The sequence below is a fragment of the Onychostruthus taczanowskii genome, unplaced genomic scaffold (genome assembly GCF_017590055.1).
Source record: "Onychostruthus taczanowskii isolate IOZ18803 unplaced genomic scaffold, ASM1759005v1 scaffold25, whole genome shotgun sequence".
Classification (NCBI taxonomy): Eukaryota; Metazoa; Chordata; class Aves; order Passeriformes; family Passeridae; genus Onychostruthus; species Onychostruthus taczanowskii.
The window spans coordinates 6,883,663-7,152,869 of record NW_024499796.1 but is presented as its reverse complement, the minus strand read 5'-3'; the positions used below and the strand labels follow the sequence as shown (position 1 = coordinate 7,152,869).

General features: G+C 47.2%; 8 protein-coding genes across 15 annotated transcripts in view; 4 read left to right on the top strand and 4 right to left on the bottom strand.

The window, feature by feature from the left end:
- The window catches only part of AK8 (adenylate kinase 8), a 73,726-nt gene extending 50,594 nt beyond the window's left edge, over window positions 1-23,132 (top strand). For both annotated transcript variants that reach the window (XM_041406393.1, XM_041406394.1), the window contains 2 exons: window positions 20,733-20,813; window positions 22,852-23,132. In XM_041406393.1, coding sequence (XP_041262327.1) covers window positions 20,733-20,813; window positions 22,852-23,089 — 319 coding nt within the window. In that variant the 3' untranslated portion in view covers window positions 23,090-23,132. The remainder of the gene's footprint in view (window positions 1-20,732; window positions 20,814-22,851) is intronic.
- Window positions 23,133-26,751: 3,619 nt separating this feature from the next.
- On the bottom strand, window positions 26,752-34,972 carry GTF3C4 (general transcription factor IIIC subunit 4). 2 transcript variants are annotated; one of them, XR_005952834.1, is made up of 6 exons: window positions 34,669-34,972; window positions 31,776-33,596; window positions 30,568-30,698; window positions 29,601-29,689; window positions 28,255-28,937; window positions 26,756-27,284 (listed from the first exon to the last, which is right to left on the bottom strand). XR_005952834.1 is itself a non-coding variant. In XM_041406552.1 (5 exons), exons 1-5 carry the CDS (start codon window positions 34,966-34,968, stop codon window positions 28,873-28,875), a joined length of 2,406 nt encoding a protein of 801 aa, XP_041262486.1. In that variant the 5' UTR covers window positions 34,969-34,972; the 3' UTR covers window positions 26,752-28,872. The 2 variants fall into 2 exon arrangements, 1 of the variants encoding a protein (XP_041262486.1); XM_041406552.1 differs by having other exon boundaries at window positions 26,752-28,937.
- DDX31 (DEAD-box helicase 31) lies at window positions 34,967-79,825 on the top strand. Its single transcript, XM_041406707.1, has 20 exons — window positions 34,967-35,074; window positions 35,739-35,992; window positions 36,182-36,257; window positions 36,615-36,658; window positions 37,000-37,070; window positions 37,355-37,419; window positions 38,186-38,230; window positions 39,472-39,513; window positions 40,279-40,343; window positions 41,132-41,251; window positions 41,518-41,624; window positions 42,345-42,580; window positions 42,910-43,086; window positions 45,488-45,547; window positions 51,435-51,485; window positions 53,439-53,578; window positions 58,933-59,014; window positions 65,182-65,293; window positions 70,416-70,596; window positions 77,740-79,825. Exons 1-20 carry the CDS (start codon window positions 34,967-34,969, stop codon window positions 77,888-77,890), a joined length of 2,187 nt encoding a protein of 728 aa, XP_041262641.1. The 3' UTR covers window positions 77,891-79,825.
- Window positions 79,826-84,106: 4,281 nt separating this feature from the next.
- BARHL1 (BarH like homeobox 1) lies at window positions 84,107-89,954 on the bottom strand. The gene is made up of 3 exons (XM_041406933.1): window positions 89,504-89,954; window positions 86,099-86,321; window positions 84,107-84,401 (listed from the first exon to the last, which is right to left on the bottom strand). Exons 1-3 carry the CDS (start codon window positions 89,952-89,954, stop codon window positions 84,107-84,109), a joined length of 969 nt encoding a protein of 322 aa, XP_041262867.1.
- Window positions 89,955-95,390: 5,436 nt separating this feature from the next.
- Window positions 95,391-153,562, bottom strand: CFAP77 (cilia and flagella associated protein 77). The gene is made up of 6 exons (XM_041406932.1): window positions 153,437-153,562; window positions 120,668-120,767; window positions 119,313-119,535; window positions 106,529-106,631; window positions 105,035-105,130; window positions 95,391-95,537 (listed from the first exon to the last, which is right to left on the bottom strand). Exons 1-6 carry the CDS (start codon window positions 153,560-153,562, stop codon window positions 95,469-95,471), a joined length of 717 nt encoding a protein of 238 aa, XP_041262866.1. The 3' UTR covers window positions 95,391-95,468.
- A 391-nt stretch (window positions 153,563-153,953) lies between these two features.
- Window positions 153,954-163,604, top strand: TTF1 (transcription termination factor 1). 2 transcript variants are annotated; one of them, XM_041406890.1, is made up of 12 exons: window positions 153,954-153,991; window positions 154,652-154,752; window positions 154,907-155,724; window positions 156,521-156,777; window positions 157,092-157,277; window positions 158,381-158,459; window positions 158,738-158,868; window positions 159,373-159,601; window positions 160,620-160,709; window positions 160,928-160,993; window positions 161,387-161,472; window positions 161,852-163,604. In XM_041406890.1, exons 3-12 carry the CDS (start codon window positions 154,916-154,918, stop codon window positions 162,043-162,045), a joined length of 2,127 nt encoding a protein of 708 aa, XP_041262824.1. In that variant the 5' UTR covers window positions 153,954-153,991; window positions 154,652-154,752; window positions 154,907-154,915; the 3' UTR covers window positions 162,046-163,604. The 2 variants fall into 2 exon arrangements, with proteins under 2 accessions (XP_041262824.1, XP_041262825.1); XM_041406891.1 differs by lacking the exon at window positions 153,954-153,991 and adding an exon at window positions 154,002-154,337.
- Window positions 163,605-165,774: 2,170 nt separating this feature from the next.
- Window positions 165,775-192,904, top strand: SETX (senataxin). 3 transcript variants are annotated; one of them, XM_041406592.1, is made up of 27 exons: window positions 165,775-165,856; window positions 167,344-167,530; window positions 169,030-169,210; window positions 170,441-170,648; window positions 170,824-170,933; window positions 171,360-171,579; window positions 171,720-171,839; window positions 172,846-173,017; window positions 173,597-173,687; window positions 174,127-178,335; window positions 179,156-179,255; window positions 179,659-179,835; window positions 180,449-180,678; window positions 181,173-181,340; window positions 181,454-181,610; window positions 182,422-182,523; window positions 182,953-183,065; window positions 183,717-183,788; window positions 184,056-184,205; window positions 184,663-184,770; window positions 185,520-185,707; window positions 186,345-186,437; window positions 187,034-187,198; window positions 187,641-187,778; window positions 190,140-190,227; window positions 190,708-191,233; window positions 191,426-192,904. In XM_041406592.1, the coding sequence occupies exons 3-27, from the start codon at window positions 169,031-169,033 to the stop codon at window positions 191,869-191,871; spliced, it is 8,331 nt and encodes a 2,776-aa protein (XP_041262526.1). In that variant the 5' UTR covers window positions 165,775-165,856; window positions 167,344-167,530; window position 169,030; the 3' UTR covers window positions 191,872-192,904. The 3 variants fall into 3 exon arrangements, with proteins under 3 accessions (XP_041262526.1, XP_041262523.1, XP_041262525.1); XM_041406589.1 differs by having other exon boundaries at window positions 190,708-192,904; XM_041406591.1 differs by lacking the exon at window positions 167,344-167,530 and having other exon boundaries at window positions 165,808-165,856; window positions 190,708-192,904.
- A 6,231-nt stretch (window positions 192,905-199,135) lies between these two features.
- NTNG2 (netrin G2) lies at window positions 199,136-247,372 on the bottom strand. Of its 3 annotated transcripts, none has more exons than XM_041406639.1 (8): window positions 247,146-247,372; window positions 243,532-244,627; window positions 225,243-225,886; window positions 214,241-214,413; window positions 212,592-212,618; window positions 202,642-202,809; window positions 200,981-201,115; window positions 199,136-200,227 (listed from the first exon to the last, which is right to left on the bottom strand). In XM_041406639.1, exons 2-8 carry the CDS (start codon window positions 243,742-243,744, stop codon window positions 200,004-200,006), a joined length of 1,584 nt encoding a protein of 527 aa, XP_041262573.1. In that variant the 5' UTR covers window positions 243,745-244,627; window positions 247,146-247,372; the 3' UTR covers window positions 199,136-200,003. The 3 variants fall into 3 exon arrangements, with proteins under 3 accessions (XP_041262573.1, XP_041262572.1, XP_041262574.1); XM_041406638.1 differs by lacking the exon at window positions 247,146-247,372 and adding an exon at window positions 245,350-245,447; XM_041406640.1 differs by lacking the exons at window positions 243,532-244,627; window positions 247,146-247,372 and adding an exon at window positions 241,870-241,917.
- Window positions 247,373-269,207: the final 21,835 nt, after the last annotated feature.

Here is a 269,207-nt window from a genome sequence, read left to right as displayed (position 1 = left end):
CCTTTTTCCCCCCCCTTTTGGGGGTTCCCCTTTTTTTTTTTTTTTTTTTTTTTTTTTTTTTTTTTTTTTTCTGAGGTGGAACACCCAGAACTGCATTTGAGGGCAGCTCTGTGTACTGGAGGTGGATATAATAAACATTTTTATTTTGATCTTAACTCCATCCCTCATAATTGCTGATATCCTATCAGATGTTACTGGGACAGATTTTGGGAAGAACATCTTCTGTGTGCAGACTGGGGTAACTAAACATTGTCTCTTTCACTGAAAATACACCAAAAATTTACAAAGTGTCAAAAATCTCAGTTGAGTGAGTTCAAACTCAGAGAGATCTAAAGAGAGCCTTTAACTCAAGATTTCTGTGTTAAAGTTGGAGGCAGGTTTGTGTTGGAGCTCTCCTCAAGCCCTCCCATCAAAGGCTCTGCTGCTGCCTCTCCTGGGATTGCCACTTCCCCTCTCCATTATTTCCTTGGTTTTGTCCTTCTGATCTGAACCCAGGGTCAGTTATTTTGCTTTTCAGTGTTGATTAATTACATTACAAATAATACAAGTGAACAGCCAAAGCTGGGCAGGGGAGGGCTGAGCCAAAGGATTGGCCTGGCAATACATCCATAATACATTTCTAATACCCATTTTTCCAAAATTAAAGTTGTTTCTTTCCCAGTAGAGAAAATAAACAGCAAGAGCTTCTCCAGTGCAAGCTTTCCAGCAGGGTTTTATTTGGTCTTCAAAATGATGTGGCTGTGTTCCCAATTATGTCATCTTTTTACATAATATACTTGAAGCTTCTTTTTCACCACGCTGCTGAGAACATGTACTCAAACAGTTTAGGATAATGAAGCCCCTAATTTCTAAGGAAGAATCTGTGAATATGTTGAAAAGGAAGAAATCAGGATGGGAGGGGAAAAAAGAGATTTTTTGAACTACTTGGTCTTTACATGGGGCTTTCGTATTTCTGCAGCTGATCCCAATGTGGATTAGGGATAATAAACAGCCTATTAATGGAGGCCTGAACTAGGAAATGGAGTTGGAATCAGCAGTAAAATTCAATGGCTGGCGAAGGTTAATAACTCCATTACTATCAGCTCTATTTTTGAGCCGTTTGAAGAGCTGGGTGTTAGCCTTATCTTACTCCTCATTAATTGAGCTAATAGAACCCCAGTGACCCCACCATGCTGCCATTATCTGAGAGTTTACCAGACATGGACTGGAATACTTATCACTGAATATGTATTCCTCAGATTCATTTCTATATCAGAAATATTTTTGTTAAAGATCTCCTGCCTTCAGGCTCCTTTTTGCCTTTTCATTTCTTTGCTGCCTTTTGCAACAGCTACTTATTTGGAAATTACATGTAAATGACTTAATTAAATCCCTATCAAGGAACAAGCTAAATCCCAAAATAGTTGCATCAAGGAAACATGATAGTGATTGAATTATTCTGACATGGAAAAATCTTACAGAGCATTTTAAAAACTTTGACCTAATTTAAATGATGGATATTGTATATTTATAATAGGTGTGGTTTCAGCTGATGGCATACAAAAATCTGATGAGTAGCAAAGAAGAAATGTTATATCTTATTTTCTCCTCATTTTAAGGCAAAAAAAAGAAAAAAAAAAAAAAAGCCCCAACAGAAAAATGATGAGCTAATCAAGGGACTAAATCAGCATAATAAAATTTCCCTGCACCAGAGACAGAGAAAGTGTAGGAAAAGTCCAAGTGAACTATGTAGGATTTGGATTAATTTGTAAAATAGTAAAAATAATAGGCAGCACAATTCTCTGTTTCAATCATTCTCATTTTTTTTTCTCAGCTCACTCTTCCAGCCATTCTGTGGCTGCTGCTTTAGTGACTCTTCACTATCACTAATTGGTTTGGGTTCATTTTCCCTTTGCTTCCATCTCAGCTGGGCTCTTCTCCTCCATCACCAAACCAAACAGGCTTTGGTAGAAGCCAGGGGCAGTGGGGGCTGAAGGAGCAGCTCCTGCAGAGTTCTGGGATGTGCTTTTGGAGCAGAAGCTCTCTGGGAAGTGTGGTTTAGGTGAGGAATCCTGATCTGTGCTCCCCACCCAGCAGAGACACTGCCCCTCTCACCCACAGCACCCTGGCCAAGGGGGGAAATCACACCAAAATCCCAGTGTTTGTAAATTTGCTCATTTGCTGGGCAAAATTAGCAAATCTTCCTCTCACCTGAGACTCTGCTTCACTCAGGTTGTGTGATCAGTTTAATCCAGTTTCTGCTGCTGTAGCCTTTTCCAAGCTACAGGACTAACTCAGGGATTGTCTTCTCCCTTGATGCAAGTGTTTGGACACTTATCCTGCTCATTAACAAGATTGTAATTAAGTAATTAAGTAATTTACCTTTGTTTCCTGATCTGCCTCCAGTAGAAGAGGCACCACTGGGCATGGAGTGATGGGCAAAATATTTTTGGGAATCTGCCATTCCCTCCCATGTCCCTGTGGCAGGAGGGCTCTGCTCAGCACTCCCAGGGGTTACACACAGTGCAAAAACCCACCCTCATTCTTTTGTGCACACAAACCCAATGGAAGCAGCTCCTTATTCACATTTGTGAGGTTTTGCCACTGGTGGGGAATCCTTACTCTCCATTCTCTTCCTCCTCAGGCTGTGCTCTCTCTTCCCTCCTAACACTACTCTGAATAGAAGCTCTTGCTCTTAGATAATCCAATAGATAGAAAATTGGATGATTACAATAAAAAAGATTATGTCACTTCTGCTGCACATTCTGCCTGACCTATATTGGTCCCATAAGAGCCTTTCTCTCCTGGGGAGAAGCATTAATATGCATCTTGAGCCAGCAATAACAAAACATCAAATGCAGTTCTAAAAATCCTTCTGTGGGCTTTCTGCATTTGCTGTCACAAGCTGATTTTGCTCCAACAAGAATAGGAGGTATATTTGGCTTCAGTTGTGGGAGGCAGGGATTATTTTTAGAAGTTACCTCATCTCATACAAGCTCCTTTTGATGGCTGGAGTTTGTGTGGTGAAATCCTGGATACAGCAATTAAGGAGTGCTCTGATCTCAGCAAGCTTCCAACATCTCCAGGAAGAGAAAGAAGAAAAGCTTCTACTTCTAAGCCAGTATTTTTATTTTTGCTGTTATTTTTAAGGGCCCAACACCACATGCACAACCCTTTCATTGCTTTTACTGCTGAAAGGAGGGAGATCTTCCTGCAGTAACTGTCTCTCACAAATGAGGAAACATTAGGAAACCTGAAGGTGGCAACTTCCAAGAGAAACAGGTCTAACTAAGGGGAACCTTTCTGTCCTGGTTGCCCTTAGTTGGAACTGTTTCTCTTGGAAGTTGCCATCAAGTCAAAGCTCAGCACCAAACTGGAGAGGGAAAATTCTGTAAAAACAGCAGAGTCTGGGCTAATTTTGATATTTTTGGCACTGGTAGCAAATTTTAGACAAAGCAAGCCAGTCATATCTCAGTCCAATGACAACTTTGTGATACCAATCTCTACAAACCAGTAAAAGGTTGTTCAGGGCATTCACATAAACACAACTTTGGTTTAAGGAATGAAGTGAAACAGCCAAGGAAATCTGAGTGTTGTCATTTAAATAGTACCCAAGTCTAAGCCTGTGCTTTCCCCATCCTGCACTCTCTGCTGCAGCTTTTATTCACACATTTTGGAGCCCCGAGAGTTCCCTGAGCTCTCCCCAGGTCTCTGCTTGCTCTCTGTTCATCTCACTCCCCTGGCTGACTCATTCCCCAGGGCTGGGGGTGCTGGGGGTGCCTGAGCTCCTCCTGCAGCTCCTCTCGAGCCTCTCTGGCCCAGAGTCCCTCTGAACCAACAGTTCTGCTGGGATGGGCACCTAGGAAAAGCCAGGCTGCACTCATGCACCATCAGTGCATTTCATGGTGCAGTGCTGGTGGGTCTCACAGCCAAGAAATAAAGTAAAATGTGATGTGCTTTGTCAATTCTGACTATTTCCTCATGGTCTAAAGCAGTCATTTTCAAAATCTCACCTTAATTAACTCAGGAGTTAACACACAAATGAAAACCATACACATGCAAGGCTGGTTTTGTAATGAAGATACTGGTTTTGAGATCTGCCTTGAACCAGAAAAATTTTTGCAAAATTAGTGAGGGAGGAAAACTTTAAATATAACAATATGGCAGCATTTTAATTTAATTAACCAGGGCATTTTCTTTGCATTGCTAAGAGGACATGTGTAGATAAAACTGAGGGGAGTTTTGCATGTGTGAGAACTGTAAATGAAAACATTTAGTGGCTGAGGAAGCACGAGGGGAAAGGAGGGCTGGCCAGTGCTGTCCAGCATCTCCCATCATGATTACTTCAGTAGTGTGCTGGCTGAATTTGGCTGAATATCCTTCTGAATAAATGCAGTAAGGCCACCCTTACATCTTGTACAGGTTAAAACTGAGTTTATGAACTCCACCATCACTGGATTCAGAATTTCTGAGGTAAGAACATGGACAGGATTGTGCCAGCTGTGCTCTGATTTAGTGATCTCGTTGGATGTGGGACTAATCCCAGAGTAAGGCTTTACTCAGAACTCATGTGGCAAAATTGGCCCATGCAGAAAACCCTCAGCAGAACAGGAATTGTGCTGATTTTGCTTGGATTGTCCAGGCTGAAGGTCTGGGAAGTGCATCAGTCTGTAGCAAATAGAATAGAGTTTTGGTGATTAAAACTGACAAGGAATATTGCATGTTGAATGGAGACTGGTTTGTCATTACCACGAGGATTAGAAAGTGTAATCTTCATTAAAACAGCAGTGGATTTACTGCTGTTTGCCTTGGAACAAGAGATTTGCTCAGAATTTTCTAGTGAGTAAATTTAGTAAGTGCAGGGCAATTTAAGAGAGGGGAACTGAATCCTGCCATAGCTTTTCCTACAGGAAAGATGTGGGAATGATCCCTGATGTCTGACAGATCCAATTCTCTGGGCTTGGATCACCTGAGTCACATAAATGTATTAATCACCATCACTCAAATTGGCCTCCTTTGGCTCAGGTGTAAGAGGTGACCCAGGGCTTTTATGCTTTGCAAGGATCATCTTTTCTGTCCCTAAACCCATTAGGTTTGCAAAATTCCATATTACAGAATGCTGTCCTTTGAAATACACTTTGTGAAAGATTTTTATCTATTCCACAGAGGCTTTTAAACATTACCCTTTCCTAACAGGTTCTGTACCTCTTAGCTCAGTAGGGCGCTGCCGTGCTTTGATAAAAATAATTCTTTAAAAATTGTGGTCTGTCATTCTTTTGACATGATGCTGATTAATATCCCACTGATATTCACTGAGTGAACAATCCTGTTCTGTTGAGAGACTGACCAAAGGTCAAGGTACAGAAGGTTAAAAGAGTAATGGTTTCATTTAACCTTCTAGTAAAAGCTGCTACTTCTGTGAACATAATTTAAGCTGATTTTCAGGACAAGTCTGTAGAAAAGGTTCCTCCTCACATACTTGCAATGAAATCAAAGGATTCATCTTGCCCATGAATGTGCCCCAAAGTCAAACAGATACAAAATAAAGAAATAATGTGTCTTCTCAACCCCTTGAGTCCTGTGCACTCTTTAGTTTTACCTTTTTTTTAACACTTTACAGCAAGACACTGAACTGTCAAAGCTAAGTGCTGGTGGGTGTGGAGAAACTGCCATATTTCTGTTTTCTTTCTCCTTTTGAAAGTCCAGGTTTCTCACAGAACTCAAGTCTCCACTTGTACATTTCTAACCTCCATGGATGCACAGGTTTAACTGGCACAGGAGCAAATCCTGAGATTTCATTCCACCAGCCAAAACAGAATTTAAATTTGGAAACTTGCTGCCTTTTTTTTTTTTTTTTGTTAGAAATATTACTGCCAGTCCATTACACTGAATCCAGATTTTTATTACCTTTCTGTGAATACATTGCTGACATGCATTTTGCTTTGTGATTATTAAATAATTGAGTGTACTCCAGTTTTGCAATTAGAATCACAGAATCCTGAAGGTTGGAAAAAATCTTTAAAATCATCAAGTCCAGCCTTCCACCCAGCACCACCATGGTGTTCACCAGTAAACCAGATCCTCAAGTGCCACATCCACACATTTTTGGGCACTTTGAGCACTTCCCTGGGCAGCCTGTTCCAATGCCTGACCACCTTTTCCATGAAGAATTTTTTTCCTACTATCTAAACTTCCTTTGGCTCAACTTGAGACCATTTCCTCTGGTTCTTACAGCAAGTAGGTGTTGCTCAGAAAAATCTTGTCATCCAACACAACCAAGCCAGTGGTGGCAGGAGAAATGGTTGGGCATAATGACATGGGAAATGGAGGAATAAATTCAGTTCTTAAGGTCTTCTCTCTGGCTGCACATTTGCATCTCAAACCTGGGAATTTTGATCAGCACAGCTTCCCAACTGCCCTGCCTGCAAAAGCTTGAGAGCATGACCTTGTTTCACTGCCCAGGGCAGGAGAGCTCCAGCATCAGGCTGGATATTTGGGTTTAGTTCTTGTCTTGTAGGATTTCTTTTCTCCTGTGGTTCCTAAGTTTCTCCTGGTGATGTCTTCCTTCACCCCATCCCTACCTGACCCTGCTCTGGATCTCAACTGTTGTTTTACCTTGTTGATGGTTTGTCTATATTTGCTTTAACCAGATGCCCCTCTTTGCATGCAGCACTGGGACTCATCCCCTCTCTCCTATCAACAATAATTAGCCTTGTAAGACTAATGGAAGAAATCGTGTCTAATTACCCTGTTGAAGGCCCAATTATGTTATTAACATTTGTGGGCTATAAGCTAATGATGAGGAGAGCCTCTCATTTGCATAGCATTAAGTTAATTGAGCTGGAAGCTATGGGGTGGGTAGCAGTGATGAGAGCAGGATTCTGTTACAGAATGGATAATGATGACCAGAGCAGGACGATTCACCTGACAGGTTTATTAATTAACAGCTATCTGATTACCTCAAAGAAATGGCAAGTGGCAGTGCTTCTGAAGGAAGCTGCAGTATTTTTTTTAATGAAAGGTGCTCTATCACTGTGGATGTTCTGGGGTGATTTATGGTAATGGCAGTGTAAGCTCTTTCCTGGAAGCCAACACAAAAACCTGTCCTGGTTTCCTCCCTGCCCTTAAAAAAACATTCAAAGGGCTGGTATTTGTGAATATTTGTGAATATTCTTCATTCTTACAAGGTGCACAGAGTCTGTGTGCTGCTGAGTTTGTGTGGTTGTCTGAACTGTGCATTTGGAAAATTCTTAATTGTTGGGCAGCCTGGAAGCTTTGCCCTCAGAAGAACCAGAGGATTTGATTTTGTAAAAGGTGGTTTTCATTATGGTGTTAGGCAGGATTCTGTGTTATATTAGTGGGGAAATAATATAAACATTCAGCTTTTCACATTTTCCTGTTATGTGCAAGCTGCAGGTGGAGGTGAGTGCCCTTTCCTTCAGCTGATTTCTGGGTACAAACAGTTATGCATAGTAGGTGGGCCTTTTAAGGAACAGAAGTCTTCATTTAAAACAGTTCTGAGAAGAAAAATCCATCTTCTGCTTTTTTGTTAAACGTTGAATTCTGTCTGATTAATTCCAAACACATTGTAATTCACAACAGGTCCAGGCAGAGCCTTGTTTGAACTAGAGTATCTTTGGGGGGAGAAATCACTCTGTTTAAAAGTTGCCTGTGCAATCAATCCAAGAGTGAATAACTTCCTATGCAGTTACTCATTGTTAGAATCCCACACCTCAGTCGTGAATGTATCTGAATGTCAAATATAGTTTCCAGTCAGCAGATCTTTTATATTTTCTTCATTTACTCTGAAGAGCCCATTATTAAATCCCATGAGCTCCAGACCTTACCTAGTGACTGAAATCCTCAGTTCATCCTCAAAATACCTTTGACCAGACACATCTCAGGAAAAAAAGAGAACATTACAGATAATGACTTTTGATCCATTTAATGGGCTGATGATTAGTGTATCAATAGTAATAGACTGTGCAGAGCAGAAACTCTACAGATAAATTGTATTCACTGTTATTTTCATAGAATCATAAAATATCCTGAGCTGGAAGGGACCCACAAGGATCAGAGAGCCCAACTCCTGACTCTGCACAGACACCCCAACAATCCCACCATGTCCCTGCTGTCCAAATCCTCTGGACCTCTGGGGCTGTGCCCGTTCCCTGGGGAGCCTGGTCAGTGCCCCACCACCCTCTGGGGGCAGAACCTTTTCCTAATCCCCCCCTAAACCTCCCCTGGCACAGCTCCAGCCATTCCCAAGAATTTATTTGCAAGAAGTTTCCCTGAATTCTGCATCTGGCATTTGTTGGGCACCAAGGAGCTGAGAACATTGATCTGATGCTGGTAGAGAGGCCAGAATTTCAGTTTAGTTGCTGCATCGAGACACTGACAAATCACCACAAGCACTGCTGGTCAGCAGGAGAAGAAAAATGAAAAATCAGATGTGAAGGAAGTAATCAGGGGGAACAGCTCCTGATCTGAGCTGTTCAGTGGTCCTGGCTCAGAGCTGCCAGGAGGAGCAGATTCCAGGGGACTGAGGGTTGATTATTCCATGTAGCTGAGCTGTCCTGGTCACCTGTGTGATGTGGAGCAAGTCAGAAGCATTTGTGTGGCATTTCCTCCATCTCCTTCCAGCCTGTGATGGTTCAGAGCCTGTGCCTGTGTGGAAATCACTGGGACAGGTTGTTCAGGACAACCAGCACAATGAATAAAAGCCTTTAATGGAATTTAAACCCTCCATCCTCCTCGTCCTCATTAGCTTCCTGTAATCACCAGCCCACACAGTCAGTGTGGATAGAAATATCTTTACCATATAAATTAGATTTTCTGCAAGGTGTTCTGTGGTTCACCACAGTGCCTGGCTGTGTGGAATAGACAAACACAGACCTGATAGAGCAGGAATTATGTATTTAATTCAGAGTTCTGTATAGAGTGCTCATAAAAGCTTGATCATGATAGAGGGGCCAATAAACATTTGGGAACATAAATATTTCTGTAGGAAATGGCTTTGTGAAGCATTTAGTTGTTGAGTAATAAGAACACAGAGAAAATCAGAGTAACAGAAGCCTCTAGGTACTGATCTGATGGGTTATATATGTTGCAATGATAATCATAGTGAGGGAGAATTTTTATGGGACGGGGAGCAACAAATACATCGAGTCCTGCCAATTTACTAATGAATTCATTTTTCTTGTGCTTGTCCCAGTTGCTATCCCTGCTGCTCAGAATTCAGCTTTAAACCTGGAAAGCAGTGGATGGTACCTCGGGATGCTGAGCTGCTCCTCTGAGTTTGTGTGAGCTGAGTGTTTGAGTCTTGGGCCATTTCTGGAACATCCATTACTTGTGTATTTAGGCAGCAGTCCAGCCAGACAACACAGGGACATATATTTTAGGAAAGCACACATCAAAAAGTGTTTTAAATGGCCAAATTGTAGGACAAAACATTCTGGCAACGCAGCTGGTGCTCTGTCAGTCTCTGGGCTAGAAAATAAGAAGAGAACCTGTAAGAAAAATAAAAGCAACCCCAGGAATAGCTAATCAGGTTAGAAAGGATGTTTTGGCTGCAAGGATTTTTAGGGCTGCAGAGAAAAATTGAGTAAGATTAAAAAGTGTTTGTCCATCCTGTCTGACAGATGTGGGAGAAGATGGAATAATTTGTTACTTCTCTGTTTTTACTCTGAAAACAGCAGCAGCAATGAGCTGGCAGGCACAGTGAAATGCAGTTAGCAAAAGTAATGGGAGTTGAAAGTTTGACCTTTTGTGATGGAAATTTGATATGAAAAAAGGGTCTTTTGATAATTTCTCTATCCAATCAGATATGGGAGATGTCTTGATCCTGTTTCCTTATTTGCATGCTGACTGATCTCATTTGAAAACCCAATCATTCAGAAATATTGGGACACCAACAGAAATGTTACAAACAAGAAGTTGTTTTATCTGAAAGGTCTGCAGGATGTCATCTCTTGTTTTTCACTCCAGTGGCCTGATCTCTTCTTCATGATTCCATGTTTTTATTGGCAGGATAAGTTGAACATATTGAAATGCAAATAGCCCTTTCCACATTGAACTGAAATATAGGAGTTTTCTTCTGTATGATTGATTGTATCCAGGGCACTTCAAAAGACACAAAGAAAATACTTTCTGCAGTGCCTCTGATTCCTTGATATTGCCAAGTTCTGACGTTTCCTGTTAGCAATCATTGGCTCAGAGTGATTCCAGAGCCTGCTCTCACCTCTGCTTTTCTCCCATGTAATGCCCACAGTGCTGCTCGCTGTTCCTGGGACAGACTCTGAGCTCAGTTTGCACAAACCCTTTTATTATCAACCAACACTCTTTGCTGCTGTCCCAGGTGCTGAATGTCAGAAACGTAATTGAATGGATTTTACCAAATTGCAGATGCATTTAATCCTGCAATGGGTACTTCAAAGCCCCCCAGGATCACATGGAGTGTGTAGAACTGTCCCCATGATTATCTGGAAAGTCAGATTTCACAGCCAAGGCCCTGCCCACTGAGGTGAGTTTAGGATCAACTTCATCTCCCAGACAATTTAACCTTTCTATTTTCTACAACAGGCAATCCAATTTCTATTTTATTCAGCCTCCCAGTGGGTTGATGACAAGTTTTCCTGCTGTGTGACTGGTGTCATTATCCCTTATTTTGGAGCCTACCTGTTAAACTAAGCCAAAATTTTGCATCACTTAACCCAGAAACTGGGCACACACTATCAGTATATGGTAGTCCTGAATAAAGGGAATTATTTAATTTTTTTTTTTTAATTTGCATGCTTTTTAACATCAGTGTCAAGCTATATGAGAAATCTTTTTTCTTTAGCACCCCAATTTTTTTCCCACCCAGACTGCCCCTAATCAGAGTGCTGCCCTGGGAAATGGGATGTGCAGCTCCTTCTTTCTGGGGCCACTTAGGTTTGCTCTGCTTTTTAGAAAAAAGTAACTATCCACTGAATGTAGGTCTCTTGCTGAACACCTGCACTGGCTTGCAAAGACATCCTGATTTCTGGTGGAGGGCTCTCCATAGGGATTGCTTTCCAAACCCAAATCCTGCAGGGAGCAGGTGCAGGGAAAGGATGAAGCAGATTATAAACTTTACATAATGACTTATCTTGGAAGTTGCTGAGCTGTTTGTACAACACTTTGGGATGGAAAGCTCCAAACTGGACAGGTCAGGATTTACCACAGAGTCCCTGGGGTGGGTGACAAAACACCTTGCCAGGGACACGTGGAGGTCTGCAGTCTTCATCACTGAATTAAAGAAATCCAGTATTCATCCAGCCTGTTGTTTACTCAATAGGGTCCAGGGTCTAACCACAAAATAGTGCCTGTGTGAGATGTTTATCTGATGGTACCTAATTTCTTCAGCAATACCTCTGAAGGTATTGGATATGGGCTGGGGATTTCACTGCTGGAAGAACGTGCCTGTTTTTACTGAGGAATAACTTGACTGATAGGCCCCTTCAAATCCAGAAAGTCTGTTTCATCAAACCCTGTGGCCTGTCAGCTGTGGGGGAGTGCTTTGTGAAACAGCAGGAAAGGCAAATTCCCCCATTCCTTGTGCAGCAAACTGGAGTTGTTGGGATGAGCAGCTCACACGACTCAGCAGCTCTCGGAATTAGACACTGAGTGTTCCTGGATGGGAAATCAGCCTCCTTCATCTCTCGTGTGTTTTAGAATATCAAACCAGCTAAGTTTAAACACGATGTGTTATTCTTGATAGCCACAGCAATCTAGTTCTTCCTTGCTGGAATTTTTTAATACACTTTCCTCTCCACCTTCCTCGCTCGCTCCTCAGTATTGGAAAAACAAAAAGCAGCTCAGCGCACCAATATTTTCTCCACGGTGAAGTCAGCATAGAATATTAGTGTCCAAAAAGTTGTAAAACAAAAGACTATCATATGTTGCACCTTTTAATCATGTAATTGCTGAGTGACATTTAACTCTGAGGCTTTAAGTTACTCCTTTTCAGCCAGCCTTCTCCTCGTGCCCCTCTCGTCCCTCCCTCCTCCCAGAGCAACCTGCTTTTGCAGAGTAGTGCTTTAACTACACTGAAGTTTGGCTGGGCTTCTACATATTACAGCAGCAACACGAAAGCAAACAATTGAAGTATTTGAGAACAATGAAATATGTATGGCTATCTGTGACAGCCCTATAAAGCAGAGCAATTAGCCGCGTAATCCGAGAAAGCCAAAGCGCCCGGCAGCCCACGGTTCCCTATTAGTTAAATGCTTTTTGTACGTCCTCATCCCATCAAATCAACTAACACTTCCTTTAATTGGTTCATGAATTATACAGCTCGGCTGCATTATAATTTAATCACCAGTAAACATTCCTGGGGCCTGCTGTAAAGTGTATAGCGCTCATTAATTCCTTAATTTCAGCAGATGGAAGGGGAGATCGGATGAACGGTGGCAGTACAGAGCGCCTTGGGCAATGCAAGAAGGAAAAAAAGGTGGGGGGCCGTTTAGATTTTTTAAGGGCTGTCAGAAACTCAATCTGTGAGCTGTCAGCAGCCTGGACCCGCTCCCCCCCTGCCTTCACCCCACCTACCGCTGCAAGTGACTGACGGATTCATATGGAGCCTTGTCAAGCCGTCTTTAAACATCAAGCCAGCGGGTAAACCAAGCCCAATGTAAATTAATTCTTGTCTTACGGGCCCCCCTTTCTCTGTCCCCATGAATATTTCATGGCGGGCAGCATAAATATTAATTCTAATAGCTCTGCACAGTGGTTATTATTTCTGTTTTATGACAAATATTCATAAAATATTCAGGACCCTTTTTTAGAACATTTACACACTTGATTGTGAAATTTTCCAGCTTCCTGGGGACACAGTAAACATATTGGGGTTCTCTTGATGGACTTTTTTCTCTCTTAATTAATACTACGCCACATTAATATTTAATCAGATTTAGTTTTCCTTTCCCCACAAGTGAACCCTATTACATTTGAGGATTTATTTGACAGTATTTAAACAGGGAATTTTTATTCCCTATTATGAAATTGGTTTCCTTTGACACATATATAAAATGACACATTATAATCCATTCTTTTATTCCCTCCCCTTGCCCCCAAATCATACACTTTTTCGGTGTCAGTTCTTTTATTTATTTTTACATACCAAATATCTTACTAACGACAAAAGTTAGTGTTTAAATGTTGGGGGTGGGGGTTAAACGTCATTTATTCTAAATTTGATTCCATTTATTTAAGAAGAGTATAGGTTTTACCCTTGTTAGGAGCAGGAGGTGCTGGTGCCAAGCAGCAGACAGGCATCAGTCCTGAGATGAGTTTGCTGGTGCTTAACCCTGGAGTTGTTGCTCTGCTCCAGATTTGCTTTGCAGAATCTAATTATTGCAGGGTTGCAGGGATCTGGGGAAACATGCCTGCTTTTGGGGGAGAGGGTTCAGGTTCCTGACCTCGGGCCTCTGGGGCTGCAGAGGCTGTGGATTATCTGAGGAGGGGTTTGATTAACCTTGTGCAGGGCAGAGATGGTGCCAGCCACACTCCTCTAAAGCACTGCTGGCTGCCATCTTATTCTGTGATTCATAAAGCACCGCTGGAATGAACTCCAGGGGGAATGCAAAGATGCTGGAATAACAGCTGAGAGTAAGGAGGAGGCAAAGAATAGAAATGAGGAGAGAAATGTAAAGCAGTTTTGAATGCAGGTATTAATGCATCCGAGCCACTGATTGCACACAGAAAGAGTTAATGTTGCCTCCTCCAAAGAAGCTTTAAAAATGCATTGAAGCCACTCCTACGAGCACATTTGCTCTCTCTGAGTGCCTCTCACTGTGCTCTGTGATGTTTGCACAGCCCCAAGTCCTGCAGACCATGGAAGGGCTCTGGCTGCCCAAAGGCCTGGGCTTCCTTGCTGCTGTGAATCCATGGAGCTGCTTTGCTTTATCCCAGCTCCAGACCCAGTCACTGCTGTGTCAGACAGGCAGCAGTGCCTGTTCCCTCTCTGTGAGCTGGTGTGGCACCTGCTGGGACCCAGCTGAGCCACCAGGCTGCTGGGGTGGGACACAGGAGGGACCCTGTCACCTCGGCTGCCTGGGCTGCTGGAGCCCAGCTCATCCAGCTGGGGGATGAAAACATCCACCAGAGTCATAACTCTGCACTGCTGGTGAGGGGAAGGAACATCTGCAGCCTCAAAGGGTGTTGTTCATCTCACTCCCCTGGCCAGCAGCCATGTCCTGGGAATAGTGCCCCACCGAGCTGCCTTTTGTAGTTATTCCACAGAAATGCATCCATTTGAAAAGATCCAGGGTCTGGAAATTGCTCGTCGTGCCATGAATCATGGTAAGAGCTCAATGAGCAAAACACTTGTGCTGATGAACCTGTGTTTTAGTGTTTATGCAGTGAGTTTTCCCTTATGGTTGAAACCTAGAGGGTGAAATTACTCCCCGAAATAGAATCAAGCATCTTTCATCAGAAGATATCCCAGAGTTTGAAAGAAACCAGTGAATAAAACCTCCCAACAGCTCCTTCCATAAATAAGAGATAAGGATCATTTTATCCATTGCAGAGACATGCAGGAGGAGTATTTAGGGTAGGGAATAAACTGTGATTCATGTGGAGTCAGGGGTGCAGCCTCAGCAGAGCCTTTGGAGTCTGGTTACCCGTGGGCAAAACACCTGGTGAGAGCTGCACTGAGCCCTGAGCAGGCCTTGGGAGAAGGTAGATGGGATCTGTGCAACCAGTTTTCATTTTTAACAGGGGGATTTGGGATGCAGAATGCAATTGTGGAAATATAACATGCTTGGCATCCTGTGTCTGAGCCATGGTGCCTGAGAAGAGGCTGAGCCAAAGTTTCATTCAGGTTCAAGGTGTCTTTTTTGCCATAGGGAAGGGGATGTTCTTTAGGGGAATTGGTTGATCCAAGTCAGGATCTCTGGAAAAACAACAAAGCTAAAATGGTCATGGTTTTATCTGGAATAACTTGGATTCAAATCTGAACCTCCTTGTACCTGTCAAGTGGGACCACTAACTTGATTTGTCATATTGTTGTGGTCATTCAGTGGTGCTACTCAAGGAAAAAACCTTTTTGCAATGCTGATAATTTTTGTACCCTGGCCAGAGCTGCCATCCAGCTCCTTTTTGCTTCTAAAATCCAGAAGTTTGTACAGTTCTGTGCACTTTTTGAAACTTTTAAAAGTTAATAATATGGTTAGCTTTAACAATGGGAGTCTTAGAGTTTACCCAAATTCAGGGCAGTTTTTAGTGGTGGTTTTGTCCCTCTGCCATCAGTCCATGATGCCCCCAAGGCTTTTCCATGCATTTGTGAGAACTCTGAGATTTCCTGCCCCACCTGCTTTGGCTGCTTTGTGAACCAAAGGGAGGAGCTTGAGTTTGTGCCAGGGATCACACGAGGATTGTACCTGTGGTGGCCTTTTAGGACCTTCTGCATCCTTACACTTCAACCTCAGCTCTTTCTCAGCTTGATATTTCAATTACAGCATTGTAGCCATTGCACTGCCAGAGCAGCATCCTCCAGGAGTTCTGTTTTCCATGGGGAATTGTGCCACAGCATCAGGAGCACTGTTGATATCTCCAGATGGAGTAAGATGTTCTGTGCCTCATGAAAGATACAATTATTTGTAGCCTTGAATTTGGCATTTTCTATTTGTCTGCCCGGAAAAGGAGATAACTTTTTCTTTCTTCCTCTCTCTTTCTTTCACTCTCTCCTTCCTGTTCCTTTTGCTCTGATTTAGCTGAGGGTCTGTCAAAGTTCTGCCAGCAAAGTTTGCTGTAACTTTGACATCACACAGGCATCTGATCTTCACTTTTTTTCTTTTTTTTTCTTTTTTTAAGCAGACTGATGTGGTACGTTGTAAACTGCCAGGAGCACTTGCTAATTTAGTACTTAATGACAGTCACAGAGAGTGTTTTTCTTGCCCCTGGAGAGGTTTTAGACACAGCTGGGGTAGATTTGCCACTATCAATTATGCACAATTTTAAACAAGAATTGGCCAGCAGGGGCCTCTTTTTTTTTGCAGAGTGCAGAGCATGAAGAATGGGAATATGGCAGCTGGTACCTGCCTGCGACAGAGAAGATATATAGGAGTCAGAAAATAAGGGAAAGATTAATAACTTACTATTTTTAAAGCTGCAGCTTCAACTCAAAAGTTTAAAAGCAGCATTAAAAGTGGCCCAGTGTTGGCTGGGGGTGTATTTTTGTTTTAGTTAAAGCATCCTAACTTTGTTGCAAAGCTTGGCCTGGCCCTGGTATAGCCACAAGCAAGTCAGTGTCTCTGTTTTTAAAAGCCAGGTGGGATCAGGATCCTGTCTCAGATATCCTGTTGTGCTGTCTTTACATCCTTAAATGAAAACAAGGCATGGAATTGATTTCATGGTATGATCTGATTTCACAGACAATAGTTCTATAAAAAGGGCTTGGCTTTGGGCTCCACTCCCCCAGTGTCACAGTGGGAAATGCCAAGGGTGAGAATCTGACCTGAGAGAATAGCTCAGGTCTAGAACAGCCAACATCTGGATCCATCTCAGTCAGCCTCGTGCAGCAGCTGTGCTTAAAGGACAGCCCTGCTCCCAGGCAGAGCTCCAGCTCTCTGGAGATGTGAAGGCAGCTGGCAGGGCAGTGGAGCCATCCTGCAAAGGGACTGTCCTTAGCTGGAGCATTCCTTATTCACAGGATCCCAGGGTTCAGGCACACCTGCTTCTCTTACAGCAACACTCAAAAATGTTTCCCTTCCAGGTGTTGGAAGCCAGTGTGGTTATCTCCAGAATACAGGAAAACCACCACCAAATAAATTCTTGTGAGGCCAGCACTGAGCACTGCCAGTTGTTAATAACTTGGATTAAATGGGTTGGTTGCCATCTGGAACAAATGCAGCTCAGGATTAGCTGAATGCTGCTGTGTAGGTCACAAATCCTTCACTTATGGTGTGGTTGGGACACATTTTTCCCAAAATCCTGTCTCAGAATCCGGGGTGAAATAACACCCCTGCCACCCCTGCTTTTCCCTCTCCTCCCCCATTTGCCTGGGGAAGCAGCAGGGTGCTCTGGTGACCTCCAGGCTCTGAGATGACACTGTCTGAATAGTCAGAAGTGGCTGGAATACTCTTCTGGAATGCCAGATGGCTGGTAGGAAAACAGAGTTACATTCCAGCTGCTAGGGCTGGAATACATTTCATCACCATCCAAAGGCAGCAAGTTCTCATTTGACTGGGTACACAGTGAAGGTGTCATCATCATTATTAATTTGTTGGAATTTAATCTCTCTAATGTATCTGGAAGCTGCACTAGATTAGATAAATGATGTCAAGTACAGTGAGGAAGAGGCAAGATTCTGACACATGGATTTTTTTTGTGCCTTTTAACATTTGTGTTCACAGTTTTATCATCTATAAAAGCTGACAGGACTGGACCTTTTCCCACATATCCCTCTCCTCGGAGGTGGAACAAAGGAGAGAGGACAGAGCTGTGCTTAGGAATCTCTGGTTTCCCTCAATGGGAGTCAGGGGGACATTTATCCTCAGAGGCTGCACCACGTTTCCCCCACAGTCTCCAACAGGATGCCAGCAATTTTTGGTTGCCCACAGGTGGATTCTGACCCTGTGGCACAGGAGTGAGGATTCCTGGTGCCCCTCTGGCCAGCCCTCCCTCCCCTTGGTGCTGAGTGACACCTCTCCCCTCCTGCAGCTGGGCTGGGAGCCGTGGCAGAGGAGCTGTGCTGGATGCTAATCCACAGGGTAATGTCGTGTCCTTTGATATGAGCCTGTGTTTCCTCTCCTCCCTGTCTACCAGTTCTGATGACATCTGTTTCATATTTCCCCTTGATAGGAGCTGTGACATTACAACATACAAAGCCTGGCTGATTCCTAAAGTGAGCTTTACAGGGGATGCATTTATGTGAGAAAACCACGCCTGCTGTGTGGAAGGGGCCAAGCTCTGCTTGGAGAGGAATCCAGTACTTGCAGGGAGTGGTTCCAGTTGCTGCTGGATCAAGGTCATGGGTGCAGCCCTCTGTGTTACAAGGATTTCCAAGAGAAATCCACCCAATGTGTTACCTGGGCAGTTGGAGGGTCAGCTTTGTTATGTGAGCAGAGTCACAGGAGCCTGAGCAAGGGACAGAGGCCAGATGTTGCTCACAAGAACCTTGAGGAGCTGCAGGAGATGTATCAGATAGCCAAGGCACTTCCCAGCCTGCATCCATGTAAACAGGCTTTACTCCTGTGAGTAAACCTCCTGGGGCTCCTAATAGACTGTGTGGGGTATGTGTCTCCTTCCAAATGGTAATAAAGCTTTCTAATTGGAAGTATTTTAAGTCTAGACTGTAGTTCTGTCAGTGCTTTTCCCCTTCATCTTTTTTTTCCCCCTGCTTCCGAACGACTGTAAACTGACAGCTCTGGGGAGTGTTGTTTTCTCTCATCTGTGGGAGATGTGTGGAGTGGCAGGGTAAGGCATCCCACCTTCCACTGGAAGGACCCTTGGGTTGGGAGTTTGTGCTGCTGTACAGTGAATTCTGTGTGTGCTGTTACACAGTGCACGTGGGGGAAAAATATCCACATTAGCAGGGATGTCTGCACCCTCCCACATCTCCCCTAACTCCTCTTTAATGGTGACACCAGACTGGATAATAAGCAGCATCTTGTTTGGAAAAGAAGGGAGTCTCAGACAAGGCTTTCAGAGTTCATTTTGTTGGCAGCTTTTTAAGTGGAGTTTTTTAGGCTCTTCTGTTGCAAATACCATAATACTTTTTGTGTTCCTAACTATGAATTACGACAAGCTTTCTTGATATGCCAGGTTATAATCCTTCAGTGGGTTTGTTTATCTCAGGATATAATAGGAAACCGTATCAATTATCATGACTGTATAAATGTTGTTCCTCTCTACTAGAATATTCATCTTGAGACATATCATCAGATGTTACCTGTTCTGACAATCACGTTTTTGTGCCATTGTTGGGCAACAGAAACAAAGAACAACAAAATGTTAAGAGTGTAAGGGATAAAAGAGTGTTGAAACTGTTGTTCTTTTCCTGTCTTTGGAATCTCCAAGATCTTGAATGTTTTATTCCTGGCTGTTATTTTGTTACCACAGTGTGAATAGAAGTCATTATCTGTAAACATTTGAAAAGAGAGATGATTTTCATAACTTTAAATCCTACAAAGGATTCTAGTAATCTGCTATGTGCATGCCAAGGTAAAGCTCAGCCTTTCATCTGGTCTGATCCCACCCAGTCAGTGTAAAATGTTCCTTTGGTGAATGTCTAAACCACGCAGTATCTCCTGTGAGAAGCAGACAAAAATGAAAACAGGAAGCCTGGCCTTGAAGGCAGCAGCAGGAGAAGGTGTGTTGTAAAGAAAGATGTATTTACAGCCTTCAGCTTGTGCTTCGCTGGGAAAAATTATATTCATAGGTTCAAAGGAGCCTTATTTTTTATTTTGTTCTGAGCTAATTGTTGAATGTGATCTTTGTGCAGATCTGCTCCAGTCTCCAATAGCTGGGGGACAGGGGATTCCTGTCTGCTCATGCTCAGCAGTTTGTCAAGAACCTTCTGCTGGGGAGCTTTTGAACACAAATATAAAATTAACAGGAGCACTGTAATGAACCAAAAAGACAAGGAATCAGTGTGAGATGGGCACAGCAGTTTATATGCAACAGTGGGGTGTGTCTGGGTGCATGTGGGGCTTGTTTTCTGGTTCTGCATCCTTCCTCCACGTAAGGGAGCTTGTGTCCTCTCTGTGCAATGGGTTGGCAAGTCCTGCTCCAGCCCGCCCTGAAAAGCTGTTCCTGGTGTGGGACCCACCCCAGTGACAGCGTGGGGCTGCCCCTCTGAGGGCTGAGCAGCTCTCCCTCGCTCAGGCTCAATGGGAATTGCAGGTTCTGATCTTCAAATGAAGCCTTCAGCATTAACATTTCCTTTTAGCAGTGTCACCAGCAAGGCCCAGCCCTGCTGAGCTGCTGGAGGGGACAAGGAATTGTCAGCAGCATCGTGGGGCTTGTGCTGTGTCCTACCTCTCATCCTGCTCTGAAGGATGCAGGGCAGCAGTGGGAGAGCAGAGGACTCACTCTGGGGGGGAGACAAGGGCAAAAGAGGTGGAAGTGGACTGAAAGTGTCACCAGCAAGGCCCAGCCCTGCTGAGCTGCTGGAGGGGACAAGGAATTGTCAGCAGCATCGTGGGGCTTGTGCTGTGTCCTACCTCTCATCCTGCTCTGAAGGATGCAGGGCAGCAGTGGGAGAGCAGAGGACTCACTCTGGGGGGAGACAAGGGCAGAAGGGGTGGAAGTGGACTGAAACAGCAAGAGGAAAATCCCTCTCATGGGCACTGGAGAAATGCATCATTCTGGCAGACAAGATCTTTCTCTGTCCTTGACAGGAACAGCAGAGGTTTTTATTTACCTTTGGGGTCATGTCATTGTGATTCTGTTTGCTGGGTGGGTTGGAAGTGGATCTGGAGAAGTTCAGAGGGAGGTGCTGGGGTGGTGAGCAGGCTGGGACAGGCTGAGAGAGGCTCCAGCTGCAATTCCTCAGCCTGAGCTGTCAGAGCACCCAGCACACACAGTCCTGTGCCAGAGAGCTCCTGCCTTGCTGAGCCTGCAGACCAAACCCATGAGGAGAGGCTGTGCAGAAATCACAGAAATTTGTGACTCTGCAGGTCTGGGGGGACTGTCACTGCTGCTCTTCCTTTGGTGAGGATTAACTCCCACTCTGAAGGTCACAAGTGCTGTTCTCAGGGTGTTAATTCATTTAATTGTGTTCTCCACAGGGTATTCTTCTTTAATCTCCCCTACGAGTCCATCATGGAGCGCCTGTCCCAGCGGAGGACGGATCCTGTCACTGGGGAGAGGTGAGCACTCCTGCCTCATGTCTAACGTTTTCCTGACTGCCAGGGAGATGAAAGCACCAAATCGGCTTCTTAGCAATTTAAGGAGCTCAGGAATGCTCTACTCCTGCTTAGGGATTCCTTAAAAGAAGAGTTAAAACTTTCATAGCTCCTGAAGCACCAGCCCCCCTTCCTGCTGCAGCAGCTCCTCAGAACAGGGGGGTTTCAATCCTGGTGACTGAAATCTACAGCAGCAAATAACTCAGGTCTAATATTTTAATGGTAACTCAATTGGTTGGGAAAATAATGCTGAGGGAAGATGTCTGAAACCTAGCCTAAATGCAGATGGTTTTCAGACATTCCCGTGGGAATTTTGAAGGCTTCCCAGCTGGGGAAAATGGAAAACTTGCTGCATTTTACTTCCCCAGGCTCCTGTGATGGTCCTGTCTGCTGGGAGGTATTGATGTGTTTCCTGCAAAGGAGTAAAGCAAACTCCTTTGAGTCACTGAGTCACTGGAAGGTTGGTTCCTCTCACTGGTGTCACATCCCCTTGTCTCACCAGTGACCTTCAGCTTTCCTCCCTTCTCCACCCTTGATTTCCAGGGAACAAGTCACAAATTAAATTATGATTCCCCACACATAAATTTTAAACCCTTATTTTGCTTTTCTAAAGGCTGAGTGCATCCTATTGCATCAAAGACAAATCCTGAACCCTCCAAGATTAAGGCCAGAAGGAGTGGATTTGTCCCAAAGTGATGGATGATTATTCAGACATCTCACTCGAGGTGCAGCATTAACTTGTGACAGCAGCAGTGATTTGCTGTAACTGCTCTCTTTGCTTTAGTAATGAGCAATGTGGTTGTTCAGCAGGAAGGAGCAGGCTGAAGCAAATCATTCCCACATCTTTGCATTTCTTATCATTAGGATTAGGCTGTTCAGTATCTGCTCCACTTCACACGCTTCCCTCTGCCACACTCTGGGGTTTATTCCTCACAAATTCTCCATGAATTGAATTCTTTTAGGTGCTGTGTCTAATCCTTGGCATGTGTAAAGCCTTGGCATGTGTAAAGCCTCTGGCTGCAGGGCAGGGGTGGCCTTCAGCTGTGCCCTAAATGATTCCCATGTGGAAGAACTCTGTGTCCACAGCATTGGGTGCAGCTCTGCAGAGACACAGACTCTGCTGTCTCCTTGGTTTTGCATTTTTCCAAAAATATCAGGAATATATCCCAAAGTATCCCAAATTTTGGGAAATTTGTCTGTACAGGAAGACAGAAAAGCTGGTTTTGTGTTAGGGCAGAGCAGATACTTACCCAGAGTTAGGATTACCAATTCTAACAGGGAATTTAAACACTTAATTGCAAAGGAACTTTCAGAGGTTGTTGGGAGCCTTTGGCAATGCAGGAATATCATCAGAATTCCTTTGGTGTCAGCTGAGCTGGGCTGTGGCACTGCTACAGGACTCTGAGGATGAAAATCCTCTTTTCTGCTGAAGTAACTGAGGCAAGCCACAGCTGTGAATTGAGGGAAGCCAAATTCTGGCATTTGGAAAATCAAAAATAACTAAAACCTATCTCAGATGAATTAACCTCTTTTTACCTTCTGCTACTACATAAAGATGTTAGCAATTAAGTGCCTGAGAGGCTTAAACACAACTCAAGTGACAGGTCCCAGCAATGCTGGGTACAGGGCTGTGTTTATGTTTAAGTTTAGGGTTTTTTAGATTTTTTTTAAAGACAGGAATCAAAGATTACAAGTAGAAGGTCTGGAAATGCTTCAGAACCCAGAACACTGAGTAATGTAATAGAAATTTCTCCTTGTGTAGAGCAGATGAACACAATCAATGTCACCATCAGAGAAACCCTTGGCCTTTGAGGATCCAGGATTCTTGAGGGCAGCAATGACAGATTACCTGCCCCGAAATTTCCAATCTTTGTTTTAAAACCCCAACCTGGAGCAGAAAGAGGCCAAGGGACTGTGACAGGTAAAAGCATGGAGTACCTGCAGAACTGGCTGCTGTGTCCTCAGGCTGAGCTGAAACTGTGGCATTTCTTCTCCTCTCCAGATACCACACCACATTCAGACCAGCTCCCACTCCAGAGATCCAGGCCAGGCTCAGGCAGAACCCCAAGGATGAGGAAGAAAATATTGAGAAGCGCCTGGACATCTATTACAGCAATGTCAAGGCCCTGGAGGATTTTTACCAAGATGCCTTTTATGTCAATGCTGACCAAGACCCTTATGTTATCTTTGAGTTCATAGAAAGCTGTATCATTAAGCCCCTTCCGTGTAAAAAACATTAGAAGTTTATCATTTAAAGGGATGATTTGTGGAAGAGTTGATTTTAAATTTTTCCCTGTAATATTGGCAGTCTGGTTGCTGGAGTGGCAGGTTATCACCAGGGAGGGGGAATTCAGCCAAGCTGTGATAAATCTGAAGCTCACCAAGGCTGAGTGAAGTACAGAGGGTAAGAAATTGGGCTTCAAGGGAAAGTTTTTTGACTTTTGTTTCATGATGCAAGATATAAAACACTGTGGCTGGGGAAGTCCTGTGTTTAATTTTTTTTTTTTTTCTGTTTCTGAATAGTAGTTTTGTCTTCACTATGTAAGACCCATGAAGTCAATTTGGAGTATTAAAGCTGTTAGATGTGTTTGTGTCTTCATTCTCCACAAAAACCACCCAGGCACTCCTTGCCTCCCTCTGTCCCTGCAAGCAAATCCTTGTAACTTCAGGTGGAAAGACCCCACTTGTCCAAATGGCAATGGGGATATTGTGTTATTTTGTGAGAATTTAAAGTCAGAATTTTTGATGCTTTTGGGAGGGAAGGGGTGTTGATGGATGGGAATTGGACTTTCTGGCCTTGAGGGCAGCTCTGAAAGTCTCAGAATAAATATCTTTGAAATCTAAGAAAGCCAAATCCAAGCAACCTGAGTCCCTGGTGCCTCCTGAGCTGAGAAATTCCAGCCTGTAGCACCAGGCTGAGGCAGAGGCTGCTCCCAGGCACAGGGGCCAGCCAAAACCCTTGTGTTCAGCTGGGCAGGGACATCTTTAACAGCCCTACCTGTTACAAATGTGCTGGTTGGTGACTGCTTGGGCAGCTGGGTTTTCTGCCATTGCTATGAAGATGTGCTGCAGCATTCATGCATAATTGGGAGCCCTTCTATTAATAATACATGGGAAGCTCATCTTGCTAATATCACCTTCATCTGAGCATTCCTACTAAATATTTTGATAGATGAAATGGATAGAGAGTGTATTTAAATACTGTTTGTACTGCAGCTAGGGTACAAAAGGGACAGTGCATCTTTAATTAGACAGGTACATCTGCTTAATTAATTTAGCTGTAAAGCCCTTTTTCCTCTTCATTCTTTCATCTATATGCGGATGCTATATTAGTTCCGCTCCGCTGGTTCCATAGAAACTGAGAAAAAGAGCTCAGTCTCATTGAGATGCACTTGGCATGTCTGGGTAGGAGTCTCAGGTCAGTGGTCAACCCCCAAGGGTTTGCAGCAGGCCTGAAGTGCAGAACGTCAGGGTTAGCAGAACATGCTAATACTCATGTAGAACTCTCCCTCAGAAACAACTAAAACAATTGACATTCATTTAATTACTGTAAACGAAACAGCCCCTGCATGACTTTGCATAGTAAAGCCTGTTAATACCAAAAAGGTTCAGTGGGTGGAAGCAGGAATTAGGCTTTTATAATTGGAATGCAACACTTGAAAACCAATTTGGTAACTAGGCGTGATTTTATTAGCATCTTATTCTGGCAAAACAAATGTTGAGCAATGAGACAAACAAGGTGAGGAGGAGGTGGTAGGAGCACAGCAGGGATCAGACGTTACTGATTGCACAGCTTTGCCCAGGTCTGCAATGGACATCTTCCATCACTCTGCTTCCCAGAGACACTTTGTGGAGAGGGCTGCCTGGAGCTTGTGCTGGAAGTTATAATAAGTCATGCTGTTAATTATGTAGTTTAGCAACAAGGTCGATTTGTCCAAATGTTCCACAAAGTTTTGTGTCCCCCAGCTCCAGACAGTGGTGAAAAGGCACTTGGACACCCCCAGGCAGGAGATCCCCTCCTCCAGCAGCACCTCTGCAGGGACTCCCTGTGGCTCTCCAAGGATTTCCCTGCTCTCACTTTTCCCTGTGGGGCTTGGATGCTGCTCAGGGCATGGAGTTGACCCCAACCTGCTCTGTGGTGAGGACTCTGAGGAGCAGCAGGGATGGCTCATCCTCCTCCTCCCTCCCAAGGAATATTTATTTCTTTATGTATGCACTGACAACCACAGTATTTCCTCTCTAGACATACACAATAGGATTAAGAGAGTGAGGAAACACCAAAGGAAAGGGTGACTGAATGATGAAGTCCCAGAGCCATAAGTGAACTGAGGTGAAAGGCAGCAATGAGATCCCTCACCACCAATCCCCGAGCAGGGGGTGTAATTTGGAGACACAGGACTGAGTCCTTGTGACCCCAAACTTCCTCCTTAGTTCCAAGAATAGCACCTAGTACCAAGACACTGTACAATGCAGAGCTGTTCCACTTATCCATCCAACTTGGATTAGCCAAGGGTATGATTTCTTCATCCCAGTGGAGGAGGGATTAACTCCCAGTGTGATACCAGCGTGAGCAGCAAATCTTAAATGCTGTCAGAAGCTCCTCTTCAAGGAAAATGACACCTTAGCTCTGGCCAAACAGGATGTCTGCCTGTTAATTCTCAGCTGCAAGTATCATAATCCATTAAAAAAATAAAAAAGAGCAGCAGGAGCCCTCAGTCTCTGCTGGAATGTTGCTCTCCCTCTGGGGATGAGGGTCTTTGAAGAGCCAGAGTGTTCACCACCAAATGGTGAGGCAGTTGACATCTTCCAACTATTCACTTGTTGAAGTATCCTGCAAAACTTGGGCAAAAACTTACGGAGATAAACTCCAGTTCTGTGGGATTTGTTCTCTGAACACTTCAGTTGGTGTCTCAAAACAGAGTGGGCCTTGATAGGAGATGTGTTGGTTTGAGGAGGCAGCTCTGATAATGGCAAAATAACACAAAGCTCTGGCAGCAGGTGCTCGTTCTTGCTCCCCTTCCCTGTGAGGTGACAGCAAGGTTGGATCAGGACAAGAGCAGGACCAACCCTTGCATGACCAGAACTGCCCCTCACAAATCTGAGGCACAAAAAGATTCCTGGAGCAGCCTCAGCGCTCGCTGGGCAGCCAAACCCACTCAGGTCAGCACCAGGGGTTAAATGTTACTGAGTGAGGCGGGCTCTGCAATTCTGGCTAAAAATGCACTTAGGGACAAGTGCTGGTTTACACAAAAATGAAATCCCAGTTCCTCTGTACCTGTTGTGAACAGGTCAGGGGGAAGAGTGGAAGCTTTTTGCTAAAGAATTTCCACTGGCAGACAAAGACAACATCATTGGCTTTAAAATTCCATTTTCCCAGAAGTCTGAAACCAGGTTAAATAAACTGGCAATGGCAGACTGAGCATCTAGTGCCTTGAAAGACAGGGAAAATAAACATTAATGCTGCAATGCTAATGTGAGGTGTGCTAGAGCTTCTCCATGGCAAACCATTAAAACTCAGTTCAGAGAAATTCAAGAGAACTGCCAGAAATGATCAGCAAGAACCAATCTAAACTGTTATCACGTGAACCTTTGGGTCAGCCAGACTTAAACATTTCAGTAGCTCAGGATATTTTTATGGTGCCTAAGCCATGGCCAAAGAAATGTTCTTTGACTTTTCTGAAAGCACTGGGACAGGGTTCTGCAGGGCTCCCTCCCCTTCTCCACAGGCAGAATTTCTAAACTGGAACATTTACTGATGAGCTGTCACAGCTGCCAGGGCAAGGACTTGCAGCTTCCATTTAAAAAGCCTTCTCCACCACCACCCCTACTCAGCTCACATGAAAAGGGATGTTCTGTTCCCCCAGGCCCCACCAGCACTGGAATTTTGTCCCAGGTACCAGAGCTGGCCCCAAACTCACACACGTTGGGTATCGAGGTTACTCCTTGTTTTACTGGATACCAACACGAGCTACATTTCCCTTCTCTGCAGACACACTGAAGTAATTTCAATTTTCAATGCACAGCAATAAAAAACTAAATGTTTCTTTAATACAATTATGGTATCACTTCCAAGGATATTTACAAACAAGGCTAATTATTTTACAGATGAATGTGCTTCTGCTGTTTCTAGGCTACTACAGTAATGTTCTTCTCAGTCAATGCAGGATCATGCTTAATGCATGAGACACTGAGCAGAAGGACAGCTGACTTCTTTAATGTTTGCTGAAAATAAATTTGCTCCTATTAAAGGTGAAGGAACATTAACAAAATATGCACAGTCATTGAATGGAGGAAACAAGCACCAATCACACATGCACTGGTGGGAGACTGATAATGTCAGCACAATTCCATGATCTCTCAACAGCTGTAGAGCACTTCCCACACAGTGGAAGTGTCAGGAATCACAGACAGGACGACACCTCTGAGATTGGTACTCTGCAGAATGGAAATACACAAACTCAGGATTATTTGACAGCATGGATTGAAGTTAACAAGACAAACTGTACCAAGTAACCACACACATTTGGAGGTATTATTCCTCTAACACTGCATAGGAGGTTGAAAAGGATTCTGCTCCCTGTAGGAACAGATGGCAAAAAAAAAAAGATGGTTTTTCTGATAGGACAATTAGAAGGCAAAATAAATTTCTGGACTCGGCCACTTGAAATGGAGAAATTCTACAAGAGCCTGGAGTGACAGGATAAGGGGGAATGGCTTCAAAAGGGTTAGATGGGATATTAGAAACAAATCCTTCCTTGTGAGTGTGGGCAGGCCCTGGCACAGAGTGCCCAGAGCAGCTGTGGCTGCCTCTGGATCCCTGGCAGTGCCCAAGGCCAGGCTGGACAGGACTGGGAGCAGCTTGGGACAGTGGGAGGTGTCCCTGCCCATGGCAGGAGTGGAATGAGATGAGCTTCATGATCCCATCCAACCCAAACCATCCTGGGATACACAAAGAGCTTCAGCAGCCTCCTTGGCCCTACCCAGAGCATGTCAGCCATGGTGGGGTTGGGTTTGGGGTCTTCTGTTTGTTTGGGGTTTTTTACTGAGCTCTTATGAAAAGAAAAACTGTCAGCTGGGAGTGATTATTTGTGTGTCAGATTTGTATAAAACTCAAGTGCTGCATGAGGGAGACTCTCAGTTTAATTGACAGTAGTAATTGGTAATGCTTTTGGTAACTGAGTTTCTCTGGAAAAGAGGTTCCTCTTGGTAGAGGGTTAAGTGAAACCAAAGACAAATACTTTGGCAAGAGCTGGGAAGGAGTTAGAACTTAGTTCAGAAAAAGAAAGTGGGGCAAGAGACTTAAGAGCATTGGAAATTTTATATATATGTATATATATTAGTGTTTAAGCTAATTGCTATTAGTTTAATAATAATTATTATTATTATATTTAAAAATTCTTCTTACTGATCCCAGGCAGCCAATATCACCCTTCTGACTGAAACACTGTTACAGTTCTGAGGCAGTTACTCTTCTAGACTTTCAGTGAAATTGATGTAATGGCCAAATTCTCTCATATGGCTGTAACTGGCATCTGCTTCTCTGGGCAAGACACTGGAACCATGGATTATTTGGAGTGTTCCATGTTCTACAGCAAGTGCCAGGGTGGTTAAAAAGCAAAGGAGAGCAGTGCAAGCTGGAGCCTTCTCTACCACCAAGAGCATTCAAGAGGCAGCTCTGCTGTTCCCATCCCAGCTTTTGGGAACTGACACTGGTGTCAGGCAGAAAGGACAATTCCCACTGTGCTCAACCCTCCAGTTCCTTGTCAGTGTCCAGCTGCTGAGGCTCCCTTGGGTGCATTTCCAAACAGCTTTAAACTGGCTCTTCCAGGTGCATTCCTGTTTCTGGAGCATGGAATGGGCTCTGGATTTCAGGAGTTTGTAGAACCTGTGATGTTCTATGTACAGGGCTGTGGACAAGGTGTTCTCCCTCCAGCAGAGTCTGTGTTCCTGTCTCTGAATCCTCCCAGGCTGAAGGGAGCTTATGCAGTAGAGAAAATACTTTTAGTCTTGACACAGCTTTTCTCTAGAACACAGGAGAATCGCAGAAGGTGCAAGGTCCCTGCAATAACCTCTTGATCCATTCAGGATCTGCAAATAAGAAAACAAGTTGTTTAAATCTGGAGGCAGAGATGAACAGAGGAATGACACCTGAGATGCACAAACTCAACAGGAATCCTGGACAGTTTGTATATATTCACAAGCAGGAGTGACTGAGAATTCAGTGAAATCCAACTCTGTTTCTGCCCTGAAATTTCAAGTACTGCCAGATTAAATTCCACCTCAGCAGGGGACACAATTAAGGTGAAAACTCCATGCTTTATCCTTACATGCTCATAGCTATATAGGAAAAAAAATGTAAAGGATCACCATGGCCCAACTGCAGTGTTCTCATTTTCTGAACTGACATTAGATCCCTCACATAACACAGTCCTTGGTTCCTGTTTCTTTATCCCTCTTGCAGAACTGGATGCTGATATATTCAACTTGAATATCAAACTAACTACTGGAGCATTCCAGCACAGATTATGTGTTTACCCAGATTTCATTAAAATGTGGGATTTATACCTCAATTCCTGCAGTTATTAATTTGCAATTAACATGTCACTAATGCCCAGACAACATCTGTGAAATGCAGAGCTTCACATGGGAATTGCCTAAAAGAGTAAAATCAGTGAAACTAACTCAAGCCATTTTGTAGGTAACAGTTAAAAAGCCCCAATCCTGCCCCTTTTGGCCCCAGGAACATTTTACCTTCTGGGGTTGGGTGCCGTGCAATGCTGTCGTGAAGCAAACACCTCCTGTACACCAAACTCTGGCAGGACTGGTAGGTGAGAAAGCACCTGTGAAAGGACAAGCAGTTTTATCAAGAGGTTTGGGGTTTATTGCTGCTCCTGTGCCCTGACTGGAGGCTGGGTTCTGTTCACAATTTGCTTTCTGAGAGTAAAGGCAGTAATGAACCATATTAAATATGAAAATTAATTTATTAATTCAGGTAAACTTCCCAAGTGTACCAAATTGCATATGTACACAAAAATGAAAGGTCAAAACTCAATATATCACTGACAAAAGAATTCTAGCACACACTAGATGAGCTGAAAAGCTTGAGGCCCTACTGCACAGGGAAGAACCAGGGTGTCCTTAAGGCCATGACTATTTACCCAAACTAGCACACAAAACCTGTTAGGCACAGCTTTTCTCTGTGACAAACTGGTGACTTGTCACAGCTCCAGGGACAATCTCCATGCACCTCCCACACTGGTACAGGAAGATTTCATTTTCTAAAATTTCAAATTCTAATTATGTAATTTTCTAAAATTTCATTTCATTTGCCTGGCTTTCAATGTGCCTGTTCTCAATCATTTCTTGTTAAACTGATTTTGTTTTCAAATGCTGAAGGAGCTTGAACAAACCTTCCCTCAAGTGATGTTCCAAAGGATGATTTGTCCTCAATTTTCCCTTGCCTGCTTTCTCCCTGACCCCATATTCCCCCAAAAAAAACATGCTCAAAAGCATTTTACTATAAAAACACTGTCCTGCTAAGAGAGAACCAAATCCAACCTCCAGTGCCCTGGCTCTTATGGAAGAGAACAGAAAAAACTGCAGCACGGCTAAGATGCTTCATGCCTTTTCACTCCAGTGCTAACAAGTGGCTCAGTGAGCTCCTGAAGAATGTGTGAACTGCCCAGAGGGGACAAGCTCCGGGTGCCTCAGCCATTACCTGAGCCAGATGTGGCCGTTGGAGCACACGGCCTGCTTGCGGTCGGTGAAGGGCAGGATCTCCTTGCACAAACTGCAGTGCTCGGGGAAGGTCTGCTTGTTCATCTTCTTCAGGATGTGCCCAATCAGCACCTGCAACACACAGGAGGCACTCAGCGACACAGCCCGGGGGGGGAACACCTCACTGTGGTTTCAGAGGGACACAGAATAAGTTGAATTCCAAAAAAATCAAAGTGTAAGAAATGCAACGTATCAGTAAGTATTCATTTATTTTCCTTTTGTTCTCTTAACGATTTCTGTCTCACACTAAAGGGATATAGACTTTAAAAATAGTAATTCCTTGCAAATTTTAAAAGTACTGAAAGAACTGATAGCACACCACTGACCACAACAGCAATGCTTTCCCTCATGCCTATCACAGTGGATGTGCTAAAAAAAAAATCCCTGTTCAGAAATTACCTGGATGTCTTCAGCACTCATCTGGGAGTACAATGTTTATAGCAGAGCATTTATGTGATCAAATTTGTCTGTGACATTTCAATAGATATAAACCACATCCCAGGGACCTTTAAAGTGTGACAGCAAACTGAATAGATAAAATACAATTTAGAAGATGCTTTTCATCACTATAAAAAAGAACCAAGATTCTTCTAAGATAAGAAAAGCAACCTCTCAAACTTTCAATTCATATTAATTGAATGCCAGAACAACCCAGCAGTTGCCAGAGCACTTTCCCAGTGAGTTACTGATGGCCACACTTGGCTGTGATGCCAGCAGGGAGAACACCACACTACACCAGCTCTTAACATCAGAACTGCAGTGTGAGTGACTAGAGGAAATACACCTGAAGTTGACTTGTGCAAAGAGGATGGATTAAATAAACTGAGTAATGAAAACAAACATCCCTCAATCAGTTCATGTTCTAAACCCACTGACAGAAGCACAGTAACCCCAGCCCTCTCCCCAGTTCTCCAAGAACTCAAGCATCTTTATTCTTTATTGTACCTGATCCAAATTTCAACATCTGTATTTACATCCCCTCCTATTCCACAACATCAAGGAAGGGCAATTTAAGCTGAATGTTCTACAGAATCTCACTGGCAAGGATGACATGACCACAGCTCTCGTTCCCAGCCCAGCTGTATTTTCAGGAGTGGGGAGAAGGAAGTGACAGTGACACAGAATCCCCGGAGCACAGGTGCCACTTACTCGTGCTGTTCTGTCATCGTAGCCATCATCAGACATCAGGAAGTCACAGACTCCTCTGGTGGGAATGCTGGTGTTCTCTGTAATCCACGTGTGCAGGTAAACTTCTCCCAACACCCGTTTCATGTGTTCTCGTGTCAAGTGCATTTCTACGGCCTCAATCTGTGCCTGTATTTCAAGAAGCTTTTCTACCATTGGCTCACGGCCTCCAGTGTCACTTGACTGATGGAGAGAATCCTCTGCAGTGTCATCAATGTCCACACCTTTGCCTGTGTCCCCCAGGCTCTGCTTGCTGGCTTGTTTTGAAGTTCCTTCCTCTTGATCATCTTCAGTGCTGCCCATCCCAGGCGAATCTGATATCAAGATTTTGGCATCCTCGTGCGAAGGTCTCCACGTGACCTCTGAGGGGGCTTTCTGCATCGACTGGTACAAAATCCTCAAGAGAAACAACTTAAACCTCCAGAAGTAAGTGGAACCACAGCTCTCTATCTTTTTATCCAGTGCTTCCTGTAAGAACTGAGGAATGTGCTTATCCTTCAAGATTTTCCAGCGCACAAGATCCGTCAAGTCCACTTGCCTGAAAAGGTTCTGAACAGAAGATTCCAAGAGCTGTGCAGCTGCCTCCTCAAAAGTCTTGAGGGTGACAAACTGAACTTGGTAGTTTTTGTTGACCGGGTGCAGCCCGTTGGCCATGCCCTCGGTGGTGACGACCGCCAGGTACGCCCCGCAGGGGCTGACGGCGATTCCGTGAGTCCTGACACAGCCAAACACCTCGGAGAGCTTTATCAGCTGGTGCTCAAACTTTAAAGCAACGTCTGTGAATATGGGGATGAGCTGCCTGACCTTGCCATCGCTGGAGCACGTGTACACCGTGCCGTTCTGCTTGTCCGCAGTCATGGAGACAATGGGCAGGGAGTGGAGCCCCGTCACGTGGGAATTGTGCACGTTCAGCCCCGCTTTGGATATCAGCAGGAGGCACCAGAACACGTAAGGGCCTCTCGCAGCCACCACCAGGCTGCAGCTGCATTTCTGGTAGGGGTGGTAGAGAGGGATGCATTTGATGCTGTGCACGGGCAGCTGGTCCATCTCCTGCCACAAGACCACGGGCTGTCTCAGCGTGAAGTAGCCTTTGACCGCCTTGAGGTTGACAGGGATGATCTTCACCGGGCCGTACGCGCTGCCCACGATCAGCCCGCTCATCTTCCGGTTGTTGTGCTCGTACTCCCACCAGGACAACACGCTGGGGGAGCTTATTCCCGACTCGATGGTACTGCAGGAAGTGATGGATTCCTCGCCCAGGAAGGGCAGCTGGAACTGCCACACGGCGACGTTGCCGTTCTCGAAGAGCACGGCCAGGAGCACGCTGCCCACGTCGCGGCACTCGTTGTTGTGCTTGACCTGCTGGGTGGTGCAGATGCCCGACCACTCCATGCGCACCGGGGCCTGCATGCTGTGCCGCCGCTGGAACTCGGGGAAATCTCCCAGCTCCCCGCGGGGAGCGTCAGCCTTGCACAGTCTGTAGCCGGCCTCCAAGAGGCGCTCGCCGTAGAGCTCGGTCAGGTCCACCAGCTGCACCCACTGCAGCCGGTTGAGGTTGGCGTGGATGGTCAGGCGGTTGTCCATGGTCAGGGCGGCCAGCAGGCACCTCCCGTTGGCGTCACAGCCCAGAGGGGACCAGCTGGAATATTTGAAACCCCGCATGGGGGTCAGGGACTTCCCCTCGGGGTTGAACACTCGGTCCAGCATGAAGGTCTGGCTGACGGTGGGATCCACTGAGCTGGCGAATTTCTCCTTGCACTCAGCCACCTCCTTCTTTGGGCCGACCTAAAAGAGAACAAAAAGAGCCTTTAAAACTATTGCACAGCTGGTTTTTTTTTAGGAAGACTTTCCTGGAATTAATTCTCTCTTCAAACACAGCATCCCCAATCACAACCAACACTACCCTGGTTAATTGGTGTCACTCCTAAAGACTTCAGCTTCATTAATGCCCTGAATTTGCATAGTTTTGACTCTCAGCTACTGAATTTTTGTCTGCTGAATCAAAGAGCCTGTTTTCATACTTTTGTTCTTTTAAAGATACCTGGCATAATATGTAAATACTCAGTATCTCAACTCCATTCCATATTCTCAGCATTGTTTTGGAAAATAAAATCAGATTCACAACAACAAAAGTATTAAATAATAAGATATCCACCCACATCTGCCATTTTCATGAGAAGTCAGATGTTCCCCTGAAGGCCAGAGAAATCCCTGCTGCAAAAATCCTTCAGCTTAGGTAGCAAAACAAAGGAAGATTCCTACTTAAAACTGTAATGAAATAACTGTACTGGAGCTCAAGTGATTCTCAGTAAAACAGCAGAACTTCAGAATCCCTAGACATGACTGGGATATGGTTTTTTCTCTCCTGTGCTTTTAAAATGAGAGCCTGCAGCAAGTTCTGGGCAGGGCAGGGGCAGCTCCCCAAGAGAAGGATCAGAATCCCAGGATGGGTCAGGCTGGAAGGGACCACAGTGGGAAAGACTCCAGACCCTCTCTGGATTCTGCACAGGAAAAAAGTTCTTCTCATGTTCAGGTGCAGCTCTGTGTCTTTCAGTTTATGCTCGTTTCTCTTGTCTTACTGCTTGGCACCGTGGTGAAAACCACAGAACCATTAAAGCTGGAAAAGCCTCTGGGACCACGGAGTGCAGCCTGTGCCCGATCCCCACCTTGTCACCCGAGCCCTGAGTGCGCCTCCAGTCGTTCCCTGAACACCTCCGAGGCCGGCGGCTCCCCCAGCTCCCCGGGCAGCCCGTTCCGAAGCCCGATCGCCCCTCCCGTGAGGAAACCCCTGATGTCCAACCCGCACCTCCCCCTTCAGACATTCACACACAGCGACGAGGCCGTGCCAGGCGCTCACCTTGAGCATGCAGGCGGCGGCGGGCGCGGGCACGGCGGTGCGGTGGATGACCATGTCCTGCCCGCCGCTGTGCACGTCGCTCAGCTGCTCCAGCACGGCGATGCTGCGGGCCGTGCTCACCGACACCCGGTGATCCTCGGACCATGCCAGCGGCTCCAGCCCGCTGGCGCCGTGCTGCAGCCGCACCGCCGGCTCTCGCCGCACCGCCGTGAGCCGGAACCCGGCGCTCGCTGCCGCCGCCGCCTCCTCCGCCACCGACTCGAGCCCCAGCGGCGGCTCCTCCCGCCCCGCCGCCGCCATGTTACCGCCGCCTCACGGGCCGCGCGCACGCGCTGCCGCCGAAGCCCCCGGCGGGCCCGGCCGGGGCTGCCCCATCGCCGCCTGCGCGCCCCGCGGGCCCCGGAGCGTGGGTTGTGGGGTTCGGAGAGCCCTCACGGAGCCCGGGAAGGGAAGGGAAGGGAAGGGGTGTGGGGTCTGCGGTCTGCGGGACACGGGACCCGGCGGGACAGGGGGCACAGGACGCGGCACACGGGACCCTGCGGGACCGTGACCGGGCGGCGAGGCAGCGTCCGGCAAAGTTGTTAAATGGAACTTTTGGCTTCTCCCCCGCCCGAGCCGGGGCCGGTCGGACACCGGGGCTCGCAGGTGGCTCCCCGATCCCCGGGGATCCGGCTCCTCCGAGCCCCGGAGCTGCGGGCAGACGGCGCTGCCCTGCCTCACCGCGTTCCCTCTGACGGGCTGTGCGCGATGCTCTCCCAGCCCTCTGCTTCGTCTGCAGAGGCTTTAAAATGCTTCTGAGAGAGATTTTTAAAGCGTGTTCTGCGCAGCCACTGGAGGAGTTGAATGGGATCCTTTAGGGCTGAGCACTAGATAGGGCTTCAGGTTGCTCATGGCATTTCAGCAGTGTCAGAGGTCTCGGGCGCGGTGGTGGATCTGTTGGGGTAGGAGTTGTGTAGCTGCAGAAACCAGCTTTGATTTCTTTAGTCATGGAGTGGGGGATTCCAAAAATAAGGCTCTGCTGTGGGCTGATGTTTGTGTGTCACTGCTGACTGGTTTGTTTCACTTTAAAGCAGTCTGGTGCTCTGAAAAGGAAGCTGCAGTCACCACGTGGGAACCCACCGGTGAAACGCAAACGTAAATTATCCATAAACACCTTCAGGAAAGGTGCCACGGAGGCTGACAGCAGGGAGGAGGGAAGCTCATCACAAAAAACTGTTCCTAAGAAGCAGCTGAATGAGAAACAGAATGAAAGCCAGAAGAACAAACCTTTCATCAAGACATCCAGCCTGTTTAAAAACAACCCAGACATTCCAGAAATTCACAGGTATTTTAGACAAATGGGAGAAAAAAAACCCCTTTGCAATGCCTTGAAATTCCTTGTCTTGAATTCTTGTCCTTGCTTGGCAGAGCAGTTTCTTGGTAATGAAATGAAGTTTCATTGCTGATTATGTAGAATGCTGTTGTATCATTTTTAACCCTCCTGTTTGTTTTGGTTTTGTTTCCCCTAACTCAGAAAAGAAGTGCAGCAGGTGCAGGAAAATGTTTTCACTACAGATTCCTTCAGCCAGCTGGACCTCCACCCACATCTGGTGAGTGGCAGGAGGGCTGCATGCCTCAGAAACTTGGGGATTTGGGGTGGGGGGAAGGTCAGAAAGACTTTATTCATGGTGACCTGGATACTTCACCTGATTTTGTCACTCAGGGTGGTGGTCCATGTCCTGACCTCTTCACTGCTTGCAGCTGTAATACCAAAAAAACACAGAAAACCAGCAGTGGTGTAATTCTGATTAAGTGAGAAGTATTTTGAGGAGATGGGAACTTTATGGACCAGTTATGCAGAGAATAAGTGCCAGTCTTCTGGGTTTTGTTCTGTCTCAGCAGTACAAGAAGTACCAAAAGAAACAGTTTGATAATAAAGCCTTTATTTCTCTTTACTATCTCTCTAGATCTCCACAATAAACACTGTCCTAAACATATGCAGCATGACCAGGTAAGCAAATTAATATCAAAACTGTGCAGTTTACCCCTAAAAGCCAATCACCTGTGATTATTTCATTATATTTAATGGGTTTGTGAAGGCCACAGTACCACTGTCCTGTTTGCTGTTGGGACTCCTGCCTTCTAGTTTGGCACTTGAATAATAAACCCATCTGGTCTGATCTGGTGCCTATCCAGTGGCTTTCCTTAGAAATCACCTCAGCTGATATAGCTGCACAGCAGAGATGAGGAATTTGGGGTAAAGAATTTTGAGACAGTCACTGTGTGTTAAAATCTTGGAATTCTATCCTGTGTTCTATCTGCAATTCCTGTCCTGCTTTGTTTGTCACCCAGTGTTCAGAAGCAAACCATTCCTGTGCTCCTGCAAGGCAGAGATGCCCTGGTGAGATCTCAGACTGGTTCAGGTCAGTGTTGAGCTGTCACTGTCCTTCATTAGGGTGTTAACTCCATTTATTTAAATAGATGTTAGTGGGATAGCACCACCCCTCTTTTCCAATTGACCTTTTATTGAATTGCCTGTTAATCTTCCATTCTGAAAACTTTCTGTGTAATAGAAACTTTTCCAGACTCTGATTGCAGTTTAAGAATGGTGGGACAAATGGGGCTTTGGTTTGCTGAAGTGCTGTAATTGCCACTTGTTTCTTTTTTTTTTAATGGAAAGTTTTCTTATTTTCTCCCTTCCAAAAAGGTAAAACTCTTGCCTATGGGATTCCACTTGTGCAGTCTTTGCAAGGAATGGAATCCAAAATACAGGTAGGTCCAACAGCACTAAATAAATTTGCTTTTGATACTAAGATGAATAAAAATAAAATCCAGCTCCTGTAGTCATTGCTGTCTCTTTTTCATACAAGCAATCCACGTTCTCCTTTATTTGTACATGTGAACAGATGGGATTTCCCAGTTCTGTTGAGGATGGTACAAGATCAGTGTTAGCCACTCCCCATTGCTCCAAGCTGCAGAATAAATTGGAAATGGGCTAAATTATCAGGTGTGGAGAAGGTAGAGAGCAGAAGAAATGGTCTGGAAGAACTGAAAGCAAAGGTTACTGCCATGTCTTTAGGTAATCTTTGGCGTGGAGTGGGATTGGGTAATGCTCCCAGTTTGGATCATACACCAGAAAATGCTGCTGCAGATCTTGTGCATTTTATGGAAAGAGATCATCCTGACTGAAGGGTTGAAGCATTTCCAGCCCATCCTGGATTGTCACTCCTACCTACAGATTGTTGCTGTGCATCAAGCAGGAGAGCATCCCTGCAGCTCTGGAGCACAGGAGTGAAACTGTGTGTGTGCAAGAAAATGTTGGCTTTGGCTGTGAGCAGCTTTCCCAGCAGGGACAAGAAGGCAGTGCAGGATTGATACATGAAAAACTTGATTTTATAAAAGCTGTGGGGCAGAAATACCCTAAAATGTCATGTAGAAAGTTGCTCTGAAGGCCTTCAGTGCTGGCTGAGAGCAGGGGGTGTGGAGGGCTCTGCTCAGTGCTGCCTTCTCTCAGAGCCCTGCTCTTGTGTGTTTGCAGCGCAGCGATGGCCCCTACGCGCTCGTGCTCGTCCCAACCAGGGAGGTAGGTGCCTCTTCCTTTCTCCATCTGTCTGAACACTCATCTTTGGGGGTGTAGATGTGGGTCCACCAGAGTTCCCCACATCAGAAAACGCTGTCAGTCCTTTTGCTGGGATCTTGCCCTCACAGAAAGTGTTGTCATTTTTGTTCAGTGCCAAGCAGAGTAAGAAAGGAGTTTCTCAGTTCTCCTCCTGCAGTTGGAAATCTTTGTGGAGGCTGGAGGAGCTCTCTGGCTCAGTGCAGACCTCCTGCAGGGGGAATGAGTAAAACCAATGAATTCAGCTTTGCATATGTGTAGCTTTATACAAGTATTTAATTTTCAAAGCTGTTTATTCAAATCCATAAGTGAATGCTGAAGCTGAGGCCTCCAAGAGTTGGTTTCTCCATTGAACTCTTCTATTTAATTTATATTACTTGCAACTGCAAAGGCAGTGTCAGAAGAGGTTATCAACCTTTTTTATTTTTGTTTGGTATGTCAAATGATAATAACTTCCATGTGGAGAATTGATTGCAGGTATCTCATTTGGGGTCCAATATTTTATGCAGCCTGCAGTGCAATATCTCTGCTCTGTTACCTGAAAGGAGAAGGCTCTGAAGCTATTTAAATTTTTACAGCAACAACTTACTGCCTCTTTAGGATGCCATGTGAATACTAAGCATGGAGGAAACTGTGTGTGAGCTCATTTAAAGGGCTGCCATTGAGAGTACTTGGGAAGATAATTTGTGATTACAATTGGTATTACTTTGGAATGGAAGCAATAACCTTCCTTGAGAAAAGAAATGCAGAAAATCCAGTTGCACAATCACTCTCTGGGTCAGGTGAGGAACAGTGAGGACTGCCAGAAGAGAATTGACTTGTTTTTCCTTTTCATGGTGTTTTTTTTTTCCCAGAATTTTTATAATTTTCTCTTTTATTCTTCCTCTGGAGCAAAATCATCTGTGCCTGTAGCTTGTTTTCTCCCCAGGGCATTCACAGAAGCCAGCAGAAGTCTCTCTTGTCCTGAGAGCTGGCTCATGGAGCTGAGCCAGTAGAGAGATTTTTGAGCAGGTCAAAATGCAATAAAAGAGAGATTATTCAAGAGAAAAAAATTAATAAGCAGAAAAGAAAAACTAAGGATGCATTTAGAATTCTGATAAACATAACTAGATTAATTTACAGATTTTTGTGCCGTAGGGATTTGTAATCCAGCTTTTCAGTCCAGAGAGACTTTGTCAGAGCTCATTTTCTTTTGTTGATTTCCATAGCTTGCACTTCAAAGTTTTGATACAATCCAGAAACTACTTAAGGTAAGAATTCAATGCTCTGTGTTCTCTGTGCTCCTGTAAGGAGCTAAACAACTTCAGTTCCTGTGAATTCAGCTGGAGGTTTAATGAAATCCAGCACCTGGAAAGATGTATGGTCCTTAAAGATAAATGTGTTTAAGTGTGTGATTTCCCTATGGCATGTTTTAAATTATTACATGAGCAATTAAGTGATTAATTATGGCACCCTAGTTGCACATGTGCTGATAAACAAGCACAGTTGATTTTCACAGCCATTTGTTTGTAGAAATACCTTTCATTGTCTCAGGCTGAGTTATGAATGGAAGCTCTCGTGGTGACAAGGACCGTTTTACTGAAACTAATACAGGACAGATGGGTTTCAGATGGGGAGCAGGACTTGGGGAACTGCTTTGCCAGCTGAATGACTGGAGAAATGAGAAGGCTTTTAAAATCATTAAATGATAGTGCTTTCCTTGTAATTGAGGCAGAGTATCTTACCATTGGGCTAGAAGGTGTTTAAATCATTTATCTGATCCATATTTCCACCCCCTCTTCATTTTTCTTTGGAATAATAGGGTACTTTCTCATTATTTATAAGTCTTATAAATTTATAAGTCTTAAAAAGAGACTTACAAGTCTTTTTTTTAGTGCTGGAGCTGTGATCACATCACATGCACACTGCTGTCAGCCCCATCCTCTCTCTTTTTTGCCAAGAAACATCATTTTTTTATTAGGCTTTGTCTTGTTATTACGAAGAATCATTGCTGGTCTTGGTTTTCTTTTCTGTAGCCATTTACCTGGATTGTGCCTGGAGTGCTAATGGGGGGAGAAAAGAGAAAATCAGAAAAAGCCAGGTAGGAAACCAACTTCTTAAATTGTATTTTGGGTCCTTCTGCTCTACAGACTCCTTATCTGCTACTCTTGTTTAGTTTTTCTTTCTGGGAGGGCGGATGGTGAGCCTGGATCAGGTTGTGATCCCCTGGATCTTACACAGGCACAGTGGCTGGGTCAGCAGGAAACATTCACTTCCCCCAGTTGAATCTCTTTCTAAAATGTTGATGAGCCTTCTGAGAAGATGAGCTCTTGTGTCAGTATTTCTTTTTCCCTCTTCTGACAAACACCTGTATTTGCTTACCACCAATTGTATTTGTTATGGGGGAAATTGCTTTCTGGAGAAGAGATTTCCTGGTGTTAAAAATTCCTTTCTTTCCCCTTTTCAAGAATTGAATTGTAAGCTGGTAATCCAAAATGGAATTTTCATTTCTCTCTATATAATCATACACAAAAAGAAGTTTACTCTTGACAGTAAAACAAGTACTCAATTAGAAAAGAAAACCTAGCTGGGGTGTGTTAGATTTTTTTTTTTAATATTATTATTTATTTCCAGCCTGTCCTTAGCACTGAGTGTGCCTCTGAGTATCAGAGTATCAGTGATGATCAAGGATGAATTTTAGCTGGGCAAAACAAATCAGTTTTTATCAGTGATAATGTGCTGTCCCTGATTTTACTGTGGCACTTTTTCCCTCTGTAGGTTCCAGTTCCTCACTCGGGGTCCTATTCCATGTTAACCTGCATGGAATTGTTTTTTCTTTCTTTTCTTTCCCTTACCTGGGTTTTATTTTTTGTTTTGAAATCTGCACAGGTTACGGAAAGGGATCAATATCCTCATCTCCACTCCTGGCCGCCTGGTTGATCACATCAGGTCCACGGAATGCATTCATTTCCGTCGCACTCAGTGGCTGATCATTGATGAAGCAGACAGGTAAACTTCCAAGAGTTCAGGTACAGAGAATTATTACAATACCCTCTGCATCATAATTCACTAAATATTTTTTTTTAAATGATGAGAGGGTGTGATTTTAATCCATTCATGCTCATTGGCCTCAGCCAAGCACCAGATGTCTGGGATTAGGACGAAATACCCACTTTGGACAGATTGTTGGGCAATTATTCATTGCAAATATGTCGTGCAGTATTAAGACTTTCTCCTTCCTACAGCACCTGTAACCATCTCTGGTGTCTCTGTAGGATCCTGGACCTGGGTTTTGAGAAGGATGTGGCTGTGATACTCAATGCTTTAAATGCTGAGAGAGAGACTCGTCAGAATGTGCTGCTCTCAGCCACCCTCACTGAAGGTGGGTTATGGACAGATGGGGGCTCTTGTAGCTGGATAATGCACAGGCAACTGCAGAATAGTTGATTGAGTCTGCCTCTATTACAGCTCAGTCTGAAGCCCTTTGCAGGAGTGGAATTAATTTCCTGTTAATTTCTGTTAATTTCTTTGGCTTATGGCACTTCCTTTATGACTGGAATTTCTGTCAGTGTATGTATTTCCATGGCCTCCACATATGTCTCTCAAATTCCTTAGCAAAGTTACCATGAACCTGAAAGTTCATTTGTTTGCTATACAAATGCAGGCATTTGAATTAAGGCAAAAAGCTAATTGCAAGAGAGCTGTTGTATGCTTTGTTCTGTACCACACAAGCTGCTGAGGCAGGAGCTGAACCAGGCCTTCTGACTCCTGCACTCTTGACAGAGTGAAGATCTGCTGGGATTTTCCCACCCACATTTAAAAGTAGGCCTGCCAAATGCTGTCTGTCCATAAAGACATTCATGTACTGTGAAATAGCACAGTCAGCTGGAGTAGTGTCTTGTCAAGGTTCTGGTGGAGTCCACAGCAGCTAAGCCTTAAAAAGGCTGAGGTTTGTGAGAGGGTGCTGTCCTTGTCTGAGGGTGGCTCACTGGGTTCTTGCCCTCCCCTCCTTTTCACTGGAATTGTGTTAGTTGGTTTTTTGTGTGAGTTCATCATCCCAGGCCAGACTGGGCCTCACGTGTCTCTCATTTCTGTGGTTTAGGAGTGACACGCCTGGCTGATATCAGCTTGAATGACCCTGTCAGCATCTCTGTAGCAGATGAAATCCAGAAGATGCCTGAGCCAGCATCACAAACAGACAGGGAAGCCAGCAGTTCATTGAACTGCATGGAGCAGGAAAACTTTGCTGTTCCAGAGACACTCCAGCAGTATGTCATGATGGTCCCCAGCAAACTGAGGCTTGTCACGTTAGCAGCTTTTATCCTGCAGAAATGCAAGGTGAGACTCTGTTTGCATTTATATTATTAAGTAGCCCTTTGCCCTTTCCAACTCCTTTATCTGTTCCTCTGTTGAGGATAGCATGGATTAGATCCAGGGCTTTGAAGTGCATCTTGAACCACAAGAGAGCTGAGGTGCTGTTGTGTCTTTCATGCTGTGCAGCATGTACTCATTCTTCTGTTGAGGGCTCTCTGTTTGGTGTCAGACTCTGTAATCCTTTCCCAGATAATTATATCTCCAGAAGTGTCAACCACCTGGATCTTTTCATGATCGGGGAATTGAGAGAGGCCTTTGGAAGTGGTCATGTGCAATTCTTCTTGTTCTTGCAGTTTGAAAAGCGCCACAAGATGATCATCTTTTTCTCCAGCTGTGAACAAGTGGAATTCTACCACGAGCTCCTTGTAAAGGTCCTTTCAGGAGGGCCAGAGTCAGAACAACCTGGACGTTCACCCCTCTCCTCTGTGAGCTTACGTTTTCTACGTCTGCACGGCAACATGGAACAGGAAGTAAGCACTCTCAAAACGTCAGGATCTGCAGTTTTATTCCTTTTTCCCTATGATTTATTATGTGGCTATTTTGGGGAGGAGGGCAGAAGAGAGGACAGAGAGTCATTTCACCTCTAGGGGCCTCAGTCTTCCATCTGCTAATGAGAATAAAGATATTGTCTCATTTCTGGAAAGTATCTTGGTAGCTGTATCTGAAAAACACACCTGAACAAGCCAATGTGTTATTTCAGCAGGCAGAGCAGCCATTCTCTATTCCCAGTGGGTGCACTAAACCATTTATGTCTCTGTGTTTCTCTCTCTTGCAGTCAAGACAGACTTTTAATGCCAAAGGAAAACCTTTTTCAAGCCCCAAAACATTATTACCTAATAAGTTGTCCCCATTAAATGAGGCTGGAGCAGTTTGGCTTTGGTTTTGAAGAGCAGTGTCTTGACAGAGTGCTGTTTTCCCTGGGATGGAATAATAGCATTGTAACAGTGATTACCCCAAAATAGTTTTGGACCTTTTGGAGAGGTTGGGCCTTGCTACAGAGGGCTGAGAGGCCAGGAAGAGAGTGTCAGATGAACTGTCACTGCAGAGTTTCTCACAATAGCTGAGACCTCCCTTGGAAGTTCAGGCCCAGATCCTGCCCTTGGTCTGTGATGGAGAGAGCTGCTGCTCTACTCTGAGCTGCACAGCAGAGATGGTAAATGAATAAAGCTCTTCTGATGAAGCAAGAGGTGAAGAGCCATTGTTTTTCTCGCTCATTCCCATCCTGTGGAGACCAGAAACATGTGCTTTGCTGTCCCTGCAGTCTGGCCTTTCCTCAACCTGCCTGCCTGAGCAAGTGAGCAGGCCTGGTCTGGCCCAACTCTACCCTGACCAGCTGTTAAGCCAACAGAACACCACTAAGTAGCTGGCACCAGGGGAAGGGTTTTGCCTTTTTAGTACCCAGTGTGTAATTAGTGCTTGATGTCTTCAAATTAAGAGCATTAATGGAGCTAAATTGTGGATCCCATATGGTACTGCTGAGCACGGCTGCTGTCATTGTCAACAAGATACAGCGTGCTCTCTTCTTTAATTTTTGTCAGCTGAGGGTTCAGTGTGTCAGCAAGGCCCAAGTTTCCCTTCTTTTCTGGAACAGCACCTCTAGCTGGGAGTCAAGTGTGTAAGGTTTCTCCTCTTTTATCATTAATGCACTTAGCTCCTAGCCAGAACTCCAGGGAAAGGCTTGAAACGTGGAAATAAGGATATTTTGGAAAGCAAGCAGGAAAGGGAGTGTAGGTGCAGAGATGGTATTGGCAAGTGAAGACCAAGTTCTGCTGAGAACTTTGATTATTGGTGCTCAGAGATAGCAAATATCATTGTGATGTAATGTGAGTTGTAGAGTCAGTTTTTGTGGTTTCCTCAAGGAAAAAAACACACCCCAAAGCTGTTAGTTAAAATAATTGGAATGTGCTTGGGAAGGTTTGGGGACTGACAAAGCAGAAGGCTTTTGAAGGGAGCTGAGGGGCTGTACTGGGTTCCTGCAGTTCCCTTTAATGGCTCAGAGACTGCTGGGGGTAATTTGGGATCTGGGTGCTGTGGATGGCACTGCCTGTGGGCCTGAACTCATGTAAGGAGTGGGGGCTGCAGGAGCTGTGATGGTGCAGGGCAGAGATGGGGACAAGGCTGCCTCTGACCCTGGTGGAAGGAGCAGCCTCCATCCCAGTGTCATCAGCCCCATTGGTGGCCTTTGCCAGTAGAAGGGAAAGCATGGGAAGGTGCCTCCTTTCCCCTTGGGCAGGGATTTCTGGCCATCTCTCCTGCCCTGTTACTTTGTCCCACAGCAGTTCACTGTGCAGCTGAGCATCCCTGCCACTCAGTAATTCCAGAGTCAGAGCAGTGGCTGTGTGCATGCCCCATTGGGCACATGATGAGGCTGATCTCTTGTGATGTGATTATATCACTGTGTCAACAAAATGGGCTTATCCTGCCCATCGTGTGACTGGACAGACAGCAGTGAACATGTCCAGCTTTGCTTGTTTCCACAAAAGCCTGTCTTGCCCATAAAGTGTGCCAGTGCTTCTGTTGGTGCTGCCTAATCCTTTGTGGATCCCCTCTCCATGTAAAACAGTTCCTGTTTGCTGGCACACACAGGCTCTGCTTCTGTGCAAACCGTGGAGGTGTTGGCTGCTCTGATTTGCCCAAATGCATCCAGGCTTCCCCAGACACTGCCTTCCTACCTGGGACCACACCTGTGTGCCACAGATTTTTCCATTTGCAGTAAGAGTCTGGCACTTGTGAGGCCAATTCCTTTGCTTTTGGATCTGTACATGATCTAGTGAACAAGACACAGTTAAATTGTTACCTTAGCTAATTTGCTTTGTGTTTGATTGTAATGTGCATAAGCAGTCTTTTAATTCTTCCTTTTCAATCTTCTAGGAAAGGACAGAGGTCTTCCAGGAGTTCCTAAAATCCAAGACTGGCATCTTGCTTTGCACTGTGAGTAACTTGGAGTCACTTAGGAGCTCCACACTAATGGTCTGTTCCCTAAGGGAAACCAGAGGAATTGGCACTGAGTTTTAATTCCAGCTCACTGTCTGACCTTGAGGAAAGACATCTCCTTTTTCTGCATCTCACATGTTCAGTAGGGACGGGGCCTTCTTGGAAAACTACTAACATGATCTTCTGCTGAGTTACCATATACAGGAAGAACTGTATGTCTTATATTAGAGACCACCAAGTATTTTGCTTGGTCTTCTGTCTGGAAAAATCTGTTCCTTTGAAGCTGGAGCCTTGCCTCCTACATGCAGCCAGTAGAATGCAATCCTGATTTGTAGTGTGCCCCAGAACTGCCAGGAAAACTGGATGGAATGTGGTATTTGCCATCTGAATAAATACCCCAAGGTTAAAAACAACCACCTGCAGAGGTGGAAAGGGGAGCCCAACCAGAGAAGGAAAAGCACATGCTCTGCTGCTCTCCTTGTGCCCTTCAAGCTCCTTCCAAGGGTGCTGAGGGTGAAATTCTTGTCCTCTTCTGAAGTTTGCTGGCACCCTTGGGTTGTGGTGGCACCTTTACCTCTCACTCCTGACCTGCCAGGGCCACAGGCTGCTGCAGTGGTGCAGAAGGCTGCACGATTTGCTCTCTAATAGTGGCAGCTGTTGATCTGAAAACGTGTGAATCTTGGCGATTTCTACCCACTGCAAACCTGTAAATTACAGCGATCGGGAGTAATTAGAGCTGAGAAACCCTCTCCAGCTCTGAAATGACTCCTGTTCTCTGCTCTCCTGCATGTTATTCTTAAAGGAAACCACTTGCAATTTTTTTCAGAGTGTGGGGAGCTGAATTTTTTCTTTTTTCTGCCCACAGTTCAAACTAGGAGTGCTGTGTATATAGGAGTGCTTGATTTAGCATTGCCAAATTATTTATTATGTCACCTGTAAAATTCTACCTGTTACCTTCTGGTCCTGCTTTGTGTGTACAACCTTTCAGTGATTTGATCAAGGTCAAAATGCATCTTTGCAGTGCATAAGTGGAACTGTAACTTGGTTCCCTTGTATACAGAGGTAATACTTGAGTGTCAGAACTAGGGAGGAGAATAGAGCTTAAATTATTCAGTAGTGTAGATTGTTTCGAAGATAAAAAGTGTTTGGTAAATTCTGAAAAATAAATAGCTAAACTTTGTTATCCTTGATGCACATAACTGAGAAATGTCAGATACGTATCTTGTTTTTGAAATTCCAATTTAATGGGTTTGGAAGGAAGGTAAATGCTCAATTTTGGACAAAGAAAAAGCAAAACCATTTTAATCACTAGGCTAGCAATTCCTGGGTGAGAAGGTTTGAAGGGCAAATGCAGCCTGTGACAGGAAAAAAAATCTGTCAGGAAATGTGCAACTGTTGACAAGGTAGGAAGAATTTGGATAAAGAAATCTTGGTGGATGGGATTCCCCCTCTTGAGACACTGTGGAGATGTGGTTTGATTTCATGCTGTGCCACAGACTCAGTGCAGGTGAACAATTGGTGGAATTGGGGTGACAAGGCAAGTAGCCACATTTCACTTGAGCAGCAGTGGTTGTGGGTTTGCTCCTGACCTGTCACAAATGGGAGGTAATGATCATAAACGGGAGATAACGTGGAGTAACCTGGATTGCCATGATGAGGGTGGTGTAAGGTAACACATTTATTGTAAGCCTCCTCCTCCTCTTCAGTCTAAGCTGCTTTGCATTTCCTGCAAGGCAGGGATGCAGCTCCTGCCGGTGCTGGTGACTCTGCCTCAGCTGGCACGTGGTCAGCACGTTAAGCACAGTGAGCTGCGTGTCTTGAGTCCAAAATCTCCCTGTGCTTCAACTCCCCATCTGTAAAATGGGGAAAGTAGCACAGTTCCATCTTACAGAGATGTTGGGAGGACAAATGCATTGAAAGCAGGAGGTGGCCTGTTACCACAGTAATGGGGACCATATGGACACCTTAATATAGAGATACACTTTGCACCAGTCCCACATTACAGGTGCCTCCCCAACGCAGATGTCCAAAGGGCAGCCAGGCTCTGTGACCACCTCCTGCCTCTAAGGGCATTGCTTTTTCTGACACTCTTCTCCATATCAGCAACAAAAAAAAAAAAAATTCTGCAGAAAGGTGGTTCTGTTCTTTTCACTGCAAAATCGTGGTTTGTGCCCACAAAATTTTGAAACCTGGCTCACAAAAGAGCAACACAAATAATGTTGCTGTCCTTCCCTTGTCCCTTATGCCATGTTCTCCACCCATCTTTCCGCTCTAGTAAGCAATGGGACCTGCTGTTCCTTTTATTAATTTGCTCTATGTCATATGTATATTAATATAGCCCACAAAATATTTTTGCCAGACAATATAAGCTGGCAGACAAGAAAATAAAGAAGGGCCATGTATCTCAGAGGGTCTCATCCAGATTTATTTCTCTCTCCTTCACTGAAAGTTCTTTGCGGCTTCCTTTGGGATGTGCCTTTTAAACAAGTTCATCTCTTCCAGGGAGGGAGAAAAGATCATTTGGAGATTGTTTGCTGTTTACTCAGTCACGCTAACTCATCTTGCCAGTTTTCTGGCGGCCCCAGCCAAGAGCTTTCGCCTCTGACAGCTTCTGTGCTCTCCCCTTCCTCCTCTGATTACGCAGCCCAATCTGTCACCCTGCCGACGGGGGTCTCTACCCTGCTGATGGCTTTCCACACTCGGCAGTAATGACTTTTGGCAGGCCGGGAAGGCGCGAGAGCTTCTTCCCCAGCTTGGAGAGCCGTTAGGCCCTCTCTGCCTGTTAGCTAAAGCACTTTGTGAGGTTCTTTGGTAAATAAATGAGTCATTTTAATCCAACTGACAGCCTGGCACCTGAGCAAGCTGCCTTCCATCTGTACTTCTAGGCCTCATGTAGGCAGCCAATTGTCAAGCTCAGGGCCTTCAAGACCTCACCATTGAGTGTCTTTCAAAAGCAACTTTAGCAATTTCCTTTGCCCTAATTAGATTGTGTGAGAGGGACTGAGCAAACCGAGGCCCTTGCAAAACTTTTGTGGCCCTGTTGGTTCTGATCTTCTGCAGTGACAGGACTCGCTTTCGGTGTGACCTTTTTGCCCTCCATTCCCTGGCACCCACCCCTGTGCCCCATTCTTGTACCCCCAAGCACAAGCACAGGCTGGTAACATGAATTGTTCAAAGCAGAAATTTCAGCCTTTCTAGCATCCCTTGGGTGGATTGTTCCTTGATTCTGTGCCCCTGTGTGCCTTGCAGTTGGGATCAGGGCAGGAACCTGGTTAAGGCTTCAGGTTATCTTTTAAAATGGCACTGGTGTAGGTTTAGTTTTGGTTTTTTGCTCCCATGAGCTGGGCACTGAAGATTTGGCCCTTCTGTTGCTCATGGAAAGGAGGCAGCAGCGACCTGCCAAGGTGTCACATCCTTGATTTCCCTGTAATTAAGGAATGGTGGTGTGAGGTCACACATGGAAGGGGCAGTGCCATCTGAGGCAGTGGAAAAGAGGGGACAGTGGTACATTGGAAATCTCTTGGGCTTCTTGAAAGAGTACTGGCAGCAGATTAGTGTGTCTGTGTGTGGAATAAATGTAAGACTGGATTGTTGTTGTTTGGGCTGTGTTCTCTCTCCTGGAAAGGTGACCCACAAATATTTTTCTAAAATTCTGAGAAGTTGAAAATCATGGGCTCAGCCAGCAGAGGAAAGCAAATCAACTCAAACTTTTTACCCTAGTCCTACCTTGCTGCTCTCTACCAGGGCCTTTGAGGAAAAGGAGCTTGAGGAGACACAGGTGGACTGATACTGAGGAATCTTTGAGAGTTTGCAAAACACTCCAATTACCAGTAAATCCCAAGAGACTTGTGAAAGAGAGCCAAGGGAAACCCCAGGAGAGTAGCTGCTGTTGTGTGTCAGTAATAACTGAGTGGAGTTGGTGGCACTGTGAAAGTGATCATGAATGCAAGGCTGGTGATGGGAGAAAGCCTTCTCCTAAAATGTTCTCCCTGGCTGTTTATGAGGCTTTTATTGAACCTTTTCAGCTTGGACAAATGCACGTGAAAATGCTGACTGTGGCAGTGATTTTCCAAGCTGAGTTGTTGAGAAAATTATCTTGGAAGAGTAGGGAAAGAATCTGGGTGGATGAGAGGGATGGCTCCTGCCAGTGCTGTCCACTCCTTCCCATGTTAGAGGTGCTCCAGACCACAGGGGTGTCTTGGTTGTTGGTTTATTTTGAGGAAACTGCCCTGTGCCAAGGTCAGAGCCCTCTCCTCAGCCAGCCTTTCCTCAGCTCCTGGGTGTGAGGAAGAGCACAGTAAGGGAAAAGACCAAAGCCTTGTCAGCGTGGAAGAACAGAGCCAGCCAGCTCGGAATCAGCCGTCAGCGCTCCTGTCTGATCGTGCTGCAGAGTTTATAGTCTTGTTATCCTGCTAACTGCTGTACATGCTTCCCGACTTCCCTTGATTTATTTTCTCCAACCTCCTTTAAATGGCTTTTTGTACATCTGTTCATTCTGACTCTGGGAACGAGTCACTCCTTAATGAGCGTGTTGGAGCGCGAGTGTGCATTATTTCGGAGTGGGCGCTGTGGAAAGTGTCTCCTCTTTTACTGCAGTTGGAGCCACAAAACAGCCTGGTTAGTGCTTATGGGAAGGCCTTTGCTGCCAAAACATCAGCTTCCCATTCTTTTAACGTGTGTGGGAGTTGCATGAAAACACTTCAGTGGGTGGCTGACACATTTTTAGTACATTAAGCTCCTGCTTACGTCCTTAATATATTCTATTTTGCAACTAGCTAAAAGATACATGTGTTGCAAAACATTTCCTAACAGAGTTAAATCTGCACACCTGCTCTGCTATTGCACCTGGTGAATGTAAAATCCAAGGAGTATGTGAGGACATTACTAATGAACAGAAAATCAAGAAGGGAGATTGAAATGTGTTTGCACTCTCTGTTTTGGATAGCATTTAAACTCTTTTCTCTCAGAAGGGGGTATGTTTTTGGAGATATCTGGCTGTGGATAACTAAAGGGTCTCATTCAAGTCCTTCTCCAAGTTGATGGGTTTTCTCACCAGCTGGCACATCAGATAACACTTTGACAGCAGCTTCAGACTCTTTTCTTCGTTGCTGCATTTTGTTTCTCCAAATCAAAGCCAGTCTGGTGCAAATCTAAGGCATAGCTGAAGTCCCCTTTCCTCAAGCTGTGCTCCAGCTTCCTGCAGATTCTGCTAAATTGTTTGTTTGGCTTTTATTTTAGGGCCAGATGACCTGCAAGTCATCTGCTCCTCAACTTCAGACCATCACCTAGGAAACAACTAATTATTTGTAGGTAGAGATCAGTGTATCTTTGGACATTCCACCCAAGGCCAGGGATTCTTGACCATTGGCCTTTATGTTTTTTTTCCCTTTTCATCATAAGCAGCATGATTTTAGTACTTAGATTTGCTGTGGATAAAGGTGTGCTGAGAACTAGTGCTGCCTTTCAGATATTTAATTCTACCTCTCTGTGTTTGGGTAGTAGGTGCTCATGAGCAGATCTCTTTTCATCAGTGAAACAAACTGAAGAACCAAAGGTATCACTGCCATTTATACAGTGGATTCTCTCAGGGGCTGTAGCAAAATGCAATGTAACTCAACATCACCATCCTGAAATAGGTGTTTGTGTCCTCCAGGCTTTGGGCCATAGTAGTGCATTTTTGATTGCATTGCATTTTTGATTGCCAACAATCCTTACATTTTAAACCCTCAGTGTTATTTCTGACCTTCAGTCCAAATTAGACACATAAAATTCCTACTTACATAGCCAGTTGCTTTCAGACATAGTTGCCATCCCAGAAGACTCCTCACTCTGCTGATACCTCCAAAGGATTTTTACTAAAGTGATTTCCTTATTAATTTTAAAGGATGTAGCAGCACGGGGGCTGGACCTGCCTCAAGTGACGTGGATCGTACAGGTGGGTTTGCTCTGTGTGTCTCTGTGTTAACTGCAGCCTTGCTCACATGAATTCCCTTCCCAGAACCTTCCTGCAGTTTGCTGGTCTTGCTGCTGATACCTGCAGGTGTGGGAGACCCACAAGTTCCTGACTGCAGGACTGGGACTCTGGGTTTTGCCAGGATAAAGCATTGCTAGGATAGCCTTGGTCTGTTTTTCTCTTTAATAACTCTGGTATTACCAGAGTTTCTCCTGGCTGGAGATGAAGCACCCTCCATTTCCCCTATCCAGGAAGCCACATTTTGTGAAATCCTGGCCATCTCTTGCAGTTCTGTTCCTGTTTTCCTGAGCTTGCTGGGGAGGCAGTTCCATGAGGAGTTTAAGTGCATTCCTGATGTTAAACACTGAGTAGCCCACTAGTGTCAGTGCAGTGACCTGAGTGTTTTGAGTAAGGCTTGGCTGGGCTGGGGCTGAGTAGCTGCAGGCATCCAGCTTCCAGAACTGCATGGTTCAGATTTTCCCTGAAGAAAACAAGCCCAACAAAACCCCACACTGCTGCATTGCTGTTGACAGAAATACAGTCCTAGGGAAAAAAAATAGAAACAAAGGAAGATGGATTGAACCTTAAAAATAGTAGCCTGTCGTTTCAAAGAGGAGGCTGAGAGCATGAGATAGGTTTCATTTCTATAAAAGATTTATAATTAAAAAAGGTTAGTTGAATAGAGGAAAAACTGATCCAGAGATTCACATGTATCAAGCGACACCTGGGTAAAAGGAACAGGGCACAGAGCCTCAACAAAGCTTTTTAATTTCTACCTCATCCCTTCAGGTAACAAATTTGATTTGATTTTTGTGTTTCTTAAAAAAAGAATGATATTGTAGCAGCCAGCTAGTCGATGAAGGCTGTGGAAGTGAAGTCTTTAATTCCCAGATCTGTATATTAATATAATTTAACCAAAGATATAGTTGCCAGTGTTAGAACGCAGTGCAAATTACCTAAAGCCCTGGGAGACTTCTGTGTGTCCAGAAGGCGAAATCTCAGCTGTCCTGAGAGCTGTGTCCAAGAGCAAGGACCTGCAGGGAGCAATTAGATTGCTCACAGCATCTTACTCACACCTCTAGCCAGTAGAAACTTTGCCAGAGGGCACAGGTATAAACACTAGAGTGGGCTTTGGTTGTTGGGTTTTTTCCAGTTAAACTGCTGAGGGCTCATTTCTGAGCAGTATCTCTGTGCTTGTTCATTTTTTTCCAGGAAAGAGAGGAAGGGGGGGAAAGAATAGGGGGAGGTTAAAAGGAGGGAAATGTGTCACCCTTTATCAGATCTTGCAAATAGCTGGGCAGTTTTGATTCCCAGTGAGGTAAATGAGAGGCAGTGCTAAATTTGGGGGGTCTTTAAGGAACATTTTCTTGGTGCCTGGTAGTTGGACAGGGGAAGACAGTTGCTACCTGTATCATAGACTGCTGAAAGCACTCCCTCCTCTCTCTTAGATTTATTCTACCCTGTAACCAGCTATGATTTGCTTTAATCCAAACAAAGCAATTTAGCCGAATTCCAAATTGGCATCAGCTGTTTTTTGTTTTGTGGTTTTTCTCCCAAATGCAGAGCAGGCAGCTCCCTGCTCCATGTGGGCAGTCCTGGGCGCTTTTTGCTGTGAGATTTTATCAGATTTGATTTTTTCTTTAGGGGAAGTGAACAGGTTTCTGTATAGAAATAAAATATAAAAGGCAGAGAGAGACACTGAGATGGGGAAAACTGTCCTATTATCTGAAAGTTGGCCAACATGTCACATCCACATGTCAAAAAACCGCCGCGGCTGAGGGGCTGAGTGATGGTTCCAAGGATGAGGCGTGTTCCAAACAGCCCAATTCCTCGGGAGGTGCAGCGTGTGGGGTGTGCCTTTTGTTCCAGGTGAGCGGGCTGGGTGTGTGGTTTCTAATTAACATCCTGTTAATTGCTCTTTTCCCCTTCCTGAAGTACAACGCTCCGGCTTCACCTGCGGAATACATCCACCGAATCGGGAGGACGGCGCGCATCGGCTGCCGCGGGAGCAGCCTGCTCGTGCTGGCGCCTTCGGAGGCAGAATATGTCAGCTTGCTGGCTTCTCACAAGATTAAGTGAGTCAGAAACGCCAACAAAAGTTTCAGCTCATCCTTGCTAATTAACCTTCCGTGGCACTTTCAGCGGGACTGTGCCTCGTGCAGGTTTTAATAAGAATTTATTAATTCTCGTGATCTAGGCCTGGCCCCAGACTAGCAAAAGGAGAAGAGGGAAGTGTGTGAAAATCATCAGCCTGACAGGTTGTGCATGAGTGAGTGTGTGTGGTGAGGGGCAGGGATAGTCAGAGATCCTTTGCACTCCATTGTTTTCTCTCTGGCCCTGTGTTCACATGGTGACTATGTGGACATCACAAGTCAAAGGAGCGTGTCAGATGGTCCCTGGCCCTCTGCCTGCATGGCACTATACTGTCAGAGACGGTGCTGGCCCTTTGGGAGAGATCTGGGGGAGAAATTGCTGGGGAGATGTGGGTCATATCTGCAGCTGACCAAGATGTGTTGTTGAAGTGGCTTGTAACAGGAACAGGAGAGGCTTTGGCAAGTGGTGAGAGCCCAGTGTGGTCCTGGAAGGCAAAAAGGGAGGATGGGCTCTGCAGACCCAAAGTGGGGTGTGCTTCCAAGCCTACCTGGCTCTGGCTTGGACTTGGGGGTAGCAGCAAGGAGAGCAAGCCAGGCTCAGTAAGAACCAGCCCAGTGTGCAGTTAGGTACCTGATGGCTGACACATGATGAGATTTCAGGCCAGCTCTGCTTGCACAATGGTCTTTTTGTAGAGAAAACCCAGAACTGGCTGCTCAGCATCGCCAGGCAGGATCTCCAGCCTCCTCAGCAGCCAGCTGGGTGTTTGTGCCTCCCCTTGCTCCCCGCTCTGCTGTCTCTCAGCGTTTGAGAACATCACCAGAGTCCCTTCAGTGTTGTAGCAGTGTTGATGGAGCCCTGTAAACTCATGCACAAATTAGTTCCCTTTTATTTCTTGTGTTTCTGTCGGGTGGAGCTGCTTGGAATCGAATTTGGTTTTGCATCCTTGAAACAAACAAATGTTGGCAGTAAATACAGGCTTATTCTAGGCTGTGAGCCATTTAGTGGTCTAACAAAGAGCCATCCATCATCCCAGGTAACTATCTATTAAGCAGACACCAGCAAGACATGGAAGGCTAAGCTGACAGGGTTTTTTTTCATGTAACAAACAGCACTGACATTTAAAGGTGAAATCCCACATAATTGTGAATTTTTAACTCCAAGTAGAAAGTTCTGTTTTTCTATTTTATAATATTTTGGTATTGTTAGAGGAAGGAGAGAGAAATTTCCTTCCTTTTTATTTTAAATGTTAATGCTTTTATCCAATGCTGTTGTTTTTTAACAAGTTTAGGGAAGTGTCACTCAGGCTGGTAATTACATCTGCTAAGGAGACCTGTTGTTGAGCTGGCCATGGTCTTCAGGAATCTTGAAGACTCCGAATGAGCAGGAGGAGATTTACGTGAATTTATTTTTCCTTCGCTTTTCAGAGCCAGACAACTCTGGGGATTGCCTTTTCTTGTTTTGCTTGTTTGTTTTATGTTCTGCAGATGAAGGACTTTCCAGAAAGGAGTATAATTTGCCTTCCTTGACCCCCATCCTCAGAGGGAAGGCAGCGAGTGCCTGACGGGCACGGGGCAATCCGGCCTCTCTGCTCTTCCCACACGGATGAGGAAAAGGGGCACTGGGATAGAGCAGGGAGCTGATGAATTACTGAGAAGATGCAGGAAGGCAGCTTGAAGCTCAAGGCAGCAAGTGCCATCAGCACAAATTGCCGTTACCCTTCATAAGCAGAGCATTATGGTGATAATCCTGACAATTTAATTCAGTGTGAGGGCGAAAGACAGCGTGTGTTGGACTGTCACCGAGCCTCTTAAGCACTGCTCATTTCTGTTCCTTTACCCTAAGTCTTTGTAGCTTTTGACTTGGTCTGCACAAGTTACTGGAGTTTGCTTTTTTTTTTCCCCATTCTTAGCTTAATTTTTAAATCTCTTGGGTTTTTGTCGAGGATGAGTGTGTGTTGTGAATCTTTTTTTTTTTTAATTTGTTGAGGGGTTTTTTTTATCTTTTTTTAAATGAAGTTCCCACTGGGTTTATTGAAATGTAAATACTTCATAAAATATGTATTTTGAAGAAGACAAAGCATGAGATGTGTCCCCGCAGCCTTCAGCTGGTGTAAACGAGCATTGCTCCGCTGATTTTCTGGAGATGAGGATCTGACCCAGAGTTTTTTCCTAAACCCCTCCACCCACCCCAGCATGCATGGGAGTAAGTCCAGGAATGTTGAGAGTCGGAAGTAATGAGAGCAGACGTGGCTTTGTTCCTGGATGAAAATCCACTTCGGAATTAGAGATGACTGCCTTTGAAATTGGAAATCGCTTGCAATTAATTTTCACCGGTACCTGAAGCCTCTCCTTGGCTTCCAGTGTGGAAAAGCAGCGTTAGCCTTTGCCAAAACGATCTCACTTTGGCTCTGCTGGGATCAGTAATTCCTGTTGGGGCTCAGCAAAGCTGCCTCCTCTCCCTGCAACTTTCAGTTTGGGCTTTGTGTGGCTGGAAGTTGTGGCTGCTCTGCCCAGCTGTAAATGTGGATGTGCAGGTACATGCACACTCATGTTTTCTCTCCATTCCCTCTTTAAAAAAAAAAAAAAAAAAAAAAAAAAGGATAGACTCCAAAATGTTCTGTCTCAGCTCCAAGCAAAACTAACAGATTTCCCTTCAAAGGGAGGAGGCAACAAGCAGAAGAAATGCAAGGTTTTGGTTTTTTTTTTCCTTTATGTCTCTTCTAGCCCCTTCAGCTGCAATCTCACAGCGCCTGCCTCGACAGCTATCAGATAATTTCTTTATCTGCTAACAGCAGCCTAACTAATTTATAAAGGAGGAGGCATCACCGTGAAGGCACGAGTCGTTTCCCTCCCTGCTCCAGTCGTTTCCCTCCCTGCTCAGGGCTGTGCTGTTCCCCCTCCCTGCTCCCTGCTGTGAACCCAGTTCAGGGATCTGTTGCTGGCGACATGCCAGGGGAGGGGAGGACCCGAGAGGGGGTGACAACTCCGACAAATCAATGTCAAAGGTTTGACATTTTCATTCATAGCCGTGTCAAAGCAACCTTTGCAGGGGGAAGGGGGAGGTCTGCTTTCCTCTTGCTTAAGTGGTTACCATTTATGTTTTAATTTGCTGTTATACTTTTCAAAACCAGACAGAGGAACCCTCGGTTGTCATTTTATGCTCCATTTCCCTTTCTCCCCCATCGATGCCCCGCCTGTCTCTGCATCCTCTGTGAAGGAATCTGTGCATGGGGTGGCCCAGCTGCACTTGGGGGGCTGCTCTGCCTTGTAGGGTGTCCTATGGCCATTCTGGCCCATCCCTTCCAGGCTGGATGGCTGTTCCTCTGCACCTTCTCCTTTCCTTATGCTGTGATGCTGACTTGGCTGAGGTTGAAAAGGCAGGTTGCAAAAGTAAAGGTTTTGTTGCTTTACCTGGGAAGGATGCGGAGCAGGTGAGGATCACAATATCCTGTCAACACTGTGGCAGAAATTTATCCATTCCTGCTAGCCAGGTGTTAGAGAGCTTGGAGTGAAAAGAAGAAGATACCTTTGTTGTTATAATTTCTTTCTGTACTTTACAAATTGAAGAATAGCAGCAATGCTTCCTTTCAGAAACCACAGGCAGCTTTCTGACCAGCTGAGATTCAGGTATCTGAGAATTGTTGGACCCCAAAGATTTCTGTCTTCTTTAGATGGATTTAATCCTAAATGAACTCCTTGGCTTCTTTCCTAGACGTGACCTTTGCCCATTGCTGAAAATTTGGGCCCACAGACATCAGCTTTTATGATCTGAGTAATTCCCTTGGAAAGGGGACCCAGTTTGGATGCAGCTGTAATATTAATGGCCTGAAGCTGCACAGCTGTTCCTGTGCTGTCACCTGGGGTGTGTGTGCCCCTTAAGACAGTGTTAAAGAGGACAAAGAATTTCTGGTGTCCTGTAAATGCACCTTTAAGCAGGGCTGCTCACTTGGAAATGAAGCAGTTTTCTAAGCATTTCCATATCTGAGCCATAGCAGGACCCAGCAGTGTCATGCAAGCAGGACTGGAGAATAAATCATCTGGTTGAGCCTACAGGAGGAATGTGAGTCGACAGAATGAAAATAAATGCCCAGTGTGAAGCCTGGCTAGGACAGCTGAATGAGTCTCCTGTATTTAAAAAAAAAAAACGTTGTGGAGTCCCTAATGGGCTGGGCTTTGGCTTTGCACTTCAGATGAGAGGGGAGGTGAGTTCTCAGAGAAGGAAAGGAAATCAAACTGTGTGTCTGATGTCAGAGGTGGCTTTTGAGGCTATAAATGAATTGGAGGGTGAGTTTGTCCATTGGGAAGTGCCTCTGAGCTTTCACCTGAGTGAGGTAGCAAGGAGCTGGAATCATGTAGGATCCTTTGGGAAAGAAAGAAATGTGACCAGAGGGAAGGAAGCTGCAGGGGAATTGGCTGATGGGAAAAGTTCCTCAGGGTTTTGTTGTTACTCTCTGAGCTTGAGTTACTGTGAGAGGAAGGAACTGTGTCTTTGCACACCTTTACTTTCAGCTCTTTGGTGTTGTGAGTGTGGTCAGTAACACAGGTGAAAACAAATGTGTGTAAACATGAAAGTACCATCCTTTGAGTGAGGTTTGAGCACTGTGTCTCATTCCAGAGACTCTGGGAGCTAAACTGGAGGAGGCAAGATGTGGCAGGAGTAGCAAGCAAAGTGGAGCCAGTGTTTCCAGCCTGTGGGTGCCTCAGTTTCTTACAGTTACACAACCAATCTTCTGCTCCTGAGTGAAAAAAGAAATGTTGGACAACCCCTGGGTTCAAGGTGGAGGCTGCAGATTTTATTCTTTACAGTTACAGAACAAATTTACAAGAAGTATTAATGTTATGAGCTGCTTCAGCTCTGTCTTGAGTTTCTTTTGGTGAAAAGAATAACCAGGTGGTTCCCAATTGTCCTGGTGCTTCTCAGTGCAAGGAAAGAAAAATTATGACAGTAATGGAAGTGTAATCCAGTTTATTTCTTTAATCAGTTCCTCTTGGTTGAGAGCCAAGGAGACTTCCAGTGAATGGAAGGTCCACCCTCAGTTATTTTGATGCTCTGCCAGAATTGGAGTGTGTGTGTTGTTTGTGACTTAAAACAGTGACAAAATTGTGGGTCAGTTGTGTCTCTGTGCCACTGAAAGCAGGGGTTTGGATTTTACAGTAGTTCCTCTTCCAGGGGTGATAAGGGAGTGTCTGCACCAAGACCTTGAGTATTTCAGGAATAAATTCTCAAGTTAAACTCTGAATCTCAATTGTTTTGCTCTCCATTACCAGTCTGTGGCTCATTCCACACTGTGTTCCACAGCAGGAGAAACAGTAATTTCTTGTCTTTGTTGCCTCAGTGTTTCAGAGCTGAAGATGGAGAAGGTGTTAGCCACCCTGATGAAAGATGATCGCTTCAAACTGCACAGACCAGGCAGCAAGGTGAGTTACTCTGCTGCTTTGGAGTTGCTCCAGTTTTCACTTGCCCGTCCAGCATCACAAGTGTTCCTGCCTCAGTGTCTTTTCTTTACATCCATGATGTCAGACAGTGTAAATAATTATAGAACTACCTTATATCACAATTTTTCAGTCTTTTGTTGTTCCCAGAAAGCAGTAGCTTGCTTTAGCAAAAATCTTCAGCAAATATCTTTGTAACAGGCAGGGAAGGTTTCTGGATGCAAAAGCTCTATGTTTCTTCCCTCACAATGTTCCTGTTTTTCTTGTGTTTCTGCACTAAAATACTGTTGCAGATGACAAATGGCTCTAAACTTCTCTGAAGAAATGAAGAAAATGCATTTGGTGATGTGCTACATCAGGGTTTTTGTTATCTGTATTTACTTGGAGCCTAAAACAAAGCTCCCTGGGTTGACAGGCACCTTTTTATTGACTTGGGCAAGCTTTGGGTCTGCCTTCAAGTTGCTAATTCACAGAATTCACTCATTTGCAATTGATGTCTCGGGCGTTGCTGCGCTCTGGCAAATTAAATCCTGCCAGAACCTGCATTTTGAATGCAAGTCAAGAATGTGTCAAGCATGATGCAGCACACACTCTTTTTTTTCTCTCTTGTTGCTGTTTTGCCTGCCCATGCTTTTGTTACCCTGTGTCTGAGGCGTTGGCTGCTGGGAGCCGGGGTGTTCCTGGTAAACACGGCCTGGGAAGGATGTTCAGTGTTCCTGCACCTCACACACAGCCAGGTCTGAGCTCAGCTGAGATGCAGCTCTATTTAGAGCTCTCTCCCACCACTGTTTTTGGCTGGAATCAGCCTGTAATGCCTGTGTTTTAAATGGCTGGATCGTGCATAGGATATTGCCTCGTAACAAAGTTCAGTTGTGCTTTCTTAGTGCAGAAATTATTTTAAATAGTTCCATGTATAAATACTTCCCTTTTGTCCCAAATGTGCTTACAGGGAGAGTGACTTCAGATTTCCTTTGAAGACTTTTTCAACAATTCCATTTATGCAGAAATTGTACTTTAAATTTGTTACTGACATGGGACAGAATATTCGCTGTTCGAGATGTGAGGATGAATGTTATTTCATGGGAAGTGGGCAAAAAAGAGAACATGTTTTGTTCCAGGAAATTTCAATTTTGTTTTGAAAAGCTGCAGGAGGAAAATCCCTTTTTAGCAACAAAAACCTAACCAAGCCTGTTTGGTATTTCTACCATGCTTCCAAGTCGTCAAATGCTCTACACATTTAAGCACAGAATTTTTTAAACACACATCTTTTGGCTTTTATCCTTTCCTTCCAAAAAGCTCTAAACCCAGCCCCTCTTTGAAAGGAGCAGTTGCTGGTGTGGGCAGGCCCTGCCATGCCAGGTGCTGCACACAGGAACTTGCACAGAAGGACTTGGTTCCTTTTGCTTTCAGAGGTGGGATTAAATTCCTCTTTTCCCTCTGACATCAAAGTGAGTGGGATTTTGCTGTTGACTTCACTGGAGCTGAGATCCATCCACTGTGGTTGTAGGATGGTTTTAATCTCTCTCAGGAACTTAGAAATACAGAATAACCAGTTTTTATGTGACTCAGTCTGAAAGAACTGGGATTTAAGAATAGAGTTTCTCTTCATGGGAAAAATTCTGTATCAGTTATTGGGGATGGAATTACAGCAGTTCTGTCAGTATGAAACAGACTCCTTCAGGAATGACTTGAAAAATATATTAATGCAATCAAGGACTTGTTGTGTTTGTTAGCTCCACGTTTATATTGCATGGAGGCTCTGAGTGCTCAGCTCAGAATCTGCAGGAGCATTTCCCAATTTTCAGGAGAGTTAATCTCTATTAAATTCCCTAAATTTGCACACGGACAGTACAACAAACTGGGAGTGCAGTGGGACAGGAGGGATTGAGGAGGTGTCAGGAGGAGCTGAACTGATCCTATTGGGACATTGCCTTTGGAGGGAGGTTCAGCTCTGCTCTCAGCTCTCCGTGCTCTGAGTCATGTATATATTATAGTCCTGCACACAGGAACCTCATTATGATGCTCTTCAGTTCTCATTGCCTCAACTCAAGTCCATTACAAGTACCACGTTGGAACATGTATTTTTTGGGCTTCTGTGTGCAGCCAGGGAGCAAGCTGAAGTGCCTGTAAAATGTATATTTTATATTTAGGTATATGAAATATATATGTGGCTATGTCTGGGCGTGTGAATGTTCACCTGCCTACAAAGAGAATAAATTTGATCTTTCAACTTTTATCGAGGGGGGCAAGGGGGACTTGGTGAGTTCTAGAGAAGGTGTGTGGAGGTTAGTAAAAAGTTGTTATTAAAACAAAATCCTTCATTTTGTTTTGAAGTATAGTGGAAGCAGGAGATGTTACAGCCTGGCTTTTTGGTGGGTTTCCCCATCCTTCTTTTTTTTTTCCTGTTTTAAGAATGAACTTCTCTACCTCGGTCTAGTCTTACTGTGTTTCAATTTTTTTTTTTTCCATTATCATGTTCTCTTAATGAAGTCAGAAGTTTTCAGTACTTATCCCAACCTCTCAAACCTAAAACCTGCCATCTTCATCACTGCCAGTTTCCTTCTTCTGATTGAAATCCATAAATCTTCTCCTGGTGGAGCTGGCATTTTTAGGAGTTACCTTGATGTCTCAAACTGGTTAAATAACATTGCATCCTGACTTTTTTCTCTTGCATTTCTTCTTTTAGCTGCTAAATATTGTTAATTTCCACACTCATTATGCCAGTGGTTTGGGATCTGCCAGAACAGGATTTTAAGGAATCACAAGGCAGAAAAAGTTCTCCTATCCCTCTGTTTCTCCATGATGGCAACAGTGCTGCTTATTTAACAGAGGGATGGGGATGCAGATCAAGCAAACCTCTGGGGTTGGCTTTTATCTTTGGGGTCTTGGAAAAATGTGTAAGGTCTCAAATTAATTGTCCTGCTCATCCAAACCAGGATTAAAGCTTGCCTGTGTGAGTAAAGAACATGGAATGGCTTCCATGCCCTTCCAGTAGCACTGATTTATTTGATCTGTCCAGACACTCAGTCATGGGCAGGTTTTATTTTCACAGTTTGCCTTTGAGTCAGTTTTAAATTTAGATTCTTTTTTTTTTTTATTATTGGGGGGGGGTTTTTTTGGTTTTTTTTTTTAGATGAACCTCCCTGGAAGACAGGAATCAAACACAGGTTTTTTTTCATGCCCATTAGGGTGCAATTTTAAAATGAGTTCTGTCTCAAGGGTCTGAAGGGGATAAAAGACAAAGTGGAGATGGGAGGAGGGGAGAAGCTGTTTTCTGAGGACATTATGTTTCCTGCCATTTGCTTTTTTTTTTTTTTATTTATATCTCTTGCACTGACCTCACACTTTGGAAATTATGCACCTAGCTTTTTATCCCTCATTTTTGTCTTACTTTTTTTTTTTTTATTTTCCCCCAGCACCAGGAAGAAGAGATGCCTCATTTTGAAACCTAAAGGGGGGAATAAGAAAAGTCCTTTGTAATATATTGCCATATTATCACTAAATCCCCTGACAGTTGTGACACAGAAGCAAGTCACCTGTCACTTAAGCTTGAGGTCTCTTTAATTTTCTCCTGGAATTCGCACCAGGCTGTCTTTAATTTGAGGCCTTTATTGGAATTCTGAAACCTTTCTGCCTCCCTGGTGCTCAGATCTATTCTGAGTGCTGTTACAGAATGTATACAATAACCAACACAGGGATTCAGAGGGGGCTGAAGCACTGTTTATTTAACACTCTGGAGGGATTTTCGTGCTTATTCGGTCCTGGCTACCCAGCTTTCAATATCGCTTTGACAACCGTTATGCCCTTCTCATTAATTTTAAACAGTTAAAACACAGGAAAAAGAGAAAAAGTTTTCATTATTAAAGTGCTTTACTTTTTAATAACAGAGGATTCTGTCCGCCAGGGGAAAGGGCAAACCTCACTAATTTCACATTCATATTAAAAAGCGCTGGGAAGGTGACACTTGGTGCTGCCAGCAGGCTTAACAAAAGGAAAGTGCTGGGGGCCGGGAGGAGCAGGCGGGGCCAGGAAGTTTTGTGTTTCACCTCGGTGGAAAGTTGGTGGTGACAACAAGGAGTGGCCACTTCGGGCAGGCAGCTGCACTCGGGGGTCACTGAACCTCTGCAGGGTCCTTGGCTGGGGAGGGTCTCAGCTTCAGGGCACACCTGAAGTCAAAGGAAGATCTGAAAGGAGTGTCCCGAGAAGTTGAGGAAGGTCCAGAGAGTGAATTGTGTGAGGAGCAGCTGAGGGAGCTGGCTGAGCCTGGAGAAAAAGAGGATCAGGGAAGAGAACTCACAGGTGGATGCAGCCAGATGGGGGTCAGGACCTGCTCCCAAGGAATAAGGGCTGGAGGAGAGGACACAGCCTCAAGCTGTGCCAGGAGAGGTTCAGGTGGAAAATCAGAAATAATTTCTTCACTGCAGGAGTGGTCAAGCACTGGAATGGGCTGCCCAGGAAGGTGGTGGAGTCCTCACCCCTGGAGGTGTTCAGGAAAAACTGGATGTGGCACTCAGTGCCATGGTTTGGTTCACAAAGTGATGATCAGTCAAAGTTTGGTCTCAGTTATCTTGGAGGTGTTTTCTGACTTAAGTGATGCTGTGATTCTGTGAGGTGGGCTGTGAGCCTTTCTTGAGGGGACTGGGAGACAGCAGAGATCAGAAATCTGGGAGAGTTAATGAGTTAAAACAGCCAGGCTGTCCTTGGAGGTGCAGGTGGACAGTCAGTCCAGGCAGTGGGTGAACAGGAGCTGCAGCCCAGGTGTGTTTGCTTTGCTGAGGAATTCCCTGGAATTCTGGAAGCTGTGGGATCCTGAATTTCAGAGAGGGCACAGTGCAGGGCATTTAAACTACATTTGAGGTCTGTCTCTGGGCGCATTTGCTGTTGGGTGCAGAGTGGCACATCTGGGACAGGAGAGCATTTTGTGTCAGGTGCTGGCAGCCCCCACGGTCCCTGGGGTTTGTTTGTGGTGTCAGGGGGATGTGGCTGCTCTGGCCTGGCAGCAGTGCAGAGGAAAGAGGGGTTTGCAGCATCAGCATGCAGCTCTGCCAGAGAGGAGCAGCAGGATTGCTGCCTTGGCACAGGGCTCCTCCAGAATCCCAGGAGCTGGGTGTTTGTATTCAGTCAGCCCTGCTGGGGTGAGGGGTCTGACCACTACCAAGTTGCTGCCTTGGATCTGGCACTCTCACACTTGGATGCTGGTTCCTGTCTTGAGTCACACTGGGGAGCTGTGCCCTTTTCTGGGAGAGGTGCACATCCACGGATGCTTGGCTGTGCACTTCGCTGTCAGCTTCCCATCAAAAATTTCTCTTGTTTTCTGGTCCACGTTTCCTTTCTCTGCCTGCATCCCTCAGAGAGGGGGAGAGCCTCTCTTCTCCTCCCAGTAACAGCTTGCTCCCAGGAATGTTTGTTTTCCATTTCCTGAACTGCATCCTGCAGCCTGATCCCAGGAAAGCTGGAACACGTGCAAAATTGCCCTTTTGGCCTAAGGAAGTTTATTCTGTCGTGCCTTTGGTGCAAGGGGCTTGTCCTGCTCTAGAGGAGCCAAGTGATGGCAGTTCCAGTCAAATATGATGTGTTGGCAGTCAGGAAACTTCATGTAGAAATCCGTGCTGGAATTCATGAGAAGTTCATTTGGTTGCCTTTGTTCACAGCTGCTGAATTTGGTCTCTTCTCTGGAGCTTGGGGGTGATTTTGGATCTCGTGGTCTCCTGCCCTGGGTGTTTTGGGGAAGTGCACAGGGGAGCTTGCAGCATCACTCTGAAACTGTTAGTTTAGGGTTTGGGGAGAGTTATTCCAAATAATTCCAATGGAAACTGGCAGTGGGATCTGACCTGTTGTACCTGGAAGCAAAAAAAGAAAAAAAAAAAAAGGGAAGGGAAAAGAAAAGTAAAGGAAAAAGATACGTGATAGATGTTAGAAAACACAAAATTAAAACTGATTTGTTCTCCCCACCACACAGCACTCACTGGCTGCTCTGACTTTAACATCTTTATCTGGATTTTTTTTTTCCTCTAGTAATATTGAGAGGATTACCTTTGTTGGCCCCTGGGTAGTTGCTGTGTGATTTTACTGTTATTAAATCTATTGTAAACTGCTTCATTATTCCTGACTCAAATTCTCTCTTTCCTCTAATCCTCCTGCCTCCCTGGTAGAAATCCTGTGGCAAGAACCCTCAGGAAGTCCGGGAGAGGGCCACGGTCCTGCAGACAAAATTTGAAAATCATGTCCACTCCAGCGAGGGGACTGTCCAGTGGGCAAAGAAAGGTCAGTGAGTTTCTTTCCACTTATCCCACAAGGGCTCAGAGGAGCTGCCAAGGTTTTCTTCTGGGGCACAGCATCAGGGAAAAGGCCTGGAAGAAACATTTTGGGGCCGTTGGGCTCTGCAGGGGGCTGAGGCAGGCCCAGAAGGCTTTGTGGTGATATTAAATGTTAATTTCTGGCGTTCCCATATTATGTGCAAATGAGATTTAGTCTTGGCTTTCAGTGGGATTCACATCCAAGGGCTTTGACCTAGTCACAGGAGCGAGTGGGTTGTGTGTGTTATGCTGGGAAGAGGATGGGTGACTTCCTCCACCACATCCTGCTGCAATTCCCATCAGATGCCTCCAGTTCACCCCAGGGGTGAATTTGAAGCCTGGAAGGCAACATGTAACCCTGACCAGGAAAGGATCTTGGATTGAAGCTGGTTGTGTGGGATGGGAGATAAAAGAGAGAGGGGCAACAACTCAAAAAAGCAGGAAGAATAAAAACTGGGATGGACTTGATGATTGTAGCTGTGTACAGGTCTGGGGTTTGATGTGCCATCCTTTCCAAGCAGTTGTCACTGAGCAGTGTAAGAGACTCTGCTCTTCTTCCTCTCAGTCTGGAAAATTGAGAGGAAGACAGATTTGGGAGAAAGATTAAAATCTTGCTGGGGATGTGGTAGGAAAAGAAACCCCAAATTGTCCCCTGAGAGGAGCCACAGAGGTGGTGCAGAGTAGGCTCTGTGGGAAGTGAGGTCCCAGAGCTCCTGGGCAATTACTGGAATTTGTCTATGAGTTACTGAGACAGGTCCACAAAATGCAAACCCTTTATGAAAGAGACTAAGCCATTCTTGTTTTGAGTCTCCTCTTCCCACATCTCCCTTCCTGATTGTTTTCTTTTTTACCTCATTGCTCTGAGTCAAGCCCTGCTCTCAAAGCTTGTGTAGAAGTTATTTCAGTTCTGCAGCATTTCCAGTTTTAGGGGGTTCTGGTGAGATTAATTTTAATGGTCTGCATCATTCCTGTTTGCCATTCTGGGTACCTGCTGTGTGCACCTGCATACAGGTGTGGGACAGGTGTGCCTCGTGTGCTCACCTTCTGAGAGCACCTTCCAAGGGGTCCAAAACCATATGGGGAAATTGCTCTTGGAGTTAATACAGTGTTTGGAGAAACTGGAGAAGGAGAGGCTGTTCTCAAGGTAAAAGTTCAGCATGAAAATTGTTTGGAATCTTGAGAAGTGATTGTTCAGGAGGTTGAAGGTGCTGGTTTTTTCTGAAAGTTGTACTCCCTTCTCAGGTGATGACACAGCAGAGCAATCAGAGTATCTCCTATGACTATCTGCTTACCCCAGTTATTCTGCATGCTTTTTTATTTATGTGTGGCTGTATTGAGGGGCAGAGGATTTGAAATTCTGCTGTTTCACTCTTTGCTCTCCCCCCCACCACTGCACATCCCTGGGCTGAAATCTCACCCCACCTCCAGCTGTTGCAGGGCTGATTTCAGTTCCTTGGTCTTTTCAAACACCTTCCTCCTGCAGTGGAAGTGCTGGGCTTGCTACACAAGCAGCTTGCACCCATTTTCAGGTGTGTGGTGTAGTTTTGTAGCTGCTCTTTTAAATCCACAATCTCCAAGCATGTGACTGACACGATAATAATCCTTCATTCTGCATGGATGAGCTTCTTGCTGCTCCCTTGGGATTTCTTGTACCCCATGCAAACTTCTAACCTGAAATGCCTGTGACAGGAATAACCAGAGAATAACTCTGGTCACACCTAAAAACCCTCTGTGGTTCCTCTCTACCCAGTGTCACTGTGCACACACCCACCCACCCACACACACACTTGTTGCTGACCTCAGCATTAATAACTTCTTTAACCACAGAAAAGAAGTACAGAAAATACATCAGGAAATGCTGAAATACTGTGCATCCCATTTATCTTGTAGAGGAGCACTCCACCTCTTTTTCCAACTCTGCTATCTACATATGCAAATTTTCCACTGCTGAGTGGCTTCCATAAGCCCCTCTTCCTCCCCTCTGAGCCAGGCATCATGAATAATTAACATGGCAGCTGGCTTTTGCTTTCATGGCAGACAATCAATTGGAAACTGTGCCAGAGATGCATTTGTTTCTCTCTCTTTTTCTGTTTTTCCCCATTTTCTGACCTAGTCGATGTTAATAAGCAGTGTTTGCACTGCAGCCTGCTTTCAAAAGGCGAGTGGCTCCCTGCCCACTCTCCCCTTCTGCCTCTGGGTCCCGTGGTTTTCACACTCAAATCAAATGGTTCAGGGAAGGTGCTGCCCTTCAAACTTGATTGACTGATCAGCAGTGAGCTGGCTGGGAGGAGGGGTCTGGCTGGGCCCTGCTACCTGAAGGATGAACCTTAGCAAGAGTGGAGCCCCTTTTGGGAAGTGGAGGATGCTCATCCCAAGGCTTTGCGTGGTGGTGGGTGCTTCATTTTGGAGCTGTGGAGCCAGAAGGAGCTCAGAAGACTGATGCTGAGTTACAGAGAGGGTAAGGAAGCAAACCCTGCTTTCCTCCTCCTCATCTCCCAGTTTTACAGCCAGCAGTTGAGCATTTTGCCTCCTCCTTTCTGTCCTCAGTGCCTGTGTGTGGAGAGGCACAGCAGAGTCACAGGAGCCCAGGGCTGTGGCACAATGCTCAAATCCATGGTGGTTTTGGTGCATCCTTCCCTCCTGCTCCCACCTGCCCTGGCAAAGTGCCTCCCAGTTTATCCAGCCCTGCTGAGGCCCTGCCCTGGGGCCAGTGCTGGGAGCTGGCTGCCAGCTGAGAGCCTGGTGAACAGGTTATGTCACCTGTCTCCCTTTCATATCCCATTACCCTCTCATCCCCTGGTTAGAATAACAACAAACCAGCCCATCTAACCCCCATCATACATAGAACACACTGGCTTTTTTCTTTTCTTACTTTGATTTTCCACACTTGCATTTCCTGGAGAAAAAATGGGGATGCAGGGGTGCAAAGGACCAGTCTAAATCCTCTGTCTTAGATGAGCACAAGTCCAAATCCCACTCCAAGCCAATACATGTTACCTTAGACTTGTGTTGGTGTGGTAAAAACTCTCAACAGCTCAGTCAGTTTGTTTTTGTGGCATCAAGATAAGGAACCCTGTACATGAATGATGGCCTGACCAGCACTGTTACCAGTCTTTGTGAGTTGTTTTCCTAAAGCTCTGTCTCTTTGATCACAAAATCATAAAAGAATTTCAACTTTAAAAAAAAAGAAAAATCCAATAAAGCGTTCAGTATCTGGCCACTCTAATTGCACATAAAAGCCAGAAAACATGGCTCTAGCAACACTGAGAGGTCTAAAGACCTGATAGTAAAGATTTTAAAAAGAATCTCATCCACAAAGGTCTTCATTTCAACCTCATGGGTGCTGTAATGAACATCTCAGCTCTGAGCTGCTTGGAGGTGAGCAGGTTCCTGGGCTGGCACTGACCTGCAGCTCCAGCCAGGCTCTCAGCTCGGCTCTGGGTTAGTGCCTTGCAGCTCTCCCTGCTTTTGTGTGCTCTGACTCACAGCTGGATCTGGCAGATGTCTGTCAGGACTTTGGGAAGAGGGGAGCCTTTGACACTTTTGATTCTCTAACTCTGATTTGGGGAGTTGGAACCAGCAGCTTTTCCTCTCTGCACGGCTGGGGGAGGTGAGCTCAGCCTTCATAATAACAGGATCTTTATATCAGCCATTTCAAATGCTGTGAGGCAGACAGCTGTATTAGCTCCAATGGGACTGAATTCAAAGCAGGAGCAAGTTCCTATTGTTCCCTTTGAAGAGTTACACCTTCTCATAGGTGAATTTGACCAGTAACTTTATGGGAAAAAAAAAGCAGCAGAACTGAGTTTTGAGAGCATTTGAGCTGGTTTATAAGCCCTCAGAAGGATGGCCTTCAGACAGGAGACTGAGACAGTATTTGGAATTTAGCATTCTCTTTTTTGGGAAAACACAGGTCTCTTGGTGCTCAGAAGCCTCTAAAAGAGCAGCATTGTGAAATTGGGAAGAAGGTGCAAAAAACTCAATCTTTTCTTCTCATCGATTGGGAAAAGGAGTTCGCTTTGCTCAGTAAACAGAGCTTTGATGGATTCCCTGGGTCCTTCCAGGAGCTGATCTGCTAAAATGACATTTTTATTACTGTTCATAAACTCCAATCTCCGGCTGCTGCCAAGAGATTAGACATAAGCTGTGGGCAAACTTGCTGGTCCGGTGGCTCAACAGGCAAGGGCAGGAGAGGTGAGAGTTTAGAGCTCGCTGCTGCCAGGAGTGAGAGGGAGAGGAAGATGCAGGAGGTGCTTTGGAGTGAGGGCTGGGGGGACACAGGAGGTTTAGCAAGCAGAGGAGCAGCAGGGGATTGAGGGGAGGCATTTTCTGAGCCGCAGTGTTTCCTTCCTGGAAGTCCCTCTATTCCCAGAGCAGGGGCCAGCCCGGGTGTAGTGAACGTTCTGGGGACGGGGAGGAGCAGAGGTAGTGCTCATATTAGTGGATGATTGTCTTTAGAGCAATGAGCCCTGAGGGAAGGGCATTACAGGAATATAAAGATGGGAAGGGAAATTTGCACACAGTTCTATTATTTTTCCCTTTTGAGAAGGTGAGCTCTGTTCTCAGTGTGCTGATGAGTCAGGAAATCCATCCGGCTCTCAGATATTTATAAGGGACTAGCTGGTAACTGGTGAAAAATGCATGGACTACTGGGACTCTAATATCAGAGGAGTCTTCCTGTGCCATCTCCATGCTTCTCTTTCTTCATCCCTGCATCTCTGTTCTCACTCTCCTCTTATCTGCTGCCACTCAGTGTCAATGACTCTGGAGAGAAGTGCCACAAACTCAGCTTTTGTGGCTAAAGGAGCAGCCTTGAAGGAGCCAAACCCAGTGCAACTCAGTGGAGTTTTGTTTCAGTTCCTAACACCTCCCCAGCACCTACCTTCCCCTTTTGGGATTGTACCAGTACTGTGCAACCTCACAGGTTTTTAACATGCCAGCCTTTTCTGCCAGCTGCTGACCAGAAGGTGTCCCAAAGGACCAGCCCCATGTCCTTTCAGCTGGAACAGCTGACTCTTTAAGTGTATATATATATATATATAAAAATGCAGCAGCAAACAGAAATCACTGGTGTTTTTCCTTCCCCTCAGCACTGCAGTCTTTCCTTTGTGCCTATACCACCTATCCCAAGGACCTCAAGCACATCTTCCACATCAAATCTCTCCACCTGGGTCACGTGGCCAAGAGCTTTGGGCTGAGAGATGCCCCCCAGAACCTGACTGCTCTTCCAACTGCAGGCTCAAAGAGGAAAGCCAAACCAAGACCAAAAAGGTAGGTCAGTCTGATGTTCCTGAGCTGTGCTGTGCTTTGCTCCTCAAGGTGGTTGGGCTTGCTCCAGGAATTGAGTGTAAAAAAAGCAGATCTGTTGGTAGGAATGATCCTTCTGCAAATCTGGAGGTGTGAGTAGCGCTGGCCAAAGCATTTCTGCAAAATCCTTGGGATCTCTCCTGAGAACAGTCTGCAGCAAGCCCAGAGTTGCAGCTCTGTCTCCTCTGCTCAGAACTGTTCTAGGTCCTGTTCTGTGTAAGGAGCTGGAGACTCCCTGGTGCTGCTGGAGGAGCCCTGAGCCCTCTCCTGTGCCTGCAGGGGAGCTGAAGGTGCTCAGTGCATCTGATCCTGCCTGCTCTGAGCTGGGTCCACAGGACAGATAATCCTCTCTTTTGGGGTCACAGTGCTGAGGACACGCTCTCTTCCCACTGCAATGGCAGGATCCAGTAAAACCATTGCAATAATTCAAAGGAGGAAAATCCTTTTTTTTAACAGCATCAATTGTGACTCTTTCCGTGTAATTGTTGCTACAAACCCTGTTAGCAAACCTTAGCCATGCAATTAAAGCACTAATCCACATAATTGTTCCAGGGCTGGGCACTTCTCTTGCACATGCACCTATCCTGTGAAAAGAAAAAAAAAAATGCAAGGGGAAGGGATTTGAAAATAAAAAGTTGGAGCCTGCATTGTCCTGCTTTCAGCAGCCACCAGGGACAGGCCACTGCTCTGCCTCCTGCTCCAGCTGACCCTCCTCAGCAGATGGGCAACAGGATGGGAATGCCCCTGTGAGCAGGGGATTTAAGGGAGCTTTATTTCGGGAAGAATAGCCTGATTAGCTGATAAAGAGCATGTAAGATGGTATGGGGTGGGCTTTGATGTCTTGCTAGCCCAGCAGGGTGTCAAGCTATGACTGACAGTAGCGTGTCACAGGATTACTTGGCCTGTAACAATGCCTCTCTCTGTTCCTGTGATGTTGCTACTCTGTTAGAGCTACTTTTTCCCTTGTTACAAACCTCTTTTAGATGGGGGTTCCTCCTCCCCGAGTCTTCATCCCATTATAGCACAGACAAGCTCAAGATACAGTAGGTATTTACACACAGGACGTGTGGGGTTGGGGGATGTGGAGGTGTTGGAACAAATGGTCTGAGAGTGATTTGGGAGCTCATTTGCACGTGGATCACAGAATTGCAGCTCAAGGGAAGTGGGCAGACTTTGCACAGCTCTGTCACAGCTCCAGCTCCAGATTTCAAATCCGGGAGCATCTGCAAAGTTAAGACCCTGCAAAAAAATAGCAAAAGTTGTGGTGTGCAACAATTGTTCCTGCCTGTGAAACTTGGCTTTAATCAGCTTTCGCTGTGTGTGCTTGAAAATAATAAATATATAAAGAGAGAGGGTATATTAGTATTTATAGGATAGTTTAGAGAAAGTGAATATTGATTCAAATTCAATCTGCACTTGCATAAATCCAAGATTATGCTATTAACTTAGAGAATTGCTCTTGATTTCACACTGACAAAGCAGAAAGCAAAACTTAGCCTGCCATTTAGAAAACAAATGGTTTCTAATTGTAAAATGCAAGGCTTGAAATTATAACAGCACAGTCACAGAGCAATCTTTTTAATTATATTTCTCACATGATGCTGTGAGTGTTGGTTGTCGTATTACACATTGTCTCCCAACATCTGATACTGGTTTTTAATCAGGCTGCTCACTAAAGCCTCATCTCTCAGCACCTGCCTAGAGAATAAAGGGGAAGCACTCCAGGTTGAAAGTGGGGTAAAGGCAATCATTAAATGTTTCCTTAGGAGGACAAAGAAAACTTTTCATTTCTTTTGAAGTCTCCTTTTGTGCTCGGCGCCTCCTTGGAGAGCCTGCTGGGGGAAGGTGAGACAGTGAGAGGGAGCAGCCAGGTGTGTGATGTTCCAGTGCTGAAATGTGGGAGCAGCCCTCTCCTCATTGCCCACGTCAACTTCCATGCATTTTTCAGAGGTCTTTGTGCAAACCAGCTGTCCCCTTAGCTGCAGTGCATCTCGCAAAACCCGATCTGAAGACGGAAAAATAATTGCTGGCGATGTTTTCAGAAAGTTGCAACGCTGTGTTGAGGTGAGAGATGAGCACACGAACCAGATACTGCATATTGAATTACAGCACATCAGCTTAGTCAGTGTCTGGGCTCATGCTTTGACTGCAGGCTGGAGCAAGGAAGCTGATCCCAGCTCCATTGAGGGATTAGCTGTCCTTGCTTCACCGTGGAGTCGCAGCACGCCGAGGAAGTGGCTGACAGGCCAGATAGACTTGTCTTTTAACTCCTTCAAAATGCAAATGCCAAAGACCCACTGCCATTCCACCGTGCATCCCTGTGCTGCTCAGGCATTCTGGATCAGCTGAGGGTCTGCTTTCCCTTTGAAATCAGGAAGGCCAGTAGTGTGTGTGCCCCCAAAGGCTTTCACTGCAGTGAGCAGTTGCGACTTGATTTGGCTTTTTGGTGAGTTCAAGCCATCACAAAGAAAGGTGACTTTTTAGTTCAGCTGATTCTGTGGAACTCCCTACTACAGGAATTTCTGATGCAAGAAATGCTCAGAAAGATTGAATTTACTTATGAGTATCAAGAATTTCTACAGCATATGCAAAAAGTGATATAAAAACAAAGGTGAAAACCCCCTGGTGCTTCAGAGTTTAAGCCCAACCCTCAAGTGAAATGGGATCAGGAAGAGGAGTTTGAGAGCTGTGCATCATTATCACAGTGCCATTGCTCTGATGTGGAGATGGGCATGGCCTGAAGGCTTTGGCTGCAGGATCTTTGTGTTAATTCATTCTTCAGCATGGTCAGATAGAATCAGACAGCTCCTGGGAAACACATCTTGTAGCCCTGTGTCCTTCACATGGCCAGGGCAGCAGTTTCCTTTGGGTGCAAACTCGTGGCCTTTTACCTTCTCTCCCCTCTCACATCCTTGGTTCCACTTTTGAACATCTTGGCATTGACAATTTTGAAAAAATACAGGGCTTGTGACTCAAGGCTGCAGCTGAGCCTCCCTGCACAGCAATTGTCTCATCATTAGAAGCACTTTGCTTGCCAGTTTTTATGTGCACATTTAGAGCTTTCCTGATATCACTTAATTAGTCAAAATGCAGCTTTGGAATTCTGCCCACTGGGAATTTCACTTTGGGCAGTCTGCTCTAGAAAGCCAAACTGGAGCTTAGGTGAGAGCATGGGCAAATGGAGCCAAAAATGAGAGTAAGAGACATGGCTGCTGTGAAAGGAAACATCACCATCACTCTTCATTAAGGCAGTTCAGGGACACAGGTGAGTCCTGGCTACCACATCATGATGTTATAAAAGAAATCCTAGTATGAAATTAAAGTTTTATAGTTGTAAAATCCATCTGATTGTTTCCTGCATACAGCAGTGCCCTTTATTACTGTCCTGTTCCACTGTGGCTGCAGCACAGAGCCTTTGCTCCATCTCTAATCAAGTTAACAGTGCTTGCCCACAGAGCTGGAAAACCTCTGTGCTGGGGGCTGTGCACCAAAAAATTATCATCTCTCTCTAATTGAAATATATTCTGTTCTCTAGGCTGGGAAAGGGCCTGACAGAAGCAAGAATCCTGGGAGGATCCCAGCCTCCCAGTGCTGCTTTTGGCCTTTTTCCATAGGGTGAAGACCAAGGGATGGCAGTGAAAGTGAGACTGGGGTTTCTGTGTGGCTGAAATGCATTTGACTTCAGTAGGGCAAGGTGGGCTTTGCTGTTCAGCACATCCCAGTGTGGAGACCACCCTGCCCTGAGCGTTCTGGAACAGGCTTGGTGCTCATTCTATCAATTTTCCTTGATCTTCTCAAGCATCTGCATCAGCTGGGAGCAGAGGACCTGGGCCATCTGTTGAGCTGTCGAGAGCAGGGAAGGATTGCTGATGGATTTCTTGCCCCCACTCTGCAAAAACAACAGCAGCAAAACCAACCCAAACAGGGTTGCATTGGCTGCAGATGGTTCATCCAATGCTATAAGTAGGAAAAGCAGGTGTTGCAGCAGCCTTGGCCCAGAGGTAACCCAGCTCTGCTGCTGGCACAGTGTCAAGGAGCTGTTGGAGATGCTGTCAGGCAGATTGATAGTGCAATCCACGTTGAAATGTTTTCTGATAAATGGAACTGCCTCCTCGGGTCTCCTCCAAAGACACACCGTGAGTTCTGGGACTGTGTGTCAGAACTTCATCCTCCTCCTTGCTCAGCTGGAGCAGTTTGGGAGCCTCTGGATGCTGCAGATGCTGGGAGCTGGGTAAAGGTCACTACACCTGTGCACTGCATTGCAGCAGCATCTCACACAGCAAGACAAAGGAGCAGGCAGTGGTGCCAGCCAGGTTCAGAGGCACCTCCAGGAACAAGTTCACTCACACTGAGGTGAAAGATGAGCAGAGGCATCTTCTGAGCCAGGAGATCAGTCCAAAGCATTCAGATTTCCTCAGAGGTGGAGGGTTGGGCAGCACCAGCATCCCTAAGATCCCTGTGGCTCCCCGGTGGGGAAGGGGAGCAGCAGGCTGGGAACAGCTCTGCAAGTGTAGAAGGGAACTGAAGCAGAGCAAAGAAGGATTTTACTCTTTCCTTTACTGGACACTTCTTCTTCCAGATGTTCCTCTCCTGCCTTTTCATCATTGAGTGATGTACTTAGTAAAATTCACAAGTTTCTCATGTTTAAACAGTGAATAAAATCATTCCAATTTTCTGGACGATAAGAGATTTTTTTTTTTTTGGTCTTTAAAACTTGGGCCTGGTCTTTTCCAGCCTTTCAGGAGATAACAAAGTCATCTGGGGACAGTTCCTCTTTTTCCTTATTGTCTCTCTGCTGAGGGTCTGGGTACCAGCTTAATTACAGATGTGCACAGGCAGCTCTAAACCTGAGTCTTTTATTCCTTCCTCTGTCTCAGTATACTGTGATACCTGGACATGAGATGCTCATCCTCCATGTGCTTTTCCAGTGATGGGAACATGGGTTCTGTCTGTGTTGCAAATGCATCTTTACATTTACAGCCTTTCTGTGAAGCTTTTAGCCGCAGTATCACCACACAGCTCCCTTAAATTAACATCCCAGCAGCCCTCAGCAGCAGGGAAAGCACAGGGAGGATGGACATGGAGGCCAAAGAGATAAAACACCTTGCCCAAGGATGCTCAGGGGGTGTGTTAAAGGGTCTTGCTCAGTTCTCCTGGGGTTTGTGTCATAACCTTGGTGAGGGAAGGTGCCCTGTGGTTATCTTGTGCTCTGGCAGAGCCCCAGAGACTGTCACCAGTTGGGCAGAGAGGGGAATTCTCAGCTTTACAGCAGCAATCAGGGCTCCTGACCTGCTGCAGTTTCCTGGTGTGCTGTCACTGCAGGCTGCTGCTGTTCCCTGTAGCTTTTCCATCTCATGGTTACACAGGGCCTTGACAGCTGCTTTTCTTCTGTCTGTGATGAGCACAGGTTCCACAGCACAACTCCATTGATTTTCGTGGCCCTGGGTTAGAGGGAGAGAGCTCCCTTTTCCCTGCATCCCTGCTTTTCTGTGTACAGCTGATCACCTCAGCAGGGAGTATTGATTTACTAATTGGGCAGCAATTTCACCTGATTGATAATAAAGTGTTGGACAACCTCCCTGCTGAGCTGCAGCTCAGCCCTGCAGCTACTGGTGGATTCCTTGTCCTTCTGCAGCAGAGTGCCCTGTTGTTAAGTAAACTGGTCTGTTGCTTGGAAACCCAGGAATTACTGTAGGAAATGCTTGGAGACAACAATCAAAGTGTCAAATAGGAACTTCACCCACTGCTGGAGGGGGCTGAGCAGAGGATACACCTGCACAGGCTGTGGGAAGGGGGCAAACAAACACCCCAGGCAGCCAGGAGTTCACTTCCCTTGTCCTCCCTGTGGGTTGGGCCTATTGAATGCCTTGATCCATTGCTCCAGCCAGAATTTCTTCCTTCTCTTCAGCACCCAGTTTGGGTTTGGACACCTGAGGGGACTTTGAGGCAGTGCTGGAAGGTGTCACCTTTAGGACTGAGTGTTTAGGGCTGAGTCCCTGTGCTGTCCCCAAAGCTCACTGGTGTGTGTGGAGCTGCTGTTCAGTTCAGTTCCCTCGTGTGCAGAGGGACAAACAGGTTTCTGTTCTGTTTTTCTGGACACAGCTGAGGTCTGTTACAGGTCCTTACTAGAACTTGCTCAGAGAGGTGCACCCTGGAGGTGTTCAAGGCCAGGCTGGAAGGGGCTCGGGTTGGACTGGTCTAGTGAAAGGAATGAGGTGATGTTTAGGGTCCCTTCCACCCAAACCAGTCTGTGACTCCATGGTGATGAGGAGGAGGGTGGGACATGCCAACACCAGTAGCTGTGGACACCCTGTTGTGCCCAGGACCGTGGGAATGAGCTAGGGAATGACTGGTCCTGCACCCAAGAAATTGTGTTTTAAATAACTGAGGGTGAGCTTTGCCCAAGGTTGTAGAGCAGGACAGTGGCAGAACCCATGGTGGGAAAATGCTGAGTGGGTTTTTATATTTATAGCTGGCAGTTTAGGGCTGCAGGGACATCCATGTTGGAGTTTGGTGGCCATGCAAAATGCAGCTACTCTTGCAAAAACCAGTCTCTGGAGAGGGAGGCTGTGAGGTGCATGTGATGGCTGCAGGACACTACAAGAAAAGAAAATTTGTTGGATCTGTTGGGTTTAGACTCATGATATTCTGATTTTCCCCTGGTTTATTTGGGAGGGAGTTGTGTTTTCAAGCTCTGGATTTAAGCTGTGTTTATAAAATGTTTCCATTGTTCAATGTCATTGGGCTGTTAGGATTATTATTATTATTATTATCATTATTATTATTAGTTCCAAACTGCTGTGTCACCTCACTCATCAGCCTTCAGGCACACAAGCTTTCCTCCTTCTCCCCACCACCCTGCAAGAGCATTTGTACAGAACAAAGGCTTGCTTTGAAAAACGCCGTGCTATTTTGCCACCTTTGTGGAAACCTGTCACAACAATACCTAATTTTGCACGAGGCAGAATTTCAAATCAAGCCTCAAGGAAAGGGAGCTGCTCCTTCTCTAATGTGCAACTGTCAGTGGCATTGCAGGAACCCACCCAGCAGGAGAAGGGGTTCTCAGTTCCTGAATTCCTGAATTCCTGTGCTCTTCCCCCTGCCCAGGTCTGAGCTGCTCAAGAAGACCCACAGCAAACGCCGCCTTGCTGAGCTCCTGTGCTCTGAATATTCCAGTGGGATGGACACTGCTGGAGCCAAGGTCAAGAAGAAGAAGAAAAAGCAGAGAAAAGCTGGCAACCAGCAGATTCCAACATAAGCCAGGCCCTTCCAGTCATTGGCTGTAAAAGCTGCTTGAGTGCCTCAGCTGGGGGTCAGGGTGACCTGCCAAATCAACTGAGGAGTGTTTCAATTTATCAGGCAAATGTGGGAGGGATCCTGGGGATCTTGGCCTCCTCCCCTTCATTCCATAGGTCCAAGTGGAATGGAGCCTAGGTGTGTCCTGCTGTACTGCTGCAATTGAATGTGGCCTCCTGAAGATGTTTTTTTAGCAACAGAAATAAAAAAAAAGGCTAAATATGATTTTCAGAGAATCGTGATGTGTGTGCAACATGAAAGTGAGACAAGTTTGGGCAGGCAGGAGGTGCTTTTGTGTTACAGGAACACTCCACAACCCAGGTGAACATGGCAGGGGAGGTGTCCCAGGAGCACCATGGAGAGGGGAATCTGCCCTGTGCCCTGTCACTGTACAGGGAGCACTTCTGCTCCTGTCTCAGGTAATGAAGCCACACTGCTGCCACCTCCTCTCATGTCCTCTGTGCGCTGGGCAAGGTCTGTCCCTGGTCACTGTTGGTCAGAATTGCCACCTGCAGGGATGCCAGTGGCAGGATTGTGGAGAGCTCTTCAGTGCAGTGACACACAGTCCCTTTGGAGCTCATGGGCACAGAACTCCCTGTCAGAGCTCCTAGGAACAAACATTGTCACTGTGGGAAGGAACCAGAGTGGAATCCAGCAGTCTCCAAACTTCTCCTTGCCTGCAGCGTGCTGTCATTCCTGATTATGTAACACAGAGGGAGTCTGAGATGGCTCACCTCTCTGAACATTAAAGCCTTTGCAGGTTCTTGCAAACCCTTGCCACTCATGACCCAGCCTTTTGGGGTTCTCTGCCTTGAGCTAATGGATTTCACTTCTTGCTTTTCCCATTTGCCATCCATCCTGTTCCCATCAGAGAACTGGGACACTGGGAAAAGGGATGCAGGGTGGCCCCCAGTGTGCTGAGACTGGCACTTGTTCACCACAGTGGGTGAAATGAAACCCAAATTTTCCCACTGTGAGTGGGAAGGTGCCCCCAAAGCCTGCAGGTCATTTCCCAGCTCCTGCAGGTGAGCCCCCCCTGTCCCTCTCCATGTCCCTCTGCTTCTTCCAGCCCCTCCTAGAGCACAAGCACCAAGCAGGGCACAGGTGAGAACAGCACAAACCCAGCCAAAACACAAATTTGTGCTCCTTGCTTCTGTCTTCCTTGAGGAAAGGGATGAGGAAGAGCAGCCCACCATGACCTGAGCCAGGCATGTTTAATGCAGGAACAGAAAGTGCTCAAATAGTGGCAATTTCAGATGTCAGAAGGAAGAAAAGTACTGAAAAAGGAGTGTAAACAGATGAAAATGATGCCTGGTAAATGCAGAATTGAGGGCACCTACTTTGGGCTGTAGTGAGTCATACAAAGGATTGTAGGAGAGCAGCAATCAGCCCCAAAGTATTTAATTTCTGGAGTGAAGGTAACTTTTGAAACCAGAATTTTTATTTCCTCCCAGGCAATTATCAAACACTTCAATTTCACTGCAATACTTTTTTCAACACTTATGAAAGATGATAGAAAGGCTCCAATATCAAATTAACCATGATTTTTCAAAGAGAATGAAGTTACAAACATTTACTGGATTAAAATAAAATAACAAAGCCCACCTGATTTTGTTATGAGAACTATTTGGAAGAGCAATCAGGTTTAAGGCAAATGTCAACTTAAACAGAAAAGAAACCCCTGAGGATGAAAATGACTCAGAATGATGCAGAGAGTGTAAGTTTGGGAATGATCTGGTGCATGAAGGGAAAGTACATGACCTTCTCCTGGCTGACTGTCACATAGGAATTAATAGGGACTATTGGCAAATTCACAATAGTAGGAAAAAAAGGCCAACAGCACATAGGTGAGAGACACCAGGAGATCTCATTGCTGCCTGTATTAACTGGGCATGAAACTGTACAAATGGTTATGATGAATAAAGTGATTTTTAAAAAATATTAAGAGTGCCTTTTTCTTTCAGCTTCACCATCTGTAGCAGATAGGGCTTGATTGCTTGAGTGATTAGGGAAAGAGAGAGGGGAGGAGATTGTTGAATAAGAGAGTGTTAAAAGAAGTACACATGCACCTGAAGTTAAATGCACATTGCACCTGAGTTTTCTCCTAATAAACTTGAAAGCTGATGAGAAAAAGGTGTTTGAGTTGTGGCTGGGTGGGCAGGAGTCAAATTGTGCCCTTATTTACACTTGGGCAGCTCCAGATTGGCTCTGAGCTGGCTTCACCCTTGTGCACCACTCAATTCAGTAAGAACCTGGTAGGTTTGGGGTTGATTTCACCCAAATCCCCCTTTCATTCAGGCAGGGCAGGGTGTGGTGTTTGGAGCTGTGAGCTGCTCTGGGGTTCCATCATTTCCACCAGCTGCAAATCACCACGTGCAGCAGGACCAGGCTGTTGTGTGTGCAGAGCTTCCCAAATCCTCTGAGCACCCAAATGCCAGAGGAGCAGCCGGTGGTGTCAGTGGATTCCCGTGGCATGGAGCAGGTGGATGTTGCCCTGAACTTCTCCTGAATTTGTCTCCTCTTGCCCTGAGGTACGTGGTGGTGCTGAAGGGGTCTTGGCTGGGTGGGAGCTGCCTGCACAGCTGGCAGGGGAGGGGAGCTGGGTTTGGCAGTGTTGGTGGAACTGCAGCTTTGGTTTTGGCTTTGGTCCCTTTGGCTTGTCTGGATTGTGGTGGAGGGCAAGGGCCTCACTGCCCTGCAGCCCAAAAGCCCCTGGGTTTGGTCTGGAAATAGTGGCACTGTGTAACTTTTCTACAAAGCTGCTTGTGAGTCAGACCAGGCTTAGCTGGGTTTGCCTTCCCTGCTCTCACACCCTGAGATTGCAGGAGATGCTCTTGTGTTTTCTCAGCTGTCTTCTGGCTCTGTGTCCTTTACCTGTGGAAGGAGCTCACATCCTCCTCTGCAGCTGGAGCACCTTGAGCTCACACTGCAAGGCTTTGGGTTAGGAAAAAGCGAGGAGGTCACCTTGGGGCAGGGGTCACAGTTAAACCCCAGGGGCTGGGTCAGACACAGGACCAGCCCTGGCTGCTGAGAACACCTGCTGAAAGCAGGGTAGGAAGCAGCAGAACCTCTCTGTGCACAACACCTTGTTTTCCCCATAAACCTGGGAGAGGGCAGGAAAAGCAGCAGTGCTCTGGGCTTTGCATTCTGACATGGTTTGGTTTGGTGCTCAGATGAAGCCATGGAGTATCTTGGCTAGAAGCAATTCTGCTGATTGCAATGGCTTTGTGTGTGCTGGCATGTCCAGCAGAGCAGCTCTTGCTGTGGCTGTGCTGAGGGTGCTGGTCCTGGTTAAAGCTGTGCCAGGACAGGAGGAAGGTGGCCCTTGAGCTGGGTAAATGCCTGGAAGGGACCTGAGAGCCAGGGCTGTGTTTGGCCCTGGCAAACCCACTGCACCCTCTGGATCCAGAGCCTGGAGCTGACAGAACCCAACCAGCAGCAGCAGCTTGTCTGTTGGGCTTTGTACCCTGGAGAAATCCCTGGAGCAGAACTGCTGCAACACCCAGAAGTTTCCCTGCTGGGACTGGTGCTTCTGTACTGTTCCATTTTTTTGCTTCATATAATTTCAACTCAGCACAGCCTGTCCTACTCCTGGGGCTTTGCCAGGGTTCTGCCCACCTGGCACCATCCTCTGGAAACATTTCCAGCCTGCTCAGGGGCTGCTGTAGGTGCAGGGCCAGTGCTGGTGGGTTCTGCTGAGGGACACCAGCTCCCATCTCAGTCCCTGCACACAGGCTGGAGGTGAGGTTGGTCCTCCAGCAGGGTTTGAGGCTGCTGAGATCCTCCCACACACAATGCTGTTCATGTGGCAAGTGTGCTGCTTCTGCTTAGAGCCTGTGGTGTCTTCCCTAAACTGTTTTATCTTGAAGCTTGACTCTGCTGTGAGATCTCCCTGGCAGCAGCAGCTCCAGCCCTCCTGTCCCCTCTGCTTTCTTTCCACCCACCACACCCATTCTCCTTCCCAGGGCAGAGGATTCCTCGGGACTCTGTCCTGCTCTCTCCTACCATGCTCCTAGCACAAACTGGACCCTGGCACCGTGTTATGGTGCTGGCTCCACTGGTACAGGGGAGTTTCCAGCTCCTTCCAGATGTGAAATGGCAAATTTAAATATTGCAATTACAAACGTGTAACGAAGCCTTGTACTTCATTAATGTAAGAGGAGGAATCTGCTACGGCTACAAGGACAATTAAATATTAGAGAATGTCTTTGATTCACATTCCTGCTGTGTAAATGGGAGGAAGGTTGCTGTATGCTCCTTGCCTTTGCGCTCACAAAATGAAAAGCACACCCACTGCAAGTTGTCCTTTGATAGATTTTTAATATGATTTTAAAGAGTTTTGTTTGGCCTCATTCTTATTCAATGAGATTAATTTAAAGCACTTATCCCCTGGGTTTAAGTCAATCCATGTAGGATTTGGGACGGGGGTTGTTGCCCGGGGAGGGGGTTGTTTGCAGGCCTCTCTGAAAGACTCCTTTCCCACTTCATTAACCCCGAGCCGGGAGCGACCCCCTCCCCTTCCTCCTCCTCCTCCTCCTCGCCCAGCCGAGGCGCGGGGATTTACCAAACTCCGCCATTCACATGCAAAGAGCCGGCCCATCCACAAAGGCCGGGGCTCTGGCCCCCAGGCGTGGCTGCGCATTTGGCCGAGCCGACAATCGCGGCGCTCGGGGTTCCGGGGCAAAGCTCCCGGCACGGAGCCGGCCCGGGGGCACCGCGCTGGGCCCCGGCCCGGGGAGCCGGGGAGGGGGATCTGGAGGGCCGGTGGGTGCCGGGGGGGGCTCCGCAGACAGCCGGGCCCGCCGGGGGGAGCGGCCGGGGCCGGGGGGAGCCGCAGCCCATCTGTCGGCTCCCCGAGCCGGGAGCCGCTGCCCGGCTGTCCCGGGCACCAGCTGCCGGGCCCGCTGGCCGCGGCCAGATGAGCGACACTTTTAAAGGGTGGAAACAATCCATTTTCCAAAGCGATCATTTAAAGCACTTTAGGCAATTATACACTTAAGATTAGCGTTATTAATTCACCGGAGTCGCGGCTATCACCGCGCCGGGCTGCCCCGGTTCCCCCCGCCGCTCCCGTGGCCGGTCCCGCATGCCGGCACTGGAACCGAGCCCCGGGGGGACACCGAGCCCCGGGGGGACACCGAGCCCGGCGAGCAGGGGGCTCCGTGCGATGGGAGGTGGGAAAACTCCTCTTTGCTTTTCCCTTTCCCTCGGCGGGGCCGTTCCGCCAGAGCAAACAAGCGGGAGGGGAAGAAGGGGCCGGCGGAGGCGAGACCCGTTTGTTTGTAAAGAAGTTTTATTTCCACATTTAAAAAAAAAGAGGGGGAACGGGAGCGGCCGCGGCGCCCCACAGTTTCATTGTCTCAGTTAGACATATGAGAAGAATGCTGTGACTTCCATGTTTTGTTGAGCTGTTAGTGACAGAATCCTATTTTTCAGCTGCAAGTGCTACCACAGTGCCCAGCGCGGTGACCACCGCCAGCGCCCCCAGCCCGGCCGGGCCGGCCCCGGGATACAGACTGACAAGAATCACTTACACAAATACGCCCTCAGGGTTCACAAATAAATAATTCATATACATTTTGCACCGTATTTACATTCCACCGTTTTTTTTTTTTCTTTTTTTCTTTTTTTAATTTTTTTTTTTTAAAGTTTAAATTTAAGTTACGGACGTCCCAAAGTCTCGCTGGGGCCACCGGCCCGGGCCACCCCGCGGTCCCTCCCGGCGGCGGGAGCGCTGCCCCAGGCTCGGGGAGCCGGAGAAAGCGGGGAGGGGTCTCCCCGGAGCCCCCCGTGGCAGGTGTGGCTCGGCTCCCCTGATTATTCCGGGGGAGGGGGCGGAGAGGCGAAGCCCCCCCGGAGCATCCGGCCCCATCCCGTGCCGAGGTGGGGCACACGCAGCGGCCCCGCTGCCCGTCGGGGGCACAAGGGGGTGAAGGTGGCGAGTGCCCCGCGGGGTGAGGGGCAGCTCTGCCCGCTCCGTCCTGCCAAGCCTGTCCTTTGATTCTTGCATTCTTTATATATTACTTTAAAAAAAGGAGGGGGTGGTTTCATTTATAATTTTATATATATATATATATATATATATTTGGGGATGAGCGGGAGTCTGTCTCTTGCTCGCGGCCCCAGAGGTGTGGGGTGGCCCCCTCCAGCCCCCCGGCCCGGCGGGGCTCACCGGGGCTCACCGGGGCTGCGCTGCCCGGGGCAGGACGCCGGGCAGCGGGGGCAGGGGCGGCGGGGGCTCGCTGCCGCCCTGCAGTCCGTGGATGAGGATGCGGGGCACCAAGGGTCTCTGTAGGGCGGGGGGCGGCGCGCTGGGTCCGCGGTACAGGTAGAGGGCGGCGCCGGGGTCCAGGTTGGAGACCAAACTCTGCGGGTAGAAGTAGGGCGAGGGGAACATCCTCTGCAGGGCTGAATAGTTGCCAGCCTCAGCCAGCAGCTCCAGGCCCACCGCCGTCTGCCTTTTCCACTTGGTCCTGGAGGGGCAAGTCGAGAGAAGGGGTCAAGGAGGGGAGGATGCTCCCAAAGCCGCTCCCGGGCTCTTTTTACCCTTTGCACACCCCCTTTCCCCGGGCTCTGCTCTCACTGAGCATCCCCGCTCCCACCGCTGGCTCCCAGGGCCGGCCTCTCCTGTGGGGCAGGGATGGGCCGGGATGTGGTGGGATTTAACGGGACGGGATGCAGACCCCGTTAATGTGGGCAGGGAGCTCATCTCCCTGGCGGTCCCGCCGCGGCATCCCGGTGTGAGCTCCCACGGAGCTTTCCCGGGAGCACCGGAGCCACAGCCCGGCTGGGACCCAATGGCGGGATGAGAATCCCGGCGATAAGAATCGCGACAGAAATTCAGTCCCTTCCTGGGGGTGTAAATCCCAGATTGTCACACGACCCGAGGGTGACACGGGGGATCCGTGAGGCGAGCGCGGATGCTGCGATCACCGCGGTGCTCCGGGACCCTCTCCCCGGGCCGGGGCTGCCGGTGCCGGGCCCGGCCGCTCGGGAGGCTGCGGGAGTCCCGCGGGGGGACAGGCGTGGGGCAGGGTCCCGGGGAATTCGTTTGCGGCATATATATATATATGTGTGTGTGTGTGTGTATATATATTTATATGTATATATCTATGTCTAAATACACATATATATAGATATAGATGTGTGTATGTAAGAGTATATTTTTATACGCGTATATATCGTGCGGCATATATATATACATATGTGTGTGTGTATATATATATATATATATTTATATTTATATATATATATGTATGTATATATCTGTGTCTAAATACACATAGATATAGATGTGTGTACGTAAGGGTATATTTTTATATGCGTATATATCGGTATAGGCATGTGTATATATATATAAATGTATTAAAAATATATATATCCATGTGTGTGTGCCGGATCTCGTGGAGGAGCCCGGCCCCAGGATCACGCTGCCGGCGGGCCGGGCTGGCTGGGGAAGGGCTGGGAGCTCAATTTCGGCTCTGGCGTGTCCTTGCAGGAGGGATTTGGGGAGAGGAGGGATGATCACAGCCTCCCCCGCCGCCCCTAAACTTCCCCAAAGCCCCAACGTGGGGAGATCTTTGCAGATGGAGAAGCGGGACTGGAAACCATGGGGAGGGAGGGTAAAACCCTGGAACGAGCGAGAGGACAGGGCGGGGGCTGCTCCTCGTTTGGTGGCGGCGGCGATGCTCGGGGCTGGCGCTGTCGGGACAAACCCACCGAAGCCACCGCGTCGCCAGCCCTTTCACAGATTTGTCGCTGAAGCGCTAAACCTATTTCCACCAGTAAATTATTCATCATAATAATAATTGTGTAATTACTGTAAAGGGTGTTAATTATTGATGCCCAAAGCAGTAATTGGTATCTATTATTAATGGGCCGATGTGTTATGCTGTTGTGTTTAGCTGGAAGCCCGCTCCTGCCTCTCCGGGGCTGGGGGCACGGATTGCCCCCTCCCGCCCTGCCTCGGCATCTCTTTTCTCCCCTTGGCTTTGGGGTAAAAAGTCCCGGGAGAGGCGGGGACGGGCCGGACATCGCTCCTGTCCCGGTACCGGAGGGACAGGGCGGTTGTGGGGTGCAAAAGCCCTGCCTGGTTTGGGGGTGCGCAGCCGGGGAGGGGAGCAGGGCGGGATCCCGGCGCTGTGGGCAGGAGGGAACGGTGCATTTTTACCTTCTGTTCTGGTACCACGTTTTCACCTGCGTGTCGGTGAGGTTGAGGGAGGCGGCCAGCTCCATCCTGTCCTGCACGCTCAGGTATTTTTGCCTCTCGAAGCTGCGCTCCAGCTGGGCCAGCTGATGGTCGGTGAAGGCGGTGCGGGCTTTGCGCGGCTTTTTCAGCCGCACCGGGGGACTGTCCCGGGAACTGGAGATCTCTCGGTCCCCTTCTTCTTTCACTGAGGAAAAGAGGCCAGGTCAGAGCAGGAAGGGAATTACCCTCAGCACAGGGGGTGACCCAGTGCAGGGCTCGGCTCCGAGCGGGGCTCACGGCACGTTTGCTCTGCACCCCCGTAAATTTTAACCCCGACTGCCAGGGGTAACTCAGGGGCTCCCCGAGCAGGGCCCGGCTTTTCCCCGTCCCGAGGGTCTGGGATCGGAGCAGGAACGCCGGACTGTGCCGGGAGAACCCCCGGACCGGCCCCGCCGCCCTCCTGCCCAGACCCCCCGATCCCCCTCATTTCTCTCGGGGCAGGACCTTCCTCTGGGCGTATTCCCCCAAACTCAAAATCTTTCTCGATGCTTGATTTTTTAAATTTTTTTTTCTTTTTCTTTTTTTTTTTTTTTTTCTATCTACCTTTCTCTCTCTCTTTTCTTTTTTTTTTTTTTTTTTTTTTTTTTTTTAACCCAAACAAACCAACCAAACCCGTAAATTGCGAGCCACATTTCACATTTTTTTTTGGAGGGGAATGTTGCCGTGCTGGTCCTGCCTCTCCCCTCCGCGGAGAAGCCTCCGTCCTTCCGGGGATGCTGCCGGGGCACGGAGCAAACCTCCCTTCTCCAGGACGTACAACGAAATACTGAGAAAAGGAGTTCACAAACCCCTGCCCGGGCTGTTATTTATCTTTAAAAAAGGCCGAACGAGAGGGGTTGGTGACGGTTCTCTAGCGCGGTCGGTACATACGCGCCGGCGGAGCGATGCGGGAATTTACGCCGCAAAATGTTGGAAGGTGATGGAAAAATTACGGAGCAGCAACAAAAATAAAAGGGGGAAAATAAATTCCTGCTTGTGCTCGCCTTCTCCACCCTCCTGGAGGAGATTATGGAGCAAATAGGTTCGATTTATACAAATCGGCGGCGTTCGTGTTTATGATTTTGGTTTTTTGCAGGGGTTTATGTTAAATTTGCTGGTGGCGGGGGTGAGCAGGGACAAGGCTGGAGCCGAACGCGAGCTGATTTCTCTCTGTAGGAAGACAATAATCCGGTTAATTGAGCCACCGGGGAGTGAAACCCTTCAACCAGAAATCCTGGCTCTGGCCGAGCGGGCAGAAGGAGCCGGGGATGATCCTCGGGCGGGGAGATCCGGCCCCGGTTCCCGGGGAAGCGGGCAGGGGCATCGGCCCCGCTCTCTCCCGGGAACGGCCCCAAAGTTTGTAGGACTTTTTCGCGAAGTAAAGCGGGTCTGGCCTCTCGCATCCCGAGCAGGAAAATCCCCCCCGGCCCCTGGGCTGATCCTCGGCTCCTAAAAAAGTTCCTGCTCGCCAAAGGGCCGCAGGAACGGCGGCGACGGCTTCCCTGCTCGGTCCGGACCTGCCCCTGGCTACCCCTAGCTTAAAAAAAATTAAATATATACATATAAAAATATGTATTTTAGGGTTTTCCGGCACTTTCGCAGCCGGGGGTTAGGCCGAGCTTCGCAGCCCCTTTGCGGAGTAAATCTGGGGCGTTTTGCCCCAGGAAAGGCTGTTTCCAAAGCGGCACAAAAAGGATCGCTCTGGGAGCGGGGATCTTCACTCCTCCATTGATGCTGGGGTTTCCCCTCATTTAAACTGTGGTTTCCTCCCCATTTAAACTGATTTTGTTTTTTGTTTGTTTTTTTTTTTTTTTCCTTTTTTCCTCCGCTTCGACAGTATTTTTCCCCTTTCATTTAAGCAGTGGATTTTTATTTTTTTTTTTTTTGCGCCCCATTTAAGCGGTGTTTCCCCAGCAATTTAAAGGATTTTTTCCCCCCATTTAAACGGCATTTGCAGCGTGGCCGTGGCTGGGACGGGAGAGGAGCCGAGGGGCTCCGGGAAACGACCCCCACCCAAAGCCGAACCCCCGGGCCGGGCTCGGCCGGCTCAGGGGCTGCAGAGAACCCGCTTTTCTTCTCTCCCCTCGCTTCTTTCGCGATTTGGGGCGGGGGGAGAAGAGCTGCAGGAATTCGGGCCGGGTGACAACAAACAGCCAAGGAGGGAATCGCGGCGCTGCCGGCCCCGCAGGGCGCTGGGGCCGATGCTTCCCCCCGGGGCACTCCCAGCCCCGGCCCCGAGCCCGGGCTCCATCCTTCGTTAGGAGTGGAAATCGCCCCGTGATGTCCAGAGCCTGAGTGGATCTCCCTCTGGATGTCCAGAGCCTGCCGCCGCCTTTGAGGCTTTAGTTGGGTGAATATTTTTTCCTCCATGAATCAGATTTCAGCCCAGCGGCTCCGGGCGAGCCCAGGGTGCATTTGTAGCCGGGACGGCGCTCAGCCTGTCCCCCTTTTTTCCTGCCAATCCCCCCAAATTCAGCGGCCCCTCAAGATGCCATCACCTCCTTGTTCTCCGCCCGGCTGGATGGATTCCCTCTCCTTTCCCTCGCAAACAGCCGGCGAACAGTTTTCCCGGAGAAAAGTTTCTGCAGAGGTGATGAGGGTGGGGTGGGAGAAGGCAGCCGGGATAAACTGCTCCGAGGGGCCAGGTCTGACCCCAAACCCCCCCGTGCTGTTCCTGTGCCTCTCCCTGCCCCGACTGCCGCAGGGGGAGGCCGGCAAGGGGCTGCGGGGGCCCGGGAGGCCGAAGCCCCCTGCCCGGGCTGAGCATCCCCCGCATCCTCCCCACGCCCCGCCGGCGCTGTGGATGCGGCCCGGGATTCCCTGTCTGCACTGCTCGGTTTTGAACGATTTCCAAAATAATAACCCAAATAACAACAATCGAATCAAACCCCGCCGACCGGCTTGCTCGTTTCTCACCGGAGCAGGGGAAATACCCGGCAATTACGTGATTATTTTATTACGGTTCTGTTTTGGTTTGTTTGTTTTGGTTTTTCTTTTTATTTTTTTCATTTTTTTTTTTTCCCCCGCAGGCAGAAATCCGTCTCCGCTGCTCCTTTCCCGGCGGTGGAAGGGCAGAGCCGGATCTTTGCGGCGGAAGGCGGCCCCGGAGCATCCCCCGGGCGCGTTCCATGAAGCGCCGATCGCCCCAACCCCTTCCACCGGGCCGAGCCCCACCGAGCCCCGAACCCCCAAGTTTCCCCAAGTTGGCGCGGACCCCTCTGTCATTCCGGGGGCCACCGATGCCGCGACCCGCCCTGAGCGGGGCAGGGAGATCCCAGAGCTCCGGGAGGCTCCCGGGCCGCCGCAGGCTGCGGGTCCGCACAGCCCAGCGGGCTGAGCCGCTCTTACCTTTGTACTCCGAGTCCGATGAGGAGCTGCTGGTGTTTTTTTCCATTTTCTCCCTAAAATCCTCGCCGGGCTTGGTGGGAATCCTGCCCGCCGGCTCCTGCCCGCCGTGAGGTCCATTGGTGCTGGAGTAAGGCGCGCAGGCTGCCAGGGGCTTGCAGTCGGCCAGGATGTCTCTGATGAGGAAGGAGGAGGTGACGGTCCGGGACTGCGAGGGAGCCGAGACCTGTCCCGGCTGGAGATGCGCATCCAGGCCCGGCCGCGGCGCCGCCGCCTCCAGGCACTCGCGGCCCGGGGAGCGGGGCGAGGGGCACCCGCTGCTGCCCTCGGAACGGGGGCTCAGCTCCAGCGGGGACCGCCCGTCCCCCACCAGCGGGTCCCCCTTGGGCACGGCCGGGCTGCCGGCTCGGTGGGAGAGGATGGAGTCGATCCCAAAGCCGGTGGAGCCCTCCATGGCCCCTGCGAGGTGCCGGCGCTCACACGGGCATTGGCGGGGAGGGCGCGGCGGAAGCGGGTTGATAATGATAATTAACAATAACAGGAGGTAAAAACAAAAAAAAACAAAACGAAAACAAAAAAAGGAAAAAAAATAAAAACGAGGTAAAAAGGAAAAAAAAAAAAAAAGGAGCAAAGTTCAGTCTGGGATCCGGGCAACAATTGCTGCAAGGCTCTCCGAGGCGCCGCGCGTTAGATCCAGGGCTGCTCCGTCTTCAGCATCGCGCCCAGCTGCACTCACAGACAGACAGGAGAGGGGGGGAGAGGGAGGCAGAGTCAAACTTTGGCCGCGAAGGGGGTGGGGTGAGGGGGGACGGACCCCAACCTCACCCGGGGTCCCGGCCACCCCACCCGTGCCCGGAGCGGCGGCGGCGCGGGGCTGGGGGGCAGCCCGGGGGCTCCCAGCCGGAGGTGGGGAGGCAGCGATCGATAGTGAAGGCTTCGCAGCGCCTTAACCACTTAATGATCCAGAAATCAATGGGGAAGGGCGAGGGGAGGGCGGAGGGGGTGGCCAGTCGCCGGGCCGCCGCGGCGCCCCCCTTCCCCGCCAGCACCTCGGACAGCTCCGGGGGGAAAACCGGAGTCACTCCGGAGCCCGCAGCACCTCGGACAGCGCCGGAGCCGCTCCGGTGCCTTCAGCACCTCGGACAGCGGCGGGAGAGCCGCGCCCTCCCCGGGGGGGAACGGGGGAAATGGGGAGAAAAAGCTGAACTTGGGCAGCTCCGGCTGGGGGACCCCCGCACCCCCCACCCACCCGTGTGAACGCGCCCATTGGCCGCCCGGCGTTTTGGGGGGTGTCACTCCCCAACAGGCGACACCTCGGGGCTTGATTAACGGGAATTAATTGTGGTCCGGATCCTCGCGCTTTCCGGGCGGTTTCCGCCCTCTTTTGCTGTCATTATCCCGCTGATGGGGCTCTTAATGGGATGATTAGCCGCGGAGGGAGGGGGGGGTGTGGGTTGGGTGGGTTATCGAGGGGTTGCTGCTTTCTGTGCGTTTCCCCCCGCAATTAGCTGATCTGCCGCTCCCTCCCGAGCAGGGAAAGTTTTGCTGGGCGTTAAAATTAAAAACAAAAAATTCAGGAAAAATAAAAAATAGAAAAAAAAAAAAAAAAAAAAGGGAACGAAAAAGCACCGAAACCTCCCAAACCCCACAGCACTGAGGCGGCTGCTCTGAGCCCGAGATGAGCCTCGGAGCTGCGAATTTCGTTGCATGCCCTGGAAATCGGTTGTGGCCGAGCAGAGAGGTCCACGGGGCCGCCGGGGCAGCCGCGACCCCCGCCCAGCGCTGCCGGAGCGGCGAGGAGCGGGCACCGCTCTGCCAGCGCCCAGCCGCGGTACCCGCTGGTAAAACTGGGCACGGACCGCGCTCTGAGCGGATTTTTTCTGCCGTCAATCGCATTTTAAATAAAACACCGATGGCCTCAGGCAGGGCTGCCCCGTCCTGCCCGGTTCTGCCGGGGACACCAACTTTCCTCCCTCCCGCCCCGTCGGGGGTTTGCTGTTGTTCTCCCAGGCTGGAGAGGCTCACGCAGGATTCCCACCTTCCTGGCGGTCAGACTGGTTGCTGTCTCCTCGAGGATTTATTTAGGGTTTTTTTCCCGTGGATAGAACCTTCGCCGCGGCGATAGGAAAATGTCCACAGCCGGGTGCGTGAAGCTGCGTCACTTTAAAGCGATGTCGCTGGTTATTTCTCAAATACTCGATTTCTTCTGTTTCCCACCTTCCCGGCCAGTCAGCTGCATCTTGTCCCTCTTCCAAAGCCGCCCTTGGCCGGCAGCTTGGAGGCGACCAAGGAGGGGAGAGCCCCCCTGGGGAAGCCCGGCTGCCAGCTGTCGGGCAGCGGCGCAGGCAGGGCCCCCAGCGCCTCCTGCCCTCGGCCCTGCAGCTCGGGGCCGGCTGCGATCGGGGCAGCGGAACAAAAGAACTTTAGAGGAGGACAAGCCCAGGAACAAAATCAGCATCACCAGCCCCGGTCCCAGCCTGTCCCCACCTCGTGCTGAGGGCTGCTCAGCCTCCCTGCCCCTGCTGAGGGGTTCCTGCTGCTGCTCTGCCCTGTCTCCCTCCCAGCACAGAGAGCCGGGATGTGGATGTGGATGGGGGCCAGGTCAGTGTCCCCCATCCACGGGGCTGGGCCAAGTGTCCCTTTGGACCGGGGCAGAGCAATGGGTGTGCAGGAAGTGGTGCTGGTGAGAAATGGTGCTGAGACCCCGATGGGGTTTGGCAGCTCCCGGCAGTGCTTGTGTTGGTTCTTGGGCTCTGGGAGCCTCCCTGTTCAACCAGGAGACCACATTTGGGTTGGAAATTTGCACTGGGATCAGGACCAGCGCTGAGGTTTTATTTGGGACCAGGAACGGGACTGGGAAAGGCAGCAGGGCTGGGAGTGGGATTAGGATCAGGATTTGGATCAGCCATGCAGGGACAGGTTTGGGCTGGTGAGGCTTGCTCTTGAAAAAAACACCCAGATGAGACCAACTTCCTGACGATGTGCAAGGTTTTGGGAGTATTTGATTGTGGGGTACAGCCCTTCTCCCAGAGCAGGTGCCATGCCCAGCCAAGGCCCTGGGGACACATATGTCACTCCTAGGCCACACTTGGGGCTCCCAGCAGCTACAGATGCACTGCTACTCATGTTCTAATGACACTAAAATTATTATTACTATTATTATTATTAATGCTATTGTTTTATTAAGTTGTTTCAGAGCTACACTCCCCAAGGCAGAAATGTGCCCCATTCTGCCCATGTCCTACATCACCAGACCCTGGACAGGTGGGGATCCAAGGATTTTTCTTTGGCTCCCAGCAGAAACAGGAAATCCTGTGCACAGATCACAGACCAGTGCACACTCCTTCCCTCTGTGTGCCTGCCCTTAAACCCCGATTTCCAGACTGTTCCTGCTCACAAACAATCAGCCAGGAGGAGACCCCTGATGCCAACTGCATTCACAGTCACCTCCTCACAAGCCTCAGTCACAATCCAGTGTGGATTTAGGATCGTGGCAGCTTTGGGAGCTGCTGTTCCCACCCTGCCGGGTGCTGGGCTCTCCTGGTTCCTGTCACCAGCGCAGGTTTGGCCCTGGGGCCAAGGGACAGGGCTGACCCCGGTGTTCCCGGGTGGCTGCGGAGCCCCTTCACAGCTGCGCCAGGGGCTGCTGAGCTCTGACGGTGACTGAGCAAGGGTTAATCCAGAAATATCTGCACAGCCCGCTGTCCTGGAAGGGTCTGGCTGAAGGAGGAACCCCTCCTGAAGGGCGGCTGGCTGCTCGGGAGGCCGAGCCCAGCGGGAACAGCGAGGGATGCTCGGGCTCCGCCGGGATGCTCCGGTAACCCAAACGCACCGGCAGGAGAGAGAGGGGGGCTCGGGGTGGGGGCAAGCGGCAGCAAGGGGGGCACAGCCAGCCGGGGAGGAGCCGGGGGTCTGCAGCGGCGGTGGAAGCCCGTTACCGGTGGGTGTCACTGCAGGACAAGGAGCGGGGGCGGCGCGGGGCCGGGACACGCGGGCTCACGGCTCGGACGGGCAGGGTCGGCCGGGGGGCGGTGGGTGCCAGGGCAGGCTCTGCCCATCCGAGCTGTGACACCAGGGACGTTTGGGGCACCACCTTGCCCAGCATTTCGTGGTCAGATCCGTCGGCTCTGAGCCGCACTCAGAGGTGTCTCCTGAACGCACTTTGTTTATTTGTCGGATGATTTTCGGGTTTCTGGTTTCTTTGCTGGTTTCCTGCTCCTGTCCCGAGCAGCAGCTCTGCAGGAGTTTGGTTCACACTGTTTCTGTGCCAGCCCTTCCCAGCCCGGCAGGACTCTCTGGAGGTGCTTCCTTCCCTGAGCACACCCCAGGGAGCTCGGTGGCTGCTGCAGGGGGACAGGGATGCTGTGGCTGGGCTGAGAGCTGGATGTGGCTCCCAGCAGGCAGAAGGACAAACCTCGTGCCTGGGTTTCTCACACTCTCATAAACAGTGTCATTTTTGGCAAGACAAGTCACTTAAGGCCCAGCTCCCTCCTTCCCTGAGGAGGTGGGGAAGGTCTCTGGTTATAATCCACCTCTGCCAGCTTGGCAAGCCCTGCTGTTATCCCCCTCACTATTTTGGATGGGTTTTATTTAGAAGCCTGTACCAAAAAGAGGCAACCACGTACCAGGGTTTTCTCAGTGTGGAGCAGGTGATTTTGTTCCTCCCTCAGCTCAGGTGTGGGCAGGGTGGAGTTTGTTACAGCTCCTTCCTTATAAAAGGGCAGGCTGAGGTACAAGTGGCCCTAAGGAGGGGTGTGGGAAATGCTGGAGCAGCTCCTGGGGAGCCTTCCTTGCCCTGAGGGGTAAAAAAAAATAAAGCTGCCTTTGCAATTTACTTTGCTGTTTCATCTTGAGCAATGCAGTGTAATGTTATAAAGAGCTCTTCTCATTGAGGTTTGGGGTTAAAGGTTTAGCTGGAAATCTGAGGGGCACTGAGCCCTGTGCTCAGTGTGGGCTTTGCATGTCCTTTGGCTGCTGGTGGCTGGGCTAATCCCAGTGCCAAGGTGTGGGGGGCAAAATCATGCTGGCACATCCACCTGAGCTCAGGATGCAGTTGGGGCTGCCCAGCACAGCAGATGCCACCTCCCAGAGCTCTGGGGTGAACACACCTGAGCTTTCCAAGTACCAATGGGAGAGAGAATATGAAAATTGGGAGATAATTTGGCTTAAAAAGCTGGTAACTCTGAGCTGTAATGGTAGATGTGAGAAGCAGACTGTGTAAGAGATATCAATTATTCCTTTAGTAATAGTGGAGATCCACAGTTTAAATAATGGCACTTTTAACAAAGTGTTACTTGAAGTGAAATGCTCTGTTGGGGGTAGATGGGTTCCAAATGCGTTGGTTCCTGACTGAGCCTGTGGGTTGAGTTGGTGTTGGTAGAGTTTGAGTTTGTTCAGTGAGTGCTTGGCCAGGCTCAGCCCTCAGGGACTGCAGGCACCAGGAGGGTGAGTGTGGAGCTGGCTGGAGCCACCTCAGAGCAGAGGCAGTGCCTGTGGTGAGGCCCAGTTTGGCAGAGCACTCAAAGCAGGTGTTTGAATTCCTTCACACAGGCAATGGCTTTGCTGAATCAGGCACTGATGGGAAGCTTTTCTGGCAAAGAAATGAGGCCTGATGAGATATTATAGATTTGATATCAGCTAGGATGTGGCTGTATCCAATCTATTTGTCCAGAACCAGCAGGGAAGGAGCCTGTCCTGCCTTTCTGTGGGGCTGTGCTGGTGTGAGCACTGCCCTGCTCCTGAATGTCATCAGGATTGTGCTGTGCACCTGACACAAAGAAATGAACAGGCTGAGACAGAATTGTTCCTCTTATATTTATGATTTATTTGGCTATATCTGCATTAGCATAACTCTGTAAAACCTGAGAGAAAGTCTATTGCATGTGGAATCCCAGGGTCCAAGGGCTGTGCCCAGCACCATCCTTGCTGTGGGGGCCCTCTGGGGAAGGGGACAGCTCACAGGCACTCCTCAGTGGGAGGCACTGAGAGCCTTTTGACGGGATTCAGGGTCTGGAAAAGTCCTGAGACGAGGCTCAGCCTATGAGGAAAGGAGCAGAGAGAGGATTGGTTACAGCCAGGGGCCAGCCACAGAAAATAGGTTGAAGCACAGACAGGGAGGAGACTGCAGATTGCACAAGGGCTTTTGCCTGACTGGGAGATGTGTCTCCAGCTGAAGTTAAACACTTAACCTGCTTAAAATGAGGAGTAGCTTTCTGATTGACTTCAGGAGATTCTTATCCTGCTCTAGCATCAAGACCCTGTAGTTTTATTATGGTGTGTTTGTTGTCTGACATTTTCAAAGGCTGCATTGCCCTAAGGTGGGCCCTGAAGTAAATATGAGTTGTTTTCTACAACACTGGGCTTGGGTGCTTCACTGAGGGGCCAGGATGGGCTCAGAGCTCCCAGAGAAGTCCCTGGTGAGGTCAGGGTGAAAAAAATGCCCATGACAATAAACAAAAGGGAAGTAATCTGGGGGTAGAGAGGTGCCAGGGCCCTTTGGGGTGAGCAGTGGGGCTCACACACAGCTGTGTGCAGCAAACCTGCATGGCAGATGCAGTGACTGGGACTGGGGTGTTTTCCATGGGGGGCCCCCAGCACAATTCCCTGTGCCATACATCTGCCTGTGTGCCTGTGCTGAGCTGCCTCCCACTTCCCCCATCCACCCTGCTCAGGCTGGCTGGATGTCAGGTTTTGCATATGTAAAAATACAGAGCAGTCTTTGCCCTGAAAAGCTTGCTAGTGATCTCATTAATCAAGACAAACAAAGCGTATTTAGCTATTCCCCCTCTCTGGAGGAAGGCGTTCAGGTACTTAAATATGCATTTGAGTGCCTAACTTCAGACAGCTGTTTCTGGATGTTTTTGCTTTCTCACAAATAGCAGCAGTGACATAACCCCTCCTGGGGAGGGAGAGGTGGGGAAGGCAGAAGCAGGGGCTGCTGCAGGAGGTGGGTAACCCCTGAGAGCTGGCAGGGACAATCCCTGCTTGTTCCAACTCCAACCTGCCATTAAAGATGCAGCAGTTTTTCCTTTGCAGCTGGGATTTTTAGAAAAAAATCCAGTGCTTGCAGGTAGGGACAGCTGAGCTGCTTCTCTTGAATGTTCCTCTGCCTTCCTGTCATGCTCCCTCATCCACCAGTGCTGGGAACTGGGCACAGGGACATTTCTGCCTGGGATGGGGGTGATGCCACAGGAGAGGAAGCAGCAGTTTATTCACTCCAATCTCGGTACAAAGCTCCTGGGTGAGAAATGTCCCACTGAGCCACAACTGGCAGTAATTAAAGTGAGCAGAGCCTTGAGGAAGTTGTGAGGGATGCCAGCTCCTGCCCTCAGCATGAGTGAGTGGGGAGCACCAGGTGTAGGACAGGGGCAAGTGCTGTTGTAAAAAATGAGAAACCCTCCCAGTCATTAGAGTCCAGATAAGGGTGTCCTTGGGTCAAAGGTCTTTTTATGACAGAGACTGGTGTTGAGCAGTCAACGCCAGTGATGAATCCTCATCTCTGATTCTTCTAATTCATATTTTAAATGATGAACCCAAAGGTACCTCCTCTAGAGACAGCTGATGATCTTTGCCATTACTCTGCTGCAGTTATGGGTTGTTAATGCCAGGGTTTTGTTTGGAGCACTGGCTGCAGCAGGACAGGAATATGGCTTGTAGGAAAAAGCTGAAAGGTTTTTCTTGCAGGATGATGGAGCTGCCATGGGCTCCAGCTGCTCCTGAGGAGCAATGTTTGCTGCTGTTCATTTCATTTATTATTGACAAATGAAAACCTGCAGGACCCTTGCAGCTGGGACGTTGTAATGTCGGTGTTTGCTTCACAGAATTAGAGGGGCAAGAAAAATAATGACCACTCCTAAAACTTTAATATATATTTGGAGGGTATTATCTTTAGAGTTTCATAGTTATAATGATGTGTTAAATTGGAGGGCACATTAAGGCAGGTGTGTTAATTGAGGGCTGATAAATTGCAGGTGAGATGCAGGGAGGTCAGAGCTCCCCTGATGGCAGCAAACCCCAGAGACTGAGCAGGGTTTTGTGGCTGCTGGGCCACCGTGGGTGCAAAATAAGCTCAGCTTAAGGGGGGAGTTTTAGTTACTAGAGCTGTGTTTAATGCTTTCTAGTGACTTGAGAAAGAACCCATGGAGAAGCCTGAAGGAAGTAATGAACAGCACCGGGCTCTCCCCCTGGCCTGGAAGGATCCATGGAGACCTGGCTGTCCCTGCTCCTCTCCCAGCACCTGCCTGGCTCTGCCCAGCTGCTCCAGGCAGCTCCCCAGCCTTGCACCATTTTTCACTTTAACAACAAAGCTGCACCGGGACTCAGCCTGCTTCCTCCATCATCCATTTGATCGAATCCTTTTAGCGAGTGACAAAACACTTTCCTGTGCTCACTTTACAGGAAACCAATCTCTATTATTTTCTTTCTTTCTTTTTTTTTCCTTTCCCAAACCCTCCTTCATTTACAGGAGTCTAACAAATCCCGGGGCTTATTTTTTTTTTTCTTCCAAAACAACACAAAACAGTGGATTTTTTTCAGGAAAGGGAGGGAGGAGGGAGTAAAACAAACAATACAGAGAGGGGTAGGGTACGCTCAGCGTGCCGAGCATCCCTGTACAGACAAAATAAAAAATAAAATAAAAAAACCCACCCCGCGCGCGCGCACGCATCGAGATGCAAATGATTTTTCCGCCAAGCCACCGCTTGTAAAGCTTGACAGAAAATAATGAGAAACACTAAATCTTTTATAAGGTCAACACTCAAGCAGCTGTCAAACAAGAAAAGAATTTAGCGAAAGATCCGCAAAAACTTCCATCGCCTCATTAAATCCAACAGGGCCGGGGCCCGGCGTGGTGAGGAGGCACCGGGGCGCCTCCGTTTTGTGTCAGTAATTTGCGGCGGAGGAAGAGCCAAGACCAAACAGCCAACGCCGAAGGGGCCTTGGGGAGGCTGGGGAATCGTTAGTGCGCCAGCAGCGGCCTCGGTTCCTAATTGGAAGCATTGGGCATTATCAACGGAGGATTTGCCTCGGCTCCCTGACAGCTCTCTAGGCCTGGAATGATAGCCCACTTGTCAGTGTAAAAGACCATTAAAAACAAACCATTTTGATTTAATTGGAGGCGGTGTGCTGGGGGCCCAGGTGAGGCGCTTCATCAGCCGATGTTGGCTGCTGATGCCTTTTTCCCCCTGTATTGATGGCTTTTTTCTTTTTCTCCCCTCCCTTTCAAAAACTGTCTAGGAAAGAGAAAGAGGTGCTGAAAGATCCTTCACAGCCGCATCGAGAGCGGCTTTCAATAGGGTTGTCAACAAATGCCATGACAAGTTAGAGAGAGGCAGGTACTTTTAAAACAGACGTTATTCTGTCCAAGATGAGCTGTGCTCAGAGGTGAGTGTTGGATTATTAGGGTTACAAATAATGTGGCTTTTCCTGCCAGGAGCGTGCTTAACTGGCTTAACGAATGGGGTTGATTTTTCTCTCCCCACCTTTCTAAGAACAGAGGGAAATGCAGGATGAGGGAGCCTGGGCTAAATGATCTTTATTTGCTTCAAGCCCAGGAAGGTTTCAAACAGTGCTTGGAGATTTTGGGCTGCTGTATTTAATGTCCTATAGAGATTTGTGGGTATTTTTCTTCCTGAAAATAATAGCCACAGATATTTGCTGGGGTTTACTGGTCATTTGGTCTGGACAACAGCATGAGGAAAGAAGAATTAACGCACTGGAGCTGTAACCTGGAGTGTGCCCCCCACCTCCCTGGCAGATGTTTCAGGGGCAGACCAGAGCTGGCAGCTTTCACACTGACCTCGTGTGCTTGACATCTGAATCCTGACCCTTTTCATGCCAGGCAAGAGTTTTACTTAAAGTTATCTTGATAAATAGCATCTCTGCAGAAATCAGAACGGGGCCATGAATGAAACCCCAACCCATTTAAAACACATTTCCATGGAGTTGTGCACTGGCAGCAATGGCAGGTGCTCACCCATAACCCAACACAGCGTGTGTGGTTTCACCCTGCCACAAGCTGTGAGCACCCAAAATCTCTTCCTTCGTGGGTGAGAATCTCCAGAAGAGCAATGGGAATTGGCTGCCAACTCTTCCTTGTGCTGCCTCTGGCTGCTGGGGCGTGGTTGTAGTTGGGGCCTGCCCTGGAGATGATCGAGGCTGTACAGCTGCACAGGAGGCTGTTGTTTTCCTGTGTCAATCAGATGTCCAGAACAATGGAAATGGCACAGGAGTGATGGTCACTCTGAGGGAAGTGCTGAGCATGGCAGGTAATGGTTTTAACGAAGAGTGCATCAATTGAGATAAGATGTAAGTTTTTTACAACAAGGGTGTTGAAATACTTGGACATGTTGTCCAGAGAGGTGGTGGATGCTCCATACCTGGAAACAGTCAAGGTCAGGTTGGATGGGGCTCTGAGAAACACAATCTGGTTGAGGATGACCCTGCTCACTGCAGGGGAACTGGACTAGATGGCCCTTAAATATTCCTTCCAAGCCAAAATATACTGCGACAGAGGGCAGCATTGGATGGGATGAGAGGTTGAGTGTCCAGGGCACAAGGGATAGTGGGAAAACCTGGCTCATGAAAATGTTTTGCTGTGATTTGAGCAATTGTATTGCTGGAATCTTTGACTGTGGAGGCAAAAATCAAGAAAACCTCCAGAATCTGCAGGTAAATGCAGTGATGGTGACAGGGCCCAGAGCCTGCAGTTAGCATGGAGTGGCTGTGGGCCCAGAGGAGATGTGCAGGGATCATGCCCAGGGCAGCTGAGTCTGTGCTGCCTGTTTGGAGCCCCGCAGGGTGTTGTGGTCTCTGTTTCCATTGGGCCATTGAACAACCATCAGCTGACACTGATTTTAATTCTTTTTGGTCAGCCAAAGTCCCAGCTGAGGGGAGGATTGATCTGGTAGTGTGGTGACAGGAAGCTCTTGAACTCATTGCTTTATTATTTAAGCACTCTTTAGGCCCCAGGAGATGAGTTTTATAGCACTCCAAGTCCCAGAAGTTTTTCTGCCCTCAAACCTAGGAGGACCAATGCTGCACCTGAACAGCCAGCCCTGTGTGCTGTGCATACCAAGCCCAGGTTATTTAAGCAGAATCTGTGGCTTTTCTGACAAGACAACAGCTGCAAGATTACATGAGCTGTGCTTGTCAGTTCAGCTCCATAGACAAAAATAGAGGTAAGGCATTAAAAAAAAATGCAGAACATTTTTGTGTGTACGTGTTAAACCTCAGCTGTTAATTCTGACGAAGGATCAGGCTGTGAGCAGATATCGGATCCCTGGTGAGAATCAAATTCCGGAGCCCAGAATTTTTGCTGCAAAGTTTATACAGTGGGGATTCCTCTAATTACTTTCAGTGGAAATTTACCTGACAGAGCTTTCCCAGGTAATGCAAGGCGTACGCAGGAGAGCCGCTCAGCCGTTGACAGAGCCTTTGATTTTGTGCCAGGTTGCAAATTAAGTCTTTTGCCAAGGTACCCGAACACTTGCTCGTCAATTGCTTATCGCTTATTCATATCGCGCATCCGCGCCGCGCGTTTCATCTGCTCAGGGAGGCAGCGCACGGTGACAAAAGTCTTGTCCAAAGTTGCTGCATTTCCTTTCCTTCCCCTTGCTTGGTCAAGTAAACAAGCCACCTGAGTGTGTCTGTGAGCTGGGATTCTCTAATGAGCAAAGGAAGAACCCTGGTGTGTGTCAGTGACAGGAGGTGCGCGGAGCTGTTTTGACACATTGGTGAATTCTGTCCTGTGTTGCTGCTTTGTTGCTGCCTGAATCCTTCTTGACTTGATAGAGCCCTGGAAATATATTGGGGGTGGCCAACATTGACTTACTGGTTTGGATAGTGACTATCAAACGTTCAGATGGAGGTGGCTGGAGCCTCACCCTGGCCTGGCACAGGTGGACATGCTACATTTGGGCAGCAATGTCCTTTCCAGAGTTTGGCTGACACAATTCTGCCTGAGACAGCAGGTGAAGAGTGACACAGGGACAGGACAAATGTGAGGGACAGGAGGCCGAGAGAACTGGGATTATTCAGTCTGGAACAGAGAAGGCTTTGGGGTGACCTGAAGGGAACTTACAGGAAAGATGGGGCAAGACTATTGAAAAGAACCTGGAGTGACAGGACAAGGAAGAATGGGTTCAAATTGAAAGAGAGTAGGTTTAGATTAGATACTAGAATTTTTTTTTCCCTGTGAGGGTAGTGAGGCATTGAAACAGGTTGCCCAGAGAAGCTGTGGCTGCCTCATCCCTGGAAGTGTTGCAGGCTGGGCTGGATGGAGCTCTGAGCAACCTGGTCGAGTGGAAGATGTCCCTGCTCATGGCAGGGGGGTTGGAACAAGATGATTTTCAAGGTGCGTTTCCAACCCAAACCATTCTATGACTTATGTCCATGCTGGGTGCCTGGGAGTACAGTCCCCCAGGAATGTGGTCCCACATCTACAAATAAATTAAATTTTGGGGCACAGTCCCAGCCAAGCTGGCAAAACTTGAGCCCTGAAATTGTGTCACGGCAGAGGCTGTTTGCTTTGGGAGTGGCTGAGGAAGAGGAGGGCAGTAGAAGCATCTTGCTGAGGTGAGTAAGGAGTTAACATCTGCTTGGTTTAGTTAGAAAAATAAATAAAAAGCCACTTGGATGCAGCAACTTTCCCTAATGAACTGCCCATCAGGACAGGACTGGCTCCCTGTGACCTGCTTGCCTGGGTGAGCTGGGGGGCCCAGGAGACCTCGGACCAGGTCAGTCCTGCAGAGAGACAGCAGGAGCACCTGGTGTGGGAGAGCCTGCAAATCACCCAGTTAGCTTAACAGTGTGGGCCATTATTCTAAAGCAGTGGGGCTGAAACCTAAATCCAAATGAAAATATAGTCAATTTGTCCATACTTTACTGACTGAATGACTATGTAATGTCATGCGGCTCTAGCAAGGCAGGGAGCAAGCAGATGCAATTAGTGGGGAGGGAAAAGCTCCTTTGTTTTCTTCTCTTCCAATTCTTGGGCAAGATTTCATGGTGCCAGGGACTGAATGGAAAGCCCAGTTTAAGAGCCAGCAGAGATATCCATGCCCAGTTTCTGCAGCTCTCTGTAAGGGGTCACGGTGGGAATAAAATAAATCGTTCTTGATGATTTTTATGGGCCTAAAGAACAAAATCTCACCTTCCTGCTGCCCCTGTTTTGGATTGTAACTATTTCAGCATGTGGGTGTTGCCCCCCTCAGACCCAGAGCAGGCCAGACTGAAAGGTGTTATTATGAGGTGACTGAGTGACCAGAAGGATGGGTGGCTTGAGAATATCACACTCCTGCACCTCACACCTGCCTTGGAGCACATGGAAATAAAGTTTAAAGTGAGGCTGTGGCCAGGCAATGGAGTCTCTGAATATTCTTGCCCAGGGTCTGGAGTATTTCCCAAGTCATGAGCATCTTTTGTACTGGTCAGCGCAGGACAAAGCCACCAAAGAAATATGAAGAGGGAGTGTGCTAACAAGCTTTCTGCGAGGTGATACTTTTGTGGTTGCTTTTCACATTCTTCTTGCACAGTAGGACGAAGTTTTTACATGGATTAGAAGCAGTGTTTTGGCCATTTGTCACCTCAGTAAAGGAGGGACTGACATTGACTCCTGGAGTCCCTAGGTTAGGTCAGTCTGGTGTTCAAAACCATTCCATCATCTCTGCAGAGCCCTCCTTTAGAGGAGTAGTGAAAGAACAGTTTGGAGACCACCAAATATCTTTGGGAATCCTTAACTTCCTCCAGGTTGTTACTGCTTTTAATTGGGTAAACATTTATGGATGTTCAAGAGGAGTTATTTTTCCATGGAGGAAACCACGCACTGAAGGTCAAGTGAGTAACAAACCCCTTGATCCAAGTTCTAATGTGGGCTGTGCCTGTTAAATCTGCAAGTGGGGAAAGACAAACCTTCCAGGGTAACGCAATGAGAAAGGAGGAGTGTGGAAGATCTGCAGAGGCTGTGCAAAGTGAGCTGTCCCTCCTCCCTGGATGCCACTTCTGGGAAGGAAGAGAAAGGGAGAAGAAGAAAAAGGAGAAAGAGAAGAAGGAAAGATTTGAAGGTTTGAGAGCTGCAGCTGGGGCAGGAACCCAACCACAGCCATGGACGAAACAAAAGGGAAAGCACGAAGCAAAACCCAGGCTGAAAAATGAGCAGTGATGGAAAGGTCTGGGGTGAGAGGAGCTCTAAAGAGGAGGCTTGCCCCAGGATCTCGTGTGACTCTCACAATCTGTTTAACAGCGATCGGTCATGTTCTCGCGCTGCCGTGCAGCTCCGAGCTGACAGGCAGTGGGGATAAATGATTACTGACATATGCTAATCGGGCACTCTTAGACAGGACAGGAGAGGAATACATCAAGGTGGTGCAAAGCACATTTCTTGGGCAAAACTCTCCAACTTGTACAAGTAAATTACCTTCAGGAAACCACAGGGCTTCTTTGCTGTTTAAACTGTGGTTAGAAATCAACAGCGTGGCAAAAAAAAAATAACCCCACCAGGAGAAGGTCCAGGACAGAGAGCTGAGAGCTTTTTGCAGTGGTATCTATCAATGCCAAATATGGTTTTGGCCCCTGCAAAAAAAATTCCCTGCAGGGTTTCAGTGCTTTCACTTTCTGGTGTCTCCTTTCCATTCCACTGGTCCAGCTCTTTCCCCTCTCCTAAAATCCCCCCTAGTTCTTCATGGGAAGTTTCCATATAATTTACACAACAAACAAAGCTAATGGAATTCTAACAAGGACCCAGAGCACAGCAGGTAGCACAGATGATTTCAGGGAGATGTTTAGATCCCATCACTAGAACAAGAAATCTTCACCTTTACTCTTATTTGGATCAATTAAAGGAAGTGTCAAGGACATCTCTAACCTGGCCAGACCCTTTGCTTTGTCTCAGGGTGAATACTGTCAATCAGGTAGTTTAGAGAGGTACCAAGAGTGCAAGCTTTCTGGAAAATATCTCTAACCTGGCCAGACCCTTTGCTTTGTCTCAGGGTGAATATTGTCAATCAGGTAGTTTAGAGAGTGCAAGCTTTCTGGAAAACTCTAATCCTGGGGTGGAAAAGCTTCTTGAAACATCTGGTGTGGAGTGAATTAGTTATGGGGAGAGCTGCTGAAATGGCAGGGTCCCTGAATGCAGGTGTGACTGTCCTGCTTGTGTAGGGCACTTGTAGAGCAAAGGCCACCCCTGTACTCACAGTGAGAAATAAAAAGATGTTTCTCATATCAGGAAGCTTGTGACAGAAAAATTGTGACATTAAAAAATGTTATTGTCTGGACAACTGCTGCCTCTCTTCCAGGACTTATGGCTGGCAAAAAACATCCCACCCTGATGCTCAAAAGGGGCTGATGGTTGAACATATCTGGGACCATTTTAAGATCTGGGCCATGGGGAGCTCTGAGTTAAGAACCTCATTCCTTGTGTGCTAAGGATGTTATTGGGACACATGAGCAAGGTTGGAGAGTGTCCCTCATTTCAATTAGGTGCTTGTAGAGGCCCAGAAAGTTGTCTTTGGTCAGGGGATGGGTTGTGGGGGCCTGTACCTTCTCGTAGCGCCGGGGGTGCCAGAAGGACTCCTCCTTCACCGGCAGCGGGTGCGTGCGCAGGAACGTGGTGCGGTTCTCGCGCACCTCGCCGATCTGCAAGCAAAGAGAAACACCAGGGCTCAGACTGCTGCACTTCTCTTGTCTGCAGCCAAAAGTGAACAAGAGTGGGCTCAAACTGCTGCACGTCTCTTGTAGCAACCAAAGGTGAACACAAGTGAGCTCAAACTGCTGCACTTCTCTTGTGGTGACCAAGGAGAAACACCCATAGCTCAAACTGCTTCATTTCTCTTGTCTGCAGCCAAAGGGAAACACCCGTGGCTCAGACTGCTGCACTTCTCTTTTCTTCAGCCAAAGAGAAGCACCCATGGCTCAGACTGCTGCACTTGTCTTTTCTGCAGCCAAAGAGAAACACCAGTGGCTCAAGCTGCTGCACAGCCATGCACATCAGCTCTGTGTCAAACAGTGCAGTGACACTGGGATGGACGAGGCCAGAAGTTGCTTTGGGGTGATGATCACAATTCCATGATCTGGGGAGTTTTCCATGTCCATGCAGCCAATGCTCATAGTTAAAACAATGAGCAGCTGTCAGCTCTCAGTTTATAGAGCATCCCAGGGAGGTGAGTGCTGCCCACTGGAAGTCCTGTACCCTGAGCTACAGCAATGGCTCATCCCTAACTGGGAAAGTCACTTCCAGCACCCTCACCATGGTGGGGTTTCCTGGCTCTCCTGATTAATTGCAGGTCACAGTGCTCAATAATCCCAGCACAAGCCAGTGCAGGCACCTGGATACCCTTAGTATCTGTCTGCTCTGTGGTCTAGGATACAGGTTTGTGTTGCTTAACTCAGTAATTGGTGGCTGCAGGCTTTGGGAGCTTGATGGAGGCAACTTAGTGATTAAAAACATTAGTCATTAATAGATAAAGTAGGGATGCACTTTCCAACGTCCCCGGCTGGTGTATTCATAAAATAGCTGCTAATTAAGGACATTGTATTCCTGCACTTCAACTATAAAGCACAGTTTGTGATGGCAGTAAGCCCATTGAAATTGGTCATTACCATATTAGCCCGACTCTTCTTTGAGCCATTAACTAATAAAACAGTCATTGGCTGCTTTTAAATGATATTACAATTGCTGGTTTGTTTAACAGCACAGCCTTACACTCCAACAGCTGCTGTGGGTGCTGCATCAACCTCACCCTGCCAGGCTCAGGGCTGGGGCTGTCCTTTCAGCATTTGCTGCTTGTTCCTTTCTTGTGGCCACTGTCACAAGTCACCTGAGCAGAGCTGATGTCCAAAGGACAGCCTGGCAGGGGGATGCTCATCTTTGTTAGGCTTCATCAGCCCTTTAGTAGTCAGGGGGGTGTTTTCCCAGCTGAGAGCCCTTCCCAGGGCTGGGAGCAGCCCATTTGTCCCTTGTGGGGTAGGACAGTGAGGGGTTGTGCCCAGTGGTGCTGTGCACATAAGAGGAGAGCGTTGCTGGACTCTTCCCACCTTTTTCTTCACCATGTGCTGGACTCTAGTCCGGGCTCTCTGCTCCTCCATCCACAGGTCCTTGTATCTGTGTTGCATGATGTCAAACATGGGAGTGGGAGGCCTGGAAAACATTGAAAAGACACCAATTTAATCTCTGTCTCCTTGTGCTGGCTCACATCTCTGCTCCTGGAAAGTGACGGGTGAGATCATGAATGAAGCCTCGCACTGGGAAAGGATTTCTCCTCCTCAGGAAACCTCAAACCCACAATGATTTGCAGTGAACACACCACAGCCTGCACACACCTGTGGTAACTGTGCCAGGGCATTCCCCAGGACTGGAACCATTGCACAACCTTTTACAGGGCAGGTTTCAGCAGCTCTGTCTGAGCCCTGGAAGGACCACAGGGCACCACAGGCTGCAGCTCAACTTTGGGCCCTGCTAGAGCTTCAGGAGAGCATTTTCAGGAGAGCAGCTCTGGCTGGATTCCCTCCAGAGGAAGAACCCCTGGGTGCCAAGTGTGTTTTGCTAAAATAGCACTGCTTTTGCCATTGAAATCTCTCTGGTGATGCACCAAAGGCTGCAAATGTGCAATGATGGATGGGGTGGAGGAGTAAGTGCTGTCCTAAGCAGTCTGAGTAGAGCTAAAAATGGACCTAATGCAGATGGGCAGGTGTCTGCAGCAGAAAGGGGAGCTGAAATGCTGAGCCCTGGTCTGGTGCCTCAGCTGCCCAGAGCAGGTGTGTTGGCACCTTGGAAGAGGATTTCAGGGAGCAAGGAGGAGACAGCAGAGGGGAGGAGCTGCACATGACCCAGGTTCTAGAAAAAGTCTAAAAAGGCAGTTGCTTGTTGGCCAGTGCCCCATTTAGCTGCTCTGAGCTGGCATTAACCTGACCAGCTCATGGCAAAGCTGCAGCCTGAAACTGTTGAGCCTTGCTCCTTGCAAGTGAGGATAGTTCATCAGCCACCATGGCAGGCAGACCTGGCAGTGGCAGGGACAGCAAATCAGTAATTCCCATGGTCCTGCTGCTATTCCTTTCCCCCAGAAGCAAACACTTGAAAGCGATGAAGGACCTCAAGCTCAAGTTTTATTGGTCCTTGTCCTTGCACACCTTGCTGAGGAGGGACTTTTCCCATCTTGGCAGCAGCTGATGACTGTGGAGCTCTCACCTCTAGCTCTGCTTCCCCCTGTAGCCTGCAGAGCCCTCAGCTGCAGCTCCCACAGCAGAGCCAGGGCTTTCCCTGCCTATCCAGACCAGCTGCAGGACACTGGGGACTTGGGGTAGCTGCTGGGCTGCTGCTGGGCCACCAACTCCACCTGTTTCTGCAAAGAGCCCACATGCCACAGAGTGAGCTGGTGCTTCGTGGCTTCGGGCAGGAGTGGGTCCAGAACTGACAGCTGCCAGCTTTTAGCAGCCTGGAGAATCCTTGATGATCACGGAGGGCGGCAGCAGCCTGTATGCAAATAGTAACTCTTCTGTTTCTTGTTCCTTCACCCCCGTGGTGACTTTTATTACTTAATTATTGCACACCACATGCTTCAAAACAGCCTAATCTATGGTTGTGTTTTCTAATGATACTGGATGTGCAATCCAGCAATATCCATCCCAAGGGGACATTCATATCAGAGGAGACATCCTTCTGCAGGCCTCCTGTTTCATAGATCACATGCTGCAGGGCTTTTCAGGCCTTTGCTTGCAAATCAGCTCTGCTGCTCCAGATCGTTATCTAGAGACACCCAGTGCCAAAGGCAACGCTGACATTTACCCTTTGTCCCCTCTTCTTTCCCCTCCTTCCCTTCCAGTTTGGCATTTCACGCTGATCACAGCTGGGCAAAATATTTAAAAGGTTAAAAGGTGTGGCAAAGTGGTAAAGTGTGTTATTATCTGTTTGAGTCTCCAGTTTTGTAGTGTGGTGTAAATGTTGGTATTCCTGACACCAGCTCACATGGTGAGCATTGCCTGTTTGCTGCTGTCCCTTTGCTCTCCAAGGCAGGAGCTTTCCCGTGTGCAGGAATAGCAGGGAGGGATGCAGGAAAGCACTAAGCCTTTGTGTGCAGTCTTTGATTATTGATTTTTGGGGGTTTTTTTGAAGTTGAATGTATTTTCCCATCTCTATGGAGGTGACTTTTACCATCTCCAGTGGACCAGGCAGCTGGTGACTGATAGTCCACAGCTGGCTTGTAAGTAAATGCTTGAAAGGACACATTTGGGTTGATGCTCTTCAGAGATCCTTCCCTGCCGTGTGATTAATCACATTTAAGTCCTGATCCAGCAAAGTATAGAATCATGCCTGGAACGATGCACGCATGAACTGCCTCTCTCAAATCGGTGGGAATGACTCGTCTGCTCCAGGCAAGCCCTGGTGGGCTCTGAGGCTTCCTCTGGCTTTTCCTCCTTTGAGAGAAACTCTGAGAGAGCGGGGGAGAGCAGGGGACATCAGGGAACACCTCTTTAAGGTGACTGCAGAGATCTCAGAGGTGGCTTTTCCTTTGTAGGTCAAAGCCTGATCTCAGCAGAGGGATGGGGAATTTGGCCCCGGTCTCGGTGCTGCTTGGCAGTGTGACAGCCCTGACTTGCAGCTGGCCTTTGGGAAAATGTCCTTTTGCCTTGGTGTTACTTAAGGACAGGGATCAATGGCTGCTGTGTTCCCTTTCCTTTTGTCACCCTGCCCAGATGTTGCTCCTGAACAGGGAGGATTTTGCCGTTGCTGTCTGCGGGTGCTGCAGGGAGAGCAGGGGAAGCATCCTCTGGAAATGCTTATTGCACATTAAAACCCATCTCAGTCACAGTAACTCAGATCTCCTTGTTTTGGCACAAGCACCCTGCCACAGAAAGGAAAGGCAAAGAAGTTCTGATAGGATGTAACAAATTATTTATAATTGTAGGGGGAAAAAATACTCATCTGCTTCCTTTTATAGTCAAATAGTTGGAACCACTTCTAATGCTGACATTTCCTAAATATTTTAAAATTTATCTGTGCACATTTTCAAAACTATTATCCCTGAAACAGTTCCTGTCTCTTTAATAGAATCTCTATAATTTACTTTCAAGAGTCAGGGTACAGACCTATTTTCAACTGAAATGACAAGCACCTGCTAACTTGGTTATACAATGTGGAATTCTAGTCTGCCAGACATCCCCTGGAAAAGAAGCTGCAGCCTCCTAATAGGCTATTTTACTGTGAAAACAGTGTTAAAAAGTATAATAAAGTATTAACAATATTAAAATAAAACAGTGTAGGCCTTAAATGAGCTACAAACTAGTTAAATCTATTCCATTCAATATGAGCCTTCAGTGCTTTGCAGCTGATACCTCAGAGCTGGGATTTATCTAAAATGAAGGCACCAGGGACATGCAAGAGAAATGGTAATTATAATTTGCAAACATTAGGCTGACACTTTTTTGTGTATGTGTGTATAAATCCTGACAGCTGTGATTTGTGCCCATGCCAAATAGTGGTCCAGTATGCACAGAAAGGCTCACTTTGTGGCAGGCTGTCCTCAGAGCAGCAGCTCATTAAAACTTTGGAGAAGGAGAAGTTGCCGAAAACAGGAAGGCATCAGAACCATCTGAGAGATTTTTGGTACACGCTTGTTGAAAGGCGTTTGAGAAGAGAGCCTTGGGTCTGACAAACTGGAATTTTAGTACGCCTCCCCGTTCACAGTGGGGCAAAATAATTGGTCATCAGTGACTACTAATTTGGTTTAGTAGCCAGAGGCATTTTTTTTCTTCCCAGAAAATCAATGACAGTGCCGAGGTCTGTTCAACGTGATTCAGCTCAAGACGAGTCCTCATTTAGCTCTTGATGCTTCTTCCACTGGAGACAGCTATTTTGTTAAAATAAAATTAAAATCTATCTATAATACTGAGCTCAGGGAGACGCGCCCGTCAATGCCATGCTGCTCTTGAGGTTTCAAGGTTGTCAGTCTCCCCTCAAACTTATTTTCAAAGGTTTATATATCAGCTGCAGAAAAAAGTGCTTGGCTAAAGTGGATGCAAAGGACTTTGCTCAGGAAGGGGGTTTACACCAGCTTGAAAGGTGCAATCAATTTGATTGCTAAGTTCTGTGGCAAAAGGGTAAAAACTTGACTTGTGAGTGCTTTTTTTTTTTCCTGTATAATTCAAAAGCACGTAAATATTTCAGTGCAGAGCTCGGCCCGTGGGGTTTGTGTGTGGCTCTGCAGCCAGGGCAGGGCTTTTCCTGCTGCTGGAGCAGGGAGCAGAGGATGGGTGCAGGCAGTGGCTCCTGGGGCTCTGCCCAGAGCACTGCTCCAACCCCAGTGGCAGCTTCCAGGCAGCAGATCTGGCCCTGCACAGCTGCTCATGCAACAGATCCATCACAGGATGGAATTTATCCATGCCTGTGACATTAAAATTGTGTTGCTGTACCACTGCCTATGCTGAGACTTTAACCCTTCATTGAAAGGTTAATGAGGTTACAGGGGGATTTAGTTCTTGTTGCTGTCCTTCCACCTAAATGTGCTTTTGCTGCACAGTCAGGACCTGTCTTTGGGGCCTTCAGTCCCCAAACAGCTACAGGGGCACCACTTTTATACTCTTTACTTGTGTCTTCTTGTTGGGAAGGATTTGTCCAGTGACAGAAGTGTTCATATAGAATCTCCCAGCAGAACCAGTTCCCACCAGCTCAGGTTGGTTTCTTACAGAACCATTAGGGTTGGAAAAGACCTTCAAGGTCGAGTCCAACCTGTTTCTTACTGGGGAACACTTTGGTCTCCAGCACCTCTGGACTGTGAGGCTCCTTGGGGCAGCTACCACCAGAATTAACTTCAACAAACAAAGCTCAGGCTGGGCTCTGTGATTCTGTTTGGGGCTGTGGGGTACCCCCAATGCAGGCAGCACTGAGGTATTAGTGCTCAGGTCCCTCTGCCCTAAAAGGGGGCTGAGAGCAGAGGAAAATTCAGGTTATGGCTCCCTTGTAGTGCTGCATTGCCTCCTGCCCCCCTGGTTACTGATGGGCTGCAGGTAGCAATCTATCTCCCATTAATTTGTCTCTGTGTAGCCCAGCAGGAAGCTGGGGTATGATTACAGCTCTGGCTCCTGTGTGAGAGCCGGCACGGCCCCGGCATCCCCCTGCAAACTGCGGGCTCTGCCTCGCCTTAATTGTTCCCCTTTGGCCCCTGGACCTGTCTCTTCTAACAAGGGCTGCGAGGAGGGCCGAGGTAATTGAAGCACTTAACCACAGTCCCCAGCACTGCCTCCTGCAGCTAATTAGGAAAGAGGGCCGCTGGGCTCTTCATTATTTCTTTTAATTGTTTGTGGGTTTTGCATAACAGTGAATGGCAGAAGAGGGATGTGCAGTTAGTGGTGAATCCTTGACTTTGAAATTTGTATAAAAGGTCACTTACAATTTGTTAAGGCTTTCATAAGGGTGAATTCAATTAGCAGCTCCAAGTCCCTGCACGCACGTGTGTGGGTGTGTTTGTGAGGAGAGGGAGACATGGCAAAATGAACTGGTGTGAGTCCAAAGGCTCCTCGTTTTCCTAAACAGCTTGTGGAATATACAGTAGTTATAGCCCCCTTACAGCTTTATGCTTCTCTAAATAGGTCCTGGCAATAAACCCATGGAGAGGCCCAAAAGATCATTTTTAAATGATCTCCACTTGTCCTTGCTTTCCATTAACTATTGAAGAAAACAACAAGAGAAAAATTGGTAGAAAACTCTCAGGGACCAATTTTTTTTGCAGTCTTTGGGCTCGCAAAACTCTCAGTTACAATAGTGGGTCTTCCACTCATGTGGCAACTGCAGGATCTGAGCCTCCAAAGCACTGATTACTCTGAATTTCTGAAGCTTCTTTACAGTCCTTGTAATTTGGGTGAGGAAATAACAATATAAATTATTTCACTGCGGGCAGCCAATGAGGCAGTGGCTTCTTCCAAGTGTCAGAGGATCTGTTATTTTGCTCAGAGGGCTCATATGTATAGAACAGTAAAAAGAATAAAATCCATTGTAAACATGCACTTTAAAAGATTTATCAGATGCTCATAGCTGTACTTAGGAGTACACATGGTTACAAGAGCACCAATTTGCTTTACTGTTCCCTACCAGGCCCAGTGAGATGTTTGCTTGCACTGGTCCTAAAAGCACATATGGAAACCTGTGTCTTGCAGTGCAGATACCAAGCCAGATCTTACCCATTAAATAACTGGCTTGACAAGCTGGAATTTGTGTGCTAGCATTGATTTTAGGGCTGGAGATGCCCTTTGGCTGACTTAATTGAAGATTATTTAGGTTTGTCTTCAACACATTTGTCTACTGTTATCTGCTGTTGTCCTCTGAGAAACTCAGGTGGGATGTGATTGTGGGACAGAGCTGTTCTGCCTGTAGGTCCAGATCTATGGCTGAGAGTGAACAGTGCTCAGTCTGCAGCCATCAACAAATGCAAAACATCCCAACAAGAGAAAAACCAAGGAAAAACTGCTCCAATGCTGAGCAAAAGAAATCAAAGCACGAGGTCTTCCCCTTGACCTCCATCCCATGCTTGAATCTCTCTGGCTGGGTGGGAACATGACTTTGTTTGAAAGGAAAAGATGTTGATGAGGGCTGAAAAGCTTTGTTTTCACAGAAAGGATTCTGTGATTATTCCCCCCTGACCCAGGTTTTCATTGAACAGGCTGAAAAAGCAAAAGTTGGCAAAGAAAAAAGTCCACTTGTGGCCAGAAGTAGCTCTAGATGGTGAAACTTTGGAAGAAATTCTTCAGCTGGCTGTAATCAATGGAGATAAACCCACAGACAACAGTCAGTCTGTGTGAGTGTAAATTACTTTCCTATTCAGTGCAAACCAATTGGTAATAAGGGATCCTAATCTGTCCTTCAGATCTTTTTTTTCCCATCTCTATGGCTGATGTGCAGGACCTGAACCTTATGTCAAACCACGACTTGGCTGTTTATTTTCTCTTAAACCATTAGCCTGAAGCAGTCAGAAACTTTTACAGCAAGCAAATGACCACTCTGAAGGGGAATCAGTATCTTCATAGTGCACTCAGGGATTTTTGGAGGGTGTAACAGGCCCTTCTGCCCCAGCAGATGCTGCAGGCACCGCAACAGTGCTCAGTCTGCAGCCATCAACAAATGCAAAACATCCCAACAAGAGAAAAACCAAGGAAAAACTGCTCCAATGCTGAGCAAAAGAAATCAAAGCACGAGGTCTTCCCCTTGACCTCCATCCCATGCTTGAATCTCTCTGGCTGGGTGGGAACATGACTTTGTTTGAAAGGAAAAGATGTTGATGAGGGCTGAAAAGCTTTGTTTTCACAGAAAGGATTCTGTGATTATTCCCCCCTGACCCAGGTTTTCATTGAACAGGCTGAAAAAGCAAAAGTTGGCAAAGAAAAAAGTCCACTTGTGGCCAGAAGTAGCTCTAGATGGTGAAACTTTGGAAGAAATTCTTCAGCTGGCTGTAATCAATGGAGATAAACCCACAGACAACAGTCAGTCTGTGTGAGTGTAAATTACTTTCCTATTCAGTGCAAACCAATTGGTAATAAGGGATCCTAATCTGTCCTTCAGATCTTTTTTTTCCCATCTCTATGGCTGATGTGCAGGACCTGAACCTTATGTCAAACCACGACTTGGCTGTTTATTTTCTCTTAAACCATCAGCCTGAAGCAGTCAGAAACTTTTACAGCAAGCAAATGACCACTCTGAAGGGGAATCAGTATCTTCATAGTGCACTCAGGGATTTTTGGAGGGTGTAACAGGCCCTTCTGCCCCAGCAGATGCTGCAGGCACTGCCTGCACCGTGGATGGGGCTGGGAGCTCTGCGACCACACACCCAGCCTGGAATGTTTCCAGGAGAAGAAAACTACTCTTGAAATAGAAATTCTTGTCTTAGCAGTGTGAGAATGATGGCAGAGGCACCAAGTGCCTTTCACTGTGGAATTGGATGGGATGTGTAATTATCTGAGCTGGTGGGAGTCCTGTGTTTTTTAACTTGCTTGCGTTTCTCTGTCGCCATGAGCCTGACAGTGATTCCACTCACTGTGTTATATTTTTACAATCTGTTTTGTCAGTCCTCAGGTTGGTTTTTTTCTTTTTTTTCTGTAAAACTTTTCTTGCCCTAATCTTTAGGATTTTGGTGGCTTTACATTCTCTTTGGCTTCCAGTGATCACGGGTCAGATGCACACTTGCTGTAATACTCAATTTTATTGCCTGTCCAGCTTTTCCTGGTGGGTTCTTTCCAGTAATACATTATTTCCTTGACATCTTTGCAGCTGGTCTACATCTAGATAGCAAGCTGAAATGTTCTTTAAGTATCTCAAAAATAAATCTACACCTCAGCACCTCTTGAGCAGCTTTCTAAACTTTGTTCTGGCTGTGTGCAAGCAGCACAGACACTTTGGGTGGAAAGGCCACTTGCTAAGCAGAGAATGAGCATAGAAATCTCCCTTCTCAGGGAAGGTGAAAGGTTGGGATGGTTGCAAATGATACCAATTAAAGAGGAGGTACTGGGTAACTGATGCCCTTGGCCAAGTGTAACAATTTGAAGAAGAGAGATTGCAGTGACCAAATGCTTTGGAGAGGTGAGTTTGCTGCAGGGACACGATGAAAACAGCTGCCAAAGGATTAAGGAACAGTTTTAGAGAATGGGAGGTGGAATGGAGGCAGGAGATGAAGACAGAAGGAAAATGGGCTGTAAAATTCAGAAAAGGGACAGTTGAAGCGAAGGCAGACAGTGGGGGGGGCCCGGCAGGAGCCCTGGGGATGACAGAGTGCCAGGGAAATCCTGCCAGCACACCCAAGGTCAGCCCAACCTCCAGGCCAACTGCCAAGTGCATGGCAGCCCGTGGGAGGCAGGGTTATGGCCATGCAGGGTTTGGAGCAGGTACAGGTGCAGGATGGCAGAGGATGGCACGTCTGTGCACTCCTCGTGCCCAGGAACAGGTTCTGGGGCGTAGCAGCCAGGTTTAGGACGCTCACCAAGAGGTGACTGGAAGCTTTTCTCTCCTGGCAGGGCTGGGCAGTGTGTCCATGCTGAGGGTGCACTCTGCCCTGCTCACTCCTGGGGACAGAACTGGTGCTGGAGTGTTCTGCCTTCAAACTCCTTGTGTGACCTTGCACATATCAATAGCATCTAAAATCCAGCTGTAGACAGCATCCACATCTTTGCGTTTACTTCTCACTCCAAAAATGATCCTTTAATGTTGCCTGATTTCAGTGCACAGTGAAGCTCAGCCAGAAAAGGTGGCCAGGAGGATAAATGTAGGTCTGGACATCTATTTAGGTTTCCAAATGCACCTTGAATAGCAGGCTGGAGTGACACCAGTGAAGATCCTAGATCTTCAGAGACCCTCTTGCCTTTGGGTTTCCAGTATCATCAAACCCCAGCCCACTCAGTACCCTGCAGCCTTCTCCTTGTAAAACAAGGCCATTATTGCAGAGTATGGGGCTGGACACACCTGTGGGGTTATTTTGAATGAAAAGACCTGGGAGGACAGCAACCCTCAGCAGCTCTGTAATGTGTTGTGCACAGAGCACGTGGATGGGGTTTATCTCCTGGAGGAGACTGTCAAAAATGGGAATTTTCCTTGGAAGATGAGCCTGTGGAGCTGTGTGTGGTGGGGAGGAGGGCTGGGAGAGGTGAAGCTGAGCCTGTGTGCTGTGTGAGCCCAGCCCTGCACTCAGTGTTCCTCTCCTGCAAAGTGTGGTTGCACAAGGCAGCTCCTGGAGAGCTCAGAAGCTGGAGCATGAACTGGGGGAGCCTGGCTGGAGGTTGCCCCACGGGGGAGGCTGGGAGCCCACCCCATCCTCGTTACTGCTGACCTTGGCACGAGCACTGCCTGCTGATGGATCGGCTCTGGAGCTGGACAAGCCCCTGGGGAACCACTGCATTATCTGTTATGTTCCATCAGTGCCTCCCCTGACCCCTCCCAGCTCCAAATGCCACAGGCATCAGGGAAGGAATAAATCTCTGTCTGCTACTGAGAGAGAGAAGGGAGCGAGAACAGGAAAAAGGAGAGATGAAAAATGTCCTTTTTATGACTCTCACAACAAAGCTGGCCACGTGATTCGTAGCAAACATTACTCTGGGAAAAGGGAGGGAGAGAATGGGGGGGGAATCAGCAAAAAGCAATGCTGCTTCTCTCCCCTGGAAGGTGCCCAGGGGGAATATAGAGGGGTATGGGTGACCTTTGAAGGTAAATATCCCAGGAAAAGAAAGGAAAGAGGCGTCAAAGCTTCAGAGAGCTTGCCGCAGTGTCTGAGGCTGCCTGGTGGAATGCTGCACACACCGTGAGCAGAAAGCAGAGGCACAAGTGATCTGAGTTAGAGCAGCAGCAGGGCCAGGCAGTGATTAACAAGGCACTAATAGCAACCACAGCTTTGGTTCTTGTTTCTGTTTGGGATGATCCAGGAGAGCTCCAACCTGTGAGCCTAGGGAGAGCTCCTGACCCTGGTGCCTCCAGGAGACAGAAGCCTTTAGCAGCACAGCCCAGGGCCTGAGGAGGGACTGGAGATGAGTTGCCAGGGCTCAAGAAGCCTCTTGCCCATTACCCACCGACCCCAGCCACGTTCCTGTGACAGTTATTTGGATTATTTGAGTTATTTGGTTTACCAGGGAAGCAGCCCAGCCCTGAGGTTGTGGGCTGGCACCAGCTGCAATTCCCACTGTGCAGAGAGCTGCAGACTGGGCAGGGTGTGCACTGGGATTCTGGGCTGTCCCAGAGCACCACATCATCAGGCAGGGTGTCTCAGCTGCTTCCAGTGCCATGGGAAAGCACCTTTGCTCTCTGGCCTGCTCAGCCACCGTGAGGAGTGCTGTCAGTGCTGGGGGATGACAGGCAGGTGCTGTTCTTGCTGAAAAATTCACTGTACCCAAAATGTTGATCAGATCTGTTATTTCTTAAAGACATTAAGTGCTTGGAGCTGTGAAAAATTACCTTTTGCCACTCTTTTTTTCTGCCCCCAGACAAGCATGTGCCTCACTTGGGAGCACCTTCCCAGGAAGCAGCACTGAGATCAGTCAAACAGGGCTTGGAGTCCAAACCCAACTGAAATCCATTGACAACCAGGTCATTTTTAGGAAGATGGGTCTTGCTATAACCAGAGATCAGCTTGTCCTGGGAATGCTCACCAAAGTTGGTCTCTCTAACTTGCCAGTCATGGAAAAGTGTGTTAAACTCCCACTTTTACCAAAATGGCTGTAACAACTCCTTGATAATCCCAGTAATTTGGTTTTATCTATAACGTGCTTTTAAAGTAAAGGGATAAATACAATCAGTCTGCATAAAAGGTAGCTATTAAGAAGAAGGCAAGTTGTACAATAATAACTTTCAATTAAAAGCCCTTTCTCACTACTTCTGCCGTTGTGGGGTCTGCAGATTTTCCTTAAAACTTTTGAAGCATGCCTGAGCTTCTTACAGGCAGCCATTTAACCTCCGTTTATGAAGAAATAAAGCAAAATTGATGTTGATTTTGGCCTGCATTGGGGGATACTTTTGCAACATAAAAGCCCTTTTGCCTGCAATTTGCAGAGCAGCCCTGTCACATGGATAAGGGCTGATACTGATAAAGATAAAGCTTTATGGCTGGGGCATTTGCAGCTAACAGCAAGCTAATGCTACATTTTCATTTTGATGCAATTAATGTTAATGTCTGCTACGAAAATTGTCATTAAATACCATTTTAAAATCCATTCAATTTGCATATGCAAAGCCCATTTACTATCATGTAAAATACACGGTGCCGTTCATCATGTCTTTTCTCTAGAATTTGTAGCTGTTATTTTTCTGGTAGTGATTATTATCTAGCTCTTAAAATAAAACCTAATGTCTGGTCCAGACCTGCACAGAGCAAGAAACCCCCTGGGCTCCAGCAGTAGCAGGACTTTCAGAGGCTTTGAGCACTGGTTTGTGCTGGAGTTGCACTGGCAGGGAGAAGCTTCTTTGCCTCTTTCCTGCTCCACTCCCAATTTCTGCCCAATGCAGAGCAATAAACTAAGTGGGAGAGAGTAGGATAAAGAACTTTGAACTGATCTTTAACTCCACCAGAGTATTTCTACTAGTGCAGACAGGTAGAAATGCTGTTCCTCTGATTTTCTGACCCTGAGATACCAATTTTCTGGCTTACAGCTCTTCATATTCCTTTAGATTAAAGGGTTGGCATTGAGGATATTTTTAAGAGGCTTCAAGCCCATAATACTATGTAGTATTCACATTCAAATCCCTTTGCCTGGGATTTTTCTCCTGGGAAGCTGAGAAGCCTCAGAGAAAAAGGAAAATGATAATTATCTGATTTGCTTCTCCTGTGTTTTGCTCCTTTGGAATGTGTTTGGACATTGTTTACCAACAGGTGATTGTTTCATTGGTTTCTGCTGTGAGTTGTTTGGACTCAATGGCCAATTGGGGCCAAGCTGTGTCGAGACTCTGGAAAGAGTCACGAGTTTTCATTATTATCTTTTTAGCCTTCTGTAAGTATCTTTTCTGTATTCTTTAGTACAGTTTAGTTTGGTATTCTTTTATGTAATATAGTATCATAAAATAATAAATTAGCCTTCTGAGAATATGGAGTTAGATTAATCATTCCTTCCTGCCATGGGGCACCCGACAAATACCATAACACTGCAGGTGAAATGAGGCTGTGTTGTGGCATGTATGTTAGATTCAGATAGTTGATTATCTGAGAGGAGTGCCATCAGACACGGATGTGGTGCTGTCACTCAGCATATCCAGGTTCAGGACACTTCTGTTTTGGGGCCTGTGGTAGCTGAGATTGGGCAGGGATGTAGGTGTGAGGGTAGGAAGGGATAATTTCTTGCTGAGGAGGGCCCAAACCTTCCCCCTTACCGTGGTGGCTTGCCAAAGGTCATGCCTGGAGGTGCCTTGCCCCCATATCTGAGGATGCCCTTGTCCTTGCAGCGGATGTCCATGTACTTGTAGTACAGAGCAAACTCCCGGGCTGTGGTGCAGCCCTCGTCCACAGCTGCACGGCCCATGGCCACAAAGTCCCGGGGCATGACCCTTTTATGGGGCTGAGACTTGGCCTTCACCGAGTCCCAGTGGCCTATGGCTGGAGATGGAAGTAGAGACAAAGAGGAGAAAGAGAATCTTGGTTAGCTCCTTTTGGGAAAGCAGATTAATATGTGTGCACTGAGAATGGGGGTCTTACGGGGCTAAGATTCATGGCCACAAAGTCTCAGGGCATGACCCTTTTATGGGCTGAGCCTTGGCCTTCACGGAGTCCCAGTGGTCTATGGCTAGAGGTGGAAGGAAATAGAGACAAAGAGGGCAAAGAGAATCTTGGTTAGCTCCTGTTTGGGAAAGCAGATTGATGTGTGTTCACCATGTACAGGCGTCTTGTAGGGATAAGGTTCATGGCCACTGTCTTGGTTTAGGGTAAATTTGGGAGAGAACCCAGTCAACCCAGGACAGCCACAAAGTCTCAGGCCATGACCCTTTTATGGGGCTGAGCCTTGGCCTTCACTGAGTCCCAGTGGCCTATGGCTAGAGGTGGAAGTAGAGACAAAGAGGAGAAAGAGAATCTTGGTTAGCTCCTTTTGGGAAAGCAGATTAATATGTGTGCACTGAGAATGGGGGTCTTACGGGGCTAAGATTCATGGCCACAAAGTCTCAGGGCATGACCCTTTTATGGGGCTGAGCCTTGGCCTTCACTGAGTCCCAGTGGCCTATGGCTGGAGGTGGAAATAGAGACAAAGAGGAGGCATCTTGGTTAGCTCTTTTTGGGAAAGCAGATTGATGTGTGTGCACTGTGCATGGGGATCTTGTGGGGCTAAGGTTCCTTTTGTGACCTTCATACCCCATCCCACTGCATCCCATATCCCATGTGAATTGGATGTCTTCTCACCCTTTACCCTGGCTGGCTCAGAATTTTACAGGGAAATCGTCCCTGAGAGCACAAAGCAGGAGCCCTGACAAAGTTATGACAGTGCCCAGGTGCATCACCTTTTGCAGGTGCATCCTCCCTGCTTGGGCTTTGTGTGAGCCTCTGAAAGTTTCCAGTGTGACAGAGAAACTTCACTGGTCACCAAGAAATTTGGGTGGTATTAATGAAAGTGGGTAAGTGTTGGAGTTCTGCACTTCTAGCTTGATGAGAAGTATTGAAGAGCCATGGGAAGGAGAGGAGACTTCCTACTAGCATTAGGACTTTGTTGCAGGTCTGTGGTTTAGGGGCAGTGCCCTACCTTCAGGAACTCCTCCATCTCTCTTGTGCATGTATATCCCATAGGTAAAATCAGGGCCTGGCAGGGAGTAGCAGTTTCTCATGGGCTTTCCAAGTTCTGGCTGCAGAAATAGGAATAGAGAAGCACATAGAGCATTAATAGGGAAACATAAAGACCTTTTCTGGTAAGATAAAGCCCCTGAAAACAGAAATTTGTAATAAAACACAGCCACAAGTACCAGGAGTGTCCATTTGGCAAGGGCTTGAATCTCACTGCACCAAGTGAGTGCCACAGTGCAAAAAGGAGCTGAAGTCTAAAGAATGCTGAATTTCACACAAGTTGGGTTTTGAGTTATAAAGAGACCTAGCCTTGCTGGAAGTAGGGATCCTGACTCAAGAGATATGGACTTGAAGTCTTCTTTGGTTAATCTCTCCTTTGGTGAGAATGCCCAACTGTGGTGTCTGCTGGGGAGACAGCAGCTAGTCTTAACTTTATGTTGAGTTATTTCATTTCCAAGTTGTGCATCTTCCCAGAAAACTGACGTAAACTTCCCCAGGCACAATCACATGGCTGCTCCTGCCTGGGAATAATCAAGACACAAGGCATGCTGCAGGAGAAGGGGGATGAAGAAGGGAGAGCAGAGCCTGGGCTTTATAGCACAGAAAACAACTTCAGCTCAATAACATAATTTCCATTTAGTTTTCAAATGAACTCTTCCCCAGCTCATGTGTGTCCCAGCCTGGTGGTGTCTGTGGGATTAACTGACCTCCCCTCACCCTTTTGTCTCCACACTCCCATCTCCATGGTGAAGTCACTGCAGGATGTGTGTCTTGAAACCTCATTGCTGCTTGAAAGGGAGGGAGGGGGAGAGAGCCTGGCACAGGAAAAGCTGGAGCAAAGTCCCCAGGAGCCCTGAGGGCAGGATGTGGCTGCTTTGGGACAGGTTATTTTCCATGGGAAGGGTGTTAGGAGAGCTGGGGCATTGTAGGTGTTGGCAGGTCTTGTTGGGAGAATGGAAGTGCTGAAATACCACTCTGGTGCTTCTCATGGGTGAACACTGACACTGAGATGGCCATTATCACACTGCAGAGTGAACACTCTGCTCAATCAAACACAGCCCTTTCTGCAGAGACACGGTGGAAAGGGAGCAGCAAAGGAGCCACCTCCAGCTTCCCACCATGGCAGGCTCAGGCTGTGCAGGTTGATAAAGACCCAGCTTACTGGAGCTGCTTGTGTAGGAGCATTGTCCACACCAAAATTTTCCTTTAACTCCCAGTCAGCACCGTGCAAGCCCTGGCCAGGGCCTCAGAGCAGCCATGGCTCCCCTGTACACTGCCAGCAGGGTGGCTGCTTTCCAGTGTGCTCTTCTGCACCACCCTCAGCTCAGGCAGAACTCTCACTGAGCCAGTTTTGCCTGGAGAGTGAGGGTTAATAACCCCAGCTCAGAAAAGGCACCCTTCCAGAGGGCTCTGTATCGAGGTCTCTAAAATGTGCTTGTAATTCCTCCAGCTTTTACACTTCACACTCTAACGGAGGTGTGGCATTTCCACTGCTCTCAAGAGTGCAAATTCCCCAGAAAATGAGTTTTAGGGACCTGCCCTGTGTGAAGCTGCAGCTCCTTTGTTGCAAACAGCCCTTTCTAAAAGCCATCGACCCAGGGACATGATGCCAGCACAGCTGCATTTCCCCTCCTGTCTCCTGTGAGCCTCGAGCACAGGGAGGGACTGTCCCCTGTCCAGCCCCAAGTTGGGGGGGACTAGAGTGGGGTTTTAGTGCCACCAGGGCTGTGGTGGCAGTGACAAACCCTGTGTGCACTCTGTGTGTGCCAGGAGCTCGTGCAAAGCGCTGCCAGCCACGATAAAGGAGCTTTCATTGCTGATCTGCTCCTCCTGTATTTACAGCTGGTTTTAGGTGGGTTGGCACTGGTGTGCAAGGAAATGGTGTAATGTTCCTCAGATGCATGAGAAAAGGCATTTTCCTGGATCACCTTCTGGTAACGGATCAGGGAAGTGAGGTCAGAAATCTGCTGTGATGGCAAAGGTGTGTCAGATGGGAGAAGAATCACAGAGAAAATGCAGGGCAGGAGAGAGGTTTGTAACCTGTGCCAAAGCTGCTTCCAGACTCTCGAGTGCAGAACTCTGAAATTACAGGATTTAAAGAGTCCCTTCTGCAGAGCACCTGAAGCTAACACAGTTGGGTGTTTACTCCATCACAAAATGAGTGCAGGCTGTTTCCTTTTATGATCAGGTGGCATTTTACAGTCACTTTGCACTGAATAAATAAAGCTGAAGGTGCTGGATAATTAATTAAAAAAAAAATCTGGTCCAATATGTTGAACATGGAGAGAATCTGTGCCTGAAGAAAAATCAACGAACTCAGAGGATTCTGGTTGCCTGCCAACATTTTTTACCTACAAAAGCAAAGAAGGGGAAGGATGTAGCAGGAATGAATCCTGCTCGGTGTAATCCACAATTACAGCCTTTCTCATTCATAAATTAGCAAAATCTTGTTTCCAGCTCATGGGCTGGTTTCATTTGTTTTTCCTGAGGCATTATAGGTATGCTCTGTCATAAAGCAGTGGGGAAACTGAGCCAAAGTTTATGCAGAAGGTATTTTTTTTCTTTCTCCCCCAGTTCCAGCACCGTTCCCTGTGTTCAGGTTTAGCCTGTCACAAAGCTGCTTGGCTGGAATACAGATCTGTCTGACAGCTGTGCCCATCAGCAGACAACTTCATTAAACCTCATTAAGATGTCATTTCTCTGCCTTATTTCCCACCTCTTGGCTCTAATTAAAACCGTCTCTCTCTGCATCCCAGGCGGTCCTAATTTTCTCTGGGTACCTTCTGCAAGTTTTCTCCCTTTACGACCTCGGTGAGGAAAATCCAGCATCCTAAATGCTGTTTATCCAGCCAGTTTGGAAAAGACAGCTCTAGACCTTATCCTGAAGCATTCCCAGAGCACCCAGCAGAGATCAGCACCTCTCAGGGCTAGGAGAGATGAGCGCTGAGGCTTTGTTTGCTCTCTCAAACTGTCTTTAAGGGCTTGGCTGGTGCATCCTTTCCCCTTGGACATGATAATTTCCCTGGTGGAACCAGGTGTGTCTGGGCTGGGTTTGGAGGGTCATGGTGCAGTGCTGGGGGTGTTTGATCAGTGGGGATACCTTGGCTGGGTGAAAAGTGAGTGCTGTTGGGTGTACTGAGTTTTCCTGAGCCTTTGCCAGGTAGTTTCTGATCTCTGCAGCCCTGGGCTTGAGCCCTGGATTTGCAATTGAGTGTTGGAAAATGTTTGCTGTGGAGGGAGAGGAGGGCTCTGAAATAGGTCTGTTTCTAGAAGTGGAGGCATTGCAAAGGTTTAAGGAAGTGCAAAATTTTTACAGATTCCAGGTTTTGTTGCAGACTTATTTGTGTTCTGTCCCCTGGTGTTCATGGCCCAGCAGCACACATTGCATCAATTTTCTAAAGATGACTGAGAGAGCTGGGAGATGTGTCCACACAGAGAGGTACAGAAAGAGACCGAGATGTGGATTTTTAATCCCTGTCTCCACAGCCTTTCCCTGGGAGGGGATGCTGGGCAAATCCCTGAATCCTCTGTGCTCCCACTCAGCCGGGGCTGCCCCATCCCCTCCTCTCTGGCTCTGCCCTGTGGACACCTGCAAACTCTGTGCTGGTGCATTTTCATCCTGCCAGGCCCTGCCTCCTTCCTACCTTCTGTTCCCCTTTTCATTACACCCCCTTGTACAGTAAAGCCTCCCGTCACGCTGCCATTACTATTATTATTGCAGATTTACTGCACTTGCAGAGTGAAGTGATTGCAGTGACAAGGCCCAGCATTTTTCCCTCCTTCCCCCCGCGACAGCTTGAAATCAAGCCCTTCATTTGCATTTACATGATCTTGCTGTGCAGCTTATGAGATCGGGAGATTTATTTGCTACTTAGCTTGATGTTTGATTACACTCTAAGAAGGCAGTGAGCTACAAAGTGCAGGGATACATCAGAACTGAGCTACTGAAAGCCTCTGGGGGACAGTAACTCAACATCAGGTTTAGGTAGATGAGAAAGGGAATGTTCAGTGTTTTGAGAAAGGCAAATTTGATGAGATTTTTTTTTTTTTAAAGGTGGAAGGAAAAACTTACCTTTTATTTTGGTGAGAAAGTAAAACAAGAATGTTGTTATAAAAACACACCTGAAAAATCTGGGTTTGTTAGTGCAGACGAAATCCTAGCAGGGGCTGGTGGCTGCTGGGCTGCCTGGCACCAACTGCTTGTAACTTCCACTCCCAAGAAGATTATTAATAATAAGTTGGCAGTTGTTTTTAAAGGTTTTCATAAGCATTAAAGGTCAAAGCCAAAGTAAGTTTTGCTTGATGGACAAGCATGAGATCTGTCCCTGATTTATTAAGCTTCAAAGCATGCCACTGAGCATTAATATTCTGTAACAAAGGGGAAACTGAGGCAGGGAATCAGTGTGCCCATGCAGGACAGCAAAGGGAATGGAGTTTGGACTGGGGAGAAAAAAAGAGTGAGACCAAATCATTCTAGTGTCCTTTAGCAGTGTAAGAATCTTTCCCTTTCCAGAGAAAAGGGTGATGGTTGGGCAAACTGCTGCCCTTGGAGTCAGAAATGGCAAAGCTCGAGGATCTTGCTGTGAGTTTAACTCCTTTCATTACAAGCACTCCACACAGATCAGCCACACTGCTAACCCAGAGTACATCTACAAGTGCAATCTCCACTAACCTGTGCTCCTGACTGACCTGCCCTAGGAGCTTCAGCCTGATTAGACACCAGCCTTTGAGTGTCAGGTGTGGATTTGAATGATTTCCCCCTCTAGAAGCCGTGTTTTGTGTAAGGCCAGCAGCAGAGCTGTCCCCCTTGCTGGGTTAGAGAGGTCAATGAGAGAAGGCAGGCAGCCCTTCCAGCCCAGGTTCTCCCTGCACAGCCCCTGGCACCAGCCCCTTGCCATTTTCTTGCTCCCAAAAAGGCAGGAACACCAACAAGCAAGGGCCACACACAGAGCCTGACACAGAACCCCAGTCCAGGAAGCACCCACTGATACACTCACTGCACATTCCAACTGTTTGCACTTAGCTTTTAGTCTTGAAAATTGCCATGAGATATGCTATTACAATTAATCATTAAAGACTTAAGAAAGAGTATACCCCATTACATAAAAGACTCCAGCAATGATCTTTATCCAACTTGTAAAATGGGCAGACTTGATGCGACTGAATAATTTCCCTCTCATCTGCACAAAATCATGAATGCAAGTCAGACTTTGAACCTGAAGTGAACACTGAGAGACCAGCTTATAATTACCAAAACTGAAAAAAAGAACAGCGTTTTCTAATGAATGACAAGCCACTAGGTGGAAATCTAATTTGGTCTAATTAAGCAGCCTTTGTGAGGATTTGTCTTTAGATGAAAAGAAGGAGCCAAAGAGATCTAAATGCAAATGAACTCTATCATTTTGGTTTTAAAGGGCCAGGCAGATATGAAAGTATTTGTGTACACAACACTTGCATTTGTCTTCATGGGTGTATTTACCTTCTAATTTTCCATTGAAAAATCCTGTTTGCCCCAAAATTCTGGGACTCTGAATATTAGTGACTCTTTATGGAGTTAGCAGGTAATGTGCTGTTGAAGGGACAATTTTAACAGTATGGCATTGCAACTGTTAAAACTGCCTCTCTCTGTAACAAGACTGCTTCTTTCTGCTGTTTGAAAATGGCTTTATAAAAAAAAAAAAAGGGATTTTTTTTGCTAAGGAGTCAGATCCCAGGTCTGCCACTGTCGATGTGTGGCACCGTATAACTCTCAGGTCTTCAGGGGCACCTGCTGGACCCTGAGCTCCTCCTCAGCTCCTCCGTGTCAGGATGAATTACTTCAGCCTTGATAAATCACCAACACCTTGCCCAGTTGTGCTATTTCTGCTGATTCTGCCGACAGTTTCCACGCTGGGAGCAGCCAGGCCAGGTACAGCCCCAAAGGCTGAGACTCACCGAGGTGTTTGACTATAATTGAGATGGAAATATTGAAAACGATCTTCTCCTGCTCTATTAAATCTGCTCCTGACTTTCAGATAAATTTGTGTCTGTGTAAGGTTTTTGTGCCAGCGCTGAAGGTCAAAGAAGCACATGTGTTTCTGTAGAGGGTGTCACAGCTTGTGAAGTTCACATCAGCCCTTGCCTGCTCTCAGTCCTGAGGAAGAAACGTGGGCTGCAGTCAGAAGACAAAGCCCTTGGCAGGAGGGATGGGTTATTCAGGCTAAATGAATGTGCAGGTTACAGCTGCTGCTGAGTGAGGTCTTACCTGTGCCTGATTTTTCTTGAGCTACAGCCATCATTCACCTCTAAGAGACAGAATGGGCCTGGGATAGATTTGAGGACACGTAGGGACAATGGCAGGGGAGGTTTGGGACAGCATGGGGTGGTCCTGGAGCAGCTGGATGGAGAAGGACCTTTCTGAGTCCTTGTTCTCCCTACAGGCAACATCAGTGGGAAAATGGAGGCATGGATGGACAGATCAGTGTGGGAAAAACAGGAAAATAATTCTGTCTTTGATGTGGCAGCAGATTTGGAAGCTCAGGGTATAATGTGGGCAGAATAGCATGCAGAAGCTTAGCAAAAAACCTCAAATTAAACATCTTTGCTGTTGACTTCTCAGAGAAAAGTGGGGCCAGAGAGGATCTGGAAGGGGTGTAGTGGGGTTGTCATTTCCCAGAGAAGCACAGCCCTGGAGATGCCTGCTGAACTGCAAACCCTGAAGTCAAGTTCTGCCAGGGAATGCTGTTGCTCAGTGACTGGCTCCAGTGAGGACACTGAGGTTTGGCTGAGAGAAGGGTATGGGCTACTTGAGAATGAGAGAACATTCTCTGATTGTTAAAGAGGAGAGACAATGGCACTTTTTTTTGTTTGGTTTTTCTTTTTCTTTTTCTTTTTTTTTTTTTTTTTAAGGTCCTTTCAGCACTTATGACCTTTTCTTTGTGTTTCATCCTTAATAATATCTGTTCTTTGAACCTCCCCATCTGCTACTTTAAGAAAAATCCCTTTATATTCTCAAGACCAGATGTTGGCCCAGATTATGTCCAGAGCAACTCAGCTCAGTGAAGCTGCTGCTTACACCATGTAACTCCCTGCTGCAGCTCCAACTCCAACTCCATACAGGTAGTTTTTATTTGACTCCCCTGCTTTTATATGGGTGCAATAGAACATACTAAGCTAAGTGCTGCCAGTATAGCCTTCATATAAGTCACACTGACATTAAAGGAGTTGAATTCAAGTGAGAATTTGACTGTGGGTCTTTCAGAGCAGACTGGATATGACATTTCCTATATAGTAAAATAGTTCCCCAGCAGCACAGACCTCTGATTCTTAGGCCAAATTAAATCCCTGGCTGCAAATGAGATACTGGCTGCCTTGAGAGCTACCTGTTATTTCACAGCAGAATTTGTCTGAAGTCAATACACTTGTGGTACCTCCTAGAAGAAAATTCAAATATTCGAGATGAGGAGACAACTTGTTAAATTCAGGCGAACCTCTGGTTCAGGAATCTCTCAGCTTTCACTCAAGGAGAAACTCTAATCTCTGATCAAAGATGCAGGAACTTACTAACTTCAGTCACCTCATGTGCAGAATAATCTCCATTTTCATTAGAGAATAGATAAAGTTTTTGCTGTTAAAAAAGGATGCTGTTTCTTTAATGTAATAAAACCTCAGCAGGACAGAACGTCTTTACTAGACTATCCCTCACTATTCCCACAAGAAATCAAATATAATCCTATTTAAGAAGCTTTAAATAATTTTGAGCTTTCATATTGACTTATTAAAATGCAGCTTAAAAAATGCCTTCCTTGCAATCCCTTTACAAGGGTCAGGGATATAAAATTTGAAGAAATATGATTAGTAGATCAGTTGGAAAGATATGCGGCAGCTTCCAATTTTATTATTTAAAACTCCCTTTAGGAAGAAAAGGTGATTCTGCAAAAAAAGTGGCACCACCTCCCTGAAGGAATCCAGTCCTGGGGCTTCCAGTCCTGTCTCCTGCATTCAGAATTCAAGACTTCTGCCAGGTTTTTCTTAGCCCTGAAGAGCCCTTGCAGCTGGGATAGAAGAGCTGCTTTCTGTGTGCTCGTAGTCCAGAGAAATTGAGGCTTATCAGGCTCAGAATAAGCCAGGAGCACCTGTGGCCTTTCCTGCCTGGCTCAGAAGACAAAGTGATAACAGAGATGCAAATATGCCCCAGAGGACAGAGCCACTTCAGGGCTGAGCTCAGGTACAGTTTGGCCCCCAGAGCCTTTCTTTTAGCACCTGCAAACTTGGAGAAGATGAAGAGCTGTAAACTTTCAGATGTTGGTTGGAGTGGGATCAGTCCCTTTTTCACTTTCTAAACACTACGTGTTGGAATAGAAAATTGTGGGATGAAACAAGGCTCCTGCTGTGCTGACTTGAACTCTCTGCAGGGTGAACTGTGTAGCTGCAGACTCCACCTGAATCCTGAGGGGTCCAGGCAGAAATCTTCTTCCAGCACATTTCAGTCCAGTTGCCCATGTTCATTCCTGTTGAGTTCAGAGGAAGTGCAGATCCCCTGGGATCAGCAGGGTTGTAGGGATGTAAATGATGAGACAATTTGACCCTGCTCTTGAAGAATATTAAATACAGCAGACACTCAAATTGTGCTGTCAGTTGGGCACAACTCCCATTAAGCACCAGGGGCCTTGTGCTGATGCAAGAACCTGCCCGAATCATTTGCTCTGTCCTACAGCAAAATGTATTCAGCCTGCTGAAATGTAACTGCAAAACCCAGGGAGCAAAATCACACCCTGCCCATTACACTTACAGCCAGCTGCTGTGAAATCCTAATGTGTCAGGCTTTCTCCAGGAAATAAGGGAACTAATAACTTTACTCCTGCCTAAGGCTGGACTTTGGTCAAGGCTGTCAAAGCTTCTATGATTTTCCAGTGTTTTTGAAAAAAAATCTCCATGATTTTGACATTTTGTGTGTGTGAGCAAGCAGGGAGCTGTGAGAGCTGAACTTGCCAGAGCTGCAGTGCTCAACCTTGGGTGCTCTGCACAACAAACACCAAAGGGTCCTGAGCCCACTGGTGCCTGTTTTCAGCTCCTCAGGAGCTCAGTGCCAGTCAAACAGGGTTGACTCCTGCCCAGAGTTTTCTCCTGTGGCAGAAAAAGCAGCAGTGACAACAAAGGCAAGACCAGCAAGCACTGGAGAGAGCCTTAATCCTCCAAGGAGCTGCCATGAGGTTTTTCCCTGTCCTGTCTTCGTAATTTTCTACGTTTAAGACAATAATTGTGAAACTGAGCTGAAATAGCAATGGGGAGTTGCTACCAATGCTTAAAAACTCTCATTGCCTATAGGTTGATCTTATTAATGGTGCAAAAAACATGGCAGAAGTTATGTGGCTTACAAACTAGTGCTTGCTTTCTTCACTCTCTCTACACATATTTCTAAAATTCCTCATAATTCTACATCTGACTCCCTCATTGCTTTCCCCACCAAATTTTCTCAAAACAATTCCAGCTCTGCTTTGTTCTGCTGTTTTTCTCTCCAGTCCCTTTTTTTTTTTTTTTTTTTTTTTTTTGAAAGGATAGAACATAAGGGGTTGGGTACTGCTCAGGTATGACATACATGAGCAGCCCAATTGCTTTCAAAGGGGCAACCTTCTGAGGCAACCAAGAGTTGGCTTGAAAAAGTCACTTCCTAATTGCATCATATTTGCTAAATCAGACATTTTACGTGCTGAAGAATTCTCCATGTTCCCTTCGTGTTCAGCCATTACAAAAGGCTCCTGCTCTGCTGGAGTTCTGACCCATATTTTCCCTGCTGCAGTCCAAATATGGCTGCTAAAAGGTAAAAAAAAGGGGGAAAAAAAATCTCTGCCTCATCACATCTCTCCCAACCCCTGTTCAGCTGCTGTGGTATTTTCCTTCATTATGCTGCTGCCTCAGACTGTAAACCTCTCTAATTTCCTACATCGCAGCTATTTATTTAAATGCTAACTCGCATTATGAAGTGATAATCCACAAGCGCAGGAGATAATTTATGAAGCATTTAAATTAAGAGGAGCAGCTAATTGGGAGCATGTGTCTTATAAGCCTTGCTAACACCAGAAAACTACAAATTAGGGAGAAAATGGAAGATATTTTTATCTTGCTTTTTTCTTTTGTAATGCACTGAGGAAAAATATTACCATACATCACACAAACACTGCTGCTTACAGAAGTCTTCTGTTGTTGGCTTCGTAGTTACTGGAACACACAATGCTCTCATTATTACAAATTCCTCATTATAACACACAAAATCATCTTTGCTCTCAGAGAAGGTGGAACGAGGTGGGGTTTTCTCCAAATAAAGCGGAATAAATTTTCCAGGAAAGGTCCCCTTCTCAGCTGCATGCATTAATTTAAAAGAGCTAAGACTCCCTTGTTATATAGCAATGTTAAAGTGCATTTAATTTAGGACTGCATCACGCTGTAAGAGTTTTATAGGTTTTTGTTGAAGTGGGAATGAGCATAAATGGCTGTGAATCAGGGAAAAGCAAATGTGCTGTGTCCACAAGGCTCAGGGAAGGTGTTTTGGATGTTCTGCTCAGATTTTTGACACCAAAGTTACAGACTTTGTTTTCACTGTAGCTTTGTGGTGGTTTATTCATTAAAAAACTAATATTGACCTGAATCTGAACAGCAACGTGCCCCATGCTGTGCAATTCCAGCTGTATAATGGAGATGGCTTCACTAAATGCTGCTGGGATGGGCTGAAGGGAAAGGAGGACACCCAGGCCAAGACAACAGCATTGGGGAAGGTGATAATTATCCCAACTTGAAGGTCACAATCCTGCACCAGATTCCCTGCGAGGCTGTTGTCTCAGCAAGGCTGGGTGTCCTCAGGGGCCAGCTGCTTTTCTTTGTAAGTGCAGTGCCCCTGTGGTGGGGTTTTTTTGGGTGTTGGTGCTTTGATCAGAGCAAACGTCTGGGATGTTCTCCCATAGGAGCCAGAGGGTTTCTCTGCACTCCCCAAAGAGCATCCCAGGCATCCAGAGGATTGCATGAACACAGCTCTGAGGGAGCTCATGGCATGTGGAGCCTGAGGCTGACAGTGAGGACCACCTTAACATGGATCCTCTGCCAGCCTTCAGCAACCACTTCAGTTTTTGTACAGCTGAGAGAGATCTTTAGTTAGGATCCTCCTTTACCCAGCAGCCAATTCTTGTGGCTCCCTTGTGTGGCTGCTGGAGACAGATTTGCTGTTAGAGTGAAATATTGTGTGCACACCCTGCCTGGCAGGGTGCTTGGGAAGCACAGCGAGATCCTTGGACAGAGGATGCTCTGGCAGCGTGTGTGAGTCCAACATGAGTGCATATGTGTGCACTGCATGTCTAGAAATAGCTGCCTCTAATCTCTGCATTCTCGTTTTTGCTCTTACAAATCTCCCTTTCTGTATATCCTGTCAGAAAACAGGCAGCAAACAGGCTCTGGCATGATTGGAGCTGCTCCTCGATTCGAAGGAAACCATAAATCTGAAACTTCAATCATATCTTTATGATCATTCAGCAAACAGAGATGGAGGATTTATTCAACATGGGATAGCAAAGGGGAAACTGCAGGGGGTTATTGCAGGAGATATTGGTTTAGCTAAGGCAGAAGTGCTCCCTCGGGCCTCTCTAGGGCCGAGCCAATGAACAATGGCACCAATGACAATAACAAGGCAATTATGGGGAAGAGGGTGAGGAGGGGGTAATGCTTTGTTAAAGATAGAGGTAAGATTCCAGCATGGTGTCTCTTTTGTGTGCTTTAGGAACTAAAGGATGGTGTGTCTGCCTGGGGTGGTCTTATTAGGAGCTGGTGATCCTAAAAACACAGCAACTGCTTCAAAGTGCCTGTAGCTTGCATGTGATGGTGCTGCTCTTAGGAATTTATGATTATTTCCTCCCTAATTAAATAGGGCTGGCAGTGGGTTCCTCTAATCCATGCTGCACTCCAGGGCAGGAGATAAGTATATAAACCTCTGCTGACAAAGGTTTGTCTTTCTGGCTGTGTGATGGTGTTGGGATTTCTGCCTTTAGAACTAACTCTTACTCTCAGGAGGAGACTCAGGGGTTGTGCCCTTGCTGGGAAGATGTCAGACCTTCACCCAGCTGGCCACAGTGTTGTGCCACAAACACTAAAACAGCCCTTCCACCAATCTGGCCTGGAAAGGCTGTTTTGAGATCACCCTGTGACCTGGTGCCCAGCCTTGCACTGCTCCCAGATTCATATTCAAGATGATATTTTTAATAACAATAGCCAATTTTCAAAATCCTGACTGGGGAGAGAAGCTCAGTCCTTGGGTTTCAAATACACAAAAACTTCTGAACAACAAAAACAGCATCTGCATTTGCTCTCAGGGGAACAAAATGGGGAAGCACTGGAGGGGTGGCCATGGGCTCAACCTTGTCCTGGAAGTACAAAATGGGAACACAAAAGCCTTGGCACAAAGGGGTGGAAATGTTCCTGGGCGAGCTGGATCCTGCCACTGCTGTCAATGGATGGGACCTGCATGAAATTAGCATGGCATCTTGATGATGATGATGATCTAGATGAAATGGCATCTTTTCAGGGTGCAAAAGACACAAACCTCTCTTTCTCTAAAAAAAAAAAAAAAGATGCCATGGTGCAAAAGCAGGAACCCAGCGATCCATCCCCACCTGTCCTACCTCCCCTCCCTTTCTTTTAGCAATTTTTTCCTCTCTTCCTTTCCCTTGTGAGCCCCTGGGTGGTTTGTTTTTGCCTGTAGAAGGAAGCTTGAAATATAGTGGAGGGGTGCAGGCAGCGCTCCCTGTGGCCCTGCCCCTGATGGCAGGAATGCAGCCATAAAATAACCCAGCGCCATCCGTAACCTGTCGCCAAAGCCCCTCTCCGAGGTGAGAGTTTTCCTCCCTGCCGTGGCTGTTAGCTGCAATGTATTTCTCCCTGCACTAAGCACCGTCTTTCCCAGGGCTGCATTACAATGATTTATAAACCCCATTTCTGGGGAAAACTAATAGATCAAAGTGAGGAGAAGGAAAAGGAGACGTGAGCAGCTGGAAGAAGATATTGAAGCATGAAACAAAAACAAGAATGAAAAAGTAGTTTGTGGCACTAGTGAGTTGTTCTGTGCTGCACTTCTGTTATTGAAAAATAATAGGGGGAATCGGTATTTTAATCCATTTTTTAGAGATGTTCAAGTAATGTGAAAAGCTCTACCTAGAGCCAGCTTGCTTTTGTGTGCTTGTGCATCTCTTACAGAACCAAACACTTACTTTGCTGTTTAGCCTTTCCCTGTCTATTCTCATGTCTTATTTAGATTTTCCATGATTTTAAGCAACATCTAGATTTTCTAACAGGGTAACAGAGAGCATTGCATGGAGGATTGATGCTCCTCTGGACCTGAGCCTAGGATGTGCTTGTTCCTGAGCTAAGACTTGGTCAGTTTTACAAAGGAAACATGGACTGAGGGCAGGGTGCCCAGTGAGGTGCTCTGCCTTTGTCTCTGTTTCCTCTCCTGCACAGTGGAGGTGATGGAGGAGATTCATCACGTAACTCTCAGCATCAGTCAAGTTAAACCCGACTGAACTGAGCCAGGAGCACAGACCAATGCTCATCTCTCAGTTCCACAATGATGAATGCATTAGTGTTTGTAAGAGCTTTAGTGATACACAGCTAATTGGGCTTTTGTGTGTGTTCTGCTTGTCTGGTTCAGCACCAGACATCCCTGACTTCAAACGTAGGCAGGGGTGGAGCATTATTATGAAAATAACCACAGTCCTTGTGGAGTGCTTCATATATTCACAGGGCTGCACAAACTTTCTGCCTCCCATCTCCCCATGTGGAGTGGGTGTGAGAGCAAAAGTTACACACCTCTGATGAAATGCACTGAGTGGGACAAACAGCAGATTTGACAGAAAACAGATGTGTGTGGCAAGACCACAGGAGCTTTTCTGAGAGCTTGTACAGAGCCATGAGAGGGAAGCTGAAGAATTATCCCTAGGCACATCCCAACCTTCTCTGAGGTTTGTAGGTTTCCATTCAAAGTATTTTTCTGTGTTCCTGTTGTTTAAATTTTCACTCTGCCTGGCAATTTTCTGTTGCCAGTTAATGCTGCAGTGCCGTGTTCACTTTAGGCTGCCTGGTTTGCCTTGGTTCCTGATTTCTGCTCCATCCTTTGGTGTTGGTAAAGGGTTCCTGGGGGAATGCAGGTGCAGGGATGTTCATGGATGTGCATAATTGATACTTCTCACAGCTAACACAGGAAACAAGCACGTGTTGAGCTGCTCTGCACAAGGAAAGGCTGTGCTTGTTCTCACAGAGGAGCTGTGGGGGCAATCAAGAGCTGTATTTTCATTTTGGTGACTTTGTAAAAACATGGCCTGGAGAAGACACATCCAGGACGGCATTCAGGAGCAAGCATCCATGACAAGATCTGCTTTCACTCCATGTCTCACTGTTGATAAGAGAGCCAAACATTGTCACTGGCAAGATCAACACCTGCCCATTCAAACCATCTTATGGGTCTCTTCTACCCTGAGATACTCTGTAATTCTGTGGCTGAGCCTAACTTTTGGCTCAGGGCTTTGATCAGTAAGAATTGGGCGAGTTAAAATGAAAATACAATTAATTTTCTAAAAACATGTTTAAAAATGCTTCACACAAGAGAGGTCATATTGCTAAAGCATTCAACCCCTTCCTTCCTTTGGCTGTGCAGCTCCAAGGAGCCCCACAGCTCCAGAGAGCCATGGTGTCACACCAGGCACCTGCAGAGGCTCTGGTTGGGATCCTGCATGGATCCACTGCTCTGCTGACCACAGCCTGATGCAGCTGCCTCTCCCATGGACCTTGCTCTGGCAGCTGCATCCCCTATTACAACAGGTAGAGAAATCATCCATGCTCTAATAGCTATTGTAACCCTCCTAAAACTATGACAGAGTCTCTCTTCTGACTCCCTATGGCCCAGCCAGTCTTTACTCTTCTTCTGCTTCCTGTCTGCAGAGTGAGCTGGCAGGATGAAAGACAGCTGGGAAGGTAGGGAAAGCTGAATGTGGACTAAGAGCTGCCAGAGGAATATGAGAAGAGAATTTTGCCCTATAAGCTTTAATAAGGTGGTGGGTTAAGAGAAATGCAGCTAGGGAGAAAGATGGGGAATGTTCTCTCTCCAAATGGGCACTGCTTCAGTTTGTAAAAGCACCAGGGATTCCCCATGTGGCTTAATTTATTATTTTCCCACTCGTTAAATGCCAAAACAATAAAGCAAAATCTATTGTTAGCTTTAAAATGCAGGTGATTTGCATATGGCTGTGATAGTCCTACTGCTGCCTTCATTTAAACTCAGTAAGCCAAGGTACCTTTAAAAATTATGACTTGTTTTACATTTAATATACTGAACTATGTTAACATAATATTAAGAGGCTGACTTCACAGCTTAATTGCTGATCACGTAGAAGGCAGCTTTAGCAGCAGCATTAGTCTGGCAGGGCTGTGCAGCCTGAGATGAGCAGCTGGAGGAGCAGCCTGCACAAAGGGGCTCAGAGCTCCTTCCCTGCCATGATGCCCCCCTAAGAGCACCCTGGAAACCCAAAATCATTTTTACTCCCTTGTGTTAGAAGGTATTTGGCTCCCTAATGCAGAACAGAGGCTGTGCAGGGTATAATTGCACCTGGACAAAGCAGTGTTAGAAAATCAGGTGGGTTTGTTCCCCATCCAGGGAGGATATGCAGAGGGGGAAGGCATGCACCATTCCCTGGCAGAGCTGGACACACACTGCTCTTCCCAGCCCCGAGTTCTGGGGTTGCTGCAGAGATTGTGCAGTTCTGGTGTTGGTGTTGTATATTCTCATTTTCTCCCTTCCTTCTTTGACCCTTGGTTGTGTCAGGCTGAATGCAAAGAGGGCAGGAATGGGAATGGGAGCCAGGCCCAGGCAGACTCTTAACCTCTCCTTGTTGCAGAACCCTCTGACAATATTTTGGTTGATACAGTTGGCTGAGGCTGCACAAGGCTGCTTGGCAAGGGTGAATTGCTGCAGTTTCCTTTAGTCCCTCTGTATTTTCAGCATCCTGAACCCTGGGCAGCTCTCAGCTGCAGGGCATCATGTTTAAGGAGGCAGCTCCTGCAAGTGGCTGACTTGTCCTTGATCCCCAAACTCCCAGCAGGAAAGTGGCACACGGTGCTACCCTTCTTGTGCATTGTCAGAAATGTAATTAGGATCCAAATATTGCCCCAGGGTGTGCCCAAAATAAGAGGGATCCTTGGCTTTTCAGGAGCTGAAAAGGTATCCAGGCATTACCAGCTACTCACATCCATGTGTCTCTGACTTCCACACATGGCTCAGATTTTGAGGTCTGGACTCCTTAAAAAAATTGCCTTTTTCTCTGTGAAAAAAAAAGCATCCAGATTGACAGAGATGTACACCAAGTTCTAGCCCTCTATGATTTAAAAGAGCAAAGTTATAGGCCCCTGAAAATTGAGGTTTATAATAGAAGCACTGGCAAACCCTTAACTACAGAGAAGCTACCAGGCGTTGCAACAATAATTGGGAAGGGAGGGAAAAAAAATCACACTGTGTTTTTCAGTGCTTAGCTAAGAAATACAACAAGAGAGTTTATTGCTTGCAAAACACAGCTGCACTGCCTCAAATTGGATGGAAAAACGAACCCTGATAATTTATTACACCCCTAAAGTCACAAGAATGTACCCATAAATTACTTTTTTGGAGGGGGAGGGAAGTGGTACCACTGTAGTCCATTCTGCACAACCTACTTATTAGTATCATAATTTATTATTATTATGCCCTGCTGCAAATAGAGAGGCAGATAAAACTCAAATCTATTAAAACAACCGCTCCACTTTCTCTGAGCCACTGAGGGACACCATTCCAAAGGAAATGAGATAAATTACTAAGACAAATGGATGGGTCTTGCATTAGTACACGTAGCTTGTATATATGCAAGAGCAGGAGGATAATTCAAGCAAAAAAAGAGTCATGTTAAGTTTTACCATTCAGGATTCAACACAGAGGGACTGGGATAACATCAAGTGGTCAATTAAATGTTTCTAATGTATAGATTTTTTTTTTCTCCCCCAAGATCCTGTGTGTTCACTTGGAATGAATTTTCAAAGCTGAAACAACTGCCCTGCTTCTATTGCAAATGTACCTGGATCAGCATGTATTTAAAAATATGCTTTATCCAGCTATTGTGAGGAAGCAGGCACTGTAGTGATAAGCCTGAAAATTACATTGATAGTGTACATATATATATATATATATATATATATATATATATGTAAAAATAGATGTATCCAACTGGTGCTGATCAATTACAAAGCTGATTTGAATTTAACGTTGGTGAAAGATTATTTTAGATTCCCAGAAGAGCAAAATGGCAGAACCAAAGGTGCCTTTTTCAAGTTTACCATGTGCCTCTGCTAATGGGTCAACAGGAATTTTTGTTCTATTTTTCCTTCTCTTCATTTCTTTCTGGAGCAGGCAGCTGGAGCAGCAGTTTTTAATGCTGTCCTCCACTTTCCTGCCACATGGATGGATTAGCAGAATTTATAATTGTTTTGGGAGGTTATTGCTCAATTGCCCTCTTCAGGACATGGTTATTGCAAAGTCAGGATGGGTTTGGTGCTCTTGGCCAGAGTCACTGGGGTGTAATAGAGCCCTGCTTTTGGAAGCTGCTACTCCAGAATGGGTTTGGGTACAAAACTGCCAGGTTTGAGAAGAAACCTGGCAGCAACCTTCTTTCTACACAGCCAATTTGTGGTTTTCACTTTAATTCTTTTAAAAAATATAGCCACTATGTATGTGATACAAATTCATCTGGACTTTCCTAAGTAGTGTTTACTCTTGGAGTGGAAAATGGAAGTATAAAAAATTATTTCCTTTCTGAGCTAAAAGGTACATGAAATACACTCATAAAGCTACATTTGACACTGCTCCAGGTTTGGACATATTTGCTCCTGTAACTTTTCTAATTATTTATGTAAGATCATGAGGGCAGAGAAGGCAGGAATTTCTTCCACCTTCATTTGAATGTCAGTTGGCAAATCCAACAATTGTAGCTTTTGCTTTCTGGCCCTTTGCTCAGATCCAAGGTATCAAACTTCCCAGGGAAAGCTGAATTTCCACTCTTCAAATAGCATGCTGCTTCCTTCAGATGTGGCATCTGCCTCTAGCAAAGTGCAGGGCTACTACTTGAGCTCTTTTGTCAGTTTTTCCTCCCACTTTTGCCCTTTCCACGTGGAAATGTTCCATCTGCATGGCCTGGCAGTTTCTAGTATTTAGTTTGGTAGCTGGTTACCTTCCTCCTGAGGTTCTGGCACTGCCCATTTACAAGCATGTTACTGTTAAAGCCAAGTTTCCAAGCCACTATTCCCTCTCCAAAAGGGAAGAGAGTGATAGGAGCCTAAGCAGAGCAGGGGTAGTGAAATTTTAAAGTATTATGACACACATACATTTAATATTACATCACATGTAAGGGAACCAGCACATATGATTGCAATATTATATGACAAATACAAGTCCTACAACGTTAAATTTAGTGCCTTGTGATTGATGATCCTTTGTTTCCAGGTTTTCCTCTCTGTATATATTATTTCTGTAGGATAAGCATCTTACCAGCTGGAAGAAACATACAACTTTTTTATTTCCTAGCATGTAATTTCTGTTTGATTCACAGTTAATAAATAGGTCATCTTGTACTTTTGAAATGCCAACATGCAGTAATTCAGTGAAATAGAGACTCTACATTAAAAAGCTGTCAACCCCAGTGCAATTTTCCTGCACCCTACGCTCTGGAAAGATACCTTGTCACTCATGGTTCAGCTCTGTTTTCCTGAAATATCTCTTCTTCTGCATAAATAATGAATATAGTTGCATGAAAATATCTGGCACAATGTCTGTTCTTCCTCCCACTCTAAGGAGCTGCAGTACAGGCTCTGTATTTATTGGCTGATCTTCCCAACAAATCTTGCTGAAATCACAGGGGTGGTAATAGCGTGGCCCCCTCCCAGGTGTTCTCTGTGCTAAACCCATCCTGCCCTCCTGCTTCAAAGCAGGCAAGTGCTGCCTTCAAAAACACTTTGCTGTTTAATTCTTCTCAAAATGTAAAGGCTACAACGACACAGAGTAATTTAAAACACTTATTTGCTTTCAAGCTCTTTCCATTTCTAATGTGTCACGCAGGTCTCGTGCAGGAAAACATCAGCCTGAAGCAGATCCCAATTAGAAGTTTTTATAATTAATTCTATTCTTTTAAAAAGCTTGCTATAAATCCCACCAGATTACTAAGCCTGTCTTCTAATTCATATGATCTGAAATACACAATTTACTGGTTTTTATGGCTTTCTGCTGGTAGCTCATTAGAGGTGACACAAGGATGGCAAAAGCTGGTTCTGAGGCTCTGATTTCCACCACAAACATTGGAACTGGGCTGCCCTGTTTGCTCATTGAAGGAGCCCCCCAATTTTCTATTCTGATCTGTAAGATCATGGTGCATCCAAGAGACCTCACTTCCTGAGGCAGTTTCCAGATGCAGTGCAGGGAAATCTCTGCAGTGCTGATCTCCCAGTCCCAGAGTGTTCATAACCCATCCCCGCAGCACACAGACAAAATCTGAAGCCAAAGACTGAATCCTGCAGGTGTTGCTCACATGAATGGTTTCCCCTGATCCCAGCTTGATGATGTGATGTGAGGCAGGGGCAATGCTGTTTGAAACTGGATCAGCTCAAACCATGAAAAATCTGGCGGTGCCTTTTGTGGGTTTGAATCGACCGCAAGTTGAAACTCGCAGAACGCCAGCCCTTGAAAACGGGGAAAGCAGGGTGTGCTAAACCCCTGGGAGCCAGGTTTACAGAGGATAAAGCTGCTGAATCCTCACAGTGAGGTCCAAAAGTAATTTAAATCTCTTCCCCTCTCCCCCTGCTCCCAATTTCCCCATCCCAGTTGTTGTGAGATGCATCAGCTGAGAAGGAAAGTTGGAAAGTGACACTAATAAGGAGAGCTCAGACGCACTAAGAGTATTAAAAGGTTGGGTCATGGTGTGTTCTATTAAATAGAATATTAATTGAATTCTTGACATCTGAGGTGAACTGTGACATGCTCATGGGATAAATATTGCATTTAACAGAGCATCATGACCTAAAGCTGTAAATACTATTGAGCATCAGTGCCAATCCTTCACAATAGATCTTAGCCCCAGTCCTCAGGGTACGAAAGCTCCCTTGGAGCTTTGGAAGCTTGAGCTTAAAACCAGCTTTCACATTTCTTCTTTCTGGTCTCAGTTAAGTCTGAAATTGCTTCTTCCATCTCAAGGCTACACTCTGCCTCAGAGCTGTGGTTACAGACTCCTAATATAAAGCTAGAAGTGGATGTTTCAAATGCCACGTGCTACACGGTGCAAGAAAGGTTGAAAGAAAATTTCTCCATTTCCACCCTCACACCATAAAGAAGATTAAAACATTACAAAGACCAATTAAAAATAGGGAATCTCACAGCAACATTTTCATTAACCCTCCCTGTTTCTTCTTTCTGTCTCATTAGTCATCACAGGGAGAGGAAGGATCATTTTAATTAGCAGCATTGTAAAGCTTTATTTAAGGCAACTGCCCCTCCTGCTGCTCTCTGGATTACCCTGATGGCTTATAAATACAATACCAAATCATTACCAGCCAAAAACAACGCTGCTGAAGGGCTTGGAAGAAAGAAGATCCACTATGGTCAATGTTTAGGGCTCTTTAACAATGTCCTTTCTCCTTATTCAGGCATAATTCAAGCGTAATATTGGGCTTTACAGAACAACTCAATATCCTCTTACAGCAAAGTCCTTTCTAGTTGAGGATACCATGTGTTCAACTCTCTTCCCCTTTGTTTTCAGGGCAGGGAAAGCACAGAACCACATCTGATAGGATAGACATGGTAGATATGATCACAGGTTTTCCAACATCACAATTTGGAATTACTTGTTAAATTCCTAAATTAAAGGGACTGTGGGATGCTGACAGCCTTACAGGAGGGAGGTGAGCAGGGAGACCCCAGCTGGAGGAGGTTGGGGAAGTGTTTTAGAAAAGAGGATTTTGAGAGTTTAGGAGGAAAACAAAGTGAGAGCCCATATTTCATGGAAAGGAAATTGCTTTTTCCAGTTATCGCTTGCTGAATTTCACGTTTTTGTAGGAATTAACCCAATGGGTCTGCTCTTTTAAGAAACCCTCAGCCAGCAGTTTCCACAGCTGGGAATGCAGTCCAGGGTGCATGTCCTTTGCTCTCCCCCACACCCACAAAGGTGTGAGTGACTCCACTGCAGTGCCCGGGTTTATTTTCAAACCAGTTGGAGTCACTGCCTTGCAGTCAGGGATTTGATGCAGCCCAAGATCTCTCACACAGGAAACCATCACATTTCTTAAGATGTGAGCTGCACAAAACGTCCTCCTCCACGACTCTGTTAGGGTTATTAGGATTCCATTAGGATTGTTAGGATTCACCATTTAGATCCGTGGCCTACTTTTCCTGACCTGAATATTTAACTGTGGATTCCTCAGTACACCTGAGTCCTGCAGCCTCTAATTGTTCATCACTGTCCAGCCAAGGCAGCTCAGTCTTTCCCTTGAAACCCCCTATTAGCTACACGTGGGAGTTTCAGTGCTGTGAGTACTCTGTGGTGGAGTATTTATGGTGGGGTCACAGTCAGGGTTTGATTTTTGACAGTCAGAGCATCACACAGCTGAATTTAGCTGAAATTTGAGGTACCTTCTTTGCTGTGGGTACCAGCAGGGTAAGGTTAACACATCTTTGCATTAAGGTATATCAACCACCAAATTCTTCCACTTTATTGCTTGACATGACAAAAAGAAAATCAGACCAGATGACAAAAACTCTTTAACACTGAAGGGTGAAAGCACAAAGTGCAGTTCATCTCCCCTGAAAACAAACTCACCCTGACTTCAGCTGAGCACTGAGCACAAATACTGGCTTCTTCAAAAACCATATCTATTCCTTCACAAAGGTTTAAAAATTATTCTGAGTGCTTGATGTTACCTATGTGAACTATTTTAAGTAATAACCAAAAGGAAGACAGTAATGATGTATCACTGAATGATTAATGCCTTGCTTTGTAGAGTTTATTTCATATTAAGGTCTGTATCTGTGGAGGCTTGCAGGGAGAGGTGATATCTTTTATGGAAGTAGCTGCTGCATGTCAGACTGTCACAAATATACATTAAAGTATTTCCACTTTAAAAAAAGAAGAAATCAAAGTTCCAGTTTGGGACTGACCAGAGCCTCAGCCAGGCTGAGCAGTCACACTCCTGGGCTCCTGTCCCCAAAGGCTCATCACCCAACCTGCAGAGACCAGAGCACTGCCAGGAGAGCTGCAGCTTCAAGGGATCTCAGTCTCCAGAGATCACAGATGCTAAACTCACTTACAACCAGACAGTGAAAAATAGTCAGAGTAGCAGGGATTGTAAAAGTTTATATTGGAGTTGCTTTGTTTTCTATTTATAGCTGCACTGTATTTTTCTTGTAATACATTTTTAATGACTTTTAAGGCCTAGTTATTTATTCTCCTGAAGCCAAATACTTTCTCTACCCTGATGATGCAAGGAACAGAGCTCTGCACAGAGGAGCTCTGTGGGAATGGCTGGATCTGCTCCCTACACTGGCCCCAGGCTGGGGGGACCCTGCCTGGCCCTGGGGACCCCCACAGCACCCAAGGCACTGCTGCACCCCCAGCATGCAGCTCCCCACTGCCTCTCTGCACAGGGACTGCCTGTGGAGAGCCCTCCCTGGGCCAGAATATTTTCAATTTGCTGATTATTCTATCTGCACACAAGGGAGTCTGTTTTTATCGTTATTTTGCTTTACATTTCTTAATCCAAAATTAACTTTACTTTAAAAACAAAACAACCCCCAAACCTGCAGTGCCTCATAGGCAGTGGTCCCTTCCATCTGGGTGCTGAAAAGTTGAGTATGAACAACAGACCAAAGAAAGCACGAGATGGGACACTTTGAAATGGCAGCTTTTAGCACAAAATATAATTAATCTGCAAAACCAGCATCCATCCCTAAGCACAAATGCTGATTGCCTCATGATGAGTCTAACCAGAATGGTATTAACTCTACTGTTCTTTCTAAATTGTTATATACCCAATATTTTCTTCTGACTCTTCTTCATATTAGATTAATAACTATGTAATCACTTCATTAGTTTATTTAGATTATGTTATTTTAGGAAATTATTGTTTAGATCAGCCTTGTCCTTCCCATCTCTCTGTGCCTTCCCAGAATTAAGTAATATCTGAGGAAACCAATTAATTGCAGCTCGACCGCTGTAATGGGGTCTGTTCTGCAGAGTGGCAATGTCTAATGGAGTTTTAATTTCCCCGTGGTGAGTCAACATTTGCTTAAAGACGAAAACTCTTAGAGCAAAACACTGCCTGAAACACACACAGCTCCTTCCACGTCTGTGGGGCTGAACATTTTGGGGCTGCTGCTGCTTTTGTTGGGGGTAAAACTCCCAGAGGGGCAAAGCTGGGGCACCAAAGAGCATCAATTCCCACCAGGAGACATTCAGCCCAATCCTACACAGCTCTCAGGCTGCACCTCCCAACCCGGCAGGGTCCTGGGGGCTAAAATGAATTTGTCACCCAGTGCAGCTTTGACAGCCCTTTTTAAAGAATGGTGTTCCTCAGGCAATATTCATTTAAGTGTCCTGGGCCCTCACTCTGCAGTGGCACCAAGTCCTGGTCGTGGAGCAGAAGCCCTTTGTGCTGGGGGGCTGTCAGACACAAACCCTTATCCCCAAGGAACCTGCTGTGAGACACATGGGACAGCACAATTTACAACGAGATTTTTCCATTAATTGGCTTGTTCAGAGTATTTAGTACTGCCAGAAGTTACATTTGGGATTCTGGGTGGAGGCAAAGCACCCAGAGCCTTTGAAATGCCCCTGGACCCTCCCTCTCTCAGGCCCTGAGCCCCTTCCCAAATCTCCAGTGTTGTTTTGCTTGGCAAAAGCTGACAGACTTCTAAAGTCACTCTGGTCTGCCTTCCCCAGTATCTGAGAGCTTAAAAGGTTTGAAACAAAGCTACATTATGATGCAACCAAATTCAGCAGCATCTGATTAACAAAAAGGAGGCCACAGCTACCTGACAGCAGCTGGTGGTTATTTTTTATTCCTAAAACAAACTGATGGCCTCAAACATTCATACATGTTTGGGGTTTTTTTTTGTTTTTTTTTTTGTTTGTTTAAATGTCTCATTTCCTGGTTTGTTTTTCTCCTGCATCGTGCAGGGAAATAAAGTTTTGCAATTCTTCTTCTCATAATAAGTCTGTCCAAAAATGATGTTGCTCGTTGTGTTGAAAGATGGTTTCATTTTCTACTCAAAATTGGTATGAAAAATTTGCCTTGCCAAATGAACATTGTATACTGAACTTGTCAAATCCTCTCTCCTGACACAAATAAAAGATAACATTGGGTGGCAGCATGTAAAACAGCACTGACAAGACAGCTGGGATGGAAGCAAAGAAATGCATATTTTTCTCTTTCTCTCTTCCAGAGCAGGGAATGGGAAAGATCCAGGTGAGCGAATGCTGGCGTGTTACAACCAAAAATACATCATCTAAAGACTTAACAAGCCATTTCAAGGCAGTTATGAGATGAACATAAGCGATTCCATTTCTGATTAGCAAAATCATGACAAAAGCATCAACTTTATTCCAAGCAGCCAAGAAAGCTGCTAAGTAGGAAGAGTGGCTGAGCAAAAGGGGTGTTCAGTTAGAAGTTCACAACTCTGCTGTGCAGGCTGGAAGGACTATTCCTAGCACTGCAGAAAATTATCCCAAGTATATTTAAAAATAAATAAGGTAATGATAACACTTTCATTAGATCTGCAGTCTCTCCATGTATGTGAATTGTTTTTTCCTATTAAAATCGTTGATTGAAGGCTGTTAGCTATTTATCAGCCCTGAAATTACATTTCTCCTCTCCTCTTAAAAATCACAACAACTGCATAGTTAGTAACAAGAAAAGACTCCTAAAACTGCAGTTTTGGGGTGTGGGGGAGTAGGAATACAAGCATGAAACACAGATTGCACCTTCAAATCCCCGATGGCATCACGCTTCTTTGTTCTGCTAAGAAAAATTAACCTCAATCTCGGCTCAAGGTCCCCCGATTGATTATCATAGTCATTTAAATACTGTAATCTCATTTTCAGCATCAGGGAAAGGGAGCGAAAAGAAGAAAAAGAGAAAGAGGTGGGGAAGCGAGGGGGAGAGAAAGAGAAAACAGAATAAATTATCTGACAAAAGGAAAAAGGCCCTTTCTGCTTACGGAGCCTATTTCAGATCCTTCCACTTGATTGGAAAAGTTGATGAAGTTTAAATGAAGCAGAATTAGAGGCTCAGGCCACTGAGTATTGACAGGGGCCCATGGAAGAATGTGCAATTCAATAGGCCTGATTTCTGTGGAAAGCAGGGGAAAGGCCTAAATGGTATAATCTTCAATCAAATCTAACATCGACACTGACAAGGCAGGGTAATGAGATAGGCCAGATCAGGCATGTTGGTTAAAGAAATTAATCCCTCTCGCTGCACCAAGAGTTCAGCTTTGATGCCTATTGTACAGAGCCCAGTCCCAGCCTATCTAAATGCTAACTAACTGCCAGTGTGATCTGGGACTGTGCTTTTCAGGGCTGGGGCTAAGCTGGGAACAATTTTAGCTGCCTGATTTTGGTGGCAGAGGTGGGACAGCACCGGGAGCAGAGCAGGGATGATGGATGCAGGGAAAGTTGCATTTCTGGTTGTCTTAAGGCTTAAACACACTGTAATACGTGGTAATTAATGGAGTTACAGTCATGACCATCCCACTGGAATCCCCTGGGAGCCACCAGAGGGGTTGGGCAGCCAGGAGGGTGATGGAGACAGCAAATGCAAGTCGGGAAGTTGAAAAGCTGCAAACAAAGGGGCTCTTCTACCTGGGCGAGCAACCCAAAGCTCCTGATTAAAACCAGCGCTATTTTTCAGGCTGGTTTGCTCTTTATGGAGCAATGCAAGGTTCAGTGTGTTTGCTTTGAGGGTTTTTATCCCCCCAGCCTGGGAGTTACGCTATTATTTTTAATCAGGTTTCACTTGTAAGATTTTTAGGCACAAACCTCATGTTGGTTTGCTTAAACAAATCAAACTAGGTATTTCCCTTGATATTGAAGTTTTCTTAAAGGCTGTTGCTGGAAATCTAGTAGTAGATCCCACTTGCATTTATCTTTGCTACTTCAAATAAATGTGAGTGGGAAAGTCAGTGTAATTTATTTTATAAAGTACAAATGGTTAAAAAAGAAAATATTCTCAGAAATGCAGGTTCTGTCTAATCTGTACAATGCGAGCAGCCAAGCAAGAACAAAACAATCCCTGCAAGATGACAAAAGCTTCTGAAATCAAATAATTAGGCATAAGAGCCTCTCTAAGAATTTGCATGGAAAGCAATCTGCCCTTGGGAAAAGTGTGGCTAAAAACTCCCAAAAATCAGGAACTGAAAACTCTGGTCTCTGTGACTGCTGACAACACGCTCTCTTTGCTCTACATTCTGCACTCAAAAAAAGGTGAAAGATTGTGGGAAAGGTTTAAAAATAAAGAGCTTTTCACCTTTTCCTTGGGCAGCTGCCAACTGCTTGCCTGCCCAACGCCCTCCTGTCCAGCACTATCCTCACTGAGCCCCCAGCAGCTTTTCCTCTTTGCTCAGGGCAATTTCTGGTGCCTCTTCCAGAGGAGCATTTTTATTCTTGTTGGAGTGGGAAGCTGAGGTTGGAGAGGAAAGAGGACAGAGATATTCCTGTGCTGTTACAAGTTTTAGCTGGTCTCTGGTGCTGCTCTCAGCCTGCTGGGCTCCCTGTCCCTGGAGCAGGCTTGGTGGGTTGAGGACTCTGCAGTGGGATTTGGGATATCCCTGACTTTCTCTGTGCTGTCTTCAGTTTGTGTTAGTCTGAAAATCATCTCTTGCCTTAGTGTGGTTTGGGGGCAGCACTAAAACAGGCAGTGGCTCTCCCCCAAAGTTTCTTAAATCTGAGAATAAAGCCTGAGTTTTAGGTTCATCATAAAAATTTATAGCCTGCAGCAGCTCTGGGTGCACTGTGAATGTATGGATCCATTTGTGACCCATTTCATTTTAGTTTTTTCCCTATCCTGCCTACATCTTCTCATCTTTCGGCTGAATTTTTGTTTTTACATCCCCACCAAGTCGGGCAAGAGGCTGTACAGATGTTCTCTGCTCTGGCAGCACTGCTATTAGGGTCACAATGCAACAATTTGGTCTAACCATTATTATTGTGCTGGCTGACTTCAATAATGCACTTTTAAATCAAAGAGCCTTTGAAGCTTTATTTCCATTGTATCAGACAAATAAACATAGAAGATTTTCACAAACATAAAAGGCATTCACCTTGTAATGCTTCTGGGCTTATTAGTCTCACCAATTTGCATTGTTTTGTTCACATAAAGGATCAAAATGCCCTTTTGCTTGATTTTACATCCTGCCTGTGGATCTTGGGAGTGAGCAGCTCCCCAGGCCCGTGCTGCTGGGGCTGTCCCTCTGCCTGCTGAGTCACAGCTGGCACTTTGGAGCCTGTGTTCAAACAACCAGGAGGAAAAACCCACTACTTTCATTCGTGCAGAATGTTTACTTACCTCTTGGAAATACCTTATTTATTTCAGCAGTGCCTGTGCAAAATATGGGAGGGCACTAAAGCTCATAAGGAGTTTAATTTTTAGTGTACCAAATAATTCATTTAAAATCTTAAATGAGTTCATGCTGAGAAGAAAACCCTTAGATGTCAGAGCATTGGAAGGAAAGCTCAGAATCAAACCTAATGATTATTTGACTAACCAGCCCTTCATTAGTTTATTTCTCTAATGAATTATTGAGGCACTGCGTAGACATCTCAGAATACATTTTTAAAAGCACAACATTGGTCTTAGATTGCAAAAATATAATAGTACTCGTGATATAATAATAATAATAGCAATAAGCACACAAAATGCTGCATAAACACTAATTAAACCTCAGTGTCCCCAAGCAGCAAGCACAGAAGGCAGAATGTTCAGCACATTTGAGGTAAAGAGTATAATTAACACCAAATAAAACAACATTATTCCAAATACAGCTCACAATACTTGTGGCTGCTCTGCTCTGTTACAAGGGAGAGACAGAGAAACTGAAATCTGCTCTCTGCCCAAGTTCCCAATAAATGCATTGATCCCAAATAGCTGTGAGCAGGTTGGGGTTAGGGGAGGGAACAGAGTTATTTAAATCATCAAAGCTAACACCTGAGGGACGTTACCCAGACCCTCTGGAAGCTGCCTCACAGGGCTGTGATCAGTTTGGCTCTGGGAGATCCTGGTGTGGCTGAAGCCCCAGGTCCCTCGAGGGGAGCAGGGGGAGCTGAGAGCCCTCCCTGGGCTGGGTGGGTGCTCTGTGCAAATGATTTTGCTCCTGTCAGTCCCATTCCTCACCGTGCGGACTTCACCTTGACTCCTCGACAGGCTGGTGCCAGAAGAGATAAAGAAGACGAGTGGATTTGGAAGGAATGTTTTAAAAAAAACCGAACAAATCACCCAGGAAGCTGAGGGTTAAAGGCTCAAAGATGAAGCACAGCTTTCAGATGTAAAAGCCCTGTTGCAGCGATAGTCCAGGTCAATAATAAAAGCTTCAGAGTGATGGAAAACCTGCCCTGTCAGTAATTTCTATTCCAAGAGATGTTTGTGATGATGCAGTTTACAGCTTGAAGTTGTAATATTCTTTTTCACACCATGCACTTGTCCAGCTTTGTCTCTTGCTTAATTACAGCTTTTTCTTTTCTTTTTTCACGATGTGACAAAATTTTAGTTTGACAAAATGGCCCCACTTGCTTTTGCAGCGTCCATCCTATGAATCTTTCCAAAAATCAAAATGATTTTGCAACAATTGTCAGCAGTGCCTTGCTCTGTGACAGTCAGCTCAGAAATACTTCGTGATGAGCTCCAATAGGCACAAAAGGAGACAGAAAAACGTGGTGGGTGATTTCTGCCTTTACTTGTTACCCACATAGAGAGTGGAGCCCCTCGGGTAACAGGGAGCTGCTGTTCCTGGGCACGGAGCAGGCTCCCGGGTGAGCCCAGGGAAAGCTCTTCTCTTTGTCCCCTTCACCCACCAAAAAGGGTAATTCACTCTCCTGGCCTGGCTAATCCTTCCTTTGCTGGGAATTCCAAAGCCAAGGCTATCAGTGTGCCGGTTCCTGTGGTTTTGGGAGCTTTTTTGATCGTATATTCTTCTTCTGGAGATCGTAGCTGATGAAATTTTATTGCCTGAATCCTGTAGCTTCTGTTCAATCTCATTTGGAAAAAAAAAAAAAAAAAAAAGAAAAAAAAAAGAAAAACTTGCAGCCCTCGGGGCTGTAGAGGAAAGCTTAGGAAAATGAACCCTAAATGCCCTGGCATTCAGACCAATAAAGACAGCCTGGCATCAGTTGTCATGTAAATAACAAGCTTGTAAAATAAACACTGCACATTCCAGCGGTTGTTTGTTAAATCTGCTTCTCCTGCAGTCTGCACAGGGACCTGGTGCCAGCCTTTCCTGGCCAGCAGAGCACCAGCACCATCCTCCTCCTCTTCCTCCTCACAACTGCCAGCTTGGGAACAACTTTTCCATGTTGGGAGCAGCAGTAGGGGCTCTGAAGATGGGCCAGATGCTTCTCAGGGCTTTTCCTGGAGAGCAGTTCCTGCTCTCTGCACGGCCCCTGGCTCCACCTGCACAGGTAAGGGGATGCTTTGGCACGTGGGGCTGGATTTCCCACTTACCTTCACACATTAAGGAAGGTAAATCCAACTCCTTCCTGGTGACAATACTTTGTCAGTGATATCTTGAACTTAATTGTACCATATTATACAGAAGATGTTAATCTAAATGTAATCCAGCTGCTGTGGGTCACTATTTCTGAAGTCTGTGTTGAGCTTGCCAGGGGTTAAGTGTGGCAAACTCTTACTTCCTGCCCAGATCTGGTTTATTTTTGTAACACAGGAGTTTTCAGTAAGTTTGTACTGGAAAAGTGCTTGGCTAAGGCTTTTACTGGTGAAAACAGACCAAAAATGCTTTGCTCAGATTTTTACTGGCATCAGTAGATGAAATGCTTTCCTCCGTTTTATGCTGCAAGCAAATATATACTGATAACTAAATTAACTCCTTGATTAATTAAAGCACAACATACATTCTAGCAGGGAAACAGAGCTTTCATCCCTAGAAATGTTTACATGAGAAGATGATGGTTTTATCTGTGATGGCCAGAGTGTGCAGACACATCCTGTGGGGAGGCTGGGGCTGGGCAGGGCTGAGGCAGGAGGCTCAGCCTGGGCAGGGATCTTGTTTGGATACGTGATGCCATATTTAGAACATACATAAAATAACTCAAAGAGAAAGAAGGATGTCCTTTGGCTGCTGCAGAGTAGATTTGTCACACTTGCACCACTGTTTTGTGATCTAACTGCTGTTTGGAGGAGGATCAGGGACTAAGTGTCCCATCCATCTCCACTGGCCTCAGGTTTTTGTGTATTTGCTGCCCGGAGACCCTCCCTGGCAGCTGTTGGAGCTGTGTGTTCCTCATGCCCTCCCTCGGCTGCCAGCAGCACTCCTCCAAGCTGCAGTTGGCTCCAAACCTTTTGTCCTTTTCTCCTAAACCATCTTTGTGTCCTTGGGTTTCAGCACGAGGGCTGGGTCCTGCTGGCCATCCTCTCCAGAGTGCTGGGTCCCCAGGGGTCTCCTGGGGAAGAGGGGATTCCAGGCTGCAGCTGGAAGCAGGAGGAGGAGGAGGAAGGGCAGAGGGCTGATGCTGTCAGTGTGTCACCACCGGTACGTGCAGTGCCAAGTGCCAGCACTTGTCCAGCAAACTGCCACCCCCCAGCCCTGTCACCTCCCGGCAGACAGGGCCACCCTGGTGAATCCAGCACTCCCTGGAGCAGTGTGGGAAGCAGCTGGCAGGGGGGCAGCAGTCTGCTGCACAAACTCCACAGCAGAACCCACCATGAAGTGGAATTACTGCTGGTTCCAAGAGTGAAAGCGTCCCTGTTGTCACCCTGCTTACTCCATCAGGTGGATGCAAATCTCCTCACATCCCCACCAGCAGAAACCCTCCTGCAAAGAAGCCTTGAGAAAATAGAAATCGTCCAAAATCCTGAAATTTAACACGACCTTTTCCTTCTAAAACTTGCTCCAAGTTTAGTTTCACCAGATTGCAGAAATCCAGATTGTGTCTTAATTTATTAAAACATCCCAACCATTTAAAATTGCTCAGAATTCTCAGTGCCAGGATGCTCTGCAAGAATTCTCCTTCCCATCAAACTTTGGGGGTCCAGAGGAAAGAAAGTAGAAGTTGTGGATTTGAACAAGTGAAGCCGCTTTTGAGACCTGATGCAAAGCCTGCCTTTTTTTCTCTGCCTGCCAAAATTCCCCAATAGATTTTTAGAGTTTCATAAGAAAACAAAACAATTCAACACTGCAAAACCTCACATTTCCAGTGACACTCCAAATTCCCTAATTTTACCGCCAACTTCCAAGCCTGCCGGCGCCAGCTGCGATTACGGAGGGAACCCAAGAGCCGAACTCCGGTTGGAAAGCCGCGGTTTAAGCGGGGAAAGAAGGCTTGGGAGCAGGAATTGTTGTGGCAGGGGAAGGGCGAGGAGCAGAGCTCCGGGAGCCCGGGGATGCTCGGGCTGGGAGAGCACGAAGCCGTTCTGCGAGTGCCATCCAGGGGACGAGAGCTGCACTTCAGCTGCTCTGGGTGTGGAGGAGGAACCCACCGAAGCCAGGTGATTAAAAGTTTGCGAGCCGCCGGTGCGCAGGGATGGGAGCGGGAATAACGAGCTGAGGAGTTTGGGAAGGGAGCAGAACTTCCGCAGCAGGTCTAAAAATGCTAATTACAGAACCACAGAATGGCTTCGGGTGGAAAAGATCTCCAAAACCATCGAGTCCAGCCTGTGACCCATCAGAACTTTGTTGCTCAGAGCAGAGAAATGAGTGCCGGGTGTTCCTTGATCTTTCACGAGTACAAAAAATCATCACAGCAGGAGAATAAAGATAGTGCAGAAACCGGGGGTTCAGCAGTGTGGGGGCTCTGCCCAGACTGGGACAGTTGATCTCCCACAATTTTCCAGCAAGGACAACTCCAAGAGGAACCCAGGGGGAGATGTGAGAAACAGATTTGTAAAGGACTGTCCAAACCTGACAGAAAGCTCACACGGTCTGTACATCTGTGTGCAATCTGAGATGAGCTGTGCTGCCTTAGGAAGGCCGTGGAATAGAGATGAAATTGTTGAGAGAGACTGAACTAGAAACAACTTTCAGCAAGTTTCAGCTCCTCCTGAACGGTGACTCCAAACCGCCCCGGGCGGCCCCTTCCAAGGGCGGTGTAATTTAGGTGGATACCGTTTGTGTGACCCTCTCCCCGAGACCCCTCTGCAGCCCCAGTGACATCTGACCCTGTCCCCAAGTGCTTCCCAGACCTCGGCACTTGGGAAAACCCTCGCAGGGAGATCCCATCCTGCTCTGTGCCCATCCCCGCCTGGGCACCGGTCGTTAAAGCACGGCCATGCTTGTGAAGGAGCAGCGGGGAAACACAATTTCCTTGTCAGATAAATCAGTTTGGGGGAGGGGAAACTGATTTTAACCGCTTTAAGGGGAAACTTTTCTGCTGTGGAGCTGCCCGCGGCGGCCGTGACCCGCACCCTCCCCGGGCTGTGGGATGGGGGTCGCGGGGCTCACCTTGATGATGAGCGGGTTTCGCAGCATGCTCAGCCGGACCAGCCCCAGCCGCTCGTTCTCCGTGCCCGGGCCCGCCTCGGCCAAGGTCATGGGCCGCCGCCGGGGCCCCGCTCTGCCGCCCGCCATGCTGGGCGGCCGCGCCCGGGCCCGGCGTCTCCGGGCGGGCCCAGGCCTGGGCCGGGTGCCGGGGGCAGTCTCGGCTGTCCCGGTGCCGGGGCTGGCTCGGAGGTGCCGGTGCAGGTGCCGATCCTAGGGGTCTCTGCACGGTCCCGGTGCCGGGGCTCTCTGCGCGGCCCCGGTGCCGGTCCCGATCCCGGGGCTCTCTGCACGGCCCCGGTGCCGGTGCCGATGCCGATCCCGGGGCTCTCTGCACGGCCCCGGTGCCGGTGCCGGGGTTCTCCCTCAGAACTCGCGGCGCGCGCGGCGGCGTCCGTCTCCAGGCAACAGGCGGTGCGCCGCTCTGATGGGTCCGGCTGGGGCCGCTTCCGCCGGGGGAACGGATAAGCGAGGCGCGGGTCGCGGGGGGCCGGCGGCGCGGGCGCACACCGCGTGGAGGTAGCGGCAGGCCCGGCGGGCCCGGGGAGGGGGTGGCGGGGCCGGGAGGGGCTGCGGGCTCCTCACACCGACCCCGGAGCTGCCGAGAGCGCTGTGGGAGCGCTGGGAGTCTCCCTCGGTAGCCCCGGAGCGGCGGGGTCCGGCCCGGCCGCGCTCAGCCGGGGTTTATCGGTATCTGGGCCTAGGGGCGAGCTGCGCTTTGTGCTTTGAGCGCGGAGCTTTCGGGGCCGCTCGTTCCCCTCGCTGGCGGGGAGGGGATGCCCGGGACCGGCCGGCGGTGCGAGCCGCCCTGGGAATGCGAGATTCAAGGGCGCATGTTTCAAACGTGAGGCGGGGGTGTTGCGTGGTGAGTGTTTTGTACGTGCTGGGTGTAGAAAATGTGCTAAAAACGCTTCCTGCCACCTCTGTGTGACTGAGTTCTGCCGGCAGGGCCGAGCTCGGCCACTCAGACGCTTCTAATTAGAGAATTTTGGGTTTGGTGCTGATGAGTCTCGTATTTTTTTTGTTGCTTTTGGCTTGGCGCTGTTTCAGGGCTGAAAGCTGAGTTGAACAGTTGAACACACTTGTCAGACGTTGCTTAGCTATTGAAAATCAAATAGTTATTAAATTAATAGTTATTAATAGTTATTGAATTTATTAAAGCGTTTCTTGTTGTTGTAGGGAAGCACTTTGGAGGCTGGGGGCAGCTGTGATGCACATCTGTTTGACAAAGGAGGCATCAGCTTTTCCTAGGCACTTTACAAAACTAACTGGATTGAAAAGTAAGAGCCTAAGATAGAATTGAGTTTTTAATTGTTAAGGTTTTGGGTGGGGTTTGTGCTTTTTGTTGGGTTTTTTTTGTGGGGGGCTGTTTTGTTTTAAACAAAAACAGTGTAAATGACAACACTTCAATAAAACTCCTCTCTTTTACTTAAGAGAAAAAAGATGAAAGGCAAAGCACATGCAGGTGATTTTCAAGTCCAGGATGTTGTCAAGAAGAAGAAAAAGAAGAAGAGGAAATCAAATGAGTCCAACAACCATGAATATGCTGAAACTGTGGAAGATGCAGAGCCTGGCCACATTTCCCCAGTGCTTTTTGAAGATCCAGCAGCACAGGGCAAGGAGGGCAGGGAAAAGAAGAAAAAACTGAAAAAAAAGGCTGAGAAGCAGCAGACTGTGCTGGATAATTACTTTGTGAAGGTGGAACATGGGATCAGCAATGGGACTGGAGCAGCTGCTTCCCCGAGGAAGAAGAGGAAGAGGAAGGGTGAGGAGAGCAGCCACGAGCTCAGCGATGCCAGCTGTGTCCCTGTGAGCCAGGAGTGCCAGGAGGGTGCTGCTGGTTATGTTTATTCTAAAAAACACAAGAAGAAAAGGAAACTGAAGCAGCCTGAAGAGGAGGAGGAGGTGTGTGAGCTGCCTCCCTCAGAGGAACACAGCAAGGGCCACAAAGAGAAAGCCAAAAAAAAGAGGAAGAAGAGGAGGGAGGGCCGTGGCCAGGGGGACACAGGTGGAGCAGCTGAGCCACTGCTGTCACCCTCGGAGCAGGACAGGGGGTGGCCTTCACCTGCGGCTGAGGATGGAGGCTGTGATGCTTCTTCTGGCATCACTGAGGTCTCCGTGGAGCTCCCTGCTGGCTTTTCCACACCCAGTAAAGCAGCTGGGAGAGCTGCAAAGACTGCAGCACTTGCTACAAAGGCCCCTAAAAGCAGCCCTTATGTCATGGAAGACAGCTCTTCAGAGTCTGATGTGATGTGAGTTCGGGTTTTGTTGTGGGGTTTTTTCCTTTCTCCACTCCCCAGATATATTCCTTTGGTGTTATTTGGGTTCCAGGTTTGTCTTCATCCTGTTTTGTGTGTGTTTTAAAGGAAAACTTGGAACTTATGCAGCATTTGTGATGTTAGAGACCAACTTTAAAACCTCAGTTTGCTTGTGGAGATCCAACAACAATTTTTAAGAACACTTTCAGTGTAGGCTCTTTTCTCCTCTTTAAAAACTGTAGGTATGGAAATAGCTTAGCTGCAAACATTTCACATTTAAAAAAAGAAAAGTGGGGGGAAAAGAAAAAGATTTCATTCGTTAAAGTTGATATTTACAGTGAACATGTGCATTTTAACCAAGCAGCTAGTAAGGGCAGCTAAACAATTGAATGTCCTGTGCAAATAAATGCTCGTGTAAGGAGTTCTTGATGCCTTTGCAGTGTCTAGAAAACAAAACAGGAGCACTAGTAAGAGACAGATGGAAAAAATCAGTGGGCCAGTGCTAGGAAGAGGCATTATTTCTTCAGTGTGCCCACGTGTGAGAGTTTTGTGGATTTTCAGAACTTCAGAAAGCTCCTTGATTATTGTAAGTATAGAAAATTGGAAATAAATTACAATTATTCTGTTAAAAGGTTAGAAATGCAAGGCAGTGGATGTGTGAAGTATTTTTTGTTCTGTAATTAACAAAATTAACAAATATGTTAATTCCTTTAATGGTAGAGATGTTAACAACATCTCTGGTTTGGAGTTCTAGTGGTGTATTTTATTTTATGCCTTTTTTTTATATTAGGACTCCAAAAGCCTTGGGGTCACGTGAAGAGCAGCAGAAGCAGCAGAACAATTCCTTTGCTGAACTGGCAGCCTCTGATGAGGTCAGTGTGGATGGTGAAGAAGGGCTGGACTCTGCCATGACTTCATTTGTGGATTTGGATACTGCAAGACAAGAACTGGAAGAGTTTATTCCTCATGTGAAGAATATATCAGACAGTTCAATCAAGAAAATGGCTGGAAGAGACCTAATGAGGTTTAAGGAGTTTAAAAAACAGGGTGAGCTCTCTGAAATCCTGTTGCAGTGAGCAGGGACTGTGCTGATGTTTGGACAGAGGGCCAAGTCTCTTGTGTCATGTCTGTTGCACCCACAGTCTGGTTCACTTCGTTCCACTGACAGATTTTCTGTTTCTCTCTTTTGTAGCATCTGCTTCCACATTGGCAGATTTCAGTCCAAACTTGTGTGTCAGTTGCTGATTCCCAGCTGGTTTTGTCTCTTTCAGTTTTCTCTTTTCCCTTCTGAATCCTGAAATGTGCAAGAGATGGTACTTGAGGTTTGAGGTGTTTTTTTTTTAAACCTTTCTGTGTTTTAGGTATAGCTGTCAAGTTTGGCAGATTTACCCAGAAAGAAAACAAACAAATCCGGAAAAACGTTGAAGAGTTCTTAGCACTTACTGGAATAGACAGTGCTGAAAAACTTTTGTTTACCTCGAGGGATCCAGAAAATAAACACACCATCCAGCGCCTGAAAACAGAACATCATTTTTGTGAAAAAATCTGTGAGTATTTAAGTTCATCCTCAGACAGCTGAATGTTGCATTCTGCAACCTGGTGATATCCTGGCATGTTCTGTAAAATAATAAATAATAATTCTGTAAAATAATTTTTATTTGAAAGCACTGATGTTGCTAAATTTGGTAAGAAAAGAAGGTGCTGACATGGTGTAGTTGATAATCTGCACAGTCCACTGTTCATTATTACCTGGTCTCAAACAGGAAGAGTTTAGAGATTAAATATGGTCAAGACCAGTAAAGACTTCCAGACTTGCATTTGGCCTTTATGGCTTTAAGTGTATTATTTGCTAAACTGTAATTAAGGTTACTGGTGGCAGCTGTGAGTGATTAAGTCCTGTGTGAAATTGTCACCAGTAAATAGGTGGCAGGTGCAGGACTAAGGGGGGTGGAAGAAACTTGAGCCATGCCAGTCTTCCAAGACATGGGGATCTCCTCAGTCACCAGGAGCTTTATTCTGTGTGCTTGGTGACATCACCTCAGGCAAGGCAGAGTAAAGGGCAGCCTGTCATGGATCAGGATGCTGGGATCAAACTACAGATTTGTTCCTCTGTGGTTCTTTCAGACACACAGTCCTTCCCTCTGCATCAGCACATTTCCCTGATGTTGACTTTCATTCCAGTCTGGGAGTTTGCTCCTGGGCTGGGAGGATTTGGCAGAAAGTCTCATCAGTGTTCTGTGCCTTGCAGTCCCCTCTGCTGGGCACTGCTGCCCAAGGGGGCTGTGTGTTCCCAGGGGCTGGTCTCTGTGGATCTTCCCTGCAGCAGAGATCTTCACTTGGTTTCTGCTGATGCCCCAGTGCCTGCTTTTCCCAGCTGGAACAGTCTGGGAGCACCCAGGGTCTCCTCAGCTCCTGCCTGGTGGCTGTCTCATGTCTCTCTTTAATGGGTGTGTCCAGCATGCCAGTTAAATTTTAATCACACCTGGATCAAATGCACAGGCAGTCCATGCAGTTTGTAGCTGGTGAGTGGAAAGAATCTGTTGTTGGCACCATGGCCATGAAAATGTGTGGTGTTGGGTTTTGGGGTTTGTTTCATTGTGGCCTCACCACTGCTAGAAATGTTTGTTAAAAATGTTCCTTTTCCTTCCAGCTGAGGGCATCCCCCGGCCCTGGAGGTTGATATATTATCGAGCAAGGAAGATGTTTGACCCAAATAATTATAAAGGAAGGTAAGGGAATACTTTACAAGTGTTTCTGAATGCTAATAGCAGTCTGTGTTGATTATTTGTAAATGAAAAATGGATTCAAATGAAGATCATCTCTCCCATTTGTGCCAGTTACCGTGACTTAATTTATAGCTCGTTTTCCCTTTTTGATTCCTGTGTTCCAAAATGTGACTTGAAGTGATAGTGATGATCAACACTGATCACCTGCAGGTGTTACAGCTCTTTAAGAGATTGAAATGGTTTGAATTTACAGCTGAAGCTGTGCCCATTTCCTCAACCAGGTATACTACAGAAGAAAAAGAGCAATTAAAGAAGTATCATGCTCTGCATGGCAACGATTGGAAGAAGATTTCTGAGTTGATGTCCCGTTCTAACCTCTCAGTTGCTATGAAATTCTCTGAAATCAAGTCAGGTATGTAATTTTAAGAAAAAAATTCATTTTGTGTAATGTTACTTGAACTGTACAATGTAGGTACCTTAAACATAAGGAAAAAGTCCTTCAAGTGTGGGTTTTTTAATTAATTAATGGATTTGTAGTGATGGTCCTCTTCTTCACACCACTGACTGCATTTTCATGTGGAAAGGATAAGAAAGATCTCTGAAAGAAAATGGAAAAAAGGTGGAACAAATACAACTCTTTATCAACAGAACTGACATCTAAAAAAGATGATTTCATGGGGAGGGCAGAAGGAATTTGGCAGCCAGGTTTAAAAAGATAACAAATTGAGATCAGACTGTTCTTTGGTGTTTAGGCTGAACTCTCAAGCTTGGTATGCAGAAGGGTTTCTAGGAGATGTGTTAAGAAGTTGGTCCTATAAATAAAAATAATGCAAAGGGAAACATTTGCTCTTTTGCCTTTTTCCCCCTAATCATTCATTATAAATTGTGCCTTAACCTGGTGGGTTTTCAATTTTAGCTATTAACTATGGTCCTTGGACAGAGGAAGAGACCCAGAAATTAGTGAGTGCAGTGAAAGATGTGATGAGGAGAAAGCTGAGAACAGAAAAGCCAAGCTCTCTTTCCTCCCTGGAAGAATCAAACACGGATGTCTGGATCGACCGCGAGCAGCTGTACCAGCCCCTGCCATGGACTGAGATTGAAACCAAAGTGGGGAGTCGGTACTGGAGACAATGCAAACAGAAATGGTGAGGCTTGGACTGAACTGGGATAGTAAATTGTGTTCTGGGGTGTATTTGTTCTGCAAAACTTGTGGTTTGTACAATGATGATCTTTGTAGAGCACAGAAGAGGCATTGCAGGTGAGTCTGAGACAAATAACTCCTTGCTAGCTGCAGCAAGTTCTCTGATAGCAATCTGTTTGCTCTGATTTCTGCCTGGTGTGCTGAGGCCTGAGCAGCAGAGTTGGCTTACATGCTGAACCCTGGGCATTGTGACTAACACCAGCAGTATTATTTAGCTAAAAATAGATGATTGAGACTCTTATGCCAGCTGTTTAACACCAAAGCAGCTGCTTCAGAAACTTTCACATAACCTTGTGTAGTTATCTGCAAGAAATGTATGATTTTGAGAAACTTTCCCAACTGACAGGAATAGCAGCTTCTTTGTAGGATATTTTAGGGGAAATCCTCCCAGCCAAGGCCTGGGCCCTGGCCAAGCCTTGGCCCCTGCTGGCTGGGAAGTGTGCCATCAGATCCAGGTGTTCCTGTGCTAAAAATATAATCAAGTCACTTTGACTTGCTGATTTGTGGCCTATAAAAGCTGCACCCATTTTTGGGGTGAATTTGAAGACCTCACCTGGAGGTAGACACACTGTGTAGGATTTCCCAGTTGTTGGGAAGGGTTCTCCAGGTCCTGCTGTGAAGTGAGGCTCCCTAGTGCCAGGATCTGGATGATGGTAAAATATTGAGGCAATCGGTGATGTATCTTTCTTAATCACTGTCCTTTCTCTCATATAATAATTATATTCTCTTGCACATTTTTGCTTGTTGCTAAAGCCAAGTGTGTAGTTTTATTGAATGTATAATTTTACTTTTTTGTTGTCTTAATATTCATAGTAAAATAAGACCATTCTTCCCATTGATAACTGTGTCCCTTCAATTCCCCTTGTCACTTGGCAGAACACTGCCTCTCTGTGACAGCAGCAGCATCTTAATGCTTGGAGTTTCTTGAAATGATAGAAACCTGCTTTTGTGTGTTTTCATAGGAATTCAATTTTAACAAACAAATTGACCAGAGGGCAGAAGTTGCACAGAGGGACCAATGGATTACGGACCAAGATCACTCTTATTAAAAGGTACAGTCCTGAGCACTGGGATGTTTTTGTATCTCCCACTGTTTGAGCTGTGCTTATAAAAGTTGGCAGGGTGAGAACAGCCTGCTTTGCAGCTTGATACATGGTTTGTAATCATTCTTTCTCTGGACAAAATGTCCTGGAATTTCTGGGGGAGCTGGGAGCACGGAATGATGTCTTTTGAGTTCTGCTTGCAAACTGCTTCTGTCTCACATTCACAGGTTGTATGAAACAAAAGCAGAGGATGCCAGTGAAGTAAACTGGGATGAACTCAGTAGTGCTATGGGGTAAACCTCCTTTCCCTCTTTTTATTGATTCAAAGGGTAGTGAAAGCAGAGGAATCAAAGTTCTGATACCTTTACAACTGTAGGAAATATTCAGTTTGGAAACATTACAGTTGCATATCCTGGCATAGCACTGAGCAGGAAGCCAAGATCTGAGACCCTTAACATTCCAGATAGGAGTGTTGTGTATCTGTGCTTCCAAACGTTCATCAACTAATGGGAAAAATTATGATTTGATATTACAGGTTAATTTTTATTTGAATTCCATCCTTTCTGCCTAAATATAAGCTGGGGTTTGACTTGCATCACTCTCAGGAGTGGATAACTCAGTAACAGTTAAGCTTTATGATAGCTCCTTGCACCACTAATTAATTTTTTGAACTCTTCCCTTTGCAGAGACGTTCCTAGAGCCTATGTTCAATCCAAGTTTTATAGGCTAAAAGTGTCCTTTGTCCCTTTATGGAAAAGAAGGACTTTCTCTGGTCAGTATGCCAGCTGTTTGTACGTGTTCTTTAAGGCTTTGGCTTGAATCTCAGAGGATACTTATTCTGGTTGAATTTTTTCCTAACTGGCTAAAATCTTAGGCTTTATACTTATTTTACTAAATGCTTTTTTTATAATTTTCAGTGTTCTCTTCATGCAATTGCTTATGAGCCTGTTCTTTTTAATACCTTGGCTTGAAAAGTTTTAACACTGTGCATTCTAATTTCTCTTTGCCTGTTTGTGTTATGCCTGATCTCCCTGCATCCCCTGTGATCAGAACAATACAGAGATTTTGTGCATTTAACAATGACAACAGAATTTCTGTGAGATGCTGTTCCTCTACAGATCCAATTAAAACCTTTTCTTTTTTCCTCATAGAAATCATTGACTATCTGTATGAAAATACACTCCCAGAACTTGAAGAAAAGTTAAGGGAAGAAGAGGGGAAATGCAATAACTTGGTCAGTTCAACAGCCAGTCAGCAGCAGAAGGCTTTCAGATTCAGTGACATTTTTGACTCCAATGACGAGAGACTCAATGACATTTTTGACTCCAGTGATGAGGGTGATTAATGGATTGTCCTAAAAGCAATGCCTGATTTGCATATTTAACTGCAAATGGGTCTGGTTGAAAGTGGGTGCAGCTCACCACCTGCAAGTACCAGGCTGCTGATGATGGGAAGAGCCAGGATAGGCACCTCTGATTGCCTTGTTTCATCTTGGAGATTGAGTTAAACAGAGCTTTTGTGCCACATTTTATTTACTTCAGCTCTGGTTTTAGAAGTTTTCATGTAAGCATACAAGTTGCTTTCTAAATGTCTCAAAATACTTTTTTTTTTGGTGGAGTTGAGAGCTGCTGTTTTCCCTTTATGAATGAACTTGGTTTTCACAACTTTATTTTTTTTAAATTCATGACACTGGAAAAAGGTTTCAGTTTGCTTTTAAAACTGTAATAATCAAGTCTTAAGACAACTGTGTTGATGAAAACAGCACAACTTTTAGTGTGTTTTTTTTTTTTTTTTAAACAGGTATCTTATTCTTAAAAGCAACTGCTTTTATTTTTGATGCAGACTTATACTTTTCTCAACCCTTTTAGAGAAAAAAAGACTTTTGTCTGTTACTGTTCATCATTGCATGCTAACCAAAACAAATATGTTGTATTTAATATTTGGAATACAGAGACAAAACAGTGTATATATATACATATGCATACATATATATTTTTATTTTGCCAAGGAGAATTTCTACGTTTTAATAAGAAAATTAAGTAATAAGATGGAGGTTGTGCTTGTGTTTTGTATGATAATTTTAACTCTCTGCCTGAAGTGATTATTTGTAAATTGACTCAATTAATGTAAAAAGCCCCAAAGATATCTTATTATGTAAATTCTTTATAAGGCTTGTTTATATTTCCCATGTGCTGTACTAGACAGTAAAGCAAGAAGACTCAGTCCCTGCTTTTTCAGGGTCATTTTGATAAGTGACAATTTCCCTCTTCAATTCTATTAATCATCAATGAAAATCCAGAACTTTCAATGGCTTGAAATAAAGGCCTTGTTGGAGGGTCTGGAAGGTGACTTACAGCAAGGGATTTTAAAGAAAAACTTCCCATATTTAATTGTGTCTGGCTTTAGTCTCTCTGAAGATAGAAAGCACTGGGATTTTTGGGAGACAGGCAAAACCTCCCCTGCACCAGCCACTGCTTTGAGGCAAAAGTTTTCCAGCTAAGAGATGAAATGGGATGGGGGAAGGAAAACACACACCACTTCCACTTAGGTCTTTGTGTGTTGCTTCATGGGTTTGAAGATTAAAAACTGAAAAACTTGAATTTCTGAACCTAAAACGTTTGTCTTTTTTAAGGTGTTGGTTTTTTTTTTTTTTCCCCCTGGAAAATGGAGATGCTCTGTATTGTGTGCAGGCAAGAGCACAAACAATGCCTGGTTGTGGAGTTTGTAAAGTAAATCTTGCAGAAATAAACTTTGTCTCCATGCTGAGATGTATTTTATTCTTTGCTTTAAAAGAAAACAGTTGTGGCTAAGTGGAATGCACCTCACTCCAAAGAGAGTGAAAAGAATACTTTGACAGAGTTCAATGAAGTTGATGGAATTTAATAAAGTTTTAACAGTGGTTTACCAAGGTTTGAAGTTCACCTCATTAATGATTTATTCATTAGTAGTAATTCAGCTGCTCTCAGTCACTTACCAACGGTCTGGTGTGAGTAAGGGATCCCAAACCTTGGGAGGTTTCCCTGCTCCAGGGCATTCCCCTGGCCTTCAATCCAGCTGTAATTCAGAGTTATTAGGGTGAAATTGGTGCTTGTTAATCAGCAGTGCAGACAGGACAGATGCCTTTGTTTTAACTCATTCTCCACTCATTATCTTGCATGTTTGGGCTTCAAAACCACCTTTCAAAATATTTTCCTGAGGTACTTTCACTCCCTTGGTCAGTGAGCCAGGATCATTCAGCTCCAAGGGTCACCTCAGAGCATGAGCTCCTGTTACTCCCTCCAGAAACTACCCAGGAAAAATCTTGCTGATACTCCTAAAAAGCAGTTTCTGCTAAATATGAGCAAGCCAGGGCTGGAATTGTAAACTTGGAGCCATCACTGCTCTGGCTGTTTTGGGCAAACACAGACCTGAGGAAAGAGAGGCTTCCATCTCCCTGGGAACGGAGCAAGGAAACTCCTTCCCCTTCAGCTCCTTGGGTGAGGTGTCTGCAATCTGTGAGCACAGGGGCAAATAATTGCTTGTTGATTATTTCCAGGTGCTGAAAGGCACAAGGAAGGAGCTTTTCCCTTTACCATCCTCTTCCCCAGACCCATGGGATTACACTTTCCCGTGGATATTTCAGTATTACTGCAAACAGAGCAAACTCTGCAGAGGTTAAAAAAAAACAAAAACAGAGGCTCCACAGAATGATGAAGAAAATAACATTGGCAAAGCTTTGTGTATCAGACTGCATTATAAATAACAGCATGACAGATCATTCAGGCATAAAAGCACCCTAAAAATTTGGGAGTTTCAAGCAGATGTGTCGCTTCAAGCATTTCCCTGGCATCTTCATGGCCTGAGTGGTGTTACAGCACAAAACTCTTCAGCTGTGTGGCATTATCAAAGACAGACGAGTTCCAAGGCTGTGTTTGCAGCACTTCAAAGCTGAAGGAGCAGCTGAAGATCAAACGGGGATTTGCTTTTTTTCACCCCTCTTTCCTGTAAGGTCTTAACCAAGGAGGTGGAGAAAGGTGATGGTGATTTAACTTTGGTCAAAGTTACAAGATGCTTATGTAGCTTGAGGTAAAGGACACCAATATAACCTCTGTATATTTATATATACATATAATATATATACAAATATATATATTACAAGATGCTTATGTAGCTTGAGGTAAAGGACACCAATATAACCTCTGTATATTTATATAACCTGAATCATAGCTTTCTCTACAATGCAGTATATGGTTAGCTAGTTGCTTAATGCTTAAATAAACAGAAATTTGCTAGGATGAATAATCTCACAAACAAGGTGTAGCTATACTGGGAAGTAGGAGGATGTACAAATGAGAAATTGGCAAATGTAAAGCAAATTAACCACAAAATGAAGAATTTTGTCTGGTTAGATCCAGAAAGACCAAGGAACACCATAACTGCACATGCTCTGAAGACAAAGCTGAAAAGTTCAGATGAGAAGACCCCCAAAAACACCTGAATTCAGAAGGAGCAAGCTCAGTACACAAAAACTACTTATAAGCATGAGCTAGCATTATGTAAATTAGCCACAGCACGTAGATGATGATGTTATAATGACACAACAACACTAAGTAATACTTACTGTATAAATAAACCACAGCACTTGACAAGGGTGAGTGAGTGAGGTGGAGACATCCCCCTCGCCTCCAGCGCTGCAATAAACAAATACCTGCTCTGTTGACACCAGTCTATGGTGGTTTATTTCCAACCAGCCTTTATGAGCATCACCATCCGTCCCTGAGGCGGTGCTCGGGCGATAACACCGCCCGGGCCCATCACCGTCCGTCCGTCCGTCCGTCCGTGAGGCGGTGCCTGGGTATAACACCGCCCAGACCGATCACAGTCAGTCCCTGAGGCGGTGCCCAGGCTATAATAACGCCCCGGCCGATCACAGTCCGTCCCCGAGGCGGTGCCCGGGCTATAACCCCGCCCGGGCCCAGCCCCGTGCCTCAGTTTCCCCGCCCGCCGCCTCTGGGCCGGGCTGTCCCTTTAAGGCTCCTCCCGCGGGAGGCAGCGAGCGCCCACTTCCGGCCGCGTCCGGAAGCGCGGGCAGCGCCGCGGCCTCAGGGCGGCAGCGGCGGCGCCGGGAGGGCCGGGCCGTGCCGGGCGGACCGAGGGGCCCGCGGGAGCGGCGTGAGGTGAGCGGAGCGAGAGATGAGCTGAGCGACCGTCCGCTCGCCCCGCACCGCCTTGGAGCTGGTGCCGCCGCCGCGGAGCCCGCGCTGCTGCCCGGACGCCCTTTTGTGTCGCTCCCTCACGCCGCCTCACGGCGGGCCGGGTCCCGCTTGGCGGGAAGGGACGGAGGGCACCGGGCAGGGCGGCCGAGGCTCTGGTGGTGCTGCCGGGGCGCACCAGGGATTAGGATGAGGGTTGGGATTCCGATGGGGCCGACACCGACACCGGGGCGGGTGCGGCGGCTCCGGAGGCGAAACCGAAAGAGTTTTCGGTGCTCCGTGCGCAGGTGCCGGGGCTCCGCGGCCGCTGCGGGCTGTCGGTAGCAGCGTTACAGGGCACGGCGCTGCTCCTGCCCGCGCTCCTTTCAGCGATTCCCTCGCTTAACGGGCATAGGGAAATATTTACGCTTTTTGTGAGTGAAAAGCGAGGCAAACATCCGCATTTGAATGACAGAAGGGATTGTCTTGCAAATGGTGCTTACCGCTTCGTGAAATGCATTAGTGCAGCTGTTAACCTAAATACCAGAGCAGTTCTTAAGTGCGAGCTGGACAGAGTTCTGCTGATCTGGAAAAAGGTTATATCAGGTGAGGGTTGGCCTCTTCTCTCAGACAGTGAGGGACAGGAGTGGACAGAGCCTCAAGCAGTGCCAGGGAGGTTCAGGCTGGGCATCCTTCAGGCAGGAATTCCTTCACTGAAAGAGTTCTTAAATGTCTGAGTGTTGGAATGGCCTGCCCAGGGCGGTGGTGCGGTCACCGTCCCTGGAGGCGTTCAGCTGCGTGTGGCACTCAGTGCTGAAACAAGGGATTTGAGGTTTAATAGGGAATTTAGGGTAATTTAGACAGTAGATACGTGAACATGTGGTATTCATTATTCTGCTCGTACGGGACTGGGGTAGGGGACCCTCTGAAGGATACCTGCTACCTATTAAAGTTCTGCTGAGCTCACAAATAAGAGAGACCCCTGATAAAAACTGCTGGGCTTGCCAGAAAATTCAAAGCAAAGAGAGAAAGCAAAGAGTGCATGAGAAAACACTTGAGTTTGAAAGTTCAACAACTATGAAGACTTTGAGCCTTCATCTTTGCAGGCCCCCAGACTCATTTTAAGACCACCGACTCAGTAAAAAGGATAAACTGTGCAGTAGCAGCTAATTTCCATACCATGCGGAGAATGGGCGGGGTTACATACTGAATATGTATAGGCCCCATAGAATATGCATGTTCTTTGTGAATAAACAGATTTGAGAATGTTGGGGTACGCAGGATTTGGGAAGATGCTCTCCCCCTGCGTCCAGGGCTGAATAAAATACTTTACAACCTTTGGTTGTGGAGTCGTGACCGTGCTGCAGGTGACAAGGTGGTGCTTGGTCACAGGCTGGATTCGGTGATCTCAGAGGTCTTTTCCAGCCGGACTGACCCCGTGATTCAGCGGTTTGATTTCTGTTTTGCTCTAGATCTTTGAAACACCACCGAGACTTGGTCACCGGGGGGTGGATTGCTGAGGATACGGCTCTGCCCTCTGCACTCAGGACGTGTATGGCTGAAGGGCTCGGCCCCTTCCCTGGCTGCAGGGCAGCGCTGTTCTCCTTCCCACCATGTGACCTGGCACACCTGCACAGCAAATAGCTGCTTTTTTCAAAGGTAAATGCCACAATTGTTGGGTTTTCCCAGTATATGTGTATGGATGAGGAAACTTATGGCTTGGCTTTATCTGGTTTTTTTTGTTTTTTTTTTTTTTTTTTTAATGCTGAATAAAAGAAGTAGTTACCATCTTTCTTTTTGTATGGTTAGTTCAAGAGTTCACGCTTTTGCAGCCTTCCATTGTCTGAAGGATCTTACAAGGAGAGGGACCCTTCATCAGGAACTGTAGTGGTAGGACAAGGGGGAGTGGATCCAAACTGACAGAGGGCCAGGGTTAGATTGAGTATTAGGAGAAAGTTCTTCCTGTGAGGGTGCTGAGACCTTGGCACAGCGTGCCCAGAGAAGTTGTGGTTGCCCCTGGATCCCTGGAAGTGTCCAAAGCCAGTTTGGATGGGGCTTGGAGCAACCTGGGACAGTGGAAGGTGTCCCTGTCATGGCAGGGGGTGGAATGAAATGGTCCTTAAGGTCCCTTTCAACCCAAACCATTCTGTGATTCCAGAGTTCTGTGGAATTTTTCAGGCTAGCAGGATCTGAGATGACTCCATTGCTGCTTAGTGAGGGATTTTTGTTTTTAGAGGAAAGCAATCTGTGGTGAGAATTTTAGCACTCTTTCTGTCTATAAAAATAAGAAAGACAAGAAAGTTCTGCTTAAATATCCTTAGCTTGTGACAACAGGGATTTGTTGGCCTATAAATTTTAGTAGGAGATTAAGGAAAGAAGCTAATTAAACTCTCTGCCACTAGACCTAGATTCCAGAGACACCAGTAAAATAATATAAAGAGCTTTTAAGAGCTCTTTTATAAGAGATTTTCTGGAAATCACAACCCAAACCATTCTGTGATTCCAGAGTTCTGTGGAATTTTTCAGGCTAGCAGGATCTGAGATGACTCCATTGCTGCTTAGTGAGGGATTTTTGTTTTTAGAGGAAAGCAATCTGTGGTGAGAATTTTAGCACTCTTTCTGTCTATAAAAATAAGAAAGACAAGAAAGTTCTGCTTAAATATCCTTAGCTTGTGACAACAGGGATTTGTTGGCCTATAAATTTTAGTAGGAGATTAAGGAAAGAAGCTAATTAAACTCTCTGCCACTAGACCTAGATTCCAGAGACACCAGTAAAATAATATAAAGAGCTTTGCATTGTAGTTCTGGAAATCGTGCAATGTGTAGGTAAGAAGATACATTTTTTTAATATATAAAATGAGTTTTCACCTTTTTTTTCCCTTAGTTTGCACATTTGACTACGGTGCTTTACTTTTACTGTGTGCTATTCCTTCCACAGGCGTTTTTTGTGTGATGTCCCTTTAATTGCTTTAATCTGTTTAACTGCATGCACCTGGATGCTGTAAGAACACCTGCGTGGAGGCTGCTAATGAGTAACTGAAATCCTGACGCTCCTCACACTTTAAAATTCTTCTGGCTGAAAGGGAACATTTTGCCACTTGAAGGCTTTAGTTGCTGCTTTAATTTGGGCGTTAATTGCTGCTTCTTTGCCCCCCCAGAATGAGCACATGCCGGTGGTGCACACAGAGTGGTGCTGACACCACCGAGTTCCTGAAGCACTATGCTGCTCAAAGGCTGTCCCAGGAAGATTTTGAAGGCTCCAATGATGACCTCTGTTACTGCCTGGAGTGTGTGGTTGAATATCACAAAGCGAGGGAAGAATGCCCAAGGTTGCATGAGGTAATTAATTAAGAGATTAATTAAGATGCTTCTGTGGTCCAGCCTCAGTGTAAGGGGAGGGGTTGTGTTTTATTGGGTTTTGGGAGTAGCTTGTGTTGCTTTTTAACTGTCTGGATTTACAGTCTGATTGTAAAACAGAGGTCCTCTTTGCATATATTCAAATTGGCAGGAACTAAACCAGCAGTTGTAAGTTGCTGACTAGACACTATAGCTTGGACTTCTTTCATGCTGTTGATGGTTTGTCATCTGAAACAAAGAACATCTGCCTGACTAACAGCTCATTTCTTTAATGTATTTTCTCTTTTCCGCTGGTTTCTCTTCAGTTATTGGTTTCTTCCTGTTTCGTTTGCTTTCACTTCTCATTTGTAGTTTTCTCCTGTTTGGATTTCAGAGACCAGACCTTGCAAGACTGTGCAATTAATCAAAAAAATTTAAATCTCTTTTACAGTTCTCCCTTAGTAGTATACAATTTTATGTTTTAGGGAAGCTTATTATAAAATTTTTTATATTATTAGCTTATTTTCCCTTCTGTGTATGTAAAGTATGTGTTTTTAGCTAATTGATCATAGTCTAAAAGGTTGCTCTTTAGATTGATCAGCTAGATTGCTCTGGAGTGCAATTCCATGTGACTGGAAGTTCTATTGACTGGAAATAAGAGAAGTGTCTGGACCTACTGCAAGTTCCTTTTTGTGTCCATTTACTGCAGTGAATAAACTTGGTGTCTAATTGAGGTTTGGAGCAGTTACTTAAGATGAGTAAGTTAAGTGGATGAATCCCTACAAATATCCAAATCAGTCAGCCTCTTTGCTTTGTTTATATTTTTTTCTTCCACCAACTGCAAAATCCATAAAAAGGCAAGATTTTCTATTTGCTTTTCCTGTCTTTCTAAAGATGATATTTTCCTGTATTGTGTCTTTCTGTGTATTGGCCAGTGGAACAAGGTTTTTGACTAACCTAAGTATTAAAATGAATATTTAACAGAATTATGAAATTGCATCTGGTTTGAAGGATGTTTTTTTAAAAATTACTTTATAGTCTCAACTTTAAAGTGAGATATTTGTGCTTTGTGTAATTGAATTACATTTCAAAGCTTTGGACCATTGGTAGAAAGAACCTTTGCAAAATAAAATTTCAGTTTTTGAACGTGTAATTATCTGCATGTGGTAATAAATGTCCTTAATCACTTTCTTCACAAGTGCACTTTGATTGTTGTTTTCCCCCACTGAATAGGACCTGTGGGACTTGGAAACCTCCCGCCTGGTTGCCCACATGGAGAAATCCATGAATGAAGAAGCAGGAGAGGATGAGCTGTTTCTGGTCGATGAGCATGGGGAGACACCTCTGTCTGGTTATGTGGGCCCGAATTTTGAGAACAACCTGCGAGTGCCCCTGCTGGAAATACTGAAATACCCATACCTGCTGCTGCATGAGAAAGTCAGTATGTATCTGATAGCTCCCTGTGGAAGGGGGTGCTGGTGTTCCACTGCAGGAGGTGAAAATGAACAGTACTTAAACCAGAGGAACAATGTATAATTTATTTTGATGCTAAATACGGTTTTTTTTTTTTTTGAGGCTGTAAATTAGTCCTTACTGTAACTGTCTTACCCTTTTAGGTGAGCTGTGTGTAGAAGTGCTCTGCAGAATGGAACTAAGTCAAGACTCCTTTCAGGTCTTTGAGAAATACCCAGGAATTTATCTCTTTTTGGTACACCCAAATGAGGTGGTAAGTTCCTTTTTCTGTTTAGCTAAATGCTGGTTATGTGCACATGTTAATACTGAAGGGATTGAGTGCTGTCTTGAATGATTTTAGAAAATGTGTGGTGCATTTATCTGCAAATAAAACTTGATCTCTGTTACAGCGTGCAGATCTCTGATTAGAATATCTTGGTCAGTTTCATGTAAATAACATAAAATTAGTACAAACCAACTGTTGCACATAAATCCCAAGGAATTTTCTTTATAGGTATTACCCTAAACAACATCATCTTGTCGATCTAGCAAGCCTGTTTCTAAGGTTATTTTGAAGACTTATTTTTAATTATTCTATTAGTAAAAATATGCCTTTGTCCTATTTGTAATAGCAGTGCTTCCTCTTACAGAATTTATTTCTTCTTTTTATTAACATAAAACTATTTGTTTCTATCTGTAGATTCGTCGATGGGCCATCCTAACAGCAAGGAATTTAGGAAAGGTTGACAGGGATGATTACTACGACTTGGAGGAAGTGCTGACTTGTTTGTTCAGAGTTATTGAGTTGGGGCTTTTTGAGAACCCAGATATTTACAGCTCTTCAATGTTTGAAAAGGGTAAACTCATCCTTCTGCCAGCTCATTTGTATGATACAGCCAACTACAAGAACTATTGGCTGGGTGAGTATTTATGATCAGAAATGAGTTTGTGTGGTCTCCCATTTGTAAGCAGTTCTTTCAAGTCAGAGCTGTATAAATTCATAGGTGCTGTGTATTTTTTCAAATATATAGACAGGCTGCTTCTGTTTTTTCTTCTGCAGGAATTTGCATGTTGCTATCAGTGCTGGAAGAACAAGCTATGGACTCTTTGTTACTGGGCCCAGACAAACAGAATGATTTCATGCAGTCTATACTTCACACTATGGAGAAAGAAGCAGCTGGTAACTGGTTTTGATACTGAGATTAAGACAGTTCATAGCTCATTTTTCATCTTTAGGAAATTCCTTGTTAAGTTCCTAGTAGTGTAATAAGGGGTAGTTTTACCTGAGGCCTATTTATCTTCTGAAAGGTGCAATATTTGGGCAATACTGACAAATACTGAAAGATGACATCCAAAGTCTGGAGTGAAGAAGGGATAGTGGTGCTTTTGCTAAATCTGGCTTAGAGGTTTTGAGAGGACAAATCTGCATTTTCTGTCACTATTTTCATTTAATGTACAAGCTGCATGTGCACACAGAGTGCTCGTTTCATTGTGACATGAAGTTTGAATTTTGAGTCCTGAAGTGAAGAAATTCCTTCTGAATTGCTGCAGTTTGCCTTAAAATTTGACTCTTCCATCTGTTCATTTCAGGGGACCTCCTTTTACAGCTGTAAATTTGGAATTTAGAATTTAGACTTAGTAACCCCGTGAGTTTCCGTGGCATAGTCTGGGAATGGCCTGTGAGCTCAGGATTGCTTCTTAAATGAGCAAATTTTTATAAACTTTGTGATTATTGAGGATATGAAATTTTCTTACATGAGGGAGTAAGAACACACTTGAACCAATTTGCTTCTAGTATAAATGTGAAGTATAAGTTAGCTGTGGAAGTGAAAGTATAAATAACTGTAAGTTGTAAGTTGTGCCACTTCTTAGCACACCCCTGCAAAAACCAGTTTGAAAGAATCAGTTTCATAGAGTGGGGAAATACCAATATTATTTAATATTAATAATGGGCATCCAGGCTCATGTTGAATTAAGACTGCATAAGGAGCAGTGTCTATACAAATGAGGGAGCTTGACTTTTTAAATTCTTTTTCCAGTAAAAAGTACTGTTGCAATTTACTAGAATACTTTTCTAGTGGTATTTTAGAAAAATCAATAAGAACCAGCTCTTTCAATTTCTGCTTAGCCTAAGAATATCCAGGATTTGCATTTCAACCCTCCCCACTGTTCCTGTTGTGTTTCAGATGATTCCACTGACCCCTTCTGGCCTGCCCTACACTGTTTCATGGTTATTTTGGATCAGCTTGGGTCTAAAGTTTGGGGTCAGCTGATTGATCCTGTCCAAGCCTTTCAAACCATAATCAACAGTGTCAGCTACAACAATGAAATCAAAAATATTCGCAGTAGCTTCAAGAGGTCAGTTCTTGTCAGTGCTGCTGTAATTTGTGTTGGGGGAGGGAGATGGCAGTTAAAAAAACATCATGTTTCCAACTTGAAGCAAAGAAAAGTTGAAGTAGGTCCCCTAGAATTGTGAGGTTCCTTCAAAAAAATACGCGCTCACTTCTCTTTGGTAACTCTGGTGTCTCTGTTAAACTTGTTAGGATTTTATTTTCCTGAATTGGGAAGACTGTTAACTGTTCAGTGCTTATTTAGTGCTACAACCAACTTTTACTGAAGGTTAATGAAAATTGCCATGTTGAAGGTTTGGTAAATTTATGGTCATTCCTGAATTTTCAGTAGATGGCATTCTGGGCATTTGTTCTATTTAGGCAAATCCGTGACTCAGTAGAAAGCTTTTTCCTGAGACAGTCACTTCCCCCAACTCTTACAAGCTGGATAAAACAAGCTCTCCACTTTTAAATATGGTACCTTTTCACTGGTGTGTTTTATCACTGACAAGTTGTAATGGTCACTTGGTACCTGAAAAGCAATGTCTGTCCTGAGTTTCTTAGGGTTTTAATTGTGGAGTTGGTAGTAATCTGTGTTTCTTTTCAGGACAAAGGCTGAACCAGAGTCAGACTACGGTGATGACATGATTTCTTGCAGTCAGATTGTGTATAATTATAACACAGAAAAGCCTCAAAAGGTATTAAACCAGTATTTTATATTCCTTTTCTTTGAACTGGGATCACTTAATTACATTGTCAAGAATAAACATTTCCAAGTGTGGTCATCTCTTGATGTCAATGTATTGCATTTCTGAAGTGTCTTTTAAAGGCTTTCCATGTGTTTTTGATTATCTGACATTAAATTATGTCAGCATGACAGTGTCTTTGTGTGTTCATAATGAATTTCAAAGGAACTGGTACGTCATACCAATTTAATAGATAATGTTTTAGGAAATTAGTTCCTTATTACATCTGTGTGCTCTTTATTTTTTTGCATTTTTTTAATGGCTTGCTTTGGGATGAAGAGATGCTACTGTTTAATGAACAAATATATGAAAAAAAAAGCTTGGCTACAAAAAGCTGCCATATTAAACTGTGCATGTCACTGAGGCTGTCGTGTGGTGAATGTATTTTTAGGACACTGGCTGGAAGGCTGCCATTTGCCCAGAGTACTGCCCCAACATGTATGAAGATATGCAGACCCTGGCTAACATGCTTCAGTCTGACATTGGCAGAGACATGCGTGTCCATCACAGCACATTCCTGTGGTTCATCCCTTTTGTTCAGTCCCTTATGGATCTCAAGGACTTGGGTGTAGCCTATATAGTAGAGGTCATCCACTACCTCTGCTCAGAAATCAAAGATATCCTCATCGAAAGATTCCAGGAGTGCGACAAAATCTCCGAGTTCTTCCTCCTCATCTTGGTGTCCATTGTTGAGCTGCACAGAAGTAAGAAGTGCCTGCACTTGCTGTGGATCAGCTCCCAGGAGTGGGTGGAGGCAGTGGTGAGGTGTGCCACGCTGCCAAGCAGAGCCTTCACCCGCTGCAGCGAGAAGGCGCCGGGGCTGTTTGCGAAGGGCTCGGCTGCGGGGTCCTTCCAGGCCCCCAGCTCGGTGCAGCACGCCTGCGTGCAGCTCATCCGCAGCCTGCTCAAGGAGGGCTACCAGATCGGCCAGCACGCCCTCTGCAAGCAGTACCTGGACAAACTCAACCTCCTCCTGCGGGGAAACCGAGCTGTGGGGTGGCAGCTGAGCAGCCAGGAGGCCCAGGAGCTGCAAATGTGTTTAAAGCAAGTTATAAGAAGTATAAAGGGCAAAGCACTGAGCACCTCTTTGGCTGGAGGGAGCGGTTCAAGCTCAACAGCTTTGCCAACTGTCTCTACAAAGCACGAAAGGAATGCCTGTGATGATGGATACAAGACGAGTGGACATGAGAGGAGGGACCTTTATTCACCGTTTGTCATGTCAAAGGAAGGCAGAGATTGCCAAGAGAACCCTTTCCATAGGAGAAAGAATGCCTGGGAAGGGGAATGTAGAAGTTCAACATCTTGCACGTCCACAGAAGGCCTCTTGATGAATATTAAAAAGGAGCCTAATGACTTAACAGCTCAGGAGTTTATCTTCCCACAGAACTCTTTCGCAACAAAAGTATGTGGGAAAGTTCAGGAAAATAGGAGCTCTGATCTTGTGGCAGGGAAATGCAATACGGATGATCAGTGCTTCAATTCAAATACTGAGCATTCAGATTTCAGGAGAGGCAGAGAGTTAGAAGTGAAACACAAAGCAGAATCCAAAACACCCCCGTATCTGTCTGCTCAGACTCATCGTGATTCTCCATCTTCAAGGAGTTGCAAAAGTATGCAAGAGACGAGTGCAAACAGTGTGTTCCAGTCCAGACCGGTCCCCACTAAACAGGTGTCCAAGGAAGCATCCCTGGATTCCTCTAACTCTGCTAGAAATGAAGCTGGTGTGCAAGGGAAGGAAGATGACACTACTTTACTTTTAGGGCGTAATGACACCTCACTGAAAAAAGTATCAACAGAAGAAAAATCAGGTCCATCATTGCTGTCTTTCTTTAAGAAGAGCACTAACGTGCAAACTTCAAACCAGGAGCAGCCTAATTTAAATGATTTGAATAAATATGACTGTAAAAATCAATTTTCGGAGACCTTTCGTAAGGATAAAGTTTCAGCGTATTTTCCATTAAGCTCTGAAAACAAGAGGGATATGATCAGGCCACTGTCAGTGAAGCGTGAATCAAGTGACAGGTTGTTTGAGTTTTCAGAATATTTCAGGAGGGAAAACAATTCAGTGGGGAAGAAAGAGGAGAATTTTGTGAAGACGGTTTCTAATGATGATTTATCAGACTCCGAGGTTGATAGAGAACTCAGTAAATTATCTTTAGCTGCTTATGCCAAAAGTGTTAATTTTTCCATTGCATCCAACCAGGAAAGCTCAGTGTATCACAATGTGTCTGATATTAAAAGGAAAGTGAAAGGTTCTGTGAGATCTTCCAACGAGGGCCAAACTGCCAAGTGTCCCAGTGGTGGAGATCGCCCTAGCAATCAAGTCATTGTCATTTCAGACTCTTCTGATGAGGAAAAAAGTGTGGCTGAGAAGGAGGAAACAAAAACCAAGAATGAAAATGTGTGTGCAGAGCCAGCTTCAACTTCCAGCAGCACTTGTGATAGTGACACGAAAAGAGAATCAAAGTCTCCAGGCTCTCCCGTGTTACTGGATGACTGCGATTCTCAGTACTTTGAATTTGAAACAGAAGCTGAGGTTTTTTCAGCTTGGCAAGATACTCAAGCATATGCTGTGGCAGCAACTCAGGAGTATAAACAAGATCGTGTTTCACCAGCACCTGAGACAAGTAATTCAGATGACTGCCTGAATGATGACTTAAATGACTGGGGCTATGATGTGCATTACTTTAGTGATGACACCATGGAAGAGGCAGCAAGCTCAGTAGAAAAGCAGACAGAAGATACTTCTTATCAGAAAGAAGCTGATGATGAAAAAGAAGCGACTAATTCAACCTTGGAAGAATCAGTTGGCAAGGAAGATGCAAAAGGTCAACTGGAGAAATGTGCAGACAAAGATACCGCTAAAGGCTTCACCCTGGACTCAAAAGTGCCTGAACCCACAGCATCTACATCTCCCATCTCATTAGCTTCAAAGTTGGCCCTTAAGAAAAACAGCACGAGCCCACAGAAGACCACAGCAAAATGTAAATCAGCGCCGTCTGTTCAGAGAAGTCCTAAAAAACCTCCCGTTGTTAAAACAGCCAAAAACAAAACACCGCTCCAAAGCACGACAGAACGTTCTCAGCCTGGCAGGTCAATGCCTGCCGTGGTTCCTCCAAGGAAGGTGCGGCAGAGTCCTGCTCCAGCGTCAACTGCAGAAAAGCTTGGCCTAAAGAAGGGCCCCCGCAAGGCGTTCGACTTGTCCCAGCCCTCCCTGGAGAGCCTGGCTCTGCTGCGCAGCCACGGCAAAGCTGCAGGCAGAATTGGAGTTGCACAGAAAAAAAGGACCAAACAGATCGAGGCTCAGCGTTTGTCTGTAAAAGGTAATAAAAAACTGCTAGCCTGCCAAGACCGGCAGTATTCAAGGGCCAAAAGAAGTGTGAAAAGTTCTGCAGGAAGTTCACAGAGTAGAAACAAAGTTACCAAAATGTGTGCAAAACCTGTGGAACAAAAGCCTCAAAGTTTTGAACTGGCAGCTATTAAAGAATCTGTTGAAAACCAGAGGGAGAAAAAAAGAGAAGAGGCTGCTTGTCCTTCTGCCAGTGAGAGAAAATTTGAGAGCCTCTCTGTGGAGGAGGTGGCAAATGCCTCTAAAATGCCTCGTTCTTCAGACTGGAACAGCAAATGTGAGGGTAACAGCCTTGTGGTTCCTCCTGTCCCTCTGGATTCAAGTCTCTCTTCCACTTCACTTGAAGGTGATAAAGAGGAGTCTTCAGGAAAAGGTTGCACTGTCCTGCCTGAGAGCGAGATGAAAACTTCAAAGGAAAATGGGTGTAAATCAGATGAAAGCAGTGATGAAGGTGATGATAATCTGTTTTTAACTCAGTTAGATCCTGTGGATATGGAGTTATGCTCTCAAGAGGAAAGTGTTCAAGATGCTGCTATAGGTAGTAAGACCCCAGAGGAAATGGATGTTGATGAAAGCCTTCAGCAGAATGAACTCTCAGCTGTTGTGAAATGTAAGGACAAAGACTGTGTGGAGCAAGTGGAAAAACCTGGAGAGTACTGCAGTAAACACCCAACCACCAGCCCAGGGGTAGATCACGTGTTTGCCAAGCCTTCTCTCCCACCACCTAAAACAAAAAAGCCTTCCACTACCAAAATTTTCAGCTCGGCAAGTTCTTCACGGAGCGCAGCCTTCAGCAGAGATCTGGGAGATGTCAGAAAGTTGCCCCCACCTTCAAAAAGCAAAGTGAACATGGCCAAACCAGCGGTCGTCAGGCCACCACTGTATCCAAAACCTGCACCAGCAGGAAATCTGATGAGCAAATCTTCAAGTTTCAGTAATGTACCTCAACCCCTTAGTTCCAATAATGTTCTCCAGTCACAGAATAAACACTATGACAATGCTTCAAATATTTCCAGGGGGCCTGGCGGAGAAACCTACTCCTCTTTTCTTGGTGCTCAGCAGCGCGATTACAGCATTTTTGTTAACCAAGTCCTAAAATGGACTTATGAAATGTTTGCAAACTTCAGCTGCTTTGGAACTCCAAATAATCTTCTGCAGACCATAGTGGCTTCTGTTCCTGTCCAGTTTCCGGGCTACAATGAGTATTTTAACACATTTTTTCCTTTGATGATGCTCAATGCCTTTGAAACAGTAAGTAGCTTTCTGCCTTTTGGTTTGGTTTCATCAACACTGATAAATTTTACCAAGAGATTAAAACCTGGTTTATGTCCTCTATTTACCTTTGAAAACATTCAGACAGAGATCAGAATAGAGGAGCAGTTTGGGGTAGATAATCCAAACAGCTGTGTTTAAGATTGGACACTACCAGAGTTACTCACCTCAGTGAAGTGTTTATTTTTTCCTGGGTGCACACCCACAGTAAGAGGAGTGGCAAAGAATGTGGTTCTTCTCTCTATAGTGTATAAAGCTCAAAACAGAAATCTTTAAGAAACTGAGGTCTTTTCAGTGACAGAGGATGAAAACCTGAGTTTGGTTTCTGTTGAACTTACATGAGAGGGAAGGTTAATCCAGGAAGTATTTTTTCCCAATATTTGTTGGTTTATAGCTTAATAGTGACAAAACACAGTGTTCCTTCAATTAATGTCTAAATGCTTTCAAATTCAGTCATTGCATCACTTCTACAGAAATAAGGTAGAAAATAAAGCCAATGCCAGATTAATACTGATATTTTAAGGTGAAAATGCAGTCAGGGAAGACTCAGAGTAGTTGTGAAGAGGTTTAAGAAAGTACATGAAATGGGTGAGTGGCAAGGAAGAACTTCTGTTTGCCCCGTGTGTTTGTATGTAATGGGTATGCTTATGTGAAAGAAAAAAAATGGCTAAGACCCTTGATATATTTACTTGACAGTCTTACAGTTTTATTTCATTTATTTGCCCTTTGAGTCATGGTAAGATTTTCTTCTGATACACTAAACCCTTCAAAGTATTATTGCTTCCTTTTCAACATGTAGCTGGCACAAGAATGGGTAGAAAACCAGAAAGTAAGAGAGAAAGGTTATTGCTTCTACTTAGAGAACTTTTCTGCTGACATGAATACAGCACATTTTACAGGTGAGGGTTTTTTTTTAAATCTGATTTTTAAGTAGATGATGCATTATAATGAGCTGGCAGTTAGAGGCAGAGTTTTTTGTGTTTGCTTTAAATATGGGAAGGATTTGGATTTTGCTACAGAATGCATGTAAGAGAACTGTGTATTTTGCAAGGAGTTGGTTTCTTCCGTCTCTCTCATCTGGGATTTTTTTTTCAGCTTGTTTGTTCTTGGTTGTTCTTGACTTGCTCTGTTTTTATACACTGCTGTGCTCAGGCTTAAGAATGCAGGATGGAGTTAAAATTTTCACAATAATCTTCTGCTATACCCTTTAACAGCTTTATAAAGTTAACAATACTTCTGCAGTCATGTAGAAAATGTAACCATTTTCTTTTCAACCTTGTGATTTCAATTTGTCTTGGGTAGCTCATCTACGAGAGAGTGATTTGGTGAGGCAGCTTCATCCGAAGGAGGATGACTTAATCCTTTTGAAGGTCCACAAGGAGAAGGAAACTTTTGGGGAAGAAAGTGGGATGGAGTACCACACAGTGAATCATGTTGGCCTTGTGACACGTTTTTCTCGTGCATCTGGCTGTGCAAATAGTGAGTAGCAGGGCTAGAAATAAAAATGGGGTCCTTCTTGGTGCCATAAAATGTGTCTTCATAGCTGGCTGTTGGTAATTGTAATGTACCACTGGCCTCAGAGGAAATGGAATTGTTTTTCCTCTGTTCTGTAGCAGGTCTGTTCTATGCTAGAAGCTTTGAAAAAATCAGGAACTGGAGCTGCAGCCCTGCTGTCCATCATTTTTCTAGAACTTCATGTAGAAACAGAAACTAGTGATGAGTAATGTTCTGCAAGCATCTTCAGTATGGTATTGCCAGGAGATAGGAAGTGCCATGAACTGCTGTGATCTCTCTGTCTAAAATTGTCAGTGTCTTTGGGAATTGAAACTGAGTTACCAGGATTACCAAGTACCCAGAGCCTGCCTTACTGAAGGAGGGATCTGCGTAGTTGTACAGAGCACTGGTTTTTTGTTTGGTCTTTTTTTGGGGTGAAGAAGTGTTGGGATTTTGCAAGAATTCATTGTTTACTCCCTAGCAGAAGACAGCATCTTGTTGTAGTGAATTCATTAAGTGACTTACTGGAGTATCTTTCAGTTAATGATTTGGCTAATTTTTCAATTAACAACTTGTTTTTTTTATTCTTCTTTAACAGGACAAAAAGAGCAGCAAACTGCCTGTCATCTTACTGTGCAAACCCGAGGCAATTTGTCCTTCTTCGTCCATAAGCAAGTGAAGTGTGTGGTGGTTGGCTCCCTGGTGACCACACACAGAAAGTTTAAAGGTCTGCTGCTGCTGAGCAGGAGCCCCCTGGCTAGACCCATCATAAATCCAAGTTACAATGACTTCTGTCCCAGAGATCTGCCTATTGCCTCAGGAAGTGCTGTAAGTCGTGGGGCTGGGAGTGCCAGGGTTAACAGAAAAAACATTTGGGCCTCATGAGTTTTGCAGGTTTGGTTTTTCATGCTGGTTTTTGAGATGACCAAGAGAAAATAGCCATGTTTCAAAAGCACTGAGACACTGCCCTGTTCAGAGTTGGCTGCTGGGGTAGAGGAGATGAGTCTGAATTTGCTCAGGTGTTTGTGCACTGTTGTTATAGTGAGCTTCAAACTGCTTTCCTCTTACTGGGGAATTTTCAGGAAATAAAACAGAATGGAAAAGGTATTGTAAAATAAAAGTGTGGGGAGTGAGCAAAACTTTTGTTACAACTCAGGTGAGGACTGAGTGTGCATCTAGAGCAAACCTAGAATCAAAAGCTTCCCTGCCCTTCCAGCTTTTGAGTTCTAGCTAGAGAGGTGAGGACATTTTGAAAGTATAGAAGATTGATGTGCAAGGGATCAACATGAATTCATTATTTTTTGCCCTGTCTATTCCTTCAGGTTTCATGTATGAATGAATACAATGAAGATCAAAAGAGAGCCATTGAGACAGCTTATGCCATGGTAAAGCAGCACCCAGGACTTCCCAAGATCTGCCTTATCCATGGACCCCCTGGGACTGGGAAATCAAAAACTATTGTAGGACTCCTGTCCCGTGTTTTGAGAGAAGTAAGTGAATGTGATCATTTACTGGGGTTTGGTTCAGATGAATGTACAGTCTGGCTTCTCAGTCTCAGGTGAAAACAATCTAAAGAGCTTGTTTGTTGTTAATTAATCTACAGAACACTAGGAATGAGAAAACAGCTCGGAAAAAAAATTCCAAGATTAAGCCAAACCGTTTTCTAGTGTGTGCACCATCAAATGCTGCTGTTGATGAACTCATGAAAAAGATCATCGTTTCATTTAAGGAAAAATGCCAGAACAAACAGGAGCCTTTGGGTATGGTTTGTTTTTAAATAGTTTTAATGTTAAATGGGCAAAACCTGGAGGAGGAACTGAAACAGTTGATCATGTTCAGTACTTGCGTGCTCCTCTGAGCAGCTTCTTCCTCTTGCAGAACACAACTGCTACATCCTCTTACATTGTGAACTTTAATGTGATTTTCTTAAAGGTGTATTGTGAGTTATTTTAAAATAAGTTACACTTTGTTTTGTATAGACATTGCCCCTTTCCTCATGCTGTTAGTTTAAGTTCATACTCTTTGGGGATTTGAAGTCCCTTGCCTTTATTTTGAATAAAATTGGACTTTGTGGGTCATGGGAAACAGACTGGTGAAAATGTTGATATGTCTAAGCTTCTCATTTTTCCTCCTCCCAGTTTGTGACTAACAGAAAGTAGATGAATTCTGTTTAAGACATCTAGTTTGTGGCAAGGGGAAAAATATCTGCATTGTAACCAAATTTTGGTATTGACTTACCAGTTGCATTACTTGATGGGACACAGCATTGTCCGAGTTAGGAATTCTGGAAGTTTTAGATAAACCTGAGAATAAGAGGTAGTTTCATTAATTTAAAATAACATTCTTAATGTTAGCCATCATTAAAATGTGGGCAACATCTTTATTTTTTAGAGTTTGGAATTACTGAATTTTTTGTAGCTGCATTTAAGTATAAGTCAAGTGTTGAAAACTCCAGATAAGTAGAAAAGCCTTGTTTGATATCCATGATGTTTTATATTTTATAAATTGTCGTAGCAAAGCATAGAAGACAGAGTCATTTAAGAGTATTTTGACTCCTGATTTTGTAAACAGGAAATTGTGGTGATATCAAATTAGTGAGACTTGGTGCTGAAAAATCAATCAACAATGAAGTGCGGGCATTCAGCCTCGATAAACAAGTTGAACACAGAATGAGTAAGTAACATGGAAATCAGACTTCTCTTCATTCTTCTCTAAGAGCTTGGTGGTGTTTTCCACATGGGATTATGTGTCCTGTAAGAAGGAAGATTTTTCTAAACTAGTATTTCATAAAACATTGTTTTTCTCAGTCCTAGTGGGGAAATGGCAGTTTATGTATGAGCCAGGATCTAAGGAAAAGAAAAAAAAAAAAGGCAAAGTGACCTTTTTAATTAATAAATTACATTGCATACATGTTAAAGCCATCATTTTTGAAACAGTGCAGCATTTGAGAACTACAGTTGGAAGCAGTTCTCATTGTCTTCGTTGTACAAGATAAAACTTGAATAGAAAATGGGAAAATGCAGCAAAAAATGCATTTGTCCAATTTGGAGTCACTGTAACAGCTTTTCTATTCTTTTTATGTTCTCCTTTGGTTTATTACAGAACGAAAGCCAGGAGACTGTGACCAGGACATTCAGAAGAAGAAGGAAGCTCTGGATCAGAAGCTGGACACGCTCTCTCGAGAGCGTGCCATGCACAGATGTGAGAAGAGAGAGGTAGCAAGACAAGTTTTAATCCTCTTTGTGGTTACTCTGCTTTTTGGAGTAACTGTCTCTTCACCTACTTTTTGAACTAATGGAAAAGTTGGTAGCACCATGAAAGGGAATGGAGAACTTTACATCAGGAATTTTTTTGTTTATTTATGCCAGTATTTTCCACTGGTTGATCATGCCATTTGTTGTTCTGTCATTCAGTAGCCTTCACTTGGTTCTGTCACTAGTTAGATTTTAATATAACAATATTTATAAATCTTAATGGTTTAAACTGATTATATGTTCCAAAACTCTGTTTTTGTTTCACTGAAAATACAGGAAGAACACCTCATGATCTGAGATTTTGGAGTATGTGTTGCACTTGAAGTTTTCCATTTTTTTTGTTTAAGAATTTGGCATTTATGCCAAATGATAGATTCCTGGTGGTAAACCATTTCTCACTTGCACAAATATGTAAGATCTGGTGTTGTGTGTTGTAGTGCCTAAATACAGAAACAGCTTTCCAAGAAACTGATTGGCTTCTTCAGACACATTTGATATGAAAAGACTGTCTGAGCAAGTCTACATGTTTAGGAAATTAATTAGGGCATGAGAAGGTATATGGGAAATGGGTGATGCTAAAAGTGGTTCCTCTTTAATTTTTCCCCCATCTAGAGTCAAATGTTAAATGATGAAATTGGCAGACTTGCAAAGGAGAGACAACAACTTGCTTGTCAGCTAAAGGAGGTAGGAGAATTCATCTCTAATCAATTTCAGCTGTTGTATTTTTATACCTGGTGTCCTTTAATTGTGGTGAAATTTGGTTTTGATGTAGCTGGGAGCATTTATGAAGTAGTGTATAAATGGATCAAGGCCATAAGCTGAATAAGTTGTGGACGGCCAGCTGTGAAATCTGGGTGTGCTCTGGCTGCATATTGGGAAAAAGCCCAAACAGGAACATTCACTGCTGCAGTTAAAGCTGAATTTTACCCAGGGTGTCCCTTGTGCTTGAAGGTCCGGGTGCACTCCCAGAAAGTGCAGGCTGACATCATCCTGGAGTCTGACATCATCTGCTGCACGCTGAGCACCAGCGGGGGCAGCCTGCTGGAATCCGCCTTCTCCCGCCAGGGGCTCGATCCCTTCAGCTGTGTCATCGTGGACGAGGTCAGTGCAGCTGAGGGAACTGCAGCCTCCTCCCCCTCCACACCTGCCCTGGGCTCTGCTTTGGCTGCTGCTGCAAAATTTGTGGGTTGCTTGCCCAGTAGAACCACGAGGAGAAAGAATAACTTTAAACTGATTCTTTTCCTGACTTGTTGTTTGGTGCTGTAATGGCAGACAGCTTTTATTTAGAACCACGCTTCAGCCATGGTTTTTTGCTTTAGAGATTTCCAGATGGTTTGGTTATATTTTTATCTGTTTGGAGAGCTTTGCATATATAATAATAAATAAATATCTTTGTAGTTTTTACTAGAGAAAAGTCCTTATTTTTCTCTTTTTAAATTTTTTTTTAATTTAGAAAACTTAAAGCATTTGAGTTACTCTGGCTGTGTTACAAGAAATTTAATATACTTCCCTGCTTTGCTTACAACTTCTACTTTTGTCCTGTTTGCATATCCAAAAGGCAGGGCAGTCCTGTGAGGTGGAAACACTGATTCCACTGATCCATCGCTGTAATAAACTTGTCCTCGTTGGAGATCCCAAACAGCTCCCTCCTACTGTCAAGTCAGTAGTAAGTGTTCAAGCTCTTTGCTTTCTTCTTGCCATAGAATGGATATGTTTAAAGAGCAGTATCTACAGAAAATATGTAAAGGGGGGGAAAAAGATACATTTGAATGGGCAGTACAAACTTGAACGGGCAATGCAAACTTGAAGCTGAGCACTTGGTTTGTGAGGGATATTGGGTTGTGGCAGGCTCTGTTTTCTCATTTTGGGAGCTTCAGTCGCTACCCTATTCCTTAAGGAGGATGAATACTTCTTGTTTGTAGGGACTTCCTGACCCTACAGGTGTTTAAGAATAAATATATAGGAGCACATCCTTGTCTCCAACAGTAAAGGGCTGTGTTAAACACCTGCTAAAGAAAGGAGGAAAACCAGGCTGGCTTCTTTAGAGGGGTAAATTATCTAGAGGTTGTGTGTTTATTTAACAAGATCCCATCTGGAAAGTCTTGAAAGTCTTTCTCTTGAAAAGTCTTGAAAGTCCCACTTGAAAGTCTTTCTTTTATGGTTGATGGTCTTAAAATTCTGCTGTGTTGTGAGTCACAAGGAGAAGTTGGCTTGTTAAAGACAAGACATGAAAATTCAGATTTGTGGAGGTGGCCTTTACTGAAGTAAGACCAACACACATAGAAAACTGAGTAGTTGTCATTTTGTCAAGGATTTAGAAGTTTAAAACACCAAATTAACTTTGAAATTCACCAAAACACTTTGCCTGGTGGGGAATGAGATCCCAAATGAAGTCTCCTGTTGTCCCTGTGGCAGAAAGCTCAGCAGTATGGCTATGACCAGTCCTTGATGGCCCGTCTGCAGAGGCACCTGGAGGAGCAAGTGCAGAGGAACATGCTGCACAGCCTGCCTGTGGTGCAGCTGACTGTGCAGTACAGGATGCACCCAGACATCTGCCTCTTCCCATCCAACTATGTGTATGGCAGGACTCTAAAAACTGCCAAGTGAGTAGCACTTTATTTTTCTTTCTGAGCAGAGGGTATGTCAAAGCAATTTTTTCATGTCAGGGTGTTCTTGGGAGTTTAAAAATGCTTGAGGTTGTGGGAGGGGGAAAGATGGTTAATGGGAGAAAATGTGCATTCCATCTCTGTTAGTGCTGGGTGTGATAGGTGAGGTAAGAGCCCTTAAAATTATGCATACAGAGTACTGAGAGTTCATTTTCAGGCCTCAATCTATTTGGGTATCAGGGAAAGTTAAAGATTCTGGGGAGGAAAAGAGCTGAAAGTTACAATCATAAAATGATTGAAGTTGGAAAAGACTTTTAGTGCCATCAAGCTCATGTGTCAACCATTTCCACCATTTAATCATGTCTTCACATGCCATATCCACATGATTTTTGAGCACTTCCAGGAATGGTGAGTCTCACTTCCCTGGACAGGCTGTTCCAATGCTTTACAACCCTTCCTGTGGAAAAAAAAGTCCTTATATCTAATCCAGACCTCCTTTGGTGGAACTTTAGGCCAGTTCCTCTCTTCCTAGAGAGTTGCTTGTGTTTGATAACCATGATATAAATTAATGGAGTGTAAGTTCTTAGAATTTCTTAGTTGTATGGTTGCCTAGTGATAAAAATATTATTTCCAGGGCAATAGAGGAGAACAGATGTTCTTCAGAATGGCCATTCCAGCCCTACCTGATTTTTGATGTAGCTGATGGTCGTGAGGAGCGAGACAATGAGTAAGTCCTGCATTCTAATTCAGCCAGAGTTTATATTTTCTGAGAATTAATTGCCTACAGAAGAGCTGTGTTCTCTCCTTTGTTGTTCCAATATGCATCAAGTAGCTAGAACTGCATTTTCCAGTGATAATATTTAATTTCACAAAAATCAGAGGTTTTCTTAAATCTGAAACTGGTTTTAATCCTTGTTTGACTCAGTGTTAGATGCCAGTAAATGCCTGCAGTCTCTGTTAACTTTACCAAGAGTTTGAATTGCTGATTTTCAGTGAGTTCCCTTTCCCGGGTGCACACTGAGGAGATGCCAGGAGGTGGCAGGCTCAGCCCTCCCCATTGCCTGTTCTGCAAGGAGAGCACAGCTGGAGGTGCTGAGGGAATGTGGAAGTGCAGCTTTTCACTGCTTGCACTTCCCAGGCTTAGTAGCCCCTCCTCAGGATCTGCTTGCCAAGTTCTTTGATCCTCTTTGTGAAAAAAGCTGCAAAAGTCCAAAACGGGCTGTGACTCAAAATTCCCAAACAAACTGGGCCAAAGCTTTGGATTGGAAGACCTCTCAAATCTCTCAAGGTGTTCCTGTAATGTTTCCTTTTTGTCCTGTGCAGCTCTTACAGCAATCCTCGGGAAGTGAAGCTGGTGATGGAGTTAATTAGAACAATTAAAGAAAAAAGGAAGGATCTGGGCCTTCGTCGCATTGGAATAATTACCCCTTACAGTGCACAGAAAAAGAAAATCCAGGAACAACTGGACAGTGTGTTTAAGAATAATAGGTAAAGAAACCAAGAGCTTTCAAATTGCCCTTGGCTATTGCATATTAATCCTTTATTTATCCTCTTAAATAATGGTAAAAAATCTCCAACTTCTTTCTATACTGCTAAAATTTGCACTTGGTTGTGCCTTTAAATGGGATGTGTGACCCTTTTGCTTAAAACAGGCATGGTCTCTTTGTGGCATTCCTAGTTATTACCCACGTGCTTTGATTATAGTGCTGTTCTGAATAAAGGAACCTGAAATTCCATGCTGTGTTGACCCAAACAGATTTTCAGAACGATGCTGATCTCAGAAAAGTAGGCTCATGTACTGGAGGAGAAACTTACCCTGGGTGGTTTGACACATGAGCATTAAGGATAGTGTTTAGGCTGTTTGCATCAGTGTGTTCCTTAAAAATCCAACTCATAATGGTCAAGCTGCTCAGTCATATTTCTTGAACAGCCCAGGAGAAGTGGACACAGTGGACGCGTTCCAGGGCCGGGAGAAGGATTGCATCATCGTGTCCTGTGTGCGGGCAAACAGCTCCGAGGGCTCCGCTCTGCCACACGTGCAGGCAAACAGCACCAAAGGATCCATTGGGTATGTGTCCTGCAGGGATTTGCAGTCCCATTTCCAGGGATGCTGCAGAGAAAGTTGCATTTTTAATAGGGCTGGTTAGAAAGTTACACAGAGCAAGTCACTTGTACCGGTCAGTGAATAAAGGGTATCTCAGGGCAGGAACTGGTGCTCGTGGTCTGAAATGTCTGAGCAAGAGGGACAGGGAAATGCTGGTGGTGTGCTCTGTATTATGTGCTGATCCCTTTGCACAGCTCCCTAATCCTGCCACTGCCTGGATTTGGCAGGGCTGGCCTTGGGATCTTGGCTCTTTGCAGTATTACTGCAGCAGTCATTGTTCTTATGGCTTTTGGTGGTACACCTTGTAACTTTCTGCATGCTGTTCTCAAAACGAAACCCATTTTCTGTGGCTGTTGCTGTCCTGTTGATGTCTGTAAAAGTCTTGTTAATTAATTGTGTATGTCACTTGGAATGTGATGTAGCAGACTTGGATGTGGGATTTGTAGATGAGTGTGCTTGTCTTCTAAGATAAGGACAGATTAGCAGCAAGTGTTAACTCAGGATTGCAGATTTCTTAATTTTATATTTTTTTCTGTCTGAAACAGAAGGAACTAAACTGAGTGTGCTGTTTACCCTCAGAGCACTTAGAGCAGTTGCTGAGTTCTGTAACTTGTGGATCATTTTAGTTTAAAAAATGGTAGTGAAAATATGAAATATGCCTTCTTAGAGTTCACTGCCTTCTAAGTTAAACTAGGAAAAATCTGGTCACATAAAAAAAAAAACTTTCTTTCTGCACACAAGTTTCACTAAGCTGCTTATTTCTGTGATGCTCATTCTGTGCAAGAAAAATGGCTTTTAATTGTGCTGATCCAGTTTGGGAAGAGAAGGAATCTTATAGTAAACAGCAATAATGCCTTTTGAAGACTTCTTAATCTGATTGATTGAGTTTGGGAATGGAAGGCAGCTGGAACCTGCCAGTTCTTTTGGCTGACATGAGATTTAACCTCTGTCTGCTCTTTCAGCAGGAACTTTCCAGCTTACTGTGTTCATACATTAATATATAAAGGTTTATATATTATAAATATATTTATATATTCAAGCTGTGCCAGTGCAGTGCCTTAGCAGCTGTACATGCTGTGGGCTTGAACATCTGTTTCAGGGTCAGGTGCCCTTAGCAAGGTGTGGTGGGGTATTTGCCACACCCCTTACCTATGATTTTGTAGCCTGAGTGAAGTATTTTGTTCTCCAGGGTTGCTAGTCCAGCATTCAATTTACTCTGAAAGTAACTGGGAGGAGAAAACTGCAAGGGATGGCAATGGGTTTTTTTTTCCCTCCTTCCTGGGAAAATAATCTTCTTGTCTTTCAGTTGTGAAAGCTGTCAGGAATATTTAGTAGACTTTCAAGGTCTCCCCTCTTTCATTTCTCAAGACCTAGAGAACTCTGTCTCTGCTGCTGGATCCACTCTGCTGTCTGCTTCTCTTATTTCTTGCACTGTCCAAATTTTTTGAGGTGACTCTGTGGTTTTTGCAGTCTTCACTGCAGGGTTGTGAATTTGCTGCAGATGAGGTCTCAGTGACCACAGAGTCAGGCACTGATAGTGAACCTGCTCAAATTAGGTTGGACTTTTGAATTGTGGATTTTGTTAGTAAAGAATAAGCTGTGTATTTTGGAAGCTCTTTCATTAGAGAAGAAATAGTTGATATTAGTCTTACAAACCTTTTCTTTGAGTTCTGGTAAATGAGTGGTAACAAAAATCAGCCTTTAAGAGTACACTCAGCATTTGTTTAGGTTTCAGTACTGTGGATTGTGATCCCTGAAAACCAAACTAGACAATTTTCCTAGTGCAAAACTAGATTTCTGCAAGGATATACTCTCCCCTCTTGAAGCATGACAAAGCAAAAGTCTGCCTTGATGTGCTTCCAGTGCAGGTCACCTTTAAAATAAAATATTCATGTGCAGTGTTCAGTATTTCAGTAGGGTGTTTTCCCATTAATACTGCCAAATATTATTAATCTATTTCAGTTTGAGTCAAAAAGAAGCTTAAAGTCTTGGTAGGTGAAGTGAGGTTGATGTCCTCAGTACTTTGAGGAACGTTTAAGGAAGCAGTGGTTGGCATTAAGAGGGGATTTGCTCTAAGAAAGGAAACAGCAACGGCAAGAGCTGGAAAGAACTGGAATTCCCTGCAAGGAATCAGTGGTGAAAGAAAAAAAAAACACAATTCATGCTCAGCATTTCACGTAAGGCAGGGCTGCTGCCGCGGGGTCTGGGGAGGAACTGCTGCTGTTAATTCCAGTGACATTTCGTTTTATGTCTTTTTCTCCTAACCCTTTAAACCTTCTTGTGGAAGAAGTAGTTGAGGAGCTTAGTTTTTGTCTTGTCACTCAGGTTTCTGGCGAGCCTCCAGCGCCTGAATGTCACCATCACCCGAGCCCGGTTCAGCCTCTTCATCCTGGGCCGGCTGCAGACGCTCATGGTAGGTGCAGTGGGGATGGAGAGGGCTCTGTGAGCCACCCCTGGGCTGGGGGGCCGAGCACCACGCTCAGACTGCTCCAGTCTGTGCAAGAAAATGAACTTCGTGTCCTGCAGGGTCCTTGGCTTTTGGGATTTTCCGAGGGAGGGGAGGGGGTTGTGTTAGTCCGCCACTAGGCGGCGCTAAAGCCCCGCGCCTCTAAGGGGAGCCCCTGGAAATTGAGAATTTGAGGAATTTGTCACTTTTGGAAGTTCTGATGGCTCAAAGTGCCTTCCCTGTGTTACAGCAGCCAGAGTGTCTGTTGCTGTTTTGCACCTGAAACATAAGATTCTTCCATTCCAGAAGGAACATAGCATTGGTTTCCATGACAGTTGTGTCAGGTACCTTGATTAAAGAGGTTATACATCCTCTGACACCTCTGTCCATTTGTGTTGATTTCTTGCTGGTAACAGGGGGTTTTTTGTTTTCCTTTTTTTTTTAAAGGAAGATAAAAACTGGAATCACTTGATTCAGGATGCTCAGAAAAGAGGTGCCATTATTAGGACAACAGAAAAAAATTACAAGAAAGAGGCTCTCAGAATTTTGAAGCTCAGGCCACCAGGACAGCCCCCAGCCAAAGGAGGGACGATGACATCTCCTGTGGTGCAGGCTGGTTCTTCCAGTGGCAAGAGGAGTGAGCCTGGAAATTCTGGGAACAGCCCACGGGAATTTACTGCTGGCCCTGGCCATGCAGTGTCCCAAGGAAGCCGAGGGCCCACACAGCCTGCAGGGGCTCCAGCTGCAGAGTCCAACAGAGGCAGTGCCCCTGCACCCTCAGGTGCTGCAGCTGCAGACTCCAGGAGGAGCAATGCCCCTGGACCCTCAGGTACTCCAGCTGCAGATTCCAGGAGGAGCAGTGCCCCTGCACCCTCAGGTGCTCCAGCTGCAGATTCCAGGAGGAGCAGTGCCCCTGCATCCATGGGGGCTGCAGCTGCAGATTCCAGGAGGAGCAGTGCCCCTGCACCCTCAGGTGCTCCAGCTGCAGACTCCAGGAGGAGCAGTGCCCCTGCACCCTCGGGGGCTGCAGCTGCAGACTCCAGGAGGAGCAGTGCCCCTGCACCCTCGGGGGCTGCAGCTGCAGACTCCAGGAGGAGCAGTGCCCCTGCATCCATGGGGGCTGCAGCTGCAGATTCCAGGAGGAGCAGTGCCCCTGCACCCTCAGGGGCTGCAGCCCTTGGTGCCATTCCAGAGAAGCCACGGGACCCGAGGCTGGCGAGCCTGGCCAGCCGAACTGAAGGCAAAGGCAGGGAGCAGCCCTCGAGAGACAGCCGTCGGTCAGCCCAGAGCAATCCAGGATCAGCACCACAGCAAGGCCTGGGTGTGTCCTCAGCTGCCAGGGATCAGCTTTGCAGAACAGAAAATGCCAAGAAGGCCCAGCAAACAGCAGGACAGTGCAGTGTGCTTCCCCCAGCCCCTCACTCAGCCCAGCACGAGGGTGACCGGAGAGCAGCTGCGTCCAAAAGCGGTTCCAGAGCCCGCAGTGAGGGAGGTCAGAGCAGTAGCAGTGAGTGGAACAAAGACTCTCGTGGTTTGTCAAGGAGACCGTCCCAGGAATCACCAGAGAACACAGAATCAAGCTCTGCCAAGAGGAGAAAGTTCTTTCACTGACTTTACTATGGGCTCATTACTGAAAATCTATTCCCAGATTTCTGTCTAGCAAGGACTGTATTTTAAATTATTTAGCACAGCTGGAACTCCCATATATTGATACCACTACTATCAGAAGATCTCTTTCCCATCCTGTCCCTAATTGTGAAGGGATTTAATACCTGACAGATGGTACCTTTGAGGTTTTGAAAAGAGAAGTTGGGTAGCTGCATTGCTTGGAAGAGCAGTGGGTTTAGTCGTCTAGGAAGCTGAGGTTGTAAATGTTTAACAGTGTATATTTGTACAGTATACAGAATTATTTTAAGATATTTGGCAAATACATAGCTTGTTTTCTTGTGTAAATGCTAATTTCTTAGAGATGTAATTTTTTATGAAGAACCAGAGTAAAGCAAAAACAAAACCCAACCCCAAAATCCAAAAGACAGACTTCTTTTCCCTTTGCACTAATATGTCTAATTTATTTCATAGCAAAACTGAATGTTGAAAATGTGGTAGCAGTGGTTCTTGCTAGTGCTCCACTACTGCCTCAGGGTGGAGTGAGGCAGGTGTACATTGGTTGAATGGAGAGAATTCTACTTATTTTGTATATTTTATTGCCTGTTTTTATAGGAACAGAAGAGTTTTTGTTTATACAAACGTGCCTTGAGTTTTGCTCTTGCTGCTGCTCTATCCATTGGAATCCCTTTCTTGTTGCAGTGGCAACACAATCTGCAGATTAAAATCTGTGAGGTCTGTTTGGTCCCACTGTGTCCCTGTGAGGAGGAATCAACAGCACTGTGGAATCTTGGTCCAAGATCTAGTTACCAGTTATTGGTAATATCACTTGAGTTTCTTTGTATGGAGCTTTTGGAGATCTACAGGGATGAAAAGGGCAGGTAGATCTTTGTAGGTGTTACTGCTGGAGTCTTTCCACTCTGCTGATGAAGAACATGCAGCCAGTAATAGAGGACAGCGAAAAAACAAATTATTTTTAAGAAAACCTCCCTCACATCATAACATTTCACAATAAAACTGGAATTATTTCTACTAAGAATTCCTTTGGGTCACTGTGAAGTATCCCTTTCTGTTTTCTGGAGCTTGTGTGTGTCTCAGGAGGTGGAGAGCAGCATTTCACATGCACTGAGTTTTGTGTGGAGATAACCTGGGAGTGCAGCTCTCAGGGTTGGTCCAGCTGGGTGCACAGAGTGGGCCAGGTTGTGCCATCTCCAGGTGTGTTCAGGGACAGCCTGAAGCAGGGAGTGTCCTGCTGTCCCTTGTCACGGCATTGTGACTTTGCTGGAGCAAGTGAGCCCCAGTTTAGCCATCATCAGTTGTCCCATTTTTGTTGTTGCAGGGATAACTCCAGCTTTGTCCTTTGAGCCCACTGCCAGGCAGGGCTGTGTGGCCAGCTCAGGGAGACACCAGTGCCTTACTCTGCCAAGCACCAGGTGCTGGTTCAGGCTGTGATTACCAGGAAAACTCTCCTCCCTAATGCATCCACACCCAGAACAAACATGCTTTAGTGCTAGGAGCTGCCTTGGAGGAGTGTGGGGAGGCTTTTATTGCTGGCTGGGCCTGTCCAGCTCGTTGTGCTGTGCAGGACTGAGTGTTGCAGTGTAATGGGGAGAATCTGGAGATCCCTGTGAGGTGAGATCAGCATCTGTGCACTGTTCAGCTTCAGTTATTTGTTCTGTTGGATTCTGAATCCTTCAGTGACCCCTGACTCCTCCTGGCAGCCCTGTGTGCTCTTCTCCAGCTGCTGTGACTCTTGTGAGGCTGCTAAGTGACTCTGACCTTAACAGAGTGGACATTTCAGTCACTGCCCATCACAGACTCCATACCCCTTGTGTTACTCCCCTTTATGTTGATAGGAATATTTAAAAACTGTCATCTTCCAAGCCCCTTGGCTCTTGTTGGCAGGGCTGTGCTGCCCTGCCTGCTGTTTGTACTTAGCACATTAAGAGGCTGCTGCTCTGCAAACCCCATGGCTGTGGAAGCCATTTGGATTGCCTTGATGTAAATAAAGTGAAGCTGGCAACAAAATTAATGAGGAGATGCTTTTCTGGTTATTAAATGCAATTTGGTCACAAGAATGTCGCTGTGAAACTTTTCTTCTAGTTTTCTTGCTTCCTTGGCCTGCATTTCAGAACATGTTCTGAGAGCAGTACTTGCCACATGCTGGAAGGAATTTTGTTTTAACATTTCTTTTTTGTTGTACTCCATAATGCCTATGTTTTTCCATTAATCATCTTTGAGGTGTGTTCAGTGGCTCAGACCTTTTTGCTGGTTTAATACTAGATTTATCTGACTTAAGTTGTCAGTCTTCAGCAGCAGGTTATTGCTGCCATGGCAGTCTGTATCATCAGTCCTGTATTTGTCAATAAAAAAATCTTGGGTTATTGCACTTACAACACTTTTCCCTCTTCACAAACCACTCAGAGTAGGTTTGTAGCTTTACCTTCTCCTGTTGTCTATACCTGTAACATGGAAAACCAAGCAAAATCCAATCCAAAGCACACTTCTCACTGACTCAGATCTGCAATGAGGAGCAAACAGATCAGGTACAATTTTCATAAATTCTTTGCCGTTCTCACTGTGTGGTACAAAGCACTGAGCAGTGATGGGCAGTCAGTGTGTAAGCTGTGAGTAGAGACTTGCTGTAGTAATTTATAACTCCTCAGAGCTGGTGGTCCTTGGAGGAGGCTTTTCAGTGGTTACTGAGTGTTAAAGTTAGAAAAGTCAGTAAAGAAACACTACAACTTTATGTAAAACACTTTATTGGAGGTTGTGCCAAAACCCTTTGGAAGAAGCAGTATCTAGGTTTTTATAGAGAGGCTTCCATGCTGCTTCCAAGCTTGGAGCTGAATTCTCAGTGCAAAGCCAGTCCCCTCTGTGTTCTTGGGAAGGAGGGAAAGTCTCTTCTAAGAGCTGCACTACATTTTGTTCAGGGTTTTCAGAGTGTGGAGGTTTTTTTTAATTTATTTTTTGTACACAAAATAGGCTTTGCAGTAAAGGTGGGGTATGACTGGTTATTTATTTTTCCTTTAAGGTTTGCTGTAGTTGTTTTCCATGTCATTGCTCCCAATCATGATGTGAGAGCACAGCAGCTACTTGTCTAGCCTGTGTGCCTTACCTCTGGGTCACTGTGCCCTGTGCTGCTTTCCCAGCTGCTCTGGGCTGTCTGTGGGGCACCAGGGGGAAACCAGCAGTTCTGTTTATTTATCAGTTTATTATCTGCTCTGGCAAGTGCAGGAAGGGAAGCGTTGGCTCCTTGCTGGTGGGACCAAGGGGTGCTGAGAGCTGGAGGTGCCACTGGACTGTGCTTGGCTTTCACAGGAGCTGTGCCAGGCTGCTGTGGGGACATGAGGGACATCAGCCTCTCCTTCCTGCCAGTCTCCACTCGCTCATGGTGGGACCATGAGTTCTTACAGTGCTGTCTCCTGGAGCAGCAGCTAATTAGCAGCTGGGTCTAATGAATGGTGGCACAGGAGCTGGGAGCCAGGGCTGCAGGCTGGCAAGGCACTTCTGCTAATCCATGGAATGGGAATAGCCCCCACCCCTGCAGCACTCCTGGGGAGAAGCACAGAGCAGCCTGAGCTTCCAGATGAACACAGAACTTGTGACTGCAACAGCATTCCCAGACAACATCTGAAAAATAACATGGAACCCCAGTAATTCCAGAGATGACTTTTGCTTTTTGGCAGTCTCTGAAGCATGGTGAGAAGGCAGAGACCAGAGTAGCCAAAACTGGAGCTGGGCTCTTCATTCACAGCAGCCCCATGGAGGAGAACCATGGTCCTAAAACTGCAGGATACTCTCTCCATTGTGCATGAATAAATGATGGATGAAATGACTGCTGGATTGTAAATGGAATTTATAATGTTAATGATATAATACAGTCTCTTGCCACAATGGGTCTCCTTTCTTGTCTTTTTAAGCTGCTTGGAAAGGAGCCCAGTGCCTTATTCTTTAGTGCAAATAAATGTAAGCTAAGCAGCCTTGTACATTGAAAATCACTGCCATGAGACCTCCTGGCCATATGTACCTGTCTGCTGCTCAGCCCTTGGCTAATTTGCCACCAACTCCCAGGAAAAGCATGATAGAAATGAAGGTGGTCTGAGAGCACATTACATCTGGTATTGGGAAAACATAGGAAACCTGATTTTATAGCCTGGTGCAGCTCTGCAATGTTGCTACTGATTTCACTGTGGCCTGAAGCAAGAACTCCCTTTGAGAAGCCCCATCAGTTTCCCCTCTATTTTAACCCCTGGAGTGACACAGAGGGTGGTCAGGATGGAGCTACAGAGCAATCCCATCAGTTTTCCCTCTATTTTAACCCCTAGAGTGACACAGAGGGTGGTCAGGATGGAGCTACAGAGCAATCCCATCAGTTTTCCCTCTATTTTAACCCCTGGAGTGACACAGAGTGGGGTCAGGACGGAGCTTTTGGAGCCTGGTGTTGCTGGCAGTTTTGTGGTGAAAATGGGTGGGTTTAGGCTTTCCTCACACCTTTCACCTTGCAGTGAAAGTTGTTACAACACCTCCAGAACCAAAAAGCCAAAGGAACCTTCAGGAGGGCCTGAAGCTTTTCTTTGCACCTCAAATCAGGATGTGATTTTTAGCCATTTTCTGTGTGATTGTGGCCAAAGTCTCCAGCTCCCAGCCAGAAGGGCTGAGAAGCTGTGGATATAAAGCTCTTCAAAACCCAACTCTGCTCTTATTTCTGAGCAAGAACACTCAGCTCTTCCTTTATACTTTGTTTTATTTACATTTGAGGCTTCTCATGAAAGCAAATTACAGAGCAGAACAGGGCAGTGAGACCATTTTATTCCCATTAAAAAGTGTTGGTTCTCTCACTCCTCCAGCCTCTGCAGGGCTCCTCACGAATCACTTGCAGATGAGATGTCTGCTGCCTCATCTTTAAAAAAACAAATAACATACCTGGGAACTGCCAGTGGAATTCTTTCCCCCTCCTGTCTCCAGCTCCCAGGAACTGTATCTTTAATATTTTACCTGGCAAGTGAGCAAATGTGCATCAGGAAGGTTTTTGTTGCCTTGGGGCTTTTGGTTGTTTAGATTTGTCAGAACTCTGAATAGTTAAAATCAGAGCAGAATTTGAGGTAAACAAGAAAAATCAAACTCTCTACTTGTGCTGTTTGGAGAGGTCACTTTTTGCAGACAGAAGTGTAATTTAAAAACTTTTCCAAACTAATCAAATGCTGGTGACAGGATGCACATGGAACCTCTTGAAAGAGCATAAGTGGCTTTTCTCAGAAAGAGAAGTACCTTTTGGGTAACCTTTCCACAAGTAAAGTATCAAGCTCATTGGACAACTTCTCCCATTTGGAAGCAATAACTGATGTACAAAACTTCTGCCTTAAAGGTGAACTTTGGGATCTGTGGGTACTTGCAGTGATGGTTTCTCTGCGTTGTTTTAATGATGCTCTGTTCTCTTTGTGCAGACACCCTGCTACCAGATGTCTGCAGTTAATGGGTCTTCAGTGCTGAATCTCTCAGAAGCTTTAAATTGTTTTCTTGAATACTAAGTATAAGTTTTGTGCGAGAGATTTTCTCTTCTGCCTTGCAGTGGCTTGCATTGTGTGATTCCAAGTTCTACAGCACATGTGAATATTCTGTGACTCTAAAACCCCAAAGCCAAACAGCCAATACCCAACCAAGCAAGAGCAAAGCCCCAAACCTAGAAAGGTCGAGTGTATTTTTCAGCAGCCTTCATTCCTGGACTGGTCTGAGCTTTGCTGTTCCCTTCTGAGGTTATTTTCTACAGGAATTTGGTGCTGCTGCTTGGCACGTTCCTGCAATAAAAGTGTGTATTTGCAGGGAATCTGCTGGGTGCAGAGTTTGGCTGGCTTTATGAAGTAGTAAATTTTCTGTTGCTTAATCTAATATTCTAGAGAAAAACAGTTGTGCAGGCAAAGGAGAATGTTGCTTCACCCTCCAGAAGTGCCATTAGAGATCTTGATCTTGTTACAGTCTTTGCTATTACTTGTAAGAACTGTAACATATTTAAGGTCTGCTGCAGTCAGAAAGCACAAAGAAAAGAGTGAGTGTCCAACAGAGAGCAACCAACTGTGCTGAAGCCAGGGAGGCAATGCTGGGGCCAGCCCGCTGCCTCAAGGATCAAATCAGGGTGAATTGAACCCTCTTTTACCTTCTGGTGGATTAACTAAGCCCTGTGCTCTGCCTCTGTGATGTTAAATCCTGCTCACAATGAGTGTTGCTCTTTGAAGTGACAATATCCATCCTGCACCTTCACTCAGGGTTTTCTCTCCTTTTCCAAAGCCGGACTTGCTGTCCCCTCTCCGTGGAGGTGGCTGGGTTTTGGTGGCACTGACTGAGTGCTCATATCCAGAGTTAGGGCTGGAAGATGCTCTGGGTTCATGCACTTTTGAAACCTGGGCTGCTCCTGGCATCCCTGCAGGGATGGGCTGCAGGGACATGGCCATGGAGAGAAGGTGCTGGAACAGAGCAGATGTTGACAGAGGAGCTCTCAGAGAGGAGCTCCACTCAGGCAAGGACACCAGACCTGGAAATGGCAGTGGGGCTGAAGCCTGGGTTGTGTGGGGCTCCTGGGCTGGCTCTGGGAGTGTCACAGAACTGGGACTGGGACCAAGGCTGCTCACCTGTCAAAGAAACCAGCCTAGAACCGAACAAACTGGAGCTGGGGGTGTCCCCCATCTTCTAAAGCTGCACTCAGTCATCTCCTGGCTTGGTAAATGTTTGGTTATAACCACACTAGGGCTCCTGTATTTATGACATTCCCATTGAGCTGACTGAGTTACTTCTTGTCTCTGGTTTCTCCTGTCTTCATTTATGTGCTTGGCTGTAAATTCCTCCTCAGACAGGAGCATGTTGATGAGCCTTAATGAGTTCATATAATCCCTGTGAGCTCTATACTACTGCTTAAAAATACTGGCTGTGGTTGCTTTAAAATACAGCATTTTCTGCAAAGGTGCATCATGGCACCAGCTGGAGGGGGCTGCAGTGGGGTTGGGACAGCTGAGGTCCCCGTGGAGAAGCATCCCTGCACTAGCCAGCCTTTTCCTGCTGCAGGCTCATTTGGAAATGGCCTTTTCACACAAGACCAGTGCTTAATATATCACTCAGACTTTGCTCATTGTCTACAGTTAGTAGTCTAACCTAGGCTCAGCAAAGTAATTAGGAGAAATAATTAACAGCTCTCAGTGATGAGGCAACCTCTCTCTCCCTCCCCTCTCCCTCACCATGTGGTGCACCTTGGTAGTGACTCAGAAAACACAAGAGGACATTATGAATCAAAAAATAAGTCTTTACCTGTAATTAACTGTGCACACAAAAAGGAAAACGTGGTGATCAAGCAGCCATTAATAGTTGCTTTACTGGAGGAGGATACACCAGAATCAAATGCTCATGATAAAATGTCCCTTTAGGTCGTGGTTCTGTTATAACATTTAATCCAAACAAAAATAAGTCTCTACCAAAAGAATTTGACCCGTACACCATACGGACATGTGTGGATAAGACACTGCACTCCTCAAGTTCCAAACGCCTCGCGGCCCCTGTGCTCTCCATAAGTGCAAGAAAAGAAAACCCAGCCATGAAAATACAAAATCAATGCAGCAACTACAGTCGTAGGCAACAGTATGTGCGTGGCCAGGCCAGGCCTGTGGTGGGATGTGGGGCTATGCAGCAGGGATGGACCAGAGTCCCCTCTCCCCTCCCTCCTGTCCCCTGCCTGCTGTGTGCTGGGGCTCTGCTCTTGTCATCACCGGCTCTTCCAAACCAGGACGCTAAGAGGAGGGAAAATAAAAACAACACCCCAGCCTATACCAAAGTAAATAAAGGAATAATAAAAAAAAACCATCCCTCGGATCGCGGCACTGTTTTGCCCGGAGCCCGGGCCGCCCTGTGCGGAGCAGGACAGAGTCCCTGTGCGCAGGGACGGGCCGTGTCCCCACAGGCTGCTGATGTCCCCGTGTCCCCAGCGGGCACCCCGGGCTGGCTCCGCGGGCAGCGCTCAGCTCCCTGCGTACCTCTCTGCTTGGAAAGTGGCCCGAAAGACGTCGTGCAAGTCCTAGCGTGAAGGAAGGCGGAGGAGGCGGTGGGGACGGCCACCCGTCACCTCGGTGTCCCCATGTCCCTCGGGCTGTGCAGCCTCAGAGATCCACCCAGCCTGGCAGCTGCAGGGCGAGCAGCCCCAGCGCCACGGCGGCCAGGCTGCCACCGGCACCGGGGGCACCGTCACAGTCCTTTTTGTCCACTTCACACCTGGACTGCTGGCACAGCACGCCCTTGAAGCCCACGGGGCAGATGCAGCGCTGGTTCTGGTAGCAGGTGCCGCCGTTCTGGCAGAGCAGGAGCTCGTCGTCGCAGACATTGGCTGCAGGGTGACAGGGAGAGGTGCAGGTGTTACCCTGCAGGGTTAAACCCCTTGGCTGCTGCGGGAACTAGATTTTAGCTCCTAGGGGTTAAATTATCCAGCCCTCCCGGCGCTAGAGTGTCACCGTCATATTTTCTGAAAAATCCCCTTGCCCAGGATTTGTCTCCTGGGAAGCTGAGAAGCCTCAGAGAAAAATGAAAATGATAATTATCTGATTTGCTTTTCATGTGTTTTGCTGCTTTGGAATGTGTTTGGACACTGTTTACCAACAGGTGATTGTTTCATTGGTTTCATGTGAATTGTTTTTGCTTATTGGCCAATCACAGCCAGCTGTGTCGAGGCTCTGGAGAGAGTCATGAGATTTTCAGTAGTATCTTTTAGCCTTCTGTCTGTATCCTTTCTGTATTCTTTAGTATACTTTAGTATAGTTTCAGCATAGTATTCTTTAATATAATATAGATAATAAAATAATAAATTAGCCTTCTAAGAACATGGAGTCAGATTCATCCTTCCTTCCTTTGTTTGATTGAGAACCCCACAAATACAAGACTAGAGCAGTTCCAAGGCCAGCAGAATGCAGTGGAGGGGTGCAAACTCCATGGCCAAAGCTATAAAGTAATTTTGTATTTGGGAAGAATGGCTGGAATCTGCTCACCCTGCACCCCGAGCATCATGGGGGCACCCAAGCCAACAGTGCTGGAGCTGCTGCTCCTGTTTGGAGGCATCTCTCAGCTCCCTGGCCCCGGTACTCACGGAAGCAGCCCTGTCTCCAGTAGTAGTTGGGGAGGCAGTCGTCGCACTTGGGCCCCGTGGCGCCTTCCCTGCACTCACAGTAGCCGGTCTCGTTGCAGCGGTCGTGCATGGAGCCGATCTGGTTGCAGTTACATTCTGGCCAAAGACAGGGAGGTCAGAGCCTGTCCTGCCTGGGGTTCCCTCCCTGAGGGAGGGCTTTGGGGAGGTCTGGAGATGTGCTGTTGAGGAGAGCTTAGAGACCAGGGGGCGGGGAGGACACGCTGGCCTAAGAGGCCCAACAGTGCAAACAGCCACGGGTGCGAGGGCCACCCCTCTTTGGAGCTGAGCCCTTCCTGGCTGAGCAAGGCATCTGAATTCAGTCACAAAGGCTTTTTACTGTGAGGGTGGAGAGGCCCTGGCATGGTTTGCCCAGAGAAGCTGTGGCTGCTCCTGGATCCCTGGAAGAGTCCAAGGCCAGGTTGGATGGGGCTTGGAGCAACCTGGGATAGTGGAAGGTATCCCTGCCCATGGCAGGGGGTGGAACTAGACAGTTTTCAACCCAAACTGTGATTCTAATTTTTAAGCTTTGTTTTCAGGGAAGAGATGCCTTGGCAGGCTGCACAGACTGTACCAGCTGCCATCCTTGCAGAGCATGCAGGTGGGCCCCACACCCTCCAGAGAGGGGCTGAACGAGGCCCACTCACAGAGAGAGAACCCAGCTGGGGCCATGCTCACCTACACAGACATTCTCTGTGCTCACCTACACAGACATTTCCTGTGCTCACCTACACAGACACTCTGTGCTCACCTATGCAGATATTTCCTGTGCTCGCCTATGCTGGCATTCTCCATGCTTACCTATGCAAACACTCACAGACACTCTCCGTGCTCACCTACACAGATATTCTCTGTGCTCACCTACACAAACACTCTCCATGCTCACCTATGCAGACATGTCCTGTGCTCACCTACACAGACATTCCCTGTGCTCACCTACAGACATTTCCTGTGCTCACCTATGCAGACACTCACAGACACTCTCCGTGCTCACCTACACAGATATTCTCTGTGCTCACCTACACAAACACTCTCCATGCTCACCTATGCAGACATGTCCTGTGCTCACCTACACAGACACTCTCTGTGCTCACCTATGCAGACACAGTCTGTGCTCACCTGTGCAGACACTCACAAACACTCTGTGCTCCCTATGCAGACATCCTCCATGCTCACCTATGCAGAAACTCTGTGCTCACCTATGCAGACAGTCTGTGCTGACCTGTGCAGACACTCACAGACACTCTGTGCTCCCTATGCAGACATCCTCCATGCTCACCTATGCAGACATTCTCTGTGCTCACACAGACACTCACAGACACTCTGTGCTCACCTATGCAGACATTCTCCATGCTCACCTATGCAGGCACTCACAGACACTGTGCTCACCTATGCAGACACTCTCTGTGCTCATCTACACAGACATTCTCCGTGCTCACCTATGCAGACACAGACACTCTGTGCTCACCTATGCAGACACTCACAGGCACTCTGTGCTCACCTATGCAGACATTCTCTGTGCTCACCTACACAGACACTCACAGGCACTCTGTGCTCACCTATGCAGACACTCACAGACACTCTGTGCTCACCTATGCAGACACTCACAGACACTCTGTGCTCACCTATGCAGACATTCTCGTCGTCCAGCTCGGCGGAGCTGTTGCGGTAGAAGCCCAGGCGGCAGTGCTGGCAGTGCTGGCCCCGCGTGTTGTGCTTGCAGCTCACGCAGGTCACCACGTTCAGGAAGTCGATGTAGCTGCAGCGGTTGGAGTGGCCGTAGCACTCGCAGTCTGCGGGGGAGAGGAGGGGACAGCTGGGGACATGCGGATGGAGTGCTTTTCCTCGTGGGAGGAGGAGAGGAGCCTCTGTGCAGGAGGGTCCTGCTGGAGGGGATGCCATGGCCACTGCCAGAGCAGGGCTGGGGGCGCTGGGCAGGAGGAGTGCTCACAGTTCTCCACCACCACGGGGGGATCAGGCTGGAAATCATCGCTCAGAGAGCAGAGCAGGGTCAGGGTCCCGGTAATCTTGGGGTGTGGACAGGCAGGAGCCAGCCCCTTGCAATCCTGGGACATGATTTCTTTCAGAAACGGAATAATTATGGGAGCAGGCAGTGGAGGGGAGTCAGATGTTAATTACAGAGCTGCCTTGTTAATGAGCAGAGCCTGGTTTGGCTCTGGGGGGGCTGCAGGACTGTGAGGAGCCCTGGCAAAGAACAGAGGGGACTGGCCTGTGGGATGGGCTGGCAGAGGGTGTTCTAGTGGAGATGGAGCTGCTGCGTGTCCAGGTGAACTTCACAGCCTCTCCTTTTCCCCTCTGTATCCCTTCTCAGCCCCTTCCTGTTGTGGAGGGTGCTGGCTCTCAGGTTAAATGTTTAAAATAAGCCTATGCAAGGCAGTGTGGCTTGTGTGGGACCCTTCAACAGCTGGTGGACAGGTGTGTGGAGGTTTGAACCAGGGCTTGCCTGGCACAGCACAGCCTGCAAAGGCTGCTGGTGGGGTGGGAGATGCCACCATCACTTGGCCAAATGCTCCTGTCCCCAGGGCTGACCTCTCTCAGCTGTGGGCATGTGTTAGAGAACAATCTGTGGGTGAATTTGTAGTCAGGGGGATTGGATTTTGTGCTTCTTGTGTTTGCTTTTTGTTACTATGGCTTGGGTTGGTGACAGTCTTGAAGTGTCAGATGCAAATGCTGGATCTTACTGGGAGTTTATAGATATGGGAGTTTATATAGTGAGATGTGCAGCTCAGGAGAAATGGACTTGTGGCCCAGCTGGCCTGGTCAGGAGGTTCCCAGCCAGCAAGGGCAGGGGATAACGTGAGCAGAAAGAGCCTCAGCCAGGTCTGAGCTTTCAGAGCCTTTGGAGCTGCGGCTTTGCTCCAAGCAGAACATTAAACATTCAAGGATGGCAGGGAAGGGTGTGGGTTGGCATGCACATGCAACTGGAGGAGGAGATGTGATCAATGACATGATGACCAGGGAAGAAGGAGCAGGGCAGAGGTTTCCCCATGGTTCACAGCTGCCTGAGGAGGAGCTGAGAGTCTCTTGTGAAGTAACTTCTGCTTCATCAACTGATATCTAAAGAATTTCAGCCTGCTGCAATTCCCAGGTGTTGTTTCAGACTAGGGAAGCACTGCTACACACAGCCAACAGCTAACCACTACTCAGACAGACCCTCCCACCTTCTCCATGTCTGAGTCTGCAGGAGCACATCACCTGAGTGAGCTCAGGGAGCCCTGGAGCACCTCCCTCCCTCCGCTTACCTTTGTATGTTTCAATGGGAGCCACTGGGCCAGAGTTTGGTTTGAGCCGGATGAGTTTTGAGCTCTTTGAGGATGCTTGAGAAAAATCAGAGAAAGGCTTTTTCTCCCAGCTTAGCAGCACCCCGTGTCCTCCCCTGCCACGAGAACAATGCCAAGAGCACCGTGCTGGCAGCACTGGCATCCATTTCTGCAGCAGACACCTGGCAGCTGCTACATTTCTCCTCTTCCCCTCCCCTCCTCAAAGTTTGATGCATGAAAAACTCAATGCATGGAGAACTAAATAACTCTGCTGCAGAGCTGGGAGCAGCTACTCTCATGTGCCCCCTTTATGGGTGCTTGGTGGTGTGGTTTGGGATAAGGATCTACACCTTACAAACCATTTTCTACTGGCCACAGAGGGCAGGCCAGCTGGCGCCCAAAAATCTGTGAGGAGGACAAGTGCTACGGAGGTGGCATCTGGCAGGGGTTGCTACAGGGTCCTGCAGAGCAGGTGCTGCTCCAGCCTGGCCCTTCCCCAGCAGCACGTACCTGTCTTTTTCTTGTGCTTCTTGCCTGCAGAGTGTGCTGTGCGCCCTGGTTTGCTCTTCGGAGCCGCTAGAGGATAGAAGAGGTCTGAGAGATGTGCTGGGGAGGGGGCTCCCAGGGCCATGTTTCCCATGTTTCCTCAGGATAAAGGGCTCTCCCAGCTGGAATGGGGCTCCCTGGGGGTTGTGCTGCCAGCCAGACCCACACAGAAGGCCTCCAAGCCTTGGGAGGTTTTGTGCTTTCTTGAGCCCAGTGAGGAGCTGGGTTGAGCAGCACTGAGGTCCCAGGGGGTGTTTGGAAGTGGGTTCTCATTCCATTGGATTTTTTGTGGAGTTTATGCCCTTGCAAGTGCAGGATGGCCAGCTCCAGCCACCTGTGTCAGCCACATCCTCACAGTGACAGTGGTGGCAGGAGGTGGCCCTGCTCCCCATGGGCTCAGCCATGGTCAGAGTGCAGCTCCTGCCCCAAACACCATCCCTGAAGCTGCTGTGGTACCAGGGCCCTGCTGGTCTCCATGGCTTTCCTTGGCCCCAAACATCCCAAAAAGGCCTCCCTGGGGCTGGATGAGCAGAGCAGAGCTGAGCTGAACCCTCTGAGTAGGATATTGTACCATGAGGGTTGTGCTGAGGACAGCTGGGTGTCCTGGCCTGTTGCACTGAGGGAGAAACCTGCCCTGTCCCAGCCTGGGGCAGGCCTGGCCTTACCTCGCATGCTCTCGGGAGGCTCTGGTGGCTTTGGCTTCTCTCCAAGTGCTGCTGTGTTTGGTGGGTCATCGCAGGTGGCATCAGAGAGAACATCAGATTTAAAACAGATCCCCCTGGTTTGTTTAACAGGGTGGCAAAGGGACACTGGAAGCTCTAGGCAGGTGTCTAGGCTGCGTCACTGGAGCTGTATCTGGTAGAGGATGTGCTGGAGCAGGAAGATGAGACAAAGTCTCCTCAAAGTTAGCGTCTCTAAGTGTGAAGAGAGGCAGGAGAAGCATTCCTAAGGGGAAGGTGTGGGAGCTGCTGGACGGCTGAGTGTTGGCATGTGCTCCTGACACTGCCCAGGCACGGAGAGAGGCCAGATCTGCAGAGCACTGTCAGGGCTGTCAGCACTCCTGGCCCCTTGGTGTAGCTCTATCCCTTGTTATTGCAGCAAAAGCAGCTTTGCCTCTCTGTGAGCCCACACACGCCCAGGATGCCGTGATCTGCACAGGGTGGATGCTAAAGGCTACGGCTGGAGTGAGCTGCAGGAATCTCAGGTGGGAAAAGGGAGCTGAGCACCAAGGGCAGCTACCAAAGCCTGTGTGTGGTGGGAACCCTGAGGAGGAGAAGCTTCAGCCTCAACAGCCAGAGAGAAACCTCCCAAGGCTCCCACCCGGAGCACCTCAGGCAGTCATGGAGGAGACTGAGGCAGGAAATGCATTAGAAGGATCTGTGCTCTGAGCCACACAGGCCTATCACTCACAGGGAGATTCTGCTCTACAAACAGGCTCCAGCCTCGGGAGATGACAGGATTTCCATGATCCTCTCTGCTCACACCAGCAGCAAGCTGTGAACAATCCCTTCTCCCACTCACGCTCCTCATCTGTCACGTACACGGCTGAGCCCCGAGGCTGGGCCCAGCTGCGGGCAGGGCACAGACGAGCCCTGAGCTCCTTGCTGGGCAGCAGGAGGAGAGAGGCATGGAAAACACAGGTGCAGAGCTAGAAACTAAAGCAGGAATCTAACTGGCAGGACCCCGTGGCTCCTACCTTGTGCTCCTGGGCCAGCCTTGGCCGGGGGAGAGCCCACCTGCAGCGGGGCAGCCGCTGACAAGCTGGGGTAGTCTTGCAGCGATCAAAGGGAAAATTGTGTTAATGGGGGAGCTGGTATGCCACAAAAGCCCTGCAGCATTCCCACAGGGAGTCAGAGCCCCAAATCCAACACCCAGCCCTGTGCCACGGGGGTCACCAGAGCCCTTGAGCTGTGAAGGGCAGCGTGTGCTGAGCTGCCCTGTGCTCACATCTGAGCCACTGCCCTGCAGCCCTCTGCTCTGAAACAACGGCTGAGAAACAGCACACACACCTGGGATGGAGGCACCGAGCCCTGGTTTCCAATCCCAGCCCCCACGCCCTCCTTCAGGCTCTGCTGTTCCCTCAGAAATACAAATCTAAGGATTTCCAACCACCGCAGAGAAGTTGAACCAGCAAGAAATTGTATAGCTCACTTGTTTGGTTTCCCTTGCAAGCCCTCACCCCCTCTGGCTCCATCCCCCTCCCCTGCTTCTCAATATTGGTAACAATCTTCAGGTTTGCTAGAAAACAAACCGGGGACTAAAAATTTTAAGAGCCGTATTATTAATTTCAAGCTCCAGTTGGGTAACATAAGGAGGAGGAGGAAAAAAAAAAACCACTCTTGATTCTTGCCAAGTTTCAAAGGACAAACCCGAGTAGGAGAGAAATGTGATTTCCCAGCTTCATCAAGGGGATGATAAACAATACAGAATAAAAAAGGAAAAAAAAAGATTATTTTTTTAATGACAAGCTCTAAGAGAAGGTGATAGACATTGTCCTTTTCAGCTGGAAAGTGGAAACCAATTGATATTAATACGGTGTTAAAGAGAATATGAAAAAATCCCTGTGCAAATTGGCAAGGGTTTAATTAGAGTCACAATAAAAAACAGCCCTGGAGGCATTTTGCTTTTTAGTCATTCACATACACCTCCACTCAATCGCATTTACAGAGCCAAGAAAATTATTAATGCTCATTATCTTGAGAACCTTTCCCTTTGTAGCTCTGGGCCATAATGGACAGTTTTATATTTTGGGAGGGGGAGAGAGACACATTTTGCCCCAGACCCACTTCATAAAAATGGGAAACGATGGGCAGCTGTGATGGAAATTGCTGTTCTTGGTGGCCTTCTGAGGAAGTGGAATAAATTGAACCAAGAAGTCACATTTCATAGCAAAAACCACTGGGGCAAACAACACTGGAGGAGTGGGGGAGCAGCCTGGAAAAGTCCTTCTCAGGGATCCCTTTCCTGCAGGACCTCCCCAAAGCCAGGCTGTGCTCAATTTCTGCTGGAGCTTGTGACCACCCAGCAGGGCTCAGACTGGTCCTGTTTTAACTAGAGGTGAACTGGCACTGCTGAGACTGCTGTGAACTTAAGGGAGGAAAATTAAAGCAGGAAAAAAAAAATTAAAAAGGAAAAGTTTGGGGTTTTTTGGGGTTTTTTTTTCCCTGCTTATTTTGAACATGGGAAAAAAATCGAACAAATGTCAAGGAAGAAGTTGACAGGCTTCAAGGAAGGCTTTGAAATAGCAAAACTGCAGAAGGCAAAGGAGAATAGCACTTAATTCATCCTCCTAAGGGTAACTCTGTGATTTCTCTTCCTTCTACCCCCTTTGGCAGCTTCCACTGCCTGCAGACCCCATCCCTTGCCCGTGAACTCCTCCCTCTCTCCCCTCTCATCGCACACCAGGCACAGAAAGCATCCTACGAGCACGACCACAGCTCCACCTTGACCACGAAAACACCACGAGCAGCCAAAGGAAGCAGATGTCTAGCAGCTCCATGCAACCCAGAGACAACCCAAATCTAATCCACTCCTCTAGCCTACGTGCCACGCTGCTTCTGCCGAGCTGCTACCCACTGCTGTGCGGAGGCACCGAGGAGAGGGGAAAAACACGCCGGGCTGCCTTTAAATACCTGGCTTTTTCTGTGCTTCTGTCACGGGCACTGAGGCAGCAAACTCAGAGGCTGGTCTGATGATGCTTGCTTATGGTGGGAAGCAGAAATTCAGAGGGTAGAAGATAGTGTGTCAGTTAGAGGGTGAAACAGCGCAGGGATGGGGCAGGGCTCTGGCAGGACTGGTTTAAATGTCTGGCTTTAGAGCAAGGAGGGATTTTAAAGCTCCTAAAATTAGAAGTGGGGGTTACAACAGAGTATCTCACTTTGGGATTCTGACCCTGCTTGGGGGTCACCTCTTGCAAATGTGATCTACCAGGACTTCAAGGGGTCACCTCTTTCACAAAGTGTTTCCCTTGGGGCCCAGGTGAATTAGATCTGCAGGCCCTTGGGAATGCCATAGTTTTAAAGAAATTCTTTCTGTTTTTCATGGAGGAGGAGCATCTCTGGCCAAAAGCAGATCAGAATTAAGCTGTGCTTTGATTCCCTGTTGCTGGTCAGGGGCACAGAGTCGACTTTGGCATCAAGCCCCTCATGCTGCCCAGGTAAGAGCAGGTCCTTGAGCTGCTGCTGGCCCTGGCTGCCCTCTTCTGTGGAGCAGCCCCTCCAGGGACACCATCCTGGGGTGGGACCTGGCTCTGCAGAAGCACAGATGGGGATCTGGATGGGGTGAGGAGCAAGGAACTCAGGCCTAGCTGTAGAAAGCCAACAACCTGGCAGCTGGGCAGCAATTTATTAATTTTGTCCCTTGCCATCAGTTAATGAAAGCATTAGGAAAACATTTTCTCTGCCCAGGAAGCAGGTTTTGGAGAAGGAATAAACCCTGTGATGTCTCTCAGGTCCCTCAGAGCAGGCTGGCAGGAGAGGTTACCCCCAGCACCCTGACTCCCCAGAGACACTGTCCTGCCTGTGCCAGAGGTGCCACAAAGGCAGAGCACTGCAAGTTATACAAGAGACACACCAAGCAGCTACCCACACAAACACAGCAAAAAAATAGCCCTAAAATGTCACTACAGGTGAGCATGGATAAAAATCAGATCAGCCCCAGTGGATTGTGTGGATGTAGATGTGATCACCTGGCCCTGCTGGGGCTGTGGGGATGGGTGAGCTCCATGCTCACCTCCTCCTAAAGAGGTGCAGCATGGATCTGGGTAAGGAGCTCTTCCTAAGAAAGCTGAGCCTTGCACTCTTTTTATAGGGTCACTCCAACTCCATGGAAGTTGGACTTAAACCCTCAGCTCCCTGATTAACTCCTCAAGCAGGGTACTTCCATGAATATATCTATATTTGCATAAACATGCAATCAAGCTTCCTCATCCCTTTGACTGGCTTCTGGCAGCTCCCCCAGACAGACTGTTACTAACATGCTGTGGGTGTAAAACGTCCTCCTGGGAAATATCAGGCCCTGAAAGCATGGCAAAGGGAGGAATGCGTGTCTAATTCCCCCATGAACAGCTTAAAAAAATGTCCTGCTGTTAAGTTTTATCTGCTCATTTCCAAAAGACAAGGAGAAACGCTGTCTCCTTGTTCAGGGGAGGAGGGAAGGAGGAACCCCCAGAAAAAGGACAAAAGTTTTCCTCCACTGGGAGATTTCAGAAATTAGGAAAGGATGTTTCTGGCACGTGTGTGAGCTCCAGCCCTGCACGCTCCCAGGCTGCTTGGACAGGAACCACCTGGGGAATTCTGGAATCCTGCAACAGGAAAACTGCACCTGCAGTACATCCATGGGTTTGGCCACAGGGATTTGGTGCAGGACTGGGACAACCAGCAAGGACAGAGCAAAACCTGTGGGCTGCTCTGAGTCTGGTGGCAAGTGGCAGGAGGTCAGGGATAGAGCAAGATGGGGTGCAATTCCCCTTTCCTTCCAGAGAAATACCTGGCTTAAATTTATTATGGATCAAAAAACTCTTCATTGCCTTCCCGCCCTGCTTGTCACGGAGCTGTGAGAGCATCTCTGGCAGCTGTGCCAGAGACAACAGCAAACCAGGGCTGCCTGGTGGAAAGTGAACAGAGCCAGGGTGATTTTTATCCATGTCCCTTTATCATCCTAGAGAGCAGAGATCCACGGCCACCGACACAGCAGCTGAGAGGAGCCTGGGAGCAGAGCCCTGGCCCCTGAGCGGGGCAGGGAGCGTGGCACCCACCTGGCTGTGTGGTGGTGGCTGGTAGGGGGGTGCTGCTGCTGGTGCTGGTGGTTGAGGTGGTGGCTGAGGTGGTGGCTGAGGTGGTGGTGGTGGTTTTTGCAGTGGTGGTTTTTGCGGTGGTGGTTTTTGCGGCGTTTACTCGCTGCGGTCGCTCGTACGCTGACAAGCAAAGAGAAGAGTTGGGAGGCACTTCCTGGGGGCATGGTGGGTTTCCATGCCAGCCTGCACACCCGTGAGGCTGGCCTGAACTGGTGACTGATTTCTCAGCACTGTCACAACTGGGACACTGGCGGGATTAAGGCGACGGCGGCTCGATGAGGCTGCCCGCAGCGAGGGGGTGTGTGTGTGTGTGTGAGCAGGGGCTGCAGGCTGGGGCTGGATCAGCTTACTCTGTTGGTGCAGATATTGGCTTAAATACTTACAGCTCCATCATAAACTAATTGCCAATTAAGCTGAAAGGGGGAGATGAAGGCACGTCTGGGCAGGGATGGGTGAGGAGCGGGCAGGAGATGCCAAGGAGCCCCCAGGCCAAGCTGGGCTCCCACTGCCCGGTGCCCACATGCCCAGTCGTGCTCCAATTCCCTGCTGCCACCCCTCCCCAAATTACCTGGCACCATCAAACCCAACCAGGACCACTGGCACATGTTTGTTTCCAGTGGCACCCTTCAAATTTTGGGATGGCTGGGGGTCAGCAGAGCCCCCGTGGAGCCAGGAGTGATCCCACCCCACTTCTCCCCACAACAACCCCGACTGAAATAACACTGGGACACAAATTCCTGCTTAACTTACACCTGCTGCCCTCCTGTCCTTGTTTGTCCCACTGCTTCATGCAGATTATCGTGCTTAATTTCATAATAGCCCTGAGCTAGTTTAAATACTTAATTTAGGTCACTTCTAGTCTCCTATGTGGGCTAAATAATCTCTCCTTAACTGGCCTTGGACATAAATCCCTCCTGTCCTCCTCCTGCACATCGCTCCCAGCACCCTCCCGGCTTCCAGGGAAACAAAAGTAGTGCTGAGGTTGCCAAGCTTTGTAAATGGGAGGGAAAAAAGTTATCAAAATGGTTTTGAAGACAAAGGTGAAGAATATTTTGAGCTGTTGAAACATTTATTTCTTAAAAATCCTGAATTATTTAAGGGAGACCTTTAATTTTTATTTGAAAATTTCAAGTAATTAACTGCTAAAAATCTAAATATGGTTCATTTACCCAGAAAACCTGTCCTCTATTTTTCTACTAGGTGCATTTTTCTTAATTGCATTTGCATTTCCCTGAAACGATTCCTCCTCCAATTCTTCCCACTTGCCTGCAAACCAAAGAACTCATTATTCATTCAGCTCCCTGATTTGTTTCTTCTGGAGGGGCACTCTGCACCACAGCATTCAAACCCAGGCTTCTGCTTACCCAAAACTCCAGGCTCTTTGATATCAAACTACCTCCAGCTTTGTTAAATAAGCAGCCCTCTCCTGCCATCAATCTTGCAGCAGAAATCCCTTCTGAGCTCTGCCTTTGCTGCTGACACCTCACAGACATTTGTTCATATGCATACACGTGTACATACAGATGTACACACACTCTAGATGCTTTTTTATTGATAGCCCAAGGTGACCCAGACTGGGTTCTACGCCAAATAATTCACACCCAGCTCCTTCTCAGAGCAGAATTCTGCAGTACTGGGGGGCTGCGGGGGGGAGTTCACAGCCAGCACTGGTGATTTTGAAGAGTCTTTTTTTATTTCCTTTCCGGCTGCCATACTAACGAACCTCATGGGGGGAAACCATGCCAGAGGAAGAGGCAAAATGAGGCTGCTGGAGTCAGAGGAAGAAAATATAAGACTCTTTGACAGGACAGAAAACGAGGCACAATTAGGGAAGACTTATTGCCTGGAAAATGATAATGGATAGAAAATAACCATATTTTTTTTCCTAGTGACATCCACAAGGATCATGCACCGAGGTGTTAAATGCCAGCATTTCAGTCAGGGTTTTACTTACTGCCAAAGGCTGAGCCTGCAGCTGCACCTGGAAAAAACAAGAGGAAGCCCAGTCACTGGAAGCAGGACACCATCAGAAGATCACACAGACACACGACATGGGACTGAGCAGCAGTTAATTAGCTGGGGCTTGCTCACAGGCACATCAGTTTGCTGCTACAGCTTAAAAGCTGCTTTTGTCAAAGCACAGAAACAGCCAGACAACGCTGTCTGGGCTCCTGGCATCTCAAGCCTTTCACCTGGGGAAGGAAAACCAGCGTGGTCCTTGCTGATGGGTTTTGTTAACCATTTCCTTGGGCTGCTGTGACAGCCCAGCAAAGGACAAGCACAAAGGAGCACTGGGCTGAGGACAAGCCGTAGGGTCTGAACAATCACAGAATGAACTAGGCTGAAAAAGACCTTTAAGATCATCAAGTCCAACCTATGAGCTAACACCTCCTCACCAACTAAACCATGGCACTGAGTGCCTTGTCCAGTCTGTTTTTAAACATACCCAAGGGCCTCCCTGCTGTAACACATGGGTGGATCATGGAAAGTCTCAGCTCTGTGTGAATATAAAGCACAGTGATGGAAGAGGCAGGACTACCAAGAGCAGAGGGCTTCAGAGAGCTGCCTCTGGGGCAGAGGAAGAGGATGTTGATGTGGGGAGGAGGAAGAAGACTGAATGACAGATGGGAAGAGAGATGAATGGGAGAAGGAAGAGGAGAGGAAAAAGGGAAATAGAAAGAGACACAAGGAATGGAGGGGAGGGAAAGAGAGAGAACAGCATGTCTGTGCCTGTCAGCACCAGAAACTCTCCCAGGCTCCTTTGAAGCAATGCAGCCGCTTGGTGGGAGCTGACAAGCTCGTTCCCTTTCAAAGAACCTGCTCGTCTACCAGCCCTGGCACACACAAAACATTCCCGTCACGGCCTTGGGAGCCTGAATTTCAGCTTTGATCATCTTAAAGCACATAAATCTTTCAAAAAATTTGGGGGGAGGGAGAGAAAAGATTCTCTTTGGTAATGCTCAAAGCTGCTGCTTGAAAGGCTGGAGTGGCTACTGTGGCTTTGTGACATTTAAACAAGTTTGCTAATGTGGGGTGGACAGGAGCCCAGGAGGAACCTGCCCATCTGTGGCGTCTCCTGCCCCAATTCCCTGTTTGGAACATGGTGGGAATGCATCCTGCATCTCCTTTGTGCACTGCCACTGTCAGAGATGCGTTCCAGCAGCAAGTGGAGGAGGCTGGGGCTGTGCAGGGGACAGCAGCAAGCACAGACTGGATCCAGGGAGGAGCCAGCACTCCTGCAGGTGAGCAGGGCCAGCCCAGAGCCCCATGGCTGCTGGGCACCATGCTCAATAACGCCTTTGTCAAAGGACAATAACTGGCATTGCCCTGAAGCCGTGGTTGTATCTTGGCCTAAGGTCATCATCCCTGTTCTTGACCATCATTTAGATTCACCACTCCTCTGCCAGCCCAGCACATCACCTCTGCATCCACCAGATCCTCTTTCATTTCTCTGTGTACTAAGGCAGAGTAAGAACCCATTTCCCTTTTGAAAGCTGAGCATCCTGCACTGATTGGAGCTGGAGAAGGATCAAATGAGCATCCCCTCCCCTCTGTGGGCGTGCTGCAGCCCAGGGCAGGGCTGGCTCCCTGCAGGTTACTTACATGCATTGGGGGACCCGTTGGGCAGGGGCAGGTAGGACCCTGCTCGCCAGGACCTGGAGCGAAAGTTCTTCTTGCACTTGCCACAGTCCTGGCCCGTGGTGTTGTGCTCACACTCGCACTGGAGGCTGCCCTCTTTGAAGGTGCACAGGTTGGCGTGGAGGTTGCATTTACACCTGGAGGAAGAAGACGGGGAAGAGCTGTCAGGTGTTGCTGCTGCTCCTGCTTGCTTCCAGTCTAGTGCTGAAAATGTGCTAAGGCTGGGCTGGTCACCCCATCCCTGCTTCTCCTGCAGGTTTTTCTCACTGAACTCAGCAGTTTTCCCCAGGTATCTGGTGCTGGGGTTCAATGCCCACCTCCTCACCCGGGGCAGATCTGCAGCCTCTCGTCCAAGATGAGACACTTCACTCCCACCATCTGACTGAGGAGCACAGACTGCTTAATGGCAAGTCAACATCTGCAGCTGAGACACCAGGAAGGAGTCCCTCACATGTCAGGCTGTTACAGGAATCTGGGTAATTACCTCAGATGGAGGCTGTGACTTGGAGGCAGTCTGGCTTGGGATGGAGGGACTGGGCTAACCCTGGTGGCACTCAGTCCTTGTCCCCTGTGCATTGTGCCAAAACCAGCAGCATTTTCTCCCGTGGAGTGAGGCTGCCCAGCACAAACCCTCCTCCCTCTGTGCAGCACAGCCCCAGCTTGCTGTGACCAAAATAACACAGAAAACAAGCCACCACCAGCATCCACCAGCTAGTCCCCGCCTCATCAGAGCAGGCAACAACTAAAAACGCTGTTCAGCAATTTGCAAACATTAAGAAACTTTTAATGAGCTGTAGTGCAGTATGCAGGGAATAATTATCTCTGTGCACAATAATTCCTGTTGCTCAGGCTCCGGAGGTGACTTGTGCAGAGCGCAGAGCCTGAGCCCATAACTCACACGTGGCTCTGGTGACTCCTGGGCCCGAGCTGAGGCCATCAGACAGAGACTTTGGGGACCAAAACATCTCATTTCATTCCAGACAGCCGATCCCTAGCCCAGCCTGACGGTTTTCCCTGCTTTGTGCAATAATTTACACTCTCAGAAGCAGAAGCATTAGAAAACAGTAATGCTGTGCCTTCTGTGCAGGGGTGGAGAAGTCTGATGGGGCAGCACTTCCTTTTACAGGGCTCAGGAGATGCAGAGCTGAGGGAATTAAACAGAGGAGACATGGCCTGCTGCTCCTTGTGCTCTGTCTGCACTGGGATAAACAGCCTGTATTAGGCTGGAGCTGGGAGTCTGGGTGCTGGTACATGCCCCTGCTCCTGGTGCCTCTTCCCTCTCCCTTGGAGCCCCCAGAGAAGCTCCCCAGCCACCTGCCTGACCCACTGAGGCCGCCTTTGCCATGCTCTCCTCACGCATGGCTGGATAAGCTGACCTCATGTATGATTTCTCTGTTTCCTCTCCCTCCCCTCCCTGTCCTTAATTCTAGCAAACCCCGCTCAGAGGCTCAGCATAATCTGGATGAACAATCTCTCCCCGTCTTACAACCCTGCCCTGTGTCTGAACAAGCAGAGGAGGGAATTTTGCAGCCTCTAAAAGGGAGGAAAGAAGAAAACATGGCCCAGGGAGCAGAGACAAACACGCTCAGCGTGCTCCACTTTGGGAGCGAGGGCTGGAGACGCCGCGTCACGGCTGACAGCACCAACAGCCCTGCTGCTCTGGGACTGCTCAGCCCAGATCCAGGGGAAGGAAGTGGCTTTGGCTGGTGCCTACAGGCAGCAGGGATGCTGCATTTCAGATGCTGCATGTCCCCTTTGGCTCTGGTGAGGAAGGGTTTGGCTGAGCTGCCCCAGCCCTGTGGCACAGGCGCTGCCCAGCCCCGGGCGCTGCGGAGCCAGGCTCTGAATTATTCAGTGTCCACACGGCGTGGCCTCCTTCTCTCGCTTCAAAACCAGCAGACGGAGCAAAGCAGGCAAAGATGGTGTGGTAAAGCAGGTTAAAGCAGGTCAAAGCCTCACCACTGCTGCTCTGGGCCCTGCCTGAGCAGGGTAACAGCTCCAGGAGCTGCAGCTCTCCTCCCTCCTGCTCTGATGGGGCAGCTCCAGGGCACAGCCTCAGCATCCTAGGGGGATTTAGGAGATCCAGGGGAGTGAGTGCAAGGATGGAAGGGATTGTCACAGCTCTCATTTTCCCTGAAGTTTGGGATGAGGTGGAGGGTGGTTCTTGGCTCCAGTGTTTGACCCTGTGAGTCACGGACCAGTCACAGCAGGGACATCAGCCCTGGGTGGCCACCACCTGGTCCCCGAGGTGGCCTGAGGCATTCTCGACCAACCCCCTCCACGTGTGGCACATCCTTGCTCCTGGCAGGAGCTGAGCAGACATTTTGGGCTGTTTCTGGCTCCCAGTGCAGATGGGTGAAACCCATTCACCACTAATTTGGCTCCAGCTACAAATCCTCCTCCCCACAGTGGGACCTGGCCTTGCTGAGGCACAGCTGTGTGCAGGAGGGTCACAAGGATCTGCTCCTCCACACACACTGCTCCCTTGCTGCTGGGGAGGGCTGGGGGCCCAGCACCAGCTCCTGGGACTGCCCAGCTGCCTCCTGCCCAGTGGGGACAGGGAGGGAGCTCATGGATGTCCCCCAGCCGGGTGGGATAGAGCACTGCTCCTCATGGATGTCCCCCAGCCGGGTGGGATAGAGCACTTCTCTTCATGGATGTCCCCCAGCCAGGTGGGATACAGCACTGCTCTTCCCATGCTTCTCACTTCCTAACGGGTGTAAACAAGGCAAATTGAGTCAAGAGGAAGCAGAGGCAGTGTTCACCTTGCCTGCCTGTGCCCGGGTCACTGATTTTTCTCACTGCTAGGCCCTTTGCCACTGTACAAAAGTTTTGTTATCCGAAGGATCAATTTTACCAGGGAATTGCTTTCTGAATTCGACCTTTGAGGATCATCAATCTAAGCAGGGAACTGTAACCCCAGCAGGCTGACCCCGCAGCACAGCACTTTCCAGCCCAATCAATCAGGCTGCATTATTTAATGGTGAACAGCCAAGCACCCTCAGCCAGCCCCATTTTGGGCAGAGGTTTCTGCATCCTGGCCTTCAGTAGATCAGCTTGAACCCCTTCCTCAGGCTCCTGTGCCTCCTCCTCTGGGCCCACAGCCCAAGGACACGCCGATGGTCTGTGCCTGCCTTTCCCCAGCCAAGACTCAGCTGGTGGAGACTGGAGTAAATGGCATTAGCCCAGTCCCCTGGGTGGGAGCTGCTCCTCCTGCTCGCTCTGCTCATCCTCCTCGGCTCCCAGCCACGCAGGAAGGAGAGGATGAAGGGAAAGGTTAGGAGCTACTTAGCAATGAGGCTTAAAAATCAGCAGCGGGGCAGACACCTGCTCTGTGTCCTGCAGAAGGGAGCCGTGGCCCTGCTCCAGCCCCGGGGCTGCTCCAGCAAAGTGCTGGTTGCAATATGGTCTCTCTGGCTCTGGAGGAGATCTGGGGAGCTGGGAGTGTTTCTCCTCTCTGGCTCGTGGGTCAAGGCTGTGCTGACTGTGCATTCAGAGCCTGTGTAGGGTCAGCAGGGGTGGGGAGCAGCCCCAGCAGGACCTGCAGCACCCACCCTGCCCCAGGCTGGCAGGAGGTCACAGCCCTGCACTTGGCATCCAACAAAAACTGGCTCACACTGCTCCCAGCAGGAGTGGTCGGAGCAATGTGTGCCCCAAGATGTTACAGTTTGCACAAAGGGCTATTTATGAGTTTATTTCAGTGCAGGTCATCCAGCTTTCTTCAGAGTGGTGCAGTGTGGTTCTGATGCTGCCAATGCCTCCACCAGGGAACATCACGGAGGAAAGTTTACAGGAAAGTGTCCTTTTTTTTTCAGCCATAAAGAACACTTTTCTGCAATTCTCCATGTCAGCATCCTGGAGGTCACAGCAGTGAGCTGCTGGAGAGGTGCCTGGTGCCAAGCCCACGTGTGAGGGAAGGAGATGCCCACACACAGGAAGGGGGTGAGTGCAGCAAACCTGCAGCAAACCTCCCTCTGTGCTGGGAGTGGGAAAACAGCCCCTTTCCCTGAGCTTTCATTAATAATGACTTTTGAAGTAATTTTAAAAAGCCATCCCAGCCCTTTGTTTTATTTCCAAGGATTCTTACTTGTTTTAAAACCCCTTTTCTGTCCTCAACCCCACTTGCAGAGCAGGGAAGCGAGGCAGAGAAAGGCAAGGAGCATCTCCTCATCCATCTCCCTTCCTGCAGGGATGGGGCAGCCTTGGGGTGCTGGCACCACCTCAGACCCAATGCAGTGACACTAGAGAGCTGCTCCATCTCCTTGTGACTCTTGCCCAGCTCCCATGAGACAACACTGATGGACATGGAGCAGAAGAAGGCCACCACCTCCCCTGCAAGCCCCTCCAGCCCAGCCTGCACGCTCCTCTCCACAAGGATGCTCTGCACGGCCACAGGAATGCTCTGGAGACTGCTGGTCCCATCCTGCTGGGTTCCAAGCCATCACTCCCCTGCCTTTCCACCCCTGGGCTTGGCTTTTCCCCCCTGTTCCCTTTCTGCTGGGGAGAGGCAGCTCGGGAGAGCCGCTAATGACTGCCGGCCGGAGGAAGGCTTCTCAGAGCCTTCCTAATTGTTTGCTCTCACTGTAATTGATGAGCCTTTAATGAGTCTCACGGGATGATGTGTTTGAAGGGAGCTCTTTCCTCACCGTCCCCAAGGAAAAGGATGTTTCAACTGATCTGGGCTCTCGGGGAAACATGAATAACTCTTCTCCATCTCTCTATTGTCATCCCCAGCGCTGCTCGCAGCACGCTCCGGCAGCTGCCCGGCCATCACTTACCCACTTCTACCTGCTCTTTTGCAACTCTTTTGGCAGCTCAGCAAAAGCAGGGAGCAAATCTTTTGGGCAAAGCATAACGGGTGCTGAGTTGGATTGTTTCTGGCCCATCTGTGCGTGTGGAAGCAGGTAAAAATAGCTTCTAATGGCTGGGCCATGGAAGAAGCACAGTCCCTTTGTGGAGAGCATTTATATCAGGATTTTCCTTGCTGGGAGATCGCTCTGGCAGGGGTTTGCTGTTGTCACTCTTAGAGCAGGGCTCAAGGGATGAAGATGACAATGGTGGCTCATCCCAGGAGCAGGGCTGGGAGCTTCCCTGAGCCTGTGATCCAGGGGCGGAAGGAGAGGAAAAGCTATTTTAATGTGTTGGCTTTTTTCAGCTTGAACCAGGGTGAGAGGCTTCTGGCTTTCACTACTTTGTGCAGAGCCAAAGAACTGAAAAAACCCCTGAGTTAGGTCAGAGGGTTGTGAGCAGGTTGTTTTCCTTGTGGGTTTTTACTTTTGGTTGTGTGGTAGGGACAGGTGAGTCCTCCCAGCAGGAAGGAACCCTCCTCACTGCCCTCCAAAATGATTTGAGGTTTGGGTTACAAAGATGAGACAATTTAAAAGATGCCAAAGTGGAGAGCACGCTGGCTGACTGTTCCCATCCGAGAGGCTATTTATTTTAAATAAGTTGACACTCACCAGCTGTCAAGATCCTGCTGACTGGTGGAACATTATTTATATTCAAAGCTCTCTTAAAAAGCAAACACAAACCCAAACTTCCCCATTAGGGGGTCGGCCAGCAGAAGGGAGGAAGGGTGAAGAGGACATCACATGGATATGTGAACATAAATATTTGCAGAGTAATGTGTATAAATGCTCTTGGTTTTTCTCCTGGAATGCAATAATGCCTGCAATTGAGTTCATTGGCCAAATTGAATTTGGGCTCCTGTAGAAGTCTCTTTATATTAAGTGCTTTAACATACATCACCTCAGTCTATCGATGAAATTCTATTATCCGCTCAGGGCCGGACACAGCTCGGCAACAAAATCGGAGGGGGAATAAAACCCTTCACAAACCAAAGCCAGGAGCAGGTAACAGGACCTTGGGCATCTGTCTCTGGCTATCGACAAAGTGTCAGCAGTGTCTGGGGGAGGGAGGAGCTCTCCGGGTTTCTCCCTCCCTCCCTCTCAGAGTTTCCTCCCCACCTTGCTGCAGTGGGAGTCGAAACCTTTGCAGGACTCCAGCAAACAATTGCTGCACATTAACTTAATTTAACTCTACGACCAAGAGCAAGTTTTTGCTGGAACTCAAGCTAAATCCAGCCTGGAGGAATGCCAGGGAAGCTCAGCCATCCAGCTCTGGGGGCTGCCCAGCATGGAGGCGAGGACGGGCCGAGGAGCACGGCGCTGCGCTGGCACAGACGTGGCTGTCCTTGACACGAGGATGCTGCTGCCTCCTGGGACCCGAGTTCTGTCTGCCAGGAGCTGCAGGGGAAGGAGCAGGGACGGGCACAGGCAGTGCTTGCCCTGGTTTTCGTGGTCATCCCAAAGCTGCCAAATGCTGGCTGAGGGCTGCAGAGGTGTTTGGTTTGTTCTTGAGGGACGTTTGGGTGAGCCCCTGGCTGTTTTGGAGTGATGCCCCAGCTCAGCTGGGGAAGCCCCTGCTCTCACAGATCATTCACCCCAGGTCCTGCCTTTTCCCCTTTGCTGCAGGCCCCACCCTGCTCCTCAGGGAGAGATGTTCACCAGCCACCACACAAAATCTGAGACCCTCAACAAGAGACTCTTCCACAGACCAAACCTTTTCTCCAATTTAAAGACAGCTTTGCTGGAGAATTCAGGATTAGCTGGAAGGTCTCCCACACCAGAGCCAGAAGAAGGAATGTCCAGCCAGGGCTAAGCAGCTCAGGGGCAGTGGGGATGTGCTTTGTGCTGGCACCCCTGGTTAGAGCTGAGCTACAGCCACAGGGGAAGTGCACTGAGCTGCCTTCATTGAGAGAAGGAGGCAGTGACCAGGAATTCATTCATCTTTAGCAGCAATGCAGCATCAACCTTCTCCACATCTCAAAACTCACCACAAATGCAGAAAAATACATCCCCTGCATGTGGGTACCACTGACCATTTCCAGCTCCTTTTATTGCAGGAGGTGCTTTTGGGGGTGGCCTCCAGGTCTGGAGTGCCTGATCCTGTTGGCACCAGGATAACAGGCTGGCCAAAGCTGTTCTGCTCCACCAGCACAAACTGTCCAAGTCATGTGGAGAGAAAATCCTCCTGGAGAGCATCCATGCATGAGACTGCACTGAGAACACACCAGGGAAAGAAGCAGGAGAGCACAAAGGGCCTTTTCCTTAATTTTTTTTTTTTTTTTGTGTGAGCAAAGCAGCAGCCAAGGAAGGCCAAGGAAAGCCTAAGAAGAGCAATTGGTGAAGTGAGGAAAGGAAATGCCACTTCAAAACAAGAAACCTCATCTTGCTGGTGCCTCTTTGGCCTGAGCACAGCTCAAGAGGAGGCTCTGTTCCAGTGATGAGGGGTGCTCCCTCCTCCTGCCTTCCTCCAGAGACTGCTCATCACTGCAGGATGGACAGACAGACAGACAGACAGTGCATGCACTGGGGCAGGGCAGGACAGAGGGGAGAAATCCTAATAACCAGCCTAAAATTGATTCACTTCTGCTCAATCTGATTCCTCCTAACTGGATCCACATGTCCTGGCCATGGCACATTAACTTCAATTACAGCTTATTAATGTCTCCGTGATGGAGCGTGCCCTGCTGAGCACGGCACTGACTGACGCTCTGAAGGCGAGGAAATTACTCCAGAGAGACCCAGTGTGCAATGGAAGCAGAACCAGTGGCTCTCACCACAGCCCTGCCAGCCAGGGAAAGCTCATTCACCCGTGCCTGAGCTCGCTGCTGCACCGAGGAGAAAATTAAGGAGTGAATAGAGAGATCTGTGGGGAAAAATCCTTCCACTTCCCTTCCCCACCCTGCCTGGCACATACACAGCACACAGACTAAGGGCTTGCTTGTGTCTATTCCTGTCCTGGCTCTTCTGCATCTCCAGTTACTCTGCAGATCAATAGGGACAGGATGGAAGAAGAAAGCGGGGAAAAATAAGAAAAGAAAAAAGATAGCAAGAAGAAAGAGAGTAAAAATAAATTGTCAGCCATGCACGGAGAGATGGAGCTGGCTGAGGCTGTGGGAGGAGGAGATGCAGAGGAGACCCTGAGGGAGCAGCCCACTGTCCCCACGCCCAGGAATGAAGCAGTGACCCCCAGGATTCACCAGATGCTCTGGCCTACAGGACAAGAGCAGGCAGAAAACCCTTTCCCCTTGTCCCCATGTCATTTGTTCTCTTTCTGCTTTTCCCAAAATCTCTGGGAGATCATGGTGAGGAGTTTTCCTTGGTGTGAAGGATAGGGTGTGCTTGGATGGGGGCCATGAGTGCATGGACTGAGAGGATCGCAGAAAGTTCTGAACCCACCAGGGAAGGCAGCAGCACAAGAAACCACCTGAGCTCATGGTCTGCTCTGAGGATAAAGAGTTTTCTCTTCCCTTGAGCATGAATGTCAACCGGAAATGAGCTGCCAAGTGCCTCATCACCCCGTGGGCACTGCCAAAATCCTGGTGTGGTACAGGGACACAGGCACTGCCACACTCTGAGGGCACACACTGTGGCCAGGCACGGCTCCTTCAGCCTCTCGGGGCTGCTCACTCTGCTCTCCAGGTGGAATTTTCTGGCTGTGTTTTGCCCTTGACCCTTCATTTCTTCACAATCATCTTCCTTCTTGTTTCCATGCCCCCTGTAGTGGATCCCTACCACCACCCTACTTTTATCTAGGCACTTTCCTGCTGTTCCTCCAACATGTCCTGGAAGGGGCTGTGTGTGTCCATCCCCATCCCTGCCCACCCTGCCTCCCCCCTTCCCTGCACAGTGTTCCTGTCAGGCTCACATTGATTTCTCTTCTCTTCTTCTCAATAACCCATCCCTTGTTGAGCCATACACTAGATTTAATTTGGTTTTAGTCCCTGCACTGTAACTGGCTTTGCTTACAGCTGGAATTAGATTGCTTTTCAGTGCAAAAACCTGCTTGCTGGGACTGGAATAATCACAGGAGCAGAGTAAATTCACAGGGAGCTTCTCCATCTTATACAGCACTTATCCACAGCTCCTCAGCTGCTCACCTTCCCTGCCCTGCACCCGTGGGGGCTGGAAAAGTCAGCAGAGGACAGGCACTGCCCTCGTCCCTGTCCAGCACGAGTGTCCCTCTCTCCTGGGAGCCAGCCCAGCAAGCCGGAGCAGCGCAAAGCAGCATCTCACTGTAGCTCACAACTCGGACTTTGAGCTGATAAAAGCACATTTCAGCGTTTCCCCTGCTCCCAGCCAAGGAAAAGCCCTCTCCTCCCTGCGGCCCTGCAGGATGCGCTCAGGGTGTGCCCAGGAGGATGCGGTCGGGCAGTTTTTGGGGAGCGGAGCCAGGAGCGGAGCCGGAGCCGCTGCGCTGCAGCAGCCGCGGGCAGGCGGCCACGGCGGCACGGCGCCAGCGCCGGGAGAGGCCGGCGGGGATCGGCCAACAAACCCCAACCTGTCTCGCCTTGGCCCCGGCTAAAAAGCAGCATTGCAGCTTCCCCGGGGCGCTCGCAGCCCGGCCATCCCCGCACCCAGCCGCCCTCGGGCTGGAATTTTGGATGTCTCGCAGAGGTTGTGACTGCTCCAGCCCTGGGTGTGTTTGAAAGGGGTTTTCATCCCCTTCCCTAGCTGCCTCTTTTCACAGAATTTTTAGGGATTTGCTGTCTTGAACCAACCTCTGTTGCTATTAAATTATATTAAATTTGGCCAGTGAATTCAAAAGCTGATGGGGGGCTGGGGAGGGGGGAGGAGGACAACTGAGAGCAAAGTGCTGGTTTGGGGAGAATCCCACCAGCGTGGCCTCAAGTCCAAAGTACTGAAGCAACAAATCCTCCTTCAAATCAAAGTATTTGAAGCAATAAATCCTGCCCAAGGCAGGCAGGAAAGGTGCATGGCTCAGAGGAGGAAGGTGTTCACGGGACACCAAGGGCATTTTAACTCTTTGAAGCATCAAGCATCCCCAGGCTGCTGTAGAAGCAGTAACAAGTCCTTGGTTGTCCGTGCTGATCTTGGAAGCCAAAGCTCATTGCACAAGCACTGACATCAAACATTCAGTCCTAATTTACCACACACATGTGGAGGTGCTCTCCCACTCCCCATCCCACATGCCTGAGCCCCCCCAGGGCTCCTCCCTGAGCAATCCCCACCGTGGGCACCCAAAAATGCCCCCAGCCCAGCTGAGAGCCACAGCTGCTTGTGAGAAAGACTCTCACTGCTGCCTCCTGCCTGCCCTGGCAGGTGGAAAGGGCTCTCCCATCCCTCACTGCAGCTTCCTTCCCCTTGGAGCCTGTTCAAAGCCAGCCTCGGTGGCACCTGCAAACATTTCTACTTGCAAGTCTCAGAAGCAAACCATTTGGAAGCGATACAAACGGCTCCTCTGTCGCTGTGGTGATGCTTGTTAGCATGGGGTGGGTGATGGGGAGATTTTTCCCCCTCTTGCCTGTAAGTCTCTCACAAGCTGGATGGGAAATCAGCCATCTCGGCACTTTTCCACCTTACTTTGCTTTTTCGGCTGATGTCATAACGTAACATATGGCATCGTATAGAGAAATGAAAAACAAATCCCAGGAGAAACAAACCCCCTCATGCTTCCTCTGCCCCAGATCTGTCAGGGGGTTTAACCTTACCCCAAACTTCATCTGCCAGGGCTGGGGCTGCTCAGGGTGTGCAGGACTGACTGGGGATCACCCACCCTGCTTGTACTGGCAGGGAGCTGGAGCTCAGTGGGGTGAGCCTCATTCCACTCCCCATATCCACCAGCATCACCCCTGAGACATCTGGGCAAAGGCTGGCTGTGTTTGCACAGCTGGGACAGGGGACTGGAGGGAACTCAGACCCTGAGTGTCCATCCAAGCCATGTCCCAGCTCCCCCAGCACCAGCTGCAGGAGGACACAGCCTTGGAGGTGCCCCAGCCACTCCCTGCAAGGACACATCTGCTGCCCTGCCTGGGGGGAAGGGCTGTTAGAGGGAGAAATGGTTATGTCTCAGGTGGCAGAAACGCTGATGGCTCAGTTTTCCAGCAAGAACCCTCTTCTCATCCCTCCGAGAAGAGACAAAGAAACACAGCCGCCGTTACCTGCCGGTGACTTCGATGTTGGAGACGGCGTAGAAGTACTTGTACAGGTTCTCCCTCTGCACGTAGGTGCCCCCCAGGGCGGGCCTCAGCAGCCTCATGCGCAGGTCGGTCACGGTGAAGAAGTCCTTGAGCCCTTTGGCGCTCTCCAGCCGCGTGTACAAGTTGTCCATGTTCTTGAGGTCGGGGCCAGCGAAGATGGCGAAGCGGTCCCGCACCTCAAACCGGACGGTTTTCTCTTTTTTGGAGCCCGCCCAGCGGGAATACTCCTCCGTGCAGAGGACCCTGTTGGCACTGGTGGTGGAGAGGTCCCGGACCCTCCGTGCTGGCATGCTGAAGGCCTCCATGCAGTCATCTGCGTAATACTGGTACGGGTGCCAAGTCCTCCCGTTGTCCAGAGACTTCTCCAGCATCATGATGGTGGGGCGCCCGTACTCGAAGGTGATGACGATGTCGTCGGTCAGCTCGATGCTCTTGTTCCAGGACAGGGTGATGTTGGCCAGCAGCGGCTCCGGGTACCGGCGCCACGTCACGCTCTGCCAGTAAGTGGCCAGCCCCTCGTCCTCGCTGTCGAACATCAGCTTGGGCGGGTGGGCCAGGTCGGGGTTGGAGGCGTCGCACTCGTCGCTGCACAGGTACGGGTTCTCCTGGAATGACAACAGCGGTCACCAGATGTCGGAAGCCAGGACACTCCTCTGGCTGCCCTGGATGGCTCGAGCCCCTGGCAGGGGGCTCAGAGACCTTGGCACGGAGTCAAAGACACCTGTGCCTTTGATTTTAACCCATGGAGAAAATTACCGGCTTTGTATGAAGACGTACAAGCCACGAGAGTTTAAGTAGAATGGTAGTTAGTTTGTCACAGGGTGAAAAAGCAGAATTTTGGGGGTTTTTAGAATGGGGGTTCAGGAGACATGATGGAGGGGTTTGGGCGTGCCTTGTCCTTCCTCCTTCTTCTTCTTAGCCTCCATCTTCTGTGTGATGGTGGCATTTTTGGATTGGTTTAGAGACTGTCTAACATAGGTGAGAGGTATTGGAAAATTATTGTAAATAAAGTACACGTAGTTCTTAGTATAAAATGTTAACACCACCCCAAGGGTGGGCAATGTGCCATGAACTGACCTGCCAGACAGACCTCAGCGGGTCAGAGAAAGAATGTTATAGATAAGGAAAAATAAACAACCTTGAAAAGCAGAACTGACACATCTCAGCTTCTTCTTCGGTCGTGGGGCTGGGAAAAAAACCCTCTAACACCTCGGGGTCATCTGGACCCCAGAGACCCCATCAACCAGAGAGGAAAGCAAAGCCTGGGCATGCCATGGGCAGTGTGGGCACTGGTTTGGCTGCTTGTGTCAAGCCTTAGCTGCTGGGCTGAGCTGGAGGGTGCCAGGGCCTGGCTCTGGAGGATGATGTCTCTGAGAGTGAATTTAAGGCAGAAAGATGTGGCTTTGCCTCAGCTGTGAGAACGGCTGAGCTGTTTCCTCTGAAAGGCCCTTTGGGAAAGGGCTTTTCAATTTGGCACGGGGCAATTTTCATAGAAAGCTCCTTCCCTGAGATGGTCTCTGGGAAACCTGGCTTAAGCTTGGCTGATTTACAAGCCTACAGAAAGCTGTGCTCACCCCTGCTGCCTTGGAGGAGCTGAATGGCTAAAACCCTCCAAGCACACCCCTGCCTCTCATGGCTCCTGAGGCTGAAAAAGCTGTGACACACCATCCCCCCAGTGCCTCTGAGCACAGCTAGAGGAGGGAAACCCAATTTCTCCAGCTCCAAGCTGGGACAGAACTGAGCAGTAGCAGAGAGAGCAGAGATTTGTGCTCCTGCCCACAGGGAACAGGGTGGGAAGGATGGCTCATCCCATCCAGGTGACAATGTCCTCCAGGCCTGAGCACTGGGAGAGAACACCCAACCATCCCATTTTTTTTGCTCACAAGTGCCAGTGCACAGCCAGGCTGTGTTTTGCAGGGACAAAAGATCTCTTTAACCTCCACACCCCCGTGTGCTGAGCTGCACTAGGACGCAGTGCCAAGGTCATGTTGAAGTTTTGGGGGTGGGCAGCTGTGCCAATGCATTTATTTATTATTTATTGCTCACCTTTATGTTTGTTAAAGCCCAGCATCACCGCCCTGCAGCCTCTGCCTCCAGGAGTGAGGAGTGAGCACGTGGGGATTGTGTAGGGCTGTGTTCTACTGGGTACAAACCACAAAAAACTCCGCAACACACGGCAAATCCTTTTTTTTGCATGTGAAGCATCTCTTGTGCTGTCACTTTGCCTCCCTCTCAGAATCAAAATCCAAAGGATTGGGGAGGGAGAGGGGTTGGTATGACAGCGGGCTCTGCTGCTGTGGGACCCTGCTCAGGAAGGCAGAGGCACCTGGCAGAGGAGGAGGAGGTGATAAAGCAGCTGGAGCTGCTCAGAGCTGCTGGCTGGAGGTGAGGAGCCTGCTGGAGGTGAGGTCTGGCTCTCCTGAGCACAGCAGCTTTCAAGGTAAGGCTGAGCTGGGTGTTGTGCTTTGCTTTGTGGGTGCTCTGTGCGTGGTTGGGAGCCATGGGGAGGTGCTGTGTGTGGGGATCAGTGTGTTCCTGCCTAGCCTGGGGACTTCCTGCAGTGCCAGGGCTGTGCCTGGGTGTGGAGAGCTGATACTGGTACCTGGAGGCTCCAAAAAATGAGCTGCAGGGCTGGATCTGAGCAGGCTGGGTGTGTCTCTGGCTGCTGCAGGGGTGGGAAGAGGCTGTTCCTGTGTCCATGGCTGGCTTTGAGCTAGGGAACTGCTGGAGTCTGAGTGCTGTGAGCTGCTTTTAGGGTGCCCTGGCACAGCAGAGGAGGGGATCTGGCTGGTAGAAGAGGATTCTCTCAGGTGCAAAGCGGGGCTGTGCTTTGAACGTGGAAACCTCTGAGTAACACAACGTGCTTTGGAAAATCTGGGCTTTGCCACCTCCTGCCAGGCAACCAAAAGTCTTGGAAAATACTTAGAGCTTCTCCACTCCGTGTCTGCAAAATGGGCCTTTGGTGCCTCCTCAGAGCTCAGACATGTGCACTGAAGGCAAACAACAGTTTGCAAAGTCAGTGGAGGCCACAGCACCCAGGAACCCTGAGAAACTCCCGAGGACACAAATAATTCTGTGTCTGGAGCAGCAGGTGAGCAGCACAGTGCAAACAAGGCAGGAGGCTCCCTGTCAGCACGGGGGAAAACAAAGCAGCGAGTGGCTGATGTGTAGGTGAGAACCAGGCTCCTGTGCAGGGCAGGCAGCCCTGGGGACACGAGGGGACTCCGTAAGTGCAGCACACCTTGTGTTTGTGTTGGTGTGCACGAGGCTGCCAGGGAAAGCAGCACATGAGAAAACAGGTCAAAACTCAAACTGCTTTCAACCCAGTCTCGCTCTGGCACACCCCTGCCTGGCAGTGAAGCTGCAAATGCCATGCTGGGGTTTGTCACAGCCTCAGCCTGGGCCACGTGTGGCTTTTGCCACTTCTGTGTGTACTGGAAGGAAGGGCTGGGACTGGAGCTGCTGGGTGCTTGCCCTGCAGCAGGGAGGTTACTCACAATAGGGTGCTTGGGTTGGTGTTTTAAAAACAAATAGCTGGATTATTGATTTATTTATTTATCTATTTATTTACTTTTAAATTTATTTAGTTTGCTGCTGGGTGCTTGCCCTGCAGCAGGGAGGTTACTCACAATAGGGTGCTTGGGTTGGTGTTTTAAAAGCAAATAGCTGGATTATTTATTTATTTATTTATTTAGTTTGTTTGTTTGCAGCTGTGATAACTGACCAAGAGAAATCAGTGGAGTGCTCAGGCTTGCTTGGGTGGGTGAGGTTAAGAAGTGAAGGCACCCCACAACCCCCTCAAAGATAGGGAGATGCCAGCTGGGCTGTGCTGGGGCTCTGGGGGGCCCTCTCCTGCCACAACAAGCTGTTCTGGAGTAGGGATTAAAAAACCCTGAGATATTGACACATTTAATATGCTCTCCTGACTCGTCACGTTCAGAGGAATTGTTTACCTCTGCTAATGAGACACAGCTTCCTGTTGGGGGATGGAGCTGCCTCTCAGCTCAGCTTTACAGCAGTGGCTGAGGGAAAAGGCAGAAAAATCCCCCTCAGCTGAAGTGCTGGGGGCTCTGAGTGTGCTTCCTGTGCTGAGGCAACATATTGTGTTGCAGTATGGTCCTCCTGTCAATGTGGCCATACAGATGGCTTAATGTGACAGTCCTGAAAAGACCATCCCGGAGGTCCATTCCTGCCTCTTGTCTGGAGGAGGGGGCAGCAGGTGGAGGATTGGCTTGGGATGGCAGCAGAAAACTCCCTGACAAAACTGCCCAGCTGCTCAGAGGCTCTGTCTGAGCAGGGTCTGTGTCTCAGAGCTGTCCTGGCAAGAGAGCTCTTGCCATGAACCTTTCCTTCCTTGTGTGCAGCAGGCACAGCCCTTGAGATGCTGTGAGATGAATCTCACTAAGTGTTTGCCCCTTGAGCTGCTGTGAGATGGATCTCACTGGGTATTTGCTTCTTGAGCTGGTGTGAGATGAATCTCACTGGGTATTTGCCCCTTTAGCTGTGCCCAGCATGGCCACAGTGGCCACCTCCAGGGCTGTGGATGATGCTCCTATCAAAGCTTTCTTTGGAGTGGCAAAATTAAACAAACAAAAGGCTCTGCGATGAAACACAAGGAAACATTACCCAGACAAAAGGCTGGCCAGGATGGGAGGCAGGACAGATTTCCCTGGAGCAGCTGAGTCTGATCAAGCATGATCCCCCTCCTCATGGTCTGGAGGAGCAGGGCTGGCCCTGGGAGCGTCCTGGCAGGTCAGGAGCAGGGAGCAGAGGAGTGAAAACTCTGCCACATGCTCATCCCAGGGAATGGAGGTGCACAATCCCTGCTGGCTCCCGTGTATCCCAGCCTGGCAGCACCCCCAAAGGTCTCTTGAACCACCCTGATGCTCCGCAGGGAGCAAATGACTCCAGAGGTGTGTGGTTGTAACAAGGCAAACATAAAAATAACCTCCAGGTGACAAGGTGGGGGAGAGCTTCAAAAGCCTCTGAAGAGTCACACCACTACAGCTTCCTGTGCTAAAATGAAGTGTTCCTTTTTGGGGTTAGGTTTATTGAATTGTCCTTCCTCTGTGGGATGCTCAGTGCCTTTTCTGCTGGGGGGGTGGTTTGGAGTCAGCCAGGAGGGCAGGGGGGAGCGGAAACAGATGGCCACATTTTGGCTGCTGCCCTGGTCCTGGTAAGATCAGATATAGCACTATTGAAACAATTCCAGGTATTATTTTTGAATCTGGTTTCCTCCTCCAAGCTGTGTGTCCTCCAAAGAATCTGTCCAAAGTCTTGAGATATTTAAGTCTTCAATCTAAAAGTCAGGATGCATTAGCCAGGCAAACTTGGTCTCAGTGAGCTTAAAATAAACCAGTTCACTTTGAGTCTCATGCTATTAAATCAGTCGTGAGTGTCCTCACAGCAACTAAACATTGCAGATTTCAGGCTCTCCAGCTCTTCTGGTTGGGCACTTTTTGGGGTTTTTGCAGCCTTTCTTAGCCCCAGTTCAATTCAGAAGGGCAAATCTCCAGGGGACAAACTGTGAGAGCCTTGTTGAGGACACAGTGTCCTAAAAAATGGCATCATGGTAAGGTTGTGCCTCTGTGAGCCAAATCAGAGAATGGTTTGGGTTGGAACAGACCTTTAAAGGTCATCTGGTCCAACCCCCTGCCATGGGCAAGGACATCTCCTGCTAGGTCAGGCTGCTGAAAGCCCCATCCAGCCTGACCTTGAATGTTTCCACAGATGAGACACCCATCACCTTTGAGGTTTGACCATGCCAGTATTTCATCACACTCTTTATAAAAGTTTTCTTCCCTACAGCTAACCTGAATCTGCTCTTTTCTAGTTTAAAGCCATTATCCCTTGTCCTAACACTACAATTCATAATAAAGAGCCCTCCCCATCTTTCCTGTAAACCCTCTTCAGACCCTGTGGGGTTCTGAATCCTCCTTGGCAGAGCTGCTCTCAGTGCTTCATCCCAGCCTGGGGTGACACTGGGGGTTGCCCTGATCCAGGTGCACTCCCATGAGCCCAGTCCTTGAGCTGGAATTGTGTTCCAGCCCTGGTGCCTGCTGACCCAGCCCCTGGGTTTTGCCTCCTCTTGGTGCCTGGAGTCACTCCTGGGCAGAAATGCTGCAAAAGGGACTTTCTGAAGGTGACAGCAGAGACTTGCTCCTTGAGGAGGATTTCTTAAGAAACAAGATATTGGTCTGACAAAGCAGGATGACAGGAATCCAGGATGCTGCAGAGAATCTGCTCCCCACCTTGCTGGGAAGGGGGGAATGGGGGAAACCAGCCACAACAAAAGGCCTCAGTTTTACAAAGCCCAGATGGTTTTTAGGGCTCTTAATGAGCGCAAAAGTTCCTTTTATTTATTTTTTTTCCCTAGGAGATAATACCATTTTTAAGCCTCATAGCATAAAATTATATAATTTTGTAGGTGCAATTGCTTGATTAATCATTAGGCTGTTGAATATTTTAAACAAACTAGACATCTGTTGTGAATGGTGAAAGCTGCACAGAAATAGGACTGCAGCTTTTAGATATCCATGCCAAAGGGAAGCTGGAAAGCAATTGCAACCACTAGCTGCACAGTGAAGAAAAAAAAATTAATATTAATAATAATAATAATATTAAAGGGGAAAAAATCCAACAAGATTTGAGCAAGGAACAATGAGTGGATGATGTGAGAGTTTGTACTGCTCAGCCCAGGATGCTCAATCACAGCTCATACCTGGTGTGATTTGTTTAATGGTGTCTTGAGAATTGTCCTGGAGTTCCTTTGCTTTTGGGGATCTCTTCTGCTTGATGGAATTGTGTTTAAACCAAGGCCTCTGCCAAAACCTAGAGCACCCTGGAACTACTTGTTTTTAATTACAGTCTCCTAATAAGAGTAATGACAAGGTCTCATCAATTTGGATGAGTTTTGGAAAACAAAACTTTGTATTTTTTTAATTGGGGGTGGGGGCTGGAAATCCTTGGTGCATTATAGGAAGATTTTTATTAAAGGGGAAAAAGTCAAAAGCATTCCTTCGGCACAAAGATCAGTGCTAGTTTGTGGGTTTCTCTTGGGTACTTTCTTCTGGAGTGTTTTTTTCTCTCTAAGAACTGGCTCTCAAACCCAGCCAGAGACCTCTCAGACCTTGGGTGTCTCCAGGCTCTCCTGCAAGATCTGGCTCTGGTTGGGATTGGGGCCTGTTTGATAGACCCCCAAAGAGTCTGCAGAGCCAGGAAAAGCAGGTGACAACACAGGAACCTCCTTCCCTCCTTCTTGGGACTGCTTGTGACCAAGAAAACCTTGGTCTGAACCTCCACCCTGGAGGGGACAATTCCCTCTGTAGCCCCCAGCACATCCAGCTGTGATGCTTAAGGAGCTCTCAGGAGCATCCCAAGACCCTTCTGCTTCCCTGGGGACACCCAAGGCCCTTCTGCTTCCCTTGGGACACCCAAGGCCCTTCAGCTTCCCTCAGCACACCTCCACTCTGCCTTTGAATTCCTGCTCAAAGGGGAGCAGGCGAGGTTCACAAAGTCCCCGCGTTTTCCTCGTGCTGCAACTGAGTCCTGAAATTGGTATCAAATTTCCTCCAAATCCTGCAAAAAACAAGGGGATCAGCAAAATCTCCATGTGCACCTGATCCCTCCTGCCCTGCTAATGTCCTCACTGTGGAGCAGTGCCACTGCAGGTGTCCTGCAGCCTCCCCTCCCCTGTCTGTCACGGGCAGGGCTGGTGGCCACGGTACATGGGGGTCCCCAAGCTGCAGAGGGGACCACGGCCAGCCCACTCCATCCCTGCCTGTCCTGTGGATGTTCTGGAACACATTCCTCCCAAAGTTCTGTTTTCCCCTCTCCCTTCCCCTGCCCAGCACCACGTTGGATGCGGGGTGGAGCTGGAATGACCTTCCCAGCACATTTCCTTTCCTGATTTGCACTCGGCTGAGTGCCCCCTGCTCATGCTGAGATTGAGCTGCAGGGCTTCACTTCCCTTCCATCCCCTGCTCCGGCTTTCCTGCCTCTTCCAGGGCTCCACAGGGCTCTCCATTCCCCTGCTGGGTTTGCTCTGGTGTGGGGAAATCAGCACAGGGAAATCACCCTCTGAGCAGGGAAGGTGCCTGACCCAGCTCCAGTGCCAGCCACCCTGAACCTCCCCAGTGACACAGAGTTCAACCCATTTTCTGCAACAGAAATTTCTGACAAGGGCCACCCTGAGTGATGTGTGTTTTGGGAGACTTCCTTGGCTTTTCTTCCAATAATCACTCCAGGACGTGGTGCTGCTTCCCAAACAGAATTGCATTTACCCAGGAGAAAACACAGGCTCGTCCTAATGACATTTCAGGGTGTTTTCACTCTTGCTGCTCCTGATCTGAGGGTTCAACTGCTCTATCTGGATTTATGACAAGACAAGGTGATTTTATGATCAAAAATAACATTTGTGAGTAATTAAATCTCATGCTTTAGGGCATAAACTGTAACCTGCCAGTGGCCAGGGTGGGACTCTAAGAGAGCTGGAAATACTCTCTAACAATTAATTTTCACTCTATTCATGGGCTGGGAGGGATCAGAGGGGTGAAACAACCGTAATTAATTTACAGCGATTATTTCCAACAGCTGGCGAGTGGCACAACTCACTGCAGAGAGGGCTGGGAGCATGGAGAGGGATCAGGAGAAACATGAGGCCCCTCTTGTGCCAAAGAGCCCCACAAATCCCCTTCCCTGTGAGCCCAGGTGAGGGTCTGTGCCCTCCTCTGAGGGACATGGCGGGGACACTGGGATCTGCCTGGCCAGGTCCACTGTTTTTGCACTGATTCCCCTGTCCCCCAAGCGGGCAGTGGACTTTCCCCAGTGCACAGCTGTGACTGGAACCTGGAGAACATCTCAGGAATAGCTTTGGGATGCCTGTCAGTGTGCAGGGAGAGCTCCTAAGGGGGCCAGCACCACAGCATTGGACTGTGGAGACTCTGGGGAGTCTTTCTTCAAGATGCTATGTTTTCTGCCTTTTTGGTTGTTGTTTTAAAAATACCTCTTTGGTCAAGTTATATTTTAGATAAGACAGGAGCTGTCTCATAATGTAGAAGATGCAGTTTTCCCATGGGCTGCTTGAGCAGCTGCAACCCAAGAACCACCTGGGAATGCTCCAGCAAAGCCTTCATGTGCACATCCTCCAGGCATCACTCTCCTCTTCCCAGTGCCCCTCCAAAGGGACCTTTTGAGGTGGCCCACGTGGGTTGGAAGGTTCTAGCAAGGCACCCAGGTTATTTTGCAGCTTCACCTCTGCAGGGGAAGGGCAGCTCGGGATGAGATGGGATAGGATTCAAAGCTCAGGGAGGGCTGGTGGGGTGTTTTGCTCACTGATGTGTCCTTCCCCTGCCCCCTCCCTCCCCCAGCCATCTGCAAGGGGCTCTTATTAAGGCAGAGACAGCAAAAGGGGAGAAAACCGTCCTCGCTAACAAGCTGTTTGCTGTTTATGAGCAGGTAAAGGCAGAGCTGGAATGAATTATTAATAGGGTGGAAATGGGGTCCCTCCACAGATCTGCTGCTAATTCTGGCTCAGCCGAATGTCACACCCTCCATCTCCTCCCCGAACGTGGTTTGGGGGATTGATTGCTCCTCCGCTTCCTTCCCCTTCCTGCCGGATCCGAGGCTGTCCGAGCACAAGGTCACCCCTGGCCGGGGCGTTAGGACAGGCTTTGCCTGTGTGCTGGGTTTGGGAGAGCAGCTGGGTGAGTCAGCAGAACCAGCCCCGCTGGCTCTGGGTGAGACTCTGGGACGCACTCAGCGAGACATTTTGCTGTTTTGCCTCTTCCCTTTGGCCTGAAGCAGACACTCATTCACTGAGCAGCGCCGCTCGCTCAAGGCTCCCGGGCTCCCTTGGGCCCGTCTCTCTGCCAGAGAAGAGATTCCAGCCCTACGGTGGCTGCTCTTCCCCTTCCCCCTCCAGCCTGCTCTGAATTCCAGAAGCATCTCGTTAGTATTTCATCCAGGCTCAGCATCGTGCCCTTCTCTCTCTCCACCAGCCCTGGGGAAACATCACCGTGCCAGACAGGGTGGGCTGGTGGCAGGGCAATGTCCTGTCTCCAGATGGGAAAATTGAGGCAGGGAGGGATTTCAGGAGCAGGTCTGGGCTTCACAAGGCATTGTGGGCTTCACCTTTCTGAGGACTGAACTCCCCCAGGCACCTGCAGCAGGGCAGTGTCTCCCTCACCCAACCTTGATGTGAGGCTCAAGGAAATCTCTGCTCTCATCCCACGCTGTGTCCGAAACTCTCCCTGTGATCTGGCAGCACCTCATGAAAAGGGTCTGAACTGGTCTTTGCACTGTAAATGAAACAACCTCGCAAAAGGGTGACATCCAGGCAGGAAGCATCCTCTCCACAAAGGGAGGATCCAGAGGGAGATGCAGCTTGTCACACACAAGGCTGACCCAAGTCACCTGTCCACCCTGGCGACGCAGCTCCTGCACCGACACAAATCCCCTCACGCCCACTCTGGCTGAGCCAGAAACAGAAAATCTGGTTACAGGAGGAATTTCAGCCTCCAGCCTGAAACCAGCCCAGCCCTTGGGTGACCTCTCCAAGAAGGGCCCCGAGCATGCTGTTTGCAGAATGGCCTGGAAGCAGCACCTCCATTTCCAAAGCCCAGGGATGGCCTGGGAGCAGCTCTGCTGCTGCTGCTGGATGCCCTGCCCAGCACCCTGTCCTGAGAGGCGTCTGCAGCTGATTTGGGGGCGACACAAGGGTTAACACTGCCCGGAAAATTCCACTCCTAAGCAGATAATCTCATCTGTGCTGGGTATACACACACATCACCCGCAGCAGCCCGGCCTCCCGTGGAATCGTTTTTGAGCAGCTCTTTCTTTGTGAACTGCTAATCCCCCGGTGAGCTGCTCTAACCCCAGCCCTCCTGCCGCCCTGGGCTCACCTCCACCCCCACCTCCCTGCACCCCTCAACCTCCCCCTTGGGCACTGGGGGCTGTGGGGTGACCTAGAGCCCAGGATCAGAGGCCAGGGATCAGGCCTAGGCCTGGGATCAGATGAACCAGACACCCCTCAGCTGGCAGCCACGGGCATGCGTTCAAAAACAGCAGATTAATCCCATTGACTGCTTTTTAGCTTGTCTCCAAACTCAGACTTTCTGTACCGGGGACTTGCAAGCTTTGCTCTTCCCAGGGCACTTCCCTGAATCTTGTTTACAAATTATCTGCTTGGATTCCGCCCCATCCCTTCCCTGGCAGATTATTAAACCCTTGCATCTTGCTACAGAGATGTATTTGTGTCCGCAGCCCCTAGCAGCAGGAGCACAGCAGCAGCGACCTGTGTGCAGGGCTGCGAGTGCATTATTGATTCAGGACTAAGAAATTGCTTAGGAAGTAGGAAAAGTGTCCTGCTCTCTAAAAGCCTGTGCGCCTTGTAAGCTCAATACATGCAGCCTTTGCAGAGAGGCTTGCTACACCGCTATTAATAATTTATTCTGTAAGAGAGGCCCTGATAGTTTGAATGGGGGAGGGCAGGATGCAGAGCCCGGGGGTGGGAAAAGGGAGGGAGTGGAGGCTCTGCTGTGCTTCTCAAATGGAGGTGCAGATGTTGCCCAGAGCGTGTGTGGAGGGGGCACAGCTGGGTGATGGGTACCCCTGCACCCACGCCAGCCTCTGAGCAGGGCTCCTGTGTCAGTCTGCTGCATCAAGCACTCTGCCTTGGCCGTTGTGGGAAAAGCATTTGGCTGCCTAATGCTCTGTGTCAGGGGAACAATTCAGCAGGTGCCTGTCGGATGTTTGGATTGAGTTGTGTCAGCCCAAAACACGTCCTGGCTGTCCCTGAGACCCCAACAGTGATCCTGTCCTCAGACAGGGCTCCCCAAACCTCCTGGCTGGCAGCACTACAGAGCTGGAGCAGCTGACTCAGCCAGCAGATGGGGAGTTACAAACCCTTTGGCCGGAGCAGAAACCAGTTGAATCTGTGCTAATTCTCCCTTTGGGACACGGAAGTGCCAAGGCAGGACTGGACACGGTGGTGGCAGCATCCCTGTGGAGCTCAGCACGGGGCAGCAGGGACCCCACAGCTCCGGGTGTGCAGCACCTGGGCTGCAGCGGTGGCACCGTGCTGGAGCTGCTCCACGGAGGGGAGCAGAGGGAAAGCTGCTCCTCAAAGCATGGGTGCATGGGTGGGGATGAGACCCAGCCCAGTGACTGCAGCACGGAGCTCCTGGGCCAGCAGCCCCTGTGGCTGGAGCCTGAGCAATGCAGAAATCCCCCCCTGAGGCAAAAGGCAGAGGTTCCCCCGAGCCTGGCTGCAGGTGGCACTGAGCAGATGTGCAGAGGCACCAAATGGGCAGGGCAGCAGCAGGGTCAGTGCTGCACTGTCCCCTCTGGGTGTGCTGGTGGCCCTGCCTGGAAGAGGGGGGACGAGTGGGAACCTCATGGGACATGTCTGAGGCTGCAGGGGATGGCTCATCCACCTGGGGTGAAGGCTGGAAGTCCAAATTGCTGTTTGCCAGGGCTCTGCAGGAAGTAGCTTCTCCCCAAAGACATCTTCAGAATGGTGACCCAGCAGTGCTGTGTGGTTTGGGGAGGAAAAAGCCTCTTTGGGGTTTTCCAACACAGAAACCTGTGCTCTGTGTTGAACTGCCTGAGTAACTGGGCCAGCCAAAGCTCCACGTCTCAAAAGGCTGATGGTGAAAGGATGGTTTGGGATCTGAAACTAAGGTTACAACTGGACTTTCACTCGGGGAAACCACAGCATGGTAGGATAGCACCTCTTCCCACTCAGCCAGGATTTTCTGTAGGGAGAAATCCTTTTAAAGTTTATTGGAAAATCATACCTATGCTATACAACACGATACAGATTTTAAAATAAATAAATAGGGAGATTTCCCTGAATATCTTTGGCTTCAAAAGTTGCCTATGGAAAGCTGTGGTACCTGGAGCTGCTGTATAAAGGCTGCTGCAAGAACTGCTCTCCCAGCTCTGGCCAAACTTGCCCTCAAGTCTTCAGACCATTCTCTTCTGTTTTTCCCATCTGGACACTGTTCCCTTTGAAGAGCAAAGCTTTTCTTAAAAGTAGTTTACTCCTCCTGAATACCTTCAAGGTAAGGGAAAACTTTCTTGCTCACTGTACCAATTAAATCTACTTGACAGCTTCATTTTTATCACTGTGTCTTTTCCATCAGCAGCTGGAAATGATCCTTGTTAGGGGAGTTGCATCCCACTTTACAACAAGATGAATCCCGAACTGGACATTTAAGGAAGTTGTTACAGGCTGTTGAGGGAAAATCCAGTTTGCTCAGCACTCTCTAATTTGAAGCTGAATTGTATTCTTTCATTTTTCTGTGAAGCCTTTCCTTTTAAAACACCAAGATCCTGCTGCACTCTGAAGTAGCCTCAGTGGCAGGAGAAGAGCAGTGTGTAATTTGCTGAGCAGCTAATAATGTACAACCCAAGGGTCTGGCCCCAAGGGCAAGGAGCCACTGATCCTGACTTGAAACAGTGTCCTCTGCAGCAACCCTGATGCTGAGGAGTGATTAAGGGTGGGAACAGAACCAAAAGGCTCCAGCTCTTTCTCCCACACTCAAAAGCAGTGCCACGATGGGTGCAAGGGGTGGACTGGGAGACTCCCCTGGGTAGAAATGGCAGCAAGTTGTCTTTTCCAGGCTTTCCTCAAGGAAAGGGGAGCATTTTCCAGGTGTTAATTTAAGGGGCTGGAGGCTTCCAGGGGGGAAGAGGGGCTGTTAGCACCTTGCAGCTGGGAAAAGAAAGTCACTTCTTTCTCTCCCTACAACCCCACCAGGGGTGTACAGGTGATCTGACAGCACAGAGTGAATTTCTTGTGCTGCTGAATTCTGGCATAAAGGCAAAGTGATCGTCCCCAGTGCCATAGAGGTTCCACAATGAAGGGCAGAGGGGAGTTCTACAGCCAAGGATGGGTTTGCCACCAGCAGTGGGTAGCGCTGATTTATTCAAGGAGGAGGGAGAATATCCGCTTTTCTTGGAAAGGATTTTCCATTGGACTTGTATACAGGCTCTGCTCAGCCCAAAGGATATCCTTGAACCCTAGGGCAGTCAAAAAGCTGAGAATACCTTGTGCTTTGCCCCCTGGTTCTACACAAAACCAGGTAGAACTCTGGTGGGCTGGGAAGGGGCTGTGGGTCTCTGCTCAGGGTACCAGAAGGGGTGAATCCATCCTTTAACCACCAGAACATGCTGCATCTTTAAAAATGCTTTTGGAAGAGCATTGCTGAAGCAAGTCTTTTTCCCTTCTTACTTTAAAATATTTGGTTTTTAATCATCTCTAAACCCACAATCCCTTGTTTGCACCTAAACAGGTGTACAAAGATATAGGTGGGTAGAGTTGTATGAGACGGGCTAAAAATGCAGGGAAAAGGGTTTCTTAGCCCAAAGGTTTGTCTGCTCTTTCCAATTTTAGCACCCAGCCCACAGGAGAAACAGTCCTTTAGAACAAGCCTTATAACCACATGTCATTCAGAAAAGTTTAGCTAAGAATTAAACTAAACATCCAATTTGGCTGCATGTGTAATGAATAAATAAAGCCTTTTCCTTTCATGTACCCGTGCCAAAGTCAACAAGCTCTATTAGCTGATGAAACAATGCTGACGCCAAATAAAAATACCCCTGACCCATCAATATGGGCTGAGAGCTCAGCCCTGCATCAAAGAGTGTTGTCAGAACAAGAAATACTGTCTTGACACTTCTGGGGGGAGATACAACTCCCATTCCTGCAGCAAGGGGGGTTCCCTGTGCCCTCACTGGGATGTCAAGGAGCAGCAAAGCCATCCCATAATGACAGCCTGTTATGGACACCTCTCCTTGTTTCTGCTGGAATGATTTGGAAACCCCTCGAGCTGCAAGGAGCTGGGCTGGGCTTTGGTGTTTGCTTGCTCCCCGCTGCACACCTTGTGTGTGAATTCCCCACAAAACCTGAGGAATTTTTTATCCTGTGTGCAAAACGCTGACGCTTGGAAGTGAAACTCCCAAAGGTCCCTGCTCAAAGAAGTGCTTCAGCATCTCAGAGCATCTCAGCACCTGGGAGCAGCCTGCCAGCTGTGCCACCCTCCTCCTCCTCCTGCCCAGGAGGGTGGGAAGGTGAAGGAGCACCACGTCTCCCCTCTGCCCCATGGGGATGTGCAGCTTGGCCATTTCCCAGCTGGGCCTGCCCTGCAAACCCCTCTCCTTTGAAATCCACTTTCAGCTGCTCTGTGGCATGCCCTGCCTGTGATCTTTGAAGTCTCACCCCTCCCTCGACATCCTTGGTTTAAAAGATCTGTTCCCTATTAGTCTTCAGTCACACTTTCAGTTTCATTCAGGCTTTTATTTACTTATCCATCTGTCTTCCTGCTCCCACCATTCCCCCTGCCCTGCCAGGAGGCAAAGTACAATTCATTTTTCAGGTGAACCTGCCAGGAAGGCATTGCTATGAATAGGAACAGGTTCAGAAACTGTGGAAAAAGCAAAACCCTTGACTTTAATAAGCAGCAAAACGCTTCCCAATCAGAAGAAAGCAGCCAGATGTGACCAGAATTGCTATAAAACTCAAAGGACGGTCCTCCAAATAATTCCTGCCATCTCTTGAGGCCCCTGTGCAGAAGTGTTGCTGGAGCTGTGGCAGGGCAGTGCGTGATCCCGTGGGCTGTGCAGCCTGGCAGGGCACACTCGCTGTCTGACAAGGTCCTGACTGTCACCAGGACTCTGCTCCTGGCCTGCCCTGCACGGGGACATGGTGCAGCTCACCCCTGCCAGGCTGCCTTGGGCACGGAGGGCTGTGTGTGTGCCTTTAGTTTTGATTGCAGCTGTCTGAGCAGGGCAGGAGCCCCGCTGGGCTGCGCTTAATTCTGAGTAACGCGAGTTTAACTGCACGGACAGTCCCCTGCTGTTTTGAAAGACACCTAAGAAAGCAATACAGTCACCGTAAGAACTTCTCTGCTGGAAAGCCAGGCTCCTATGAGAACCCACCTGTTACAAGGAAATAATTAAAAACCTGAAGAGAAAGGATAACAGGACACCAGAAGGCACCAGAGCAGGCTGGCAGCGAGGAGCTGCCCTGGGTTGGTGTGAGCTGCTGGCCCTCCCCTCTGCAGGGCTCGGGGGCTGTAATGATCTGTGGGCAGAGACATCGATTTTTGCCCAGCACTTCCTTAGAGCAGGGGGAGCAGAACTCGGCTCACATCCTCTGCGGGCTCCTCTCCCTCCCCCTGCACGTCGATAGGTGTCAAGTCACCACCCAGCACCGGCGATGGAAGGGCCATTTCTTGCTGAGTCCACTTTCCACTGACCATAAGGGGATGCTCAGCAGGAAAGTGGCCACGTGTCACTCTCGGTGAGAGAGGCACTGAAAATTTACCTTGATGGCCTCCCAGCCCACACCACTCCAGTCCTAAGGGTGGGCTGGAGCCTGGATTTCTCCTGCAGCCACCCCCTGCTCTGTGCACTGGGTGCTGGGTGGGCTCCTTGCTCACCTCAGCCTGGCTGCTCCTCCTCTGCTTCGTTCTTATAACTCTTTAGTCCTCTGGAGAGAACAGCAGTGGTGTAAGATGGGGGAGAAAGGGCTATAAATACAGTGGTATTTCCCAAACCCATCCCAAAAAATCTAAACAAATACCTTGCAGTTTATAATTGCTGTTCTTAGCTCGAATCTTCACCAGGGAATTGCTCAGGGACAGTGCTGTGAGTGCTGGTTTCTGCTCTGGGAGGCGAGAGCCGGGCCAGGCTGGGGTGAGGCAGGGACAGGGAGGCAAATCCATGTTTTGCATTTGTGTAGCTCTCATTCACGGCTGTACACGGTGTTTGCAAGTGTTACAGCACATGGCAGGCGTACGCTACAAGGAAATACTGCTGGTGCCCAGAATAGAAAGATTTCAGCTCAGTATTGACTGAATCAAGAGATGCAGGGAGCTGATTGCAGTTTGTGTCTTTTGCTTCCTTGGAGGTCAGTGGAGCTGAAGTCTGGAGCATCCTTAGCCTGAGAGGGTTTGCAAAGAGCTGCAGTGAGTGTAGTGGGAAGCAATCTGGTGTTCTCCTTTTAATCCTCCTGCAGTCAGTCAGATAAATGGAAATACAGACTGACCCATCAATAGTTAACAGTTTTATTTGCAGCCTTGGACTTAATCTTTCTTTTCAAACGATCTTTTAAAAGGAAAAGCTGCTACTTATCAGGAATTAGTGGAAATATCTTCCCTGGCACTAATGAGAGCCCTTAGGCTGGAGGGAACTGGGTAACTACTGACAGCATGTTCTGATGATCATAAATGTTTGGCACCCCTCGGTGTCACAGGAGCATTTTTCTCTTGGATTTTCAAGAGGTGCCCTGACTGGCTGGGCCCAGGGTGGCAAACTGATGCATGGCAATAGAAAATAGGACTCCCTGCACTGATTTATAGGGAGAACTCCCCTTCTCATTACAATAAAAGAATAATATACTCTTTTAGAAGACACTCCTTGTCCAGGGCTCAGCCCAGTAGAAACCCTGCCAGCATGGGCTGGCTTGGTGTCTGTCCCTTAAATGTGTGCCTGGACCACTCCTGGGGGACCTTTGGGAGGGGGCATTACTGTTTTGCTCTTTGCTTTGACCCCTGAACTCTTTAACAATGTAAAGCCTTGTGAATTATAAATCAAATGCTCCTGCTGAGCTTTGTGGTGCACGGAATGAAATGCAATGATTAATATTTAAGAGAAAATAAGTTAAAGATTTTAACTACAAGGGCAAATGTCTATCCACAGAGCCCTTTCATGTGGAGGCTTGAAGAGAGGGAGAACCACATTTTCAGGGGCTTTAGTGAAGTTGTGGTTCTCAGAGCAACTGACAGAGCTGTGAGGGTGCAGGGGCCAAACTCTCCTGCCCTGCCCTTCATGCTGCCTCAAACTGAGACCACCTGCCCACATCCTATAAAATCCCACAGTGCTGGAGCAGCCCTTGGGGATGGGACTGGCGAGCACACCCCACACTTTAGCAAGCAGAGGAGCAGCTCAGGCTGTGTGCTTGCAGGGGCAGAGCTTTTCCAAAATCCAGACCTCACCCCGCAGGACTTGCTCAGCCCTCCCTGGCTCCTCCTCACCCTCCCTTCAGCATGCCAGCCCCATCCCTGCTGCAGGACTGGCTCAGCCCCAGGATGAGCAGGGTGCTCTGCACACTGACAGCTCCAGGCAGTGGCCACCGTGGCCACCCTGACCCAGGACATCCTCCCAGTGGCATCTGGGCTGGACACTGCCTCCAGCCACCAGCAGAGCCCGTTCTAAGCCAGGAAATAAGGGAGCAAACACTTACATGGGTGCAGAACCTCTCCGGAGGATCCCCACAAGTGATTCCTGCCGGATCCACCCGCACGGTCACGTAATCCTTCATCCGCATGGCCTTGGGCTGGCAAGCATAAAACTCCCATGATGGGCCATCATCCGTGGTCACCCAGGACTTGCAAATGTCATACTGCCCCATGGCCAGGGGGACGCAGTGCACGAGGAGAGCAGCCAGGTAGAGCATGGCAGCTGCGGCCAAGCGCGGGATCCCTGGGCGAGGGCAGTGCCGAGAGTCCCGAGGAAGGCGGCTGCTGGGCTAGGGGTGGCTCTCGGGATCAGCATGGAAACTCCTCATCTAAAAATGCTCCAGTCGAAGGAGATCCAGACAGGAACAGGGATGATCCCACTCTGCACGCTGTATCTGGACTTGGAAAGTTCCTCTTGGCACAGAAGCCAACTTTGCAATTCGCTTGATTGGGAAAGTTTTGGCCAGAGTTGCTGATCAGTGGTCAAAAGTCTTCCTTAACCTCATTTTTTCCCCCTTTTATTGTACGAAAGGTCTTCCAAATCAGCATGAAAATATCTAGAGGTGACTCCAGTCAATCAATACAAAGATCAAGTTCTGAGCTGCTGATGAAATTTGATAGGAGTAAATTGGAGGCCGTGAGATGGTGCTGGATCAGGTTTTCCTCAACCTTCTGGTCTGCTCCAAATGCGTCGCTGTGGAAAGTGCCTCAAACTGTGTCTGCCTTAATTATTTGGGTGTTAGAACATTAGCACATAAAATAAATAGAGCATCTGGTCATCAGTACAACTCTGACAAGAGAGACTGCTTGGAGCTGAAATTCCTTTTTCCCAAAGGATGGTTGTGTCAGCGTGAGCAGGTCGGTGCCCAGATCCGTGGTGGTCCCGGCAGGTGCTGGGTGGTCACGGGGGTGACTGGGGCAGGGCTGGCCTTGGCTTCTCCCGCTGTGTCCTGTGGTGGTGGCGAGGATTCCTGTCCAATTCTGCCTTTTGGCAACGAGCACCAAGTTCCCAAAGCCTTCAGCTGCAATCCATGGGGCTACCTGAGATCTCCTCTCTCTTTCATGGTCAGGACAAAGGCAGAGCTCATCAGCAGGAGGGACCTGAGAGAAATTGGAAGACAGGTTAGGTGGGAGCGAGGGGGGACAGTTGGAGCAGGAGGAAGAACAGGAGTCCCTCAGGAGGCAGAGCCCTCAGCTGGGCTTGCCAAGCCACCAGACAGGTTTTTGTAACAGGGAGATATACAACTTTAATAAAAAGCAATCCATAGTAAGATGCTTATGGCTTTTCTGCTGTCTGGGAGAAGGGAAGGAGCGCTGCCCAATTTAAGGTATCTGCTTTGCAACAGCAGCTGGACAACAGGAGCTCTAATGGGTCTTCAAATAATATCAAGAAGCAGCTACGGGTCATTAGAAGATGGGGAATATGCAGACAGAGAAGGGACAGACAGACAAATTGATAGTCCTAAAAAGATAAGCAAATAAATAAGACAGCTGGGGAGACAGATACATTGTCCAGCATCCCCACATATGATTTATCTGAACAATAACATTTAATAAAAAACAATTTAAAGTCCTAATACCATTTAGGTTCACCTAATACAAAGAGCAATGACCTTCCCAGTATTCATTTCAAGTTAGAACAACATTTCTGCAATTTTGTTGTCTTTCCAGTAGAGCTATAAAAATTGTAAGTAATTACAAAACAAAATGACAAAGAACCAAAGCGGGGAGGGGGGAAAAGTCAAACCCTCTCTCAATATTAGATTCAGGAGGGAAATCTCATCCAAGAAGGTGGGAGGCACATATCCAGAACAGAAATTTACCTTTGGATAATTCGCTTTCTATTTCTTTCCCCAACTTTTCTCTCACAATTGAGGCATATCTGCTTCAGCAGCATGCTTAGCATTTCCTTTCTCATGAAGCTCAGTTACTCAAGCTCAGAAACTCCAGGTTAACAGATGCATTGATCCGTGTTCAGGGGCTTCACACCGCTCTGCTACCATCTCCCTTTCCCCCCTTTTTGCTTGAAAGATTGCTGATTGAGATGAATGAGTTCAGAAAAGAGAAGCTGTCTCTCATGCTTCGTTGCCAGCTCTCAACGAAGAGCCTGTTATAGCTGCGTTGGACCTGAATAAACTCCCAGAAAAAGAATAGACTGGCTGCTATTTTTATATTATGAGTAAATGTAGTAAAAATAATAAGCCAGTGTGACACAGTGTTTATAAGTCCTACTTACATCAGAGCTGTCTTTTCAGTTATAACAAGTCAGTTCCTAATTATTACATCAAACTGGTCACTGCCAAGTGCCTGATAACAGCGAGAGTGAGAGACTCTGGTATTGTGTAGAAAACAAGCAGGGTAGTTTTAATGAGGACTCCAGTGCTGTTAAGTTTATGGATCTATTTTCACAGCCTCAACAATTATATCTTGCACATGAATGGCTGTCAGGGAAAAACCCAGGTAGAAAGGATCTATAATATCTATTAGTGTCTTGTTATGCTGGCTAAATGTCACAGATTCCCAGGGAAGTGAAAATTTGCTGGGAAAAATGTATTTACTGTCTGTCCATCAGCAGGCAAGCAGGTTTGGGGTGAAGTCTGTGGCTCAACACCCACTTAGCCAGTCCAGTCCCTTTGCAGAAATAGTTGGAGTGTTGCTCTGGAATGAGCCAACATACTGCAAACGGGGCAGAGAGGCTCCCCAAATTAAAGCTTTCACCCTGCTTGATTTGGTTTAGTTCGTAGAAAATAAATCTTCACCTGATATTATTAAGAAACTGCAGTTCATGGGAACAAATAGAATCAATGCTCTTTGTTCTCTTTGAAGAGTACTCAGCACTCACTGGGGACTGATAGCCAGAGTATTAAAAACACAAAATTAGATTGTGTCTTGACTTAGCCGGCTCCGGGTTTTTTTCTTATTATTGGATTAACACCCTATTGAAATAAAGGGACAACGCTGAGCAACAACTGAGCTGCTCTCGGATTAAGAGCAGAAAGTAAACTCAATGAAGGAGTTTTTAATTTTCTCTCAGAAGTGTTGCTCTCCCCATGAACTCTCCGCTCTCCCCCCGCGCTCAGGGAGCGGAGCTGTCCTCCTCTTTCCCACGCTGACCATCCCTTCCCCGGACAGCCAAGCTGGGGACACCGCGGGGGGACGGGAGCCCGAACCCCGCGACAGCGCTGCGCGGCTCCCAGCAGAAAACCTGGAAATCCCACTCGCATCCCGCCGCTCTCCCTGATGGATTCGCGGTTCCCGGCAAAACCCGATGCCGCTCCCGCTCCGCCCCATCCTCCCCGGTTTCTTTTACACTAAAGGACTTCGGGGGGCTGCACGGACCGGGGAGGGACTCGGCGGGGAGGGGGGAGCCGGCGGCCTGGGCTGGGGGAGCCCCCCGGCTTCCCAAACTCCCGAAGTGGGAAAATAAACCCCATCCCGCGGCGGGGAGACGGGGATGTTCCGGGGAGGGGGACAGAGAGCGGGACACCCCAGGAAAGCGGGGGAACAACTCGGGAGGCGCGGGGGGACAGATGCTCGGGGCTGACGGGGCAGATGCCGGCGCTGGCCGCCCCCCCTCCGCCCCCGCTTTCCCCCCATCCCCGGCGCTGCGGGTCCTTACCGGGAGGGAGCTCTGCGGCGAGGGGCTCCCGGCGGAGCAGCGAACTTCGGGGCCGGGGGAACCCCCAAAACACACCCCCCCAGCCCTGCCCTGCCCTGCCCAGCCCTGCCCTGCCCTGCCCAGCGCGGCGGGCAGGCGCTGCGCCGCCGGCCCCCAAGGGCAGATGGCCGGGGGAGCTTTGTGCAATCCCGGCTCCCCGGGCAAGTTAATGCCGAGGCTGAAATCCCTTTTGCTCTCACTTTCAATCACAATCGGAGCTTTTATCTCCGTGCCTGATCCCGGCTGCGTAACTTCCTCTGTGCAGCTTTAGCACACACCATCCCACCGGCGGCAATGGGCTTCTTAAAGGTGCAGGAGGAAATGCAGGGGGGGAGGAGGAGGAGGGAGGGAAAAGCACCCGAGGAAGAGGAGGCTGCGAGTGGGAGCCTTCAGCCCCGGCGGCCCCGCGGCTCCCGGTGCAGCATCCGCGCCGTCCCGCTGCCCCCGGCTGGATAACGGCAGCCGGGAATGCCGCTCCTCGGGGCTTCTCTTTTATTTTTTTCCTTTAAGAGCTTAAAAAAAAAAAAAAATTAAAATCATGAGCTCATGTTTGCTCGAGAGAGAGAAAAAAAAAATCTCCAGTCACGAGGGTTTCCCCACACGTGTAAGTCCTCGCTTGGTGTGCCCTGAATATTTTGGGGAGGCTTGTGCTGGTGAAGATGCTGTAAATGAGGCTGCGTGCGTGTGTGTTGGGGGAAGAGGGGGTGGTTGGAATTAATAGGATAAACAAAGCAGGAACTCGGAGATGGGGAAATCAGATGGCTGGGAAATGCTTGGTACTGGTGGGAATGTGCTGTGAGATTTAACCAGGTTTTGCTTTGGGAAGGTGGGGGACGCTAAGGTGTGACAGCAGCTTCCAGCACGGCGCTGGAGAAGCAGCTGGGGTTGCTTAGGTCAACTCTGTTGTGTCCATGCTGAGGGGCAGAGGAGGTTCCAGCTGTGGAAAAGGTGGATAAAACTGTGGTAGGTAAAGGTCCAAGTTTTCCCTGCACCAGGCTGCTGCTGAAGACAGAACTGCTGAGCAGCGACAGGTTTTTGACATGTGGATAAATGACAGTTCATGGATAAACGACAGTTCATTTATGGGGAGGAAATCCAAAGAATCACCACTGCCTCCTGCGTATGCAACCACCCAAAAACGACTGCCCCTTCCTAACCAAGAATTCAGTGATTTCTAAGCCAGAAAATGCATTGTCCATCTTACACGTGGTTTGAACTGCAGACACTCAGTATTTTGTTATATGGTTTCCTTTGACCCATTGCCCTGAGGTCTCTGGGTGGCCTCTCCCATATAAGAGTCCCTGGAAAACCCACGATTCATCCTGCAACCAGACAGAGGTGATTTAGAGCTGTTCTGGGAAATGTTTCCCATATTCTGGAGCATAAGTGAGATTTATGAAATGCTGGCATTGTGTCTTGACTGTGGCCCAGCCTAAACGCGATGCTGATGCACAGGGTAGTCTTTACCTGCAAGGATGTCTTTGATTCTGGCTCAGTTTCCACTCCAGGACACGGTCTGATACTTTCCACACAGTAACTTCTTCTGTAAACACTTATTTTACAGCAGCAGTATAGCTTAAGTGAGAAGCACTGGCTGGGAATCCAGGGCTGGCTAATATTCCTGGATTTCACTTTGTGCCTTTAGGTCTGCTCTGTAGTAATGACTCCCCTGGAAATTCCCCACGTCTCACTTATTACTTCTTTATTAGTTATTATGGTACAGTAACAGGATAAAACGGAGTTGGTATTTCATTTTCATTCCTTCTAATAGCCACGGCAAAGACCAAGTGGTGTGCTGATTATTGACATCAGAGTTAAGTGATATGCACGCATCATTAGGTTTCAATTGGAAAGAATAACAGCACAGTGTGAGCCGTCACACTTCTAAACTCCGTGGCATTTAAGGAAAAAGCAAAGTCGTTTTTCACAGCCCTGCTAGCTCAAAAGATCACAAGCTGGCAATAATACTTGTATACACACAGGTAAAAGGCGCTAGCTCCAGGCAAAGCACCGGAATTAACCAGTGAGCTCAACCCCCCCGAGAGGCTGGCAACAGCTGTGGGGCTTGTCCAAGGTTACACCGAGGTTCAGGAGATCCTTGGAGGATGGGAAATCACCCAGCTCCTCGCAGGTCTGGCTCCGAAGGTCCTGATGTGGGAAGGAGAGGGATTGTGTGGCACTCAGAGCCGGGAGCCTGGAGGAAGCGGCAAAGCAGCGGCAGTGCTGCTCTCACAGGCTGGAGGCAATGGGGAAGGGTTTGAGCCATATTTTCATTTTAGACCATTTGCATTCTTTTACCCCAGCACGTTTTGCAAACGCTTAAAGTTGGGTACAGTTTTCTTCTGGATGGGATTTCTGTGGGGAGGAAAAATGGATGTGTTTTTCCTTGAGGGAACATCTCTGCTCCCACCCTCGTTCCGAGCGCTGCCTCCTCACACGAGGAGAGCACAGTTGAAAATCAATGGATCTGCATGGAGATTTAATTACTCCAGCATAGGCGGGGTGGAGAATAAGGCCCTTAATATTTAATACAGCCTCTGCTCCCAGAGGGATCCCCAGGGCTCAAGGGCCAAATGTAAGCCCATTATAATCAGGTGTAATTCTATTGACATATGTGGGCTCCCACCTGTTTATACCAGGGCTATATCTGGCTCCCTAAATGGTGCTTTTGACATGCATGGAAGAAGGGGGAAGTGTTTTCCTGACTTGGGATGATAGAGGATGCACTGGAACAGCAGAAGGTAAACGTGACACCCGGCAGTCCCCACTCACTGTGGCAATGAGGTTGCTAACACCTCAGCTGAGCTGAGCCTGCTGAGAGCGACCCGAGATCACTGCCAGAATAATAACCAGGCTTATAAAGGATATTTCACTTGAGGATACATATTGCTGTATCCCCTATAACAGCAATACATTCTTTTTATGCTCCTTATCTAGCAGCGTGCGGCCAAGGACGTCAAAGTGCCTCCTGCAAGTGAGTAAGCATTTTATTAGGTGGGAACACAAGGCTTGGAAATGTGCTCCGAGCCCAGGAGCAGGCGAGAGACCCCGTTGTGAGGGGTGATATCTGCCAAGCACAGCTCTACCCAAACCTTGTTCCAGTGGTGGCTTTCTCCAGCCCACCAGGACCTCTGGGGAGAAGCTTGCCAGGAAAAGGGAGGAAGTCACTTAAAGGTCTTTTGTTTGGGATGTTACAGAGGATGAGGTGAAGGCTGATTGAACCTTCGCACTTCCAGGGGGGATTTGTCTCATCTCACCACCCTTGTACTGCCCTTTTGTTCTCACCAAGCTGAATGTGAAGAAAGCTCCCAGCTTGATCAGGATGGGAAGGTTTATGCTTCCCAGCTCCTCATGCTTGATGCAAAGACAAAATCACGGAGTTTTAGAAGGCAGAGAGGCATAATATTTTGTAGTTAGGAGAAATGCTGGAAAACCCACACAAAGCCTGAGAAACTGAGCTCTGGCACACACAGGCCAGGAGGGTGGGTGGGGGACATTTGTTTCCTTGCCCTCCTGCCCAGGCTGCCCTGGCCTCAGAGCAGACCCTGCCCTGCTCCGAGGCACGCGCAGAGCCCAGGAGCAGGAGAGGAAAGAGCTGAATGCTTCAGTCCCTGGAGTACTCCACATTTTTCTTCCTTTGTGAAAGCTACTGGGGAAATGGCAGAGAGCATCTGCTCTGGGAGGGGAGGCTTCCCCGGCTGCCTCCTCCCACCCTCCCGCACAAGACCTCGGGATGCATTTTCTGCAGCTCAGCCGCTTTCACAGGGCCCTGAGTGAATTTTGCCCTCCCTGATTAGATAACCAAAGGAGCAGTGACTGTACTCTCCAGAGAGAAGATGCTGTCTCTTTCCTGCCAGAAGGACAGCTGGAGGGAGGGTGGGATTTTCAGCATGCAAGCACTTAGCCAGATCAAGGAAATGGGATGCAAAGCATTTTAGGCTAAGAAAGGTTGTTGTGCAGGGAAACATGAGGCTGCTGTTCTGTTCGGGAGATAACGCTTCTCAAAACGCTCCTGCGTGCCAAACTGCAAGCCTTGACTACAGCAGGTCATTGCCTCTTTAAGGAAAACAAGCATGACAAGTCAGAAAAAAACCCCATCACTGTCTGTGCTGAAAAACTTTGATCATTTAAATATTATTGATGTGCATTAACCCCAGCAGAGATGGGCTGGGTGATGGGAAGTGCTTCACCTTGACACGGGGAAAATATGTTGCTTTCTACTGCCTTGTCTTTTGTTTCATATATCAAATAGGAGCCCAGCCAAGTGAATCAGCTCAGGAAGCATTTCGGATGTATTTGATTTTTTTGGGGAAGGTAGAGCTTTCCTCCTCTTTACCAGCTGTGGGGGTGTAAGCATGGATAAAAACAGGAGGACTGTTTAAAGGAGGGATCTATAATTAACAACCCCTCAGAAGGGGAACTTTCTTTTAACTTACTATTAAATTGGAAGTGTTTGGAGAATATACAGTTTTGGCTCTGGGGATCTCCTCTGTATCCTTGGCTGAGCCCTGTGAATTCCTCTAATTCCTGCCTGAGAGAGTGTCTGGCTCTAAAAACAGCTCCTGCTACCCCTTGGAGGTCTCACCCCAGTCCCTGGGTGGATTTCTGTGCCCAAGGAGGGCAGCAGAGGGAGAGGATCTCCCTTCCCAGGGCAGGGCTGTGTTCCCCCAGCAGCCCCAAGCCCTGTTCTGGGAGGAGATGCCTTCCACAAAAGCTTTTTCACCTGAGGAAGGAACGTGTCACTTCTAATGGAGCTGACAGCAGCAGGGAGGGGTTTTGGATTAGTGGCTGAAGAACACACTTGTAATGAGTGAAGTAATTGAAAAAATGCTGACAATTTGATGTGGAAAATGCATAATCAGCTGGCTGTGGAAGGTTGACTTGTTCTTTTTTCCTTCTTTCCTTAGCACTGGGATAAACACATTCATTCTCTCCCAGGCAGGTGACATGTTGAGCAGCACAGAACCAGCAGCCCCATGCACATGTCCCCCCTCCCAGGCACACATGAGCTGATTCCCAGATAACTGACCCAGTTATGCTAAGATGCTGTTAAGAAATACACATGTAATAAATCTCAACACTTAACTTTTTTTCTTGGGTCGCGTACTGGTTGAACACTCCCTTCAGACATTTGCTGGCTCCCAGATCACAGTCCCTGTGCCCCTGCTAGAGAAAAAGGTGCCAGTCCTGGGTAGTGACAAATGAGGCCCACCCCAGGTGGCACCAAGAGCTGATCCTGCAGGAATAACTGTGATTTCAACTGGCTTTTCAGATCCCAAGCACAGCTAATAAACTGGATGCAAACAGTAGAGCTGACATAATCCAACGCGGTGACTTTGCCTACCCAACCACCATCTCAGCTCTATGCAGATGGAAGCTCAGTGAATTTCTTGTCATCAAGCCCCCAGTTTTAGCGTGACAATGGGAACAGCATCATCTGTGTCATGTATGTTGGAAGCAATGAATAGAGAGCTGAGCTCACTCATCTATTAGCATATTGAAGATATGGAAAAAACTCCTCTTGCTTACTCTGCTGCCTACTCAAATATCTGTGAATCAAGGAGGAGAATGGGCCCTTTTGTACATCAGATCCCAGTGTCCTTGAATAAAATGATTGCTCAACCCAGCCTTCTGGGATGAGTGTGAGGCTCGGAACCAACTGTGGTGCCAGGAGCTCTCCATTTCTGCAGGGTGGTGGATGAAGGGTTGTTCCTGGATTAAGAATGCTCAGCAAGGTGGATACTTTGACTTTGTGCCATCAGGGCACCTTCTGCCCTCCACATGCGAGTCAGAACTTGCACAGCTGGGGCACGGAGGGCTGACCTGCCAGCTGTTGAATAAATCACAGCTCACTGCCCCCAAACTATTAGCATGGAACAGCACACACCCAAAGGAGACAAGCTAAGGTCACAGCAGTGCACAGGAACAATGAGCCATAAGAGCTTTTTCCTTTTGGATGGAGTTGGGAGAGTTGTTTATTACAGAGAAAGTGGGATAGCAGAACACAGCAGCTCATCCACATCCTGTGGAGCCACTGGGCTATGACTCCACAGCCAAGGCTGAGCTCATATTTGGGCTTGACTCTCCCAAACCAGCTCAGGATTACCTTCTTTTTCACTCCAACAACTAGTTTTCCTCGATGTTATATATGTCTTAAGCAGTAGAAGTGAGATCCAGATCAGGCTTTAAGGGATGGCATTTACATGTTTTTTCTTGTGCTTCTGGTATTAATTTCATATGCAGTGGAAAAGTAATATCCTGTCTGTCACTAGAGAGGAAGAGATGTGCGTGCATGTATACGCACAGTCACTCCTAACTGTTGAGCTTTTTCACTCAAATTTCGTTTTGGGGAAAATTTCTAAATTAAAATGAAAACCAGGCGCAGAAACGACAAATGTGAAATACCAATAAGGCCAAAGCACGAGATGTTTTCTCTTGTTTTCGTAACTCGTGGTCTTTGTGTGTAAGAGTGTATTGCATGGCAACTGCATTCACACTTCCCTTTAATAAAAGATCCAAGCAGATGGACCCACTATTAACGTGTATCCCCCAGATTTGCATATTTCATATTCATGCCAAGATGGCACTGAGCTCACATGGGATGAACGAGGCTGATATAAACACAATTGCACCAGATTAATGCAGTGATCAAAGAGTATTGTCCCGGCATCCCTGTTAGGAATCCAGTTTAATATTAGTTATTAATATTGTTAAACTCCTACCGGAGTCAAATTAAGGTCTTCCAAATACAGCCGGACAGGGCTCTTAGGTACTACAAGTTGATGAATGTGTTATGAATTCCTGAGAGAGAGGGCTAAGAAACAACATTTGCATCTGAGCTGTGAAGAATCCAACGCTGGAAATGTGCAGACCTCGAGCTTTGGTCCAGCGTGCTCTGTAATTAGGACTCGCTTGAAATTCAGATCTTATCCAAGATCTCTATCTGGGTTTCTCAGAATTCAAGTGCAATCGCTTCTATTCAGAAGACAAGCCTATCTGTAATATTTCCTCAAATATTAGGCATTACAAAGTGGTATTCTGGAACCCAAAATATATTTGATCGCGTTGTTCCAGTCCATTAATCAAACACTGCACTGTACATACTAATAGGATCAAACATTAGGAAATATTTATGAATGAGCATTGTTGTGACTGCAGAAATTAAACACAGCAGGTTTTAAATACACAAGATCTCAAAAAGGAAAACTTGATTATCTCCTACATTTCTGGTGCCAAATTCAGAGTGAATTTTAAGTAAATCTTAGGTGGCTTGTGCTTGAGTAATTTATACCTCCTTGCAGCTCCCTTCAGAGTGTAAATTACGCCTGCTCCCACCTCTGTTGAACTGTCCCAAGGAAATGAGGTACCACCAGTTTTGGGGAGGGGCTGTGTGTCCACAACCTGATGGTACTCGGGGGGTTCAAAGCTCAAAGTCAGCTGTGATATCCCTGATTATGTTCTGCCTCTGCAGCTCTCAGTGGAAATAAACCCTTGCTTACCAAAATGAGCAGTAATGTGATGGTATTTCCACTGTTTCTGGAGGCTGAGCGACATGAAAAAGTCCCTGGATTGTGGGAGTTTTGTCCCTTACTTCAAAGGGGACAGAATTTTGCTTGCTAGATCCAAAGGCAAGGCATGGCACTGGCATGAGGGATGCAGTAGCCCCACAAGCTGTGGTTTTGTCAAGGATAAATCTTGTCAAACCAATCTAATTTTCCTGTGGCAGGGCAGCAGGTCTCTGAGAGAGGAGGAGCTGCAGTTTGACTGCAGTCAGGTTTTACTCTCACTCGTGGGGTGTTCCAGGAGCGAGGTGGGGGAATATGGATGGGGAGGAATGCTGTAAGGTACCAAACCAGCTGGGAAACACGCTGAAAACTGTTTGCTGTTTGCTGTCCAAGTGGAAGGATGGCTTGAATACGGTGCTGGAGGGGTCTGTGCAGCTCTGGCATTACTCAATATTTTCATTAGTGACTTGGATAGTGGAATATGGAGGAGACATATTGCAGCTGTTAACAACACCAAGCTGAGAGGGGCTGTAAGTGCTCTCAGAGAACAAGAGAAAGATTCAAAAGTCTTAACAAATTGAAGAAACAGCTTGGAAAGAAGAGATTGATGTTCTACAGGCACAGCAGCAAAGATAAATATATTAAAGCTATTGAAATGTGTGTCCAGAAATGGCAGCATAGGCAGCATTTCTAAGAGAAAGGGACAATACCATGGGCTAGAAATGAACCCTGAGCCAACTGTGGTGCCCTGGTGTGAGCAAAGCAAAGCTGACACTGCTGTACATAAAGAGTGTGGTGTGGTACATTGGTACAATGCTCCCATCTCTGCTGAGTGTTGGGGAGGAGCAGTTTTGTCATCAGACTTCCAGAGCAATGCAGAAAATGAAAAGAACAGTCTAGAAAATAAACCTCCCAAGAGGGAAGGAACTATGGTCCTTTGCCTAAGGCTGATGAAGATACAGTTATAATCTCCCCAAATATAAAAGATACTACAAAAGTAATGAACTGTTGCTCACAGACAGAATTAGTGGGATTAGACTGCAGTAAAAGTAATTTGGGTTAGACTTTGGGGGAAATGTTCCATCTATAAGAATAGCTGACACCCAGAAGAGACCATCTGAGGAGCCTGTGGAGCTTCCTTTAAAACCTCCAGGGATGAACAGGTTAGAGAAACTCTCTTGTCAAGACCAATTTAGGCAGGGTTGATCCTACCCTGGGGAAAGGAGATGGACTAGGTGACCTCTCAAGATGCCTTTTCCTCTCATCCCCTGTGGCTCAGTGTTTATTTTGTGTGGCGGTGATATTGCGAGGGCGGAGAGCTTGATTCTGCACATTGGGTAAACATTTTAAATTTAAATTGGGAAGTCTTGTTTACTTGTCACTCCGTTGCTGTTTCAGTTTAAATTTTACTAATTTAAGTTGAACACTGAATTATAAATTATAGTGATGGGTGTATGAGGACTGTCTGAGGAGACAGGTACTGAAACCTATTAATCTATTGATCACATTGATTGGAGTGTTTAATTTAGAGTAGCATGTTCCTATTTTAAAATATGTTTTAAAAGACTCTTTTAAAAACAATTTGGTTTTATCGCAGTGCAGAAACTCTCCTTCTCTCTGATAGGTGTGTATCCTTAATCAGGCACAGGAAAAAAATGATGTTGGCATATAATAGGGAAGGTGCAGGATGAAACCTTTGCTACCACAATGAAAGGGAGCCATCAGGTTTTAAATGAAGCCAGGCAGTGGTCTGGCTGCCAATTAATGAACACATTACTGCTAAGTGATAGCTTAAAAAAAAAAAATAAAAAATGTTGCTGAGTTCCCATAATGGTTCTTGCTCCCCTTCCTCCAAGCCTGCCCATTTACTGGGAGAGGAGCCCCTCCAGCAGTGGATGCAACAATTCAGGGTCTGGCAATGAATAAGAATCCCTGACTGTAAGGGAGTAATTTCTGTGTAATTCCACCAATTAATTTGCTCAGTACCCGGGGGTTCGCACTAATTTTGCGCTAAATACCAGGAGAGCTTTAACGACCGCAAATAGCAAACACTTCAAATTTTACTTCGTCCCATTCGGAAGCCAAAACTGCCAGGTTTACAGTGCCCTCTAGTATCGCTCCGGAGCATTAGCTTCGCCTGGCACCTCCGGAGCTGCCACATCGCAGAGCATCGCTCACTTCCCGCAGTTTTTCCTCCAGCGCTTTTGCAGCGGAGCCGCGGGGCCGGGGGAGAGCGGAGCGGGGTCGGGGAGAGGAGAGGAGAGGAGAGGGGCCGGGGGAGAGGAGAGCGGGGAGAGGAGCGGGGCTGAGGAGCGGGACCGGGGAGAGGAGAGGGGCTGGGGAGAGGAGCGAGATCTGGGAGAGGAGAGGGGCCGGGTGAGAGGAGTCGGGGAGAGGAGCCAGGTAGAGGAGCGGGGCCGGGGGAGCGGAGCGGGACCGGGGAGAAGAGCGGGGCTGGAGGAGAGCGGGACCGGGGAGAGGAGAAGAGCCGGGGAGAGGAGCGGGACCGGGGACAGGAGCGGAGCGGGATCGGGGAGAGGAGAGGGGCAGGGAGAGAGGAGCGGGATCAGGGAGAGGACAGGGGCAGGGAGAGAGGAGCGGGATCGGGGAGCGGGGCTGGCCTGGGGAGCGGAGCCAGGGAGAGAAACGGGACCGGGGAGAGGATCGGGACCGGGGAGAGGAGCGGGACCGGGGAGAGGATCGAGACCGGGGGGAGGATCGGGACCGGGGGAGAGGATCGAGACCGGGGAGAGGATCGGGACCGGGGAGAGGATCGGGACCGAGGAGAGGATCGGGACCGGGGGAGAGGATCGGGACCGGGGAGAGGGTCGGGACCGGGGAGAGGATCGGGGCCCGGCGGGCTGCGCTCGGCTCTGCTGCAGCCAGCCAAGGTCCTGCTTTTTCGCCTCTTCTAGGAGAAAAAAACGTGTAGAGTTAAAAATGAGTGCTCTGCTTAGAGGGTTGTGAACAGGCTGCTTGGAAGAATGATGCTCGGAAGAATATGTTCTTGCCCATGGCAGGGGTTTGGAACTAGATGATCATTAAGGTCCTTCCCAATCCAAACCACTCTGTGGCTCCTTGTTCAACAGTTTGTGCCAATCTGGCAAAGCGATGTTAATAATAATTTGCCTTGAAAGGGTACTTTGCAGCTGTTGCTGCATAACCACTAACTAGCAAAATGCTGGGCAAGGAGAAGGAAGGACAAAGGAGAAAAACCTGAGTCATATGAAACCCGTTAGACATTAGCCAGGACCACATCCCAGCCAGCTGAGGTCACTTAACACAAGGACTTCTCAGAGGTGTGACCTTCAGCCTTGCACAGATCTCTCTGTGGAACAGATGCAGGAAAATTCCTTGGTGGACCAGGATGTGGCACCTGCTGTAAGAGTGGGCATATTTATAAAGCACCTCTAAAGACTTCCAGCTGCTGGAACAGCCTTTGGAGCCTCCCTGGGTAAGGCTGACCTGATGTCATGCAGGATTTCTGCTGCTCTGAGAGGTGTCTTGGGAAAGGCACTGTTCCCATGGAGGCAGAGGGGAATCTTCAAGTCCTGCTTGCCTCCAAAGATGCTGTGCCTGCAAGTTCTTCCTCAGAAAACCCTTTTCACAGGGGCTGAACTTGCAGTGATTTGTAAAAAACCTGCCTAGATAGTTATTCTAAGAAATCATCCGAGTTCCTGGCAGTGAAGGAGCTGGTCCAGATGATGCCCCTGGTACATTTTCCTTACAGGGAGAGCTGTTTAAACAGTGAACTCCAGAAGGCACAGTCAAGCTGGTAGGATGTGGAAGTTATTAAGTTTACATTAACTATGGAAATTTAATAAATGAATTGTTAAAATCCATCTTCAGATTTTTCATATCATTTTCTATGGCTGCTGATGAAATTGTCATGGACAAAAACTGGCATAAAAATGGATCTCCTTTAATACCCAGCATGACTGTGCCTGCACTTTCCTTGGAAACACACAGCCAGAGGAGAAAGCTCCCTGTCAACTTAGACATTGACTTTTGGTTGCCTCAGTTCCTGGGTTACAGCTGGAGTCACTCGAGCCACCTTTTCCCAGTGGCACTGCAGAGACCAAAATCTGGTTAATAGCAACCATTGTTACTTTTTGAGAAGATAAGTAATTCTCCCTGAATTTGAACTGTGTGTGAGGGTATCACACAAATTAAAAATGGAAATATTACATGAAATAGTAACCAGTGTGTCTAAAGGACAGGGAGAAGGTAGAAAAGTGTTATTAAAATAAAATCATAGTGAAAGTAAGAGGTGTAAAAGGTACAGAAGAATCTTAAGATGAGGCCATTGGTGTGTATCTAAGGGCTGAATTGAACCTTATTTTTCTTACTGACTTTCAGAAACCAGCTATTTGAGGCAGTTTTCCCTCCCCTTTGTATTGTAAGTGTATATGGTACATGCACGTGGGTTTGTTTTCCATAGTGTTATTCCTAACTGCAGGACAAAACAAAGGATGTACAGGGATAACCTGCATCCCAGAGAAGCATTGGCCCTCCATACCCCTCAGATTTGTAGCACACTGACAATTTCTGAAGCACATGTTCTTTTTCATCAAAATATTTCCATGCCCTCTCACGAAGTGTGCATTCAGACACTCACCTTTCATTATTGCCACGGTGATTTCCACGCTTGGTGCCTCAAGAATCTGAAATAAGAGTTCTGGAGCCCTTCTGCTTTAAATTCTACCTCCTGCAACTGGTCTCCCTCTTTTCTCTTCATCGTCTTTTTTTTTTCTTTTTCTTTTTTTGCCTAGATGCAATGACCAGATTGTTTATCCTCTTTCTCATTGTGACTTGTCTCCTAAACACTGAAAGATGGCCTGGGGGGTTTGTTCAGAAGATTAGCATCTCTTCCCAGAGCTGCCCCCAGCTGTATTCACACTTAAAAATCCATGGGAAGGACCCTAAAGAGCAATATAGAACCTGGTGATGCAACAAGCCAGGAGACACACACACACAAAAAAGAATAGCCTGCTAAGAGGACAAAGCTAATCAATACTAATAGCAAAGCTGAAGATTTTAAAAGCCTCTCAATGAAGTCAGGCACAATGCTACCAGGCAGTCAATGAAAAATGAAGTGTGCCTGCAGAGAGGCTGGGGGCAGGTCAGAGAGAGAGCAGATGCTGTTTTGGGAGGGTCTTGGCTGGGTCAGTTCCCCTGGATGCCCTCACCCCCAGTAACCCAGCCAGGCTGGTAGACAGAGGGGAGAGCAGTGATGGGCATCCAGAGGAGGGTGTGTAAGTCATAGAATCATAGTCACAGAGTGATTTGGGTTGGAAGGGACCTTTAAGGTCATCTCATGCCAAGCCCCTGCCAGAGGCAAGGACACCTTCCACTCAACCAGGCTGCTCCAACCTGGCCTTGAACGCTTCCAGGGCTGGGGCAGTCACAGTTCCTCTGGGCAACAGGGAAGAATTTCCTCCTAATATCTAATGTAAGCCTACTCTCTTCCAGTTTAAAGCCATTTCCCCTTGTCCTACCACCAAATGCCCTTGTCAAAACAGCCTGAGAGGACAGAGCATCTCTTTGCCCTGTGCGTCAGCACTGGTGCCTGGCTGTGAGCTGCCTGTGAAGAGGAGGAAGGTTGCTCAGCTGCTGTAGTTCTGCCAGTCCTTGGCCCCTCTACTGAAACTGCTACAAAAGCAGAAAATCACTTCAGCCAGAACTAAAGGCAGCAGCAGTGCTGTGGAGCTGCGCTGGGATCGTTAGGGTGGTTAATATTCAGCAGGCATATTGCTAAAAAGGCAGTGCATGCTAAGGAAAGAAGCAACAAACCCCAGTGCTGCTGCACACAGGTCCTTCTGGCAGAGATATCAGCAGTGACAACGTTGTTTGTACAACAGACAACTCGTATCCCCTAAGAGCAGTCCCACTGCCACGCCGCATCTCGCTGAGGTCATGGTTGTGAAACCAGTCCTGAATACCATGGGCCATCTGTAAGCCCATGAAATAGTGATTAAATGCTTGTTACTGCTTTGCTGGTCCTCAGATGACTTCTCTACTTTGGCACAAAATATTCTGGTCAAGCTGACGATGTGGCTTTGGTCAGGGGTCCAATATAAGTGGCACTAACCAGTACCCAAGCCTGAGCATCCACATAACACATATACATTTTACAAGAAGTCTCATTTAGTTCATAAATAAAAAAAGACCTTAAGGAGCTCTTTCAGAAGGGCCCCAGCTGAAGAGAAAGGCTGTCTATCATCATGAATACAAGGTGGCTGTAACAGGAAATTTTCAATGTATATACAGACTCTGTAGTCCAAAATGTGTTCTCAGGCAGAAAACCCAAATCCCTGTAAAGGGCCACCTCTTGCTATAATGCAGGTCTTTTCTATAATAGAGTCAGCTCTGATGTAGGACTATTGCTGCACTGCAAGCTGCAGTAAATATTAATGTGTGAAGCTGGATGCCACCTCTGTTTCAGGATGGAGGCAAAAGCCAGCCTGATGGAGGATGAGTTGTGGTCCTGCCAGGGAGCTGGTGCATTTCCAGGGCTTTTAGTAAGGGATTTTTTTCCTTTGGCGTGTTTGGATCCTGTATTTCTCTAAAGAATCACCAACCCCTCCATTTTACTCTCCAAGAAAGGCATGAGGTCTCTCTGTGCTTAGGGCTGTGCCTTGGGGGAGTGATATTTGCACTTCATGCTGTGTTCACTGGAGAACTGCCCTGGTGCCAGTCCAGCATTCTGTAACGCAGCCCCCCAGGGTCAATCCCTGCCAGGTGATGAGTCTGATGTTAAAAACCCAACATCTACCACCTTGCAAAGAGATTCTATGTGTACATTGCACTTGTTTCTCACAATGCAACTACTCCACAAAGAAAATTAAGTGTGTATATAGCTGTGTGCCTGTGTCTATATCTTATAAACTAATCCTTTCCTTTTCTTGCCTGCATCATGACAGTGTTTAAATAACTTACCCAAGCAGGTGTCTATGAGTAGTATTACCAGACCAAACATCTGAATGTATACTTGTCCTTAAACATAATATTATTCTAAACATGGGATATAAATGTAAGTAAATATTATACTAAATATTAATGTTTACTATCCCATGCAACAATAGTTGATTAAATATTTACTAGCCCACTTACCTGTGCTCTTGAGGGCATAGCTGCCTAACTACTTATGCTACAGAGTGTTTTTGTGGTTGATTAAAATGCAGTTTTGTGTACATCTGCAATGTTTAGCAGGCCTGGTTAAACAGCCACTTACAGAAACAAGCAGTGAATGCTACCCCTTTAAAAAAAATTAAGTTTCTTATTATAGATTCTGCAACATTCATGAGGCTGTTATTAATGGCATGCTAGGTACCTGAGGAGCAGCAGGTTGGTTTTGAAGTGTTGGGATGCCCACGCAGTGTTACTCTGCAAACAAAAACCCCCCAGGCATGAGAAGCAGCCTCTGTTTGTAACGAGTGCTGATTATCAGCTTCAGCTTCACAACACAGGGATAAAATAGAACTATTTTCCTTTCACAGAAATGTATGTTTCTATCCAGGAATAATCCTGTTAGGTCAGGAGACAGGAAAGAATTGGAGGAGCATCCCAATATTTTCTTCAGCAGAAAATGGAACAGCTGGGCAAATGGGAGGGGGATCCCACACTCCCATATCACAGACTGAAGAGGGAAGGGATTATATACCCCCACTGCAGGAGGATTCAGGTAGCATTTAGTGTTTGTTCCATCCTTGTTAAACTTTCTGTTCTCCAGGCAAGCACTGCTGCTGCTGTTCACTCAATATATTCCAGCAGAAGCAATTTCCCTGCAATTAGTCAGCACTGCAACTCAGTTCCTGGGCAATCTCCAGTGGCAGCAAGCACAGCTCCTACTCCCCCTGCTCTCTCCCTAAGCAATTTCCACACCCTCGTGATGCACAACAGAAGATAACCAACCCTACTTTTTGAAAAGTCACTGTAAAAAACTCCTAACAGAAATAACTGCTTTGGTTCAAATTTAATGGTAAAAAATTACTTTAAAACCTTGTTTGTGAAACTCATTGAGAATTAAATTATCTACAGAATTTCAACAGGGATGAGGAAGAGGAGCAAGCTGTTTGATTTTATGGTAGTTTCTAAGCAAATAACCTTAAATGCTAGAGGCTGATGTGGTTGCAATGTCTTTTATTTGAAAGAAATTAGCTCTTCTGGGTCAAAGCTTAACCCCATGGCATGTTGTTATGTTGGAAAACATCTGGTCAACCACTCCACAACCATCAACCAGAAGGGCTGAGCAAGGTGAACTTTGTAATGGAGAAGAGACTGCAATGAACATGGGGGAAAAAAATCTCTAAAGAAAGCCATTAAGTGCTATTTCATCCTAACTAAGTTCATTGTGAAGGGTGGTTGGGAAAAAGGGTAATATGAGACCTTCTTATTGAAAAAAACTATTGATTGTTAGGAATCAATAGCATTAAAAAGCTGTGTCTTAAGCACCAAGCTTTGAAGGCCTCCACAAGCTTTTCCGTTCACTGTCTATTCTCCTGCCAAAACTTTGATAGATTCAGCCTGCAAACCAGCAAATGCAGTGATTTGATGGTGGCCAATATATATTAAAAAAAAATTAAGGTGTCAAGCATGAATTTTATTACATCTGCAATCAGATGTACCTCCTTCAGTCAGCTCATCTGCAATTAAGTCCAGCTGTTCTCAGTGGAAAGGACTCTTCCAAGGAAATTGCTGTAAAATTTAATGGGAGAATTTTTTCCTTGGTGCTTTGTTGTAAATATTGTTTTCCTAATAGGCTTGTAAAGGGCTTTGCTTTTTCATTCAATAGGCACAAGATCTGTAATTTTTCAGGCATTAGAAAATGAATAGATCAGTGATAGAGCTCATAAAACTTATACAAAGATTCTCATTGTATAGCAACAGAAAGAGCTTTAATAACCTGAAGAAGAAGAGGTTTTGGAATTTATTTCTTTTTTGCTCTGCATAGGTTTTGTCTACATATGAAGGGCTATTTTTTAACTGACACATCAGACAGTTTGATCAATATCCCTTATTGGGTTTCTTGTGCCTAGAATTGGGTATGACAGCCAGAGAGGGGCACCAGATTGCAGACTTCAGAGGATGATCCTTCATTTCAATATTGCAGTGTAACATCCCACAAGGACCAAAATATTGCACCACGAACCCACGACACTGCAGTGCTTCCGTTTGCTGTCCCAAAATCCTCTTCAGCCTTTAAGCAGATGACGAATATTCCAAACTTTTTTATCTCCTTTTACTGTGTCCAAAGAGCATCTCTTTCCTTTTTACCACTTAGGCAAAGCTTGGATGTGTTTTTCCTGTCTTCCAGCAATCTTTCAGCAATATTTTCAATCTGTGTGCTTCTGTCACTTCAGGAGAACAGTGCCTAAAATAAAACAGTGAGATTTGTAATTATTGGCATTATTTTAAGATGGAATGCTGAAGCATTAAATATAACAAAATGAAACTATTTTGAGGGGAAATGTTGAGACATGAATGATAGCAAATGGTGTTACTGTGGATTTATTTTCACCCAACCAAAATCAGACTCCTTCTTTAATGATGAAATATGACCTGGCTCTTGCAGAGAGAGTAATTTGTTAATTTGTTTAATGTTGTTCTCTGTGCAGGAAAGCCTTGCAAGAGAAAGAATTCAGAATGGATCTAAGGTACAGGTTATTTTGGGGGACAAAATGAAACCACTTGTTATTCTGTAAGACACTGATCATATTCCTTCTCTGGCAGCTGTGAATACTGAGGAGAAAACAACTCACTCTAGTCAAAAGCTGCATTATCACTGTTACAGTGGTTTGCAATGAAAGAGGTTAAATTATCTATCAACAAAACCTTGCTGCTGAGGCAGTGGAAGTCTTTTTTACTAGTACAGTTTATTTGAAGAGCAGGAATAAGCTATACAGTAGGAGAAATATCTTTTTGCTAGTATACCCATATAGCTACCTTGGCAAATGCTCATGGCTTAGAGTCCCATCTCCCATGTCTGCAAATAGCAAGAGTTAGCTGGCACAGTTTGGAACAGTTCTCCAAGATAGTGTAGCAGAGAAAGTTATGGAGGAAATAGCTGCTGAACATGTATGTTCCTGTGTGCAGGTTTCAGAACAGACTGATAAACCTGTTCAGAGATAATTAATCAAAAGGGTTTGGATCAGGCTATGACAAGGCAGCCAGAGCTGCAGAGGAATGAAAGATTAGGTCTCTGTAGAAGAATGTCTTTCACAGAAGTGGTTAGAAAAGGAACCTCAGAAGCTCATGATGAACAAGGAAGGAGAGAAGAGCTAGAACATTGTCAAGCTCATACATGAGGTGGACCTGTACATGTGTTTTATTTGTACAGTTCGCTTGGCTTTGGTTGAGTCATTGCCTCCAGAACAGGGTCGGTGATTTTCATCCTGATGTAGCTCCTGCAGTTGCAATAATTGGGGGTCTTGCTGTTGTCTGAATTAATCTGCTGGGTGTCCCCAGCCACAAGGACTAGAACAGATCTCCATGTTCAAGCCAGGGCTTGTGTCTCCATCTCCTAACCCATGTGAGAAATATCTAAAAAACAGACCCAGAGTCGTGGGAATTGTGGATTAATGGCATCAGCAGGATGAGAAAGCTGCAAATAGCACAGAGGCACCATTGTCTGTTCATTCACTCCAGTTCTTTGTGTGCCTCTTTTCCAGCTTACATTTAAAACTTACGCCTGATGTATAGGAACTTTAAAGGTATCTGGGTCACATTTCAGCCAATACCTGAAGGAAAGCAAGCCCAAAAGCACCTTTTAGCTCAAAACAGAGCAGCTGCTGTAGGAAGCTGGAGCTCTGGTTCTGCCTGCTCCCAACAGTAAGTGCCTTTATGGTTTGTGAGCGGTGATCCATCAGGAGGTGCATGACAGTTTCTGGAGAAAGCTTTCTTGGTCTGTGAAGGATTCAAAAATTATTCAGCCATCAAATTTACAGCCTCTGTATCAGCATTTACCGATGTATTTGGCTTAAGTGAAGAAGAGCATATATAGAAGTCTGGCTCTGTTTAAAATAGTAGATAGTCTGGGATCCAGTATTGAACTGTTTGAGAAGATGCAGGTTCTACCCTGCATCTAAATGTTTTGTTGTTTTTTCCCCCTTCAGCTTCACTCTGTACTCAGAAGATGGCCAGAATTAATCTGTGTCTTAAGTATAAAAACTGGTCATGGAACTTTTGAGGCTGTGTGCTCAAAGTGCTCCAAAGTCTCAGGATAATACTTTCCCTTCTCTTTGGGCTTCAAAAAGCAGAAAGACTCTTTCCATGATGTGATGGGCATCCTCATGAGAGCACAAGAGAGCATCTTCACCACGGGAGGTCATGGGAGATTTGCTTTAGGGACCTGACTGGCAGCTCCTACTTTTCACAAAACATCTGTCCCTCTGGTACCTGATGTTTTGATTTGCATCCAAATTGTCTTGAACCCAGCTCTGGAACACCTTGCAGACTGAGCTACACGGGGAAATAACATTTATGGGCTGTTCCCTTTGTCCATCAGGAAGTGCCATGTGTCTACACACAAGTTATTTTCTAGCAGCCTGTCTCACCACTTAGAGGGGAATAATTAGACAGCCTGAGAATGAAAATAAGATTGCCTGGCACCTCTCTTGTCCACTCCTTTTGCATTTCTTGCTGCAGTTCTGAAGCGCCACAGCCAAGTCCCTGTGCACAGCTCAGCCCCACACAGGATCAATAGCAGAAAAGATAAATCTGTTGCAATTGACTACAGGTTGTTCTGTCACTAAGTGACGATGAAAAATGATCACTACTTGAATACACTGCATTTTTATCTTTAAATCTTTCAATAGAAGCAGTGTCAATAACAGAGCACTAAATAATCTCCAGATAGAAGGAAAAACTTTCTTTTTTTCTTCTTTTTTTTTTTTTATAGGAGGGAAGACGGATGTCACTTTTTTGGAGGTCTTAAATACTGAAGTACGAAATTAGATCTGCAAATTCCAGGAAGTGATTGTCTGTTTAGACAAACTATGTCTCATTTTAGGAAAGACTGGCTGGATTCTGCTTGAAAACATTGCACAATTCCATATCATCAATGCACCAGGGTAAGTCTAAGTGGAATATGCAGAAATAAAATAAATAAAGATTTTTTTTTTCATGTTCCTTTGGGGATAATATATCTCTCTGAATTGGATACACCTGCCAGAGATGGCCTTTCTTAGCTTTAAAATATGTCTGACCTTTCCCTGAGCTAACTGGATGCAGTTTACCATATTGGCCCAAGCATAAAGCAAAGTCTTTTTCAGATAATAGCCTTTGGAAACAATCCAATCCGTTCTGCATCTGCTGCCCATGCCACACATCCCAACCCTGTGGACACTGTCAGCTGGCACAGGGGTGGCAACGGGCAGGCACCGACTGCTCACAGTCCTGCCTGTGGCTTTTGGGTTTGCTGCTCTTTGTGGGGCAAGACCCAAAAGGGCTGACCCTGCCTGGGGGTGCAAGCTCTGTGACCCCACTGTGAGGGCATCTGCCCCAGTTCTGTGCTGACAAAAAGAAGGCAGGTTTTTGTTTGAAGCCGGTTTGGTTCCACATCATCTGGCGCCTCCACTGTCTCCAAGTGTTGATGTGCCTTTCATTATGAGACAGCAAGGAACACTCTGCTGCCTTTGACATCAAACTGGTTAACTTTTATTTTCCATAACAGTGTCTGAGGGGTTAGGAGCTTTTTGGTAAATCCACTCCAGTGGCAATTTAGCAGTGTCAGTTGGGTTCTGGTAACACATTGAGTGCTGCAGTGACTTGGGGATGCTCTGAGCACTTTTTGGATATCTGTGTTCCACCCAAAACCCCCTCCAGAGGCAATGCTCTTGGTTGTAGTCTCTATGAACTGAGCTCTGTTTAGATGCCCTGCAAATTCCAGGGCAGGGTTGTGAAGCAGGCAGCAGTGCTGTAGAAGGACTTATTGATTGGAAGCTCCCTTTGTATGTTCTCCAAGTTTAGTTCAAGCTGCTTTCCTAAGTAAAGGTCAAGATGAAGTAATGAATTTCTGAAATGCTAAAGTTCTGAATATCCCAGAACTTTGCTTTATTCTGCCTGTTTTGTCTGTATATCTGTTAAGAAGTTTGGCTGTCTGTCCTCTTTGATGGGTTGATGAACAATAGTGAGTGTGGAACAGCTTGAAGAAAATACTGGTCTGTGCAGTTGCTAGAACTGCTTGACTCATCTGGAAAACAGCAGGTTTCCATGCCCTCATTCAGCCTCAAGCATACTTGACTATATTTATTTTTGTTGTTGGCTTCCTCTTTTGACAGGTAGAGAGGAAAAAGGGCCTGCAAGAAAAGCAGTAAAGAGCAAAAAACATGACCTTATTGTTTCAGGATGGTTGGTGCTTTAAGGGGAAATCAGCCAAGTTTCATCTGTTAAAAATCCTGCTGAGATTGATTGGTGTATGGAGAGGTGATTATAAAAGCCAGCAAGTAGCTTAATTAGGATGGAGAGTTATGAGAAGTAGCTTGGCTTTTGTGAGAAGTACTGGAGCAAATGACTCTTGGCAAGTGGCTGGTGGAACAAGGAAAGCTAAGCTCAGGACTTAGAGGATTGCTGCTTGGCATGCTGCATTTTTATTTAGAAGGAATAAAGCTGAGGATTGCCAAACACATGCTCGAATCTGGTTCATGTCAGGCCTTATTGTCCTGAGATTACATTTTGCACAAATAATATTTACTAGTCAGGGACTTGAGAACTCTCTGAACTTGTCTCAGGGATTTTTACTGCGTCAGGCTTTTTAACGAGCCAGGAAAAGCAGCCTCGGCTATTCCAGGGTGCAGGTGAGAGTTTGCTCCTGGCAAGAAGAAATGCCATGTACTGTAGCATGAACTTCATCATATTTACTCTCTTAACAGTGGCTACAGTGCCATCTAAAACTTCCCTGTGCCTGTGCAATGAAGAGCAGGAGCTCCTGGATGTCTCAAGCAGGTATTGAAGGACCATCACGCTCCGAGCTTCCCCTCGCCTGCTGCAAAATCCCTCCACAAGAACCTGGTAAGGAGGAGAATGGAGCATTATGTATTCAACAAATTCTGCTGACTGCTGCTAGGCAGTGAGGCTGGAATGATTGTGCCAAAACCTGATCTTTCATGATAATGGAAGCGGAATTTTCCCCTAAGCAAGCCAGTATCAGAGAGAAAACCCAGGGGACAAGAGAGAGCGTTTGAAAATACGGCCTAGGCATTAAAAAAACCTCAAAACAAATAGGCTTTAACTAGTTAAATTACAGAATACACAAATATTCCAGAATTATGTAAAAACCTGATCCTGCAGTCTTTGAGTGGGGAAAACAATGTTTAACTGACTCTAATACTGCAGAATCATCAGTATAGACAAGAAGAAACAACTGGGTCATTCTGTCTCAGCCACTTGCATATTGCAGAGCTACTTGTCTGTTCTTGCTATTATTTCATCCCTGCTAATGTCTTATTTAACCTGCTCAGGATAGTTGTGATTTTGCAAATATGCAGAATAGATTAAATTTTAACGACATCATTTAAAA

Excerpts from the sequence above, each read along its gene's own strand:
- DDX31 (XM_041406707.1), top strand. The coding sequence starts at position 34,967 with ATGTTACCGCCGCCTCACGGGCCGCGCGCACGCGCTGCCGCCGAAGCC. Across the intron at positions 51,486-53,438 it reads AAGTGACGTGGATCGTACAG|TACAACGCTCCGGCTTCACC; the intron begins GTGGGTTTGCTC and ends CCCTTCCTGAAG. Across the intron at positions 59,015-65,181 it reads TGCACAGACCAGGCAGCAAG|AAATCCTGTGGCAAGAACCC; the intron begins GTGAGTTACTCT and ends CCTCCCTGGTAG.
- GTF3C4 (XM_041406552.1), bottom strand. The coding sequence starts at position 34,968 with ATGGCGGCGGCGGGGCGGGAGGAGCCGCCGCTGGGGCTCGAGTCGGTG. Across the intron at positions 33,597-34,668 it reads CCGCCGCCTGCATGCTCAAG|GTCGGCCCAAAGAAGGAGGT; the intron begins GTGAGCGCCTGG and ends GTTCTCTTTTAG. Across the intron at positions 28,938-29,600 it reads ACGGCACCCAACCCCAGAAG|ATCCTGAATGGATCAAGAGG; the intron begins GTAAAATGTTCC and ends TCTTATTTGCAG.
- BARHL1 (XM_041406933.1), bottom strand. The coding sequence starts at position 89,954 with ATGGAGGGCTCCACCGGCTTTGGGATCGACTCCATCCTCTCCCACCGA. Across the intron at positions 86,322-89,503 it reads ATCGGACTCGGAGTACAAAG|TGAAAGAAGAAGGGGACCGA; the intron begins GTAAGAGCGGCT and ends TCTTTTCCTCAG. Across the intron at positions 84,402-86,098 it reads ACGTGGTACCAGAACAGAAG|GACCAAGTGGAAAAGGCAGA; the intron begins GTAAAAATGCAC and ends TTGCCCCTCCAG.
- CFAP77 (XM_041406932.1), bottom strand. The coding sequence starts at position 153,562 with ATGGCGGGCGGCAGAGCGGGGCCCCGGCGGCGGCCCATGACCTTGGCC. Across the intron at positions 119,536-120,667 it reads AGATGGAGGAGTTCCTGAAG|CCATAGGCCACTGGGACTCG; the intron begins GTAGGGCACTGC and ends TTCCATCTCCAG. Across the intron at positions 95,538-105,034 it reads ACCCCCGGCGCTACGAGAAG|GCTGAGCCTCGTCTCAGGAC; the intron begins GTACAGGCCCCC and ends CTTTCCTCATAG.
- TTF1 (XM_041406890.1), top strand. The coding sequence starts at position 154,916 with ATGAAAGGCAAAGCACATGCAGGTGATTTTCAAGTCCAGGATGTTGTC. Across the intron at positions 157,278-158,380 it reads TCATTTTTGTGAAAAAATCT|CTGAGGGCATCCCCCGGCCC; the intron begins GTGAGTATTTAA and ends TTTTCCTTCCAG. Across the intron at positions 158,869-159,372 it reads ATTCTCTGAAATCAAGTCAG|CTATTAACTATGGTCCTTGG; the intron begins GTATGTAATTTT and ends TTTCAATTTTAG.
- SETX (XM_041406589.1), top strand. The coding sequence starts at position 169,031 with ATGAGCACATGCCGGTGGTGCACACAGAGTGGTGCTGACACCACCGAG. Across the intron at positions 173,688-174,126 it reads ACACAGAAAAGCCTCAAAAG|GACACTGGCTGGAAGGCTGC; the intron begins GTATTAAACCAG and ends ATGTATTTTTAG. Across the intron at positions 179,836-180,448 it reads TGCATCTGGCTGTGCAAATA|GACAAAAAGAGCAGCAAACT; the intron begins GTGAGTAGCAGG and ends CTTCTTTAACAG.
- NTNG2 (XM_041406639.1), bottom strand. The coding sequence starts at position 243,744 with ATGCTCTACCTGGCTGCTCTCCTCGTGCACTGCGTCCCCCTGGCCATG. Across the intron at positions 212,619-214,240 it reads CAACGGGTCCCCCAATGCAT|GTGCAGCTGCAGGCTCAGCC; the intron begins GTAAGTAACCTG and ends TGTTTTTTCCAG. Across the intron at positions 201,116-202,641 it reads CGACGAGAATGTCTGCATAG|AATGTAACTGCAACCAGATC; the intron begins GTGAGCACAGAG and ends GTCTTTGGCCAG.